The sequence below is a fragment of the Rattus norvegicus genome, chromosome X (genome assembly GCF_036323735.1).
Source record: "Rattus norvegicus strain BN/NHsdMcwi chromosome X, GRCr8, whole genome shotgun sequence".
Taxonomy (NCBI): Eukaryota; Metazoa; Chordata; class Mammalia; order Rodentia; family Muridae; genus Rattus; species Rattus norvegicus.
The window spans coordinates 111,074,707-111,363,064 of record NC_086039.1 but is presented as its reverse complement, the minus strand read 5'-3'; the positions used below and the strand labels follow the sequence as shown (position 1 = coordinate 111,363,064).

The window sequence follows — 288,358 nt, the reverse complement described above, 5'->3', positions numbered from 1 at the left end:
ACTGATAGAAAAGACAGGCATGTTCTCAGTTATTACTTGTACCACAACACCATCAGTGACAGACACAGAAATGTAGAAACATAAATGACAAGATTATTTTTAATCTCTATATACTGGTGTATATACAGTTAAGTATATTTATTTACTTAACTGTGGAGCTGTTTACTTTCCATTCTTCCCCATATGGCTGAAAGGAGTGATAAACTAACCCATAATTTTTTCTTGCTTATAAATTGCACTTGAGTTCAGATTCCACTTAATGTACCAGGCTAGGAGGAGCCTCTGCTGTGTTCTTTCAATTTCATGGGAAGAAAGATAATAAACGAAAATGTAAAAGTTACTTTGATAGCACATGTATGAGTTCCTTTTCTAAATATGTTTTCTCTTTCAAAACTACACTTTCTGAAACTGAAGCTGTGTCCCACAAAACCTTTTTGCTACAGTGGATTGTATTTTAAGTCAGTTGTGTTTCCCCCTTTCTATGGATAAATTCGCTTTTTGAGAATGTATATGTATGGAACACTAAACTTGTGTAATGAGATTAGTCAGAGTTCCCAGGTTTCCTGGATTTCAATAGGCATTATTCTGTGCTGTCCATGTCACGCATGCTTGCCTGTTTTAGAGCAGCACAATGGCCAGAGCTTTTACATTTACATTTTGTAAGTAGTCTTTTTCAAACTTGTGTAATAATGTCTCTTTTTATACTGTTCTGAATCAATTAAGCTAAGTAAGTGAGGACTAGCAGTAAAAACCAGTGGCTGCCAAGAATGGACCTTCAATGTGTAAGCTGTCCTTCCACATTCAGTAATTGGGTGGTTGCTCACAAGACACTGGAGACTGTGGGAAGGCAGTGGTTGTGTAGGTGGGAAGACTAGATTCCCAACAGTAAACTTATTTAGACGTGAGCTTCTGTAGTTATTGTTGCTAAGAGCAAAAACCAACTACAAGCTTATGTAGTATAAAGAAAAAAATCCAAAGCAAGATGTATGCTGTTAGAGTATATTGTTGGTTGGGAGGAGGAAAATTATGTTTGGTCCAACTATAAGTGGCATTTTTTTGTATCAAGTGTGGGTGTATTTTCTACATTTCTTAATATATCACACTTTAAAACTTGCTCAACCTTAAAAATACATTAGTGTTGAATAGCTGACTGGAAATTATGTGTCACCAGAATTTCTCTCTCGCTCGTTCTCTCACTCGCTCTCTCCCTCCCTCTTCCTCTCCCTCTCCCTCTCCCTCTCCCTCTCTCCCTCTCTCCCTCTCTCCCTCTCCTCCTCTCCCTCTCCCTCTCCCTCTCTTCCCCTCTCTTCCTCTCTCCCTCTGTGTGTGTTTTAAGCATATGGAGAAAAATGGCCCTATCCCCGTAAAGTTTCCTATCTTATTCAAGCAATGATAGAAATAAGAAAGTTGCTTAAAATAATTTCAACACAATGCATGCCTGTTCAGTTGATAAGATACAGGTAAAATAAAAAGGCATGACATAAAAGAGAGACCAGGAAAAGATATGTGGGAAGGGATGACTTAAGTCAGGTTTGTAAATGGAAAAAGCACAGGGATTGCTGGGGAAGAGCTTTCATGGATAGCAGAGATTGAACTCTAGGGTGTTCTCAAACCAGTTGCTGTTACTACCACACCCTTTCCACAGTGCACGGGGATTCCCAGCAGCTGTCCTCAGTCACCAGCTTGCACTCTCAGCATTCTTCACACCATTCCGCTTTGCTGTGGTCTCTTTAATTCATAAGAACTTCAAAGAAATTCTACTTTGTGCTGGAAGTTCCCAGGGGAGTCTGGATGAGAGGTTTTGAATTAGATGATCATTTCTTGAATTGGAGATCAGGAACATAAGAGAGGCTTCTGCAGTGTAAGAGGAATTGGAAGGTGAATCTTCAGATAGGAACGAGCAGCTAGAGTTAAGATGACGTGGTGGTAGGAGAGTGGTGCTGGAAAGTGGGAAAGTTGACGCCCAGTGGAGATTATGATTGTAGGAATATTGCAAAATGAAGAAGTGGAAGAAGGTATCAGCGCTTTTAGGCATCCCTCCTCTAGGGCCAGGTTTTGTGTAGGAGTGGGAAGATAGCAGCTCACCTGCTTTTTGGCTTCCATCATTGCCTAGCTATTCTCGTACACAGAAAAGATTGTTAAGCCGCTGTATTGGAAGGGCTGTGTAATTTGCTCATGAATGCATCTTTCTTAGGAGAAAGTAGACATTGGTTTATAGAATTTGGATCAAGTGTAAAGATAAGATAGTTTTTGGAAGGGGATCTTAAGTGAGGTGACTGCATATGGGTAAACAAAACAAAACTAAAGAACAAACAGTGCACTCTTCAAAATTCCAGTTCCTGGGATAGGGGAATTAAAGGAAGAGAAGATTTGAACATGATTCAGAGCTTATAAGACTGAAACCCATGGCAGGATGCATCAGGGAAAACAGGAAGTTTTCAGTAACTAAATGTCATTTCTTTTTGTGGAGCTGCTGCTTTTCTCCTTCTACCTTTACAAGGACTCTGGGGATTGAACTTGGGTCACCAGGCTTTCATGGTGAGCACCTTTACCTCTGAGCCATTTCTTTCTGAGCTATCAGATCCACAGAGCAGCCACAGAGCTTTTGTGATGTTTCGGTTAGTCTCTTGGGATCACGTCTGCTTCTCCAGCCACACAGTGACTGTGAACTGCTCAGCTGGGCAGAGATCAATGAGAGTTTTCGGCTTTGTACTGCTAGTAAAAAACAACTGACAGAAAATTTCATTTCCCTAACGTATGTTTTTACATTCAGTCTTCAAGCTTGCCAATTTGTAAGCAGTTAGTGATTCTTAAATTTCCTTAGTTCTGTATCATAATACAGCCTTCAGCAAACTTGTCTCGTGGAGGCTTGCCAAAGGAAGTTAATAGTTTCAGAACCTCAATTAAAGGAAAAAAATCAAAGGACTAGGAGTGTTGGTACTAGGCGCTAGGTTAGTGTGTCCTCAAGCATAGAAGGTAAAATAGCTTGAATCAAGGACCAATCTTTTGCAGCTTTGCTCAACAGTGGAGGAAGAACGTTATCAGCTGACAGGATTAGCCATCTTGCTTTATGATCTTTGCTATGGGGCATTGTAAATGTCCTGCGAGTCCAGGCCTACTTATTAGTTAAAGAATAAGGTCTGGGATAGTCTTGGTGTTTCTTGTCTTTCCTTTGTCCATTTCTCTTCACAGATAATCTACACTGTGACTCAAGCCACAATCAATGGTGGGAAGGCAAAGTTGACTGTGTTAGGCAATATCCTGTCAGAAGATACTGACGTGCTCTCTAGTACTGGAAACTAGCCGGACTGACTTGAACCTCTCTAGTTTGCCTTGCCATTCCATATATTTTAATGAGGTCTGTAGGCATATGCTGCACAGTTCTAGAACCATATTTGTCCTCCAGTGGGGTTTGGCTATTGCGAGGTTAGGTAGCAACAGATTCTGTTTTCCTTCGGGTGGTAGTGGATCTGTGTCACAGAATGGAAGCCAAGGAAAAAAAGCTTTGGTAGTGTTGGCTCAAGGTTCCCACAGGACTGCGTCTGCCTTATATGTTCATGTGATTGTCACATTAGTGTGCTTCTTCTCTGTAACACCATTTTTGCTTATAGTAGCCTAAAACTACACAAGTAATTATATACCGTTTGGGTGCAAATTAAATTCCATAGTTGGTAAAAGCTGGGCCTCAGTACATATCTCCATAGAGTAAGGCAATACCATGTGTGTGCTGCATTGGAACAGTTAGAAGGTAAGTATTTACATATGATGGGTTCTCTTGCATCCTTTCATGTTCCTTAGCAGACAGTGGTATGGATTTGTTCACTAAAGACAAATTTTGTGACATCATTTGACCCTTTTCTTTGTTACTGTGGTGCTTTTAAGACATTTCATGAATTCCCAATTACAAAAAAAATTAACACTGTCTGTTGAAGTTAGCAGTAGGTGCTGGAACAGTCAGTAGTTAATCTTTTGTTCAGTTCAAGAGACCATCTACTTCTGCAGTCCTCTACTTCTAAGTTCAAAAAACCCTCTCAAGAATAAACGGGAGTGAGATCCCTCTCCTTCTGATGTTAATGAGGCAACTGTGGTTTGTGGTGTGTTTTACTCCACAAACTCCCCAACTTGCTTGCTTTCTTATCTGTAGAAAGAGTCACATGGAGCTGGAGGCAGAAAGAGGGCTCATGGGACTCAAGGAGGGCGAAAATGACTTGGAAATGACCTGACCTGGATTTAGGGCCAAACTCTCTTGACTCAGCTTTGAGTCTGAGCACATGGTCCAGAGAGTTCAGCTCTAAGATGCATGGTTTATAGTATATGCACTGAGATATTTCTCCTTCAAAACCAGTGGCCATGGCACTCCTGTTAAACAATAATTATTTTAATCAGAAACAGATATAAGAGTGCTAACTGTAGGTCCTCTGAGTAATTTCAGCAGACCACAGTAAAAACCATTAGCACATGATTTCATCAGAAAGAGGCTTTTGCAAATATTTGAAAGCTGTAAGACAAATAACTTTACCCTAGTTATAAATGCCTCTGAAAAAATATACATCCATATCTAAGTGGATGTGATGTGGTTTTTTTTGTGTGTGTGATGTTTCTTTCTTTTTTTTTTTTTGGTTCTTTTTTTTTTTCGGAGCTGGGGACCGAACCCAGGGCCTTATGCTTCCTAGGTAAGCGCTCTACCACTGAGCTAAATCCCCAGCCGTGATGTTTCTTTTATTTAGTTTTCTCCCACTTGTTATTTATAACAGACTATGGGACATGTAATATTAAAGGACAGACACAAGTATAATTTTTTATCCCTCCCTACTTTTCATAGTACTTGGGATTGAATGCAGGGCATCCTTACCCCTGCAATATAATTCCTGATTGCACAGTTGCACATAATATAGCTGTATGAAGTCTCATACTTCTATCTTATACATTTGTCTCCAATGACTCTTAACAACCTAATTTGCACATAATGTTCTCACAGTTTCAGTCATATATATGCTTCTGATTTTAGTTTATTTTACATATATGAGACTGATACTCTGCCTATTGTGGCAAGGAGCTGCCTATTTTCTGGTTTTTAAAAATTATTCATTTTACACTTGTGTGTATGTGCCTCTGTGTGTGTGTCTGTGTCTGTCTGTCTCTGTCTCTCTGTCTTTGTCTCTGTCTCTCTGTCTCTCTCTGTGTGTGTGTGTGTGTGTGTGTGCGCGCGCGCGTGCGTGCATGTGTAAGTGTCCTAGTGCTGTTAGGAGACTTTTCTTCTTTGTTCTCCACCTTATTCATTGAGGCAAAAGCTCTCTGTTGAATCTGTAGTTCCCTTATGACTAGTTTAGCTGGCCCTATTGCTCCAAAGATCCTCTACCTCTGCTGGAAATTACAGGTGGGCCACCAAGACATCCACGTGGTTTGGGGGAGGCTTCCAAACTCTTTCCCTATACTTGTACCAACAAGTACTTTACTTGCTGAGCTGTCCATCCAGCCTAATTTTTGTTTTCTTTTGGACCTAGAGTCTTACTCTAGCCCAAGCTGACCTGGAGCTCACTCTGTAGGCCAGGTAGGCTTCAAAGTAATGGTGATCCTTCTACCTCAGGCTCTCAGGATAAAATGATGGACAGGAACTGCCATCTACTTCAATTTTTTATTGTTGTAAAATTACAACAAGACTGATCATTCCTCTTAACATATTAAAGAGCACCTATTTTCTAACGATACATGATAGTGGCTCTACCTAAAGCAACTCATCGTTTTCAGAGGAATTTCGGGAATACTTTTAAAAACTAAACTTACCAACATAGAGCGGAGAGTGCAGAGCAGTTTACAATAAAGCTCAATTTAGGGCTTAATATATTTTTCTAAACTTGCTGATAATTATGACCAAACCAGGTTACAAATAATCATAACTGTAAATTGATATTTGAAATGTTTTAAACTGCTATAATTTCCAAATTGGCTTCATAGTAATCATTTATTGCTATGTTTCATTCTAAGTTCTTGTATTTGAGAAGAAGTTAACTTTCTAGATTTCTTCTTAGATTATTTTCTCCCATCTGTCCTCTAGGGTTTTATGATGAATCTGCTAATAAAAATTCACAGAAATGTCTTTAACAGGTAGAAGCTTTGCCTTTGTTCACCCACTTTCAAAGGTACAAGGACTAAGGCATTAAAGGAGAAAATTATTTTTGACAGTTTCTGAGAAATCTGTCTGGAGAAATGTGCTTTCTAGAGAGATGGAAAATTGGAAGATAAATTGCATAATGGGAATTATAAGTAGGGCCTTTATGCCCATATGTGTGTTGTAAGCCACTTTTAAGTTAAGGCGTTTCATGAGGTTGCTTTTTACACTGTGCACACTTGTTTGTAATGGAAAAAATGGCACTTATAGGTGGGAGTAGCACCTGTGAAATAATAGATGTGGTCAGGCCACGGATCTTGAAATTTGATCTTTTTTCTCTGTTGTTGCTACCCAGCCAACATGAGGTTCTTTACCATTAGTGGGGATAGGCAGAGATTTAAAAATATTACCATTGAAATATAAAGCATCAGTTTGAATTTGGAACCATTTTCCCCTTCCATTTAATGATAGTTTTTCAGTTCTAAATTGGAAAATAAAATTTCCATCATGAATATCATTTTTAAATAGACCTTTACTAATGAATATTCTTCAAACCTTAAAATGTATTGGCAAGTGTTATTTTAGGGTAGTATATTCTTTATGTTACACTTAGTTGTAGTACTACATTCAGCTCAAACAGTATGGTTGTTGTGGGCAGAAAACTGCTAGTGTGGTTTTTCAAGTGGATGTGAGAGGTCTATAAAAAGGCATTCTTGTCCTTAAAAAACTCATAGTCAGATTGAGTTGAGGCTCATAAAACGTATAATGAAGTTGCATATCCTTTAGTGGCTGAATAGATGGTAAGAGACAGACAGTTTCATAGAAATTCAGAGTGATCAATGTGGGCTGGGATTATTTAGCAGGGCTTTACAGACAAAGTAGAATCTAATCTGGGTAGAATTTCATAGATGGGGAAAAACAGTCTAAGTGGGAAACAAAGAAACAAGTCAGAATGAGCATTGTCCAGTGGTCATTGGATACCAAGCAAAGGTAGATTGAAGTTATGGAGAACCTGGCAAGCAAGGGGACCTGTTAGCTGATAGTTGCAATCCAGGCACTGGGAAATGGTGGTCCACCAGTTGACATCTTAAAGCTAGTAATGGTCCTGTGAATTCCCTTTCTTGCTAAAGCTTCCCTTTTGTTCAGTTAATTATGCTTCAGCAGCTCTTTTAATGCTATGAATGTCATGAAGCCTGGACAAGAGACTGACCGAAACAACACAAGCAGGAGTCCGCTGCGTAGACAAAGTGACAAAGTGCTTTCATTCATCAATACATAGTCAGCATAAGTCACTTAGAACATGGTTACCTCATACCCTGATTGAGTGCTTTCTGTGTTTCGTCTCTTTTCCTTTTAGACACCTATATCTTAAATGTTGAAAAAACTGATTTGCTGTAAAAATTATGTAATTTAAAAAAGAAACCACCCCAGTTATTGTAGAACTAAATAGTTCGAACCACTTTTTTCTTGCACAATTAATAAAATTTTGCTTAGATATTCATGTACTTAAATAATGAAGGTACTGAGAATTTTTATCAATTTTAGGAGTGTATATTAATTATTTAAAAGTATTTTTAAAATTGATTTAAACATCTATTAGTCTAATGAATGTTATCATTGTAATTCTTAACATACCCTGTTTAAGAAGTTTCAATTTTGAGACAAACCATATACGCAAACTTTATTAAGGCTCTATACTACTATATTGGAACAGAATTTTAGAATCATTTCTTAAATTACTGTAGAACAGCACTTTATTTCATATTGAATACTGCTTACTCTTTGAAAGAAAGAAAAGCAAAACTTTCCATCTGTTACCTGATGGTTTCTCTTTAGTTATATTAAGACAGAAATTTAAGACACAAATTGAGCACTGTTAAATGAGAGCTTTCTTCCTTTGAGCTTTTTTGAGATAAACTCATTCATATTCTAGGCTGTCTTCCAGCTAGGGTAGAGGATAAACTTGAATTGCTGATTTTTCTGTCTCTACCTTCCAATTGTTGGTTTCAGGCATATGTCACCATGACCAGTTCCATGTGGCACTGGAGATCAAATCCAGGACTCCATGCATTCTAGGCAAACATGCTGTAAACTGAAATACATCCTCGGCCTAGGAGAGTGGGAGGTAATATTGTTTATATAGGCTAATATTGTTCATATATACAAGCTAACTTTATTTTTCCCAGGTTTCAAAGAATGTGCATTTTTATTTGTCGATGGCCTCCATAGGGTAGACATAATAGTGAAGAAAGAGTCATTTTGGCTATGGCAGTAAAACAAATAAAGTCCATATTAAAGTGGAAAGCTGGGTTTGGGTCCCATGGGTCTGTCTCCATTCCAGTCTTGTCTAGGCAGCTCTTAAAACCTTGACTTGTGTTTATAGCAATTCACTATAGCTTGTCAGTTCTTACAGAAGGGTTGCAAAATTGTCAAGCTTCTTTTCACATCCATAAAGAGTTGTGACCATTTACTAGCTTAATAATGTTTCATCAACCCAGGATGGCCTCTAATGCTTTCATAGATCAGAATTTCTATGTTAATTTTAATACTTTCCTCTCCTAGTATGTCTCACCTTAAATTTAATATATACATTTAGGGAGAACCTTTTACTCTTCTACTGCATAATTCCTTTTTATTCTTTCATCAATTTTAAGAAAGAGTGTCCAGTTTCTTGAATGTCTAAAGGCCTGGGAGTACCAGCATTTTACAGTTTCTACAGCTTTAATTCAAGCAATGCCCACCCCCTTATATCATATACAAAGTTATTTCCTGGTCTTAACTGTTTCTTCCTTTTGTGGAAACTAATGGAGTAATGAGTGGAAGGGACTATAAATTTACAACTGTTGATTGAGTTGTTTCAAACAATGGATTTGAATATATAAAGAAGTATATATCTACACTGTTTAATGGGATCAATTTTGAATTTGTGGTAATATAATTCTGAGAACTTTGCAGAATCTTTTTCTAGACAGTATTTAAAGCAAAGAATGAGTGAGATATTCTATATTGCATATACTTTAATTATGTTTGCCAAACCTCTGAAATCTAATCTTAGATGCTAAGGATACCTGAATATAGAGATATTAGAAAACAATGAATAATTTTTCTAAACATGAGTACCTATACTCTGTTTGAATTCTAGATTTCAATTTCCTGTGGATTTAAAATCCTTAAAACACTATTATTATTAACCTGAATGTATTGATACATATACTAGATACCTAGTAGAAGATAACACATGCTAGAAAAATAAATGAAGATACAGCTTTCTAGAATTAAAATTTAGAACACAAATTTGATGTTAAAATAAATAGGTGTAAATATAGATTATAAATTCACAAAAATTAAGCATGAAAATACAAAGAAAATTACCATTTACGAAGAGCTACTGTTATTGTTAGGACATAGAATGTTTCCCAAAGGCAGTTAATTCCTAACCTTGGTGATATTGAGATGTGGTGGCACCTTCAGGACATAGATCCTTAGAGGAGGAAATTAGGTCATTTGGGACATGCCCTTAAGAAATATTGGGACCATAGTCTCTTGATTTCTTTTCTGCTTCCTGGCTGCCATCTGGTTCACTCCAGCTTTTGTTCCTCACTACAATACACTGCTGCCCCAGGCCTAAGGCAACAGAAGGAGATGACTGTTGACTAAAATCTTTAAAACTGTGAAGCAAAGGTAAACCTTTCCTCTGGTCTCTAGTCTAGTCTTGACCAGGCAGTTAAGTTGATGATCTCAGGTATTTCCTCCCCTAACAGAAGATTGACCACCTGCCACTCACAGCAGCTCTCATCATATCTGACCATTTATACCTTTTCATCCTTTGTCTAGATCATGGAACTTAAATTGAGTACCTTTAAAAGGTTTATGGTGACTGTGGACCATATCACTCCTTTGTAAGAAAAAAAAAATAAGGCATCGTAATAGAAAGCTGATTTTTACTAAAACCTCACTTTGTCCTTATATTATTGCTACATTGGGAACAGCCTACATTTTGTGGAAAAAGCAAATTCCTTTCAGCCTGAATAGACATAGATACACAGCCACCAAGTAAATGAAAGATGTTCAATATCTCTTAACAATCAAGGAAATGCAAGTCATAACTATTAAAATATGTATCACCTCATTCCTACTAAGATAGAAATTATGTGAAAGAGAAGATATAATATTGGCACGGATGTAGATCGAAGGAACTCTTACATACTTTTGGAGTTAATGTCAGTCAATTCTTACAATCATGAAAAGTAGGATATAAAAACTCTTAAATATAGAGAGCTTCCATATGATCTAGTTAAAGCACTTTCAGATATACATTTGAAGAGAGCAAAAATCAGTAGGTTGAAGAGATACCTGCATGTTCATGTTGTTACATTAGGGACACTAGTCCTGGTAATGACCAAAGTATGTTCTGATCAAATGGATAAAGAAATTGATACACATATAGTTACAAACATACTTTGGAATGATGTCTAGCCATAAAAGAAGAAAATCGTGCCATTTAAACAATATAGACAAACCTGGAAAAGATTATGCTATGTGAAATAAACTAGACACACACAAAAATACCATATTATGTCCTTTATCTGTTAAATCAAATTCCTAGTAAAATATATAGATATAAATAGAATAACAGGTTGTGAGGTGAGGGGATGAAAGGAATCTTGATTGAAGTATATAAACTTATGAGCTGAATCAAGTTTTATGGATCTGATGAGCAGCATGGATGGTGGTGGATGTGTTCATTTGATGGTTTTGATAATATAAATCTATAGGCAAGTAATCACTGTATCCCATAAATAGATACCATATTTTCTAGGCAGGGACTTTCTCTGTAGAACTTGGCTGTCCTGGAACTCATTCTGAAGACCAGGCTGGCCTTGAACACAGATTCACCTGCCTCTGCCTCCTGAGTGCTGGGATTAAAGGCTTGTGCTGCTACTTCAGGCTTATGCTGCTACTTCAGGCTTATCCCATAGTTTTAATTGAATGCTTTAAAAAGAGAACATCTTTGTTTTGATGGAAATCCGTGTGTGTGTGTGTGTGTGTGTGTGTGTGTGTGTGTGTGTGTGTGTGTGTGTGTGTGTGTACACGCGCGCACGCACGCGCATGAGTATCCATGTGCCCATGGATTACAGCGACAACCTTGGGGGTCATTTCTCTGTTGTTTTTCACTTTTTGTTTTGAGAAAAGGTCTGTCTTTGACTTAGACTTTTGCCAGCTATGCCCAGCTCACTGGCCAGTAAGCTTCCAAGGCTCTCTTGTTCTGCCTTTCATCTCACCATCACTGGATTACAGGCATGTACCAACTATTTCTGTTTGTTTATAGTTTTTAAACATGGGTTCTGGGGACCAGCACTTTACTTACTAAAACCCTACCTTGTTCACGTAAAACATCTTGATGTCTTTGTACTCATATTAATGTACAAAAACTAATTTGAGCAAGCCTTATCCAAGGAATTATAAGGTATCTTAGAAAGCACAAACAGTATTTTTTGTATGTAATCTCCCTCAAAAATGTTTTATGACCGACCTGTTTATTTTGTAGGTCTGAGTCAAAACTGCATTCAATGTATTAGTCTTTAAGTTATACAAAATTAATTTTTTGGCTGAGAATCAACACTAGTTTGCAACTCTTAGACCACTCCTTATGTTAGTCTCCAGCACTAGGAATTTGGGAAGAGCATCTTTAGAAAATTTCATCCTATCATAAATTATTATATAACTTATAATGCATAGAAAATATCCAGGGTTGATCAGGTAAGATGACAGACTCACAAAGCAACTAATTCCTACATATTAGCCTTAAAACATATCAGATTTACATTCTTAACATTAATTTCCCTACAGAGTAGAAAATTATTTAATGAAGGACTTTAATGGCTATCCATAAAAGTTTTTGCTCATAAATTTTTGGAATTGCATATTTTAATTCCACAGATTCTCAACCCTCAGTAATGGAAATACATATTGTCCATTGTGTATCCATGCTGTGGTTTTTATTTTGTAAAATCCATATTTACAAAATGAATTCAACAACGGAAGCATTGCAAATGTGACAGCATCATGAACACTGGGACTTCTATTGCTGGCTTTATGAGTAGTTTCTTATATTCAATAACTGCTCTTTTAAATTGGCTTCCCAGAAAAGGGTTGGACTTTGCAATCACTTACAAATTGCCACTGATTTTCAACATTTTTATTCCTGCAGCAGAAATCTGTACACTGGTACCTGAGACTGCAGTCTAGTCTCAAGTATAATTCCTGGTGCTATTTTAATAGCGACAGAAAAATGTTGCATATTTGTCTGTCTTTCTTCCTGCCCCATCATTTTGTCCTTGCCTATCATGTCTTCCTTTCCTCTCCTGCCTCTGAGTGTGCCTTCCTCTCTCACCTTCCCCAGCTCTCTTTCTCTATACATATGAATGCGCACACAACTGCACACAGACATTATTGTATTATGCTGTTATTAATCAGACCCTGAAAGCTCTCAACGTGAAGAGTCACTTTTATGTTTTATATCTCCTCTCCTAATCTAGTTTTAAGTTAATGTTCCTGTTGTCAAACCTTCACAGCATAGTATGTTTTGGCAACATCATGATGAATAGTTGTAGTGGATAAAACAATATCTTCTGTATTGAAATGAATTTTTAAAGACTTTTGATTGTTTATAAAAGTCAAGACTTAGAGCTTATAATTACTGTGTTCTTCATTTCATCAAAGAAATGCACTGATTCCTCCTTTTTGAAACCTTTTATCTTTTGAGTTACAGTGTTAGGCATTGAACAGTATTGTGTAATTAGTCTGACTGGCTAGCATCAGTTATTTTTTTCTTATCTTTTATATAAAATTGACTTGTGAATCTTTAAAACCTTAGCAGATGTTGATAATAACAAATACATTTTTACTGAATCTATCAGTGGAAATGACATTTATTTCTTTGTAGTCACCAAAGGTAAAAAAAGGAACATGTTTCAAGGCCGATATTTTTTTTCCTCTGCTGATTTTATAGACTTTCATAAAATACCTTAAAATAGCAGTCGAGGTGGTGATATCACCAGGGGCCCTAAATATTTTTTGTGTAATTTTAAGAGCTGAAGTTAATTTTTAAAAGACTCCATTACCAGTATGACTTTCAAGCTCAAGTGGGGTACAGGAATAAAGAACTTAAAAAATGTACCCTTCTATAAAATCAGTGTGACTATTGACAACAGTTGTCAGATAACTATTTTGGATCAGGAAGATGACTTATAAGGTGCTTGCTGCAAAGTCTGATGACCTGAGTTTGATCCTTGGGACCTACATGGTGAAAGGGGAGAACCAACTCCCACAAATCATCCTTAGGCCTCCACACATACTCCATGGCACATACACATGAACGTGTGTACACACACACATATATAAAAATACAGTATAATTAAAATATTTTATGGCTCTAAAATTTTGATTAAGTACTTCCAGTAGCATGAAAGATGATTTGCCGTAGTAAATATCTAATATTTCATTAGATATTCTGTTTTAATCTCCCTTAATTGTGTCTTCTGTCCCCTTTCTATGATAGCCTTGAAAGCCAGTTTGTGAGGTTATCACAAATATGGTAACTGAAAATACATAGTCACCTCAAGGGGAAGTCTCTATAGTAGCTCTCTTTTCAAATAATTTTCATTATTTGATCTGTTTGATAGCACTATGAAAAGACTATATTCACATGATTTGTACTTATTTGATCTTCCTCATCCTCACTCATTGGAAAAGATCAAGGGTACTTGTTGAAAACTATCAGGGACAGTTAGTCTAACCCTTAATCTTCCTGAAGTGCTTGGCTTAAAGTCCCTCCTGTAAGCAGGAAGCAAAAAAAAGATAGGATTTTATCTACCATACTACATCCCTGTACAGGACACCCTGGTGAAGAGTGAATGATCTTTTGATTATAAGCTTGTTCACTTCATTAACTGACTGTTAAGGGAATAGAAGTAACTTTAGTGGCCAGACATGACAGAGAATATGGGCTTTACAGAATTAGTTCAGAAAAGTCTCTAAACAAACCACAATGACAAAAGAGGGAGGGCATTTGATTTTTAAACATTCTATATTAAATGTCTAATTTTCCTAAGCAGGGCACATATACAAGTAAATAAAAAGCAGTCGGAACTGTCCCTGAGGAAGCCCAGATATTGTGCCTATTAGACTACTTTAATTTAGATATTATGAATACATTTGTTTAAAAGAAACCATGTAGAAGGAATTTTTAAGAATGCTGTCTTAACAAATAGAGAAATATAAATTATGAAGAAAAATAGCTGGACTTAAAATTGGAACATATGAAATGAAAATTTCACTAAAATTATACAACAGGATCAACAAAATTTATTTTTGTCAAGACTGAGTATTATTATACAACCCTGTCTGGCCTAGTACTTACTATGAAGACCAGGATGCCCTTGAACCCACAAAGATCTACATTTCTTTTCCTCTAGAGTGGTAGGATTAAAGACATGAGGCACCATGCCAGACAGAATCAAGACATTTGAAAGTAAGTTCATTTAGGTGGTCATATTTAAGGAACAAAAATTTTGAAAGGCAGAAGATGGCCAGTCTAAGAGACCTGTGCTGTCATGGGTACCAATATATGTACAATGTCCCTGAATAAGGACAAAAAGAATATTTGAAGAATAACAGATAAATACTTCCCAAATTTGATGTTCAAGAAGCTCAGTGAACTCAGATAAATCCTAAAGCATATTCGAATTGAAAGAGAAAAGCAAAATAAGTCTTGTAAGAGCAAAAAAACTCATCAGAGATGGGGCTTCTCAGTGAGATTAAGAGATGATTTCATTTCAGAAAATTTTGACCCAGAAGAGCACTGGGATAAAATAGTCGAAACGTTGAAAGAAATGAATTTTAAACATGAAATTTTATGTCGAATAAGAATTATCTTTTATAAAAATAAGAGACTAAGGACATTTTCAGCTAACTAAAAATTAAGAATTTGTTGCTGTCTGTTCTTAAGAAAGTACTGAAGTTGGGAGGAATCCTTCAGACCAAAAGGAAAGAAAAGTGCATGTATTCCTCAGTTTGCAGTAGGACAACTTGGGTTTTGTCTTTTGTTTTTGTTTTTATTGGCATTATGCTGATATCAAAATGATATCCCCTCACTAGACACCATAGTTTGAGTTCTGAATTTGTAACATTTACAAGGCTAAGGATATGAGGTATTATGATGTCTCAAGATACCAAGTGATTAGTAGTCCCAGCTCCCACTGAGCCATGTGACCCTGAAGGTAAACAACTGAGGCTCTACAATGTTCTCTGTTGCTAAGCTGTGATGTTTGGGGAGGCTGGTTTTATTACATATATTTTTGACTTATGGTATTTTTTAATTTATGATGAGTTTATTGGAATGTAACCCCACATAAGTGCACACAAAGAAAGCAGTAGTAAAATTAACTATAAAGATAAAACTAAAAGAGAAAAGGATTTTACTTACACTGCTTTCTCTGATTTAAAAGACAGCAGCTGCATAAAACAATGATCATGGTAGTATATACACCTGTGATCCCACCATTTGGGAGGCTTAGGCAAGAGAATTGTATTTTCCAGAACAGTGTGGGTTATGTAGTAAGTTCTAAGGCTGGGCTACATAGAAACCCTATCTTGGGGATGGGGAGAGGAACCTGAATGGCAGAAGAGCACAAATAAAGGCAGTTTTAATGAACAGATAGAAAGGAAGAGTTTTTGTGCACTACTGGTGTTTGTATTAATCCACACTTGATGGATTTAAGATACTACTATTCCCAAGGTAACCCTTAATTAAATGACTTAAGAATTGGTATTTAGCATTAGAATCTCAATGCTTTGGTATATATTCAGAATCTCTATTTTGAGAGTAATAATAAATGGTATTTCCAAAATCAAGCTTTATTTGACAGTTTCTATCATCTATTATCACTATGTACAATTATTTTGCCTAGGTAGAATATTTAAGTTTTTTTCTGGATAAACCTTAATGAAATATTTAAAAATTCACAACAAACAAATTCTCAGAACATTAAAGCAAACTATGAGTTCTTGTAATTTGAAGTTGATAAAACTCCATTGAAGAGAATTTAATCTTTGCCTGCTTAGAACTTACACAAACTTACATAACGTGATTAATGGCAAAATATACTAAATAAATGCTCTATCATAAGTAAATTGTACTTTATATAACAATGTTGTTCCTTTGGGAAGACAGTACAATCTCCTTTGCTTTGTTTTTTGCTTTGTTTACTTATGAGGGAAAATGTGACAGACAAACTGAATAAAAGCTGAATAATTATGAATCTTATCTTGAATTGGTCGCAAAAAGCACCCCACAAGCGGCCTTCAGGATCTAGGATGTGTGCAGACAAAGCGAGATGTCTTGCTGGTAGGATGCTATTGAACTTGAGCTCTCAGAAGGGACTCCTAACTTCATCTGCCTCCAGGGATCCTAGTCTCCTTATTTAGCATTTGTTTACCAAGTTTAAAGAGAGTGGTTTAACAATTTTGTCTTAATGTTTCAGCTGAGAAGCATGCTCTACCTGGTGAATGGCAAGAGAAAGGCAACAGTTTTCTTTAATGCACAAAATGCCAGTCTCCCACCCAAAAAGTCAAAATAACATCCTCCAGGGATAAAGCCCTGTTAGTTAGGAATGCCTAATTTCTATAATACATGTACACAATCTTATTCATTGCCTTCACTATAGTACCACTGTTCTATTTTAAGCAAATTAACTTGTTTTAAGTTCTATTTTTATGGTTATTTAATTTTTAAAATTTGAAGTGTTAAGTAAATGAACCATCCTCCAAGATGAGTGACCAATATAATATTTGCTGTGAGCAATGCTGTGGCAGATGTAAGGTCTTATGTGCCCTTAGGAAGGTTACTCTCTAGAATAAGAACTAAGTTATAAGCTCAGAAGCCTACTAAGTGCCCTTATAGATGTCCAAATAAAGCTTAGGGGATTTTAGCTAAGGTGACACATGGTCGTGTTTTACAGACATATAGAATATAAACATAACAAAGAAATGTATAAGTAAATCATTTCCACAAGAAATTCTGCCTTTACTGTATAAGCTTACATCCTTTTCAGTATTGATTGATGGTTAAGGTTAGCCAGTTGTTGGTGAGAGGATGCCTTATGTCATCCCAGGCACAGAACCATTGTTAAGGAATTTTTTGGGCCTGGGGTCTAAGAGTAGGTCAAATGGAAAAGTCAGGCTAATAGGTTGAACTAATGGTGAAGGTCCGTGTTTGTTACTGTGACAGTCATTGTGGCAAGAATAGCTCATAGGGTGGTACAGTACACTTGAGTACTGATACACTTGCTCATAGTGTAGCTTAGAATGTTCGCTCACTGGGAAAACCTATCCCTAAATCCTGTCCCATGATCTCCAGACCAGTTGGATGGGTGGCAATATACCAGATGGAGGGGACACCTTAAACATTTGTAACAGGAAAAAATGTGTTCATAGAAAGGGCTTCTTTTTTGAGCAACTAGTAGATGCTTATGATATGAACATAGTACATCCCAGTATTGTATGAAGGAAATGCAGTGCAAATGCACCCCCATCTCGCATCTCCATCGTTCACCCCTGCAGAGGTAACTAGCGCTACTTCCAATTGCTCAGGTTTTTGCAGAGAGTTTCTGGGTATAGACTGGTGTTTATAGTACATATATTTTTTGTTTACATAAAAGTAGCATATTCTATGCATACTGTTTCTATGCATTCTCTCCAGCAGCTAAGGATTGATTTAGGGGTTACTTTTATACAGTCTTATTTGGGAGCAGTTTTATTTCACAGCAAAGAAAAAAAGTGAGAGAGGGAGATGTGGAGAGAGACACCACATAGCCTATTCGCTGTTTCAGTATCTATAGTCCATTAGCAAGAGTCTAGTTGTTAAAAACTGATGACTAGCCATTGTTAAATCATCTTCGCAAATTCACTTACCATGGGGCTCACTTTTGTGGCATACATTTTACAAACTTGAATACTTACACACTCTCTCTCTCTCTCTCTCTCTCTCTCTCTCTCTCTCTCTCATTCACCCATCCATCCACCCACCCACCCATCCTCAGTCATAGGCTCATTTAGAATAGTTTACTATTCTTAAAACTTCTGTGCTTTTCCTATCCCTCCACCTCTGGAAACCATTGATCTTTTTTGATGTTTCAATATTTTGGCCTTTTCCTGAATGACAATAATTGGAATCATACAGTATATAGCCTTTTCCGATTGGCATTTTTCACTTAGTAATTTGTATTTAAGTTTTTTCATGTCTTTCTGTGGCTTGATAGCTCGTTTCTTATTAGGTGCTAAATATTGGTTTATTATCTGGATATAACATACTGCTTTTATCCATTTGTCTATTGAAAGACATCCAGTTGTTTCCAGGTTTTGGCAATTAGGCATAAAACCACTTTTCAACATCAGTGTATGGGTTTTTATATAGACATAAAATTTCAAGTCATTCTTATAAATACCAAGGAGAATAATTACTGGGTCACACAATACTAATAACAGCCAAATTCTTCCAAAGTTGGCTGGACACTTCTCCTTCTTCCCACCTCAACAAGTAATGAGTGGGAATTGCTGTTACTCCAGATCTTGGGACATACTTCTGCCATCCATGTATTTACAAATACCCGGTTTGTCTTTGTTTATGTTAAATTTTGATTTTGGAATAATTATAGGCTCACAAGATACTGTAAAATTGTAGATAGATCCTATACACTTACCACACCTTTACTTCTGGTGACAATCTTACATAAATACGATGCATTATCAATTCAAAGATATTAATTTTCAGAATCTAACTATTCTACTGTGTCTTTTATCTTAATACCTTCAAAGTATCCTATTATATGATAAAACATAGTTAATTTAACCAGTTTTTTATTGAAGGGCATTCAGATTGTAGTGTTGCTAGCACAAGAAAGGGTAAGAAACAGGACACATCTGTGTATTCACAAATACTTCTAACATGTTACCTGCGTCAATTAGGAAAAAATGGCCTCTTAATTTATGTAGCCCTATAAGCACATATATTGGAAAATGGAGTGTTATGAGAGCAATAGTGTTTAACAACTCTGTGTACATATCTCTGTGGGCCTATGTAAGAACCTATGTTGAAACTTTGAAACTATCCATTTCAGACTGAGCACACACGTTTTTCCCACCAGTACTTCAGGTGTTGTATGTTTTCTGTCATGTATATATCTGTCCATTACATTAGATTGTGAGCTTCTTGGATGCCAGAGACCTCACGTCTTCATCTTTGGTTTCCTCTCCTTGAAGAATATTATTTTCAAATAAAAGTGCTGAGAGAATTTTTGTTGACTTTTTTTAAAGTAAGCCACGAGCAGTGAACTTTAAATCTACTTCTGAATACTTCAAGAAAGTATCTTGAAATTTGAAAACAAATTATTTGAATTAAAATACCATACATACCACTTTTGCAAAAGAGCAAAAGAGTATGCTATGAAATCAGTCAGCTAATCATGGGGCACCACAGTTTCAAAAGCCTGAAGGATTATAGCATTAGAAGAGACAGCAGAGTAATAGAAAAGCCTGAAGGATTATAGCATTAGAAGAGACAGCAGAGTAATAGCACTCCTTGTGAGGAAGCAGGTGCTTGCGTTTTGGTTCCACTGAATATTATATATAACATTGAAAAGAGAAGAATTTTTCATCAGAGTGTCTTAAGAACTTGATTTATATGAAAGAATTTTATATTTTTATAGGTCAAAGAAAAGTGTATTTGGAACAAATCTAAAGTCCATTTTACACACACACACACACACACACACACACACACACAGTATGCTTATGTTAAGTAACTGAAGTTCTGAGATGGTTCATACATTCTATGCGACAAAATTCCCAATTTTATCAGCTCTCAATTTCGTCATTGATTAGGAGGGAGATGCACTTTTAAGACTGAATTTATCATTACTGTTAAGCTCTAGAAATATTTTATGAATTTATTTTATATATTTCATTAAAACTTAAATATATATGACTGCTATGATCAGAAGACAAGGAAGAAAGGAAACTACTCTTTTGTTCAGTACATCTGCGTACACTTCATATTAGTAAATAAAACTAGTAGAGTGACTGTTCAGCATAATCAGGATATCTTACACAAGTGACAACTAAAATAGGTAATCATAGTTGTAAAAGTGGCATGATACTAAAATTAGGGAAGGAAATCCTTGACCTCCATAGTGGGCAGTGATGTGTAGCAGTTGAGATTGTAGTAGAGGTTGCCTTGAAAGAGACTGTTGAAAGAGATTCCTCTTCATGTTCACAGTGAATTATTAAGTGTGCTTTGCTAGCAGCACATAACTTTTTCATTATAAAGGATGCATATTACTTAAAGAGAATTGGAGAAAACATTTGTTTTTTCCGATTATTTGCTGTAAACAGTTCTCTTGGAACCAAATCAACAAAGGATTGTGTTCAATATGAGACGAAGCAGTTTAATAGAAGCTCTGTTAACCTGCTGTTAATTATAACAGGCTTTTACCTGTATTCTAAGAAACACAGCTAATTGGGTTGATTCCAGTAAGTTTATTTTTCAACATTAGTGCTAAAATCAGATTGTGTGCAACTCTGAATCATGATTCTATAAATTCTTGGCTATACTTAGTAAATTACAGTATTACTTCCAGTATAATTATAAGAATGCTTTAACATGCAAGATGCTGATTTTGAGAATTTTTATGGTTAAACATTAATTTTCTCCCAAATTTGAATTATTCTTGTCAACTATCATTCGAATGCCATATATTCATTTAACAGCTTGTTACTGACTAGTAGGAATTTAAAGAATCAACAGTATGTTGTGCTTCCCAAGTTTTTATAGGGGTGACTTGGATGGGCATGTTTATATTGTGATTATGTATGCTTATGCACACATTTCTTATAGTGATCATGGTCTCTGTACCTGGCGTATCCATCAAATTAACCCACTTAGTCTTACAGTATGTGTAAACATACTATCTTTTCTATGTAACTGAATGATTAACTATTTCTATGACTGTGAGGTATGTGTCAATTTTTAATTAAAATTGATATCACACATCTATATATCTATAATTGTATTTCTATACCTATGTGTACACAATTTAATTATGACAGTTTAGTTTTAAGTAATATAGAGATGACTGTCACTTCCCATTATTCTTGCTTTTGTGAAGGACCCTGTACCATCTATGATCTTGCCTCTATTTCTTGACCTATTCCCTCATTTGTGTGCCTTTTTGATCTTGCTCCATTGCTTTTAGTGGCGTGGGCTGTTTTACAAGTATGAAAAACAAAGAATACATGATGAACTGAGAAAATTTGATAGACCATGGGAGCGGCAGTTCACATGGTGGTCATATTATAGTTAGTGAACCATTTGTTGAGGAAGGACTTAGGAAGGGCTTAGAATTATGGATCAAGTCATAGTGATTAAAATTTGATTGTGCCAAAGACAACAAGACATTCCAGTCATTGAGGATCATGGTCAGGGGTGAATGATAAGTTTTGTTCAGAGAACTATAGGGTAATGAGGATATTTGAGAATTCAGAAATTAAGTGTGCTCCAGAATATTGGAATGACTTGAAATTAAAGCATTTGTTCATTCATGTTTACTTTGTTTTCTGACCTACTGGGGAATGCTGTAAGAGTTATGTGGATGAATCAGAGTGAGGGAAAGCCATATATAAAACCATCGTGTTGTTAAAGAGATCACTGTTGTTGTTAAAGAGAGGACTCTGGTCTACATAAGAATTAGTTGTGAAATTAGATTTGGGAAGAACAAATGGGTGCAAATAATAGAACAGGAAAGGAAGGGCATCCTTTTTAATTTAATTAAACAATGTGGGTGATAGTTCAGAAGCTCCTGTTAGGCTAGCTCTATTCTTCAAAAGAGAAGGACTGTGCCATTTTTGAATGGAGAGTTCAGATAGCTTGGTCAACCACAGAACTGTTGAAGCTTTGTAGAATATGGTTTGTAATGTGCTACCAGGTATAATATGTGCTGTGTGCCTGCTGGATGTCTCATATACCTAGTTTTCTTTTTCTCCACTAAGGTACTATATGCAAGGGCAGGTATGCTAGTGTGTTAGTGAGTGGACACTTAGTTGGTTGAAAGAAAAAAGCCCATCCTATCAAGTCCTCATCTTCTAAAAAAGTTAAGTACTCTGGCCTTTCTTTTTCCCTTTTCTTTATTGATTTATGGTTTCTGGTGGCTCCAAGACACACATACATATATAATAGTCTCTGTAATAATCCTCTCTTTAGTTACCTGAACTTGAAAATTGGATAACTGGCCTTCTCACATTTCTCATTCATAGCTATATTCTTACCTATATTGCTTTCATACCAAACTTGTGTTTAATTTTTTGCTCATCTTTTAATATCTCCCGAAGATTAGGAATGGTAAAAGGCCTTTTAATTTTTGATTCCTAGCCCATGACACTTAATAGATAAGATGCTTTGTAATGATTTCTGTTTTAAGATTAATTTTTATTTTTAGCTATGCACATGTGTCTCTGTATTTACGTACACGAGTGTAGTGCCTGTGGATGCTAGAAGCATCCTGGAACTGGAGTTATAGGTGATTGTGCATCACCTGGCGTGGGTCCTGAGAACTAAACCTAGATCCTGAGCAATGACGGTACCTGTTCTTAGGTGCCAAGCCATCTCTCTAGCCCATAGTGCTTTCTTCTGTTAAATTGACCTGATTAATCTCATCTTGTTTGTGTGACGGAGTTGTTTCTTGCATACGCTCCTTGGAGCCTGTCTTTATCTAGGTAAACCCATGCCTAAAATATCTACTCTGACTTGCCTCCAAAAAACACAGTACTCCTCCATGGGCGTAAAGTCCACATTCTACCATGTACAAGATGGTGCATGTATGGAAGTGGCAGTAGTGATTGAGGCAAAGAATTCAGAGCAGCAATATATATATATATATATATGTGTGTGTGTGTGTGTGTGTGTGTGTGTGTGTGTGTGTGTGTGTATGTATATATATCTCCCCATTTCTGCCCCAGAAGGATGAAACTCAGGAAAACAAGGATCCCCCTGGTTACCCAACAAGAAGTCAACTGCTTCAGGTAGAAATCAGAATAAGCTAGTTTTTGTCACTATTGTAACTGGAATCTTGATATTCAGGTGTCCTTTCTCTTACAGCGACAACACGGCCTTTCTTTACCAGGATTGGAGAAGAAACTAGAACTGCTTGAAACTTCTTAGTGAGCTAGGTCTGGAGGGGAAGGAGTCATTGCTTTAGTGACTCCTTGTAATTCCCAGTCATATTAGATGACTGAAATTTATTCTCTTAGTAATGGGAAAAGCATAATACATTGCTATCGACTATAGATGGACACCCTACTGCACAGTAGATCACAGAATCTATTTCTCCTATATGTAACTTTGTATTCTTTGACCAAGAAATTGAAATTCCCTCCCTGCTCCAACCTCTAGTGGCCATCACTGTTACACTTTTTTCTTGTCTGAGTATTAGATTTCAAATATGAGATGAGATTATGTGGTGTTTATAGTTCTGTGAAAAACCTATCAAATGTAGCACATCCTCCAGATGTATCCATGTTGTAGCAAAAGACAAGATTCCTTACCACCTTCTTAAGGCTTAATGGTATTCCAATGTGTTGTCACATTTTCTCCATCTATCCATCATCTATACACCCGTCCGTCTGTCCATCCATCCATCCATCCATCCATCCATCCATCCATCCATCCATCCATCCATGAGTACCTAGGCTGTTTCTTGACTGTTATGAGTAGTTTTGTAAAGAACATGAAAAGGTAGCTATCCTTTAAATACATTGATTTCAGTTCCTTTAGTTATAGACCCAGACATAGGAACACTGTGTTATACTGTACGTTTGTTTCATTTTGTGTTTGCAATGCTGGGAAATGTAAGCAGTGGGTTTATGCATTCTAGGCAGTGGGTTTATGCTTTCTAGTCAATCACTCTACCACTGACATATATACCACAACCCTGGATAGTAAGTAGTTTTATTTTTTTTGATTCAAAAAACAAAGCAAACAAAAACCTCCCTACAGTTTTTTTTTTTACAATAGCTGTCCTACTTACATGTTTATTGACAATGTATGAGTATTGGTATTCCCTGTATCAGATTTGTATCCATTCAAACGGATACAAGATAGTATCCATTGTGATTTTGTTATACTCTTAGGCTCTTTGTGAAAAATAATAATCAAATAATTAGTTGGCCATAAATATGTGGGTTTATTTCTTGGTGTTATGTTCTCTTCTGTTATTGTGTTTATATTTATGATAGCAGCATGCTGCTTTTATTATGGTTGCTTTATAATATGGTTTGAATTCAGAGAACACAGTGCTTCCTGCTTTATTCTTCTTCTTCATCATTGCTTTGGCTATTTGCCTGTTTGCTTTTCTTCCATACACATTTAAGAATTGTTTTTTCTCTTTCTATGAAAAATGACATTACAGTTTTGATAGCGATTACATTGAATCTGCAGCTACCTTCGAATAGTAGGGGCATTTTCTCAACATCAGTTCTCCCAGTTTTTGAACATGAGATAGCGTTCCATTTATTTTACCTTTGTCTATAAGTATCTCATATTTTCAGTCTATGACTGTGACGATTAATCTTCGCTGTCAGCTTGAATGGGTTTACACTCACTTAGGAGTGTTTGTGAGCAAAGCAGTTTTCCAGAGAGTTTGACTGTGGAGGGGAGGCCCACCATAAATGTGGGGATGCCATTTCATGGGCTGGTATACTGGGCTGAATAAGAAGGAAAAGTTGAGCTGAGCACCTGCCTTCATTGCTCTGCTTCCTGACTGCAGACAGAATGTGGCCAGGCCCTCATATACAAGCCCCACCTCTAGAGCTGCTAATCACCACCATGCTTTTCCACCATGATGACCAGACAGCAAACTGTCAGTCAAAATAACCCGTTGCTAGACTTTTGTGGGGACATTGTTTTTCACAGCAAGAGGAACTATAACTAATACATAGCCTTTTATCTCCTTGGTTAAATTTGTACATAAATATTTTTAATTTACTATTAATATGAGATTGTTTTACAAAATATACTAAAATATGTTTAAAATATTATTTTATTGTTCTTATGTATGTGTGTGTTTTTCATGGATTTATGTTTGTGTACCACATGCATACCTGATGTCCTCAGAAGTCAGAAGGTAGCAGAGTGTCAGATCCCCTGAGACAGTTTACAGCTTGTTCTGAGCCATTATGTGGGTGCTGGAAATTAAGCTTAGGTCCTCTGTAAGAGCAATCTGTGCTCTTAATAATAGTTCTTTTAATATATATATGAATATAGTTTTACAAATAGTTGTTTTGAAGACTTTTACATTTATATTTAATAGAAATATTGCCTTGTGCTTTTCTTGTGCTTTCTTGGGCCATGGTGATATACACTCATTTTTGACTAATTTTTCAGTTGGGGATTTTTATTATTCTGTGTAATCTTTTGACTTAATACTAGTATGTTCAGATTTTCTATTCCCTCACACTTGGTTTGGTTAATGTCTTTAGTGATTAAGTTTATTCTAAACTATCACTTTTGTTAAAATAGTATTATCCATGGTTGTCTCTTCTGATCCTCCGTGTTTTGATGATACCAGTTGTGTAATGATTTTAATTTTTAATCTTATTTTGATAGCCTTTCTCTTCATTAGTTGAGGTTAGGGGTTTATCTTTTTTTTTTCTTAAAAAACCAAATCTTTTCATTGTTTTTCATTTTATTTTATTTTTACAATATTCCATTTGCTTATGATCTGATCTTTAATTCTTCTAAAATTTGATTAAGTTGGTTGTACCCTAGATATTTGAAGTATAAATGTATGTTGCTTATATGTGCTTTTTGTTCTTTTCGATATGTTTATTGCTATTAACTTTATTAATGGGGTTGGGTTTTTTTTAATGGTTCGGTATGTTGTTTTCCCATTTTGTTGTCCCTATGTTTTTTTTTTCCCATGGAATTAGTCTCTGACAGAGACTAGCTGTCCTTGAATTCATGGCAGTAGTCCAGCCTCAGCCTTCTAGGTGCAGGGATTGTAGGTGTGTATGACACAATGCCTAGCTTCCATTTTCTTCTGAAAAAGCATTTTTAGTTCTTTTAAAATTTCTTCTGTGGCCCATTTGTTGTTTGGGAATATTTGTTTAACGTCCCACTGTTTGTGTGTTTTCCAAGATTCTGTTAATAATTTTTAGTTTCATCACATTATTATCTAATTTGAGACTATTTTCTTCCCACCTGCTCTTACTTTTTGATGTTAGAGTTTTAGTGGAGAAGTTTGATAACTTATTCTTTTTTTTCCCCTGCTCTGGACTTCCCGTTCTTTGATTTAACTGGCTTTTGTTTAGAACATTCTGTCTCTGAAACTATTTTCTTGCTGTCTAGTTTTATTTTTTTTTTTGATTAAAGTTTCTTTGGTATTCTGTTCCTATGCACGAAAAGGGTCTCTTAACAAGCACTATGATATAAATATTTATTTCCTCTCAAACTTCATATGCCAAATCGTAATTCTCAAATTGACAGACTTAAAGCAGTAGGATCCTAAGAGGTGACTTGAACATTTTCATGTGCACCTCATGAGTAGGATGTAGAACACTTACAAAAAGAAGGCCCAGGCTCTCCAAAAGATCCAACAAGCAGCTGAAAAAGTCAGATGCAGATATGTGCACCCAACCAATGAACAGAAGCTGCTGACCCCTCTGTTGAATTAGGGAAAAGCTGGAGGAAGCTAAAAAGGAGGTCAACCGTATATAGGAGGACCTGCTTTCTCAATTAACCTGGACCCCTGAGATCTCTCACTGGCTCACCAACCAGGCAGCATACACCAGCTGAGATGAGGCCTCCAACACATATACAGCAGAGGACTCCTGGGTCTGGGTTCAGTCAGAGAAGATGCACCTGACCCTCAAGAGACTCAAGGCCCCAGGGAGTGGGGAGGTCTGGTGGGGTGGGAACATCTTTGTGGAGGTGGGAGGGGTGGCAGCAGGAAGGAGGTATGGGATATGGAACCATTGTGGTGTGGTCCAGGAGGGGAATAAAATCTGGAGTGTAAAGATAGAGATAGAGATGGGGGGGGGGGGGGGAGAGAGAGAGAGAGAGAGAGAGAGAGAGAGAGAGAGAGAGAGAGAGAGAGAGAGAGAGAAAGAAAATGCAAGCCCACGGAGAAGTTGCTTTTTATGAGCACCTGACACTTAACAGACAACTTTAAAATGCACAGTGAACAGAATTGTGAGAAGTCAATTTGACTCGATATTATGTGTATTGTTATCTTGTTTATTATTGCTCATTATTACCTACTTTATGATATCTTACAGTAAGGATCCCAAATGAACCAAGGTCGTAGGCATTTCTTTAGCTATTTCTAGGAATAACACTTACTTAATCTGCTATCTCTACATTCCTAAGCCAGAGAATATTTGTCAGATGGACAATATTAGAATAGATGTTTCTAGTGGACAAAGATATTTCAGGTTTGAGAAATGGTTGAAAAGTCAGCCCAGGCATAGTTAATGAATAGTTTCCTATTTAACTGTATTAAGGAGCTGGACTTCAGTACTGTTGCCAAATTGAGAAGTGACGTTTACCATGAATTCAGTTTTCTCTTTAGAATCTGGGTCCTGGTGGCAGAGTGTACCTATGTATTTGATCCCATGTATTAGTATTAACCAAATGTTTGAGTGAAATAACAGACTATGAGACAATATACCAGCTTTCTCAGATCTGGAAAGGGAAGGCTTTCTGTGTCTGAAGACAAACATCCTTGGTCAGTCATATTACATCTGCTCTGGTATCGTGTCTTCAGCAAGGAAACTAGTCTCCTTAAATTTAGAACTAAATGTATTTTATCTTTTAGTTGCACATAGGTAACGTACCCAATAATACTTAATGCCTAGTGTGCTCTCACTAGATGCTCATCTTAGTTTTTCTCTTGATGTTCTTAACTCTGAAGCATTTGATCGATCAAGGTACAATCTCTTGCGATGCATCCATTTCAGCTCCAGCAGCTTACAGTTTCTGGATCTGGAATCATTTCATGAACTATCTGCTAAATGATTTTCATTGTAATTAATAACAGTACTTAGAAAAGTTCATATTCTCCCAGGTATATAAGCAAGGAAATTGCCTACTTAGTAGCTGTCACATTGACCGAAAGTGATGAGAACATTTAGAGACGTTACCTTTACTCACAGGGCTGCATTACATGGCAGTTTGCAAACTCCCTTTCATCAGCAATGGGTTGTGTTTTAGTTATTTTTCACACTCCTGTGGCAAGATGCCAACTTAAGGGAAGGAGGGAGGGAGGGCTTCTTTTTGATCATGGTTTCAAGTGATGTAAGTTCGTGACAATGGAGCCAGCTCATTTGTAGAGGTAGGAACTTGAGTTTTTTGTTTGTTTGTTTGTTTCCCCACATTTCTGAGGACCAGGAAGCAGGGAGAAAAGGAAGTGGGATCTGACTATAAATATCAAAGCCTGCCCCAGTGACCTATTTTCTACACATAGGCCTCAAGAGGCAGAGGCTTTACAGCCTCATAAAACTGTGCCACTAGCTAGGACGCAAGTGTTAAGATACACGAGCCTACAAGAGACAGTTTACATCCAAACAATAATAGATCTCTTTAACAGTTCATCAGATGTGTGGCCTTCATCATAAATAACCATATCTAAGGATGAAGAGACTCGGATGGGCTCTTTATCCTCTTCTATTGAATGTTGTGCCTGGGGCACATATCTTCTGATAACCTTCCTGTTCTATTCCATCTCGCTAAGCCATAGTGATTTGAACCGTGAGGTTCTGGTACCTGATTTATGCAGTTACCACATTTCTAAGAATAAAGTATTTCTTTGCTTTCTCCCAATATTAATCCTGGGATATTTCTTTCCCTGTGATAGTCAAAAGTGTGTGACATAGAAAGTCAAGAAACACTACCTATGCCTTTGGGATATATTTTGTGCACTATACATCCAAAAGCAGTATTCGTTGGTCTTAGGTTTTTGACAGAAATGATTTTTAATGTGGTAGATTCTTGTTAGAACTATTAGATTAAATTATTCCATTTGTTTTTCTTCAACAAACATATTTCATTCTTGTTAAATTCTTAGACTATGGTTATGTCCATTTGAAATTTGGCTCTCTATCCTCTTGGGATTCATAACCTAGTGAGATAGATGATAAAAATAATGATAGTTATTGTAAAGAAAAATGAAGCATTTCAAAACTTGCCTATGTTAGGATATTACCGGATTCTAACAGCTACCTCTGGTAGCTACTTTTACAAAGTTAGCACTGGCAAGATAGCCTTTGGGGAGGAACTCTCTGCAGGGCTCCCCTTCCTTTCCACCTTTTGGACTATTTCTTATATGGCTCTGACAACCTTGATCAAATTAGAGTGTAAGGGTGTGGCCAAGCAGGCTATAGAGAAAGGAAGTTAGGAATGAAACTATTTCGGAGAGTCAGCCATTTATCATTTCAGAGTGATTTTATCTTTTATTCTCTCAAATATTGCAACTTACAGTGTCTTATACTAAGAGCAATGAAGATCAACATGTTAAAATATATATTAATTCTGCTATGTTTATGAAAGTTGTATGAAAAGCATTCTACTTGGATGTTTTCAGTTCTGTGGCATTCGGTCAATAGAATAAATTCATTTTGTCATTGGTTTTGAAGAAAGAGCCAATAAGTTGGAAAGAAGCAATTTTTACAATGCAGTAAATATACTTGAGTTTAATATTAAACTATAACTGTGGTTTGACCATAAATTAAGACAGCCTCTTTAACAATAAGAATAACATTTAAAGCGGCTCCCATCAATTCGACTGATTCATAAGTGCTGGCCATAAATAAATATTCTTAGAGTTTTAACTTGTTGAAGCCAGTTTCTTTAGTGCCAGCATCTTCCTGGAAAGCATTTTAATAAAATGCATAGAGTAATGAAATATTTTCAGACTTTGATCTGGTAATTCCATTTCTTTAGCAATCTGTACTGAGTAAATGAATCTGAAATCCCGGTAAACCATAATGCACAGCCTTTTTGTTCAATAGTTTTAACAAGAAGGAAATGATGAGCTAAGGTTTGGAATACTTGTGTAATGAAATATCATGGAGCTTTTCAAACATCATTAAAGAATATTAACCATGCAGGAATATGTTTCTACAGTTCAACTGAAAGAACAAAAACAAAACCAAAAAAAAAATCCAAGCCATATAAAAACCAGTGCTGGGACTTAAACCTAGGTCCTCACTTGTGCTTGGCAGCCAATTTCCCAGCCTGACCTATGCCTCCATCCTGCTTCTATAGACAACATTTCAACATTTCTGTTCTAAATCTTTCTGTTCTTTATGTTGGAAGATTTATGTTTTCTTTTCTGTAGTTTTCTGTATGACAAAATATATATATAGTCAACATGAATTAAATTCATACTAAATAAACATTCTATAAGCATTCCAGCCTTTGCCTCAGTGAGACAATGTTGACTACTATCCAATCTATTTCTATTAGTATGATATACTTTTTTTCAGATTTTTGTCTTTAGAATATTTTTGTAGTGAGTTTTTAAATTTCTAATATTTATTTTGAATTTTTTGCATGATTTTATCTTTGTTGGTTCTGGTTTCTAGATATTCTCCTTAAAATACTGACAGTTTCATCCCACATTGCAAGAGCATTTCAGTGGTAAAGGGCTTGCCTAGCATATTGCACCTTGGATTCAGTGTCCAGTACCAACTCTTCCATAGAAAGTTCCTGTTCTCATTTCCAGCTATGCTAATCTATTATTTGCCGTATGTATTAAAATTCTACATTAGTGGAAAAAGTGGATGAGGACAGGTATCAGTATATCCCAAATTAAAGATCTATATTTGTTTCTCTTAAAACTCTTATGATCTAGATTTCTCTAACTGAATCTTATCTTTGCAAAGATATTCATGATATAAAGAGGGCTGAATTTGTCTTTGAGCAGACACGTATGTATTGAACAGTTTTGCAGTCTACTACAGATAAATAAATAAATAAATAAAACCATCATTGGAAATCATACTCTTATATTAGAAAATTACAAATGTATTCCTAGACAAAGCAGTTCGAATTAACTTAGTTCTAATGGCTTATTTCTAATGAAATAGTTATTTATAGCTAATTAATTTTACCATCCCTTCCATTTCTTCCATCCAAGAAGAGATACTTTTGTGGACTCTACTCCCTCCTTCCTTTCTCCCTTGCCTCCTGCTCCTTTGGTACTGGATGCCAGCACTCTGCTACAGTTTTATTCTCAGCTCCCTTTCTTTCTTTATGTTTTCTGAAGGGTTTTCACTAAGTTATCCAAGCTGTTCTTGAACTCACTATAGCCCAGGCAGGCCTTGAACTCACAGTCCTTCTGTCTTAGTCTTGTTGAGTAGCTGAGAAGATAATGCTTGTTCCACCAGGCCTGACAAATTGTGCTTTCGTCTATTATCGTTGTGATTAATCTAAGTGAGTTCTTCTCATTCCTAGACCGTATACTAATCCCTATTTTACCATGTACGTAACAGTTAGTTGGAGACTTTAAAACCAAATATTTAAACACACACAGGAAGTTGTATTAGAGATTGTTGGTACAGCTAGTGTGTGTGTGTTTGTGTGTGTGTGTGTGTGTGTGTGTGTGTGTGTGTGCGCGTGCATGTTTTTTTTTTTTTTGTTTTGTTTTTCTTCTCTTATCTTCCTAGGGTCCCTTTGTTTGACTTCTGATGATTGTTTACAAAGATGCAGGCTTTGAAGTAGACAGTTACACAGGACTATTAAAGAGAAGAGTAGAACAAGTATGCTTCTTTATAAGGAGGCATGTATCCTCCATCTTAGCCCTTGTCGTTCATACATTTTTCTTCCCTCTCACATGTCTGCATTGATTTTCTTGTTGCTGTTCTAATTTCCTATAGAAATTTGCTTTGTTCTTTGTCTCCCAAATTAGAAAGTAGTTCACATTACTCTATAAATATTGAACTGTCATAGTGCTGCCTGATGGTGTGTAGTGGGTACTTTTAAAATAATTTTTTGGATATAATTATTTAGTTGTATTATCTTATTCTGTTTTTTTTTTCTGTTTTGTGATAAAGGGCTTTGTGTGGCCTTCATATGGAGTTCCTGACCTTTTTAGGTAAATGCTCCTTTATAGATATGCCATTACCATTGCAAGGTTTGTAGTAGTAAGACTGATATATTTTCTGTTGTCTGGTCACAGTGAGATAACTAACTGTGAGGTAAAACTGTATAAATAGTCACAACAAAAATATCCTCTTTAAAAATAGAAATAAAGACATATACATCAGATATGGTTCATGATTACTGAGAACATCCTCAAGTCTGTCAGGTCTTGTAAATATGGTTTTTCAGATTGATTTTATTTTTTTACTCATGGAGGGAGAATGAAAAGAGTGATCTATTTTTGGCAGGGACTTAAGGGAATATCGGTGTAACTGTTAACCGGCACCTTTGTCACTTTCAATTTCTACCTGGCTTCTTGGCTTTTTTCCTCTTTCTTTCTTTCATTATTTTGGACATTCGAGTTTTCAAAGTGAAATTTTGAACAGTGACATCTCTAACCTTTTGGAATGAGTAGTGTGATGCCCCTGAAATTGGTTGAGTCACTTAATATTTTTCCCCACCTATCAAAGCTGAGGAGATCTGTACCTTTTGCCTTCTGCTTCCTGAGCCACTTTCCTGCTGGTAGTAATCTTCTATTGTGTGTGGCAAGTTTTTCCCCATTTTTGATATGAAACCTACCAGAATTTGATCCTTAAAGTCACTCAAGGTTAAAAGGCTTCAAGACTTCCACTTCTGTTTATGAAAGAGTAACTGATACATGACTGGTTACTTTTCGAGTCTTATCTCCCATAAAGAACTGGGAACCAGACAAAATATATGAAAAAAAAATTCTATTCTGACATCAAGCACCAAGCATACATGCTGAAATCTCTGAAAAGGAACAAATGAAAGAAATGAATGTTATAGGCATACTGACTTTGTTGGCAGGCAGTTTCAAGATCAGTGAGCTGTGATCTTGCTGAACTTAAGAGACAAGGAGGAGTAGATAGCAGGAATTTGTGGAAGAGATTATTAGAGATAGGAAACTATGGACAGAAATAACTCCAAAATTCTTTGTAGATGTAAATCTGTGCATGTGTCATCATATAGGACATCTGAGTTCCTATACCAGGAGCTAGGAAACACTAATTACCATGTGCATACAGTAGAGACTCTGAAGTCATAAGCCATCATAGGAGAGTTAAATTAATCCTAGAGTAAGGCTACTCTGATCTCAAATGAACAAAATAAAACCACACCTTGAAAATCGACTAACAATAATTTTACTGCATGCAAAACTTGAATACTCCCTAAGGGAATAGAGAAAAATCCAGATACTCAACAGTGTAATTATTAAAAGGTCTAGTATCCCCCTTCCCTGATTATTAGATCTTCTAAGAAACAGTGAAATATGAGCTATAACTAGGAGAAAGTTAGTCAACAGAAACAGAACCAAAGACAATGGCAATAAAATTAATAGAGGGAGATTTAAGCAACTCTGAAAGTACATTGGAGGATTAAATGGAATGCATAAATTACAAATAAAGAAATAGAAGACTATAGAGAACCAAAAGGAACTTCTGGAAGTGAAAAATGTACCATTGGAAATGAAAATTTACTGGATGAGATAAATAGCAAGGTAAACATGGAAAAAAGTACTGGTGAATTTGACTATGTAAGAGTGGAAATTGTCCAATCTCAGGCATAATGAGAATAGCCAAGTTGGGGAAGAGTCATTGAACTCTGAAGAACTATTAAAAGAGATTTATATGCCATGTAACTGGAGTCAAGGAAAGAGAATAAGCAGACAATAGTTGAAGTAATGACTATAAAATTTCCAAATATGTTGAACACTTTGGACCCCTCTCTCCATAGATCTAAGAAACTTAGTAACAGAAAATTTGAAGCAGAAAAACTACAAATAAGAGTATAGTAATTATAATCAACCTGTTAAAACCAGTGATTGCATTTTAAATGATGCTGGAGAAAAAAACATTAAGTGCAGAGAGGGTCATTTCCTTCTCATCAGAAACACTGATAGTCAGAAGATGATACACTGGCAACTTTCAAGTGCTTAAGGGGAGAAAAAGTACTTCTGATTATAAAATCCATAGGCAATGAAAGTGTCTTTAAAATGAAGAAGAAAAATAAATGCAGGTGAAATACATGGTTTGAGGTGAAGATGGAAAGAACAAACTCTATTACACCCCAACTGTAAGACATTCCTGGCATTCTTCTGACAGAAGCATCGTAATATTGGATGAGGGCAGAGACAGGTAGGACCTTGGGCTGGGGGGACCAAAGCTGTGAGCTCCAGATTCGATGATACACAGTTTCAGTCTCTAAACAACAGAGAAGCAGGCACCCATACTTCTCACATGTATATGCAAGCAGTACATACACATACATGCACGCACAAATATAGATATTGTCATTGTAAATGTAACCATATAATACTTAAATAAAAGTAATGCAATCACTGCTATTGCAAAAAATGCAAGACCTAATGTACACTATAGATAAGAGCTAACTTTAAGAATAAACACTAGTTAAAAGCATGAATATGGAGAAATGTTTGAACAATAACCATGAGGAAGCCAGAATGCCCATATTAATATAAAATGAAGTAGTCTTTAGGAAGAGTGGCATTACCAAGACTAAGGCTAGCTATTTAATAATGATAAATAATCAATTCACCAAAAAAAAATCAATGACTGGAAATATGTCCCTAACAGAACTTGAAAAATACATGGAAAATAAACATTCTGATAAGATAAATAGACAAAGCTATCATCAGAATTGGATATTTTAACTATCTTAATGTGGTTCTTGATAGAACCAGAACTAGTAAATAAAATTTCATTGAGGAGATAGAAGGCGGATAGCACAACCAGCTGAATCTAATTGACATTTATAAAGTTTTGGACACAACACTACCACAATCCATTTTCTTCTCCAATTCATGTTATATTCACGGTTATCCATAAAATATACTTTTCAGCATACTTAGCAAGGAACTCATATAATGTATGTTCTTGAAAAAATGAAATTAAAGGCAACAAAAGGATATCTGATAACTGGAAATTCCAAAGATATTGGGCTGTTATATAGTATTTTTGTTTGTTGTGATTATTGTTATTTTGAGACAGTCTTAAGTATAATCCAGGCCAGCCTAGAATTTACTATGTAACCAAAGCTGGCCTTGAACTTAACAATGATTCTCCTGGTTATCTTCTCATGTGCTGGGATTACAATCCTGAGCTGCCATGCCTGGCTTTTAGTATACGTCTAAAAAGATAATGAGCCAAATCATAAGAGGAGATATTTAGATATAATAATGAAAATACATATGCAAATTTGAGATGCATGTACCACAGTGCTTGAACAGAAATAACTTCAAAAGAAGAACCTCAATTCAACACCATTCTACTTTAAGCAACTAGGCAGATCCCTCCATGTAAATGAGAGAAATGAAGAAAAGTAAGGATTAGTAAATTGAAAATAAGCAATACAAGAAAAATGCAAAGCACATGTCAGCTCCTAGTAAGAGCAATAAACTTGCTGAGCTTATAGCTAGACTTACAAAGATGAAAAGGGAAAGAGACGTGCCTGCAAATACTCAGTGTTGGAGACAATGTAATAGATCCTGCTACAACTCTTGGAGTCACAGAAAAAATAAACTATTCTGAATATTAGGCTGGGGATTTCTATGATGTAGATAAATGAAAATATCTCTTGAAAGGCACAGTTGACTAAAATGAACTCAGAAAGAGCTAAGAGATCTGAAGAGCTTAACAAATCTGTCAAAGAAATTAACTAATTAAGAATCATTTTACCATTAAAATTCTAGCTTTTGATATATTTAATGGTAAATCCCATGTTTAAAGAACAAATAAGCTAAATTCAAAATATAGAGGGCAATAGAACACTTCTTAGTTCATGCCACAGGCAGATGAGATTGGGACCCGTTGTTGAGAATGGGCGGGAGCCATGGAGAGTAGTGTAGAAATTGCTCAGAAATTTTAATTCAGAACTGCCACAGTGCTCCAACAGTCCATGTTTAAGTACATATTGAAAACGGGAGCTTAGGGTTATCGCCGATCTAGTATGCACTGTGTCATTATTCACAATAGCCAAGGTATGGAAATAACTCATAATAATCAATCAGTCAGTAAAGGAATTGTTATACCTCTCGTAAAATGGGAAAATCCTGGTACTTGCAACAATGTGGATTAATCTAAAGACTATTTTGCTAAGTAAAATTAAAGCAGCCACAGGAGAACAAATACTGCATGATTACAAATACCGTGGTGATGTTTATGTGAGAAATGTGTAATAGCGATTACTAAAGCTTAAGGTAGTGCTGGAGGACTGTTCATTGTCAGGTTAGGTTATAGTTACACTTGACTAAAGCTGTAGAAATCTCTTATGTGACATAGTCCTATAGTTAATATAGTATGGTTATATCAAAATCCATGAAGGTAATATCATGTTAAGTATCCCTAGTGTAAAACAAAAGGATGCAATTTTGGGTGAGCTGACAGATATGTCTTTTACCTTGATACTGAGGATAGTATCATAGTTGTATCATGTACAAACTCATTAAATTGTATATAATACATTTAGTTAACTAAAGCTGTTAAAACTTGAAGAGAAATAGTATCAGTGTTGTTATTTGTAATAGTCCCGAACAGGAGGCCACTTGCATATCTCTCACCAAACTGGAAGCAACCTACATATCTATCACCAAACTAGAGGCAAACTATATAGCTACCAACAGTTTACTGCATAACTTTTTTGCTGTATTGAATGAATAATGGAATGCTAAGCAATAGTAATGATCATCCAAGATATTTCAATATCCAGAGCACTGTTGCTAGGTACAAGAATGCTGACACAATGGATGCTAGATGGAATGATCCTATTTATATGGAAGAGAAGGCAAGACTGTAGTGATAGAAAATGGATTGGTGTTCACCACAGTTTGTAGAATTTTAAATTTTATTGTTGTTTTTTGTATAAAAGTTACATTTAGATAAAAATGTTTAAGAAGCAGTTTGGAAGAATAATATCAATGTTATCTTCAAAACTACTACAGGCCAAGCCAAGTGTAGCTCAGTGGTAGAGTGCTTGCCTAATTTGTGTGAGGGCTTGGGTTCAATCCTCAGCACCACACCTGCACACATTCTCATACACACAGAGACACACAAAACACTCTTATATATTCATGGTAGAGGTTCTCGGAAGTTTCAGCTGTTTTCTGAAAGGGAAAAGAAAGAATGAGGGAGAGGAAAACTAGATTGTCAGTTGTATCCTTGGTCCTTGGAGTCTGATTTTTCTGCTTAAAGGTATGTCTTTCTAGCTCCTTTCTCTCATAGGAGCATATAGTCCAAAGAAGGACCTTAAAATCAAGAGTCAGGCTTGCTAACTAAATGCAGAAAGCACGTGAAAAACAAATCCATCACTTTTATTGTGGTCTTACTTATTAGTCTGACACATTCCATCAGATCTCCATGGAATGAGAAAGAAGATAAAATCTAGAAGGAAGAAGCTAAAATGATTTTCCAGCTCATTTTACATTAGTGCTTAAATTAGTCAGCATGCTTATTTCCTATCTCCTCCATTCCTCCTCAGTGGGCTCCACAGCAAAGGCAAGATGGTACAGGCTAGCTCATTAACTGAGAAGCCAGAGCATAGGTACAAAATCTAGTTCCCTGCCTGCTTCTGTTGTTTTCTTTAAAGAATTGTGATTTCCCTGGTTACACTACATACTCAGTCACAGGAAATACCAAAGCAAAGCCCCCTAAAAATCTCTAATGGTAGAAAAAGTAAGAGGAGACTGTACCCACTAATTGTGTCTATTACTATTCATTCTAAAACTTCTGGACCTAATTTTGTTTTCTTAATTTTGTTCATGCCAAGGAATCTTCAGATGTCAACAATCAAGTCCCTTTTTGCTCAGTCTGTTTCATATTAAAATAACCCTTTTCATAGGAAAAGCTGAATTGCAAGGTTTAGAGCTATTTGAGAAAAATGATTTTGGAATAGGAAATTCAAATGGAAATTGTTTCAGTTTTGAAATTTGTAGTAAATTGTCACCTAAAATTAGTGAGTTAGATACTCAAGTAATAAAAATGTGTGGTGTGGGGTTGGGGATTTAGCTCAGTGGTAAAGCGCTTCGGTCCCCAACTCCGAAAAAAAAGAAAAGAAAAAAAATGTGTGGTGTATTTCTCTTGTTGGGGAAGAAACCATAGCTAGTGCATTTTTAGAAAGTTGCCATGTATTAAATTCAGTGCCCACTGCAGCATAAATTAGAAAAAGAAAATGTGTACGGATATGTTATTTTATTTTATTTTTTTTTTTTTGGTTCTTTTTTTTTTTTTTCGGAGCTGGGGACCGAACCCAGGGCCTTGCGCTTCCTAGGTAAGCGCTCTACCACTGAGCTAAATCCCCAGCCCCTTTATAATCATTCTTATCTAAATTGGATTGTAATAAAAAGTAAGACAGCCTGTCGACCTGAAACTGAATTTTAAAGAAGTTTGCTGAAAATGGTTGATTTAGTCTTGCTAAAGGAAAGAAGTGGTTCCTTCAGTTCGAAAATTGGCAGAATCATGGTAATCTCCTAAAGTACACTTCTGATTGGGGCAACTGCGTATCAGTGGTGATTAATCTGGATTTATAAAGAGGATTCAGCTTTCCTAATCCCCAGACTTGACTTCTCTCCTTCCTCCGCCATTTACCAACTAAATTAGAAATAAAAATGGGAGAGACACATATAATGCTGCTATTATTTCCTTTCTCTTACTACCAAACCAAAAAAGTATTAGAATGTGGTAATTCTTGATTTTCAAAATTTAGATATTTATGATCTTCTGTACTGTCTGATCTTATTGTCTTAGTTTCCCAGGAACCATGAGGTACAGGCTACATACAGAGATTGAAGGGAGGGCTATGGTATAAAGCCATGGTGGGTTTTTTGGGTTTTAATTAGGATATTTTCACTTATAATAAAAAAATGGTATGGATGAAAAAGTGTCCAATGCATTTAACCTTCCCTTCCCTCCCTTGACTTCTCCAGTTTAGCCTATTTTCCCCTCATTTCCAATCAACCTGAGATTCAGATTATCAAGAGCTTAAACATTAATCATTTTATAACATAAATTGTATAATTAGATGATGAGATCCCATACAGAGATAAATAATCACTAAATAAAGGCAGTAGGATTTTTCATTTGGAGAACAGTTTGTAGAGAATAAGACAGAAGACCTGCATTTCACAAAGGCTGCCAAATAACAGGACAGCGTGCAATGAGAAGGAAGGGAGGAGGCTATAAAGGTTGTTGGTAATAGAGGATAGGTTTTGATGTGGGTTTCCAATAGGAACAGTGTAAGAACTTGTAAATTGGTGCTGGTCTTTCTAGATTAGTGCTTTTCAACCCTTGGGGGTTAAATGACCCTTTTTATAGGGATCCTTAAGACCATCAGAAAACATAGATATTTAAATTATGATTCCTAACAATAGCAAAATTACACCTATGTAGTAGCAATGAAAATAATTTTATGGTGGGGGTCACCACCACATGAAGAACTATATTAGAGGCTGCAGCATTAGAGAAAGAACCACTGTGTCAACCTCTGATACACTTCTACTGCTCCCATCGTCTTTCCAGCTAGTGTGTGCACTCCTGAGTGGAGGAGGGCGAGGAGAAGGAGGAGGAACAGGAAGAATGGGAAGAGACTAGTCTTCCTGCTTATCTATATTGTTAGCTGTTTGCTATCTATGCATAGGCTTCCTATTCTGTGGTAATGACCACGACAGCTATACTTACTAGCCTGAAGATGCCGCCTCCATATGCTCACAGGAAATGGCATATGTGAGGACCCAGTAGCTTTCTATAAGTCCTGAAGAGAGCTCTCTCCAAGAACTGAACTATAACATGGATCATGGGATTTGTAGCTCCTAAAATGTAAGAAAAGTTTCTTTAAGCAATTATGGATAATTATTAATATGATAGTTATTGTTGTAGCCCTGCTGACTAATTCAGGATGGAATGATATTGGACATATTTTGTATTTATGAAACCTGCAATTTATACAGCTTGGAAAGGAAACATACAACTTCTTTTCAATGAAGAAAGAAGAGAAATGTCTTCACTTGGTGGTGGAAAGAAGGCACCATCATTTTTGTTTTTTACTTAAGCTTCCTAGATCCCAGCATGTAATTACATGGTGTGAGGAATATAATTGGATTTTTGAACTAAGAAACAAACCAAGATACAAGGCTACTCTCTTTTCCCTTTTATCTACCTTTCAAATAAATCATCTTGCTGAGTGCCCATAGCAAAATATAGGTATGGTTTATATTATTGTGTTAATGTTGTTATCTGAAAGCTTCATTCAAAATGAGAAGTGAGAGCTCGCCATGAAGTGCGTTTTTTTAAACTTCTCATTTTATGTTGTTGTGGAAGGTGGAAGGAGAGGTGGGCCTTGAGCTACACTATTGTTAAGTAAATACATCTGTTTCTTTGTAGTATGTAATTGTACTCCAGCCTACAAACACATTTCTAATGTTTTGTGGCTTAAATCAATAGACTGGCTCAGAAGAGGACATTGGAAGTGGCATGAATTTGTACTGGGAGAATCCTGTACAGATAACTATTGTTCTTTGTGTCATTATTGTTCCGTAACAGCTACGTTTTGGAGAGCTACTTTTGATCTGTCAGTAACCGGCTGCCAGTTGGCAGAGAGGATCCACCTAGATTAGGTAGTGCCTTCCTGTTTCTATGTATGGCCTTTACTTTCCTCCAGAGACTTCTCAGAACGTACTGGTACAGAATGTTCAGAAGTAGGATAATTCCTTTAAAGCTACATGTGGTTACCCTCAGAAAAATAATTCCATTAATATTTCAACTTAGTTTGATCCTTTTTGTAGTTTGTAGTTTGTAGTATTTTTTTTTCAATGTATGTAGGTGGCCTTAAACCATATGGCAAAAGCGTTTTCCAAAAACAGTCAATCCTTGTCTTACTATGAACTATTTTCCATATTTCCTGGATATTTGAATAGCTCCTCTCAGCAGACTCCAAACCCCCTTTTCCCTTTGATCTGATTCGCTTATGCTGATGGCTTAGTTTACATACGTTGGCAAGCTTATACATGTTTTAATACCATAGTTAAGAATGAGATTACCTATTCCTTTCCTGTGTTTGAAGTGAAAATATGTTGCTACTATTTTTAGATAATATGCATTGAATGTTTGTGCAGCCATTGCCCTGTACAGAGTCATCATTATTCATATGATGCTGTATTTTGGGCTCAGTTATTTGTTTTGTATCAGTCTACTTGAAACTGCTCAACTGCCTAGATTCTTTCTTTCCATTAAATGATGCTTTTAGATGCTTTATTTTTAAGCCTATGAACACTTTTTTTTGAGATAAAAGATGCTGGATGCGCATTTGTAAATGAAAAATCAGAGACCCAAACATTTAAGGAAAACCTTTATTCTGTCTACTAAAAGTCTGAATTCTTAATTCTTCAAACATTTGTCTTAAACTTAGTAGGGTGTTGTTCCCTCCGCTTCCTGACAGCTGCTTTACCACAGTCTTAGCTCCCAAAGTGGATCTTGCCTAGGGCAGGTAAGGAATAGGAAATAACAGATAATTTGCTTGTTATGTGGACTCTTAACAACACATATTCAATAATGTCAAAAATTCAAAGAATGTTAAATCTGGAAGAGCCCACAGCAAGTTATAAAGGCTGTTGTCAGACTTCAGTCCTCTGTGCAGTCTTACACCCCCATGCCCCAAGTTATTGGGAAGTGCTGTTGCTTCCTAGGCTGCTTTGCAGAAATGTAATCCTGGAGCATCCTTAGCCATGTATTAACAATTCCCAAAGAATGACCATAGCATTATAAGAAAACATGTAATTTCCCCTACTATGTGGTTGAATTCCTTCTAACATATTTCATAGTTCAATATAATGTTCAGCATGTGTAGTTCTATTTATCCTGTATATTTTAAGTATTATTGGAGAAGATGTGATTTTGTTATTAGAAGAATGACATGTACGTATTCTAGTGGGGTAAATCATTAAAGGTATAGCACTTTTAAGTGGCTTCCATTTCAAACGTTTTGGTAAGAAATGAATTCACTCCTACTTTTATGTTTCTTAATTAACTGGTGATGAAAACATACAATTGAGGTAGGTCTGTGTTATTGAAAAATCATCAGGTACTTTGAAAGCATAGCTTTATATAGACCACAGGATGACTTTATTCAATATTCTGCAGCTGTCAACACTGTCAGAGGACCTGTCTTATGTAGGGATGTTGTCTAGTCAATGCAATGAGAGAGAGTATTGACCATCTTGCTGCCCATACCAGTGTTTGCGGAGGTGGACTACACCAAGATGAAAAATGGAAAAATAAAGAGCTTAAATTTATCTATATTTAGCACATAGGAGCTAGAAAGCAGAAAAGGTGGGCTCTCCTTTCTGTTTTTCCTTTACTACCTTTAGTGTAGGTCACACCCACTGCCTGAATGTCACCTTTGCCTTGATACTGCTGTCATAGATTTCAGTGCTATTGAACATTGAGTTCATGGAGGAAGGACCTTTTCATAATATGTTCTGGTTTGTCTGCTGTGCTTGTTTGGAACCCAGTCTGCCATTGTGCCTGTCAGAACTTGCCATAATTTAAATGTTTGAGGTGGATGATTAAACTGTTTTAATGTACTATGTTATCTCCCAAGAACTTTTTTTTGACCTTTTTATTGATTCTTTGTGAATTTTACACCATGTACCTCAGTCCTCTGTCTCCCTATCCCTTCATATCAGCCCTCCACCCTTGCAATCCCAACGAAAGAAAAGAAAACAAAAAAAGAAAAACAGGCAAAAATCTGGTCATGGAAGCTACAGTGTGTCACAGTGTATCCCACAATATACCCTTTTGTCTGTACATCTTCACTTGCAAATGTCCATTGCAGTGAGTCACTGGTCTGGTTCAAGGCCTCTGGCTTCTGCTTCACTATCAATACTGGATCCTCAATGGGACTCCTCTCAGATATCCTGTTGTTACCCTGTGTCATGGAGATCCTGCAGCTTTTCTTTTTCTTTTTCTTTTTCTCTTTTTGTTTGTAATTTTCAAGACAGGGTTTCTCTATGCACCCTTGGCTGTCCTGGAACTCATTCTGTAGAGCAGGCTGGCCTTGAACTCACAGCTATCTGTGTGCCTCTGCCTCCCCAGTGCTAGAATTAAAGACGTTGTCACTAGGGAATAATGAGAAATACATATAATATGGTATATCACCCTAAATTTAAACATTTTATAAAGTAGAAGTAAGTTATACCACTATTATTATGAATATTCATAGTAATACAGGCCATGTTACATGTGATTATTTATATTTTTGCAAAATGTCCCAAAACATAAAGATTACATAAACTTATTTCTAATTAGAACATAATTGTTCAGACCGAATCATTAATTGAGGCTATTATTGGTTTGCTGCAGAACCCAAGTGTCTACCATATTCAACTCCATTTTGTGTACCACATATTATATAAAACCTTTTGTGTAAAAATAAAAATTTCTGGTTTAAGGGTATTTGCTGGTTAATGTTTGCAGCCACACATCACCTATCTGAACCATCCTTATTTTACTCTAGCAAACTTAAAGACCTGTCAGATCTGATCAAATGTATTTCTATCCCTTTAGCTTAATTGATGGCATTTGGGGCTTAGTTTATAGTGTGTTCTTTTCATCTGCCTTGCGTTAGTAAGCTGTGACGGTGTTTGTCTCTGTGCTGGCTTCCTATAAACCAGTGGCTGCCTTCTCATCTTTCCTGAGGAAAGGTGTTTGTTGAAGTTGTTGATTACCTTCTCCCAGTTTTCTAGATGGGCCAGTGATCCTAGACTGAAACAGAGAATCCTGTAGACACCTCTGCTGATTTAAGGCTCTGGATTCAACATTGCCAAGTTTGAGTGTTTATTTTACCATATTTGGTCTGTAAACAGTAAATTAATATCAGTCTACAGGAATTGTTGATGAAGATTAACATATAGGCCTTGTAAAAACATTAATTTTGGTGTCTAATGTGCAGAAAAGACTCGACATCAACCTGGAGATCCTTCAGAGCTTGTCTTCTGGTCTTTATGTCTTAGGTTCTGAACCCAGCATATGGGAAAGGCTCAGTAAATGTCTTGTTGAATTGAATGGTTTACCCTATTTTATGTTCTGTTACAGCCCACTGTTTGTAACGTGGAAGATTGGTCGAGACAAAAGACTGCGTGGATGCATAGGTACCTTTTCTGCCATGAATTTGCATTCAGGACTCAGGGAGTACACACTTACCAGGTGAAGACCAATTTCTGTTTCATTTATTTCTACTTACAAAATAATCTTATGCTACTTGAATGTGATCTTTTAATTTCTTTTCATTTATTAAGTTGTAAACATTACTCTCTCATTTCTTGTTCGGTTTATCCTGTTTAGTGTACCTTCTCTTAAAGTATTATTGCTCTGTATCATTATGTAAAATGCTATGGTGACACTTAACTTGTCATCTATTTTTAAAGTGACCTTTTCTTCTTCCAGTGGGCAGCTTATTATGTATAACTTGAAAATGAGTGACTAAATGTCCATGAGTTACCGAAAGTATGAATTCTACTTTAACAGCCTCGATTTGTTCCCCTTTAAGACCTGTTAAAAATAGTTGTTGGGTTTTTCCCCGTCATTTTACACATTTTGCTACACTTTTATGCACTTTAAAACTTTAAAAGAAATCTGGGAAGAAAGCGATGTCACAGCTGGACGGCATAGTCATTCCCATTTCACCCTCAGCTTGCTTATTTGGTTTCCTCTGACACAATGGGAAAGTAACAAGTGCCTCACTACACTTTCTAAGACTTTGCCTTCAATTTCTCAACTACCAGAAAGCTATCTAACATGCCATCTGATTTTGATAAATACAACTTTTAGCAATTTATGTTCCAGAATTATTTCAGAGAAGAAGAAAATGTCTTAATAATAAGCTATTAGTAAAGGTATTTCCTGTTTTTGTCCATGTTTTAGTGTAGCTACGGACAAATAGTTGTAATGCATACAGTATTGGTATAATAACAGATGGGTCCTTGCTAACTATTGGTACGTGGGGAAAGTTGCATGACTTCCATAGGTAAAGTGATAATGTTAGTATTTTCTTCTATATACTCAACATCAGTGCTAGGAAGATGTTAGGAGAATGAAATAATCAATTACTATTTTGCTACGAGAGTGAATTTTCTTATCTTACTGTAGAGTTGTGTAAATTCAGACTTATAAAACCAGTATGAAAAACTGTATGTTTACAGTTCTCACATTTTAAGGTATGCAGTAGATAGCTGCAAGGTTTTCTTGGCCCCTGGTCAGTCACAAGAAAAAAGGTAGAACAGTTTAGAGGACATACATATTGTCTCTTCCCAGCTATTAGAAACCGTGCGTTTAAACTTGATTAAACAGCACAAAGCTTTTGAGAGGTTAAATGTCTCTATCTCTGTATCTGTCTGTCTTCTGGAAAGAACTCGGGTTCACTGAAGAGAACAAATGCAATGCATGGGATGTTTTTAAAAATGAAATTAGACAGAGTCATTTGACGAGTTAATCAAATTCTTTAAGTGACTACTCTTTGAGGAAACAGATACATATGAAATCACATGTTTATTACATATAATGCATAATTTATTGTACATTTCCAAAAACACTTGTTATGAGGAATACTGGCTCCTTGATGTTGCCTGCGAAAGAGTTCTTTGGCCAAGTAAACTTCGGAAAGATTAATACCAGGTGACAAATATAAAAAGCTCTCCTTCATTGCACAAGTTTCAGGCCCTTGTGTGTAAATATCGTTCTAAATCTAGAAAACTGTATAAGACAGCATTTTTGTACTCCTGTTTATCTGTCTGCAGACCCTCTTTGTCCTTCTTGTTCAATGTCTTGTGCCACCAGGATTCCAAGGAACATAACTTTGTAAACTCAAGCCTGTTAAGAAATTTTACAACTGTAAAACTTTGTGCTTACATACACACAATTTATAGTGCAGTGCTTCTTGGTGCTTTCAAGTGAAATTGTGGAAACAATTCCATTATGAAATATTCCATACTGTACAAATCTTTGGTGGCAGTGGTAACTGGTAACAACTTGCTTTTGTTTAGAGAAATCATTTTGCCTAGGAGGTGAGAATATCCAACACTATTTTTGAACTAGTGGGGATTTTTTTTCCCCCAAGAATAATGTGAACTGAGTGATTTTTTTTTCACACAATTGAAATTGGCCTGTATTTGTGTATTTGCGTACTTTTTAACTCTCATCGCATTGTGCTCTGCGCCTGGGAACTTCCTGGTTACTTTTTAACCTTTTCCTTGTATTTCTATACAGCTTCCTTAAATTATATACAGTACATTAAAAAGGAATGTGCACTCACACACACACATATATACTTATTTGTGTTTTATACACACCCACATATGCTTCCTGTTTGCTTCTCATGTTTGTGTCAGTACAATATAACTTACATACAAATTCTGATATTTAGAAGAGGTAAACAAGAAACAAGATTTTAAGAAATCTTAAAAATTTAATTAGTATTTTAATTCATTTTAGAACCACAAGCTGTATGGTCATTTTTTAAAGAAGTTTTAATGAAATAATGCTTTTCAGCAAGCAGAGCAAGAGAATCAAACAGTTCTCAGTGATAGTTTAAAAATATGAACATCTAGTTATTGATGACCTTGATCAGGAATTAGGTAGACATTCCATTTTCCATAATGCTACACACACCCATCCTTACTTTGGCAAAATATTAGTAAAATTACATTTCATCATTTTATAATGTATACTTCGCAATCTTAACTACATTCATTCCCACAGCTTATCTCAAGAACTGTTTAATCCTCACAGATTGGAAGTCTTACCCCTTTAAATGCTCATTCCATCCTTTCCTCAGCCCCAACAACCACGTCTCTACCTTTTGTCTCTATGAATTGAGCGCTCCAGGTCCCCATTTGTTATCATATGACTGGCTTATTTCACTAAGCATAATGTCTTCAAGGTTTATTCATGTGCTACTATATGTCAGTTTCTTTCTCTTTTAAGGCTGAATAATAATCCTGTTCAAGTGTTGATATCTATGAAGTTTTGTGTATCCATTTGTTCATCTGTGGACTCTTTGTCATGTCTACCTTTGGGTTATTATGAATATGCTACAGTGAAAATGGGTCTTCAAATGCCTGAATACTCCCTATAAAATAGTTATCTTGCATAACAATCACACAGCTCGTTTAAAGTCTCTTAATCTTTTAAAATATTTCCTCAGATTTACCAGGTCTTTTTGAAATGAAATATCTATCCTGGATTAAGTTTTGATTCATGAAGTTTTTAATTGAAATTTTGTCATTGTCAGTGTTTGCTTAATTGAATTTTTGATTTATTTTAGATTGAAAGAAGACTTTATAAATTGTCTGATGATGTTCTCCCAATTATAAAAACACATAATTAGAGAGTATAAGAACTTTGTGGTAATTAGAAGAATGAACTCTGGAGAAGACATTTGTGCTCTCTTAGGCTTAAAGACAAAAGCAGGGAAGTTCATAGTGAATACAAAGCTGGATGAAGAGTTGAGGGTCACAGAATCACTCATAAAATACAAGTTGGCGGGAAGTCTACGGATTCCTGTCGTTTTTAATGTCTAGACTTTGAAGTAGAAATAGTCTTTCATCTCCGTGAATAAGAAGTTTGTAGTATTTATCATTTTATTTTACCAATAGCTTATAGTATTTATGTGGACTTATAACTTTTATAAGCTGGACAATAGAAAGGCCTATCTGTTTTTGGTATTTAGAAGCATATTTGTGGGTAGGAGATGAAGATTAAGAGAGGAGTGTAGTCATCTCAGTCAATGAAGGGGTCTTTAAAATGTCTCATAAATTGATCTTGAAAGCACAGCTCTAATTCTTTATGTGAATTCATGGCAATAAAATGTTATTTTAGAATACAGGAGTGACGGATACTAAGTAAAGGCAGGATAAGGCCAGTTAGCAGCCAAGATGATTATCTTTTTTCTTGTCTATTTCATTGTACATAGATGTGTGCTGAGCAGTGGAGTAATTATGGAGGGTATGGCAGAACCTGGCGCTCCAGTCTTCACTATGCTGCTTTTGTTGGGCTCTGCATTCTGAGAAATTTTGCAGTGGGGGGTTAGTTCTTTCTAAGAAATGGAGTAACCGTATAAAAAGAAGAGTTTGTTTTGATTTTGAGTTTTCTTTTATTCTGTGTACACAGGGGTGGGTATATGCGTGCATGTGCTGAAATGGAATAACAAGAAAAGCAAGCACATTACAAATGTTGGCTTGCTGTTAGATTGTTTGTGATATTGAAAATTACAAACAGGCTTTGCTTTTTTTGTCTTTGAAAGGTCTTATTCAGATTGAGTATGCCTGGTTGACTAGTTGCATTGTAAGCTGAATTTTCTTTTGTGTTTGATAGTATAATCTCTCATTTTTTTGTAGAGTAGTGTGAGTTTACAACCATTGTAAGCAGCATAATTCTGTTTTTCCACTCAGACAGAACAGGCTATTCTGTGCTAATTCTTGTGATTGATTATTTTAGTAATACACATGGCTCATTGTGAATAATTAAACAAGTTCTTCCCTTTTTGTGTAATATCGGTCCTTATATTAGCATCAGCCAGATTGATTGTTCTTGTGAAACTCACTGAGTCACTTCTGACTGTACATTATTGTCATGGCAGCTTACTCTGAGATGTTAAGGACAGACTATTTTTGGTAAGTGTTTATGGCAAGTTATGCTTTGGGGGAAATAGATTTATCCAAAAATATAATGCAAAACTATTAACCTAAATTGACAATCTATGCTTTACTGTTTGTAAAAGGGCGAATCAGCCGAGTTCTAAAACTTATACCTACTGTTGTTATTTCAATTCAATTACCAAGTGAAAACTTGCCAGATTTTTGTAAACTATTTAACTTAAGGTAAAATTTGGGACCCAGATTGTCGGATACTTATCTGTAGAAATCTGGGATCTTCGTTTTATCTTTTGGGTTAACACATTCTTTTCATTATCCCAAGATTGTGCTGATGTGAAGGGATGTGGCCAAAAATATGGGCCAGCAGAATGTAGAAAGAGAAATAAAAGAGTGTGAACCATTTCTAGTATGGGCTAATGAGTCCCGAATTAGGGAGAATTGTCTGAACTCATGTAGCACCTCCTGCCATAGAAATTAAATGCACCGAGTGTATCGTATAGGATTCTAATTCCCTATTACATCTTTCAGATCTCCAGAGTCTGTACTTGGAATTCCCCTGCTGCTTTGATTAAGTGCCACAGGCACAATGCCTTAGGGCAGAAAAGCAGAAAGGGCCATCTGTGAAAAGCTGTGAGAGAAGCTGCAAATGGAGCTTCTTCAATGTCAGGTCTCCTGATTCTTGAGTTTGACAGGCAGAGAGAGTAAACTACAGAAAACTGACTGTGCTTTTACATACATTTATGACCTTAACCCCTTTGCTTCCATAATGTTGATATTTCGCCTTTTTAATCATGTTTAAATAATTCTTTCTGAAATCTGGGTTTTTTGCCTTAGGAATTTGTGATATAGTAGGAGAAAGAAGGCAAATAAATAATTGCAGTGTGAGGCAGAATAGTTTTTTTTTTTATCAAAAAGACAAAAGAGATGAAGACAGATACATTGCATTGTGGTACAACTAAAACACTTCTAATGCAGTTTATTTCAGTTGGCTAATCATACATGACTTTTTTCTATAAGGTTATAATCAAATTGTTGTCACCCAAGCAACCTTATTTAAGATTTTTGGATATTTCAAGAGATTAAGAACATACCTATGTGTATACACACACACACACACACACACACACACACACACACACACACACACACACGGCTTTTTCTCTAATCTGTCTACATTAAAGTGAATTCATTTTTTGCTGCAGTGTAAGCTAATATCCACCTCCTTTCTTAAGAATCCTGAGATAGTATTCTTCATTTCTTCTGAGGAAATATTTAAATTAGTAAATCTCTTAGAATAGAAATATTATCTAACATTATTGTATTAAGTGAGGCCCAAAATTATACTCGAGTATTTAATATGTATATTGCTTTTTTAGGGGAAGGGACAGATTATTACTGTTTGTGCAGCCTGATCTCAAACTGCTATTCCTGTCATAGTCTCTGCAGTATCTGGAATTATAGACCTGTGCCTTCATGGCTGGCTTTAAAAGTATATTTCTTTTGGTCTGAACATTGCTGTGATAAATATTGGTTCTATTTATAAGTGTCTAAAGTGTTAGAGTCAGTAGGACCTGAAGGAACAAGAAAACATTTTTCTGTCTTAATATTCTGAAAGAACAAAATGATCGTGTTGATTATTTTAAGCTCAAAGTAATTATTCCAGAGCCTCCTGCAAACAGTACACTTTTACCACATTTGGGGATGGGGCGCAGTGGTAGTGCTAGTGATCCAAAGAAATAGTTCAAAATAATGAGTGTTGAGGTTTGGGTGTGGCAATTTTATATTAAATTTTTAGCTATGGTATTTTTGAGCATTAGAAAAATGCTTTTGAATAGATTTCCTTAAAAGGCAAAAAGAAAGCCTTTCTCTGTGTGATCCTTGCCCTTCTCTCAAACTTATGTGTATATTCTTTTTTTTTTATTACTGATAACCATTTGTTATCCTTCTAAGGCCAAACACTGTGTTACCCTTTAATATTGCATCAAGAATATATTTTTCTTAGAAACACCTTCCAGATGTTTTTACGTTATTTTTCACTTTTTTAAACAAGTCAAAAATATTGTGTAAAATGAAGTACTAAAGAACTACATTGCTTGAACTGCTTCTAGTTAACAAAATAAACATGCATATACACACATATATATCATATATGTGGAGAGATTATGTAGCACATTTTCAGTATATTTAAATTTTTTAACATGAAGAATGTAAGAATGCAGCCTAATAATTGAGGCCATGATCAGAAAACATTTGTATTACTTTTAAAGATTTATTTATTTTATTTTATGTGTATGAGTGTTTTGTCTGTATATATGTATGTGTACTGTGTGTATGCTGGTGCCTAATGAGATCAGAAGTAGTTATTGGATCCTCTGGAATTTGAGCTACAGGCAGTTGTGTGGGGGTTCTGAGAGCCGAACCCAGGTACTTTGCAAGAGCAACAAGTAATCTAAGCCATCTCCCCAGCTCCATTTTTATTGACTTTAGAACCTTACTTCAACTCACAAAATTAGCCTGTATATATGGATTCAAACTCTGGGGACATTATTTAAATGGCATTAGCATAGTGGTTTCCCCATTTCCACCCACCCTGTTTTAACATTTCTACATTGAAATACTAACTTGATGCCCTTCCTTATGGTAAAAGGGAAAATGAGGAAAGAGCCATATAGGAAATTCAACAGAAGCTTTAATTACGGGGATTGCTGGGAGCTCAACTTCCTGTTGGTATACCCAGCTACCCTCAGGCCTGCTTCAGATGTTCTGCAAAGTCAGTTTAAAAGCTTCCAACTGTGGCCACTTCATTGCCAATGGCTGGGAAGAGAATCTCTTTTTGCTTTCCAAGTTGCTTTTAATTCTGGGAAGATGATTGTTTGTTGATTCCTAAGTAGGGGGAGTTGCTAGCTAGTTGTAAGTTTTTGGAATAGGTCAAGGTCATATATGAAAAGTAGTGAACTGGTCACTGATAGTTTTATAGTACTAAAAGGGTCATTGCTTTACCCCAATTTGAACCAGTTTGAACCAGTTCCACGTCCTATACCTCAGGCTCCAGTTAGTTGACTTGGTGAAACTCAGACAGAGTATATTCCATGATCAAGTACGAAATTCATACATGCTATCAGTATCAGGCATGCTACATTAAGAGTTCTAACAGTGAACTGTCATGGGAAGAGTTAATAATTGCTTTGACTCTGTAAGAAAAAGGGCAGATATTAAAAACTGCTGATTTATTTTCAAAAGCTCTCTTAAGAGAGTCAATATGGCTTTGGGGGGAAAGTTTTTAGCTTTTTGGAGTGGAAGGAAAACTGAGAACATAGGTTGGCCTTCAACAAGCCTGAAAATACTATGGAAAAAAATCTAGCCTCAAAACATCCTGAAGAACTCATTTATTACTTCCTCTTTCCTGAGTTTCCACTTCTAACACAGTGGCTAGAATTAGGGACAGTCGTCTCAGATAATACTAGATTTAAGCTGCTGCCACTATTAAATATTTCAGTGGGAAAGAGTGACTAGATTAAATTTACCAGTGTGAAAAATCCACCAAGTACAATTGCTTCTCGTTCAAAAGTACATCTTAAAAGGCTACATTTCAAAGTACTCATCTGTTGTGGGTGGACATGTTCCTGTGCCTCAGGTAACAGCTCAGCAAAGTGGGTGTCTGTGGTCTTAAACCGTGTGCCCTCCTGTGCAATTGCCTCTTCCACTTCGTAGATTTTATTATTGCTTAGAGTGGCACGCTTATCCCATTAGCCAGTGTGGCCACAGACACTCATTGGCACAGCTGCAGTCTACCTACCTCCCGCCCCTTGTTTGCCTAGAGTAAAAGCCAATATCATTACAAAATCTACATTTTACTCAGAATAAAGTTATTGCAATGCTCTGCTTACTCCTACTTTCTGATCTTCTGCTTTGGTCTACGCATTTCCTTAGTTAGGCATAGCCTGACTAGCTTCTTTGTTTTCCTTTGAACAGGTTGAGCGTGGTTCCTCCTCTGGACTTTTGTATATGCTATTTTCTCAACCTGGACTAATCTTTGTCTAGAAACCTATATACTTGGTTCATTTCTTCCCTTTATGTCTCAATCTAAATGCCTTCAAGTATTATGTTTGTCTGTTTGATAACAACATTTGCTTCTTAATTTACCTTGCATCTTTTTGATACTTAGTTTCTAAGAATGGAGGCTGTGTTGAGACTGTATCAAGAGCCCAAGATTCAGAGCCAGCAGTAGCCACCTTTTAGTGAAGTTTACCTCAGCCCTTAACTTTATGAAATGAGCGAAACTAAAGAATTTCTATGCAGTTTGGTTTCTTTAGTTGTAAGAGAGATGATACCAATGGGAAAGTTAAAAGGCAAATTTGTATAAAGTGTCAGCACATTCTGGTTATGTTGTATTTCTGCTTCAGAAGTTAAATAGTAAAAATAGTAAACAAGTAAGCTTTTAAATATGCTTGTAGGAATTTAGATTTTCCTTTATATGTTGCACATGTAAATTAGCAGTCGTTCTTACAGTACGAAAAGACACAACCATCATTAAAAATATATCAGTGTCAATGTGGTCTGTCACTACTTGATTTTTGTTTACAAAATCACATGCACTTGGACACACAATGTGACCCTTGAACAAAGTGCCACCAGTCAATAGTGTCTGTTGGTTCTACACTACCAAGTGAGTATGTCCTCAGTTCATCCCTTCAGCTCGAGCCTTAATGCCACTCCTTTACTCACGGGATACACATGCTTCCCATCAAAACCATTTCAGAACAGGCTCCAGTGCTGTCTCGACACAATTTATGTCATTGCTCAAAGGAGCTACTCTTTCTGTTTGCACAGAGGGAGGCCCATCCTCCTAAGCAGCTTCCCCTACAAAACCCCAGCCATGCATGCTTATGCACCATTTTCTGGGTATATTCGTTCATATCTTTCTGGCTTTGAACATTTTTTCCTCTGCCAGCTCTGCCTCACCCCATTTCCACCCAGTCAACTCCTACTCATTATTCAAGACTCAGCTTGCTTGTTACTTCCTCTATGAAATTTCTTTGACACTCCCCAGCAAAGCTGGGTAGTCTTTTGTGTTCCCACAGCACCTTGGTCAGGCCTCTGTTGTTAATATTTAACCCACTGGATTATCGTTATTGACTTTATATGTTTGTCTCTCTGGTATGGAATTGCCCTTACTGTTAATTTACTAAGCCATGTCAAAGCAAATAAACACAAACCAGTCTCATCGCTTGGTAGCAACTTTACTTGATCCTGATAGCCACGTCCACATTCTTCTTTTCCGTCTGCCTCTGTGGCTTTTGTCACCTTTCATTGCTGCAATGTATTTTGAGCTTATAAGACATGCTGACACTGATTGATAGTGATGAGTTGCTTTAAGGCCAATTGCAGTTTGATTGAACTGTAGGACAGGTACCGGGTACAGAACACTTTACAGGGCAGATTAACACACCATTAATAGTCATAAATGATGGAAGAAACTCCATGTGACTGATGCTGTAGGACCATAGAGCTGGAAGAGACCCTTAGAAGTCTTCTAAGCCAACCTGCCTTTAAATCTTCCAGGAAATGAGTGTTTAGCTTCCTTCTCAATTATGTCCATTGACCTGGAACTGACTACCATCTAAGTAGACCCTTTCATTTTCAGACTCCTGTAACCTCACTACCTTGATTCCAGTTACTCTTTCACTAGGTGTCAGTTTGAGTGCCTGAAGCTATAGATTGTATGTATTTAGCATATTATTCTTCATGAAAGCCACATTAACCAGCAGTAGTCAAACTTACTCTCCGAGAAATAACTTTGTCTTCAGAAGTTTAGGAGTGGTAGGATGCAAAGTTGTATAGTTGACTTCCATCCGCCCAGCCATGAAAATTTTAACCGGCCCTTATGATTGAACCCTTTGAAGCTACTGCCATCACAACGTTTTTCCACTGTCTATGTTAAACCATGAATCTCGAGACTTCAAGCTAAAACTAGAATTAGATCTTTCAGTTGTCTCAATACTTTATGACATAGAAGTGGAACTAGAGTTAGAACATAGACACTGTCTTGGGCTATCACTCAATTTACATGATAAGAAGGTATACAAGTAAGCAAATTTGTATGTTTTTCCTTTATATTAACATGTACATGATTTTAAGGAATCCTACAATAAAAGAATCATTTTGTAATATAAAGACTAGCTTTCAAACTGCATGCCTGGTATATTTTTGACATTAATTCCATAAATTGTAGAATACTATTAGAACTTTTCAATCTAAAGAACAAGACTGGGCCAAGAGGATGGTTCAGTGAGTAAAGAAATTTGCTTCCAATCCAGGTGATCTGAATTTGATTACTGGGACCCAGTTAGTATAAGAAGAGAATTGACCACCACAAATCATCCTCTGACCTTACACCCATGTGCATTCACACACTTGATAAATGTCATAATCATTTAAACCTGTAGTAGTAGAAACTGTTATAGGAATGTAAAACAAGACCTTTAGTCTATTGCCTTAGCTCTCCTATTTTATGAAAAATATCTTCAGTGTGGGAACAAAACTCTACTTGTGACTGAGGAGCTCTTGACAGTTGATAGCTTCTGGGGAAGGATAGTCAGTGTCTGCTAAGGATGCTTTCCTGGTAGGTCAACTTCACTCTACTGGGTGGCTCCACACTCACAGATATATGAGGGGAGGTCTGGGAGCATGGCTACGATCAATGCACATTGTATTAACTTCTGAAATAATTAAAAAATACATAATAAAGGCAACTGTCTCAAACATGTAGTAGTTATGTTTTCTAATAATACTTATCAATAATAACCTTTATTTTCTGTGTACTGGACATCTACTGACTGTTTTATACATTGCCTCATTTAATCTCTTCAGCAACCACATCAAGTTGAAGTCATTTCATTTATATTATACATAGTTACGAAAATTCAGCTTTACTGAATGACAAGAAGTACAATAGTACCTGGATTTTCTTTAACTCTGATTCAAACTCCAAAACACAGCAGCTCACTGCTCTTCCCTCGATCACTTCATCCCCTCCTCTCTATAGACATACCGGCTTCATTCACTCAACTGATCTTCTAGTCTTACCTCAGATGGAAAAAAATTTGAGAGGGTTCTTATCCTTTGGGCATACAGTTTCTCCACTCTTAGTTTCCCACAACTTCCAGTACATCCGTGTTTTTGTTTGTTTGTTTGTTTGTTGTTGTTCCAGTGCTATTTATCTTCCCCTGGGTTCTCTTCTCTGTTAAAACCCCCAGGCACTATCTTCCTTAACAAAAACCGAGTCTCACTGCTGGAGAAGCCAACAGCTGTCAATGAAGAGCTCCTGTGTTAGGAGTGGAGGTTTGTTCCCACCAGTGAAGATATTTTTCAAAACAAAAGAAAACCTAATACAATAAACTAAAGGTTTTCTTCACAGCAATCCTTGTACTCTAGTTTGGTCTTACATACTCCCATATTCCAACAAGAGCTTCTCATTCAGGGGATAGAGAGGTTGAAAACTTTGATTTCCCTTTCTATGGAATGTGTGTACCTAGCCTCGGCACACTTACATGGAATACTAGTCCAATCCTCAGGTTCTAGGAAGGAACAACTCTCTGAAATCTGTTATGACTTTGAGGGCTTGGGGAAAGATTTCCCGTAGGGGACTAGAGAATCATCCTGACACTGCTCTTCTGTACAAGTGGTCACATAGAAGCCATCATTTTAAGAGTAAGCACTTGGTCCTTTCCTTAGACTTAAACTGAAATAAGAACCCAGATTTCTAGGTCACTTAGGTCAAGCATTGCTGTCATTTTCTTTTCTTCTTCCTTTTTTTCCTTTGTAATTTAAGTCTCTTAAGGAAAGTTAGCATAAAAGAAGAAACAGTTATATAAGCAGAGCATAAATGCACCTATGACTGAATTTTCCTCATAGAAGAAAAAACAGATTTCAGAAAGGAATTGTGTATATGTGGTAACAGGCCATGCCTCTTCTCCCAGCTTTAGATTTACAAAGTCAGGCTTTTTTAAAATAATAAAATCATCTAGAATATGTCTTTTTCTTTGCTGTAGAGATTTGAGGAATAATAGAAAAGGAAATAATTTTTAAATTTATAGTGATTTTTTTATAGATAATCTTTAAATTTTTGAGTTAAAGAATAATGAAAACTTTAGAAATAGAGGCATTATTGAATGTCTTACGACTTTTCTCCTGATCCAAGTAAGAAGTTTTTTGTCTGAACCAAATACTACATCATTGGGAATCCTGGTTTCAGGATAGGTACTTTTTATTCACATGCTGCCTGTTAATTATAATGAAATGGAAAGCAGTATTTGGGACATTATCCATGTTACATGCCTCTTAGAATTTCAGAGAATTTTACCAATGTAAGATATTGTCATGTTGCATGTTTGGGGCCTACATACTTGCTTTTGGCAACACTCCAAATTAATGCTGGCGTGGATGAGAAACCAGCAAGCAGCTAGAGGTGCTAGCCCAGAAATTGCTAGCATTTTGTTCCTTTAGGATGTCAGTGGGACCAAGCAGTATTCATGTCACTATGTTATAAAGAGAAATGGAAAACTGAATTTATTTACAATGTTAGCCAGAACCAGAGTGAAAGAAATTCTTAATTTGTCTCTGCCTTGCCTGTAGCAAAGTTACAATTTATAGAAAAGATGAAGCAAAAAGCAAGACTTTTCATCTGTGGATATAGTTTTGAGAGCAACCTGCTAGAACTGAGAGATGAGTCTCTGAGAAAATTCTTTCTCTGGCACCAAGGTTCCCTTGAGTGGCCTACACTCATCCCCATTATGAAATTTCCTGGTATAGAGATACCCTTTGGGCCCTCTTTGCAGTCCCTTTTCTTTGTCCATTTTTCAGTCTTGAGGAATTGGGGGTGCTGTGCCATCTACTGCTGGCTTACTGTGTAGATTCCATTGGGGGCTTCTGAAGCATATAGGTATGAAATAGCCTTGTACCCACCCACTCCTGGAGGAAACACCCTGAGCAGAATCCAAGTAGTAGCCTAGGTTAGGAGATAGCCAACTAGACATTAGTACCAGGCAATTATATATAAAACCATTTTCTCCGTTGCCTGCTATCTAGTTACTTTGGGAAGGTCTAGCACAAGTGACTCATGCTTTTTGTAGTCAGCTTTTGAGACAGGGTCTCACTGTGTAGTGTAGGCTGGCCTCTGATACATGACCCTTCTGTGTCAACTTCCAGAGTCAAATGCTGGGGTTACAGACACTGCACCAGTACAGTCAGTGCGGCTTCATTTTATGCTTTGAGAGCTTTCTCTCTTGTCTCTGAGTCACTTTTTTTCAGAAGACATCACTGATTAATCATCCTGTAGCTTGTTCTCAGTTGTCCTTTCTTGCCAGAAAGAGATGTGATTCTGTTATCTGACTGGGACTCTACTCTTAATTTTAATTTAGTTTTCATGTAGGCAGTATCCTAGCATTTTAGGGTGTTTTTCTAGAAGATGTATTTCTGAACAATCAGTCAAACTATCTTTAAGTTACTAGAAGATGAGTGCCTGATGAAGACCAGACTTCTTATTGGGCTACTCTGTAGGAGCACTTCCCAGGAAGTTCACCTCAATGATATCATGGTCTTCCAACAGCAAATACATGCATCTAATTTACATCCTCGCACAGAGCCTCAAGAAGAGTTAGCTCCCTAGAGTAATGTCAATATTAAACGTGATTGCAGCTGAAGCCTTCATGAGGCTGAACTTGTAGGTTCAGTTCTGTGGAGTTTGAGGCTGATGTGGCTGTCTGTATGTATAAGAGCAAGTATCAGCACCTGGTGGCACGTGTCATAAACACCAGCATTCCAGCACTTTTTCTTCAAAGCAGTGGATCAGTGTGTGACTGATGAATCCCAGATCAGTCAGTCATGACTAAGAACAAAGGCTTCAGAGGCATGAATTTAGGGTTCAGGTTAAAAGGTTTCTGGAACCTAGCATGAATCTGCTCCTGTCTGAGTCACAGCACCATAGCTAGTATTGCCCAGTGAAGCTGTTACCTAGTGTATGGATTCAAGAGGAATCTTAATTCTCTATCCCAGAATACCTTGCTTATTACATTGTCAGCATCTCCCCCAGCCTCTCATTGCTGCACAGGAAATGCTGGCCCAGTGCAGACCCATCACCTCCTCCCCACCACTAAACTGGTATGCACTTCAGGCCACAGTGTTAAGTGCCATTTATAGCCTGAAGTCATAGGCTAAAGAAGAAAGAGAAAAGGGTGATAGAACTTGGTACAGTGGTAATTTTGCCAAATAGTTGAGTGTCAGAGTTGGTTTTTGCTATTCCGTTCTTGTGTAAGGCATATGCTATTTTCAGTTCACGATTTCCGGAAAGAAAGTTAAACTTTTTCAAAGCACATAAACGGATAAATACTTGTGGCTTTGTCCTTTTTAAACTGTAGATTTTCCTTTCTGTTTCCCAAAGGAATCATTTAGAAATTTCCCCCAACTTCCCAGAGTTCCTGTTCCTTCCTCTGTGTGACTTGCTTCATCTTGACTGCTTCATTTCTTGTCTACTTGTGTGCCCTACTTAGGTTGATTGTCCCCTCCCAAAACCTAGTTCAGATAGTTCACCATTGCTTTCCCCTGGTAACTGCTAAGAGCTAGGTATAGACCAAATAAGTGTTTGATTAAGAGCCAGTTCTCTCAGGATATTGAAGTATCTGTTTAGAAGATAATTAAGATCATGAAAGCACTGGGAACTGTAATCCTAAATAAGAGACGTGAGAAGCAAAGAAACATCTGAAAATATGTATTAAGGTAAGTCATAAGAAGATGAATCACTTTACAAAAGTGGGCTCTTCTCATTTGTAGCAATTTACATTGGAATTGAGAAGGAGCTGTATTTTTTGTTTTCTGCTTACAATTTTAAATGACAGACCTTCAACCTTATTGTGTTATAACAGTATCAGGCATCATTTAATAAAGAACAGTATACTCAGTTCCTACATTTAGATATTCTAGTTGTGGTGATGAAGTTGTAGTAGTCTAAAAATTTGGCAATTGAAATACAAGTTTGAAATTTGTTCCCAGGGGGATCCCCTATTTATAGTCTAAACATGAGGTGTATGAGAAGGAGCAGGAGCTGGAAGACAAGTGGTAAGTAGAGTGTGCATGTACATGTGTACATTAGAGCACAGTTACAGTTCACAAACATTTGTAAGAAAGGGTACTCTGAAGCCTTTGGAATTGTTTTTGCAGAGGACATGTTATTGATAGAAGCACTACTATTTGTGTAATTTTGAATCCTCATGAAAGAGAGATGGCCATTTCTGTAAAGTATTGTTTATAGTACCTCGTTTTGCAAAGTGGGTAGGCGAGAGAATGGCTTTACAGAGATGACCTTCCTGTGATAGCAGAACAATTTGGGAGCAACAAAGTAAGCATCCTGAGGTCATGGGTTCATACTGTGCCGTTTATTAGTGGCTAACTAATTATACTTAATTTTACTAATGGATGAAGCCATTTAGGTTCTGTTGGTTCAGAAATAAAACTTGACTTCAACAAATTTAACAAATTGACAAAAGATTCTACTTAATCATTTTTGTTCCCAGGGAAGAAGAGTTGAGCTAGGGACTTAGTCATTTTCATTATTAAATGTAACAAGTAAAAAAAAAAAAGTCCTTTGGAAATCCAGCCTCTAAGAGCTCCTGTTTAGAGTCATTAATTGTGGTAATATCCATTCCCAAAAGGAGGCCACCCCTTTCTGAACTTGAATTTCTTCCCCATTCCCTGTGGAATAAATATCGCATAGTAAATGTCTCTGAGGAATAAACAATTTGGAGGTTAAATGGAGGACTCGATGTAATAAAGGTGATATGCAGTAAAGAGAATGTCCTCTTCCCGGCATTCTGTAGGGAAGTATTAATTTTAACAAAACATCTGTTACAAACAATTGTGAATGTAAGATGTTAGAGTATGTGGACGGGGTTGGGGAGTTAGGGGCAGTTCTAGGGAATGGATTTACTAGGTTTAACAATTGCCAGCAGTCAGATACTTGGAAGTTATGATTTTGCCAGACTTGGAAATCAAGTTGGATCAGCTCTACTGAACACTTCAGTGGGAAAAGTTCCAAACCTAGCTACAAGATGGACCAGCATGCGAGTCAGAAATAACACACTTAAAACATGTCTCCTAGTTAGTTTTCATTAATATGCTTACTATTGACCTTTCTGTATTCTGGGCCCTTAAAAAAGAGCTCTTTGTGGCTTATTGGTTGAACATGTACAGCTGGATTTACTGTAAAGGTCTTTAGTTTGCAGCAGGTGTCATGTTACTGGAGTGCAGTGTATTTGCTCTCTCGCTTAGTTCCTTTCTACTTGTTTCCTTACTATGGTCATTCCAGCACAGAATAGTCACCATAGTTCTACAGCTTGATTGAAAGATACATTCAGTTTTCTCCAAATATGCAGCAATTATAACAACACAGCTGCAGATAAAGATAGGATTTTTCATAAATCCTCATGGTTTTGCTTCTTAATCACATCAGGCTGAATTAAGGTTTGATTCATTTCAGTTTAATGGTTATTGAATACTTAATTCAGGGAAAAGTCACTGTACTAAGTAATACACAGCACTAATGCTGACCATTAGGGCACATCTACCTTCAAAGAGCTTATAGTTTTATAAGAGATACTTAAGTGTATACAAAAGATCTGTGATTAAGAATGTAAAAAATGGCCACATTAGGTGGCAATACAGTGTCACCAAAAGTGGGAAGAATTAGTTGAGGCTCAGTAGATTGGCAGTTTAAAAGATTGGACTTTAAAGTTGAATCTCTTTGGACATTTTAAGATTCAATTTCAACATTCAAGGATGAGGATGTGATAGATATGGTGGGGAAATTATAGATATGCGTTCTATATCTAAAACACACCTTGCACTACGTTTAAGAAGGTACAGTATGTGTTATTTCGGAAGAATTGTAAGAAAAGCTGCACACACGGCTCAGCCTCTGGTAGGACAGGGAGATACAGTGAGAGACTGTAAAGGCACAGCTGCCCTTGGAAGATGGCAACAGAAGCACAAGGTTATCTGGGATGACTCTGGTTACCTACATTTCAGAAGATTTGGAAAGGACAGATATTAGTAACAAAGATGGGCACAATGACACAAATCTGCAATACCATCTAATGTCAAAGCAATTTTCTTAAGCTATCTTTCACCCCCCCCCAATTTAAGCATTATTTTTTATTTGTGTGTATATGTGTGTTTATGTATATGTGCAGATGCTCATAAGTCCAAAGGAAGGTGTTAGACCCTCTGGAGTTGGCATTATAGACAGTTGTGAGCCTCCTGTAGCCAGTGCTGGTACTGAACTCAGGTCATCTAACTGAGTAGCAAGTACTGTAAACTGCTGAGCCATCTCTCAGCCCTCAGCATTTATTTTTTATATATCTGGGATTTTTTTTAAAAAATTAAGTATTAGTCTCTTAATATCAATTAATTATTCAGTAGCAAATGATCAACTCTGAAAAAAATACATATGAGTAACATTATATAGACTGAGCAGGTTATATACATGTATGTAACAATAATTAATGAAAGGAGAACCTGTGAGTTTGGAAGAGAGCAAGCAGGAGTATATGAGCACGTTTGGAAAGAAAGGGAAGGGGCAAATAATGTATTATAATCTTTAAAATGTAATTTAAAATGTAATTAGTTTCTCAGTTATAGACAAAATTATTTTTGAAAAGAGAGGATGTGTGTGTGTGTGTGTGTGCGTGCGTGTGCGTGCGTGCACACTATATACACTGTTGAAACAGAAGCATTTCCAAGTAACAGATTATTTCATTTAATGCTGATCTGTTGTAATTGATTAGCACTGAATAGTAAAACATATACACACAAATAAAAAATAATGCTTAAATTGGGGGGTGAAAGATAGCTTAAGAAAATTGCTTTGACATTAGAAGGTATTGTAGATTTGTGTCAATTTTTGATGAGATGGCCTATTGGGTAGAATCATTGCCATCCAAACCTGACAACTCAAGGTTGATGTCCAGAACCAGTGTAAAGGTGAAAGGAGAGAAAACGTTCCACAAAGTTGTTCTCTGACCTCCCATGTTATGACATTTGGTTTTGGTTTTTTTTTGTTTGTTTGTTTGTTTGTTTGTTTGTTTTGTTTTGTCTTTTTTCCCCCCCGGAGCTGGGGACCGAACCCAGGGCCTTGCGCTTGCTAGACAAGTGCTTTACCACTGAGCTAAATCCCCAACCCCTGACATTTGTTAAAATACAGCAGAACCCTGAAAAAATATTTCTACCCAAAAATACATCTTTAGATGAGAAGTATGCAAGGAAATAAATGTTTGTAAACACTGAGTGGTTGTTATGTAATTTAATATCTGTACTTATTATTTCAGTATGTCTGAGTTTTGAGACGGAATTAAAATAGATCCTAGGTTTCCTTAAAGGTAAACAACACATCCTTTGAGTAGTACAATGGGAACTAAAGTTTGAGTGTTATACTAGAGGTCTCTGTCTTCTTCTCTACCTATTTAGCAATACTGTTGAGTAATCTGTTCTCTCTTGGGGAACTTTCCAGATGTTTTTTGTGAATATGATTCCAATTTATAAGATGTGGTTCTGTTTTGTAGCTGAATGGTGTCCTAACTATGAAACTTTTAGATGGAGTAAAATTCTGTCCAAAGAATTGGGCATTCATGGTAGCCTTGACTTTGACTTTCCTCTTGGGAGGAAGATGAGAGTTTCCTGTTCATTGCACTAATATACATTAACAAAGAAAACATTTCCAGCAGTCACCTTGGGTCACTAAGTTTTGAATAATGTTCATATAAGACAAATGAATATTTGGTTTCACAAAAAAAGTTTAGATGACTCATTAGGTGCAGATGTTGACACGTATTCTAAGGGGGAAATTCCTGAGGTTAAGCTAAAAGAGAGGATGTGTATGTTTGTGTGTGTGTGTGTGTGTGTGTGTGTGTGTGTGTGTGTGTGCGTGCGTGTGCGTGCGTGCACGCTATATACACTGTTGAAACAGAAGCATTTCCAAGTAACAGATTATTTCATTTAATGCTGATCTGTTATAATTGATTAGCACTGAATAGTAAAACAACTTCAGACAAGTGCCGGAATTATTTTATAGCTATGTTTATTTTAATATTTATGTGTAGTCTCTATTTAGTTTTGCTGATTTTGATAGGACTCCATAGAAAAGCAATCCCCAAATGGAACAACTCATTAGCTTGTTTGTGCGCCATGCACATTGGCTATCTTAGAAACATTGTCCTGAGAAAATTCTCCTTTCAAAGGTCCCAAGCATATGCTATTTTGTGGAACATGATTTTTCGACTGATAATACAGAGCTGACCTGAACCATTAACTCAAAACATAAACATGCATGCTTCCATTTAAAACACAGACTCTTTGTGGCTCTCCTGCCTAAACCATTTTGACTTTTCCCCTGTATAAAATGTACTGGTTAGCATTTTACTTTTGTTGGAACATTGACCTGTGATTATTTTATCCAGTATTCCTATATAGGCCTTTGAAAGGCTACCTATCAATTTAAGTGTCCCGAATTTTCTTAAGCAAACACATTTGGTGGTTCTGGTGTTTTCAAGGTTTCCATAGAAACAGGACATCTTGTTGCCTTTTTTTTTAATCACTGTGGTTTACAATTCTATATATGAAAAGAAGGCATCTTATCCTGGCCAACCAAGCAAAACTAGTAGAAATCCATGGTGTGCTACTTTAGTATGTCTTGTGCTTTAAGGAAACCTGTATAAATCCAGGAGCTAGCAACAGAGTTAGAGTGGCCAGATGTAGATATTTGACAAGGTAGCAGAGCTTCCTAGGCAGTGAGCCATGCTTGCAGAGGGAATGGTTTGTAGCAAGCTGGAAGACTGCCCTGTGCTCGTGAAGTGAGAACCAGTGTAGATGTCGAGGAGCAACAACTTCCAGGAAATGCTTCCTTTGCACAGTGATGATACTTTGTTGGATTTTTACCTGGTATTTCTTTCACAATGACTAGATGTTTAATACTTAATGTACAGTGTTTCAAAAGATTTTATTAGTTGTTGTAGCTTTATTATTTTGTTGTGTTAGGTGTGTAGGTCTCTAACTTCAATAATATAAGCCTTTCTTGGCCCCTTTCTCCCTCTTTTATGGCTAGAGCTAGCTCACATACTAAACTTAATTGGGTCAGATACTGAGCAAGTGGTCGAGCTCAGCGCGGATTTTGTTTTTTATTTTGTTTTAGTTATTAGTAACTTACTGTAAACCATACATTTAGTGGCCATTGTCATAGTAGGCAAGTGGCTAGTAATCCCACCATGTGAGTAAGAGCTCCCATGAGCTCACATAAGCAGTCACAGGAAGACCAGAATAATCAATAAAAATGAATGAAATATTTATTTTAAAATTAATTGTACTTGGTTCAGTGACACAGATTATCAAAATAGGTTGTGTTATAGTGAAAGTTCACTATACTGACACTTTACCTGACACAGTAGATTTGTAATTAGGATGTTATACTCCTTGTTGATAAGTAAAGTCAGAAAAATAATTTGTTCTCTTTGACCAAGTTTTTTATTTCCCTTACAACCTTAATTACAGACTTGATTTGCTTAGCAGATCCTTATTTTCCAGACTTGCTAAAGAAAACCTTCAGCCAAGGTCTGTTTGAATTAGGCCAATTTTTTGAAATAGCAGAGTTTAAATTAATGAGCCTTTATTCTGTTTGGAGAGTTTGTTTTCCATCATTGATAATTATTTCCAGGAAAGTTAAGTCCACAGAAAATATTCACTCAGTTTCCTTAATGTTGTTTACCAAAGTCTTAAGAAGTGGCTTTTTATTTCACAGTGCTACAAAGAGGATAAGGCAGTGGCGGAGGAAAATGAGGTGCAAAGCAGACCTTGGAATTTTAAAGTCTAATGTGATTGATAGAGTGCATGCCAGTGTATGCCAGTACTTTAACCCCTCTGAGCCTCATGTGTCTAGGACCTTCCAAGTAGACAAACATTCGACAGCCCTGCCCAGTGTGCACTGTTCCATATGTCTTCCAGAGAATCCACTTTCCTATGAGACAATCCTCCTGGCTTCCCTTTGTCATTCATTCATTCATTCATTTAAAATTCTTCTTTCATATATTACAGCCTGTCCACAGTTTTCCCCTTCCTCCTTTCTGTATGCCCCCCCCCCCGTCTGTCTTTTCTACCTCCTCTTTTCCCCCAGATCCACTTCTCCACACACACTGCACCTCTCCTCACAAAAGAGGAGGCCAGAGGTTTTCTCTTTGGACATTGGACACTTACTAACATGAAACCTAACAGAGGACAGGAAGTGGCCACAGGCTGTGTGTGTGTGTGTGTGTGTGTGTGTGAGAGAGAGAGAGAGAGAGAGAGAGAGAGAGAGAGAGAGAGAGAGAAAGAGAAATATTGATAGCTGATTTCCTCCAGGTATGTGTTCACTTAAGGAGAGTATTATGTTTCTTTTATCATCAATGTCTACTTTTGATGTCTTGTGATTCATCCAGTTTATAATATGTCTCTTTATAAGATGGTGTGAAAAGCATAAAATAGCTTAGTAATATGGGCCCCTATATGTTTCATGCTACAACAAGATGGCAATAATAACAGCATAAACATGAGATGCTGTTGAGCTCCGTCAGGATGCGATGTTTTCCTCAAGGGGAAAAGGGTTGTGAGATCAAAGCTACTCTAGGATTCTATCATGGAATATTATTATCTATTTATAGCAGTATGTGAGTTTCAGATAAAAAAAATCTTGCCAAACATTAGCACTTGCACAGTAATCTAAATAAAAACTGGAAAGACCAGTTGCTACTTACTAAATGAATATAATTTAAGGGCTGTAAAGAAAGGAAGGCACATATTGATGGCATAGTTTTTAAGCTGAGCAATAAAAGATATGCATAAAATATAGGTATAAAAGAATTTAAGGGAACATTAACCATTTAATAAAGTATATGTAGCAGAATTCTTTTAATGCTTCTTATATTACCAATAAATGTATTAAATGAGGCTTTCTATATTTTTATTTTATTTATTAAAGACCTACTTACCAGCTACTCTACATTATATAGTAGATGTACAGAAATGAACAAAAATAATAGCTATTCACCTTGAATGTAATTGAATTATAATATATACATGGATACAAAATAGTCAGAACCCCTTTTAAATTTGTGTTCTTCTAGAGGTTTGTCTAGCCTACTAGATATCTCTGTAGAGAGATTAGTATCCATTAAAGTTATGATGTCGTAAGACCTTGAGTTTAAGTATCATTCTGTTTCTTTTTTATTATTTTAATATCTCAGTAGTAACTTAGTTTACAAGATTTATATTTGGCATTAGGTGTTATGGGTAGCACTTATGAAGTCTAGTCATGTTACTGAAGTGTAGTAAAACTTCTGTGAAGCAAGGTGTTCCACAAAAAAGAGTAGAACACTGAATGACCATGGGTATATTCTTGTGCTCTCCTGGTAGCAGGCACTCATGAATATCTGCTAAAATAAGTCGTGTTCTTCGATATTCCCTGCTGCCCAGAGGCATTACAGCTGCTACCTGTTCAGGCAAGTTCTGCTCCCATGGATGATACTACTACTGTCATGTGACTATGATTTACGTTGCATGGCTGTTATCTATTGCATCTTCATCCCCAAATGATGCTGTCAGCCCTTTCAGAATCACTTGTGGTTTTTTTTTTACTAATGTTCATCATAGTCAGCAATTAGCAACTGCTATTTTAGCTGCATATTATGAAGCTTCTCCAATGCAGTTTATTACCCCATGTGCTTTTCTCGAGGAGACCCTTTTCATTGAGTTATTTCATTTTTGATGGTAGAAGAATGGAAAGCTATACTGGTGAAAATTTTGTTTGCCTTTGAAAATTAGATTTCTTTACAACCAAATAAGAAACAGTTAAATTATGTCCTTTTCTATTTATCAAGGTCAGACTCAACATTGGAAAGAGTAAAGTAAAATCTGGTCTAGTTTAGGAGGGGGGGTAGGGTAGATTAAAGTCCAAGAGCATCCTAGTACATCAAATACCACACATGTCTCCATGTACTAAATCTGCATGTGGCATTGTACTGTTTACCTGAAATGAGCACTGAGGTTGTCTTGCGCTGACCAGCTTATGGTCTGACATATTTGTACACACATAATCAGAACATACAGCAGCTTTTTACCATGGGGACAATATTCCTAGTTGTTAGACTTTAATAAAAGGGAATTAAATATCTTATTTTAAAAATATATAACTTTTGCTGTTGAGTGATCCTTTATGTAACTAAGTAATTAAGGAGAAAGGATGCTCAGAATAGCTAGACTGCAGAATAAGAAAAGCAGGAGGGAGAGAACTTCACTGTAAAAGACGGTATTAAGTACTGTATGAGCAGGAGAGAGAGCCTTACTATATCAGACTGTATTTAAGAACAGGAGACCAAGAAGGACTTGGTAAGAAATGCAGGAAGGCTGCTTTCATGCCCTTATCTATTCAGATTCCTGGTTGTTCTTGGCCTTAGTGGGCTGACAAGTGCCAGCCGCCCAACACTGTTGAGTTACGCTGAGCAGTAACTCACTGTTTCTGCTTTGCTTCTTAAACATGTGCTATGAAGTGTTATTGGATCAGGATGGAGCTGATCAAGTGGCAGAATAATGGAATGTTCGGTGGAAACAGGAGGAGGTCAGAAGATGTGGCATTCTTGGTCCTGATGCCAGGTAGCTAAGTAACTCCGGATACATGGAGTCAGCTGTCCTTGAAGAGTACATATTCTCTAAGGATTTTCAGCAGTGCTCCTTGGTTGAACCCATGATTACAGGGGATTTGCTCTCGGAGGACCTCTTATAGTTTCTAAGAGACTGTATTATTCACTTTGTCTACTTCATGAGGCTGCTTTGAGATTCAGCCATGATAAAAGAGGTAAATGTACTTGCCAAACAGGGAAATACCATGGGAAATGGAAATGTTCTCCCCAAAGACACCACGTAAGGATCATCATGAAAATAGTTCAGTATAAATGAATGGATAACAAATTACAGTGGTCTTAGGAAGTCACCTGTACTTATACATATTGTAGACAAATAGATATGTAAAAAGTACAGATGAACTGTGTAGTAGACACAACCTAACATTAGATGGTTAGGCAGGGAGGCTGTAGGGATGAGGTACGTCTGCTGCTTTTCTTCCCAATCCCCTCTCTGCTCATTCCTGGTTTCTCGAAAATCCCTATGGAGAAGTAGACTCACTTTTCTCTGTCGCTGTTACCCATTTCCAGAAAGGATGAACTAGAACGTGAAAACCTGTTCAGAAGGGTAAAGGTCATCTTGACCCAGTTTTAAAAAATGTAGAAACGCAAGGCCGCCTCCCAGGTGCCTCTTGCACCTGTATTCACTGTCATGTGTAATGTTCTAGGTGGCCTCTGTGTACCTTTGTTTGATAGTCACCTCATCTCCCAGAGCTAATATTTTCTTTTATGTCTTCCTTCTAGCATATTACTATGATTTCTTCCTTATCTTAGTAAGGTAAACAAGAGAGGAAACCATCTAGAAAGGCCCAGTGGGAGAAGACTAAAGATCAGAAAAACCGTGATGAAGTAGGGAGAGTTCACTTCCTTCTATCGCTTTCTTTCTTAGTTATCATAGAACATACAAGCTCACTTTGTATCAGATCTCTTTGGTTAGCTTTACTTCTCTTAGTTACCTTTAATCCTCTGCCAATGACAAGTAGAAAAATTGTCAACAAACCACACAATATGAACCATCATGTCCTCTGTCACCAGCCCTAGCATAAAGGACTGACAATAATGTTAGAAAGGACAGTAAGTCAGTAGGTAAGACTGGATGGCTCTAACAGGGCACACAAGTTAGAGGAATAACACATGTCTTATAGTTTATGAAATTCAAATTAAAGATTTGATTGTCATGGAAAGGGGGGAAGAAAAATAGTACAACATTTGTGGCAGATATGAGACAACTTATTCAGGTCCAAAAAATCAGATAAAAATCAGAAACAGGCCCACCAGCCTAGATATGTCCAAATCCTAGTACTTTGGTAATTTTATTATGACTTCCAGCAGATTAAATTTCAAGCTGTGGAAAGTATTCAGAATAAGGGAATGCTTAGAATCCCACTAATAAGACTTATTAAATTTAGACAAAACAGATGTTTTTCAATGGCAACAGCTCTGAATCACTAAGATCAAAATGGGAGAAGAGAAGGGCAAGAAGCAAGTACTTTCACTGCGGCAGCCTGGAGATGGCTCATACTTAAAGCTTCTAAGTAAACTCCCTAAAAGGAAGCCTCCATTAAGAGGGAACTCTTGAAACTGACCGAATATATGTGTACTTATGGTCATTGGCTATATTCTGGGATATGACACAGTCAATAGACACCAGACTTTTGAAGTGGGCATTGTCAACTTCAGATAGTAAGTTTTCTCACCTTTTGTGACCATACACAAGTTGCTCAATCTCAGCTTTATTTTCATCACATATATAATGGTATTGTTTTGAGGACTAAACAGAAGAGTCCATGCATAATACATGGCTCATAGTAAGTGCTCAATAAATTTGGTTCTTTAGTGACTAAAACTACTTTTGCTCAAAGTATCGTGCCTAAGTAGATTAAGACTAGTCTTCTAGAACTTGATAGGAAGAGTTGGTTAGCAGCTCCAGAGAGGGATGTGCCCAAGTGGGAAGAAAGTATTAGAAATTCTTTCCAGGATTATTTTATCTAGACTATGTGAAAATACATAAGCCCTACTATATATTTGGGTATATAGTTGGTATTTGGATTGACTTGGTACTTTTACGCACATTGGAGGGATTCCCTAACATTAACTGAGGAGCTCTGAGGACAGCATTCTGACTCATTATTTGGTGTGCTGTGGTCATGGAGCCCATTGTTTCATTGACATTTAGCACACTCCAATGTATTTCAGTTTACACATGGCTGCTTAAGTCGATTCTTTCAACTTGCAGTTTCTTTGTAGCAATCTTTATAAGCTGTTCAACAAGTTCACCCAAAGCTAGATAAAGCCACCTAAGCAAAACTGACATGGCCCAAGGTTTCTGTAACAGAATGAGTGAGAGGACTGGCATGTGGACACAGCTTTTCTTTCTGACAGAAGTGTTCAACCCACATGGTTTGGAAAGGAAGAAAGCTGCTGCCTTTGTGGTCTCTGATTCCTCCTCCACCCCTGCATGCCTCTCTCTCTCTGCCTCTTTCAGTCTCTGACTTTGCCCCTCACCTCTTCATCCCCCACCCCGCCACCCAATATCCCATGGCTCTGTAGGGAGCTGTCTTTTTCCTTCTGATCATCTCGTTAGAATGTAACCACTAGGATAGAAAATAATACACCGTGATTATAATCTCATGAACCCTGTTTCTTTATATTAGTGTATGTTAATTGTATAAAATGGGTTTCATTGTGTAAACTAAATTGCTTGATAACATCTCTTGTACAGAAGTAAAACTTGCCCTAGAGAGTTAGAGAAAATCTAGCTCAGGAAACCCAAGAAAATATTAGATATTATATGACTGCATTCTTCTGTGTTGATGTAATTATTGAAGAAGCCAACACCTTACTTGGTAAAATATGTTCCTTTCTGTAAAGTTACCTACAATCCTAGGTCAATTGGCAACGAACAAAGCAGTAGTTAGATCTTCCCCCAAAAAGGAAATAACCTAATCTGACCATTCCTCTTGGCATTTTATAATTTATTATTTTAACAAGCGTTTTACATTTGTCCATGTGTTATTTAGTAATGGACTTATTGCAAGCTGAACATCCTTTATGTGAAGTGCTTAGGACCAGAAGTGCTTCAGATGTCAGATGGTTTTTCAGTGTTGGGGTATTTGCCATACCTAATCTGATTCTGAAATCTGAAATGCTCTAAAATCCAAAACATTTTGAGTCTTCTTTTGGTACTCAAAAAGTTTTGTATTTTGGAGCATTTTGGACTTTAGGTTTCCCCAGTAGGATGGTCAACCATTACTATTAATAACCTCGGTTTTCCCTCTCATAAACAACAGACCTTAAATGCTTTATAGATAACTTTGAAAAAGAAAGAAAGTGAAACAAAGATTTTTTTTAAAAGATGCTTGTTCAAATCGTCCCATGGTGGGGCTGAAGGGCCAAGCTTAGTCCTGTAGCTCCCTTCCTTTTACCAAACCAGTCCCTGGGTGAAAACAGCAAATATACTCACTATCAGAGTGCTCAACGGGCACTACTTACTAAGCATCCAGTGTATGCAAGTCACTTCTGTAGTTGTGGTTAAATGTTTTATTATTTATTCTGCAGTTCTTATTTACTTATTTTCATTAGCATAGTAGCACTGTGAGACCAGGGACTGTTCTGATGAAAGGAAGGGAGCTAGAGGACTGAGCTTGATCTTCTAGTCACACTATGGAACGATTTTAACAAGTATCTTTGAAGGGCCTTTGTTTCATTTTCAAGATACTCAGTAAGCAGTTACTATTATTATTTGTGAGAAGGAGTGCAGAGGTACCATTATTATCTTCATTTTATAAATGAAATTTCACAGATTAAGACATCATATAGTTAGTATGCAGTGAAGCCAATATCTACATGCAAGGATTTCTCATTCCAGGACCGTGTTGATAAATTCAATTCTATACAGCTATAAAATATTTCTTATCTGTTAACTACAACTTCAGTTTTGCATTTTAGGTGCTCTGTCTGGTGATTCCACTATTAAGATATGCCTCCAATGACTGCAAATATTCAGCCTGGGATATAAACAAAGTTTTAAAATTCTAAGTATTTTAAGAAGTAATTCATTGAGATACCAGTGTGAAGGTGCTTGCCTGTTATCCCAGCATTTGGAAGGCTCAAGCAGGAATATTGTGAATTGGTAGCCAGCCTGAGCTGCATAGTAAGACCTTGTCTCAAGAAATTTCACAAATTGGGTGTGGTGATAAATGCCTTCAATCCTACCACACCTTTAATCCTAGGTGGAGGCACATGGGCCTTTTAAACTCAAAGCCAGCCCTGTCTACATAGTGAGTTCCAGGATAGCTAGGAACCCTGTCTCAAAACCAAACCAAACAAACCAACCAAAACAACAACAGCAATGGAGCGCTCACAACAAAAGTTATGCCATAGTGCCCTCACTTAAATGAGGGTGAGCTCCATGGAAGGTTCTAGTCAGCATCAGCTCATTATTATATTGCAGTCACTTGAAATCAGAAATAATCTCATTTTCAATTTTGCCAAAATGGAAATTGTTCATGGCCATATCATAGTCCCAAGCCCACATAGTCTTCCCTTTCGAATGAGATGGGAGTACTGTTCTTACCGTGTGTAGTAATGAATGACTCAAACTCATACTGAGTCTTAAAGATGGACCTGACTCATACAGTGAAGAAAAATACCATTTGCTCTGGTAGGATATATTTTGAAGACTTTCATCAAAAAAAAAAGGTAAAATTTAAAAAATGATTTCATGTTGTTTGTTTCCAAAACCAGAGTAGAGTAATCCAGAAAGTCCGCAGAGAAAGCATTATGCAAACGTCGTCACATAGAAGAAATGAGGTGCATCTGCCATGTGCACAGTTTGCCATCTGCACTTTTAGGTATCATATATTTGGCAATTTTCATCTCACTCCACTAAATCAAATTTGCAACCAGTTCCTCTAGTTTCAAGCATACAGAGACGGAGTCTGATGATACTCTGGCCCCAAGAGAAGATTTCTAATGGGCAACTATGGCTGTCTCAAAGAGCACAGGCTTTTACAACAGTATTTCTTATTTTATTTTTTGAGATTATACTATGTAGGCATTTTAAGAATCCAAGAGCCCCAATAAATCAGTGATGCCACTCTTTTTTTATGACTTTGGCATTTTTTTAAAGATTTATTCATTTTATTTTATATGAGTACACTGTAGCTGTCTTCAGACACACCAGAAGAGGGTTTCGGATCCTATTACAGATGACTGAGCCACCACATGGGTGCTGGGATTTGAACTCAGGATCTCAGAAAGAGCAGTCAGTGCTCTTAACTGCTGAGCCATCTCTCCAGCTCTGATGATAGCACTCTTGAAGGTTCACAGGAGCCAAAAAATACCTAGCAGACGGTACAGAATTTCCTAGAAGGGTCCCCTCACCCATATAATTCTTCCTTCCTTGTTGTCTTACTTTGTCCCTTTGCATATATATCTCTACTGGATACTTTTATAGGTGTCCTGCCTGTATACTCCCCCCTCCCATTACATTTTCCTCATTTCTTTTCCTTTTCTTTCCCTCCTTCTTTTTATCCTGGCCCTGTGTTCTTTTCTCCATTCCTCATAAATTGTTCATTATCATACTGCACAAAAATGGGCATCAGAATTAACCAATAGAAACGTTTCTTAAACAGCCAGTAAGCCTCTTGCACTCTCTTTGTTCTTCTCTTCTTTGCTCTTATCTTCTTCCCTGTCCCTTCTCTCCGCACCCCACCTCTTTCCTCCACGTGTCCATGGCTAGCCTCTTTTACTTCTCCCCTCTGCTACTCTTCTTCTCTCATTAAACCTCTCCATGTGGAAAAAAAAGAGAAACAGCCAGTAAGTTGTTTTTGTAACTGTTAAGGAAATAACCGCAGCCAGGCAACAGTATACATGCAACATAGAGTTGGAAACTTCCTTTCCCTCTACAGCCCTCACCAGAGTCAAGGTCTCTCTCCTCTCCCTTGTTGGCAGTATGCTTAGGTTTGAGCAATAGTTACATGTTTGCATGTTGTTTTGTGTCCTGTTGTTTCTCCGATGGGAAAATGCTAAAACACCTACACAATGAGAAAATAAATGTTCAGATGAGGGTTTAGGATTCTAGTTTTCTAAGTTTCTGAGGTGCAGTGGTATTTCATATGCATTCTCTTCCCAGGGTCCTAATGCCTAAGCATGGCAAAACAAGGAATTTCCTAATGGTCTAAACCTCTCAAAAAGAAATTAAAAAAAAATCATGCACCCTTCACTTGCTTCTCTTTTACCTATCCGAATAGCAGTGCTTAGTTGTGGATTTAATTACTTGTGCTACGAAATGACTGTCAGTAATAGGAAGCCCCTGTCACTTTGGTAACTTCCCACTGCTTACCTGATTAACAGACTGACGACGGTTCAGGAAGCGAATGGATGGCTTGCCAGGTGCACTTCAGTTATTCTTGTTGCAAGTAATAATATTATTTAGGATGAGCCTCGTAATATCTAATGTTGTGCCTCCTTTCAGCTGTGTTTTATTTCATTGTTAGAAGACACCCTCACAAACCTTGATTCCTTGATAGCTGAAGTCCAATTTCTTAACATATTCTTTCTTTTCTTTTTCTTTTTTTTTTCGGAGCTGGGGACCCAACCCAGGGCCTTGCCCTTGCTAGGCAAGCGCTCTACCGCTGAGCTAAATCCCCAACCCCATCTTAACATATTTTTGAAGTGCTGCTTAACATTAGATAGTAACTTTGACAGATGTTAATGTTGCTTCTCAATTAAGTGAAATGTGACCGTGGGAAGGTGCCACATCAAACTGAATACAGTTGAATTTGGTATTTGAACTAGATTGTGTTTTAAACCTTTCATCGCCATCATGGGATTGATGGCGCAGCCCGCTGATTTTGTTCATCGATGTTTGGTTGTTTTCCCTAGTACTGTTTAAACATTAGAGAATGGCTTCCTATCATTTCAAGGAGAATTTCATTGTCAGTTTACTAGAAAATCCTCTCGTCACATTCTTAAACACCCTTAAATTTAAACTGGCAGATACTTGTTGGGTATAAAATGTTTTCATTGGACAGTATTAATCACTTATTGCAGATTTCTAGTGGCCAAGAAGTCTAGGAATATTTGCCATTTGGCTACTAAGAAATGGAGCTGAATTGATTGTGTATCATTTTTAGGCTGAGGCAGTACAGGTTTGAGATCAGAAGTGCCAAGTAAGAGAAATATTTTGTATTCAAATTAGAAAGTATAATGTATTCACAGGCAAAGACTAACATGTGGATAGTAGCAGGGATTTTGGACTTAACCTTAAAAATCCGTGTTAGAGCCTTACTACCTCTGTCTTTGGCTTAGCTTGATCATGTCCACTAGGTCATTGCACAACTTTAGATGGCAGCATCTTCTCCAGAGCCCTAGGTTTCACAGTGTGTATGGAGTATTCTAAATGAGCTTGGTCGAGGTAAGCTGAATCCTTGTGTGTATCAGCTATCCACAGCAGCCTGTCAGCTTGGAGGTACACCTACAGCTGAGTTTTTACCTCTTTAGGCCCCCTTAAATCCTTACTGGGCTTTCGTTGCCAGTGCATTTCTGTAGGAATTTGCATTGAGAGCCATTGATGTTTCTTTGCTCACAAGTTTAATGATAAGTTGCTTGGAGATGGGTGAAAAAATGTGAATACTAAAATTTCCATTTGAATGTTTTGATACAGTCAGATGATTCCCGCCGTGCTTTGAAGCACTGAGCTTGAGTCTTAGGATAGCAAAGCACCCTGTCATTTGCATCCGTTCTTACCTCACTCATTGTTCTAGATACCCTTTTCTCTCCAGTCCTTGAGTGACTGAGCAGCAAGTCCCCACAGCATGAGAACAACTTGTTCCATTTTAGGTACATGAAAATACTAAATATTTCAAACAGGTTGAATTTTATTGGCCTTGAATTACCCTTTTGCTGGTCAGTTTAGGAAATAAGGCAAACTACAAAGTATTGAGAAATTATCTGTGTAGTGACTTCATTACATGCATTCTTTTAGTGAAAAAAGATAGAGCTGGAGGCAAAAAAAAAAGTATCCTCTTAAGGAAGGCCCAGAGGTATTCTACAAAACAACAAAGCAGTAGATGACAACAGCATTGGTGGGGATGTTAAAAACAGGGACTTCTAGATGTTGCAGGTAGGAACACACAGTCATGCAGTCTTTATGGGAACTCTTAATCCCTCACAAAGTTAAAGACATTTCCTTTTTATTTGAAATGTTTTCTTCTTTTATGTGAGTGTTTTCCTTACACCACATGTGTGCCTTGTGTCCTGTACAGCTCAGAATTGGGCGTCAGATTCCCCTGGAACTGGAGGGAAAACAGAGTTCCAGATAGCTATGAGCTGCTAGGTGGGTGCTCAGCATCATGGCCTTTCCTCTAGGAAGAATAGCAAGTCCTCTTGACTGCTGAGCCACCCTTCCAGCTCAACAGAATCACCTTAATGACTAGTCATTATGTACTACTAGTAGGCATGTACCGAAGAGAAGTGAAAAATTATGTCTTTGTTAAAGCTGATGTAGATATTCAAACAGTGTATTTCATTTATTTTTATCTTTTTTACTCTGTTGTAAGTCTAATTCTACATACGTATATGGACAGGAACTTGAGAAAAGAGGAATGGGAAGTTATGTTTCATGGTATAGTTTTTTCAGTTGAGGAATCCATGAATTTCTGGTGATCAGTGGTAGTGATGGCTCCACGAAACCGTGAGGATACTTAATTCTGCAGAAACATAGATATGTAAAAATGGTAAAAACATGTTTTATGCATAATTTATCACAATAAAACTCCCTCCATAACTCCAAAAAATATATTTATGATGTTAAATATAAAGGTTTTCTTCTTTTCCTTTTGTTCTTTTTAATGAGAAAACTGAAAAATGTGATTGGCTTTTTAATTAGCTGGGGATACTTCTACACATGCGTTAGCATTGTATTCCAGGATTTGTGTGTAAACGGTGCTTAAATATACGTACGTGTGTCTTCAACTTGCCTTTGGATGAGAACTTGAGAACATTTTTTAAGAACTTTATTGTCAGTAGGAAAATAAAGGGAGCCAAACCATAGGAAATTGATGTTGTTAAACTGTAAAACAGTGAAATGCTGCTTCCAGAGTAAGAGTTTGCAATTTCCTGGTTTTCTTGGTTGATTTTGGCTTCTTGAATGACATGCCCGTTTATACTGTATAAATATAAACCATCCCCACATTTTCCTAAGATGATATTCTTTTGTATAGTGGGATAGGAGGAAACCAGAATGCACAGAACAGACAAAAGCAGTGAGTTTCAGAATGCCAAGGAAGGGCTAGAAAGTGGAAGGAAGAAGAAGGTACATAACGGGAGCCTGTTTACAAATACAGAATGTGTAAGGACACTGGATTCTGACTGTGAGTCAATTAAAAGGGAATTAAATGATTTCTGAAGGCTGTGGTGGGACTTCATTATGTTTCTGAGTTTGCAGTCTATGAGAGGGAAACAATGAAAAGTTTTCTAAGATACTGTGTCGACAGTTCCATTCATCTGTTAAGTAATCAGAAGTGTGTTTTGCTTGACCAGGAAGTGGTTTCTTAGAAAAGTACAGAGTACATGGTATGTGTGACAGGCAGGGAGACAGTAAGAGGGGGTTGAGGAGGGTGCCATTGATTTAGCTCTTCCGCTCTTGGAAGAAAACCATTTTTATCTTTTACGAGGGTTTCTGTAGAACTTGGCACAGTGGTACTTGATTAAAGGGTCTAATCAGAGTTGTTGTACTCAGAAACTCAGAACTCCGCTGATGGGGTTAATGACCTCCCAGTCTCCTAATCAGACCTGTGCTGTACACATGAGCCCTGTAGTTGCAGTCTTTGAATACGATCTTCAGTTGCCCTTTATAGGGCACATGAATTCAATCCTTGTGTTTTTGAAAATCTCTGATTTGAATAATTATTTTCTTTTACTTTGATTTTTTTCTGGATAAAAAAAAATCATCCTTTTTGAGTTACTTAATGATCTGCAGTAGCTATTGCAACTTACATTAGTGCTTTTGTGTTTTACAATGAGATTTTCTCTGGAAAAAGACAGTTATGTGTGATCATGTATACATTCTCTCCTCCAATCATTGATTCAGAGGCCTTCCAGCATGTTTCCACTACTCTAGTTTTTCTTCTTCTCAGATGGAAACTAAAGCATGTTCTGCGTTTACAGATGATATGGAGAAACATAGAGAAAATGATCTTTAGGAGCTGGGATTGAACATTCACTCATCACAGTTGAAGTAGTCACAGGATTGGCCAGTAAACAAATTCTATGAAGAATACTGACTTCTAAAATCGCTGGGCTTTTAAATGCCTTTGATGATGATCACTTGTGCGCCTTTGATACAGTTCTGCTGCTTCTTAATTATTTACCGGATTCAAATGATTGTCAGTATTTGACCTTAGCAACCTTCATAACCAGTGATGGCTTTAATCTCTGCTGTCTTCAACAGTGCCCTTAAAGACAGCCGTTTTCCACCAATGACAAGGGATGAGCTGCCACGGCTTTTCTGCTCGGTGTCTCTGCTCACTAACTTTGAAGATGTTTGTGACTATTTGGACTGGGAGGTAAGATTATAGACATGTTTTACATGAAGGTGACTCCTGAGTAGTAGACGTTAACAGCTTGGTCCATAAAATAAAGCTTTCCATCCATTCTAACACAGAAATAAAGCTCCCCATGGAACAATGAGATATGATTGGCTTTTTTTTAAATGGCAACTATACCCAGTGGTGTTAGAATCTCCAAACTGAATTCAGTGTTCACTTTATCCTAGCTCACCTAAGCACCCAATAAAGGCTGTTAATAAATAGTGAGAAAGAGTGCCTGGACTCTATTTCTACCTGTATTTCCATTCTATTCCAGAGCACTGTGCTGTAATTGCCACTGAACATTTAGGCAGTCAGAGTACACATGTTAGAAAGAAGTAGCAAAAGTCAGCATAATAGATCACTTGGGGGAAAGCAGTTTGTGACAATGGCAGAGTAGTAGTAAACTAGAATGAAATAATGTGAGTTTATCCCTGTCTACATTGATATAGACATTTGGAATTACAGCACCAATACTGTTCCTAGAGTATGTCTATGCATTGCTGTTATCAGAGAAACCTATATTAATCATCTCTTTATTCTACTGTTCTATGTGGGCACTTCGCTAAGTTCTCATGGCGATTTACTTTGGAGGATAAAATAGCTGAGTGGAGGTCATGCCTGCATTTCTGAATACCAGCTGTGTTCCAGACAGCTTTCTACATGTACAGAGTGGCGAGATAGGATCTGTACCTTGGTTCAGAGAGAAATGTATATATACGTTATGAAGAAACTTGTGATAGAAGTATGATTCAAGGGAAATACGTTGATAAATATAGCATCCTCTCGCACTCCACTTATAAACAGAATTACTGTACTTTTACAAGAGCTTTTCCTTCAACTGCTCTTTTCCAAGAATCATTCCTATTACTGAGACAGCCTTGGAACCAGGTCATTGTCTTTACAGTTAGACTTGAATTTTATTTTGGTTTCTTTTTGATTTCTTGAGACTACAGATAGGTGACTCCATTGCACTTCACTACTTATGGGTACACAATAATATTCTGGAGATCTGTCTCAGAAGATCTCTGATCTGAATTATTTTGTGACCCCAGAGCTATTTTATAGCTTTTTGCACCAGAAGATGATGAAAGTGTCCCCTCTGGGTTTTCTGATTGACTTTTTGTACCATTATCAGAAAATGAAGGCATCCTAGGATCTTTGTAAAAGAAGAAACAAAATAATTTAATAACACTTAAACCAGAAAATTTCAAGTGTCAACCCTTTTATAGAACTGAAACTCCCTCCCTTATTTTTTGTTAAATCTGACATGGTATTTGATGTCCCCTTTCTCCCCCCTTTCCTCCTTTTCTTCTTTCCTCCTGTCAACCTTTTTGTTTGTTTGCTTAAGATAAACTCTCAACCATGTTGTCCAGGCTGCCCTTGAACTCAAGATCCTCTTACCCTCTGCCTTCCTAATAGCAGGATCCCAGGTGCGCTTCACAACACCATGAGTGTTTTTGCTGCTGTTGTTTTTGACTTAATGGTTCCAATTGATGTCCCGATTTATGAACATTTACTATGGTCTGTATGGCTAATTTTTTTTTACTAGTTTACGACTGTTGCTTTCTTTTCTGTAGCCACAGTTTAATTTTTGTTTTGTAAATGAGAAAATTCAGTGTATATAGTGGTAGTGTGGGGAGCAAAAAGTGGAAATGAACAAGCTAAAGAAGCACTTTTACCCTTACTGCAGCTACCGTGTTGAAAATAACAGTGTTAGCATGAGTGAACACATTAATATGTCTTATCCATACATGCATGTTGAGATCCCCAACAAGTGATAAGTAGGTAAGAGTAAGCACCTTTGCGTTCACATCAAGCTTCTCAGCAGTGACAGGTCATCTTGCTATGTGGCTTTGATGTTCACAAAATGTATCTGTTTTCTACTGGGTGAATGGGAAGTACAGCAACTGAAATATTAATACTGTGTACTCTGTCCAGTGCCATTTATCTTTTGTGCTGACTATCTGTAACATTGAATTTCTACAAGATTCTATATTCTTTAAACTTGGTGTTTGAGAATATAAATATTTGTCTTATTTTCTTAAGAATTTTTTTTAAAATTATTTATGAGTACACTGTAGCTATCTTCAGACACACAAGAAGAGGGCATCAGATCCCATTACAGATGGTTGTGAGCCACCACGTGGTTGCTGGGAATTGAACTCAGGACCTCTGGAAGAGCAGTCTGTGCTCTTAACCACTGAGCCATCTCTCCAGCCCCCAATATTTGTCTTCTTATGTAACCTTCTCTTGTTGATTTAGAACAACACACATGGCTTTGTACTTTTAGTATATCAGCATTTGAAAATGAATTACACACTGCTAGAATGGTTGTGCTAGGAGGAATAGACTGTCTCTGTTATTTCATCAATGTTTCAAACAAGACACTGGAAACTCACAAGAGATATAGTCTCCAAGAGTAACAATTGCATTTAGATTTACATGTACTGTTGTAGTTGAAAATGGAATACTGTTCTCTTAGGAAGGATAGTCTAGATCTTCTAAAGGTTGCCTTTCATAATTTATGAAAACCATTTGTACTTTAAACAGGGTGTTAGAATGGAAATTAAAGTATTTTTATTTATAAACTGATATAGTTCCACTTCTAGATATATGCCCAAATTAATTCAAGGCCGATATTGAAACAAAAACTTAAACAATAATTTTCATGGCAGTACGTTTCACATTAATCACAAACTGAAAACCCAACTGTTTATCAATAGCTATATCCATATTAGCCATAACCCATGCTATAGCTATACATAACCCATGCTATGTATATAGAATAGACAAATCTCTAGGAAGATTAATGGATGAATGGTTGTCAGAATTTGGAAAATTCCTGATTGGGAAGTGACTCTTTATTGGGTATAGCATTTCCATTTGCAGTGGTGAAGTTCTAGAATTAGTGGTGATTAAATTTTACAAATGCACACTCACACACACACACACACACACACACACACACACACACAGAGAGAGAGAGAGAGAGAGAGAGAGAGAGAGAGAGAGAGAGAGAGAGAATTCTTAGCAATATTGACTTATTGCAGAAAACTTGACTTTAAAGTATAAAAAAGAAACATAAATCCCCCCACAATCTCACCATTTAGTTTCTGAAAACAGTCAGGACCATAGTAGCATCTATGGCCTCTACAGGCACAGATTAAAGCAGATGTAGACTGAAAAAGGTTAGAAACCATTATATCTGTACCACAACTATATACTTCTGTCATTGCAGTTGGGTATTCGAAACTGCATTTCTTTACATTCTTTGTCTATCAATCAATACATTTGCATGCTTAGTTGTATGTGATTATTATGTAAAAAATGGCTTATCTTTATATATTAGTTAATTAGATATTTTAGATCTTTCATTTGTAAAAGTTAGACAATATTATGAAAGCTATAAGCTTCTCTTTGAGAAATTTTACATTATCAAATAATTAGATCTCTTTTCCCTGAATAAAATACCCTATTTTCTGTATTTAGTTTTAACATAAAACGCAGAGTACTGCATGTGCTTATGTCATAGGGGAAAACAAAATTATTAATGATTTTAAAGAAAAAATAAGAGTACATTTGTTATAAGCAGAAGTTGGAATAAGGCCACTGATGATATGTGACATTCTACTTCAGCAGAATCCCTAATTAGAGGGATCATTTAAAGGTATGAAAAGTGAGTAATTTGGGGAAAATATTCATTAACTGATATGTTGTCATCATCCACCTGCAAAGCTGAAATGATTGTTCAATGAGGAAAATTATTCCCCCAGGGAGAATTCCAACACAATCTCCTTTGTGTTTGAACATAAAAACTTATCACCACCACTGTTCTGTGTTCTTCCACTGACAGCGTTATGCTAATTCTAAATGACAGGATGATTGACAGATATAGCACTTTAGAAAGAAAGCAAACCTCATGTAGCATGTTGGAACCTTCCAAAATGACACACAGCCTGCACGTAGTGTAGTTGCACTGTTTGAGAGTCATGTTTCTTCTTGAAACAATATGAAAGGATGTAAGACAAATGCCAATCAGCAGAGTGTGATGGGTTGGTTCTAGGTAGAGTCAGCTCAGCTGCTCATTTTCAGGATATTCTAAAGAGCAGGCTTTGTGTTTGGAGCACTTGGTTGGCATGCATGCTACCATTGATTTTGTTGGAATCTAATGTACCACATCGCTGACAGGAGTCAAAATATTTTCTAAATTATAATCAAGCATCTTTTACTTAGAGGGAATATCATTTCATGGCATGAAGAACAGATGTTTTCTAATGTATCCTAAAGTAAATGCTTAGATCACATTTAGATAAGTTAATGGCAGTTGCATGAACTAGAAGACTTTTTCTTCTTTATCTGACTTTGAAGATAGCTTTTCTGGGGGTTCAATTTTAGCATATCACCCTTACATAGAATTATCCCATGCTTAATGGAGCTGGCCAGCATGATACTTCTTGCATGATTCAAAAATCTGTCCCTGGACTATTAAAGCTAGACCTTGTATCTCTAGTCTCTCTCTGTCCCTAATATAACAGAGCGTCTGTCATTGTATGTGAGCCTTGAGGACTCCTGCTACTCAGAGAGCTGTACTTCATTTTCAAAAGAACCTCTAATGCACCCCTCTCCAGTGCTCACAGTTCCATTTCTGATGTATCTGGTTGCAGTTAATAATAGGGCGCTTTTGTAATAGCCTTCGTGAGAATAAACAGATGAGATGAACAAATTGGCTACTGTCATTATCCCCCCCACCATATTTTAGAAGCTAATATTCTTCTTTTCACTCTCCTTTCCCCCATAAAGGTTTCATTTTTTTAAAAATCCTCTTTATGTACAACCGAAAACAGAGTTCCCATTCATATACAGATGGCTAGCATGACTCACAAAGTCACCAAGCAAAATGACTTCTAGTTGCATGTAGACAGTGTGTTTCCTCCTTGATTAGTTTTCTACAACTATGATGTACATTATGTTCTGTTTTTCTTTCTGCCCTAAAATTCCTGCCCTCAATGAACATGAGACAGACTACTACAACAACAACCAATAAAACAGTCTACCCAGGTCAGGAAATTGTTCCTCATCTGCCACTCCATCTCAATGTCCTTCTAAGTCGTGGTTATAGCAAGGCAGTCCTTGTCATGAAGCCCTGCTCTGAGTACTCTTTGGGGTTCTATGTAGTATTAGGGAAGGAATGGTTGCACTTATTGGCCATCTAGGTATCATCAAGGCCTCAGGGAACAAGAAGCTTAATAGGGAAGCAAACAGTAAAGCAGCTTCTTAGAAGTACTTACCCCATAAATGTTTGCATTGTCCATTTGTGAATGAACAACAGTCTGTTCTCAGGTTTCCTGTCTTCCTGTCTGTATTGTTTGGTAGAGGAAGTTTTTCTGTTATTTTTCCCCCTAGTATCTAGACTGCCTTCCTTCTCATTCCCTGGAGGTTCAGTTACAGTTCTTTCATATGCACTTTGCATGTATCCCCAGCATTTAATTTTTTTTCAAAGTGCTGCATTCTGAGGAAAAGGAGACTTGGGTTCTGTGACCTTTCTGGACCTCGGTTTCTATACTAGGAAGTTGAAAGGGTTGGACTAAAGTCTCTGACAGAGTGTGGTTCTGTGACAGAGTCCCTTTTTTTTTTTTAAATGTCTTCTGTTTTATTTTATATGCAGAGAATGAATCAGCCATTTAGAAACCATAAAAAGAGTTCCCTAACTTTTGAAATGGCCATTGTCGATGTAAATGTTGGCCAAAAAGTGTAAAAGAGTCTATTTTTTTAAATTATGTATTCTCCATTTCATTTTCACATTTTCATTTGGTAACAATCTTCTAAGCTTTCAATGCCTCTGTTTCAGGGCTGTGTCCCTTGCTCCCTTAAGTCAGTATTCTACATCTAATGTAAGTGTACCAATTGTGTTGTATTGTTCATTTCACAAATGATCCTTTGCTTTATAGAAGGATACAGTATAGTTTCTTTATTGCCTTTTTCATGTTTTCAAGATTAATCTATCCTCATAATTCAAGCCCCTTATAACTGTTTAGAAATAAGTCTCTTTGGTAAGCTAAGCTAACCCATATTGTGTCACATACTCAATGTACACTCAGAACTTGGATAAGATTTTTCTTAGTTTCTTATCAGGCAAACATTTCCTACAGAAACATGTTTACCCAGAGATGCCCTCTCCACTTCAGCATTCGAAGAGTAAACTAAGTCATAGCTGTAGGTTCTCAAAAATATAAATAACTTCCCTTTCCTCCTATTTAAATTAATCTCCTTTGTCATGTCTTTTTAAAAAATGGTAGGGATGCATTTTTATAACTTTTGATGAAAAGCAAGCTTTTTATGAAATGCCATCTATGTTGCTGAACTTTGCATGGGAAGCTTCAGCACGTTCAATTTTTCTGAATGCTTATTATAATTACTCATAATATAGAAGTTTTCCCATAATTACACTCTGAGCTGTCATTTGCTCACTGTAAACATTTGAATAAGAGCATTTTCTATCTTTGCAAATGATACATTAATATATTTGGCTTCATAGCTTTTTAATGTACCACTTCATTAATATTGCTTTATTTCAAATCTTAACTGATTCTTCACAATTTCATTGTTAGACAGTTCAGGTACTTTAGTGTCAAGCTATTTGGTAAAAATAAATGTTACATCTGATTTTTGTTAGTGGACTTCTGTGACTAAATTGGCAGGCTCGTATTCTTTATAGATAAGAAGTTTAAGTTTCCTACATGAGTCATAACTACTACAAAAGCTAAGAACTGGTCCTAAGAGATTGAACTAATCTATTGCTAAGCTAAAGTGACTAATTTACAGAGATTTGAGCCCAGAGCAGTATATATTTATTTTATTCAAGAGAACACTTGTGGTTATTGTTACATAACAAGAAAAAAATAATCCATTAGCTGACATAGATGATGAAAGCAGGTTTTTATATTCAGTATTATATTCTACATTAAAATATTACTAATGTCCAAGTGGTGAATCTGTAATCAGTTATCCCTTATGATTTATATTTTCTTACAAGACTTCTCAGGAGTTATTCAGAGTGCTCTAAGACCCAGGTGTGTGATAGATAAAGACACTTGAGATGCACACCTTATTGGCTCAGTTCAGGAGAAAGCAGTGTTAAGTCACGAAGTTACCTGTTGGTCACATTAGGGATTACAGGGCAGTCACACTAGCTTTTCCTTCCAGAGAAGTTCTGCGTGTGCATCTCTTCTTGTATTCATGGTCACAGCTGTTAACCAGGTCCAAATTTCAGAAAGACTTTAGAAATCCTAAATTATCCACTTTCTAAAGGGGTCACATTAACCACACAGATCCCTGCAGAACTCCAGAATTTCTAATTCAAACTGGTGGGCAAAGAAATGCAGCCAACCATGGGACATTCTGTAAATGGAGGATCTAGAGAATATATAGTCTAAAAAATGTTTTTGGGAGTACAGAGGTTGGGGGTAAGCACTGAATAGGATCTGGTCACAAAATCTTCCCAATAGAATTAGTCTAGATTACAACCTTGAAGTAGGAAGGCCCAGGTTTGAGATATTGTCATCTCCCATGTTGAATTTGCTTTTACTAGGAAAAGTCACTATTGTGAAAGGCTGATCTGGAGTGGGATAAAATCTGCTGTGCTGCGATGAGTTTGAGAGGGCTATAGCACTGTAGGTTTGTAGTATTTTCAGAGAAAAGAAGCATCTAGTTTTCCACCTAGAAATATGGGAGATGCAGACTCTGGGTCACATCTGTGGACCTTCCTGTGCAGCACTTATTTCTGGTCACATGACCCTAGGCTTCTTTCTGGATACATATGTATGTCATCAGCGATGCAAGCCTTGAAAGAGTTGGAATTGTGCCAAACATCCCGGCTTCGCTCATTAAGAGCTGAGTCCTTTCATTTACTTCAATGATACTGGTATAAGAAGCCTGGCAGGTCAGTCTCTTATGAATGGCCAATAACAGGCTGTGCTGTTAATTACAAAGCATATTTTGCCAAATGATTTCATCCAAAAAAGTGTGCCAAACAACTTTTAATTCTCTGACCTCCTGCTACACATTTCTGTATGTTATTCAAGATGAACTCACTGGAAAGGAGTGTGGTAAGCCATGGCCATACTGTTAAAAAAAAGCATAAGGCCTCAACAAAGGAATTAATGGAACTGGCCCTGCCAACAGGCTGAGACAACACCCAAGGAAACTGATTGATATTCTTGGCCCAAATATTATCAGGTGCAGATTTAGCTTCAAAGGTCAGGACTTTGGACATAATTGTAGACCCTTAATGGTCAAAGGTTTCATGGAGCCCATTCAGCTGAACTAGCACGGCTTTTATAGACAATTATACTCTTGGCCAGATGACTTTCTTTTTCTTCATCATGTTTTAACCTATTCAGATTGTCTGCTCTGATTGGGTTCACCAGTAAAAGCAGGACCGTTTGGTAATTCTGCTAATGTATTGTAGGACTAGCACTTGCCTTACAGATAGATGAGGGTTTATTAAGCTTTGACTGTGCAGCCGTAGAGTGCATAACATGGACTACGTATTATAAGAGCAGGAGAGGGCACTTTTTTAATGCTCTTAGGTTGAGGGCCACTGCATTAGAGAATAATAATTTTAAGTGAAGCCACATTTCTAAACAAGGGGCCAGATAATGAGGATAAGTGAAATCTGCACACAGTCTCAGGGTTCATTTCAGCCATTAGTTATAATCTCGTCCACCAAACCTTTTACTATGAAGTAAAATTGATTAATTTACATGTATCTCTTTCCCCGTACACACATGCTTGCTAATAGAATGTTTAAAAAGAGAAATGAACAAGAGAACAAAGATGATGGGGGCTGAGACCCAGTAGACTCAGGGATACAGAATCCCTAAACTGGAGAATCATGATAATATATCTGAGGGGCCAACATTAATCTTGACATGTAATCATTCCAAACAATGTTAAAAACAAAAGATTGTATAATGTCATTAGTAGATATTACTTGCAATGGAATGGCTCAGAATAAATATGACTTTCTCTTTAGCATGAAATTGAAGTCTGTTGAACTGGTCTTAATGTTCACTCAGCACACATCAATATAGGTCCCTTTAATTCCATATCCTCTTATCTAGAAGTCTTGCATTTAATTTACTACAACTCTAGTTGATTTCTAGCTCCACATAGCAAAAGTATACTCTTGATTAAAACAATATTATAGCAGCTGATAGACCTTGAAAGCACTTTTTCTCAGATATTTTAATCATTTTAAAACTGACCTACAGAGTCCCTTGAAGCTAGATTTGTAAGTCTCCTGTCTTTGCCCACTTGGCTACATTTCTGAAGCCAGTGCAGTCACTTAGGGATACATTGCCCTTCTTTTCCTCGCTGCTTTCTCCTTTTCTATCCTAAGTAGTTACTAAGGTAATGTTAGAGCAGAGTTACTTCAGGGAATACCAAATCTCTATGTAACGGATCGATATCTCATTGATAACTGCAACAATAGCTGTGATAACTCGGGCCAGCAAATCATCTTAAGGGAGTGCACATTATTTTTACTTACAATCCCTTGGGGCATATAGGCCATTGTCGTGAGGAAGGCATACTTGCAGGAGGATGAGGCTATCACCTCACATTGTATCAGTGGTTGGGAATCAGGCAGATAAAGACCAAGAACTGTGGGACCAAGCTATGAAACCTCACCTGGCCTCCCATTACTTCTTCCTGTAAGGCTCCACCTTCTAGAGGTCACCAGCTGGAGACCAAGTTTTCATGCACAGGAACGGGGATGCTTTCCATATTCATACCACAATAGCGTTCTTTTTGATCAAGAAGACTTAGTTTGCAAAGCTGGGGACTTTAATAAACTGATCAGAATTGGTTGCTTTCCACAGAGCACCAATTTCTACTCTCCTGCTTTGATTCTTCAGTGTATCTATTTGTTGGAAACCATAGTCCAAACATGATGAAAAAACTATTTATGAGTACCAAAGAGAACATTAGTGCCGTTCTCCACATTCTGCTAGTTGAAAAACAAGTCACCCCAGTTTGGGGCTTCCTAGCTTTGTGGCATACCTTTTTGACCTATAAAAACTGTTGCTTTGCTCAAATCATTTACTTTAAAATGACCATATTGATAGGAACTTTCAGTTATACAAATCATAAGAACCCAGAAATGTGTTTACTTTTAAGTCAAAGTTGATGCCTGGGCCTTTTCATAATAACAAAAGTAAATCAACAATCTTGTTGGTGAGTAATTTTTATTTTGTTTAACATGCCCTTCATTTTGATCTCATGTAAACAGGTTTCCCAAGGAACAATTTATGTACCCTACAATTAGTCTTAGACCATTTTAATTACTAAATTGCTAGGATTTAAAATCTCAGAGATTTCTATTGAAGAGAATCGTGTTCCTATAAAGAAAGGATTTATGTATCTAAACTACTCCATCTGATTAATTATTTTTCTCCAATACGTAGGTGTGTGGGTTTGTCATACTTGTATGATTAGTTAGTAGGAGAGTTTTCTGGTTTAACTAGGGTAATAGTCACTGTTGGGAGTTGATCCTTTTCCAAATATTACTTGCTGAAACATGAGCTACCCTGCAATTCTAATAAATTTTTCACCCCCTTCCTCACCCCTAGACAGTTAAATATTGTTCAACATGCAGATAAGAAACTTGTCTCAGAGTTTTGACTAGACATCTTAATAACACCAAAATTATCTTCAATTTTAACATGACAGATTTTTGATAAATAGAGGTAGAGTCAAAATTCATTCCTGTGAATGATTGAGCATAAATTATGTGTGCTCTGTATTTAGAAGAAACAAATTATGAAGCATCTGATACTATAAAGTATCAAGGTTGTCATTGCTTGGTGCTATATCAGACATTGGGGGTGATTGCTAGATGCCCTTCATCTTCAAAATATTTGGCAACTACACACTCGTATTTCCTCTCAGCTGTCCGCAGTCACATCCCATGGGGTCTGAGAGGCCTTACTGTGGTGGTTTTTAAACAGCTGTCCTGGTTGCATTTTTAGCAAGAGGAGATTTATAAGAGTATTGATATTGAATAGATAGAATAGCCACTGGGATACACTTTAATAAAAAAAAAACCACATTAATTGCTCAAAAGATCTGACAGGCTCAAGGGGTATCTATATGAAGACAGGATGAAATCCATTTATCAGGGGACATTTCATAACCTGAAAAACTAGAAAACTTGTGCCTAAGGGCAGAAATAGCAAAAGCGGTTCTCACTGACATGTTTCTCCTCTAAACCTTAACATGTATACCCACCCGGAAAGCATAAAAGGCTGTCTTCATTCATCTACTCTGAAAAGATGCCTCTGTCCTGGGAATAGTATGTGCCTGCCCCTATACTTGCCCTCCAGTGTGTTAGGCAGCCTCATACTCCTCTCAGGAACTCTTGATCCAAGGCAGCTCGAGATATGGAAGAGTGGAATAGGTAATTGTCCTTTTACATTTTCATTTTTATTATCAGTGTTTTCAAGCAAGTTAGGAGTTTATAATAATTTTTCTTCAGCTGTGTGCAACATTTGATGAGGGACTGGACAGCTAGCTTCCTTTTGATTGTGTGCTAATTGAAGGGAAAGCACATTGGTTTCGCTTACAAACAAAAAAATAAACCAAAACCATATTAGCAACATATCTTCTTACAGCCAATAGACTTCCTTTTTGGGTATCACCAAAAGTTTCATCCTTTAAAATGTCACAGTGGTACCTGAGCTAGGATAATTAACTACAAAAATGCCCAATCTGAGGGTAATTTGAAGTGTTTATGGGTGTTACATTGAAAACTGCTATGTACCCTACAGCTGATTGTCTTCATTCCTTTTTAGGCTTTTCTTCTAAGCAGGGTCTCACTATGTAGTCCAAGCTACTCTGGAGCTCACTGGGTAACATGGGTTGACCTCAAATACCAGATCTCTCCTGTCTTGCTTTCCATGTGCACCACCCTGCCCAGCATACTTTCTTAGACTTATCAGGGAGTGTTGGTTTGCCTACATGGGAGTTGGGGTTTTAAAGGCACTAAAACTTGCCAGAGTCAGCCCAGGAAGTTTCAGGACATAATCTAAAGTCGTGAGTGTGGCCACATGGGTTTTTGCTCTAGTTTCCTTATTCCAGGCTGGGAGTTGTGGCCATCGACTAGCCTACTCTATGCTGATTGTTTGTTTCCGGTTTCTAAGCAAATAGCCTGGCATATATTGGACACATGCAAAGGTTTTTGCAGGCTCTATGGATAGCATGCTAGCCTTCTAATCCAAAATCAAAGCCTTGGATAACAGAAACCAAATACATACTTCTGAAAATAAGGGGAAAGGATTGGGGATATAGCTGAGTGGTAGAGTGGTTGTCTTAGCAAGCACAAGTCCCTGGGTTTGATCTTGAGCTCTGAAAAAAAGTAAAAATAATAGGAGGGGGAATTGCGTTGAAAGTTAAATCATAACCTTTTCTTTCTGTTTCTATGAAGAAGTCTGTACTAATAAAACTGCCAATTTCTTTCAGGTGGGTGTGCATGGCATTAGAATAGAATTCATCAATGAAAAAGGATCAAAACGCACCGCCACCTACCTACCGGAGGTTGCAAAGGAGCAAGGTCATTGTTGTACTTTATTTCATATGATCTAGTGAACATTTTAAACAGGCGGAAATGCAGTCACTGACCTTGCAGTTATGTCTGATAATTGATGAACATCACATTATAAGAACTGACTCACTCATCACTCCACTGCAATGTCTGGCTCGAATTGGTCGAGTACTCACGTGGAATCTGCATCTTTGCAGTAATGTCTGACAGCATGCTCATAAGTGCATACTTTTAAAATGGCATAGATTTGTAAAAGTTGGGGGTTTTCTTTTCGGCAACCATTTGTTACTACTTTGTCACACTGTTTTCCATGCACCAGTGTGCAGTAATTATCATGATGGCATTAACAGGCCTAGGTTTAGAGACAGCCATGTAGTTTGATGTCATTCATTGTCAATATCCAACAATTCTTACGTGATTTCCATAACTCATTCAGCTAATAGTGAAACTGTAAGCTTTCCATTAAGATTGGGGCACTGTGAATGCGTGAAGTATTGTATATTTAGTCTATACTTCATAATCAAAAATAATTTTCTTATTTCACAGATATACCACACATCTTTATGAACCAGTATGGCTACACCAAACAATTTCACTATAGTACTTTGATCTTCCTAGCCACTACTAAATTCTATTTTCACATTAGTTAAATGAATGCCTTTTAAAAATTTTATAGCACTTATCTTTTCAGAAGGCATATGTTTTTCCTGTGTGTGCTCATATAAATATGAGAGATATAACAACAGATTTTAGTGTGTTAATCATGCAGGATCATCGACTGCATAAAGATACTAGAATAGCATTCATATTAGAAACAATAAAATACCATTGAATATTTCACACAAATATAGATTAAGTGTAGAAGGTACCATTAAGACCAGCAATTACCATGACATAGTGATTAGAGCCCCCAAACACTAGTGAGTTGACACAAGTCATATTTTATTCATTTATGCTTTCCTTCTCTTTTGAAGGTATGACCATTAGAGAAAAGTACAGTAGTTGTGATTTATTAGAGACATGACTGAATGGTTTCTTAGACAATTTAAGGCATGTGGTGATGGACTTGAATCTATACAAGGATAAAATCTTAGCTCTTCTATATGACTGTTTTTAGGACCAAAGGAATTGATGGCATTTGGTGACAGGGATAGCTGACCTCTACAAAGTCATTTCTGTATTTAACCAAAGGTGCTTTTGTGACATGTGCTTGACTGATATTTTATCTGATTTCCTCTGCACAGGATGGGACCATATTCAGACCATAGACTCATTACTGAGAAAAGGAGGATACAAAGCTCCAATCACTAATGAATTCAGAAAAACCATAAAGCTGACCAGGTACTAGGATGGCATTTTCTATACTTCTAAGGATATGCTTGTAACTTTGATTGTTTTCCCAAGACTCTCGAACTGCACTTGCTTCTCTTATCTCCAATAGTGGAAACAAAATGGCGGAGCCCACTGAGAGTGCACACACTGGAAGTCGGCTAGGCAGTAAAGACTGCATGATACCCAAGCCCATCCTCTCCATCTGTAGCCCTGTATGATTGCTTGGGCTTTCTACAACAAGCCCCTGAGACTTCCAACTACCTTACTGGAGAAAGTACCAGAATTAGCTGTTCATAAGCTTTTGACATTGCCTAGCAAAACCCCAGGATTCCAATAAGCAGTCCTAAAATTTAAATTTAAGCTCAGAATTTTGGCAGCGATAGGAGTCTACTATGAAAGCTTATTGAATAATAACACAATTGAACTGAACTTGAATGCTAAATAAATGTCATCATAAAATAATAGGGATACTTACTTAAGGAAAGTATTGAATGTTTTAGAAAAATGGGATACTGTTTCCATTTATTTCAGTATTTCAGTTCCAGAAAATTGCATTACATGCCCGTAGTAAAAAAAAAAAAAAAGAATTGTTCTCAGCTCTGTACAGTTACAAATGTGAGAATGTCTTCATTTCTGTTCTTCTCAGGTTCTGGTTGGAGAAGAATAGAAGGGCATGGATAACAATAGTTACTACTACGGCAGAATATTACGGATGTGTAGGATTATACTGCTGGGGAGGAGGAGCTCCAGGAAGGCAGTGGGTAACAGACAACTTGAGAGTGGAGGTGGATTGAGGGCTGGTTGAAGAATGAGTAGACTGACAGGTAGAGAGCAAGGGAGGAAAGGGATTCCCTGAAGATGTGCTGGGAATCAAAGCCTGTAGGCGGTGCAGTACAAAGCCAGTTTTAGGAAATCTAAAGCACTATGCTTTGGCTGGTCTTTCAGTGCACATAGGAAATGTCACTAAGGGAAAATGTAGTCTAGAAGTAGATTGAACCAGACCATGCAAGGCTTGACCTTCTAAACTAAGCAATTTGGACCTGATTCTATAGGCATTTAATGGCCTTTATAGGTTTTATAAAATGTACTGCAGGCCAGGTATGGTGGAAGTCTTTAATCCCAGCATTCAGGAAGCAGAGGGAGGTGGATCGCTATGATTTCAAAGTCAGCTTGGTCTACAGACTGAATTCCAGAAGTAGGTAGACCCTAACTTGGGTAGTTAGGATTGGGTCAGGTAAGTGATGGAGGAACCATTGCTGTTGTCTAAGTACTGTACAGCAGTCTAAACAAAATACAATGTGGGTCTTTAACTGGAGCTATGGCAGCAGGATATGGAGGCTAGGACAGACCGAAGCATAATGTGGAAGAAATGGAGTACTTGGCCATCACTTTGGGATAAGGGAGGCAAGGTAAAAGGGTCAAAGTCATCCCTCAGAGAAAAATTGAGGGAGTCCAAGAGAAGACTTAGGTTTATGTTTCAGTTCTGGATTTGAATTATGTCTGCGTAGAACTGTTTGACACGCCACTGAAAGCATGCATGTGTAAAGTTCATGATGCAGCTGATAGCCTGGATAAGCTGTGAGGATCCATCCCAGTGCATGGAGGAGGGCAGGGTGTAAAGTCGAAAGTGCGAATGTTGGAACCCAGGAAAATCCTGCAAGGTAGGAGTAGAAGCAACTGTCAAAGAGATAAGAAGCTGTCTGAGAAGCAGGGACAGAAGCAGGGAAAGGTGGAGGTGTATAATCCATGGGCCTTCAGGACAAGTGGTATGTGGGAGTATCGTGGAAAGTTCCAAAGAGAATCCTAAGGAGCCTCTGACAGCCATGAAAGGACAGTGGCAGAACCAAGGGACACTGAGCACCTGATAGGAAAAGAAAGAAACTGAAGGGAGAAACTGTACTTAACTCTCTTGAAAAGTTGGACAATGGACAAATAACTAGATATAGGCAAAATAAGAGGGCTTCAGGCCTGACATGCTGTAGCATGTAGACAGAGAGAGGAAGAAAAGGGGGCGGAGATAGAAGACCTGATGACAGGAGCCCAATGAATGAGACGAGGGGATGCACACATGATGGTAAAATATCCCTCCCCTGTTCCTAATCGCAAAGTGGGAAAGGGGACAATGTCATTCCTGGAGCGTGTTAAATAAGGAGCAGCAGAGCAGAGAGCACTGGATTCCTGTGTTCTGATCTCAGCTTTGCTGCTTACCAACTCTGTAACTTTGGGCAACTAATTGCTTCTCTCATGGCTTCTTATTTCCCACTATGCAAAATGATCTCATAGGACCCTTCCGGCTCTCATAATAGCATGACATGTGTTTCTCTCTCTCTTTTTTTTTTTTTTTTTTTTTGGTTCTTTTTTTTCGGAGCTGGGGATCAGGCCCAGGACCATGCGCTTGCTAGGCAAGCGCTCTACCACTGAGCTAAATCCCCAACCCCGACATGTGTTTCTTAATGTTAACTTTTCTCTCCTACTCTCTTTCAGGTACCGTAGTGAAAAGATGACCTTGAGTTATGCTGAATACCTTGCTCATCGCCAGCATCATCACTTCCAAAATGGCATCGGGCATCCCCTTCCGCCATACAACCATTATTCCTGACACTGAGCCGCACAACCAGTCACTGGGCCTCACTGCAGACCTCTTCCCGGGAGACCCTACACCTTCTTGGTCTAGCTATCTCTTTTACTGTACCATTTTATGATGATAGTTTCCGTTGCCATGGTGAAGCTTCTACATTGTTAGTTAAGACCATCATGGTAACGGGTAGGACAATGGCATTTGTTAAGAAGATCCTGTTTTATTATTTTAGATCACATATTCTTTTTTGCAGCACATACAGCTTTTGGGGTTTTCTTTCCTTACAATATTAGGTATATATATATTTTTTTTTTGCTTTACTATCTCAGACAGGTTTCTGTCTTTCTTTGTTCCTTTTTTTCTTCCTCCTTCCTTCTTTTGACTGTGGATGGAAGAAAGTATGCAGTTTTTGAGGATTTAATAGGTTTGTCTTTAGTATTCTTCGGTAAGATAGTCATTTTTTGATAGCTGAGTCGGGGATTAATTCATAACAAATTCAGGTATTTGTATATTACTCTTGAATTTGCCTAAAATTCTATTTGCTATGACAGCTTAGTATTTGGGTCAAGTACACATTTTTCCCATGGTTAAAATAAGTGAGCTTTAGACTAAGTAGTGACCATTCAGAGGTCTATGATAGGACTTGTCACAGAGAGCAAGAAACTGTTTATGCCTTCTGTGCTGGGTATTGTAGAAGAGACTGCGTCATGTCATAGAACCAATTTACAACCTAAAACACTGTTTTAGAAAAGCAGAAGCTACCTTTCAAATGGGCTGCAGAAATCATTTTGAAAGGCAGCGTATATTGGGAAGAGATCAGATGCAGAATTTAGTGCCTTTGAGAAGACTATAATTAAGTCAAATTAAGAGGGGTTTAAAAAGGCAATTTAGAGAAATATTCTTATAAAATTTTATTGTTTCTATATAAGAAACAAGAGATTACACAAATTCCTTACTCCAAAGTATTTTTTTAGCTGAAAAAAAATTATTTTGAGCAAATAACCAAAAAGACATTTGTCTATTTTGTATTAATTTAAATTTGTTAGCTTTAGGTTTCAATGAGTCATAATTGGCCAGAGACAACTTTAGCTACTAAGACATGATAAAGATAATCTAGTAAAAACAAAAGTTCATACATACTATGATTTCAAATTTGTCATCACAGAGACAATGCTGAGTTTCGGAGATACTACAAAGAGTTTGAATCTTTCCGCACTACAGCCTTTCGATAGAAACACATTTCTGTGTTAACAGATAATCTGTTAGACCTGTAGAGATGGCACTCACATGTGTTAATTAGAGCCCAGCTCATTTGCAGGGCTATTCTTCCCATGGCATAATCAAAGAGAACTTACGGGTGTCAATGGGAAGGAAACCCTTATGTTAGCCCCAGGAAAACCCACGATGATTCTGGCAAAAGATGACCTTTGTTTTATGGTAATATATATATATATATATATATATATGGGAAATATATATAACTTTTTCAAACAGGAAGTCATTAGAACAAGTGGTGAGTGAAATGCTGCAGAATGTATATTCTACAACTATGACATACCGCTAATTATTGAAATAGTCAAGCTTATACATTTAATTGCTGTGACAAGTGACAGACTGGTAGTTCAGAAAATCCTTGTCTAGTTTGTAATTGGCTGAATTTGTTCTCCTTGCCATCAGGTCAACGTACACAGCTTCAGGTTTTGATGAGAGTTCTTTGAAGTTTGGTATTTCTTCATCCACAGAATCCACTGTTGAAGTAACCATTTTCAGTTATGATGCCTTAACTAAGAAGCCAATTGCTAGCCTGAAAGGCAGTCTCAGTAGCCAGTTCCATTGAATCCAGAGAAAACAGAAGCTGCTGAGCTTTAGAATGGGCTTCTAAGTCCTGTTGTTTCTACTTGGACACACTTTGGGGTAGATTAGACTTTCAGTATAAAAGCAAGCGGCTACTTGACATTATCTTGCCCTTATAGGGAAAGTGAGCACAAGCTGAATGGTATTGTCTGCTTTTACAAAAAAGAAAGAGAGAGAGAGACCGAGAGATTGAGAGAGAGAGAGAGAGAGATTGAGAGAGAGAGAGAGAGAGAGAGAGAGAGAGAGAGAGAAGAAAAGGGGGAAAGAAAAGGAGAAGAAAGAGAAAGGGAAAAAAGAAAAGTAATTGTAACATAGAAACCGAAGAGAGACAGACTAGACCAATATTGTGAAATCCATCTAATCCATCATCTCATCATTTCAAAGCTCCTCATCCTGGGTGAGCTTATGGCTAGATTTTGCTGTTGTTGTTGTTGTTGTTGTTGCTATTGTTGTTTTTAAAGAAAAGATCTATCACATACATATATGCATGTATGTGTCCATATACTTACACATGCATACATGCATATGTGTGTGTTTATGTATTTAACGGTGCTAATCAATCTTGAGCAGGTCACGTGACTGGTCATGCGGACTCTAAAATCATATCAGATTTTTTAAAAAATCCTTGATATATGCAGATATTATACAGATTTTCTTACTGGTGTAATAATGTTATACTGAAGAATAACCATCCTGCAGGCTTCAAAGGACGAGGTCAGCAATATTTCCCACCATGGCTTGGGGGAAAAGGATAGTTTTGTCTCCTTTTGTATTCAAGTTGATGCACAGTGCATTTTTGTGTCTAAGTAGTTGTTGACTAAAAGACTTTGTAGTGTAAAGGGTGTTACACAAACTATAATGGTGTGCTTCAACCAAACCAACGCTAGGCCCTTTCACTCTTGTTGTATATTACAAAGCTGTTAAATATGTGCTTTGAAATAACTTTGAACATGTGGAAATATGTAGCATGTGTCTTTAACTCAGACAAAGATTCTAATTGCACAAGTTGTGTTCTAGCCAGTTGTGGTTTATTTGTTCAGAAACACAAATGTGAATTGTACTCTTTATCACCAGAATATTGTATGAGTTCCGTGATCTTTAAACAGCTCAGAAGTAATACTTGAACTTCATTTGAGTAGCACAAAGTTTACAGAGCCCCCTTTTAAATGTTAATTAGTTCCAGCTAAGTTTTCCTTTTTTTCCTTTTTTCCTTTTTTCAAATGCAACTGGGTATTTTTTGGAAAACAATGTGTATTTTATTTTTGGTATGTAGTAAAAGGCTTCCACTTCTGGAAGGTTTTGTTATACTTAAAAAGGTCAGCCAGGTACCAGATTCTAAAACAACAATTGCCCCCTCCCCCTCAAGTGGCCTTCTGATTGCACGAATGTGCTACTACCCTCTCCAATCTCCCCTACCCTGAGGAGGTCAGTGAAAGTGATGGAGGAAGTGCAAGGCTTGCTCTCCCCTCCCCTGCACCCCACACCTCACCTAGGATGTCCACTTCAATGCAAATAGTTCCATTGCACACACACAGCACACCGGAAGTTTGTATACTGGCCTCTTTTCCTGTCTTCAAATGTGCAAGAATTTGAAACTGTCATCTGGAATAGGTTCCATCTCTTATGTGTGTTAGATCAAACCAAAGAAGCCCCCAGCCATGCCCAAATGCTGCTCCAAAAGCCTGCCTTCCAGTCCTTACAAAAACCTTGCAGGATTAAATGTGTTAACTTTTTTATTTTTGTACAGTTTCTAAGTGATTTTTTGCTAGTGACGTTAAACTGAATTAAGTTTATTTGAGGAGTGTGAGCACCTCCTCCATTTAAATAAACTGGTGACTTTCCTTTTATTTTTTACAAGTGGAAACCCATTGTGTGCCTCTCGATTTAAGGGTTTCTGATTACATTATTCTTATGACCAGCATTGATCCTTTATATACAAAGATATGTTTTCCTTGTTTTTTATTACTGTTTCAGAAGAAAATGAACCTTTTATTTTGCTCCAGACCCAGTAACTGCGCTGGTACTTAGAAGCACTGAGAAAATAACAAAATAAAACAAACAAACAAAAAATACTTTTGTAAGCACCTCTGACTGCTTTTGTATATCAAAGTTGATTACTTTTGAGATATTTGGATCTAGTTTCTAAGTTATTTTAGTGTTTTATATGTTTCCCAAAATTCCTTTGAATCGGTCACCAGCATAAAGAGTTTTTGGTGATGCAATGGTGAGAATTGTAACAAGCAAAAAGCTACCTGGAGTAGCTCTACCCTCCCTTCTTAGTAACCTGGTGTTTTGATTACAGTGAGATATCACGGATTATCTAAAACCCCTTCGTTGTAACCAGGTCCTCCCTCCTTCCACACTGAATTGCTTACTAGTTTGAAGAAGCTATTGGAAGTGGGCATTTTGTATGACATGTATGGCTTTAAAATATTAAAAATGAACAAAAAGACAAAAATATGAAAAGGTTTATGTGGGTCTGTAAGGTATGGCTGTGGAAAGACATTGTAGTAGTTTTGACACTATTGTTATTACCTTTAAAATCATTTACCCAATAAAATGTTAAAACTGAATCTTTGTTTTAGCTTTATTTATTTAACCTGCCTCGTGGTCGGATGCTAGGCTCAATGGCATGTCTATGTTTAAAAGACGGGGTCTTCTGGGCCTAAGGATGGTCTTTGTACTCAAGGGTGATCAGAGCTGGCAAAGGACATTGATAGCGATAGAGAACACACCTGATTAAGTGCACACTGTTTCTTTTAACATCAAGCCTTGCCTTTTCTCAGAGTACATGTTGGAACCTGAAAATGTTGGTGGTTACCCAAGGGACATGCTACACACTGAGGCTGAAGAGACATGTACTTTGCCAGTTCCAGAGTGGTACTTGTGACTTTTCTGGTGACTTCCAGCTTAGGGAAAATATTTAAGCTTACGGTTAGGGCAACTGGTGCTGTGACTTTCAAGAGCTAGATAAAATCTTGCATCACGAAAGGAAGCACTTGGAGGGTGGATCCCTGACAGCATCTTCTTGTGTCTATTCTATATGGGAAGGCTACCAACCAGATTGCAGACATACCTCTGGCTCTTTATCAGTCATTTGCTGTCGTACTTCAGCCTTAGTTGTTACTTGAATATAAACAGTACAATTGCCCCAAAGCCCTAGTACCATGTGAATTTTATAACATGTGCTTATGTCAATCGTGGTAACTAAAAATAACCATCTCAGACCCTAAAGGACTATTGCGGTTTGGGCTGGTACTCTATTAAGGCAGTCATCATCTGCTTGTGGTTTATTCATTTTCATCATGCATATTTAATGGGACATTAGGATTGCCTAATCATTTAGACCATATTAATAGTTTCAGGTAGAATAAAGTAATATAAAAGGCCCACAACATTCTTTTCATCGCATCAATGGTGAACTCAATGGTCTGGACAGAGTTCAGCTTCGCTAATCACATTGCAAGTCCCTCAAGTTTCCATCTTTAGATACCAGCTCCCCCACTTCAGAAGCAAGTATGGCTTTGTAGGCTGAGGCACGCTCTCTCAGTTCATGGGACATCGCCACCAAGGGATCCTGCAGGTATGAGGTAGAGCTGCTGGTCAGAGCTGGTGAACAACAGACTGCCCACTCAACATGGCCCCTCCTGCTTTCTTTGGCTTTGCCTTTGTGAGCTGAAACCTGTGTGAGTTTGGAGCCATTGAATTCTTGCTAACTGCCCATCTGTGTTTCCCGGGACTTTTCAGTTTCAAGAGGGACAGCTAAGTGGGGAACTGCAGCTAAGAAAAGCTCTTGTTAACACGGTTTTCTGTTCTTTTGGCAACTACCGAAAGACACCATCTCCATCCCTGAAGGCCGCATGCCTGATGGAAGAAAGCTCTGAAGAAATGGAGGGCATTATGGTGAATACTATTTAGAAGCTAGGCGAATTTCGCCGAAAAGCTTGGATGTCATCTCTTTAAAATGACACTTTTAAAAGAGTCTAGGTATAGTTGGGTTACAGAGTTCCTGTCTAACGAGTGTGAGGCCTTGGATTTAATCCCTAGCACCACTAAGAAAAATGGCTCTGTAACAGCATACAGACTCCTTATTGGTGGGAAAACACACCAAGTCTTTGAATGGATGCTTGAAATCTGACAGAAAACCCCAATATACACTATTTTGTCAATAACTACCTATAATATAGTGTAATTTATCAATAGGCACAATAAGATATTAATAACTCAGAATAGGTACAATAATGTGCTGTATTACAATTGCCAGCATCATTACTCTTAAATTTGTGACCATTATTAAGTAAAAGAAAGGCTCTATGAATCCAAATACTGATTATGAGATGACAATTAAGTGGCTAATGGGTAGGTGCAGAAGATCCAGTAGACAGAGGGATACTCATACCCTGATGGGATGGTGCGATGTTCTCAGATTTCTTCCGACTGCTCCCAACACAATTCAGTTGGAAACACAAATAGTTGTTTATTTCTGGAAACTTCCATTTAATATTGTCGGACTCCGGTTGCCTGTAGGTGTGTGAAATCACAGAAGGTGATTGGAAACTCCATAATGGCCGGTGGGTACTGTTTATCTCCAAGTCTTTAAGAGGGAGCGCTCAGAGAACTGAGAGGATGGACATAGGCTTGATTGTAAACAGGTGTGGGCCTGCAATTGCGGATTTTCATCGTAGCTGCTGATTGCTTATTTACACTGACGGTGATAGAAGGCTGTTTACGTTTCATGCTCATCAACTGCCCTGGCATCCTTGAGCTCCCACTCTCTTTCCAACACATCTAGGTCATAAGAAAGGTGCATAATTTGTCCAACCATTAGTCTCCTTTCAAAGTGGAAGAAGGAGCTGGTTTTTTTTTTTTTATAAATCAAAATCACAGTTGTCATTTGTCTATGTTAAAAATAGGCATAAAGTGGCATTTCATCGCTCCGTAGTACAAGTGGATGCCAGTTGCTCAGAATGTTAAGAACAATACAATGGTGATTGGGGAGAGGAATGGCAGTTGTAGTTAGTTTCAAGTTTCTTTCTATATTTTTGTTTGCCCAGGCAGTAGCAAGAAGGCTTTAATTTGTACAAAGGCATGATGCATACATACAATCTCATAGCAGTGTGTCCATGTCAGCCTAATGTATTAGCCTAGTGCAGCCACAGCCTTCTGAACCAATGAGTCGAAGCTTACAGAAAGTTCCAGCAGGAAGAAGCATCGCCCCCATGCTTGAGCAGAAATGAGTCAACTTGCTTCTGCAAATCCCCAGTGGTTATCACCCTTCTAGATGTAACCTATGAGGCATCCATGAGCTGTTCTCCTCAGATATTTTATTACATTTTAAAAGTAGCATATACTTAAATGCACGTGTGTGTGTATGTGTGTGTGTGTGTGTGTGTGTGTGTGTGTGTGTGTGTGTGAATGAATTACGTTTATGGAGAACTGGAACAGTTACAGTAACCCAAGGATCTCACGGGACAAGCCAAAGATGACTGCTGGAGTCCCAACTGCAAGTTATTCTGGGGACCACTGGGAAGCCTTCATTAGATGAAATGACTGCCGCTTTTGGCCTTTTCCTCCCAAATGTCAGGCTCAGTGTGATCCATCAATATTTATTGAGTGCCTGTGGCCTCAGAGTCACCGTGCTTTGCTTGATCGCAGAACGAATATCATGTAATTGCAGAAGACAAATTAAAATCTGGGCTGAGAATTGGTGGGGGGAGCACACAAGTTAGTTCTTGTCGCAGAAACTTCTTCAGATACCCAGGCCTGTCATCATATGGCTTTTCTAAATGGCTTCCGCCTCAGAATGATATTAAAATGGCATTTTAATTTCTGGCTCTCTGACATGTCAATGCCATAAAGTACTCTGCACAATAATGATTTGTGAGTTGAAACAGATATTTTCCCCCTATCTTTGATATGTGGCTGTCTTGATCCCTAGAAGAAATGTGCAAGGTCTCTGGGATCATTCGAGAACAAGGTTTATGGGCATGCAGAATGGTATTTGGAAACTGATAATCATGTTCCTTTCTGTGAACCTGCCCTCTGAGAGGCTCATGGCCCTTCCTGGTACCAAGAAAGAGGGCAGAGATAGGAAGTGACAGAGTCTAGGTCATTTGCTTTTTGGGTCAAAGATGACACCACATCCAGCAAGATTTGTAGTCCAATCCCGATCCCAAAGGAGGCAAAAGTCCCTTCATGGGGTAGGAGGGGAGGGAGAATAACAAAGGCCAATGGCAAGGAAAGGGAAATCAGGCTAACTTTATGAATCACCTGGTACGTAGGAAGGGCAAGGAGGCAAAATCGAGTTGGGGCTATTTTGGGACAGGAAGCATAGCCATTCTGTAAATGCCATTTGAACTGCCTGAAAGCTGCTGAGTTGTGGCCCCTGAGTGAATATCAGATGGACCAGAAACTGGAAATATTTGTATCACTTTTTATAAAATATCTATTTCCTCCTAAGTGACATTCTGGAATGATCCACAATGGAACATACACACTGTGGGTCTCAGCATAAGATGTGGGTGGGGCCTGGCCAGATAGCTGGAAGAAACAATACTGCCCACTCAAGCAAAACATGACAGAATATAAGGAGAGTGGTATGAACTGGAAGGAGTGGGAAGCCCCATGGGAAAAAAGTACTACTTTTTAGTGTGTGTGTGTGTTTCCATCCATGCATGCACCCACAGGGGCATACATACAGAGATCCACAGAGGCTAGAGGTATCTGACCCCATTGAGCTGCAGATACCATGAGGTTATGAACCACTAGTTACGGAACAGCAGTATACACTCTGCACCACTGAGCCATCTGTCCAGCCCCAGAACCCCAAGTTTTTGAGGAACAGGGCTGATGTGAGTGATGCAAACATTTCCCCACACTCTCTGTACTTCAAACATCAAGGGAATTATGGGAACTCTTCATAGAGGCATTGTGACGCCGTGGCACACGCCTTAGCAGTGGCCTCTTTACCAGAAACAGTCAAGGGCAAAAGGGTGCACAGTACTAGTGTTAAGTGACCCCATGTCCATGGTGATTCAGGTCTTCTTTGTTTTGCCTAGTGTATCTAGTAATAGCACTCCCAATATGGACCATTTGTTCAAATAGAATGGATTGTTCTTCTGCAGGAGATTTGCTTTTCTCTACTTCAGAAGGCTGCAGCCTTGGTGGGAGAGAGACCTCACCGCCTGATCAGGTGGGCACTCCTGAGGCTGCAGAGCGGAGGAGACCACCAACACTGCCCACCCCTGCCCACATCCCTGGCTCAAGAGGCAACTGTATAAGGCCTCTGGGTTCCCGTAGGGGAGGGCCCGGGAGCGGCAGGACCCCTGCGCCTGAGACACCGCCGGAACCTGAAGCAAACAGACCAGATAAACAGTTCTCTGCACCCAAATCCCGTGGGAGGGAGAGCTAAACCTTCAGACAGGCGGACACGCCTGGGAAACCAGAAGAGACTGCACTCTGTGCACATCCAGACGCCAGAGGAAAACACCAAACGTCATCTGGAACCCTGGTGCACGGAGGCTCCCGGAAAGAGCGGCGCAGATCTTCCCGGTTGCTGCCGCCGCGGAGAGGACTTAGGCAGTACCCCACAAGCAAACTTGAGCCTTGGAACCACAGGTAGGACCAACTTTTCCCCTGCAAGAAACCTACCTGGTGAACTCAAGACACAGGCCCACAGGAACAGCTGAAGACCTGTAGAGAGGAAAAACTACACGCCCGAAAGCAGAACACTCTGTCCCCATAACTGGCTGAAAGAAAACAGGAAAACAGGTCTACAGCACTCCTGACACACAGGCTTATAGGACAGTCTAGCCACGGTCAGAAATAGCAGAACAAAGTAACACTAGAGATAATCTGATGGCGAGAGGCAAGCGCAGGAACCCAAGCAACAGAGACCAAGACTACATGGCATCATCGGAGCCCAATTCTCCCACCAAAGCAAACACGGAATATCCAAACACACCAGAAAAGCAAGATCTTGTTTCAAAATCATATTTGATCATGATGCTGGAGGACTTCAAGAAAGACATAAAGAACTCCCTTAGAGAACAAGTAGAAGCCTACAGAGAGGAATCGCAAAAATCCCTGAAAGAATTCCAGGAAAACACAATCAAACAGTTGAAGGAATTAAAAATGGAAATAGAAGCAATCAAGAAAGAACACATGGAAACAACCCTGGACATAGAAAATCAAAAGAAAAGACAAGGAGCTGTAGATACAAGCTTCACCAACAGAATACAAGAGATGGAAGAGAGAATCTCGGGAGCAGAAGATTCCATAGAAATCATTGACTCAACTGTCAAAGATAATGTAAAGCAGAAAAAGCTACTGGTCCAAAACATACAGGAAATCCAGGACTCAATGAGAAGATCAAACCTAAGGATAATAGGTATAGAAGAGAGTGAAGACTCCCAGCTCAAAGGACCAGTAAATATCTTCAACAAAATCATAGAAGAAAACTTCCCTTACCTAAAAAAAGAGATACCCATAGGCATACAAGAAGCCTACAGAACTCCAAATAGATTGGACCAGAAAAGAAACACCTCCCGTCACATAATAGTCAAAACACCAAACACACAAAATAAAGAAAGAATATTAAAAGCAGTAAGGGAAAAAGGTCAAGTAACATATAAAGGCAGACCTATCAGAATCACACCAGACTTTTCGCCAGAAACTATGAAAGCCAGAAGATCCTGGACAGATGTCATACAGACCCTAAGAGAACACAAATGCCAGCCCAGGTTACTGTATCCTGCAAAACTCTCAATTAACATAGATGGAGAAACCAAGATATTCCATGACAAAACCAAATTTACACAATATCTTTCTACAAATCCAGCACTACAAAGGATAATAAAGGGTAAAGCCCAACATAAGGAGGCAAGCTATACCCTAGAAGAAACAAGAAACTAATCATCTTGGCAACAAAACAAAGAGAAGAAAAGCACACAAACATAACCTCACATCCAAATATGAATATAACAGGAAGCAATAATCACTATTCCTTAATATCTCTCAACATCAATGGCCTCAACTCCCCAATAAAAAGACATAGATTAACAAACTGGATACGCAATGAGGACCCTGCATTCTGCTGCCTACAGGAAACACACCTCAGAGACAAAGACAGACACTACTTCAGAGTGAAAGGCTGGAAAACAACTTTCCAAGCAAATGGTCAGAAGAAGCAAGCTGGAGCAGCCATTCTAATATCAAATAAAATCAATTTCCAACTAAAAGTCATCAAAAAAGATAAGGAAGGACACTTCATATTCATCAAAGGAAAAATCCACCAAGATGAACTCTCAATCCTCATCTTCGGTTGGTTTATACACACGTGTGCAATTTCTAGGCTTGAAAGTAAAATGATGCTATCTGGTGCTGGATAGAGGAGCCTTATTTTTTATTATGGCAGCTTGCTATTTTTGTAACATAGTGATTTGGTTGAACACAATAAAGTACAGTAGTAACTGATCTCCCCTTCTTCCTGGATGAGTGAGGAGATGATTAAATGTTGATGTCAGCATCCTTGAGCATATTCAGATGAGCTTCTGCTTCTGTTGAAAAGGATGCTGTGTTTGATTGTGGTCCGAAGCTTGGAAGCACTACTTGGCATCTCCTTCCTTGGAGGTCTCACTGTTTAAACATAACAGATTTGATAGCTTGTTGGTAAGGTGAGGTCCAGCTTGTCTCCACTAGGTCATCTTCATGTGAATCCGGTGGTTATACGGTTTTGTTCTAGGGATATTTCATTTTTTTAATAACGGTTTTAGCTGACATTCATGGAGAGAATGAAACCTTAGAACTGTGCCACTAGTGAAAGGAAATCCTGTCTAGAGTATGTTTCTTTACAAAGCTGTGTCACACCATCATTTGGGCCCTCTGCTGGAAAAGTAGAATCAAGTCTCAAATAATGCCTTTTAAATTGTATCCTCTAGTATTATAGATGTAGGACAGTACTGTATCATACCTCTGTGGATGTAAAATAGCTTGTACCTGCTTTATGATACGTAGTAGTGACCGTGCTTTATCAGAGCTGTTTTTAATGATGTTGCTCAGAATGTTTTCTTTCCAGATGATGATTGAGAAGCTAATTAAAAAAAAAAATGGTGCCAGGTACCACAAGAATAACAGAACTGTGCTGTTTTCTCGGGTTTTGTTTTTTTACTTTTTTTTTTTTAATGGAGTGTGCTGGATGTCTCTACAGTTTTGTTCAGATGACTGCAGAACCTGGAAAAGCTGTTGCTGCTGTTGATGCATAACACACTGCTATTATTGGTCTTTTTATATAAATATAAATATATATATACAGATATATAATTTGAATTTTTTGAAACTTTAGCTGTGCTGTCAACTTTGGAAAAAAGTATCCCCGTTTACTGTGTTGAGTTGGCACTGTACAGAAATTAACAGCCATATTGGTCTAGAAATGTTGAACTTAAGTTTTTTCCATTTGTACAGGGGTAACACACTGTATTAAATATGTAAGGTCTTATCTACGCGGGTTTGATTACAAAAACTAATAAAGTATTCTCTAAATTTAAAAAAAACACTCAAGTTAATAAAAAAAAAGAAAAAAAAGACAAAAAAAAAAGAATGAGATTTAAATAAAACAAGTATTTCCCAGGGCAGAGTATGCACTGGTAGCAAACGTGCTAAGATAAGAAGAACAACAATGTCAACCAACCAGACCCTTCAAAGCTCCCAGGGACTAAACCACCAACCAAAGAGGGACCCATGGCTCCAGCTGCATTTGTAGCAGAGGATGGCCTTGTCTGGCATCAATAGGAAGAGAAGCCTTTGGTCCAGTGAAGGCTCATTTCCCAAGTGTAGGGAAATACCAGGGTGGTGAGGAGGGAGTGGGTGGGAGGGAGGGCGAGCATCCTTATAGAAGCAAAGGAAGGAGGGGGAGGGGAAAGGGGATAACATTTGAAATGTAAATACATAAACTATCCAATAAAACATCCAAAAAGTTATAAATCTTAAATAAGAAAAAAAAAAAGGCTGCAGCCTTGAAGAAGGGCAAATAAATATTATACCGGCACACTCTGGGAAAGTGTGGGCAACTCTCTTTTTGCTCTGTGGATGGTTCTATCAGAAGGTTGTGTGAGAAGGTTGCACAGAGCACTTGAGAGTGAAAAAGAAACTCTTAATTTTCTTTTATTGGACATTTTCTTTTATTAAGGTGAAACTCCGATTGTATACAATTTACCAGTTGATAGCATGCATTCTCAGTAGCATTTAGTGTCTTCAATATTTTATAGCCATCAGCTTTGAATATTAAAACACTTACATATCATCCCGTAAGCACATCGACAGTCCTATACAAGTTTCTGTGTGCATGTGTTTTCCTTTCTCGGAAATAGACTCTTAGGCCTTTGTTAAAGTTAAAGCTATCTTAGCAGAGGTGAAGTGGTATGTCAATGTTATGGTTTGGGTAAGTGTTCCCCAAATGTCTATGTGTCAAGTCCCCAGCCTGTGACACTACTGGGAACTGGTGGAATGCTTAAAAGGTTAGACATGTCCTGAAGGGGGTAGGTATTAGGACCCTAGCTCCTTGCCATCTGCCTTTGAGTCTGTTATGAACTCCCTGCTGCTATGAACTGTGCACACCTTTTCCCATGACTGGCTCTCGCTGGCCATGATGTACAATAGGCCAAGCCACCAAGGAGCTCCTACAGCTGTGACCAAAGGACAATTTCTTTCTTGTAAATCCAGTCTTTCTGGTATCTGTTGCTGTTGGTTTTTTGAGACAGGGTCTCACTTGAAATGGAGGCCATCCTGGAACTCATGAACCTCTGGCTCCCTTCCAGATGTGTACCACCATACCCAGTCCCATTACAGTTTGCATTTGCACTTTGTTAATGACTAGGGATGTGGAGTGATTTTTGGCTTTGGTGTATCTTTGGGGAAAGTTTCTGTCGCTCAAGTTCTTTGCTCTGGATTCTTAACTGGACACTTTGATTTTTAAGTTGTTGTTTGTTTGCTATCAAGCCATAAGAACTCTTTACATACTCAGGCTATTAAGCCTTTATCCAAATGTATTAGCTTTGACATTGCTGCTCTGTGCTTTTTCTCTATCAAACCTAAGAACTCATTGCCAAAACAGAGATCCCAAGGACTTCCCCTATTTATTTTTCTGGGAGTTTGTGGATCGATTTGGCCTTTACATTGAAGGATTTGATGTGTTGAGCTAATTTTTGTCTGACTAGGATGTAGTTGCTCGAACTTCATCGCTTTACGTTTGTCTACGTGGCTGGCCCAGTGCCATTTTCTCCCACTGAGTGGCCTGGGCCTCCTTGCTGAAATTCAATTGATGCTAAGTGTTCGGGTTTCTTTTGGATTACTTTGATGTTTCCATTGCTTTTTTATTCTAGTGCTGCATCACCTTGATGACATGCCTTTGGAATAGGCTTCAAAATAAGATATTTTCTCTTTTTCAATTGTTTTTCAATGTTTTTTCAAATATTCAAGACTCTGAGCATCTGCATATAAAGCTAAGGATCGGCATGCCCAGTCTGCAGAGAAGCAGGCCGTGGAGACTTCTGAGGGGAACAGTAGCTGTTGGAGACTGTCGCCATCTTACTATTTTCCCGGCGTTCTAACAGGTTAATTATATTTATGTACACGTCTGAGCAATATTTCATTGTTTGCTGTGCATGACTCATTTACCTCCTTGATTACATTTACTCCTGGTTTTTTCAAAATGCCTTTACATGCAATCAGGAGTAGGATTTTCCTCATTTCCAAATTGTTCATTACAGGCGTACAGAAGCATAATTAATTTTGATGTGTTGCTTTTTATATCCTGCAATCTTGCTGAATTTATTTATTGACTCTGGTAATTGGGTGTCTATGTCGTATTAGATTTCATTTCTATATTAATATGATACTGTAGGCATATAGGTAGCACTCTTTTTCCTTGTATGTGTACATGCGCTCACTCTCATGTGAGTGCATGTCAGAGGACAACAGGTGTCATGCTCAGAATTGCCATCCACCTTTGATACAGGGTCTCTCATTGGCCTGGAGATCACTAATTAAAGTTAAACTAGCTGACCAGTGAGCCCCAGGGATCTCTGGTCTATGCTTTCCCAGTGCTGAGATTAGAAGTATGTGCCCCCATGCCTGTCATTTTTATACACATTCCGTGGTCTGAACTCAGGCCCCCCTGCTTGAGTGATAAGTGCTTTACTCACCAAATTCCCAGTCCCTACCTTTTCACAATTTCCAAATTTAGATATCTTTCCTTCTTTTTTCCATTATAGATCCACTTTTTAAAATTTATTGTCTTTTTCTTAAATATGAGAATACTGTAGCTGTTTTCAGATACACCAGAGAGGACATCGGATCCCATTACAGATGGTTGTGAGTTACCATGTAGTTGCTGGGATTTGAACTTAGCACCTCTGGAAGAGCAGTAAGTGCTCTTAACCACTGAGCCATCTCTCCAGTCCATAGATCCATTTTTTTTTATTATTCTTTGTATGCAATGTACCTCGATCATTTCCTCCCCCCTCCCTCGAGCCATCCATTAGACCCCCTAACAATTCTCCTTCTGAGCTCTGTGTCCTTGTTTTATTAATATTTTTGTGATATATATATATATATCACACTGTAATTCACTCAGCCACAGATTAAAGTAGAATCATGTTTGCAGAGAAATGGCTGCAAGTGGAGAATTAAGTCTCGCTAAACAAGGAAAATGTCACATATTTTAAATTCATAAATTAATTGATGGCTAGATTTTATTTATGTATATGCATATATAAACTAATATTTAAAGTAATATGTTATACATGTGTGTTATCTATATGTTATATATGTGTTATATATGATATATACTTCATTGATAGGAATACTACATATACATATAACATGATAGTAGAAACAAAGCTGTCTTGGAGAACAAAGAGTTGCTCAACTACTCTGGCTAGGATTCCCAATACTATGTTGATAGTAGAGGTGTGTGTGATACACTGGTCTTGTTCCTGCTCTTAGGAGAAATCCTTTCAATCTTTTGTTGAGCAAGGGAAAAACAACATCCTCTCATGGGCAGCAGAAAAGGCGTTTGACAAGAGTCAACACTTTCTTAATGAAAACACATGGCAAACTCAGAACGGAAGACCAATTCTTTGCTGTGATAAAAACTACTTATGACAAAGCATACCATGTAGCTAGACGATGGAGGCTCTCGTGGAGCCTTATTTGGAATTGCTCTGTCTTCGCTATTGATTATTCTTATCAGTAAAAATGTACATTGTTTCTTATACTTTTTTACTTATACACTGATCGTTGCATAATAGTGTAGCTACCACTTCAGTTTCATTGTGGTTATTATTTGCATGGAAGTGTTTTTATAAGTGTATGTATGTATGTATGTTTTACATGTATGTATGTATGCAGGTAGGTATGTGTGCGTGTATTTATGTATATGTATGCCACATGTGGGCAGGCACCTTCAGAGGACAGAAGTGTCAGATCTCTTGGAGCTGGAGTTGCAGTTGGTTTTGAGTCGCCTAACATGGGTGTTGAGATGCAAACTCGGTTCTTTCTGGCAGAATATGATACACTGCTAACCTCTGAGCCTTCTCTCCAGCCCTGGAAGGTTGTTTTTTTTTTTTTTTTTGGTTCTTTTTTTCGGAGCTGGGGACCGAACCCAGGGCCTTGCGCTTCCTAGGTAAGCGCTCTACCACTGAGCTAAATCCCCAGCCCCATCCCTGGAAGGTTTTTAATCTATTCTGTCAATATCTGTGTTTTAGTTGGTGAACTTCATTTCACCTATATTTAAAGCCAGCAATGATAATTAAATAGTTCTGCCATTGTGCAATCTTTTCTATCTATGGGTTTTTTTGTTTCTCTATTTTTCTGTTACTACCTTATTTTCTGTTGGATGTGGTTTTTGTTTTTGCAGTATATTCCTTTGATTCCTTCCTTGTTTCACTTTTTAGTTATTTTCTTAGTGATTATCATGGGGACTATATTTAATATCTAGCTAATCATTCCTTCCTGATTTCTCCTTTGAAACATATTTTATTTTTTCGAATAGTTTGGATTTCCCTGCAAAATTGAACAGAAAGCACCCTTCCCCCTTCACGGTCCCCCTTACTATCAGCATCCCATGCCAGAATGATACATTTGCAACAACTGATGGAACTACATTGTCACATACTTATTCCCCAAAGTCCAGGTATTAGGGTATATTGTTGGTTTTGTGTGTCCTTTAGGTTTGACAAGTGTATTGGGAAGTGTATCCACCCTTAAGTCATCATATGAAATGATTTCGTTGCACGGACTATCCCTTGATTGGCATAGTCATACCCACAGCCACACATATTTAGGCACAACTCTTCATGATCCTTCCGTTTTAACAATAACAATCTAACCCCAATCAAATGCTTCCTGTAAACTGAAAATCCTAGCATCCGTTTTCCAATAGCCCGATAAAGTTTCCACTTTACATAGTAAGAATGACCCTCAAACAAGCTCTACCTTATATATGGCTGCCTAACATGGAAAATCTGGGGTTCAAATCCAGCTGCTTGGGCTCCAGAGACTGAAGAGGATAGAGAGGATGATGGTTACGGTGGTGATGACAGTGCTGATACTTAGCACTGATGGAAATATGCTGAGGGGCAGTACGCTGGCCATTTTATGTCCTAGAGAACACTCCAAAGTGAGCGCTGTTACAGCTTCCTTGTAGATAACCAAAGCAAGGTTCAGATAGAGTAAGACAACAGCTTTCCTTAATGCAGAGAATCTGCTAAGTGGAGAGTAGTGACTGTCACTGGGGACCTTCTGTTGATGACCTACTACCTCTCTTGACGAATAGAAACAGTGAAAGGTGTAGGACTGAAGTCCATTCCTGAAAGTCAGTTGGTTAGTCAGGTTTTATAGGCCTATATCAGAAACCAGATAGGTTGGTCTGGTTTAGTAAGATCAAAATGCACAGAGCTGACATAGGGTTACTTGTTCTTTTCCAAGGACTCTAGGTGTGTCTGAAAGCAGTGCTCTCCCACAGGCAAGGCCGACTCTGTCATGGTTCTTGTCTTTCTAGTCAGGGGAGGACTGCTCCCGGGCTTGTGGGTACATGAGTAGTGCTCAGAAATAGCCCCCTAATCGGCCTCATCAGCTTTGAAGGAGGCCACAGCAGGAGGGGCCTAAGTAGGCCAACACTTTAACCCAGTTATGTGAGGGCAGCTCTAATCCAGGATGATCAGATCTTGCTAAACCCTCTAGGGGGAACAATGTCCAAAAGCTGCTTCTTCACTCTAAGTATCCCAGGTTGGCTACAGACACGCCTTTCTCCTTCTGGAAGAGCATGACCTGATGGTTATAATGGGCCAAGCTTAAGTTGTGAGGCAGCCAGGACTGAGAGAAGGCTGTTAGCAGTTGCCAGTTCAGGCTATTGGAAATACTCAGGGTTCAAGCCGCCTCGGGTCAAACCATTGCCCTTCCTTGAAAGAGCCACTGGCTCCCCTTCCTCTCCCTTGAAAAGCCAGGAAATCATTGCCTTCGTCCGTGTGGGCAGGACAACCACTTTCGTCAACCTAGCAGGTTGTGGACAGACTAGGCTCCCCCGCCTTTGTGTTCCCACTGCTGCCAGCTCACCTCATGTCTGGCATTAACTAACTTTAAAATTCCTCAGGGAACCGCACTGAGCTAGCTATCTTTTGAGGCTGTGACTGAGAAACAAAACATAACAAAATAAAACAGAAACAACAATAACAAAAAAGCTTTTGGAGCTGGCCTGGTCTGGCTTCCTCCCTCTGCATCATTTGGCACAGCCAGTCTTCCTGAGGCAGGTGCACTCACTGTTGTGACCTACAAACCACCTGTCGTGGGAGACAGTTCAACCAAGTGAACCCCTCAGACAAGCAGAAAGCTTGACCGGCCTCATGGGTGCCGGTAGAGAAAGAAGACAATCTTGGGTTTATGTGTTCTTTCATTGACATGGGGGTCTTGCTATGAAACCTAGGCTGTCCTCCTGACTTACAATCCTCCTGCCTCAGCATTCCAAGTGTGAGAATCCCGAGTACTAGGATTTTAGACTTGGGCTACGACATCCAGCCAGAACCGTAATGTTACGTGCTAAATGTGTGTTGGTAGTGTCTCACATACTGTTTTTCTACAACAGGAAGGTAGCTTCTGTGAAGGAGGAAGGAAGAGGAAACAGTCACAGTATTTAAAGTGACGCTAACGCGTTTTAGGTTCTAAAATGTCTCTTATAGACCACTGAAAGAAAAAGGGGTTGCATGTCATTGATCATGAGGTACATTCTGCATTATATTAAGACATGACAAAATAGAGAAAAGTCCATTAAAAATGAAGATCCCACCTCTTCTACACACATCGCACTCCCACAAACTTCCACAACATGGGGCACATAAAGGTACAGTGGGTGAGTGCAGAAAAACCTCAGGAGCTGCTAATGGCTACTCTGAGGACAAGCTATATGACGAACTGGAGAGGCCAACTACTCTGGCCCCTATCCCTCATCCCCAGAAAGGGCCCTCTAAGGTATTGCCTCAGAATCTATGAAGTGTGGGAGAATGATTTCTAACTGTCTGGAGGAAGGGAGAGCTGCAATTGCACTGGTAATGTTCACTCCCTTAAGTTGGATTTAGCTGTTATTCTCTGTGCTTTTTAGATGTCTTAAAAGGTTTCATAAAAGCACTGGTATAGACTGTCAGGTCAAAGAGATGACTCAGCCCCTAGAAGCTTAAAGTAAGAACAACAACAGAAAAGTTAGCTTGGAATTAAGGGCTTGAGTCAGACCTCAGCATTGCCGTTCTTAATCCCCCAACCCTGAGCCCCCTGTCAATGCCCACTCAGGCCATAAATACATAGCATTTATGAACCTGTCCACTCCGGCACACTCTAAACATAAGGTATGGCCAAGATGTATAGGCCTGAGTTCCCGTGAGACCTAAAGCTGGAAGGCATAGGCTGTATGTGAAAAAAATAAATAGGTTGTGCTCTTGGCTATGAGGGAACAAGAAAGTGGAGACAGCAGAGGCAGGCTAGTACCACCTCTGAAAACCCCTGGTGAAAATGAGGTGAAGGACCAAAGTTAGCAGAGAAAGCTGGTGGCTGGGACAGTGGTGGGGCTGGGATTACTGAACTGTAGACTAGCTCAATGGTTCGTGCCCTTTGACCCTGGCAAAGATAGGAAGTGGACATCTTTATTACTGAGATGTGCCTTGGAAGATGCTGGGAATCCTAGCCATCTGAAACACAACGAGTACCAGGATCAAGGTTAGGGAGTGTGCTGTGGAAGGTGTCTACTGTCAACTTGAGTAATAGCTCCTACTACCTTCTGGAAGGCTTAGAAGCCCCTCAGCCCAGTAACTTAGCTATCTCCAGAGGACTATCTCAAATCTATGCACAACACTGACTGGGAGGGACCAGTCAGACTGACTTTGAATGAGGCTTTGCCATGTCAGCTGAACCTTTGTTCCGCCAGGCTGGCAGGATGGTGAGCCCCAGAAGTCTTCCTGTTTCCTTCTTACCAGTGCTGGAGTTACAGGACCATCTAGCCAAGCCTGGCTTTTTTTTACATGGATGCTAGATATGGGAACTCAGGTCTTCATATTTTTACAGCAAACTCACATCCACTAAGTCATCTCCCCCAAACCCCAACAGCTGGGTCCCTAAGTCATGGTCTCCCCAGCAATCTAGCACACCAAAAAGGCAGTTGAGCCCAGGAGGAGCATCTAATATTTCTAGTTTCTAGATCCTTGCTTCTTCCTGAGCCTCACTTGACTCGGGTTCTTCCCGTATGCAGGAACCACATTGCCAATCAACTCCCAGAGCATCCAATGGGGAGTATTTCAGGAAAATATGGAGAGGCATTACACGTGTAGGCCTATCATCCAGCTGTAGCTATTGCTTTGCAGAGCGAGCACCTGAGCGGCAAGTAGAGAAATAACCAAGGCAGTCATTTCCTGCATGCTTTACAGCCAATGCCTGGCCGATGGGGTTCTGGGGGGGGGGTAAGAGGAGATGCGCTGGCACTGACTGTCACTTTGTCTCCCTTCTAGAGGTGGCAGCATCAGCATAACAGGCAGAGGACCTTTGATAAGCACAGCTGGCTGTTCCCAAAGGACACCATTATCTGTTCATTCTTCCCCAAGGACAGTCTAACCCAGCATGGACACTGCTAACTTGAAGGACATCTTAGGACTGTGGGCCAGGAGTCAATGTTTCAAAGGAGCATTCTTGGGTATGGGGGACAGGGAGGGCTCTCTCTCTCTCTCTCTCTCTCTCTCTCTCTCTCTCTCTCTCTCTTTCTCTCCACCATGTGTGTGTGTGTGTGTGTCCACTTGCTCACACACATTTGAGTTCGTTCAGAGATCAGAGATGAAGATGAATGGCCTTTCTATATCTCCTCTTGTCACTACATTTTTTGAACAGGCTCTTCTTACTAAACTCATAGGGTCACATTGACTGGCCAGCAAGGTCCTGAAAGCTGTCTCCACTCACAGAGGCTGGGGTTTTAAGTTCATGCTATTGTACTTGCCTTCTACTGTTGATTCAAACTCAGAGGCTCTTGACTGTCCAACACTTTACTCACTGAGCCATCTCCAGAGCCTTAAGGCTGCACTGTTGCCCTCAGCCATCTAGCCTAGCCTAGAGAATAGAGCCTATGTCCCTAACTGATAAGCTCCCCTTAGAACAAATGGCCTGGCGGGCCCCAGGAACCTTGGTGGAAGTGGGCAGTGTGTGGGAAGTCAAGCCAAGTCACTGTTATGTCCACAGGACCAAGCTGTGCTGAGAGCCCTGCTGTCCTGGCTTGGGTGAGGGTTGGCTGCTTTATGATACACAAAGCCAACAAATGACCTTTTTTTGTCTACTTTGCAAAGCCTTCTTGAGAGGGTTCTGAGAAGCAAGGCCAGGAGTCCCGAATTCTCATAAATCTTTTAATAACAGTAAATGAAGAAAACATTGTAACAATAAGTCCCATGGGAGGGTTCCTTTTCATTCAGGAATCTTCAACAGCAGAAACACCTGAGGCTAAGATTCAAAATGCTAAGTACACAAATTAAGGGCCATTTATTTCCAAAAGGTGGCTGCAGAAACCACTTCATTACAATCAAAGGGGTTTTACAAAACAGAGAAAGCACATTACAAAAACACCCGAAGAGGGGAGGTAGACTGGAGGGGTTGGGGATGAACGCCCCAGAAGCAGCCTGACAAAGAGGCTCGATTTGGCTGCCATCGAGAGAGTTCACAGAGGGGCTCTCAGAAGAGCCCTGTACATTAGGGTGATAGTACACGGCAGTCTCAGCTTGAGAAGAAGGATGGAGGACAGGACATCGGTGAAATGTCCCAGAAGAAATAACTGTACACCATTCAATCCTGTTCTTTTCGCTACAATTACATCAAATAAATGAAAAATGCTTTCAAATCTAACATAACGTTGACACCAAAATAAATCAAGAGTTTTCCAAAACATCATCTTAGGCTTCAAAGGACTTTTGTTTTTGATTCGTTTTTCATTGAGTAGGGATGGGTGTCTGCTCAGTGCCATGAGTGGCAAATCAGTGTACAAGTGTCACAAACAAGGGCAACGGCAAGCAACTCGGTCTTCCTGTGCATAGCGAACTCGTTGCCTATACCAGAGGAAGCCTGACTCCTCTAATGGACTTTTACCCCAGAGATGGCTGGGCCAGGAGGAGATAGGGCACTCCTTCCTAGTCTGGTTTGGGAACTTCCTGAGGCTTGGTCCTGGCTCACTAAAACCAGAAGCAGTGTCTTGTCCAAGAGCATCTGAATTCCTCCTTTACTCCCCCCCACCCCGCCTCCCTTACAGTAGAAACCATTAAGAAACCCTTGTCCCAAAAAGGACAGGTGACAGAATTCCCAAAGAAATCTTTTTGGCAGCAGGAAAGTTAAAAGGGGTCCTTTGCCAACTCCTGAGCACCCAGCCCAGCACAGCTCAGGGCATTCCCCAACCCCGGGGTCCACTGTATAGAGAGCTCTGCTGACATTGAACTATCTGAGAGAAACTTGTAATTACATCACGAAACTCTGAATTATCCATGATCACACATAGCAAACCCCTGACAGAGGCTACAGCAAAAGGGATGGTCTGACAGGTAGGCTGAGGAACCATAGAATAAAGTGCATAGCCAACCCTACTTAGCCCACATAGACCCCATAGACCACCCCCACAGGTACAAAGAATTTTACAAAAAGACAGAAGACAGACTTAGAGAGGTGGGTAGTGGCTCCCCAACCCCACAGCTTGTCACAGGATAACAGAAGAACATGCTGCTAGGCTTCTGAGAAGACGTTGGGCCAAGTCTTTTATATACACAAGCAAACACTGGGGCCAGGAAGGACCTATAATCAGAGAAGCTGGCTTAGCCAACTGTACTTGTTGGTGCAGCCCCCTGACCACAGACAATGAGGGCTTGAAGATACACCGTTCCTTCTTGCTAGCTACCTCTCTGAGCTCTCTCGAACAGACACAGAGCTCACACATGATGGTCGAGCACATATAAAACTTTGGCTAAGGTGGTAAGGGGATGACAGGCCCAAGGAGAAGCTTCAATGTCAGGGCAAACTGTCTTCTCTGTCCCTGTACTACAGACAGTAGAGGGTACCAGCTGGACGTACCTAGGGACAACTCCCTTGGCAAAGTTGTAAGAGCCTAGGCAGGTTACCTCTTTCCATGTAGGTTTGGACCAAGGTAAGAGTGAGATCTATAGATAGTGAAGAGGTTCCCTGTTCTCCAACTTCTCACAACCAGGCTGTCTCCCTATGGAGTCTGTTGAAGGAGCGACAATGTTTCATTTAGCTTCCTTATGTATGAGCCATGCCAGGCAACATGGCTTTGGGTTTCCTCTCTTCCTCTGAGCACCAGAAATGACTACCAGAAAATGGTCTGCTGAGCTGGCACGAAAGCAGACTGATGATATAGGGAGACCCAAGGTGCCTGGCAACCTGGACCATGAAGCCTCAGATGGGAAAGAAGTGTGTATGGCACTCCCACTTCTGTGGCATTCTGGAGTTGGTCCCCTCAGCTGAGGCCGTCCATCACTGCAGGTAGCAGCAACATGTTGTGGTAACAGCTCTGTCAGGCCCCATGGACTCCCCTCCTATGACCTCTCCATACTCTTACAGGCCAGGGCGGCGTTCCTGCAATCTATTCATCCACCAACTTCTATGAGTGAGCAGGGCTAGTCAGTACCTGAAGAGACAGCAAGGGAAGCTTGGCATGGCCCTCACAGATGGCAGAGGGTGAAGATGCCATGGCAGGAAATCAAGGGTAGCAAGCATACTAAGAGTTCTTGCCTGTTTTCAGTACCTCAGACTAGATCACTTCATGGCCAGGCGGCCTCTCCCAGAATGGCTTCTCTTAGTTTCCATTTGCTCTCCTGCAGTTGCTTCCCCTGCAAATCCATCTTGTAAAACCATGACCACCAAGCCACTGAAGGTCAGCATAGGCCTAATACCCACAAACTCACACTGAATACTGCATCTGGTACAAGACAATGGGGTGGTCATGGTACAAACATTTCTATTCCTAATCAAATCTCTTTCTACTAGAAGTTGACGAGGAGTCAGCAAATACACAGACACTGGTACCATTTGTGTGGTTCACACACAACCAAGTACCTTTCAACCAAAGCTCCTCTCTTCCGAGCACTTGAACCTCTACCTATGGGGCCCAGGCAGTTCCCTTTCAACCTACATGTGGGTTTTGGACATTGTCAAGCTGCAAAACCAGTGACGTCTCCCCACATAGAACACTTGAGTAGAGTCAAGCTACACGAAAGAAATCTAATCCTCATAAAACTGCCTTCAGGAACCATGGCCATGTCTTCTAAGTGCCAGGAATGGCTCGATAGTACCTTAGAGAAAAGTGAGGGTTTCCCCCATTTCAAACATCCAAAAGACAAACAGCCAAACTGCACCCAAGCCCCAACTCCAGCTTGTTCTTCCATGAAGCTGCCTCAGACAGAAAAACAGACAGACACATACACAGACAATGAGGATGGTTCAAGGGGCAGCTGAGACTAGAACACTGTCTATTATCCTTGTGATACAGAATGTGATTCAGATCACAGCTTTCTCAAGTTGCCACTTGATTTAGTTGATTTCTTCCTTTCTACACTCATGTCGGATGGGGATCTGACCTCAGCTTTCATAGGGAAAGTTTGGTTTGTTTGTTTTTTTTCCCCCTGGGGGACAGGGTGGTTCAGCCTGGTACTATGTACACCTTTACCCTCTTTCTTTCAGATTCATTGTGGCAACAGATCTTCCACACCCCTGTACAGAATCTTGCCCTTTGGCTGCGCGTTGCTGCCATCTACCCCAGGCGGCACCCTAGAAGGAGTGGCTGGGTAGCTCCCTGCTTTCAGTCATGGGACACCAGTCACTGGAAGAATCATATTTTGGCTGTGAACTGGGAAGTCCCTTGGCTCTGGGCTTGCGGCTGGTGTAGAAGCAAGGCCTTGGTCCCCTTCTGGTGGGGGCTATGCTGGAGATTAAAGGGGATTCCAGCATGAGCCTGGAGGTCCCTGGCAGTAGAGACATGAACCCAACACTATTTTATGGCTGGGATGCTGGAGGAACTACTGCTTGTTGCCCCCTCCTTCCTCAACCAGCTGTTGTTAAAAGCACCAACAAGCCGTATGAAAGGGGCCACTAACTACCATTTCCCTGGGTAAGGCCACGCAGACGGAGTGGGGCACAGTAGGGACCCAGAACCCAGGGGAGGAGAAGAAGTAAGCTCCAGCCCCCAGCACCTTCCCTGGGCACCAAGAGTCATCCAAGGGTTGGAGCTGGGGAGGGAAGAGTAGTGGAAGAAAGGGACAGAGAAGGGGGGGGGGGGAGGAAATAAACCAAGTATTCTGTTTGCCCTCTCCAATGATTTTGTCAAGAGCTGGGTATTCTCTGAATCAAGTCAGGATTTGCTTTCTCAGGGAGAAACGAAACAAAACAAAACAAAACAAAACAAAACAAAAAAAACCCAAAACTAAAACAAAACAAAAATCCAAGCACCTTCAGTCTATTTTCTTGGCTGGAAGCCGGAGCAAATCCAGCACATATTTACACAAGGGCCCAGCCATGTATGAGAACAGGATGACCAGCTTCCCGTGGGTCATGGTCATGAGAGTCTGGTGTCCCGAGGCCCAGATGCGATACCAGGGGCCGTAGAATGGGTCTGAGATGGCCGGACACAGCATGTTGTTCAAATTCACTTCGGTGACCTGCAGGGACAAGGGAGGTAAAGTGAGCGTTCGCCATCCCGAGGCTTCTTCTGGCTACTGCCAGTTAAGCCATCTCTCCCTAGGGGTGACTAGACAAGGAGGGATTGACCAATCCCCGCCTGTTCATAAAGGGGCTTCTTTGCTTTAGGCTCTCTGAGCAGGTGATGGGTCACTGTCCTGGAGAAAAGCTGTTCAGTTGTGCTCAGTCTTGCTTTCCAGTTGGGCCCAGAGTCCATTTTCATGCCTAAGTGTTGGTCATGTGTCTAGCTCCTGGAGAGATACTATGGGATTTTGAAAAATCCATTAACTGCATGGTTTCCTGTCTCCAAGTAGCAAGGGCCATCAGTTGACTGCATATGACCTCAAGCTAGACAGTGCTCCCTAAGCTTGACATGCCACGAGGAGGTCTGAGGAGCATACGGAAGATTCTGTTGAGGGAAGTGGCACTTGAATGGACTCATGAGAAGATGGACAAGGGTTAATGGGGAGGAGTGGGTGAATAGAGCTTTCCTGGTGGGAGGTGCAGCAGAACATAGCATGTATGACATGAGCACACATATCGGTGGGGAGTAGCGAGAGGTATGGAGCAGTGGGTGTGCAGGGCAGAATCATGCTGAATCTTCCCACAAGCACAGGCAGCATTCATACTACTGGCAAAGAACCCCGGCTACCTCCGGCAAACCAGAGCAAGGAAGAGAAACGTGAATGCTTCAACAGAGGCATTGGGGACATCCGGCTTCATGCCCTTATCATGCAAGGCCGCACAAGGCTGCACATAACTAACACTACACTAATGCCAACTGCACAAAACCAACTATGGCATCCCTGACCCAAAGACAGCCGTTAACACCTGCCCTCAAGAGCTCTTAAGAGCTCGCTCACATTAGAGACAAGCCCTCACCATCTCTCAAGGAAGCTGGGCTTTTGTGTCATGTCACATGACGTGGAAAATTCCCTGCCCTCCCCCCCAGCAATGAGCTCTCCATCCTCACTTCAACACCATATCCATGCATTATCGACGCTATTGGACTCTGGGTAATTCAACATTGAGGCCAGCCATTTTCCATACTCCGGGCAGTTCTCAAACTATAGAGTGCTCTGGGGCTCCCGGCACCTCACATCTACTGGCCACACAACTGAAAGGTCTCCTCAAGGACTTGAGAGCATGCCCAGAGTACACCCAACATCAGAGGCCATCACAAAGCCCGGGGCAACCAAGTAAGGGTCCTACATGGCCAGGAGGTCCCCAGCAAAGCACTTGCCAGTTATAGGTCAGTTGTTTTAGATCAAGTAGCCATGAGTGCAGGATATCCTTGCCTTCAGAAATGAAGGAACGGCCATTATTGAAGGATTCAGAAAACTCTTCAGAGAGGCCAAGGCTTTGGATCATAAATCAACATCCCAGACACAACAATCTGATGTCCTGGCCTTTAGCATCGTGTATTTTTCAAAACAAAATGATACAACAGCACCAACCAGGATTATCAAGATTTATGAAGAACTCCAGACAAAGGGGAAAGGAGGGGATCTCAGCAAACTTACCAGGCCGAGGATCTGCAGGATGCTGAAGTGGTAAAAGAACATGAGGCCAGTCGAGAGAAGAGCCCAGTGGAAATTGCTGAGGGGCTCTGGGGTGTAAGCACCTGGAGGAAGAGGGGAGACGGTGAGCCAAGAGGACTAGTGACCCACTTCTCCTCTGCTCACAAGGGGTGCAGGTGCTGAGGTCACAGCCACAGCTGCAGCAGGCTTGGTGTCTCACTTCTCAATCACAGCCTCTCCCACGGGTCCTGGTGCATAGCCAGGAACCATGCTAGCCCTGTTTTAACCCATTTCTGCCAGTGGATATTGTACCATTAGAGCGCTTTCTGTTGCATTCTAACAGTAATTTCATGATTATTAAAGGTGATTTAGAACTTTTAAAAACGGGAAAGAAGATAGAAGCAAAGAAGACTAGAAGCCTTAGGATCAATTTTTAAAATTGCAACTGGGGCTGGAGAGATGGCTCAGACGTTAAAGGCTAGGCTCACAACCAAAAGTATAAAATTGCAACTGTCTTCGCGTCTAGGGCAACAGGGTAGTTGAACATGTGTATGTGGAAGTCAGATGAATTTAGGTTCAAATTTTGACTCTCCCATTGATGAACCATGTCCCCATGGTGTTGCATAACATGAATGGCCCTCTAACTCTACATGCATGTTTGTGGTACATGCATGCCCACACTCACATATATACATCTTGCTCACATGCACATACAACTCATACATAAAATAAGAAGAATTCAGTATAGTAACAGGGAAAATGTAATGGGGGCAGTCTGTCTGATAAGGGAGTGTGGCCTGCAGTGACCACACAGTGCACCATGTGGAAAACTGTGGACACTAGAGCCTAGAAGGTGTAGGTAGTCAAATCCCCCCTGGGAGATCCTGGAAAGTTCAGTCTGGACATGCTGAAGTATCTGTGGTTTGTGATTTTGTGTCAGGATATATTTATAGCTATCTTGGGCCACATTTGGCCCATGGGTTGGACATGCCTTTGGGACCCAATGTTCTACAAAGTCAAGAACCTTCTCTGTCGTCCCAAGAGCCAACACAGCACTTGCTTGGTAATGATGCACCGAGTGATTACACTGGGAGTGTACACACCGGTCTGTCTGATAAGGGAGTGTGACCTGGATACCATGTTGTCGCCCCGGTTTCTGAGGACATGCGGAGGATGAAGAGGATGCAAGGCTGATAGGTGCCCAGGCCGTCAGACATGCCACTGCAAAGCCTCCATGCATCACTTTCTCAGCTGTCTTTTCATTCTCTGTGACCTGCCCACAGTCCCCTTTCCCACCATTCCCAATGCAGTGGAATGGCAGTCAAGCCTCAGATACCAGATGACCTGATGATGCCAGGATGAACTTGAACATGTGTGTGTGTGTGTGTGTGTGTGTGTGTGTGTGTGTGTGTGTGTGTGTGTGTCTCCTTGGCCAGGAGCCAGGTCAGCAGCCATAGTCCTTAGGAAGGAGAGGACAAGGTTCAAGCCCAGGACAGCTGTTTCTTCCCCTGTTGTGGTGAGAAAGGGACATTCAGATCCTATCAGGGGACAGGTTTCTTGGTGTCCTCACTGAGCCTCCACATAGCCCCATGTTTGCACTATCGCTTCTCTGTTGCATCATCTGTCCCAACCAGACTAACTACTGCCAGAGGGAAGGGCTCTCCCTAAAGCTCTTCTGCACCTCAGCCCCGGATGCACAGTGGACACTGAAGCAATGCCCACTACTCAGCAAAGCGGTGGTCCAGAGTTGCTAAGGAATCATAAAAGATAACATCGATTCAAGGCTAGTAGTACCCTGAAGATTAGCTTCGAATACTTATAAAACCCAACCCACACACCTCCCTTATCTGCACAAAAGATATTCACACTTGTGTTCTCTATAATGTTGAGAAACTGGAAACAAACCAACTAGGGAGATAGGTTAAATAAACTACAATGCTTCAATGTTGTGTACACGTCCCCTGCCATTCAAATGGCAATCAGATTGTCCACGCATGAAGAAACCAGTCCCAGGTGAGTAACAACAAATATAAAAGGCAGAACATCAAACAGTACAGACATGAAAGAAAATACAATGTGGTGTCTTAACAACAAAGGCTGGAGGGGGCGGAGTCACGGCCGGAATCAGACAGCCTCTTGTTCCCCTCGGGAATGACCCTGGGCAAATCAGACTTCCTTCAAAGCTGTTTTCCGGTGTAGGGACTAGAGGCAAGTAGCCTTCTCAGGGCTGAGAGGTGGAATAAGACATTACAGAAAGCAGATCCAGCAGCTAGCCTAGCATGGAGCTCTTGTTGTCCCAGGGATCACAGGCATCCAAACTCACACAGGCAGGAAGACAAAGGGCATTCTGGGAAAATGGACACCTCCTCTGTGAAGGGAGACTGCCTGTGGCAAACATGATCCAATATTCCAATTCTTCAAAAAATAAAAATAAAAAAGCCCTATATACACTGATAACCCAACCCACAGGGATACATACATACTGTACGTAAACCCCATAATTCTCTTCACTGGATATCTGGATGTGGCCCTTGGGATGATCCCAGTGAAGAACCAGTTTTTTGTCAAAAGGAAAGCAGAAACCAAACCGCTTTCAGGAAAATTTGACACATCATAAACCTCTTCTTTTTTCTACTTTAAGAAAGTGACATTTTTCTGCTAGCATCTTCTATCCCAGGAGGCTAGCAGCACATCGTGAGTAAAGGTAGAGGGAAACCAAAATAAGAGTCTCTGTTAAATTGATTTCTGCCAGAAGGAAGCCGTAGGAGTACCGGGAGCCTGGCAATTGCTCTAGCAGTAGAGAAGACCCCCAAAGGGTCCCCCTAAGGATCTTTCTCTCCTCCCACACTCTCACTCACAGAGGATAATACCAAGGACTCCACTCTGGGTAGGGGAGCCTGCTATTACCCCATCTTGCTGCTTCCTTCAGCTAACTGACTTACTCTTGCTACCCACTCATTCAATATCTATGATGTACACTGGACTCCACGGTAAAAGTGGGGAAACAATCTTGGCCAGCTCCTGTCCTTGACAATCTGCTGCAGTTGACAAATGGCAATTGACAAATGGAAGAGCTGATATGGTGAAGGAAGCATGGTCAGGGCCCATAGGAAGGGAAGAAAACCGAAGAGGGTCGGAGTTCAGGAGATTTGAACAACAGGAAGCACCTGGTGTAGGACATGACAGAAGGAACACTCTAGGCCGAAGGCATAGCCTGAGAAAAGGTATCGAGATGTCAGCGGCGTGCTGTCTGTGTGCAATTACGTGCAGTTCCTTGTTACAGGAGAGCACAAGAATGCAAGAAGTCTCATGTGTCAGTAGGTAGCTGGACAGACAAGAAAACAGGACCCGATAAAGGAAGAGCCTTGTTATCCAGGCCAGAGAACCTGGCCTTTATCCTATACAATGAGAGGTCACTGAAAGATTGTTAAGAGATGAAAAGGTCAGATCCACGTTTCCGCCAGCTGGATGGCTCCAGCATCAGTGGAGACAGTGGACCAGAGGGAAACAGAACTGAAGACAGACTCAGATACTGCCATGGGGGACACAGATGGCTTGGCACTTGGCCAGACCTAGGGACTTCCTGGTCTATGACTTCAAGAATTGACAGGAGGTTTAGGGGAGAAAGGAGCTCAGGCTAGGGTACAACACTGAATGCTATAACCCACACCCGCAGTTGCCCCCATCGGCTTATGGCTACCCAGGGTCTAAAGCTTAGAAGAGGAAAATGATTTGAGAATACAGATTGGTGTGTAGCTAAAACTCACAAAGAAGAATCCACAAAACAAGGCTAACAGGGGTCTGGAAAACAGCAATATTTAGGTGGCTAGAAAAAAATAAGACCCATAAGATGAGCTTGAGGACCAAACTCCAGAAGCAGCCATAGAACTGGAATTGGAAGAGAGGTGTCCTAGAAATTGAGAGAACACAGTTAAAGAAGGACCAGCAATGTTTAATGTGTTCTCATTGGTACTGGCCACTAGACACATGCAGCAGCAGATATTTAAATGCATTCAACCAAAGATCCATCTCCTCATTTATGTAAGCTGCATTTCAAGTGCTCCATAGCCACACCTGCCCAATGACTGCCGTATTAGACGGTGCAGACACAAACCGTTTTCATAACCACAGACAATTCCAGTGAGGATATCCTTCTCCTGGGGTGGGGGGTGAGGGGATAGCAAAATCAAGACACACATCCCACGAAGTTCAGAAATGTGCGAGCCACTGGTGCTCTTTGCCATGACAATTTCAGGAAAGGAACTATGAAGGAGCAAAGTGGCAAAATAGGTTTTCCTGTTGAACAAAACAAGGAAGTAAATTCTGGGAAAAGGTGTCAAAATAGACAGCCACATAGAAAGCCAAACCCCTTACATTCTTGGTCTTGTCTCTGAATACCTTGAGCAGCCTCCTGTGCCTTTTCAGTTTTGTTTTGTTTTGTTTTGTTTTTGAGACAGGATCTTGTAGCCAAGGCTGATCTTTCTTGGCAGAAATCCCCTGTTCTCAGCCTCCCAAGGGCTGGGATTATAGGTGTGCAGCACACCTGACTCAAACTTTTGTTCTTACCCAACAGACCTGTCCCTGTAGGTCTCCTCTCTCTAACTCCATGAGACCATGCTTGATAAAGCGGTGCTTTCTTGCTTGCTTTTCATCGCTCTTTCCAGATGGCTGGTCCTCCCCCTTTACACTAAAACCCCACAACTGCCAAGGTGATACACAGCATTCCTCCCCTCCACCATCAACTACAGATGATGGATGGCGGTCCTTTCTCTCTGACATACCTATACCTGGCTGGGTACCACTCTCTCACACCTCTGTCTTCTTAATTCTTGCTCACTGCTACATGTTTCTGGAAGAATCTTTCCACAACTCCATGGTCTTCTCTCCATTACCACACTTCAGCCATTCACTTTCATGGTCAATCCTGAGACCCTGTGATTAGGAACGGCTGCATCCTCTCTCTGATCTCAAAGACAAACATTCCCCCTTTAGCCATCGCTATTTCCTTTCCTGATCACTTCTTTGAATCAGGACTCCACCTGGGTTTTGGCAACAAAAGAATATGAGATCCATTCATTGGTCACACCATAATTTCAAACTCAACATCCTCCCCCCACTCCCGCCCCTCTCTCTCAGAGGGAGTTTCTCTGTATAACAGCCCTGACTGTCCTGGAAGTCACTTTGTAAACCAGACTGGCCTCGAAATTACAGAGATCTGCCTGCCTTTGCCTCCTAAAGTGCTAGAATTCCAACTCTTCCTTCCTTTCTTAAATCCCATGCCCTGTTATTCTGATTATCCTTTAGTGTACCTCTGTCTCCTCTCACTTTGGCTGGAAAAACAAAAAAACAAAAACAAATCCTCTGCCCTGGTTTAAGTTCATCCTCTTTCTTCCCTTGCTTAACATGGCTGGAGAAAAACAGCAGCACTGACTAGCCTCATGTCCAATTTGTGATCACAGACCTGAAGTGCATCTTTCATGTTGCCAGGTAATCACACTATATTCCCCTGCCCATTCACTCCCTCGCTTCCTGAGGTCACAATTTAATATCCTCTCCTCTCTTCTCGAACCTTTAATACTTTCCTCCTGGCTTCACTGTCAAATGATGACCTGGGTACTTCCTGCTTCGCCTAGAGAAAGAGAATTACACAAAACATCCTGAGCTCTCACAAGCACATTTAAACACCCACGCAGGAACACTCGCCAGGTTTGCTCGGCCTTCCTCTCTGCAACCCAGAAGAACTGTGAAGAGAGGGTCTCAGTCAAGGCCAGGCTCTCCTTTTGGAACCCCAATACTCCTCCCTCAGCTCTCTACCACTCCACAGTTCTTTTTCTTCCTCTTCCAACACTCGTTTCCTCTTTCCTACTGGGTTAGTCTGGCGACCATGAAAACAAAGTAAATGTACAGAGATTGCTCTCATGTGAAAACAAGCACTTGACAGCTCCCGAGAGCTCGCAGTAATTGCTTGTCTCTCTGTTAAAACAAAGATAGACTATCTTTACAACAAACAGAGCATTGGCTATGTCTGGACTGGCCAAAGCAGTAGCTCCTAGTCCTGTGTCACCCAGAGCTTCAAATGTAGCTGGTTTGAATTGAGCTGTGCTCTTGGTACAGAGTACATCTACTAAAATATTCCAGCTTTAATTTTATATTGGTTATATTTGAATGGTAGCTTTTTTTTATAAACTACGTATAACGAAGTATATTTCTAATATTAGTTCCATCTGTTTGTCTTACTATTTTTAGTGTGAGTGTGAACACCTGAAATTATATACTTAACACGTATTTTTGTTAAATATTCTGCTCTATTTTCCTTACCCCAAATTCTTCTCTTCCTGCTCTCCCTTAAATTCACTTATATCAGGTCGCTCATCCTCCATTACAATTGTTCCCATCAAAGCCACAAGTGACCTTTTCATTTCTAGATACAATGACCAATTTGCGGGCTTCATCCTATGTAGCAGTTTTTGAAACACTTGGTTTCTAGGCGACTGCTCACTCTCAGCTATTTTCTTGCCTCTTTCCCTGCTTCTTATCCTTCCTTGCCATTTCTTCCCCATGGTGCTGATGTCCAAATGGGAGACAGGATCAGGCTGCCGAACTCAGAACTCAAATCTTTGCTGCTTATTTTTACCCTACAGCTGGTGTCAGCAAACCTCATGGCTTTAATATGGGTCACATTTGATAACTCCGAAATTTACATTTTACCATGGACCTCCACACTAAACTCTAGGATCAACAGCAAATGGGTGTGTCAAACTTCAGCCAAGCTTGTGAGCTTAGCTTACCACTGTAGTAAATGCTGAAAGCAATCGCTTCTCGGCCTTTTGGCTAAGATCAAGTGTAGTAAATGCTGAAAGCTCATTACACTTTCTCAGAATCCAAACCTTTCCACAACGTGTCTGTGTTACCAACAGGGCCCTATCATATTGGCTTGCTATAGCCAACGGGACCTCACCAAAGAAAATTCAAAAGGAGGTTTGATGTGCACTTGGGCACTGGGGGTTTCCCTTTTTCAAATACTACTCAGAGATCTACATGCCATGAAAAGCTGTGTGAATAGAGAGGCCCAACCGTTTCAGGGTCCCAGCTAGGTCCAGGGAAGACCAGAAGAATGTCTTAGTCCTTTCCAGCTGTTTTAACAGACACCATAGACCAGACACCTTGAACAACAGAAATTATAAAGAACGGGCCAATGGGACTCCCACAATTGCAAGAACTAATTCTAAGTCAGTACATTTTAGGGATGGTTATTACCTAACATTACTTAACTGGAACAATATGCCACACAGACCAGACCAAACCAAACCAAACCAAACCAAACCAAACCAAACCAAACAAACAAAAAAGCAATACACAGTCCTCAAAGCCTTTCTTGTTTTTAGTAAATGCCCATCCATTTCATTCGACCAGGTCAAAAACCTTAAACTCACCCTTGACCCTTTCTTCTTTTTATTTCTCATCCGATATCTGATTCCATCCACAAACCGTTGGCTGTCCCTTTAACACGTACTTAGAACCCAATGCCTTTCCCCTTATCTGTACTGCATCCCAGTTTGAGCCACCATCATCCGCTCCCTAATGTATTACAGAAAGCACTGACATTTCCCCTCCATCTACCACTGAATCCTTGCACACTTACATTCTAAGTGAGCATAGCAACCAAACAACCCTTTAAAATTTTAAATTAGACTCATAGGTCTTCCCCTCCTCCAGTGACCTCTCACCCAGCTATCTTAGCTAATTTTAGTGTGCTTATCATCTCTAACCTCATGTCCTATTTCCCCCCTCCTTCCTATGGAACCAGCCGTAGTGGTTTTATACCTAGTTGCTGGAGTAGCCTGAAAACATTTCTTCCTCGTGGCCATTACACTTGTTATCTCCCCAGCTTGCCATATCGTTCCCATAGAGATCAAAGGGCTTGCTCTTTTGCCAGCTAGCCTTTGCTCAAATGTCACATTGTCAGTGAAACCTTTCCTTTAAATGAGGCCATCGCATTCAAAAGAGCAGCCCTCCGTGCCCATGTGGCAGTATCACACACTTTCCTCCGTAAGATCGCCTCTTGCATCTCACTTAACATTTCAGTACCCTGTGTACCGTTTCTCTATTTCTTTACTGTGGATCTCCTCCCACATGGCTGTGATGTCCACGAAAGCAAGGATACTTACGGGGTTTGTTTCAGTCTCGGCAGCTACTATACCACCAGATACCAAGTGGGGATTCCAAAAATATTTGTTGAAAGAATGGCACGCACAGGCCAGTGTGCTGAAGCCAAGTACTTTATACAGTCTACATCTTCATTAGACTTGTGGGATAGAGACCGAGTAAGGGGTGGAGGCCAGTTCACGAATACAATGTACTACTTTACATATCTGGGGCATCACCAATCATGTTGGGACTGAGTTAAAATGGAGGTTCTGCGCAGAGTCGGTCGGAGTCTCTGCATTTCTAACCAGCTCCCTCTGACTTCTGAGGCTCAGGGTACCCTTTGACCAGCAAGGACTAGAGTTTGTAAACTGAAAGGGAGGGCAGAAGTAGGGAGATCAAGGAGGAAGCTACAACAAGAGACAGAGCTGGGATAATCTAATCTGAATTCAGGAAATCTAGTATGGATGAATTAGAAAGGATCAGGAGGTGACACTGGCAGGTTTTGATCACTAGCTAAATGGCAGTTGGGGCTGTGAAGAGTTAAGAGTCACAGGCCAACTTTAGATCTCTGGCCTGGCTGATAAACTAATTACCCAATGGAATCAGAAACTTTGACAAGGATGAAAGTTTGAACATAAGAAAGAGAGCGACAAGTTTGGCTCCTGACAATGAGTCCATCTCATCTTCAGTGTCCTACGAAAGAGACAGCTCCATTCCTACTTTTTTTAAAAAAGCCTTCCTCGTATTTTGCACCCATGATGCTCTCCGAAAAGGTGTGGGTGGATCCAGTGTCATGATTGGATCCTAATGCTTTAAATCTACGAATTAAGTCATTGACCGATTCATGATCCAATGGGCTTACTGCAGGGAAGAGTCTCCCCATAGGTATGGTCTTGAAACAATCTATCTTTTCTCTGGCCCCTTTCTTTTGTCTCTCTGCTTCCTGCCATGTGAGAGTGGGCATCTCTGCCCCATTTTTCGATGGTGTGCTTTATCGGACAGCATTGACAATGGATCAAAACCTTTTGAAGTTGTTTCTTCCTCAGATATTTGTCACAGTGACAACAAAACGCAAAACAAAACAAAAACAAACAAACAAAGGAAAAACTGGCCTAATGCAGTTATAATGGCCTAGAAGCTATTTTCAGGTGGAGCAACCTCAGGATGACTCTGTGGAGAGCTGATTCAATATTCTTAGCCACCTAATGCAGGCCCCTGCCAGATTTCCTTTTACCAAGACCCCTAGTGCGTCAAATGAGCCCTGTACCCACATTTAATATGATGTATTACAAAGGTGGGGGAGAGTTGTACACTGGAACATACAATAGAGATGAATGTAGTCAACACCTACCCAACAGGCTCACCCCACATGGGCTAAGCTTTGTCCTCTGTATGCGCAGTGGTTGCTGACGTGCGGCTGGGCCTGTGATGGAGACATCTTAAAAGCCCATCTTTATCTCAGTGCAACAGCCATCACTTAGGGGAGAGTTCTGAGCAGGTACTGAATCTAGTGGGTGGATCTGACCTAGCAGAAAATTCTAGAGTCTAAAGAGTGACCTGTCAACTTCTACTCTTTCCAAGTTGCAGGTCCAAACCTTCACAGCCTGAGGGATCCTTTAGGAAGAAACTTCTGGACCATGGCCCCGCCCCCAATCTTGCAGGAACTGAAAAATTAACCACATGGACACACTAAACCGAAGTGCTATTTAAACGTAACATACATGGCCCTGTTAGGCGCGGAGTACAAACTGAATTCCTGGTGAGCTGTGAGCAAGGGGAAACCAACTCCTGGATCATTTGAAGCAATGAGGCTTAACGTTCATTCTATGTCAGCCATTGTGAAGGCGGAGATTCAATCTTCCATGGCACGATGGCTGATTAAAACACAGTTTTCTGGATACCAGTCTACAGTTTTGGATCCAGTAGGTCTGAGGAGTGACCTCCAATCTGGAATCCGAGAACCTGCATTGTTATCAGGTCCCCTGCTTCAGAAACTGCTGCTGCTGCTGCTGCTGCCACTACACTGTTGCCAGGAAGTTGTAGGAAGTGCAAGCAGGCTCTTCCGACCTGCTTCCTAGGACTCAAACCCTGGAGGTAGGGGTGGACTCCACAATTCCTACTTAAGTAACAAGCACCTCGGGGTGATGGAAAACTTGGGGTTTGTCAGTGGACAAGACAGGAGATCCACTCAAGTAGGGAGAGCCCTGGAGCCTGAAGATATCCTGGGAGAAAGGCACCAGTAAAGGAGCAAAGAATTTGGCCAGGTGGGAACCTGAAATGGTGCTAAAATTAAGGCAGAAAACCCTTGACTTAAGTTTTTGTTCCCACAAAACCCCAGCGACATTCTTCGCAGGGAAAATTCAATGGCCTTCAGAGACTCTCCTACCTTCCCTATTGTGTAAGGCTCAGTCATTGGCCACAGTTTACATTTTACTACTCGGCTCCCCTTCCCCAACTCACCCCCAACTCATGACATTCTGTGTGTGTTCTTAAGTCTTTTCTCTGGCCTTGTCCAACCAGAAAAACAGAGTCAAGAAGCCCAAGTGATAAGAACTTTCCCAGAACCGTAAGGTTTGCCAGCCTGGATGGGTGCAATGGGCTCACCTGGGCAGAGAAGCGGGAGACTCAACCCGGACCCTGAGGTGAATGACCTTTGGGTCAATGTTGAGGCAAACAAAGAGCTTTGGTTCTAGTGGGTCCTGGAAACCAACTCGCAGAGGGCCTGGGCCTCAATTTTCATGTTGCTGACGAAGCTGCAAGCCAACTGGAGAGGTATCGTTTCCAGATCACAGGACACCAGGGTTCTTAAACCCTAGTCTCCTGAAATGTACCCAAGGGCTGTTGAATAGTTAACACCTGAAAACAACCACTTCTTCACTAGAAAAGACCCTCTTTGCCAATTCTGAAGCTAGAGCGCCCTCTAGTGTATACAAGGGGGATTTCCTGCAGCCTAGAGACCAGGCAAAGAGGGGTCAGGAACGAGGAGAATATTTAGAAAAGACAGCTCTTGTTTTCTACATTTATGTTTGAAAAACATAAAATAAAGAGCAAACAATTACAAAATGTATCAAAGTTAAAAGAAATCATCAAAATATCTATACTGTTTTGCAGCCCAGGTATGTTCATAAATGCATGCTATAAGATTTATCAGCAAATCTGACAAATCACCCGAATTTCAAAGTGCTGACTGGCACTGGCAGTATATGGAGGAGGCTGCAGCAATTTTGATGGAACAGGAAGCAGACTGTGTTGGCCAGTGACAACCAAGGCACAGACATAGTTAACAGACTAGACACCTAGTGCTTGGCACAGTGCCTGTGGCCCTCTGTGTCACTCTCTTTCAAGGTCCCATTCTTGCAGGTCACACGTCACCACTGCTCCCTTCAGGGTCACTGTGAACTTCACCCTAGACTAGAGGCCTTCCTTTCACCCTGCCCTCTTTCCTAACAGCATTCAGGGGGGTTTCAACATCCTTGTGGGTGCCTCTTGCATGGCCCTTGCTTTGTGTCATCTTGACCCTCCACAGGTCTGCTGCACTTTGTTACTCACAACCCTGCCCTCTGTCGTCACACCTATGGGCTCCACCTCTGAGAGGATAATCTGACCACAACCTCTGAAGAGTTCACTTTTCATATCCGCATTCTTACAGGGCATGGGCCGCTAGACTTCCTTATAAACTACTGATCCCCTTGCTGTCCTCAATACACACACACACACACACACACACACACACACACACACACACACACACACACACACGCTGTACCTACTTTTTCCTCTGCTCTCTCCTGGCCTCCCTTCTGTTCAGCCCTACTTTGACCTTTTTGACTGTAACCCCTGGCTAGTGCCCTTAAACTTGATCTAGTGGGCAGGAGGAGCTTCTCGTACCTCTCCTCACAGTAGGTGATTCCCAAGGCATCCCATGCTAAGGGTGGGAGATGAAGAAACTGTGGATACTCAACTTTATTGGGTTGGTAGGCAGGGTCTTTGTACACTGACCACCAGAAACCATCCTCATACTCCTGAACTAACTAGCCCACCACTGCCTAGGCAACAGGCACCATTAAAAACATTCTTCACATACGATGCCATGTAATGCTCATTACAATCCTGTAACGGAAGAGCACTATTCTTATTTTGCAAAGAAACGGGTGTGCAGTGAAGTTACTGAACTTGGCTGATCTCAGAACGTGCACTACGCTGTGGAGCATGCGGTTCTATCATGTGCCTGTCAGGACAGCCAGTCTCTGGACAGACAGACCTGTACACCTTCGCTCTACTCAGTGCCTTCTCAGTGCCTCTGACAGGATGGGAGGTAAGACAGGACCTGCTTTAGCTAGAACCACCTTCCATTCTCTGGCTGTTCTTCCAGGGGACCCAAGTTTCCAGCACCCAACTGCCTACCTGCAATTGCAGTTACAGAGAGCATCCAATGCCCTCTTCTGGATTCCACAGGCACTTGATATGCATGCGATGTATAGACAGACAGGCAGGCAAAACACTCATATACACAAAAATAAGAAAATAAAATAAAAATCATCTTCAAAAGAATTCTATGAGATAGCTCATTTGGTAAGATGACGGCTTTAAGAACCCATATGTAAAAAATATCAGGGATTCACTGTTCTGCTAAGATTCCTAGAGATATTCTGCTATACTTAGAGGTCAGTGCCTTGCTCAGCCATCATCGGAGAAGCTTTCGCCTGCAGCAGACAGGGACAGATACAGAGACCCACAGCTGGATAATGTGCAAAGAATGAGAGATTTTAGAATAGTCCTAAAAGAGATGTTTCCATCAAATCCCTCTTCTTATGTGGCTCAGGCAACACAATGGAAGAGGGACCCTTTGTCAAAACCTAAAGTGGATGGCACCTAAGGAACACTAGAGAACAACACCTCTGGCCTACACACACATCCATTGTGTATGAGCCAGCTCACAGACATTCATCCATGTACACATGAACATAGACACAAAACAAGCCTACCTACGGACCGTGTTCAAAGAACCTAGACTCCTTCCATTTCCTCACCGCCTCGTCCTCTTGCCATTGTCATTTCCCATGCAGCATCTCAGCAAGTGTCATAACCTTAGAACTCACTGACTCCTGCTTCTCCTGAATGCCATCAAAGCTCTCTCACACTACTCACCTTGTCATGGGATTTGAACTGACCCAGTCCTGGGGAAAGGAGGAGAGAATGGGAGGAAGGGAGGAAAATGAGAGCAGAGAAGAGGAAACTGGGAGTGCTGTGAAGGGAAACCTGTTCATTGGTTCTTTGATGCTCATAGACGCTCGCCCCCACTCTTCATTTCCCATCTTCCCCAGAGATCTGATTTTGCAGAGCTTCTCAGATAGTATGTGCTTTGGTTACTGCTATTCAAGTGAACTTTCTACTGCTTCAGGACTACTGCAACTCATCTGTCCCCTTTTGCTCCAAGCCTTCCTACAATCTCCTGACAGCATTTTTTTCTTTGTCCACCTTTTCAGGGTTGCTTTATCCCAAGGTTCTTCTGCCCCCTCAGCTACCTAGCCCCCTTGGATGACCTCATCCATTACAAAGCTTCTACCACTATTTCTACAGCAACGGCACTGAAGTCAACCCCTTCCCAGAATTCCCCAAACAGTTCTAGAACTTTCTATCCTGCTGTCTCCAAGACAACTCAGCCTGAACAGGTTAGAAGGAAGCACTCAAGCTCAACCATGTCCTTTCTGCTACAAATTGAACATGTATCCCCTAAATTCATGTTGCAACCTCACTGCCAATGTGATGGTTTGAGAAGGTGGGGAATTACAGGGTAGAGCTCTTATAAATGGGATCAGCAACCTTATAAAATGGGTCAAAAAGGACCTATTCATCTGTGGCACATTCATGGATGTGTGGATGTAGACAGACAGCAGCACCCATAAAGAAAAGAGCCCTCACCAGATTGCTATACCTGGATCTTGGGTTTCCCTGCCTCCGGAATGGTATTTTTGTTACAGCACTCAGAAAAAAGTCATTTCCTAAAATATGTGCCTACCTTCTGTGCCTTCTCTGTTAGTGGTCCGGTCACCTAAGCCCAAATCCTAGAAGACTTGTGGACTTCATTGTCACCCTCACTTCCACAGCATTTCAAACATTAAAAAATGTTAGCTTAATGTTTACTATTTATTTAGTGATTTAAAACAAATATCCAAACTTTAGCTCCTGAGATTAAAAATGTGTGACTGCTGCCACCTGGTGGTGAAACACAAAGAGACACGGCCCTCGCTGGGGTGAAGGCTACTCTCAATACACATACTAAAGTGCAAGGGAAAAGGCACTTAAAGGAAAGTGTGCTTTCCACTTGCCTCAGTGAGACATATCTCGGGAACAAAAGGCAGCACCCCTAAGCTAATTTATAAAGGGAGGGGCTGGAGTTCATAGGGTTATAGAGGGAAAATTGGGGTGTGTGTGTGTGTGTGTGTGTGTGTGTGTGTGTGTGTGTGTATGTGTCAGGAGGGTAGGGGGCTGAGTGGTTGGAGAACAGCAGATCGGTTGCTTCCAAACGACTAAGTAACGGGTCAGAGTCTGAGTAACGGGAAACAGGATCAAGCTAAGTAAGGTCAGACTGTAAGTGATCTTTCACATCATGTGAAGGAATGAGAAAGTACAGTAAGAATCCTAAAGTGAGAGTTACACACAGTGGACAAATCTTATCCAAGCTGCTTGTTCTGATGATATGGTGGACAGAGATGGTGGATGGCAGGAAGGGTATTGGGGGGAGCTGGGATGCAAGGGAGCAAACAAAGTGACCCCCACCTTAGAGGATGAGAAACTGCACTAAGCTGGAGGACTGAGGTGGGGAGGAAGGGCCAAAAGGGGCTAGAACTGTAGAGGCGTTTAAAGTCAGAACTTCTGAAGTGCTCAGTGGAGAACACGAAGCAATGGCGGTCGCTGAACTGGAGGGTCCATGGAGGACAAGGAACAAGAACAGGTTAGGACGAGGGGCCTGAACATACGGAGTTGGATGCTGGCCATATTCTTTTGAAGTGCTCCCAGGCTGCACTGCCTGTCCACAGGAAACTAGCCTCAGGATGAGCAAAGCCGAGGAAGCCAAGCAGCAAGTTCAACAGGAGCCAGAGAGCCAGGAGATGTGAGCATCTGGCCCTGGGGAGAAATCAGCATCTCAAAGAAGGAAGCAGAAGCTGCTAAATCCACTGCTAATCACGAAATCTGTCCCTGCAGGGTTTTGTGGCTTTAGAATTGATCAAGGCATAATCCTTATCCCCGGAGCCCACAGTCTAGTAAAGAGAGACATATATAAATTCATGAGAGGCAAAAGAATTAGTGGTGAATAAAAATCGCCCTAGTAAGGGGAAACCACTGCATTGACCCGATGCTGGGGTAAGGACTTGTCATGCACATCAGCTCTGGGGATCCTCATGACAATCAAGAAAGTAGGTCCTAGTACTACCCTAGCTTGCAAGTGACAAAGACAAAGAGACCTCAAAGCTCTAGGTCCTATGTCATAGCCTCCTAGCAATTGGCAATATCAACTTTTTTGAACCCACAGCCCCAAATCCAGTGTATGGTGTCCAGAAACCAGCTTGCCTGCTCCTGTTCAAGTGCCTGAATAAACTCCAGAAGGTACCCCTTAGGTTTTGGCGCCATGGACCCTGACCCTTGGGGCAGTTGAAGAAGTATAACTATTCCTCTCTCTCAGAATGAGTGTGTGTGTGTGTCTGTGTGTGTGTGCGTGTACATTCCCCCACAGATAAATTCCTACATATTTATATAACACTATGAAGAAGGAAAAGACTTCTTAACACAACCCAAAATCCAGGAGCTAATGAAATAAAAGCAGATCAATTAAAATTACAAAGAAAATTTGCATGATCAAAACCACAAAAGACGAATGCATTTTTGAGCCACCTGCAGCAACAGTAATATAAGAGGAGATCAGTGATTTACATTAAGGAAAATATGCCTGACTACTGTAGAAACTGGTTTGTTGCTGGCATTCAATAACTGACTGAAACACTTCATTTTTCTTACAGTTAATGCGGATGATTGTACTTTTTTTTTTCTTTCAAGGTTGTGGGCCCCAGGCGGGTTAGAGTCCCGTAAGTCTAGTGTACATGTGGAGATTAAATGAGATCAAGATTCTGTAAGTAAAAGTAAAAAGAAAATATGCAACGCAGACGATATAAGTTGGCTTAGAAGATGCATCCTCTATTCTGTGTACGTGCCTGTGCGTGAATACCATCTGAGCACAGCCTTCACCCATTCATGCTGCTCTCAAACCCATAACAAAGGAAACCTCCCTGTCCTTCAGGGGCTTCTGGGAAAAGAGACTGCAAAAGACACCTGCTCAGCAGCCTGTGAGGAGGACGACACAGGAGGGAAGGAGGCAGCCAAGGGAGTGGGAGGGGCGTTTCTGTGGGCACCTTTTCCATGGAGAAGGGCATAGCTGAGGGGAGTTTAAAGAATCTTGTCCAGGCCGAGGGCTGACAGAGAGAAGACTATTCTCAGCAGACGCTGCAGTGTTGCAAACACACACAGACATGAACTGAAAGCTCGGGGACCACAAAGGATTCGGTTATCAGCCAAGGTGACGCTGCGAGGAAGGGACTAAAACAGATGGGGTTGGAGAAAAGTTAGAAGTCAGGTTACCCGGGGTCTTTTTGTCCACTGGGTGCAATGAGAACCACTGTAAGTTTCTAAATAGGGAAATGCTTTAGGAGTAGCTTTAGAATTTATTAGAATGGGGGCAGGGGGTGTTAAGGCGAATGGAAAACCACAGGGAGCCAACTGCCACCACTGAAGGTGATGACTGCCAAAGCTGGATCCCCAAGGGTGGCTCTAGAGATAGCAGGAACTGTTCTAATTATTTTAATAATAGCTATTAGTAATCCCTTATTATACCTAATTCATGAATGAAGGCATTATCAAAGGGAAAAAACCACAAGTGTATACAAGGTATGATGCTACTTGAAGTTTCAGGCACCCACCTAGAGAGCCTTGGACTGTCTCCACACCCCACAGATAAATAAGGGAGGAGTACTATATGTTTATATATCACCATGGAGGAAGAAAGGGCCTAACACAACTCAAAAATCCAGCAGCCAAGGAAATTACCCAAAAAATCTGCATAAACTAGAACGCAAACAAAGTCCAAAGACAAATCTGGGGGCCATGTCGGCTAACTCCTAATATGCACGGAGCCATATTGGATTTGGGCCTAGCCGCTTTTTGAACTGCATGGCTCAAAGTGACTAGGTGACTCTGGGCTGTTTGGCCACAGAGACTCACCCCTAAGATGACTGCCTTAAGTCTTAAGATTGTTGAATGAAAGCCTCTCCCATGAATTTACAGCACAGGAAGATAACATTCAAGGGATGCCTCAGCTCCCTTAGCAGATACCTGTTACCTCCTGAATCAACACCCAGTGTCTCCACCGCCTGACCTCATCGTCTACCGCCTGACCTCTTTGCCTCCAGCTATCACTACCTATATCCGCACCTCCCCCTCCTCTGTGTTTCACAAAGGACACTCCCCCTACCTGAAAGCCTTAAAAGCTGTAACGTTCACCCCAATAAACGAGACCTTGACAACAGAACTTTTGCTTGGTCTCCTTCTTCTCTTCACCCCCATTTTGGCCCACAGGTAGAAAGCCTCTTCGGGACCCTGAATAACTGGGTCCCCGCTGGTGGGGACACTAATATCCCCATGTAAAGAGCTACTGACACCCAACTTATCTGAAGACAGAATAGAAAATTGAGCAGGGAGGAAAGGCATGGAGTTCAAAGACTGGGGAAGCAGACGGCAATCCTACACACCTGTAAGAAGGTTCTGGGAGTGTGGCTTAGTGAGAAAGTGCACACAGAAGGTACTGGGTTCTATCTCCAGCATGGAAAAACAGAAAGACTAGAAACATGTCTCTAAAGTGCTCAGCTTCCAAGAAAAGGAAACTGAAAATATAATTGAACCGACTATACTCTTTTGTTTTGTTTTGGTTTGGTTTTAACCTACCAGATAGACAAAAATACAACAATAACAAAGTTGGAGAAACATTGTCTTTGGAATTTGGAAACTCCAAATCTGTGTGGAAACAACCCAAATGCATATCAATGAATAAATTATGGTTCACTCTTGTAACCCCATGTTACTGTGTAAAAAGAAACACCCTCAACCCACAGTCATGAGTTCAAATGACGGATCCGCCATTGACTAAACACCCATTTTCTCCTAAATGAACAGAGGATAACAGGGACACCTCCTGACAAGTTATGTTGGGATCAAACGAGTTAATGTTTGAAGGAATACTCGGCATTACTTATGTTAGAGAAAGTACTGCCTTTTTTATTATACCTTATCATCAATATTATGGACTATTAAGCTGCTGTGAAAAACCAAAGCAAAGAGATAGTGCAAGCCCAGCGGAAACAGTTCTCTAAGCTAAAACGCAGCAACAGCTTCAATGGCAAGAGCAGACCTGCTGTTTTTGAGCCGTTGGCATAAGGAGTAATTTTTTTGATCATTTCCTTGTATAGTTATCCCTTGATATCCAAAGGGCTTGGTTCCAGGAATCCACATAAATACCCAAATAAGCAGTGCTCAAGATGATTACAGAAAATGGAACAGTGTTTGCACATAACGTACACAAACCTTCCACATAATTTAAATCATCTCCAGATAATTTACAATAGCCGATACTATATAAACATTATACTAAACACTGTTATACTATATTGCTTGGGGAACAATAATGAGAAAAAAGTCTGTACATGTTCGGTGCAGACAATTTTTTAAAAAATACTTTCAAGTAATGTTTGACTGAATCCAGGGATGGAGAAGGAAACAGAACCCGGGAGCCAGTGAGATGATGGGTTAGTGGGTAAAGGCCCACTGAGGACCTGAATTTGGTCCTCAGCCTCACCCTCATATGGTAGGAGGAAAGAACCAAATCCAGCAAGTTGTCCTCTGACCTCCACATACATGCCATGACTCAGAGCAGGCACATAAAGAAATGAATGTAGCAGGAGCTGTGGACACAGAAGGACAACTATACAAAAGGAGCAGTGGACCGCTATCTGAAACCCAAAGTGGCTGCTTCCTCTCATGGTAAGGACAGGGGTAGAGAGCATGGAATGGGTAGAAAGGATACTTTTAATATCAGGAGTTTTAAACTTTTAGCTGTTAAACTAAGGTCTGTGAACTGTGTAAAGGAACTTGAAGCAGGGAACAAAATCCACGTGTAAAATAAGCCAGCATTATCTCAAAACTTTCACTGCCTCTTCCGCGTTCAATAAACAGGAGCAACGAATAACGGTTCACAAAGCCTTTTATTCTTGACCTCACCTGCCCCTTGGCTTGGGTCCAGTGTCGTCACACTTAGCCTTCCTCACTCTTAGCCTTGCCACAATGCTATTATATATGACATTGTGTCCACAAGAGTTCATGGCTCCTGAAGCTCTATGTGCCTGGTAAATTCCCACTTAGCCTTCCAATCTCCATGTAAGCATCACCTCCTGGAGGGGATCTCTCTCTCTCTCTCTCTCTCTCTCTCTCTCTCTCTCTCTCTCTCATTCTTCCTTTCTCTGTCCGTCTCTCCCTGTCTGTCTGTCTGTCTGTCTGTCTGGCCTGTATGGTCCTGTACTCTTATAAGCGCTTCCCGGCACTCTCCTCCGTTTCACTCTATTCCTGTAACTGATTCTTTTCTCTCAGGGCACAGGCTCACAAAAGCCGAGCGGGAAGTACTGTCTGAACTTCGCTCATTAGCGCACCCCAGTGGCCAGTGGGAAGAGTGTCTGAAAGAAAGCACTAAATACAGAATGAAATGAATGAATGAATGAATGAATGAATGAATGAATGGGTAGGTGGGATCCTGGCAGTTCTTTCTAGACTCTACCTGGAATGACTTTGTTATGTTACTGGGTAAGATGTGAAAAACAGAAAATCGGGGAGGGGGATGAAAAGTGTAAAAGTACAGTCAGCTGTGCTGGGGACAGTCAGGTAGAGCTTTCTAAAAACTAAAAGCTTCTCCCATACACAGGCCTTAAAGCCTGAGTTCAATGCCTGGATCTGACATAAAGATGGAGAGAGAACCACTCCCAAAGATTATTTTCTTGCCTTTATATGCAAATCAGGGCTATGAATGGTGGCCGCAGCCAGCCTCACAGTAACTGACAGGCAAGCTATGAAAATATACAAAATGATGCCAGAATCTTCGGGGGAGAATGTGCCTAAAACAGACCTCTTGGGAAATGGACATCCCAGAGGACTAGAGAAAAGGGCCCTGTGAAGGACACTGTGGAAGCACATTCAGTGAGGAGAACAGGCCAGAAGAAAGGCAGATGTGAAAAGGCCAAAACTAGGTTTCAAAGGGCAGCAGTCAACCATCTCTAATGCAGTAGAGCTTGAATTAGAGAAAGACTGATTTTTACGTTTGGCCAGATCAATGTTGGTGATCTTTGGCGGTGCTAATTCCACGAAGACTCTGGTAAGAAAGTGAATGTCAGATTGCACTGTTGTAAGGAAGGATATTTAATAGAGCTGACTCAGACAGAACAGAAATGTTTTCCAAAAATGCCAATGTTCATAAGGTGATTTCTTGTTGCAAATAATTTTAATAGTGATATATAATATATATGTATATAATAGCCAGGAAGTCAGGGCTATATGCTTTATCGAACATTATGAGGGTTGCCTTAAGAATAATCATATTTTGTGGTTTGTTTAAAAGAGTCAATAGATTGAGAGGCATATATCACACTCAGAATAATAGACGTTCACATGAAGAAGGGAAAAAAACCCATAATACCTGAAGAGTAAAGTTTTGGAAATATTGTTTATGCCATGCATGCTTAGCCTTTTGATAATTTGGCTTTTACAAAATTCATGCGAGAGAACCAAGTCACAAAAAAAAACCCAATTACAAATAAAATTCATAATAAGTAAGTTTATGATTCTGTGCTGAGCTGTGCTCATAACTATCCTTGGACTGGATGAGTCTTTAAAATTTTTTAGATGTTTGAGAAGAAAAAAGAAACAAAGATAGAGCTGAGAAGATCTTGATTGCTTGAAAAACTGGTTGGAGAGAGGGGGGAAGGAGGGAGGGAGGGAAGGAAGGAGGAAGGGGAGGGAAGGAAGGAGGGAGGGAAGGGAAGGAGGGAGGGAGGAAAGGAGGGAGGGAAGGAAGGAGGAAGGGAGGGAAGGAGGGAGGGAAGGAAGGAGGGAGGGGAGGGAAGGAAGAAGGGAGGGAGGAAAGGAGGGAGGGAAGGAAGGAGGGAGGGAAGGGAAGGAGGGAGGGAGGGAAGGAAGGAGGGAGGGGAGGGAAGGAAGGAGGGAGGGAGGAAAGGAGGGAGGGAAGGAAGGAGGGAGGGAAGGAAGGAGGGAGGGGAGGGAAGGAGGGAGGGAAGGGAAGGGAAGGAGGGAGGGAGGAAAGGAGGGAGGGAAGGAAGGAGGGAGGGAAGGGAAGGAGGGAGGGAAGGAAGGAGGGAGGGAAGGGAAGGAGGGAGGGAAGGAGGGAGGAAGGGAAGGAGGGAGGGAAGGGAAGGAGGGAGGGAGGGAAGGAGGGAGGGAGGGAAGGAGGGAGAGAAGGGAAGGAGGGAGGGAGCGAAGGAAACACTGTTGCCAGGCAGTGGTAACACATGTCTTTAATTCCCAGAAGCAGGTGAATTTCTTGTGAGTTAAAAACCAGTTCAGTCTACAGAGAGAGTTCCAGGAGAGACAGCCATGGCAACATAGAGAAACTCTGTCTCAAAAAACCAAAACCCAAACCCAAACAAACAATGCCCCACACCAACCACACAAACAAACCAAGACCTGATAAAATGAGGTGGTTCTCCAGAGGTGTGGAGGGTACCAAAGGTGTGACTGGCCGCTGTCAGGGCCATGTCTTCTTCTGAGACAGAAGGAGTAGCATCTGAAACAGTGTGGGTAAAGAGGCTAAAGAAGTGGAGAGCAGTATTAAGAGAATTCCCGTATGTTAACTTCTGCTTTTGCAGTCATGGGGGACAGGCAGACTTTTGAGCGTACAAAGAATAGGACGTTTGAATATGGTGGGCAGGACGCTTGAAGAAGGTGGGAAAGGTTTCTACCTGGGCATTACTAAGGGCAATGTGTGGAGGATCTAAACAAAGACAGAGAAGACAGAAAATGGTGCTGACCCTTATGCTGTAATAGAGGACATGAAGCCTCAGTGGCCTTCACCAGAATCACATGATTTTCTCCACTGGGCTAAAGCTGGGAACCCTACAGAGGAACTGGAAATTGGTCCCTGTTAGAGGGGACAGGGGGATATGAGAGTCTCAGGAGCTTGTGAAAGGAAAATTCCAATGACTGGTCATGGTGGTACAAGCTAACTGGGAAGACAAGAAATTGAATGACTTCACAGCCCTAAGAAATGGCCGTAGTAGTTTATTATCTCAGAGCAGTCTTGGGGAAAATCAAGACCTGGTAACTAAAACGAAGGGCATTTGGAAGCTAGGGCAATTAACAGGCCCAAACCTTCAGAAGCTAGGGGTGCAACTAACATGTTCTTCAATACAAGTTCCTCAGAATGCTGACTTACCCTGCAAGAGAAATACTGAGAACCACGGGCCACAGACTTCCGAGAATTTGAGGGAACTGAACAATAACAAGAACAACAAATCAGGCGACTGTAGTGGTCAAAAGGAGAGTAGAGAAGGCTCGGGAAGACAGCTCAGTTGATATTCTGCTGCCTAGTAAATACCAGATACTGAGTTTGATCCTGACTACATAAATCAGGCATGGTGATCTGCAGAGGTGCCTCTCATCTACACTCAGAAGGTGGAGGTCAGAGAATTAGCATGAAGGGAGGAGGAGGAAGCAGGAGAGGGGGAGTTGGTGGTGGAGAGAATGATAAAAGAGAGAGCACATTTCCCTGAAGTGGAGATGAAACAATGAACCTGAGAGGGCAGTGCAGTTACCAGGCAACACACAGGGCAGGGTCCACTGCACAGCCTGGGAGGAACACATAGGAAGCTTGGTTGTGTTGAGAGCTGCTGGCCAGGTGTTTCCTAGAAGGGCAGTTTGATTAGCACCATTCATTCTCTCTACATCAGGTATGCTTCAATCATTCTGCTGTGTCTCCAGGCATACCCCACGAGCATATACAACTGCATTGCACAAGATACAATAGAGAAAAAAACACACACACACACACAAACGTTAACAACAAGGACAAAGACCAAAACAAAGACAAGAATGTTGTGGTTTGCCCTGGAGTTATCTGTATTTTGATGCTAATTCCACTGCCCCAGGACAGCTGCCTAGTCAGTACTCAGGAATTAGGTGACTTCACCAGAACCTTCTCCCCATTGAATTTGTAAAGTACAGGTGAGGGACAGGTACAGGATAGAAGGAGGCCTGTCATTGGAGGAGAAGGAAGGATGGGCGGGAGAGAAGTTTGAAGGAAGAGGAGACTAGAACAGAAAGAGACGAGACAGAGGAGAGGGTGAGAAGCCATGGCAGGTTATGTTAAGGTTCTGCTCTGTGTATTTACAGGTTGTTATTAATGTTCTTAAGGGATGGATGGTACCAGGTTTTGTATGTTTAAGTGGGCAATTATATCTCATCAAATGGGCCAAAGATTATTGTGTTGTGTGTTCTTTTATTTGACTGTTTGAGTGTGGGAAAGTGTGGTGGCTGGAGACACTGGGCTGCCTCGGAGTTGGGATGTGTTTCTGCCAAGATATCCAGCAGATATCTTGGGACACCAAGGTGTGGACCTAGCAGGGTAAAAGACACTATTACTTTTTTATTTTTTATATTTTTACAACAACACAAGAACAACAAACACAAAATAAAAACAAAAAGGAAATTTAGTTCAGGAAACCAAAGGCAAACAGTTGGGAGGAAAGGAAGGGCTAGGCTGGAAATGAACTTTGTAGACAAGAATGGCCATGCGGCCTGGGATGATCTGTAAGAATGGTGGAAATGAGGAAGGAATGGGATTCCCACTTAACACCAGACAGCCCCAGAAACAGGGGCTTCGGGCTCATGCAATCTTCTCTGGAGTTAAAACCACCAAGCATTTCCTAGAGTCCTGAGAACAGAACCCTGAAGCTGTTTTCTTGGTTTTCAAGGGGCTTATCGCTCATCTCTCCAGATGTCTGCCTCCTCCAAAAGGGGGAGAGCCCAAGGCTAAGGACCAAAAGCAACGCTAGCCTTGCTTTGGAAGACGTACAGTATTTTTATCTTCATTCATGCTCGCAATTCCCACACGAACAGCAGATGGCAGCAAAGAGTTAGGGAAGAGAGAGAGAGAGAGAGAGAGAGAGGGAGGGAGGGAGGGAGGGAGGGAGGGAGGGAGAGAGAGAGAGAGAGAGAGAGAGAGAGAGAGAGAGAGAGAGAGAGAGAGACCCAGTGAAATAGCTCTATACCATCAGGACAGAGAAAGCCGAGTGCCTTCAAGTACTATGGGTTGGTTAGGTGCTCTTACAGGGACCTGCAGTGAAAGGGCCGTGATCCTTCCTGCCTTGTCAGCTAGACCCTCACCACGCTCAGGTAGCAATGAGGGATTAGCATTAAAAGAACAGAGCACCCCTTCTTAAGGTCCTATTTTGCATCTCATGAGTTAGGGGCCTCAGACAATAGCATGTCCTCTAGGGATATACAATTATCTTTCTCGAAATGGTGCAGAAATGAAGAGTTGATCTTTGGAAGCAGAATTTTGTTCCCACACTCCGCTCTGTAGCACTTACTATGCTGTGTTGCAACAGGTCCCCATTCACAACTATGAATGCCTGACACACAGGAGGCGTTCAACACATCCACATTGAATAAATTGTCGAATTGAAGCGGGAAAGAAAGGACACACGGAATGGGATTTCCAGGCTGCTGTGGTAAAGACAAAAACATCTGTCCTTCTAGACAGTATTGTATATGGGAGAAAGCTTTAGTCAGGAAAGGGAGTTTGGCTAGCCTTTGAATTCTAGCTTTGTTCCTTACAGCAATGGACAGAGTATTTAATATGCTTGGCCTTAAATTTCTTGTTCATAGCAGGATCCAAGAACAGACTGTTCAAAAGTGTACATAAACAAAATATGCATAGTACACATATTGTGCAGAGAACAAACAGTCAGGAAAAAGGTAATTACTATTATTTACTGTGACTTATATTACCATTGCTGGTGCTACAGCTTCTCCTCAAGTGGAAGTGAAAGAATATTTAAAAATAGGAAACGAGTAGCCATGAAGACTCAGAATCCCCATTCCTCAGCTCAGCTGCCTCCAAGAATACAGAAACTGACCCAACAGAGGGCTGCAGAGAATCACCCCTATTTACAGGGTTGGCATCCAGGGCTGTCTTCCCCCTAACCCTCGACTTTCACTCCAGAGGGAAGAAGGTACAAAATCCTCTCAATGACAAGCATGTGGATTTGGCCATGAGATGGGTGCAATCAGGACCACTAAGATAGCTATGTATGGGCTGGGTGGCCTGGTTCCATTTGGAATGCATGTAGTCCTTCGGTTTGACTATTGTTAATTAGACCACTGCCTTTGCCACAAGGGACAGAGCTGGGAAACAGCAGGAGTCTCCTGGGTGTAGGAATGTCAGACTTCTCTGGCAGCTTAGTAGAGAAAACAATACTTTAACAGCATGAGACCCCTAGTGGCAACAACAGGTTAAAGCAGCCTCAAAGAAGAGTTTGAAAAGAAAGTTTGGAAAACCGACCTGACAGGCCCAGCAAGTACTACAAAGGTACCAGCGGGTGAGCCCAAGGCCCCGTGTGGCCCCAGGCCATGTTTAAAGTGACAGAAACGGAACTTTGCTGCCTGAAGTACAGTAGGAAAGGGTTTGTCTCCGAGAAAATCCCAGCAAGCTAAACAGACAGGTTCTGGTGGCTGAGTAGAGAGGAAAATCCCCCAGTTCTGGAGGCTTTCAGGATACCACAGAAGGCACAGGAAGGACACCTTTCAGTCTACAGCAGACATCACCAGAGTTTCAGGTTCCTATGCAGACTGTCTCTGCTAGGTCAGTGCCATCTTGGCCACAGTAATGTATGTAGTCATTTCTTATACGGAGGATAATGCTTTCATCTATCTCTTTCTTCAATTCCATAATCTCCTAGGCTGTGTCCTTCACCCTTTCCAGAGCTTCTCTGCTTCTGAGATCACAAACACAAAAGCAAGAACACAAAGTCTCTCTCCTAAGAGATGAAGTACTTTCTTCTCTCCAACTCTCAAGTACACCCTGAGCCAGGGGTAGGCGGAAGCGTAAGAACAACACAGTGCGCTGACTTCCACACAAACCCCGGGACACCAACCAAGACCTGAAAACCCGGGTCCTAAGGCAGGCAGTCAGCAATACCATGCTCAATTCCAAAGGGATGGTTCTTTACCGGTCTCATTCATGCCCACTTCCCCAGTGCCTCGAGATTGACGTTAAGCATGCTGCAGATACTCAGTCAAATTCCACCTCAAGATCCTGGTAGGCACCCAAGAGGGGGTGACTTCTCCAGAGAGAGACAGGCAGACAGGGAGAGGGAGAGGGAGAGGAAGGAGAGGGAGGAAGGGAAGGAGGGAGGGAGAGAGAGAAAAAAAAGAGAGAGAAGAGAGAGCATGGAGATGCCAGAGGCATCTGCTTTACTGGCCTTACCTCCTTTCCAAAGCAGGTAGATGGGGACCACGTAGAGCATTACATGCTGGATGTAGTAAATCTCTAGTTCAAAGGGGAGCTGTGGGGATAAGATGGAGACAGGCGTTTCAGAACAGTCAGCTCATTACACTCAGTTCAGAACCCAGACACCCTTAGCCTGCAGGAGCCACAATGTGGTAACTTCGGCACTTCAACCGTTTACCTCCCTTCACAATTCAAGGAAATAAAAATAACAAAATGAACATACTTTCTCATCTCAACTGACACCTTTCAACTGTATTTTATAGAGATGGTGCATGGAGAACACTCTACTGGTAAAAGTGGATTAAAATTGAATGGACGTTGCACGGAGCTGTGTACTCAAGAGATTCGCCAGGCACACCATTAGTTAATGATGAACTTCAGTGGTTTCTGCAGGGAGGGAAGCTACTTTAACACGGTTGCTATGGAGCTTTCTCAAGTGTTTCTTTAAAAAAATATTTTTAAATCATTAATAAATAATAATGCTGTGCAAAATACATTTGAAGGAGCAACCGTATAGCGCCACTTCTAGAAAGCAGATGGCAGAGAATTTAAAAGAGGATTCCTCATTTGACAAGAACACTCAAAGGAGGATGTAGTAAGTAAACTCATAGACCATGTGAAAAAAAGAAAAACAATCCGAGGTCTGGTCAAGTGCAGATGGATCCAAGAACCCCGGTGGGATACTTGGAAGTCAGTTGAGGGTTTACCCTACTTTAGAGTAACTAATAGAAAGCCGGGCCAATACTGGTATGTTTTTAGCAAAAAAGATCTTCCTTGTCCTCCCAACATCCAGCGTCTTCCTCAAAGCAGAGGTACTTAGAGAATGGAAAGGAATATAAAGACATGCTGAAGGAAATCCTCAAAGAATTACTTTGTTTTAAAGACCAAAGCAAAACAAAAGGACAAACCCCAGTGCCAGACTAACTGGTGCTGGGGTGGGGAGGGGGCAGGCAGGCAGGCAGACAGGTAGGCAGGCAGGTAGGTAGGCAGTAGGTAGGTAGTAGGTAGTAGGTAGGTAGGTAGGTAGGTAGGTAGGTAGGTAGGTAGGTAGGTAGTAGGTAGGTAGGTACAGACTCCAAAGCAAGCCCTGGACACAAGAACTCCAGGAACTATGCCAGGTGCTTCCCTCTCCCTTCAGCTTAAGCACAGAATCAAGACTCTGTGCTAATGAGAGCAAACAGTTATGGGGACCCAAAGCACAGGAACCCAAGGCCACCTTGTGCCAAGAGCTGAAACCAAGAGCTGGCGGTGCTCCCAGAATGGCAGCTGGGCCAACTGTGGACCCTGAACACAGACAATGGCTCTGGCTCTTGACTACAGAATTCTACGCTAATGGAAAATTTCCCAGGGGACGAGATGATACACAGCCACTACTTCATGTTCACACAGGAATGTCTAAACCCAGAAAAAGAGATAAGGCTCCAAGTACTTTGTAGAATATGCTACAGCTGGTTATGCCATCTGCTACACAGCATCACTAGCAGAAGGCTGGTATGGTGGCTCCAGTGTGAACCTAATTGATCCCTAACATTCAGAGATGACAGCAATGGTTTTAACTTGGATATTGCTTTATGCTTTTCAAATCTTTTTATACCATGTCCCATTTAATCTGTCCCCTGTGACAGACGAGGAACCCAAGGCATAGAGGTGGGGGGAAAAAGTTAACTTAATTATTTCAATGAGATCACCCCAAATCAGACAAGGAGAAAAATATCCCAGGGAGACTCAGCTCTCTGGGTCCAATCATAACACTGCCTCACACCTCGGATCCCAGCACTGGGGAGGCAGAGACGGGTGAATCTGAGTTTGAGGCCAGCCTGGTCTACAGAATGAGTTCCAGGAATGCCAAGGCTACACGGAAAAATCAAAACAAATAAAAAGTCTTTGAGACCAGGCTGCCGTTCCTGTTTTAGCATTGAACATAAAACCAGATCAAGGCCATGTGTTCAACAGTACCACATGACTTCCCATGGCGGTCCGCTGCCCACCTGCACCGTGTACCCATGTGCTTAAACGTCCTACCAAGTAAAGCATCCATCTGTGTGCCCTGGGAGGCGGCTGAGCACAGGGGTTCTAAGTCTCTTATGTCTCTGTTCTACATTCGACTCTGCTACTCAACACACCTGTCCTCGAGAACAAGTCGCCTAACCTTTCCACCAAGTTCCAACTTTCGTAAAATGAAAATATATAGTCAGGCTCCTCTCAGGATCTTTGGTGGACTGGTTTCAAGACCCCGCTACCACATACCAAAATCTGAGGCTGCTCAAGTACCTCAGTAAAAAGTAGTACAGCCTTTGCGTGTAACCTATGACATTTTAGGGATGGGGGAGTTTCTGTCCCCTTTGTTTTTACTTTTTCTGCATTATACAGGTGTTTTGCCTGCATGTATGTCTGTGTACCATATGTGTACTACAAAGGTCAGAAAGGGTCATATGATCTCCTGGAATTGGAATTACAGGTTGCTGTGAGCTGTCTTGTGGTTGCCGGGAATTGAATTCAGGACCTCTGGAAGAGCAGTCAATGCCCTTAACCACTGAGCCATCTCTCCAGTCCCTCTTAGTTACCAATTTGCCTATGTATTTTATGCGTGTGTGTGTGTGTGTGTGTGTGTGTGTGTGTGTGTGTGTGTATGTATGTGTGTGTACACCATTGCAGTGCCACAGAGACAAGAGGGCACTGGGTCCTCTGGAAAGAGTGTTACAAGTGGCTGTGAGCTGCCTGATGTAGATCTGAACCCGGGTCCTCTCCAAGGGCAGCATATGCTCTTAACTACTAAGCCACCTCTCCAGTATCTGCCTAGGTATTTTTTTTAAACAAATGTTCATTTATTATATATGAGTACACTGTAGCTGTCTTCAGATACACCAGAAGAGGGCATCAAATCTCTTTACAGATGGTTGTGAGCCACCATGTGGTTGCTGGGAATTGAACTCAGGACCTCTGGAAGAGTAGTCGGGTGCTCTTAACCGCTGAGCCATCTCTCCAGCCCCTGCCTAGGTATTTTAAACCACGCTTGGTCACATGCCTCTGGAGACAACTAAGAATGCAGGCTACGTGTTTACATCACAGTGTCATGGTACAACATCAACAGTGGGAAGCCATTGTTAAGCTCTACACAGGTGAGTTATCCCTAATACAAATGTAAATCTTTAAAAATAGATCCCGTAATGTGTTGTACAAGGAATAATAACAACAACAAAATGTGTTACATGTTCAGGAGATGCTAACACTTCACATACACTCAATCCAGTTGGTGAATCTGTGAATGCAGAATCCGTGTTGGACAAACCTGTGGCTGAAGAACTCTCTCTCTCCTGCTCACTACCTCTCCGAAAGCCTGCACGAGAAGGTGTTGATGCAGAAGGCCACTGTTTTCAACCAGAATAGTAATAGTCACAGTAAATATGAGTGCGGGAATGGGACTAGAAAATATCTCTCCCCACTTGTCCCTCTAGATGGTTACATGGCCTGTGTTCAAATGATTGTTTCCTTCACAGCCTGTTATATATATACACTGCCATCCCAGCACACGTTAGGGATAAGGAGAGAAAGGAAGAAGAGTGCTACAAGGCCATCATATAAGTAGCAGGAAAAAGGGAGCAAACACGCACACGCGCGCGCGCGCGCACACACACACACACACCGCAACAAAAAAGAAGAGAGCCAAAAGTAAGCTGAGAATCCAGCACTTATCACTTAATAGTAAATTATACTTACTAAGCCCTTCTATTAAGCACTAAGTGATGTATTAAATAAACATTTCTGCATTATTATAGCATTTAATTAGTGCAAATTTCCCATGGAGTAGTTAGACGTGAGGAAATGGTTAGACACATTTGACAGATAATAAAAACTTAATAGCTCTTTTTCAGCCACAAGAATCCTGGGGCTGCAGTCACGACCTTCTTACAAAGATGTAACTCAGAGTCAAGAGCAGTGTTTTAAAAAATGGTTTTAAACAAAACAGATTGTTAACATTTTTCTTCTCACTTCCAAGTCAAGATAATTTTTAACATGAAAAGGAAAATTATCTGTTTTTTTGGAGTAGGACAGCACAAAACACTAGAAACAGACCCTGTCCATAGCAAGGTTCAAAACCTTCTTCTTCCCATCTGCAAACCTGGTGGTCACACTATCATGTTCTGCTTTGGAGGCCTAGCTCATTGCATCACTAACAGTCGCTAAAAGGTGGCCTAGACACCTGGGTCACCTGAATTCCAACTTCCCTATGGCTTTGTTTCTCTCTCTCATCTGTCTCATTTCTCGTCCCTTCCCAGTCACTGAAATCCTCCTCTATTCCCCTACCCATCGCTAGTGTGATCCCTCATGTCTCCAACCTCTTCTCTGGATAATCCAATCCCTTCCTGCTTTAACAAGTATGCCAGTAGCTTCAAGAAGATGTCATTGTCCTCACAGCCCTCTCAAATGATGGTGAACCCTCCTGCCTTAGGCTATTCCGTGTTCCTCATCTAGAAGAGCTACAGGAATGTGGGTCTAGCCTGCAAGACAGTTGGAGAAGGTGAGAAGAGGTGGAAATAAGTCAAGAGGTCAACACAGATGACTAGGTTATAAAACGGGCAAACGTGCTGGATGAAATTCTAAAATGCAGAGAACTCATAACGCCGGATGCCCTACACCTTGCAGAAACTATTCTCTTTCAAGAAGTTCAAATGCATAGAGGGATGAAAACTATAACTAAGTGGCTGTGACGATATACAGACATAACTGTTAACTCTGGGAAAACCTAAATATAATTATAGACTGAAAGTGGACTGAGGGAAGAGGAAACAGCAAGAGGGACAAAAGGCACTAGACAGAAGACAGGAAGCAGGCTGGAGGACACAGGCCCAAAGCACAGAGCAAAGTGCTAGCTTTAGGCTACCAGGAGGTAAGGAAAGGCCGACAGGGGTAAGAATAACTGCAGGCGGGCTATATGGTGTGTGTTGAAAGAGCTCACTCCATCCTTTGGGAGCTTGGCGTTACTCAGACAGTTATATGCATAGGGCTGGCAAGATTGCTCTGCAGATAAAAATGCTTGCTTTCTAAGCCTGATGACATGATTTTAATCCCCAGATCCCATGGTGGAAGAACACACCAACTCCTGAAAACTGTCCTCTGACCTACACACACACACACACACACACACACACACACACACACACACACACACACACACACACCTCCAACCCCATACACACATACCAAAAAAAACCTATAATTTTCTGGCAAGAGAATCTATGGGGGGGGGCGGGAAGAGGGTAGATGGGGAGGGGAATGCCCTTATAGAAGAAGGGATGGGGAGAGGATAGGGGGCTTACGCCGGGGAAGCTGGGAAAGGGAATAACATTTGAAATATAAATTTAAAAAATCCAATAAAAAAAAGAATCCATGTCTGATGGCAGGATGTTACAAAAGTTAATCCGTAGCCCTTTAAAATGGAAAGGACACAGTTACAGGTATGACTACGCCTAGCATTGTTCCTTCCAGTAACATTTGGCTTTGGAACAGTTTGTCTTCATTAACTAGTCACAGGCTTTATGTGGCAAAGTGAGGCTACAATATCCTTGGAACTAAATATTATCTGTTAGAGGAGTCACAAAAGGAAGTCCCACAACCTAGATAACCATCCCAAAGAGCTAGTTAAATAAGTGGTAGTACTTTCATGAATGGAGCACTAAAATTAAGGAAACCCTTATAATATCCAGAATGTGGGCTGTCCCATAAAGTAATTATACAAAGCCATATCCTGAAGGAAGAAGAGGGTGATGTGTCCTTAGCATGAGAATAAACAAATCAATAAAAACTAAAGACATAGAATAATCAAACCAATGCTTAAAACTGACTAGCCTGGAGGGGGGGCAGGGAGAGAGGGAGAGACAGAGACAGTCAGAGACAGACAGAGAGAGACAGAGAGAGAATATGCACACAGCACACAAGTGAACAAAGACCAGGAAAAGAGTTAGGTGTCATCCTTTAAGACTATTCACCCTCTGCCCTTGAGACAGTGTCTGGCTGGACGTGGGGTATAAAACCATACTCCACTTCTCAGGGTGGGCCTGAGGTTAAATACCTTTTGCCGAGAGGAATGTCTGGGAAAGAAAGCTTATCGGCTATGTCCTCCAGGCCTCTAGGTACCTCATTAGCATGGAGACCTCTGTCTTGAGTGGACACGACCTGTGGTCAAGTCTCTTTTAAGTGATTTGTCTGTAACCGTCAGCAAGTTTAGAGGCAGGAGTGGTGGCAATACAGAGACATAGTCATTAGAAAGCGAATGTGGAGAGAATGGTTGATGCTGTTATTATCTCAGCTTTCAATGTTTCAATGGTTGTGTACTAACATGTGCGAAAGTCCTGTAAATTTAAATGACATATATCATCATGAACCAATATGAAAAAACTGTGTGGTGGGGGAAAAAAGAAATAAATAAAATTGATTTAGGTGAATAATTCGTCAACTGTTATTAAAAAAAAAAAGACTTTAAATGGTTATCTCCCCTCTATAAATGTATGGTAACTTAGATACTGGGATATTTACTTACCAAGAATTTTTTGAAGATTTATTTATTTTTTATTTTATGTGTATGAATACTCTGCCTACATGGATATATGTGCACAATGTGAGTGCCTGGTACCTGTGGAGGTCAGAAGAGGGAATCGGAAGTTGCCTAGGGTCGATCGAGAGTAACTTAGGGTTGTAAGCACCACATTGGTGCTGATAATTGAAGCCTGGATTTCTGTAAGAGCAGTAAGTGCTCTTACCTGCGGAGTCACCTCTCTACCTCCCAAAGAAAATTTTAGAAGCAATCCAAGATATGGAAAGTAAACACACAAAAAGGAAGGGTCAGTTTAACTGTCCATTAATGGGATATTAGAGAAAATACGCTGGAAGATGAACTACTTCACAACATGTTTTAAAGAAGGCATTAACCAGTTCTAGACAAAAGAGAACAACTTCATACTGCATAAAATGTCATCCTTTTTAATAGAAGACAAAATGCCTTTCCGTAGATGGTTGATGCATAGCGCGAAGACTGGAGGACAGCTTATTGACCTGAGCAGGGGGAAGGATTGACGATCGGCTTCTAAAGGGAAGATGAGACCTTAACTTTGGACTTCATATGATTTTATAGGCATATTGTACAGAAAATGAAAAGTAGCCAAGTCCTGGTAGCATAACTAAAATATCGTAAAGCCATAAAAAGATCAACAGAGGGATACGTCTCACTGTTACCAGCAACTGCTGCTCTGGCAGGAGAGGAATTTTCTCAGTATATTATTTTTCTGCACTTTATTTTAGCGCAGCATCATCCACAATAGTCAAGGTATGGAATCCACTTAAGTGCCCATCAACAAATATAAAGATAGAGAAAATACTATATTGGGGCTGGAGAGATCGGTAAGAAACCCAATGCCCTCTTTTGGTCATGAGCACCCACACCGCATGGCATATACATACTAAGACACGCACATACACATAAAATGCATTTTCTAAAAATAGAAAATTCAGTATGGATGTGCAGTGGATATAGCATTCAGACCCTCCAGGTCACACCCGTTGCACTAAGAAACAAATGGCAGTTATTAGCTACTGGGGAAGAAAAAATTATTCTTCTTTGAAGATGTGGTTGGCCATGCTCTAGTGGATGACCCTACACCCATGCACATATAGGCAGCACTAAATGCATTCAGTAGACTATTGCTTTAAAATGAACAGGACATGGACTTGGGAGATAGACATAGTGGAGGAAATCTACAGGGAGCTGGAGGGAGAAATGGGAGGTTAAATGACCATCTTTCGTATCTCATGGCACGCCATATGAAAGTCTCAATGAATAAAATAAAAAATAATAATGAAGTCTTGCTGCTTGAAACAATCTGGTTGAATCCAGAGAACGTTATGCTAAGTAAAACAAGCCAGACATGGAGAAGCAAGTGCTACATGAATGTAATCATTGCTAGCAGAAATAGAAAGGATAGGGTATAGAACATGCTCCTATTTTCTGGGTATTTTTAATTTTTATGCAGAAATATATTGCATCCTAAGCAAGCTTCTCTCCTTCCCCCTCCCATTTGTTCCCATTGCCCACCTAGATAATTTTTGTCTACTTTTCTATGTCTTCTACTTTTCTGTTATTATATAAAATGCAAGAACCACATACAAGAGAAAACATGCATCATTTGTCATTCATGTTTAGTAGTCGTACTCATGGAATGCACTATGTAGGCCAGGCTGACCTTGAAGGTCCAAAGATCCAAATGTCTCTACATCCTGTTGGAATTAAAGCAGTGGTTCTCAGCCTTTGGGATGCAAACTATTTGGGGGTCATTTATCAGATATCCTGCATATCATATACTTACATTACGATTCATAACAGTAGCAAAAATTACAGTTATGAAGTAGCAAGGATGGGGATCATCACAACAGGAGGAACTGTATTAAAGGGTCACAGAATTAGGAAGGTTGACAAGCACTGAATTAAAAGAATGAGCCACCACAACCTGTGTGTGGGGAGGGGGTGTGGCAAGAAGATGCATTAAACTTCTAGTAATGACTAGAGTTCATGTTTCCTCTTACTTTTATAGTTCTTTCCCTCAGTGTATGAACTTTCAGGTTTGGAGAACTTCAGTAGCTAAACTCCCAAGTTCATGTCCTCTTCTTCATTTTAAAAGCAATAGTCTACTCAATGCCTTTAGTGCATGGGTCATCCACTAGAGCATGGCCAACCTATCAGCAGCCACATCTTCAAAGAAGAATAATTTTCCCTTCCCCAGCAGCTAATAACTGCTATTAGTTTCTTAGTAAGGGACGTAACCTGGCGAAATTGCTTGCTAAGAGCACTCAAGCCCTTGGGAATGATCGTCAGCACAGAAAACAATAACAGCAAAGGGCAGATTCCCTCAAGATCCCGTGGTCCCACAGTATCTGTGCTGATGATTCGCAAGTGTCTTGAGGTCAGATCCCCACAACTCAAACAGGGGCACTGCAATCCACCTCACTCCCTTTTCTGACATGGTGGAATGAGTGAGCCCAGGCACAACATTGTTCTTTCCTTCTGGACTGTCCCGGACTTCTTTGTTCTCCGACTCTCAGTAACCAGAAACACAGTTATGCTTGCCATAATGGCTGGTCACAGTAAGCTCCTTGGTGTCAAAGGAGATAGTTTGAGCCCATGAAGATGCTACCTGCTCTGAGAACACAGCAACTGGGGCAAGTGTATTTTCTGGTGTCAAAGACATAGCCGTCCAGACCTGCCTACCTTGCTTGGACAGGCCAGTAGAACTGTATGGAGTGACCGGTCTAGCTCTTTTAGCTATGAGGTATTCTGCAAGGTTTCACTTAGCTCTTTCTTTAACCAAGGTGAAAATGAATTCTCTTAATTCCTATCCTCCCACCTGTAACTGAATGGAGCTGCCACCTGCCCTTATGGAAAATAACCAAATACCACTCTGGGTAACTGTTGCTGGTACCTGAAAGTCATATCTGACAGGAAGAGTGAAGCAAGAAGATGCTCTGGTGGTATAATGATGCTTAGTGACAATGACAACAACAACTGGAGCGGTAATAACAGCGGCTACAATGAAGTGTTCCTAGAAAATATACCATAATAAAATCTGTTACATTTTCCTGAGTTTTAATGATGAAGAGCAATGAACCCAATGATCTTAATCACTCATAATTCCAAACTCTAATGGATTGAACTGTCTTCCCAAATTCCAAGGATTAACGTCCTAATTCCCAATACCTGTATCCCAATGACTGTATCTAGAAACAGAGCCTTTAAAGTGATAACACAGGTAGGCTGTAATATCATTAGGTCCCAGTTCAATACACCACCAACATCCTCTAGAGAGAAGATAGAACACAGAGGGGAAAATAATGAAAGTCCATCAACAAATCAAAGAGAAGATGAAAATGATTCAGCTGACCCCTTGTTCTTACATCTGTAAGGGATATCTTTATGACCTTATACCTTGGCCAGCTGTGGTGTCTAATCTTCCTCTTCAAGTTGACTAAACATAGAATAATCCAGAAAGCATACCTCTGTGACAGTGGTTCTCAACCTTCCTAGTGCTGTGACCTTTTAACATAGTTCGTCAGTGATCCTCCCACCATAACATTATTTCATTGCTGCTTCATAACTGGAATTTTGCTGCTGAGTAGTGTCTCAGTTCCCAAGACTATTGAATATATGTGTTTTCGAATCCCACAGGTTGAGAACCTTTGCTCTAAGCTGTCTGTGCATGTGTTTCCTAAGAGGTTTGACTGAAAAGAAGAGAACCTCCTAGAATGTTGATGCTATCATGTGGGCTGATGTTCTAGTCTCAAGCAAAAAGCAAAAAGGAGAAAGAGCTGCCCTCTGCTTCCTGACTGGACACAAGGTGACAGCTGCCCCATGTTCCTGCTGCTCCGTCTAGAGACACTCTCGCTACCATGCAGATATGCAGCAGACTGAGTGCTTCCCTCATTTTGTAACGGCAAACTACTAGAAACCAAATGGCCATCCTAGGTAGGACAGAAAAGGACACTGTGGTCTATAAGTGCGGTGAAATGTCACACTGAAAAATGTAACTATAGTTGTAGGCACGCCATATAAGGAATAAATCATGCTGTTGCATAGATCAAGAAAGTCCCAGAAAATGACATATACATGCTATCATCTCCATAAATGCCAATAAACAACTAAAACCGAATCTATCTCTATACATGTGAGAGGTGAAACTATCCTTTGAGAATTTTACACATGCATGAGATGTGAATTGGCCAAATTCCCTACACTCCACTTCTTCCCGTAGGCCCGCTACCACTTTTCACTCCCAATTTCATGTGCTCTCTTTTTTGGAAACCCATGAGTACAGGTGGTGCTGTCTGTATGTGCATGGATGGAGGGCCATCTACTAGGGCATGGCCAACCTTTCAGGAACCACACCCATGAAGAAAATAGACTTTCCCGCCCTCAAGAGTTATCAATTGCTAATAGTTTCTCAGCTACTGGATCGGGCTTCTGGAGGCCTTCCTCCATCCATGTTGTTATTTTGGCTGCTTGATCTTGTGGAGGTATTGTGCCATGCAGTCGCATCTGCCATGAGTTCATGTGCCACTGCCTTCTCATGGCCAGCGAATGCTGGTTCTGCTGCACGTGCACACTACTTCTGCCTTCTAAACATCTTTCCAGTGAAACTATTTTTTGAAACAAGTACAGGAATACCAATCCAGACTCAGGCTAGTGGTTTTCTCCTGGGGCATTAAGGACAGAACCAGCCAGACTGGAAAGATAGCACACAGGTTAGTTCTTATGGTAGGCTTACGGAAAATATATTATCTAGTAACAAATGCATGCACAAATAAAATTAACGGAAAACATGCGCGATGGGGATGGTGGAGATGCCACAAAGCCACAATTGTAAATGTGATTACCACAGCAGTGTGCACCCAATAGCTATTTAAAAAGAAAAAAAAAAAACAGGTTCAGTTAACTAGTAGGTATATAGTTTCAACGCTTGTTAAATGACTAAATCAGGATTTGATCTCAAGGGATCTGACTTCAGAATCCACGATCTCTACCACAGTGGTCTCTTCCATTCCCTAAGCTGCTCTACTGATAGAAAAGAGTTAGGGTCATCTGGGAGACCCAAATGCCTGTCCTATCTGGAGACTGTGATATAGGCACTACTCACGGGAGTGGACACAGAGGTTTTGAAATTCCCCAACCCCACACTTACCACATTTTCAAACATTTCCAAACTGTGCCACAGGTCAAATGGAATGCAATCTAGAAGGCAACCTTTTGAGTACATAAGAAGGTACTTCAGGTCTTGGAAGTCAAGCAACAAACTCATTTGATTTTTAACCAAAGGAGAGAAAGTAAGGATTTGTATCTCCCTGCAGAACCCAAAGGAAAGGCTAAAACCAGAGACAGTTTAAAAGGCCTCCAGAGGAACAGAAGGCAAATGCAAGACAAACGCCAGTCAGACTGTGTGTAGAGGCCAGAGTACAGATACAGACTGACCTGTCCAAGGCTGGCCCTCATGCTGGGTAGAGTGGCAAGGGACTCAAAGAGGGGGCTTTCCCCACCACTCACCAGCCAAACATCATTCTGTCCTGCTTCAGACTCCATTAAACCCATGGAAAGTTAAACTGCTAAGTTCTCCTTAGCTCAGGTTATCCGGAGCACTCTCCGTCCATTTCCATATTTCAGTGACTTCAAAGGACTTCGGCATCAAGTGGCTGGAGATAAGGTCAGTGTGCTGGCACCAGATCAAAGGCAAGGACCAAAGCTTCTACCATCTTGTGAAAACAGCTCAAGGACACCCAACCTGCCCTCTACTCCATAGCTGCCAAGCAGGGAATCTAATTAATCTACTTCTCTCTCGGAGACACATTTCTGGGGAAGCGGACTTTTTCAGACAGGCATTCGTTGTGATGGAGGTCTCCAGGACTTGCTATCTTCAATATGTCCCTTAAGTCTCCTTATAACCCCTGCTTTGACCTTCAGCTAAGTCTACCACTCTCTACAGCAATGGCAGTGAAATGTCACATGTTCCCTTGAGGCCACAAGAGGTGAGTGGTGCTTGACTACATCCTGGCATGATTGGACTCTGTTCCCTTCTTTCTGCATCTTTTACTCCTCGCTCCCATTCTAAGTCTCCTCCCGGGCTTCAGGGTTCTCAGATTCTTCATCAACACTGACAATTGTTAAATTTAAACTCTGAGTAGATCCTGGTTCACCCAACACAGAACATGTACAATTTGTATCTGTATCAAATTGGCACCAAAATAATCTTCTTTGGATAAAACCCAGCAGTTTTTATTTTCATAAACCTCCCTAAGGATATTTGGGTATAGAAGTGTTCAATGTGCACTTAGAGAAATAAAAGCTCCTAATCTCTGAATGGCAAATGTGGAAACACTAGAGTATTATCACAAAGAAATGGAAGGCAGCTGCCAGGAAAATGAATTCATTACAATAGTGATGTGAGTAGTGCTCAAAACAACCAAGAAATCAAAATTACAGTAATGACAATTAATAACTGCTACTACATAGTGTTATTCCAGTAGGCACTGGCTGGAGAACCTTCTGTATATTAATCAATTCCTGACAAGTCCTTCAGATAGGTTTGACATTTTCCCTTTTATATACAGGAAGACTGAAAGGGGAGATTAATTGGGTAACTGCTCCAGGGTTACTCATAGGAAGAGTAAGTAAACTAGACAATTGGACTATGGGTTGGGTGTTCTTAACCATACCACCTCCGTGAAGCCTTCTTTTGGTACAGAGCAATACATCTAAACTTAATTTACAAAGGACATAATGGTTTGGCATCTGCTATATATTCTTTCCCTCCCCCAACCACAGGAACTAAGATATCTACTTGTTCGGGAGTTGATCAGCACTGGAATCTATCTCCACGCCTCCCAGATTCCAACATTTACTTAGCAAATATACACTGAACATCTACTTTATGGCAATCATTTATTCTTCCTTGCCTCACCCCAAAAGCTAATTTCTAAAATGTTGACATTTCATTCAAGTCATTATTGTTCTAAGATCTCAAGGTCACTGCTATTAGTATTTCGTTAGCTACAAAGTAGGTTAATTGGGCTTTCTGATATCTCACAGAATGTGGCATAACACTGGACACAATATAGGTATTTGTCGACTGATATAGACCTATGTTCGAACAAGGACAACCTATAGACTGTCCTCCTAACTGTCGCAGAGGGAAAGGACATGGCTATTAAAAAAAAAAGGATGAAAAGGGTTAAAAAACAAGATCAACACACTGATTTCCAATCAATCAAATATTAGTTGTTAAAGATGTCTTCCACTGAAAAAGCCCTGCATAAAACATTGTTTGGATTGCTTTTTAAGCACTTGTAACTACTGATAGATGAAGGTAGCTTAAGTGCAGAGCACGTGTCTAACATGCACGAGGCCATGGGATGGATCCACACTACTATCCGAAGAAAATTCTGAAACAAAAGGAATGTTATGGCTTAGGGTTTTTAATAGACTAACAAGACATGGAGAATAGACAAATGTTTTGCCGAGAGTCTAAGTGAGGCACCCTTCCTGAAGCTGAGACCCACCCCACAAAGAGCTAAAAATCACTATAGATGTACATGAAAACCACAAATCATCAATTCATTTACAGTGGGAAGGCAAGCCCCAGACTCATATTTTAATGCTGAGTTAGGTCAGTAGGAGCAAATAAGGCTTCTCCATTAACACCGTCAAACCACAAGGCATCACACTATGAATATACACTACTTGGGTAATCCTAAAGCCATAGAGAGAGAGTATCATATGGAATGTCTCCAAACCAGTAGCTGTCACATGACTAGCAAGAAAAAAGACACGTCCTCTCTACAGAAATTCAACACTCAAAAACTCTCCACAAATAAGATACTAAGAAAAAGAAGAAACGTACAGTAAAACAACAATGCTATTTAAAGACAAAAGCTAAACAAACAAGGAAACAGTCACTTGGTCACTTCAGCACCTCCCACGATAGACTTTTATACCTTTTAATGTTTTTTTTTCTTTTTTTTTTCGGAGCTGGGGACCGAACCCAGGGCCTTGCGCTTGCTAGGCAAGCGCTCTACCACTGAGCTAAATCCCCAACCCCACCTTTTAATGTTTTAACAATTAAATATAGCAACTGAAATATAAACTCAGTAGGTAAACTGCTCGTCGGGTACAACTTAATGGATAGGAACTGAACTACAGAGATGAAGAAATGATCTAAAACAGAGGATAGCAAGACAAAGGTGTGAAAAATACAAAAGACTAGCAGCTGGGAAAACAAGAATCAACAACACTCCTCAAATATTGTTTCAGAGGAGAAAGGCAGTGCTTGAAGTATTACAGCCTAGACTGTTCAGAAACCTTACAAAAGACATGTACACAGAGACTTATAGAGCTCCAAAGAGCTATGAATACAGTTTGGTCATCTGGTGTGTGCCACATCTTGACTTTCATGGGGTTGGAGGAGGGAGGGAGAAAGGAGGAAGCAGTGAAGGAGAAACAGAAAAGAGAAAGCTCAACCTAGAATAAAAACAATTTAACATCAAAATATACCACAGTAAAACTGCAAAACATCCAACACAGAGAATTTCTTTAAAGTGACCAAAAAGAAAAGATGATTTTAGTAAAAGTTAACACTGATCATTTTCAAGGCAAAGAGTATAAAAATCACAACATAGAAAAATTACAATTTCGTTTTAACAGGGAAAAATATGAAATTAGAAAAATAGAGCAATGAAAAAGACTTTAAGACAGGAGTTGGGAGAAAATTATATGAGAGAATTAAAAAAAAACAGGGAGACCACGTGTGGTGGTGCATGCGTTTAATCCCCAGAAGTTGGGAGGCAGAGGCAAGTAGATTCCTGAGTTTGAGGCCAGCCTGGCCTTACAGAGTGTGTTCTAGGACAGCCTAGGGCTATACAGAGAAACCCTGTCTCAAAAAAGCAAAACAAAACCAAAAAGAAAGAATGAGGGCTCATGAGTGAAAGACAGACAGACAGACAGACAGACAGACAGACACACACACACACACACACACACACACACACACACACACCACACACACAAGCAGGTATGAGTTTTCATGACCAACAAAAATTCAAAAATGATACTTTAAGAACAAAGCAATGCCAGAAAGAAGGTCTGAGATGCCGTAAGAAATGGCAAATATATTATTCTTTCATGGCTAATAAAATTACTAGGAGTGAGCTACTTTATAAAGAAAAAAGAGGCTGAATTTTGTTAATAGATCTGGGTTGTAAGATGTAGGCACTTTATGTAGTGTCAGCCTGCTTGCTGGCAGAGTCACAAGTGACAGGGCAAGAACAGGGGGTGTTCTTCTCATGAAGCCACCAAAATTCAACCATGGGCACTATACTAAAAATGACTGATTTTCCAAGGCTGCTACACCTACATCATCACAACCAGATAAAATTTCCACTATCACAGCATATCATAACAAGGATTAACTTTCAGGACATAAAGCCTTGGTTCAGGGAAGGAAGCTCTCCAAATCATATCTAAATCATAGTAATGAGTAAAAAGGGGGATAAATATGTGAGTTAATTAAATGACCACTGATTATATAAAGCAATGCAATGCCTTTTTAAAAGAAATGCTAAAAGGAAAAGGAAAGAAAGGCTAAAGCAATACAGAACAAAACTATATGTCAAAGAAAAGATCTAAGTTGAGGGTGGCTACTTAAATATTATAGGGTCTACATGTAAAAAAGTAAGATTAAATTCCTACCTAATATACATATAGCCAAAAGATACAAAAAGAAAGACAAAGACAGAAAACAAACAAAAACTACCCCCAAAAAGGTTACCATAGTTACAGCTGCATCCTTTACAATAGCCTAAAATAAAAGTAATAAAGATACCCACAAACTGGTGAATGGAAATGCATAGTCTATCCGTATGACTGAATGTTATTAATAAGTGCAAAGGATGGACCTTGAGAACTGCACGCTGAGTGAAAGGAAGACAGAACAAAAGGGCAAATGCTACATGATCCCATCTGCGCACAGTGCACAGCACAGGCAGCCCTACGGAGGCAGAGAATAGACTAGTTGTTGCTTAAGCTTTGAGAGATTTTTAGAGCACTATGGAAACACTAGCTAAAGGAAATGGTTTCTCTGGGCCTACTCCAAATGTTTGAAGATGTATTGCGGTTCGGCTGGCTGTACAGATCTGAATATACTAAAAGGCAGTGAACCTTTAGATTAAGTAGATAGATTTCACTGTGTGAATTTTATCTCAACAAAGCAATTACTAAGAAGGGGTTGTAAAGGACTGGCAAGGTGGTTCAGCAGGCTGAGGGGTAAAGGCACTTGCCACCAAGCCTGATGACTTGAGTTTAATGTCTCAGATGCACAGAGTGGGAGGAGAACAATGACTCACACAAGTCGTCCTCTGACCTCCACCTGCACATGTACACTGCATTGTACATGTGCACACACACCCTCCAAATAAGTCAATTCATTTAAAGAGCATATGACCATGAAATCAGGGGTGGGGGGAGACACAACTACAAAGAAAACAAACAGAAATAAAGATCCCAACATGCAGTTCATAGCCTAAACTAAAATGCAGAAGTCCATGTAATATACAGAGGTCACATGTATGCTTATGACAGGCTCTCTTATTTGTTTTTTCAAAGATTTACTACTAAGCTGAGTGTTGGTGGTATGCAGGCCTTTCATCCCAGCATTCGGGAGAGAGAGGCAGGCAGATCTCTGACTTCCAGGCTAGCCTGATCTGCAGAGCGAGTTTCAGGGCAGCCAGGGTGACACAGAGAAACTGTTTCAAAAAGCCAAACAATTATTCTTTATTTGCATTTTTAAATGATGGAAAGGTGTTTAAACACAAGTGCAGGTGCCATAGAGGCCAGAAGTAGGCATCAGAAGCCCCAGAGCTGGAGTTAAGGTGGTTACAGGTGGTTATGGCACCAAAACATGAGGCATTTTCAATCAGTGATCCAGCTTTCCAGCATATATATGGTTATACATATATATGCATAATATACACACATATACATACACATATACATGCAGCTATATACATGTACATATATAAAAGTACGCATGAGTATATATATACACACATATACACACATACACATATATATGTACACACACACACACACACACACACACACACACACACAGCTGTTTATACCCCTAGACAAACACTGCTGATGCTTTGGTCAAAGAAACAGTTAGCAATGGTGACCACAGAGGCTCTTAAATGATCAAAGTGATGAGTGACATTTGAATGGGTAGCGGTGGGCTGAAGAGATGACTCAATGGTTAGCCCTGGGCTGAAGAACTGACTCAGTGGGTCAGAGCATTTACTATGTAAGCATGAGGACACAAGTTCAGATCCCAGGCATCAACATAAAAAAACTGGACACGGCTACACATACTTGTAGCCCACATATTGGGAAACAGAAACAGGTTGAGCCCATAGCCAACCTAACTAGAAAGCAAAGCTCTGCTTCAGTGGGAGAACCAAGGAATAAGGAAGAGAGATAGAAAGATGTCTGACCTCTACAATGTGTGCACTGAGATACACACCCCATACACATGCCACACACACACACACACACACACACACACACACACACACACACACAGAGAGAGAGAGAGAGAGAGAGAGACAGACAGACAGACAGACAGAGAGAGACAGAGACAGAGAAACAGACAGACAGAGACAGAGAGACCACCCAAAATTTTTAAAGGCCAGCCTCATATGTCATATCTGTCACCTGTCTCACCCTCCTCCAATACCTAGAGAATACCATGAAACAAGGGCAGGAAGAGAGTAAGAACTGGAGAAAGGCATGACATCATACAGAATGCTGTCTTCTGGGCATGACATGGCCACTATAATCTCATGAGCATGCTCTGTTATATGTGCTGGAATATGGGGTTAATATGGCTCTAGACCTGCCTACCTTGTTAATTAACAGAGCTCATATGGTTTAGATAAAAACTGTGCTGCTCCAAAAGCTCACGGAGTTGAAAGCTTGGTCTCCATCAGGTGGATTCAGATCAGAATGCTCTGATAAACTGGATGCATTCAGCTACTACGTATTGATAACAGATAAGGCAATGCTGGGATGTGAGGACTGCTTAGAAGAAATGGTCACAGGGAATATACATCCTGGAGAGGTAGACTCTGCTGCTGGCTTCCTTTGCTTCTTTCTTTCCTCTGCTCTTTTGCTTTGTAGTTATCATGAACAACTACCATGCCTCTCTGCCTCAGTGCCACACCTTACCACAAGTTCAGAAAGGAATGGATACACCCAAGCACACACTGAAACCACAAGCCAAAGGAAATCTTTCTTCATTTTAAACTGTTTCTCTCACTTGTTTGTCAGGCCAACAAAAGAGTAACACACAATAGTAAAGACTATATATCACCTAGGACCTCTTAGAATACACCATGTTGTAACAAGACCTCATCCCTCTGGTTAGCAGATAACATCTCAAATCAGTAGAGACTTACAGTTCTTCCATTCTGAAAGAAACACCGTAATCCTTCTGCCCATGAGTTTTCTGAATGGCACCAGACACAAAGGTTTGAGTCAAGGGTAGGGCGGGAACACAGCTTTAGTAAATTTGCGTTTGACTTGTTCTTCAAGGTTCTAGTCTTAAGGCTAAAAACAATACAGGCTCATCCCTTCCACACGGCTATCCATCACTTTTGCCCTAGTTACAGGTGACTTCTAGCCTAGTTCAGGAACAGCAGGTACATACAGTGAATGTGAACGAGGTAAAAATGGGAGTCACCCAACTGTTTCAATACCAAGTAGGCGCCCTAACAAGTTGACCTCCTTTCAAGTTACTTCTATCTTGACTATCCCTCCATGAGAACGCTTCCATCCTTCCTTCCAACATGCATATGCACACCTGACATATTGCAGATCGTCAAATCCCTCTACATGGCGTTCTATGTTCTCTGAGGTTTGTTTTTAATGTAGGTCTCAGGAAAATGGATATGGAGACCAGCAGTTAACACGCACTTGGAAAAGACTCTGGGAAAACAAAAGGCCATGGAGAAGCTTCCTTCCCAGCCAAATCAAAGCAACAGTTAAAGAAGTGTTTGGATCATGTGAAGAGTCAATAATAACATGTCTGGAGTAGAGCTAAGAGTACCCAGAGTTGGGAAGCAAGGAAGTGCAGGCCGACAGGAGCCGGATGTAGATCGCTCCTGAGAGACACAGCCAGAATACAGCAAATACATAGGCGAATGCCAGCAGCAAACCACTGAACTGAGAACAGGACCCCCGTTGAAGGAATCAGAGAAAGAACTGGAAGAGCTTGAAGGGGCTCGAGACCCCATATGTACAACAAAGCCAACCAACCAGAGCTTCCAGGGACTAAGCCACTACCTAAAGACTATACATGGACTGACCCTGGACTCTGTCCCCATAGGTAGCAATGAATATCCTAGTAAGATCACCAGTGGAAGGGGAAGCCCTGGGTCCTGCTAAGACTGAACCCCCAGTGAACTAGATTGTTGGGGGGAGGGGGGCAATAGGGGGAGGGTAGGGAGGGGAACACCCATAAAGAAGGGGAGGGGGAGGGATTAGGGGGATGTTTGCCCGGAAACCGGGAAAGGGAATAACACTCGAAATGGATATAAGGAATACTCAAGTTAATAAAAAAAAAAAGAATAAGAGAGAGAGAGAGAGAAAAAAAGAGTACCCAGAGTTGGGCTGGAGAGTTGGCTCAGTGGTTAAGAGCACTGCCTTCAGAGGTCCTGAGTTCAAATCCCAGCAACCACATGGTGGCTCATAACCATCTGAAATGGGATCCAATACCCTCTTCTGTGTGTCTGAAGATAGCTACAGTGTACTCATATAAATAAAATAAATCTTTAAAAAAAAAGAGTACCCAGAGTTATGTCTTCATCCTAGTTTGAGACATTTCCTTTGGTAGACGGAATAGGTATACAGCTTGGTGAGCTCCCATCCCCTCTGGTCAGCACTGTTCCTACAGGATGCTCCCAGAAGATAGCCTATAGCCAGGTCAAAAGCACAGAGCAAGCAGGAGTCTAGCTGTTATATTTCAACCTCTTCTTGTTCTCCATCCAGTAATCAAAAAGGCCAGATCTAAGTTGCTGCCATCTTAGAAAATTAATCTCCTGGTCCAGATGTACATATTGAGCTTCTCCGAGCCCCCCGCATGCCATTTTAAGCCAGCATAATTTACAATTCCCAGAAATGTTTGAGAAGCAGTGTACACGCTTCTGGTGCCAAGCCTGGCTGGGCTTACAGATTTTCATTTAGCAGGTGTCTGTAGCTAAATCAGTAGCAGCTGCTAATTGCTTTTTCTCCCTCAGACCCTCAGACAGAATGCAACATCTGCTGTTCTCTCGCTTTGGGTTAAAATCAGATACCTTATCACTCCTTCTTTGGGCTTCATTTTTATTAAAAAGCTTTCAGCTGATGCCCGAGAGGCCATCAGCGCAACGGGGATTTCCAAGGACAATACAACAAAGTGAATTTGCTTCACATCCAGAGATTCCATGCCAGGGAGGACTCAAGGACAGCACTCCATGCCCATGGGTAGGGGGAACACGGAGCTCCTCTGAGGTCTCCCACCCCTTCAAATGCAATGATCTTTCCTACCCTAAATAGCTTCTGGTATTGCCAAGCCCCATACCTATATGTTCTGTCCACCAGGAAAAGAGGGAAATTTTCAATATCAACGTCATACTACTTGCCATTCTGAACAGGAACCCCAGAGAGGCAGGGAACCACAAACAGCAAATAGAAATGATAAGGGCCTTATTATTTCTAGATCCAATTCCCAATTTAAACCATTGCTCTCTGTAGTTTTGGGGTGGGTCATTTTGTAAAAATTTCTATTACCATTTTCAAAAAGAATCCGTTTGCTCTGCTCTACATATGACTGTTGACTATAAATCAAAAGCATTATCAAAGGCACCATAATGCAAGTGCATGAGTTTCATTTTACTAATAACCTTGGCTAACCTTTATTGAACATTTACTACTGTGTGTAAGGCTTGCAATATATACCTTATATTCTTTGCCTTACTGAACAATTAAGAATCATAAGATTTTCACCATTTTACACGATGAGGCTGACTATGAGAAAGTTATTGGTTTTAAAGAAGAAAGCCCAGAACAGCATATGTTCTGCTGATATTATTATATTTGATGATATTAAGAGACTATTATTACCATTAGAAATATGATTATGGTATGCTAATATGGATGCATCCTTATATTTAGAGATATTTGATAAAATATTTCGGCTAAAAGTACATGAATTTTAAAAAAAATTCAGTGTTAGATTTTTGTTGGTTAAAACTAGACTTGAGGGAGAGTAAGTAAAGTACACTATTGAAACAACACATGAGTCAATAATTGTTGAAATCACGTGATAGATGCTCAAGAGTGCATCTTCTCTCCTTTTACAAATATATTAAATTTTCTATAATATAAATCTCCAAACATAAATTGATAAGGAAATGTTAAATACACATTATATGTGTGTGTATTACAATTAGTGTACCTCAGAAATATATATGATTATGTGACTATAGAAAAAAGTTTGTATCGTATTGTTTTTTGTTTTACTTTTTATTTCTTTGTTTGCTTGCTTTGTTTTGTTTTTGAGGTAGGGTCTCTCTACATAACCCTGGCTGTCCTAGAACTCACTCTACATACACTCAGACTGGCTTCAAATTCACAGAGATCTGCCTGCCTCTGTCTCCCCAGTGCTGGGAATAAAGGCATGAGACATCACACCTGGCTGAAAAACTTTAAATATTTGAGATATAAGTATTCTTCACACCAACCTGATCATCACATACCACTAGTGCACCTAATCAAATTACACTATATCCCATACATCCACACAATTAAAATGCTAAGTAAAAAACCACAGAGAGTATCCATGTTTTTAACCTGTAGGGTTAACCTCTAGGGTTTCCTGGATCACCCATTTCTCTACCAAAAACTTCCTTCCTGGTTCAGTTCCTTGGACCTTAGCTCATCCCGCATCAAAGTCTTTTCCATTGGTCCCTAAGCAGTAGGACATGGAAGGAACATTTCTCCTCTTCACCTTTCTAACACCTTGGTTTGTACTCAAGTCACTTGGCTCTAGGTCTTAGATGTAAGGAACAGACCATCCTACACTGTACTCACACAACAGGGGACACGGGAACAACACTTGTCCAGAAGTGCTGATGCAAGAGTAAGGGCTGGCTGGCTATACATCACTTGTGATTTGGAGATGTGTCTCCCAACGTCTCATGAGCTCAAGGCTTAGTTAGCAGACTATGACTGTATTGGGAGGTTGTGGAATTGGGAGGTGATCCACAAGTAGTGGTTCTCAACATGTGGGTTGTGACCTCTTTGGGAGATTGAAAGACTCTTTCACTGGGGTTGCATATCAGACATCTTGCTTAACAGATACATTATGATTCATAGCAGTAGCAAAATTACAGTAATGAAGCAGCAATGAAAATAATTATATGGTTGGTTGTCACCACAAAACGAAATTCTGTATTAATGGGTTGTAGCAATAGGAAGGTTGAGAACCAATGGCCTAAAGAAAGGAAGTTAGGTCATTAGGAGCCATAAACATTAGCATCTCTTCCCTTCATTTCCTCCTCTTCCTGTTCTTCTTCACATACCCCATTCTCTCCTCCCTCTCTTCTCCTCTCTCCCCCTTTCCTAGCTGCCAGGCATTGAGCAAACTCTCCCACCTCCACACACTGTCACTATGATGCTCTGCCTTGTCAGAGGCCTAAAACACAAAAGACCCAGACAACCATGAGAACTCAAACTACTGACTACTGAGCCAAATACTTTTTATAAGATGGTTATCTCACGTGCTTCATCTCTGCCACAGAAACCTAACACAGGGTTATAGTCCTTGTATGAAGCCTCAAAGACTTGTTTTTGCTGACTTCTCTCCTCTACTATTTAAAGTTAGCCTTCTGCAAGCCAGAGAAAGCCTTTACTATGATGTCACTTGAAAAGCACATCTCAACACTTCCAAAACTGTAAGAATTTTGCTTGACCATCCAGTCCATTATATTTTTTATGGCAGCCTAAGCTCCATAAAACATGGTAGCTATATAGCAATCATTTGTTGAAATCAACTACATGCTAGTCCTGAGGTTACATTTTATCTTACCCTACCAATATAGTACCACGATATTGCACAGATGTTATTAGTTTGGATTAATCATTTACATATGGTTATATATCTCAGTTTTTTTTCAGTATTTTATGTGCATTGGTGTTTTTCCTGCATATATGTGAGAAGGTGTCATATCTCCTAGAGCTGGAGTTACTAACAGTTCTGAGGTACCATGTGGTTGCTGGGAATTGAACCCAGGTTCTCTGGAAAAACACTCAGTGCTCTTAACCATTGAGCCACCTCTCCACCCTCCTACAATATCAGTTTTTAGGAGAAAATCTTGGTATACAGCCCAGGGTAGCCTCAAGCTCATGGTTCTCCTGCTGCCTCTGTCTTCAAAATGCCAAGATGTGTAGCACTGTTCCACACAGAATTTCACATGGTAATCAGAACACAACATGCTCATGATCCTGGAAGCATCATAATACCCCCTTTCAAAGAACTAACATTTCTCACCTATTCTAAATTCGGCCTGACTAGCTTTCCCCATATTAAATTCACTCAATTCACTGGCAACATTTATTAAAAGAGGAATCTCTCAGTGTGATATGGATATCTACAAACACTCCACACCTAAGTTACTTAACAGACTGACAGACAGAATGAGCTCCCTTTAGGTTGAGGAATGATAGAAGGGTGTCTGCTTTTGCTACTTCCTAGTTTAACACTGTTAGGAGATCTAGGCACAAGTGTACAAGGAAAATAAGAACAAATTTCCTGATTGGAAAGAAAGAAGTAGAACTATTTCTATTTACAGGTGACATGATTTTTGTCATAGAAAATCTTCAGGAGCCCACAGATTAAAAAATTAGAGGTAATAAATGGGTCTTAAAGGGTGAGAGGATACAAAAGCAGCATGAAAATTGAGCTGCATTTCCACAGAGTAGTGGTGAGTAATCTAAAATAAAGTCAAAGGGGTGGAGAGATGGCTCAGGGGAGTGCTGGTTCTTCCAGAAGTCACGAGTTCAATTCCCAGAAACCAACCATCTGTAATGGGAGTCTATGCTTTCTTCTGGTGTGTCTGAAGACAGTGTGAAGACAGTGTACTCACAAAGGTAAATGTTTTTCACAACTATGGTCAAGTTATTGATAGAAGTAAAAGAGAGCGAATAATAAAAAGGAAATTTAAAATCAATCCATCAATAAATAAATCTATAAATAGATAATTAAAGTAAAGTGAAGAATTTTATTTACAGGTGATGGTGGTGCTCACCTCTAATCCTAGCACTTGGGAGACAAAGGCAAGTAGATCTTTGAGTTCAGAGCCAGTCTGGTCTATAGAGTGAGTTCTGGGACAGCTAGAGTTACACAGTGAAACTCTGTCTCAAAAACCAACATAAACAAAAATTCCATTTACAAAAAAGTTGGGGATGATAGTCCCTGACTTAATCCCAGCACTCAGGAGACAAGGGCAGGCAGATCTCTGGGGCTTCAAGGCCAATCTTGTGGATATAGCAATTCCAGGACAGTCAGGAAGGGCTATATAGAGAAACCCTGTCTTGAAAAACAAACAAAAGAATAAAACGCATAGGAACAAATTTAACAAAGGAAATGTATATCCTATACTAAGTAACCACAAAATATCACTGAAAACTGAATAACTAGATGCTTTGACAGCTTATATTTGTGGATTGCAGGATTTAATATTGTTAAGATGCGCAAACTTCTCTAATCTACATTCAATACAATCTCTATCAAAACCTCCAATGGCTTCTTTGAAAAAATTGCATGGTAAAACAAGGGTCCCAGAAAAGCCAAAACTATCTTAGAAAATACATATGTCCCAGCTTTTGAACCTTCCATCACCAGATATGGTATGAATTTGTAACCCAAGCACATGGAAGAGTCAAGGAAACCAAAATTTCTGGGCCAGATTGGACTACACAGAGAGCCTCTGTCTCAAAAAACAAAATAAAGCAAAACAACATAAGGCTTCTTATAATGGTACAGTGATCACACAAAACTAGGGCATGTATACCAGGCAAGACAGATAACCAGGACAGAACTGGGATTGTGAATAGACCTGATATTTCTTTTTGGCTGACTGTTGACATAGACGGCAGTACAAAGGCAGTCATTTCAACAAATGACACAAAGACAACAGGATGTCCACGTATCTAAAAAAAAAAAATCACTTTAGACCGACAACTCACACCACATTTAAAAATTCACTCACTCAAAAATTATCATATATGCAAATGTAAGTGCTAACCTTATAAGGCTCTTAAATGTCCTCTCTTCATTATTTTAGCCAAAAATATATTTCACATGTTAACCCAGAAAGTAAAAGCAACCAAATCGAAAGTAGAGATATTAGTTTTTCAAAAAAAATTTTTAAATGTGTATTTCAAAGGACAGCCAAATCAAAAACAAGGAGTCTCTTAAATTAAAAAAAAAGTTCAGAGGGTTGGGGATTTAGCTCAGTGGTAGAGCGCTTGCCTAGCAAGTGCAAGGCCCTGGGTTCGGTCCCCAGCTCCAAAAAAAAGAAAAAAGAAAAAAGAAAAAAAAAGTTCAGTTCAAAGGGCCTAATGGGTGCAATCAAGAAAATGCACAGGCACCAGGTGTGGCAGTGAACACCTGGAATCCTTGCACTTGGGAAACGGAGAGATGAGATCCTGTCAATCTACACTGGCAGTCAATGTCAGACGCCGTGGTAACTTCCAGGCTATCTCAGCCTACATAACATCTTGTCTCAACAATGTAGAAACCAAACAACGCAACAGAACCCAACCAAGAGAAGAGAGAAGACATTTCTACGCGCATGTCTACCGTGAGTCTGATATTTAGAGAGAATTCTTAAAACTTATTAGTAAGAAGCAACTCAAAAATGGAAAGAAAATTGGAAATAACCCTCCCCCAAGGCTGACAAACAGCTAACGAGTGCATGAAGAGGCATCCATCACCAGTGAGCTATCAAGGAAAGCAAAGGCACAATGATAGTCCACATCTCATCCTTAAAGCTCTAATGGAAAGGACAAGAACAATGCAAGGATGTGTACAAGTTGGAAATGACTCATTGCTGGTGAGGATAACAACTGATACGGTCACGTTACGGGGGAATCTGGCAGGTTACTCCCAGAACTATACAGACAGTTACATTATGACGCAGCAGTCCAATTCCAAAGTATATACCAAAGAATACACTCTTAAACAACTGTGCACAGCAACATCAGTCACACTAGCCAACAAACAACAAACAAACAAACAAAACACACCCATGCCACAATAGCTAATTACATCACACATCCTGCAGAGGGATATTATATGCACAGAGATATGAAGTATTAACCAATGCTGCAGAATGAATGATCCTTAAAAATGTCCTCAAGGAAAACACGCAAAACCAAAACATTAGAGGAGTTCATGTATCTATGTCCATGGTAGGCAAACCCACAGAAACCGAAAGTTGATTTCTAAATGCCAGAGTCTGGGGATAGGGAACAGTGAATGGGGCCAGGTATAGAGCTTAGTTTGGGAGATAGATGATAAAAAACATGTAAAATCAAATAATAGTGATGGTTGCATAACACTGAATATACTAAAAAAAACCCCACTTAGTGGTACTTTAAAAGGATGCATTTATTATGTGTAAGTTGTATCTCAATTAATTCCCCATTCCAAAATATTACTCAAGGAGAACAGGAGGCCGAGAAGTCCTTTCCATGGTACCTTTAACTTTCCAAAGTCCTTCCTTTCCTACACTGTTCTTTTCTTATCCCTCATTTACTTTTCCCTCTATGCCCTATCCATGAGGTATAAAGAACAGATACCACCAATCATACTTGGTGAAATGAAATGTTCCGAAGACCCAAGTTCCAGTCAGGGACAACGTGAGACAAAACAACACAGATGCCCTGGCTGCTCGCTGGACTGGCCAGTGGTCCTATGTAATCATTGGTGAACTGCTTTGTTTGTGAGCCAGGATCTCAGGTATCCAGGCTGACTCTGAACACATAATGCAGCTCCAGATGACCACAAACTTAGGATGGTCCTGAGCATCATGTGGAAGGGCTTAGATCACATTTTTCGGTTGTTTATTTAGTTTTAGTGGAGATCAAAAGCGGGGCTTCCTGCCTGCTAGGCAAGCACTGGTCCAACTGACTACAGCCCAGCTTCTCCACTGGTACATTTGGAAAGCAGCTTTGGGACTGTGAACTGTGCAGTCGAGGTTGATACCCAGCAATCTATAGTCTGAAACGAAGAACGTAACTTGGGAAATAATACTTTTATTCCACAAAGAAACATCTCTTAGCTAGGTGTGGCAGTATATGGCTATTATCCCACTGGAGAGGTCTGTCAGAGATTTGGATTCTAAGATCACAGTGAGTTTGAGACCAACCTAGGATATGTAAGATGCTATGCCAACCTCCATCCCTAAAAAAAAAAATCAATATTTAGAATAGTAGCTCAAGTTGAAGAGCAAAGATATTAGAGAGGACTGTGTTCTACAGAGCCAAGGCAAGACACCAAGAAGCTCAGAATGCAAGCAGGCTCACATGTGACTCTCACTGGGCTAGTCCCTGAATAGGCTTCTGAGTCTCTGGCTTGGGTCTACTGACCTCCAAATAGGTCTTTCTATTTTGTTTTAGAGAGAGGAGGGGAAAGAGGAATGGGTTGAAGGAGAGAGAGAGAAAAAAAGACAGACAGACAGACAGGAGTGAGCTTAATTTACCTTCAGGAGGGGAGAAAGTGGGGAGGGCTGGCCAGTTTCCCATTCAAACATACTGCCCCTGAACCAAATACAAAAAAAATTAAAAAGAGCAAGAATCCCTGCCAGGGAATTTTAATCTCACTCAGCAAGGCTAATTCAGAAACAAAGCCCCCTTCATGATGCTGAGCAACTCCAGGAGCTGAGGCCAAAGCTCTGCTGAATAGCATCAAAAAATGGCACATTAGCAGGAGCCCTCCTCAAACATTTGGAGATGATATTAGCAATGGTAATAGCCCTACCCCCATGGGATGCTTCTCCATTGCTTCCTGTGATGTAGGCTCAGCTAAGTGTGTGCCTCACATGATCATTCAGAACAGCATAACTTACAGATAAGCTAATGAGGGCAACGAGGCCACTGCCTTATGCAAGGTCATGGCTGTATACACCGGAACTGACTAGAAATCCACAGACAGGCTGGCTCCAAAGAGGGCACTTGTGACCTATTACCATCTACAGAGAGGAAATGGCCCTTCTAGGACATACAGCAAACAATATTAGCAGTCACTACTGTCCCATAATTTCAGTTTGATTTCTTTATTTTTCTGCATTTTCCTTTTTTTCTGCACTGTACATATGTTATACTTATAGAAAAAAAATCATATATCCAAGCCAGGTTGTCCAAGCCTATAATCCTAGCTACTCTACTATGAAGGCTGAAACAAGAGGGCCCCAAATTCAAGCCTACCTGGTCTCCTGAGTAAAATTCTATTAAAATAAAAGGGAGAAAAACAAACAGGGAAACCAAGTTCTGGCATGTAGCTCAAAGGTTCATTGCCAATTAGAAATTAGCCTTGTCCAGAATAAATGAAGTTTAATCTCTAACGTAGCCACATATACAGTGTACACACACACACACACACACACACACACACACACACACACACACACACACATGCAAGACAATGGCCTCTTGCTTCTTCTTGTTTTGAATCTGTGTGGGAAACCAGCTATGCATTGGTGGTGACTTCTATGTTTCACTGTATTGCATGCATTTTCAGTAACGAAACTCTGCCTTTCATTGTATTGACAGAAGTAAACAGGATTTTAAGTGGCTGGAAAAAGAACCTTACCACCTTTCTTTCTTCAAATCCCAGATCCCAGGACACAGGAAAGAAACCTCTGGATTTTCTCTCAATATTATGGAAGATTTGCTGATGGATTCTTTTTATCCTTTTCTTTTAAACGCTTTTTCTTCATTGTTTGAAAATTTTAGAGATGAATGTGCTCATATCTAACTCCAATTTTTTCTGCCAATCTCCACTATGTTTCTACCAACACATGCTACCTTTCAATGTCATGAGCCAGTTGTTTGTTTGTTTTGTTTTGTTTTTTGGGGGATTCTTTTTGTATTGGAATTTAAACCTAGGGTTTCCCACATGTTAACCAGCATTCTATCTCTGAATTCTTATCTTGAGACAGGGTCTCACTAAATTGCTCAGACTAGCTTTGGACTCAGAATAGAGGCCAGCAGGCCTTAAACATGTGAGTCTCCTGCCTCAGCCTCATACAGGCCTGTATTCCCAGGCTCAGAATATTCAATCATTTTTATTTGTGATATCTCTGGTGTTCTAAGCATAAGGTCCTGCACGGATTAGGCAGAAGGCAAGAGACACGCTCCACCCTCACCGAGAATACTTACAATATTTGATCCAACCTAATCTTAAACAGCTAATGGAAGAGAATTGTGTGTGTGCCCTATGGGATTACTGACTGCCTGGTTTCAGGTTAAAGTACACTGGAAAATGGTTTATAATAAAATCTCAACTGGGCAAGAAACTTAATTTCAAATAATCTAGGAAACCAAAAACCCTATGAAAATCTTTATCTTGATCAAAAAGAGAAGTATGAAAACACAGATACATCAGCCTTTAACACAATTTACTCCTGGGGTGATAGTACTGGCAGTAGATTAAAACAATTTCCCTTTTTTATAATCTTCTGACTGTTTTTTTTTTCCATAGGCATTATACTTATAACCCACATATGAGGACAGTTCCTAGAATTTGCTTAAACTTGGGAGTCCCAGCCCCTTTGCAACAGACCCCATGTGTCAGACACACTGCATTTATCTAATTCAATACACATCGACCTTTGTAGAAAGTAAATTCACAATTTTGCCTCAGTAGATGCTCTAGTAATTTAAGACCTCTTAGGAAATCAAGCTTTTGATGTTCTAAGTACCCTTGAGAAACCAAAAGGATATTCTGTCCCCAGCTCAAGTCTGAAATCCAAACTATAACTTAAAAAAAAAAAAGCTCAGTTTTGTCAGTCACATAAATAACTCTTCTAGGTCAATTAGCACATTTCAGTGTGCCAATTAGCAGAGTGGGATTCTCAAGCCTATTTGCATTGATGACAGCGAAGCTGTCCCAGCAACCCACATGGGGACAAGGTATGCCAGCAGAGAAGCTGCATCCAAACAACACGGAGACACTGTTTCAGAATGGCGGGGAGCACTCCTAACTAGACAGAAGCACTACTCAGCAATTCTGTTACGTCTGAGAGTGGGGAGAACTTCAAAAGAACCGCCCGGAGAGAGGAGGAACTGGGGAAAGGGAGAAGGGGTGGAAAAGGAAATGAATCTAATAGACCAACAAAGATACACAATAATGGGAAATTCTGATATTGAGATAATCATACACTGGAGGCTTTGGGCCTTGGAGAAAAAGAAGCTGGATGAAAAGGATCATTATCATAATTTGAGTAGAAGACAGAAGTCTGCAAATACAGACAAGCGAGGCTAGTGTCTTCTACTGGGCAAAGGGCTTAACCTTGTTTTCTAAGGCTGAGTCTCCGCAGCTCAGAAGACATTGCACTGAGAAGAAACTATCATGGGCCTTAAAGAACAAAAAGGAGAACAGGCAAAGAGGGCTAAGGGTGCGGACATGAGCCCAGTGCTTGGCTTTAGAACTGGCCTTCTCACTTCCACTAGGGTATGGAGCCAGGGTAGGTGGGCCTTTAGACCTCAAAGCTTCCAAAGCCCTCTAGGTGGGCCCAGAATCAGGCCAGTGGTTTGGCCAGGCTTGGAAATGTAGGGATCTCCCCATTTTTTCCACTGTAATAATTCTTCAGAGGGATGGCATACTGTGGAGTTTGGAGTGGGCCAACTGCCCCAAGTTATCCTGTACACTTTGAAGCCTGAGGGCCAGGCAGGAGCTAGAGTGGAGAGCAACTCAGATGGGGCTTCCTCTGAGTTCTGTACTGTCCGTCCACCCCAGTGGAGGAGAGGGGTGAAGCCAAATCCTGAGGAATTCCAAGACATGAAAGCTCTACAGAAAGAAGTAGAACAGTTTGCCAGGATGCTAAAGCAGAAGGGGGTCACCTTGGGGTACATCCAGGCTGATGTAGGGCTCGCTCTAAGGTGGTGTCTTTGGAAAGGTTCAACCAGATGATCGGCTGCCACTTTGAGGCCCCCTTGTAGTTCGGTTACAAGAAGTGTCAGCTATGACCCCTGCTGGAACTGAGGGTGAAGAAAGTCAATAATGAGATCCTTCAGAAGTACAAAGTGAAGATCCTAATGCAGGCCCACAGGAGAAATCAGAGGAGAGCCGAGAACCACATTTAAAAAAAGACCCCAGATAACATATTCCTGTAGTGTCCAAAGCCTACTGTGCAGCAGATCAGCATCATCCATAGCAGCTGGAAGTAGAGAAGGTTATAGCCCAATGTGGTTCTGCAACTGCCGGAAGAGCAAACGATCAAACTACTCCCAATGAGAGGAGGATGAGGCTTCAGGCTCTCTTTTTCCAGGAGGCCTCTCTATCCTTTCCTCTGCCCTCAGGGCCCAGTTTTGGTGGTCCAAGCTATGAGCACACCCACTTCACCATGTTGTACTCTTTGGTCCTTTTTCAGAAAGACGAAGCCTTTCCCTCTGTTCCTGTCACTGCTCTGGTCTCTCCTGTACATTCAAACTGAGGTTTCAGCCATGCCCAGGGAAGAGGGGGGCAGAGGGAAGAGGGGAGAAGAGAGATAAAGAGAACCCAGAGCCTATACCACCAGAGTTTTGGGATTATACTCTTGGTTTACTGATGAGGAATAGGAAGCACAATGGGTGAGGGACAGGGAGTGTTGAGGGAGGAAAGATGAGTTCAGTGAGGTCATTGATCATAAGCCAATCACTCACCATTTTGTTCTTAAATAAAGGACACCAGGAAGGAAGGAAGGAAGGAAGGAAGGAAGGAAGGAAGGAAGGAAGGAAGGAGAAAGGGAGGGATGGGAGAAAGGAAGGAGGGGAAGGGAAGGGAAGGGAAAAAAGAAGGAAATCTCCCTACTAGAATATAAAATCCAATTACACAAGTTTTGAGAACCTGACTAATCTAGCCAGTGGTCCCATGAGGTGTTTCCTCTGTTTAAGTAGCAAAAGGACATGCTACCGTAAAACACCTTGAAGATGCTTCATCTTGAGCTGGATCCTAGCTATAAAGAGCACTTACTTATAACTTGGTCCATTGGAATAGAGGTCCTTCTTTTAGGCTGTCAGCTTTGAAGACAGAAAAACCCATTGAACTGAAAGTGGAACTTTCTAACTGGTCTGCAAATCCCGGTGCCAATCAGCCAGAGGGCAGAAGAGTTCACATGGAAATTCACTGATGACCTCAAATCCTTTAGCCGACTGTAGCAAGTGACTCCCTCCAACTCCCTCTCACCCTGTCTTTATGTACGCAAGTACATTTATATATATGTCATAGGATGGGTGCACCACTAATTAGTTCCTTTTCTTGCTTTCTCATCATTGCTAATGAGGAAAAAAAGATTAAGAAGATAAAGGGCCAAGAAGGAAAGGCAAAAGAGAAGTCAAAGCTACTTTGCCTGCCTAATTGGATCATCAGGCTTAATGACGAAGTTCCAGCCTTCCTGTGTCTCATTTAAAGTCAATCTGAACTTGACCAACTGCCCTAAAGGCCAAAGTTGCTCAGGAGGAGCCCCAACTACACAAAAGAGCCGGGGTAAACCCGATTGCAAAGACAAGTGAGATGGAGATGTGAGCTGTGTTCGGCTTTATTTTAGACGGGCTTGTGTGTGAAAATGGATTTGGGTGGCTGGAATCACTTCCTAAAAGAGCCTACAAAAGAAGTTTCAGCAACAGGTAAAGTGATGCATACTCTTGATAAGTATTTCTTTAGAAAGCACCGTGTATTGTCATAGCAGATCCATGGCATGCCAAGGGGGAGGAAAGAAAGAGATGAGGGGAGATAAACAAAGAGAGAAACGGAGGAAGAAGAGAAGAAAAGTGGGAAAGGGTAGAGGAACAAAACCAGGGATATTAAAAAAAATCAAAGGGTGTCAGGAAAGAAACAATATTATCTGTATAAGATAGTACAGGCATCATGGACCCCTCCAGGTCCTCTGCAACCTCCTTTTATATGCCAGAGATCTAATCCCTTTTATCTTAGAATGTGAGTATTATTTGGAGACAGGGATTTAAAGAAGAGATTAAGGTAGGCTACTAGAATGCACTAGGACCCAGTGTGATGGATGTCGTCATAAATAGGTGACCACACTAAGAAATCAGAACAACAAACGTAGGATGGCTACCATCTTCAAGCCAAAGAAAGAGGCCTAAAGAAGCCAACCCTGTTGGCATCTTGACCTTGGAGGTGATAATTGAACTTAGCCTCAAAAGTTGTAAAGATTAACTAAATCCACTCAGGCAAAAGAGTTACAACAGCTCCTGGCACAAAAATGGGCACTCAACACAGTGGCAACTGAGGTTGCTGTCTCTGTGGTTACTGATAACAGACTTAGGGAAACATCAGGAGACCTGGTGAGACCCACTCAATTGCTATTAACAATAGTGTCTCAATGAGAACCTCTCCAGCAACTTCCTAAATGCCCTCAGGTGTGTGGCCAAGCCTCTTGGGGCTTTCACTCCCCTTCCTGTGCAATGGTATGGAGTCTTAACTTCTGCCAAGAGCTCAAGATGCTACAAGGAAAACAGTTCCTGGGGTTTCCCTGGGGACAGAACTGCAAGTGGCAGAAGCTGGTTTGGTTAGCCAGAGCTCTGGACTGACCACCTTCAAACTCAGAATCACTGGCACCATTAGTTTAGGGGATGATTTTCTGAGGGATCCTGCTGTACAGGTCCTGGTAGCTAAGAGACCTGAAGAAAATTAAGACAGTAGCTCTCTGTCACCCAGCTTCTCCTGGGAGCTGGAATATGGTGAGGAGAGAGATGGGACAAGAGAGCAGCGATCCTTTCCCAAGCCTTAGCTGTTCTTACAACAGGCAGAGAACAGCTCCAGTTCCACAGCCCTGAGCCACGGCCAGTAATGAGCAAGGGGGTACAAAGCCAACTTTTATTTTTCTAAAGTACCGATTTAATCTGTTCATTTGGGTTATCCGTGCCATTCTATGATACATGATGCCCTCTGTTCTGAAGACCAAGGGAGGAGCGTCTTGTGGTTGTTTAGTGCTGTGTTCTCCCACTGAGCTACACTTGAAAGCCCAAGGCATGAGGTCTGATTCTAGAATTTAGCAGGTGAAGTTACATAAAGTCTATTGTGAGGGTCATAGAAGTGAGAACAATAGTGCCTATGATGTAAACTGTGCGGAGCCATGCTATCTCACAGGGAACGCCGATCAGAATGAAGGCTCACTGTTCAATCAGAAACAGCACTGCCTGCCACCTCTCTTTCACACAAGCCCAGACGGTTCACAGAGAAGGTGCTTTCAGGCTCCTTGGAGGAAACGGTCTAGGTCATCTAAACTAGCATCTAAGTAGATACAGATACAATAAGTCTGTGGTGAGGCCTGACCATCGTTTCTAACAAGCAACACCCAGTTGATGCTTAATTTTCGGCCACACCTTAAATTACACACTTAGAGTAACTTAACTGAATTATGAGTGCCTAACATATGGATTCTCTAGGAACAGCCTGAGGAGCATCGCTTTGTTGGTTTGCTACTGTCCTGTCAATCAATTGTTCTAGGGGGTGGGACAAGCGTCTTCTTAATTTGCCTGTTTCTTTGTTTCACAGCACCAGGGATGGGAACCAGGATCTTGAATATGCTAGGCATATTCTAGTACTGAGCTAAAACCACAGCCCAGCTGTCTAATAATCTGATGGGTCCAGAGCACAGTGAAAAGGTTCCAAAATTATTGCTTTAGGTGAACTTTTCACTTTTAATTTCTACTGCTATATTATGTAAATCTAGAATAGCACAACTTACACTATTGAGGAATATCTGTGGAGGGAAGATGATTACATTCTTCAGAAAGGGCAGTGTGGCCTCATTTTAGAATTGAGAGGGTCAGACTCCGATCTAAACTGCCACTTACAATTCAGGTGACATCCTGAATGTCAGTTACTTCCTCTGTGAAACAAGAGGGGCTGTAATAATTGTTCTACCTCCCCTCTCTTACACACACACACACACACACACACACACACACACACACACACACACAGAGAGAGAGAGAGAGAGAGAGAGAGAGAGAGAGAGACCCTGTAAACTACAAAATTATATCCAAAAGAGAAGTTTTACTTTAAGAGTTAATCTATGATGTTCATCTAGAAGACAAATTTAAGTCACAAAAGCATAAAACCAGACTACCCATCTTTATAGATAATTTTTTCCTAGACTTTCAATAAATGGCTCATTAATTTCCCAGGAGCCCCACATGTATGCGTCTAGACAATCTGCTATGCCTTCAGCCTTGTAGTTCCTGCTTCTCCCAAAGGTGGAGGAAGTGGCCTGCTCTGCCCTGTGGATCTGGGTGGATGTAGAAAAACATATGCTTGCTCAAGAGGTTCCTTGGTAAAACAGACAAGTTCTGAAGTCCCCTAGGATGTTATTCTACATCACTGTGTCCCTTAAAACATCTAGAAGTCTCAGCCTATGGGTGTGTGGTCCTAGATCCATTTCATTCCATCAAATCTGTCCAAGTTCTATATAAAGTTTTGGTTTTTCAAGTTCTGTTTTTCTAAACCCTTGCTGTAGCTGAAGTGTAGCAAACTTCTCACAAGCCTCTATCAACTCCAGTCATGACTGTGTCAAACATCAGCCTTAACATACACATATTCAAATCATATGCCTTTAAGGGCAACGAATCAGGAGAAAGGTTGGCTAGGACAGGAGTTAGATGACTTAGATGTTGCATTGCTGGAAGACACTACTTACCAGCCGGGTATTTACCACAGGAAAGAGCAATGCCAGAAGAGCTCCATTCAACATGTGCATCTGTAACCTGGAGGAGAAAGAACATCAACAGGTCACGACGGAGAAGAAAATGTTTGAGATTGAGCTAGGCCATGTGGGAGAAGTGACCCTCTGGGGAAAACAGACCAAGAGCTCACCCAACATGCGAAGTCAATAAGTATATGTTTATGCTTATTATCTGGAACACATACTGCCTCCAAATCCCCAAACACTTTCTGAACACACTTCGGTTACAACAGTTCATTGTATACCAAGCTCTGTGCTTCCTAAACATTTAAGTCAGCCCCAACCAATGACTCTAAGTGCTGCAGCATTTGAAACCAGGAAGTGCAACACCTAAGGACTCGGTATTACTCCAGAAGCCTGTCTATTAGCTTCCAGGGATACCTGTGAGGAACTATCTAGAGTAAGGTTAACTTGAGAATGCCTGGGGACTGTCAAAATTGGGTTAGCTGAGGTGGAAAGACCCAGTGTGACTGCAAGCACAGTCTTGCTTGCCTCCTAGATGCCCAGTTGAGCGTACAGAGCCTTCCAGACAGCTCGCAAGCTTGTACTATCCTTTTCTGTCCAGGTCTTTGGTGACAAGACTGACTGTGCCTCTGTAAACAAGCAATCATTCTAATAAACCAACCCCTAGGCGCAGGATCCTAGCCTGCATAAAACAGAGATGCAAATATATTAACTTCCTGCTCCTTGCTTCTGCCTGTGGATAGAATCTGACCAGTTCTCTCAGGGATGGGCTGTCTTGACTTCCCTACACTGAGGGACTATACCATGGAACTGTGAGCCAAATAAACCCTTTCTCCCTTAAGTTCCTTTTGTCAGTGTATTTTAGCACAGCAAAGAAGACAACAGGATCGGCAGTATGATACAGCCTGTTTCCCTGATCTCTCAGCAATGACTTTATTAGTTGCTACTCAAGGTAGGGTGGGCAAACAAGGAAACACTCAGGCTTTCTCTGATTTAGTTTATGTATGCTTTCTGGTAGCTTAAAAGCCAAGCAATGCTAGGACACTAGCTTGGTGGTAGAACACTTGATTAATCTAAACGATGCCCTGAGTTCCACCGCTAACATTACAGAGGAGACACAGAAAGGGAGGGAAGACAAGCGGAGCATCAAGTAATGATAGCGTTTCCCAGTCCCAACACCGGGCTTATTAAAATGCACACTGCACATCCTTCCCAAGTCAAGAACAATTAACCCAGGAACAAACCCTTCTTGTGAGGACTCTGAGGAGGGATTCAAGCAGCTTTCTTCACCATTCCGAGCACATGGTTCTCATTTGAGAGAGAGAGAGAGAGAGAGAGAGAGAGAGAGAGAGAGAGAGAGAGAGAGAGAGAGGCTGACTAAGAATGAGTTTGTTCCTGCAGAACAAAAGCTAATTTGCTGGGTCATGAACAACCATCCCTGAACTGTTCCTCTCAGACACACAACAGTAAAGGCACTAGTCAAGTAAGACACAGCTGAGTAAGATGTTAGACGACTTGAGTCTCAATGTCTTTCTCCCCCACACCCCACGCACATCCCAGGACAACAGAATATCTTGAAGACTTCAACTAGGTGTGTCCTTTGGCCTGTGGGCTAAATGTGCTCTGTGCAACTAGGGATGTGGCACAATAAAAACTCATAAGCTAAAAACAATGATGGCATCTTTGCTGTTGTTTCTTTAACGCAGCTGTGTGGAATTCAAAGAACTCTGTAGATGCCAACATTGTGTTACAGCGCCAAATGTTTAAATACCTGCACCTAGACATTTGGCTCCTCTCACAGTTCACAAAAGTGGCCCGACAACTAAGTTCAAGTGCTGGCCACAAGACAGCACAGAAGCCCTGAGCCTCCTTTTCATCCCTGCCAATCTATTTCTTCCTGCTATTCTGTGTCCCCAAGCCTCAACGATGGTGACAATGTGCACCTAATCCATTTCGGGAAAGTATGGAATTAACTGCTTAATTCTGATAACAAATTTCTAAATAGGCACTGTGACTTTTCTACCATTTTGATGTGGAAATCAGGTTCATTTAGGAAAGTTAGGTAATCTGGTAAGTGACAAGACTCATACCCAGATCTGACATCAGACTTCAAACTCCCATCATTCTTGCTGCCTTTTTTCAGTGCTTTCCTCTTTTCCAGAGAAGTCTAAGATGCACCTCTGCCTTTCCTTTTGCTTCAGGCATCTCTTTACCTCCTGTATCATCTGCCCTAGGGTCAATCTGACTTTGAAGGTGATTTTTGGAAAGACTGTCTAGACACACAGGTTAGTAGGAGTAGACAGTCTGAAGCAGTCTTGGTCCTTTTACCTCAGGCTGATCAGCTGAGTTTTCAAAGGGCTATCCAGACACCCTGTGCTCTGGAAAACTGATTTTATCTAGGTCTTGAGTTGACTCTGGCCTAACATTGCCATTTCTATGACAGCCACAGCATAGATTCATGCCGGAAGAGGAAAAGCCACCTGGATGATCCATGTACCACTAAAATCTAGAGCTAGGCTCTTCTGCTGACCTCAAAGGCAAGTTGACCTTTGTATAAGACCAGTGAGACACTTAGGTATCAAAAGATATAGGGATGGAGAGTAGATTCCAATGACCCATGGAAAGACAGTATAAAGAAGAAAAAAATTGAAATCAAAATTCAAAACATTCCATATAAAGGCAAGCCTTGTTTGGAGTCCTCAAAATTCAGCTATAAAAATTGTGTGGGCGGAGGGTAAAGAGCAGATTCTTACATTTAATACATAAAAATGACTTGTATAAATAATACAAAAATATTGAACATGGGAAAATCGCTGGGCTAATTATTTAAATATATCTTCTTAATTCAATCATCCTAGGTATTTGTTTTTTTATTTATTTGTTTTTCTCAAGACAAAGCGTAAGTGTTGGAATTAAAGGTGTATAAACACCATGCCCAGTTTACCTAGTTTTTATTATAATAATCATTATCATCATTTCATAACTGAGAAACCAAAACTTCAAATAATTGACAACTTGCCCAAGATCACATCTGTGAATCAAGATTCAAACCTACATTTTTGACACTGTACTTGTCCTAAATCATTAGTTGCTATTTGTATTATAATCAGGAAGAGCTGTCTTATTTTTTTAATATTTTAATTATTTGTGTGTGTGCAGCCCTGATTTATGCACACACACACACACACACACACACACACACACACACACACACACACAGAGAGAGAGAGAGAGAGACAGAGAGAGAGAGAGACAGAGAGAGAGAGAGAGAGACAGAGAGAGACAGAGACAGAAACAGAGAGACAGAGACAGAGACTGCCTATTACCTTTCTCATTAGGGAATATATGCCGCTTTAGAGGGTTGGTCTTAGAAACAGAAGGGCTCTGTTGTGGGCAGGTCTTTGATATGTAACCTAACCAGTCCAAAGCTATGCTTCCTCTATGTACACTCCTCCACCTTAGCAATCCCAGGATCAGGTGCCATACAACTAAAATCTACCCCTAAAGCATTCAAACTAGTCAAACCTGAACCCTTTACCCAGCCCTGCCTCATCTTGCCTTTCCAAAGCCAACTCAATGACAGCGGCCTAAACAGTCCCTTTGCCTCTGCCTTCTTTTTTTTTTTTTTTTTGTTCTTTTTTTCAGAGCTGGGGACCGAACCCAGGGCCTCGCGGTTGCTAGGCAAGCGCTCTACCGCTGAGCTAAATCCCCAACCCCTGCCTCTGCCTTCTTGATTGCTTCATCTTGAGGTCTCTTCCTTGTGGCTCTACTTGGAGTACTAGAGCCAAATAAAATAGACTTTGTTCTCTTCAGCTTCTCTTCTATCTCCTCTCACTACACCTGACTAGCCACCTTGTAAATGAAAATACAAAAGAGCAATTGCTATCTGTTAGACCCTTTCTGAATAGTATTGTCTACCACACTCCTACCAACAAGAACTGCAATCTCAAAACCCTTTTTAGTATATTTTATAACTCTTTACATTTGTATGTACTCAGAAATTATATACAGAAATTATATATTTTTATGCTTCTGTTATATATGGAGAGTCACAGATATTATATGATAATAGTTCTTGCAAGTTATGCTTTTACTCAACATGGCTTATTCTAATTACCTCTGTTAATACATGCAGATCTGCCTCATCTGTTCTTATACTGCTGTATGCAGCCTTTTGAGAGGGACAAAATATCTTTGAGATTTATCCCTGGTGTTAACTGTATCACTAAGCGACTCCTCTTTGTTACTGAGTGGTTTTCCAGGTGTATACGATCTATTTATTTTTTAATTTAAGGGCACTTAAATTGGTTCTATATTCTTTTAGTCCACAGGTTATTTCTCCATTATCATATTCAAAAATACAAATTTATTCTCTCACTAACCAGATATGTTGCGATTTACTTTCTATGATTTATATTACTGGTAAAATAGACCTATTCTAGTGTAAGAGAGTCCAGGGATCTTCTACACTGGCCTTCTATTTCCCTAAGCTCAGCATCCGAGAGCATTCCATTTTGGTCAGCAGTTTAAAGTCCCACAGTACATGCCTGTCATATAGAAAGGAAGGCTACATTGATGTGTATTTTAGGATTCATATCAGAAAGCATAACAAATGCTAAATCTCACTCAGGACTTGCATGTGTTCATTCCGTTTTGATACACTTCTTGGAAAGTTTCAAATTTTTTTTTTCAAAATGAAAATGGGAACATTAAAAACATGATTTTTTTAAAGGTGATAGGTACAGGAGAAAAGTTTAGGTGGCTTTGCCTGTGGGTTCAAAGACCATTCCCCTGCTTTCAGCCAGTGGGTTCCCCACTACCTTGTTCTGCACCAAGTAGGGATATCTAAGGGCAAAGGTTCCAGAACATTTCCACCTCTTATGAAATTAACATAAGCTTCCATCTGGAAAATGCTCAACTGATAAAAGGGGCTACTTAGCTGAAAGTAATTTCCATTCTCAAATTCTACTTATCTAAATGAAGGCAATTTTCAATCTCAAAGTCTAAAAGTGAGGTGGTGGGTGCTAAAGACAAGGATAATGCTATGTAATATTAGTAGCACTTAGTGAGTACTTAGTCTATGTTAGCTCCATGCTAAAAGACTTCCAGAGGTCAGCTCCTCCAATTCTTTCCAGTGTTCAAGGTGTGAGTCACATTTATACATTCCTTACAAGTGAAGGCACAGAAGCTGAACCTTTCATCTTCACTCAGGATGAAAAAGCAAGGACCAGAAACACACATATAGCCCAGGTCATGAAATTTCCCTGTGCTACTCAAGACTCCTTCAATATCTATCTAGCCAAGAAAAGAAATGCTAAGTTAACAGGATGTTATTTATACACTCGCTATATTATATTAGCTGTACTATATTATGATACATTATTCATCCAAGTAATAGATATTTATATGGTCATTAGAAATAATTGTTTGAGAAGCTTTAATAAGAGAGGGAAACAGCTATAGTATATAAACTAAAATATAGAACTAATTGTGGTTACTAACATTCATTTTGTTTTCCTTGTTTGTTTGTTTGTTTGTTTGTTTGTTTGAAACAGGGTCTAATAGCCCAGGACTGGCCTTGAGCTTGTTATATAACCTGATCCCCCTTATTTAACCTCCTTGGTTTGTGTTATAGGCATGGACCACCATATGTAGCCTATCAGCTTTTAAAACATTACAAAGCATAAAGAGAATAATCATGATTTTTGAGTGGATGCATGACAAAAACCGGAAGGAAATTATATCATCCTACTAACAGAATTACCTGTTACTCTTACAGTTTTATTTATTTATGAAATGTTTCATTTCTTTCTGTACAATAACCACACATGACTTCTCTAAAAATAGAACATCTCCACTTTTTCATTCCTTCAACATACTTTACCCAAATCTTATTAACCTGTATTGTTCTTTAAAAAAAAAATTACATAACAGAAGAGAGTCCACACTTGGCTTTCGCAAGATGGAATAAGTTGTCGGAGTGGTAGCATTTTCTTTTCCTGAAGATGATGAATCCCCAAACAATATGTTTTCAAGCACAGCTACATAGAAGGAAGAAAAGGAAGAAAAAAGAGCAATCCCTACTCACAAATCGCTTCCTAGGAGACTGGTAGAAGACAAAACTGAATATGCATTTTGTGGACACGGGAGGGAAGAGAGTCCTATAATTACCTGGAAAGGTCCCCCAGTCCTCAAAGCATTAAGGAAAGAACGTATTATGAATATAAGCAGGTTCCAGACAATTAATTAGGTACTAGGAAAGCAGGTACCAGACTATCACACCAAAGAGGAAATGGTTTCCCTGAAATTTTCTTAGGAGACTTCTAGGTATCTAGTCTCCTTCCCCTTTAAATGCATGGTGTTCACCCGTACAGCTTCTTCTCCCTTGCCAAGACCAAGTCTTAATAATGCTACACAGGGCAAAGGCCATCTTCTAAAAACCTTTCTCAGTAATGAGTCCAAAGCTAAGCTCGAAATCAGCCACCTCCACGGCAAGTGTTTAAAAGCTGCTCCTTTAAAACACCATTTATGACTCCAAGCTAGTTATAGTCCCAAATCTCTCACGTTACACAGAAGCTCATCTGATGAGCACAGAAAAACAGTGCTAATACATTAAGGTACATCAGCTTAGGGCTGTGGCTACAGCTCAGTGGCAAGATGCCCGATTCCAAAGCACGAAGCCCTAAGTTTAGTCTTTTAATACTATCAAGCGGGAGGGGAGAGAGGTGGAGGAGAGGGAGACAAAGAAACAGAAAGAGGGACAGAGACAGAAAGGAAGAGAGAGGTGGGGAGGGCAAGAAAGGAAGGAAGGAACAAAGAAGCAAAAAGCAAAAGCAATAGCTTAGAAAACCAGCGGGTTCACCCCAAATCCATCTCACAGTGTCAGGGAAGTTATGGATATGTGAGGCTTACTGGAGGAAGACATACGATTCAAAATTCAATACTTCAAAACTATTTCATTCAGAGAGTACAATAAAGTGTAGGTGGGATCAAGAAAAGAGGGCGCCGCCAGGCCACAGAATTATCCTAATGCCATGTGGCCCAAAGGTCAATGGGGTGTCAGTCTTACAATGCCATGATCACATGTCGGGCTGTCCTAATTCTTTCCCTCACCCGCCCCCACATTTGCCTCACCTACCTTGGCTCATACCTGGCCTACAGTCCTCTCTCCATCCAGCCGTGCACCTCTGCTCCCTGCGGCACAGCTGAAATTTCATCTCCTCTCATTCAAAAGCCTCCCGGACTGAGTCAGCAGATACTTATGACCAGATAATCACACTTTCATCACAGCTCTTCTGCTTTCTATGTGCTCAGGAAAATGAGCAGCTTTCAGAGTTTCAGAGCCAGGCAGGGGGTATACCATACACAGGTTTCCCGAAGCAGAGGTTGGTGGTAAGCTTCCTGCTACCCACTTCCCTTACACAGGATGGGTGGAGGAGTTTGTAGTCATTCAAATTTCACAGCTCACACGCTTAGGGCTCGAGCTTCCCTGCTCTTGGTGCGCATTTAGACAACCCCTCACATAAAGTAGTGAGTGCTCACGATGAAAGGAAACTGTCAGATCATAAACTGAAGCTGGGAAAATCTTAGCCACCATTCCCTTTTCCACCCATTCCATCAAGATATCCCAAAAGAGAAAGAGCAAGTTCTACATGGCCAGATTCCCTAAGAAGCTCCAAGCCCATCATGAGGTCTGAAGGAGCTGAAGGGGTTTGGAACCCCATAAGAAGAAGAACAATATCAACCACCCAGACCCCTCAGAGCTCCTGGGGACTAAACCACCATCCCAAGAGTACACAGTAGTGATAGACCTATGACTCCAGCCGCATATTTAGCAGAGGATGGATGGCCTTGTTGGGCATCAATGTGAGGAGACGTCTTTGGTCCTGTCAAGGTTCGGTGCCCCAGTGTAAGGGAACACCAGGGCAGAGAGGTGGGAGGGAGTGGGGAAGCACCCTCATAGAAGCAAAGAGAGATAGTGGGTTTCTGGAGGGGTAACTGGGAAAGGGGATAACATTTGAAATGTAAATAAAAATACCCAATAAAGCCAGCAACCAGCTAACCAAGGTAGCACAGCTCCATATGTCCCAGCACCTGGGGGGGCTGGAAGGGGGTTGGCGGAAGTGTCACTTGAGCCCATGCATTCTAGGCCAAACCATACGAAGAAGGCAAAAGCAAGTGATGGCTGAATGAATGAGAAGCGCAACCAGGGCAGCAGAAGACAAGCTGAAAATTACACTCATCTGCGGCAATAGCACTCAGAGACCAGGAAGGGTTGTAAAAAACTTTCTACCATGTGATGACAGCATCACCTTTAGCGTGGCTGACACACCCGGCAGAGACAGAGAGCTTTGAAGCTATATAGTACCAAGCTGCTTGCATTTACAGGATTTCCTTGTGCAGGACTGATGACTTCTTTGGCCCCTAGCCCTGAGATCTTAAGCTTCCTCCAGCATCACAAGGGTAGTGGAAAATACACCTGGATCTGTTGTGTTGCAACATTAAACACACCAAAGCCCTGTTGCCCAACTTCTAACTCCTGAACAGCTTGGCGAATGCAACAGAAATGGAGGCTGTTCACAGTTGTTCGTCAAACAGGAGCAGTAAAGTCTTCGAGCTGAGGTAAAGAATATCCTCTGTACATCTCCAACAAAAGAGCGGTCGGCTGTGAAGGGCACTGTCATTCCCAGATGTAAAGGCCCAGGTCACCAGCTGCAAGGGACAATCCTCACCTTGAGCTTGCAAAAACTAAGAGGCCCCGGCTAGTGTCTGCACTTTCATCTAGTGTTCTTGTGACAATTATTCTCGATAACTTAAGAAGCAGGGTTTTCCAGCCTAGGGAAGGGATGAAATTGTACATGGATAGTATTATTACCAATTGTATTATCATCAAGGATAGTCTGAGGCTTTTTAAAAAAATATTTTTACTGTTGGGCGGGTGGGATGGGATGCATGCTTGCCATGGTGCACTTTTGGAGGCCAGCGAAGAACTTTGTAGAATGGGTTCTTGCTTTCCACCTTGTCTGAGTTCCGGATATTGAACTCAGCTTGGGAAGCCTGTTCAGCAAGTGCCTTTACCCACTGAGACATGTCGAAGGGCTGTTTGTTTTGTAAGGTGCCTCTGATAGGAAGTCTGCGATAGTACCTGAAGTTTCCTAAAGACAAATCCCTGTCCCGAGACTTATGTCAGAAGACAAGAAGACTAACTCCAACTTTAACGACCATAGGCTGGTGTCACCAGGAGCAACTTCAGCTTTCAAGAACCCCATATCCCCATCAAAGTATTCATTTTAAGTAGACAAGAAATCACATACTACCACCAAAGAATAGGGCTACTCTTCTGTTATACAAGCCAAACCTCATTCTGCCCCTCAAGTGTGGACTTTCTGTATGTTAGACCTAATTTTTCTTTCTTTTTATTAACTTGAGTATTTCTTATATACATTTCAAGTGTTATTCCCTTTCCCGGTTTCCGGGCAAACATCCCCCTCCCCCCTCCCCTTCCTTATGGGTGTTCCCCTCCCAACCCTCCCCCCATTGCCGCCCTCCCCCCATAGTCTAGTTCACTGGGGGTTCAGTCTTAGCAGGACCCAGGGCTTCCCCTTCCACTGGTGCTCTTACTAGGATATTCATTGCTACCTATGGGGTCAGAGTTCAGGGTCAGTCCATGTATAGTCTTTAGGTAGTGGCTTAGTCCCTGGAAGCTCTGGTTGCTTGACATTGTTGTATTTTTGGGGTCTCGAGCCCCTTCAAGCTCTTCCAGTTCTTTCTCTGATTCCTTCAACGGGGGACCTATTCTCAGTTCAGTGGTTTGCTGCTGGCATTCGCCTCTGTATTTGCTGTATTCTGGCTGTGTCTCTCAGGAGCGATCTACATCCGGCTCCTGTCGGTCTGCACTTCTTTGCTTCATCCATCTTGTCTAATTGGGTGGCTGTATATGTATGGGCCACATGTGGGGCAGGCTCTGAATGGGTGTTCCTTCAGTCTCTGTTTTAATCTTTGCCTCTCCCTTCCCTGCCAAGGGTATTCTTTTTCCTCATTTAAAGAAGGAGTGAAGCATTCACATTTTGATCATCCGTCTTGAGTTTCGTTTGTTCTAGGGATCTAGGGTAATTCAAGCATTTGGGCTAATAGCCACTTATCAATGAGTGCATACCATGTATGTCTTTCTGTGATTGGGTTAGCTCACTCAGGATGATATTTTCCAGTTCCAACCATTTGTCTACGAATTTCATAAACTCGTTGTTTTTGATAGCTGAGTAATATTCCATTGTGTAGACGTACCACATTTTCTGTATCCATTCCTCTGTTGAAGGGCATCTGGGTTGTTTCCAGTTTCTGGCTATTATAAATAAGGCTGCGATGAACATAGTGGAGCACGTGTCTCTTTTATATGTTGAGGCATCTTTTGGGTATATGCCCAAGAGAGGTATAGCTGGATCCTCAGGCAGTTCAATGTCCAATTTTCTGAGGAACCTCCAGACTGATTTCCAGAATGGTTTTACCAGTCTGCAATCCCACCAACAATGGAGGAGTGTTCCTCTTTCTCCACATCCTCGCCAGCATCTGCTGTCACCTGAGTTTTTGATCTTAGCCATTCTCACTGGTGTGAGGTGAAATCTCAGGGTTGTTTTGATTTGCATTTCCCTTATGACTAAAGATGTTGAACATTTCTTTAGGTGTTTCTCAGCCATTCGGCATTCCTCAGCTGTGAATTCTTTGTTTAGCTCCGAACCCCATTTTTTAATAGGGTTATTTGTTTCCCTGCGGTCTAACTTCTTGAGTTCTTTGTATATTTTGGATATAAGGCCTCTATCTGTTGTAGGATTGGTAAAGATCTTTTCCCAATCTGTTGGTTGCCGTTTTTAGACCTAATTTTTCTAACATTAATGATGTTAGATGGTCCTACAAATGATGGTCCTACACTTGTTTTGGGTAGTATAATAAAATATCTACCTCGAATTCCCTATATTAGCCATTTTACTTCTATAAGTCAGCATTAAGAGTAAAGACAGTGTACCACTGTTACTACCAGCAACGCTGCATCTGGTCCTCCTGTTTATATACCTTACTGGAACATAGCCATATTTATTTCTTTGCACTTTTCTAGGCCCCTTTCTCACCATCAAAAGAAAGTTGTTCAAGGTCAGAAATTTTATTGTTCTATGTCATGAGGCTCTAAGGCCTCAAATGGTAATATTTAGACCTTTATTCTATTTTTTAAGTCACCCCAAACCAAAATATACCCTATGTTTCTCCTTTAAAATAATATATGGCTAACAACCACTAGCACAGCCTCTCCCAACATTTCACTCAAATATCTATACAAAGAAAGATCTAATTCCCCAAGACAGTAAAAATTGATGGCCAAACAGACCGACACCAGAATCTACAAGAAATCTGCATCAGCAGTATGGGTGGTACTAAAGTGAGGGGGAAAAAATCTGTGGCCAAGTTATGCAGCAGCCGGACTTGAAGAAGAAAGGAAGATCCTACTAAATCCTTCTTCTATGATCAGCCTCAAGCCTGGCACCCCGAAAGTTCACTTAGTGATCAGCAAATCGGAGAGCTGCTCTTCCACAGCATGTCTACTGCTTGCAGGTAATAATCAGTGATGCCCGGAAGCAGGCTCCATCTGTTCAGAGGCTCCAATCAATTCCTCCAGATCAAACCCACAGAATACGATGTGATTAGTGCAAGCAAACTGAATACTGAGAAGGCGTCACAAGCAAACTTCTGGGAGTTGCACCTGTGGGAGACTATGATTCTTTGCACTCTTTATTTGCCCAGAGCATCTGAGAGATTGGGGTAGATAATCTGAATAGTTACTAGACTGGGAAAACCTGCCAAAAGCTGTGCGCATCAACCTGCCAGCAAAGAATGGAGCTGAGAAGTGGTCCTAACCAATCCCATAGAGAATATAAAAATATTTAAAGGCAGTATACACAATCTGTCTTTGACAAATAACAGATCCTCCTTTGAATATGCATGGACATACAAAAAAGCCAGCGCAGTTCCTATAAAAATGTCTGGCAGCACATGGGGAAATGCATATCATTCTGAAGACCTGGAGAAGCATAAACATCCGAATTTAGTGTACGAACCAGAAAGGATTTTTAAAAACTGTGTGCATCATGGATAGTAGGCAAGAAAACCTGGACTCTAGGAAGCAGGTATTTTAAACCGGCACCAGAATAAGGCACACTGAGAAGGCAAAACGACAAGCTGCTGCAAAAAGAGAACTCTGCAAAACGTAGGGAGGAATGACAAAGAGTTAAGTTTCATAGCAGGGGCGACAGAGTCAAATCAATGAAATTCATAGGAAGGAAGCCAGATCTGGGTTTCTTACAAGCACGCAGATGAAAAGAAGAGATTACATCAGCAGGCCTGCAAAGGTTGTCATTAGGAGTTTCTATCACCATAATATACCAAATGAGGAGGTCGCAGGGAAAAAGCACATCTTCTACCCAGAAAGCATTGGCTAAACTCAACAGCTACCTATGTGCTGTGGATGCAGTGCAATTCAGCAGGAGCAGACTTGCTTTGCTTGTCTAAAGCCCTGGGTTCTAGCCCTAGCAGTATAATAGATGATGCATAGATAGATAGATAGATAGATAGATAGATAGATAGATAGATAGATAGATAGATAGATAGACTCCTTGGTGTTTAAGTGAACTTAAGAACAAAATAATTTCTTCATCATACTATAACATCTAACTTAAGCCAATAATAGCCAACACTAAGAGTCGATTAATGTCAAATATAAAAATGTTCTGAATAAATGAAACACCAGAAATAGTTGCATTAAAATCATAAGCAAGATAAGGAGCCTTGCCAGAATTAGTATTGTTTAAAATGATGATGCCAGAAACCATAGCAAATACAACTGAGCTTGAGCCAAAAGAAAAAAACATTTTTGCTCTTTAAAAGGAGATATGTTTACCATTTAGAAATTGATTATTTCCAAAATGATCCAAGGACTAAGATCTGAAGAATTATTATATAAATAAGAATTAAGTGTAATGGCCCAATGGAAAACAAACATAGAAAACGAGAAATATTTCCTGGGGATGAGTAGTAACAGAAGATATAATAAAAGATCATAAACTAAAAACTGTTAAAAGTTTTTAAAAAATGACCTTGTTGAGTAATAGGTAGGAAACACACACACACACACACACACACACACACACACACACACTCTGCAGAATATAAAAGAAATTTTCGAAAAATTAAGAAATGACTCATGTTTTATCCTAGCCAAAGAGATTCAACATTGCACGATATCGGCGCAATTGTAGAGCTGAAGTAAATGCAGCGAAAATCCTGGCAGATTTGGTGGAGAACCTGAGAAAAGCAACTGAGAGTTGTGAAGATAAACAACTGTAGGCAGCAGAGCAGACTGAGAAGGCAAAGAGAAGTCTGCTCTACCTACCTGCTGTTACAAACTAAACACCCTAAAGCTGGGGCCTCAGCCTGTCCCCTTGCCCAGCCAATGAAGGCTGTGCTACTCCGTGCTACTCTTTCCATCAAGAAGCTTCTTGTGGGCCTAGAGAGCTAGCTCAGCAGTGAAAAGTACTGGCTACTCTTGCAGAGACACCGGGATCAATTCCCAGCACCCAGATGGTGCTTCACAATTGTCTGTCACTACAGTTGAAGGGAATCTGACACCTTCTTCTGGCTTCCATGGACACCGAGTATGCATGTCGTACACAGACATACACAAAGGCAAAATTTCTATGCAAAATAAACTAATAATAAGCAAGGGGTTTAAAAGATTATGAAGCTGGTTTAAAACCCAAGAGATGAAAAGAACAGAAAAACAAGCCGCTGAGCTAATTCCTAACACAGAGGAGAACATACTTATTAGAGAGTTGTTTGTGGGAAAGGACCTTAAGAGAAACCTTTGCTGAGTGTAGTGGAATATCCCTCTAATCCTAGCACTGGAAAGATACAGTCAGGAAGACCGAGAAAAAACCAGCATCTGCTAACACGGGATTCTCTGTTGTAACAAATGAACAATAAAGACAGTGAATAAAGTCGAGCAAAATGTAGGCTATGGCCCTACTTCACCCTCTTCCTAGGATGAATTTTAAGTGGCCACATTTAATACTTTTAAAAAGTATAACACTGGATTGTACAGGTAACCTCACAATGAGGAAAATCTCTTTTCAGGCATAAAAGTACAGGGAGAAAGCTGGTTGTGGCAAAGTATTTGGGAGGATGAAACAGGAGAATCAAGAATTCCATGCCGTACTGGGATACACAGTCAATTTCAAGCCAGTCTGGGCTATGGGGTGAGATCCTGTGTCAAATACTTACATAATACATACATACATACATACATACATACATACATACATACGAAATATTCATGGTCTGAAGGAAGGAGTAATCAATGTGACCAAAAGAAAAGCAAAACTGTAGTATAGCAACCACTTCATTAAGAAGTTCAAAGAATCAAGAATCAAGAGCTACATAGTGTGGTCTCCCCCCACGCCCAAGTAAACTGTAAACATGTAAGCAAGGCATGATGGTAAACACCTGTAATCCCAGCACTGAGGGGCCCAAAGCAGAATGATCTCTAGTTCAAGCCCAGCCTAGGATACATAGTGATTTCCAGACTAATCTGAGATACATATCAAGACCTGTCTTAAACTTCAAAACTAAACTGGAACAACTGCTCAGTGATTAAGAGAGCTTGCAGCTCTTGTAGTGGACTGTAGGTCAGGTCCCAGCATAGATGTCAGGAAGCACACAACTGCCTGTAACACCACCTCCAGGAGATGTGACACCTGCTGACCTATACATATGCACATGCACACACACACATACACACACACACACACACACACACACACACACACACACACACACACACACACACACATTAAATAAGTTGAAGAGGAAACTTCCAGTTCTTTGGAAAGTTAGTTCTGGTTTGCTGGGGTACACAGGTGAAAGGCTGTCTTACTAAAGCAGACATGTAAAAGATTGTCTTCCTGAAGCAGACACAGGTGAAAGGATGTTTGGCTACAGCAGACAGGTGATGGGACACTTAATGAAGGAGTAAAAACATGACTCGACAGACAGTGGGAGACGACCACTGAGCATTGGTTTGGTTTGCTCCATCTCACTATTCTTCGCTAATGACAAGCATGTATTAGTTCGCCTTACATAGCATTGATGAGCTCAACTTGTCATCATGTTGCCATTGAGAGAAACTCACCCAAGAACTGCTTCTAAGGTTCCTGCGGCAGCTTGCTGCTTCTGAGGCCTCACCTCAGGCTGCTTAGTGAGCCTGGCAGTTTCTTGAAGATTGAACTACAGTTGCCTGGTGTCTGCTTGCTGAAAGGACTGGGCTGTTGCTACAGGTTCATGCCTGGTGTCTGCCTCCTTAGAGGACTGGTCTGCAGCTGCTGACTCCTATTTGGTGTTTGCTATGAGACTGAACTGCTGCCCAAGAAGATCAAGCTCACCCCCAAAAACTATTGCTGAACAGGTCCACTCCCCCCAGATCCTATAACTTTTCTCTTCAACTACCTCTGCTGGGTGATGGGCTAGAGGAGAGGTTGAACCCTTATTAAAAGTAGGTTGCAAAAAAAATTGTATGCCTACAATAGGTCCTTTTTTAAATTAACAACAAAAGAGTAAATAAAAGGCAAAAGAAGTATTTACTGCAAAGATAAAAGACTTCTAGATTTCAGATACATATAATTTAGTCAAGTAAAATGAGAAATATCCTCCTATAAAGCTAGTAACATGAGTTGGTAGTCCATTATACAAAAGGATAATGAACAGAGAATAAATGTAACATGCGTATATCTGAAATCTGCTGTCATAAAGAAGGAAAACAAAACAAAGAAAGGGTCAAGAAAAAAGCTGCAGTGAAGGCTTAGCAAAGCCGAGGGGCTCCCTGGCTACCGCAACATGGTGCTCTGTCCTCTCCTTTTCCTTCTCAAAGGGAAGTCTTATTCATTAGGACTGTGGGTTTGGAAAGATGGTCTGCACCTTTAATCCCCGTGCTCTGTTCGGAGGCAGCGGCAGGTGGATCTCTGTAATTTGGAGGGCAGTCAGAGGAGATACATAGCTGGACCAAATCACAAAAGGAAAAAAGGGGCAACTGGTTCACATAATATGACAAGATGAGTCCCCTAATGGTGACTGAGACAGATATGTACTTGGAAGTTGGTAGCAGAACAGCAGTGAAGTAGTCTCCAGGGTATACAGTCAGATACAAGTTATCCTCCAGGAGCCTTTACACATACCAACCTCAGGGTGTTCTCGAGTCCCTAATATAAAATGGTGTGGTACTTGCGTACAACCTACAAATAAACACGATGCTCATGGCCTCTCTAGGTTAGTTGTAACAACACTTCATACAATGTGAGCACTGTAAACATGTGTATAGTACTATATACATTTATATAATTTCTTCTGTGGGCTATCAATGTTTAAGGAATAATGACCAAAAATAAGTCTCCTGTTAGAACAGATACAATTTAAAACAAAACAAACCTTCCGGTCTGTAGTTGGTTGAATGTGGGGACATGGAACCTCCACACACAGGGCAGAATGTATTGCTTTTAGTCAAACCTGTATGAAAAAAGGCTATTAGCCCAAATGCTTGAATTACCCTAGATCCCTAGAACAAACGAAACTCAAGACGGATGATCAAAATGTGAATGCTTCACTCCTTCTTTAAATGAGGAAAAAGAATACCCTTGGCAGGGAAGGGAGAGGCAAAGATTAAAACAGAGACTGAAGGAACACCCATTCAGAGCCTGCCCCACTGCCCATACATATACAGCCACCCAATTAGACAAGATGGATGAAGCAAAGAAGTGCAGACCGACAGGAGCCGGATGTAGATCGCTCCTGAGAGACACAGCCAGAATACAGCAAATACAGAGGCGAATGCCAGCAGCAAACCACTGAACTGAGAATAGGTCCCCTATTGAAGGAATCAGAGAAAGAACTGGAAGAACTTGAAGGGGCTCGAGACCCCAAAAGTACAACAATGCCAAGCAACCAGAGCTTCCAGGGACTAAGCCACTACCTAAAGACTATACATGGACTGACCCTGGACTCTGACCCCATAGGTAGCAATGAATATCCTAGTAAGAGCACCAGTGGAAGGGGAAGCCCTGGGTCCTGCTAAGACTGAACCCCCAGTGAACTAGTCTATGGGGGGAGGGCGGCAATGGGGGGAGGGTTGGGAGGGGAACACCCATAAGGAAGGGGAGGGGGGAGGGGGATGTTTGCCCGGAAACCGGGAAAGGGAATAACACTCGAAATGTATATAAGAAATACTCAAGTTAATAAAAAAAAAAAAAGGTACTCTATAGGGTGGCCATAAAAAGTACTGGAGACTGCTCTTCAGGAAAAAGCCATACTAAATCAGCAAAGGGAAGTGTCTCAGATTCGAAAGGATGAAGAACAGCCTTGCACATACAAATATAATGAAACAAACAGTGCTGGGTCTACTGGAGTAACATCCATATAAAGAAGCACGCCTAGAAACATGGAGATGGGAGCTTTCAGAAGCAGGAAGCTACCAGGCTGGAATTCCGGAAGTTGGTGAGAACAGAGTTCATAAGACCACTATGCCCAAGGTCACTCTGCGGTGAGCCAAGTAGAACCCTGCCAATTCTAGCTCTCCATCTCAGACACAGGTTTGCGCCGAGGCAGCCTTTCTAGCAGCAGGCTACAACAGCACTTAGCAAGTCACGTGTCAGCAGAGGTGCACGTAAATGAAATGGTCAGGGCCCAGCTGGAACCCTGGCAAGCTTTCGTTCTCCCCTGTGAAACAGAGCATGAAAGGCCTGTGGAGAATCCTGCTCCTTCTCCACCACCAAAAGAACTGTCAGCCCCAGCCCAGCGTGGAGCTATGCAGCTTGCTGTACACATAATAACCGTTTTCAAGCAGTGACTGGGCATGTCTCTGCAAGGAACATGCCAAACTCTGTTTAGATGGGAAGATAGCAAACTTAGGCAGGACTGGTCTAGCAAAGCACCCGTGGAAAAAATAAGAACTAGGTAGACAGTGCTCTTCAGTGAGCCTACAGCAGAGCCTATCCGGGTACACTGAGGTGTTTGAACTGTGCACTAACATAGTCATGGTCTTAACCCTTGAAAGGAAGGTAGAAGGATGAATACATTAAAGATTTTATTCTACATAGCAATGAAAACTTGATAATGTGCTTGCTGAGCAAATTTAAATACAGTCGAGCCAATGGAAAACATACAAGATTAAGTTCAAACAAGAAAGCACGACTCCATTCTTCAAATGATCATGAGTAGTACATACTCACTGAAACGGATGGCCACAAATATGAAGATAAAGAAGAGGCAGACAGTTCCCTAACCAACACAAATGACCACAATTAAAGCAAAAAGATTTGAATAGATTGGTTCTCATAAAAGACATTGAAAATGTAATTATGGGTCGACCATAATGAAAAAGGAAACCAAGCCCAGACAAGCTGTACAAGTGTTTCATCAACCCTTCCAAGGACCCAATTTCTAAGGGTAACTAAAGTATTACAGACCAAAGAAAAAGAAGAAGGCTTTTCTATACTATATGTTACCCATCTTATATTTAATCTTCAAATCTAATAAAAAAATACCACATTAGTCTTCAATCTCACTTATGAATACTTAAGACACATTCTAAATAAAATGCACACCAAAAATCTTCAGCTCTGAATCAAAATAATAACGTACAGTAATCAGTAGGCTTACTTTAGTAATATAAAGGTATTTCAAAACCAGAAATTCTATCAAGAAAATTCATTGTATTGGAAAGATCAATGAGAGCTAGGGGACTAGCTCAATAGCACTGAACTTGACTAATGTGCTTCAGGAAGAAAAAGAAAACCCTTTGAGGAAAAACAAAATTTCAAACACCAGATGCCAAAAATATATAGCGACCAAACTCATAAGTAAATGTGAAAATAAAAAAATGAAAAATCAAAACCAAATAAACATGGTTCAACCACAAATATAAAAGGAACAAAGAAAATATTTTGATTTAAAAAATTTTAGTCAGAATAGGCCATCAACTCAAGATAGCTTCTTGAGCTGAGTCCCTACAAAATGCAACAAAAAAGTTAAGTATTGAAAAGACAGCAGAAAAATGAAATTTACTAGAAATAAGAGAATCTGTGTAATAGCTGAACATAAGCTAAATATTTGTAAAAAGAAAATCAATAAACATTTTTCTTGACAGCAAACAGCACTTAGCAATGAGATGAGGAAGATATTCAAGTCTCAACAGGAAAAAGCTATTAATTTTTGAGAAATATATATACAGAAGCATAGAATAGATAAGAAGAAAAGAATAGATCTAATTAACACAAAATCAGATGTGAACATGCAAAGAAATACAATTTCTCGGCTAAAAAGATCTACATAATTAAAAAGTTCAACCCAATGTAATGTGATTGTAATTAGAATCTTAGTAGAACTTGAATGGAATATTGAGTAAAAGGAAGCTTTAAATTGTATAAGTAGGAAAAAGTGACAAGAATATAATAAATGAATTTTAAACTCATGTAATCAAGTGAATATAATTGTGGCACAGAAACCAATGAAAGAGAACAGAGAATCAATAACTCGAGACTAGTACATAAAACATTGACTAGCTGACAGTAATGGATACTCAATTTACAGGAAAAAGCAGGGAGTATGTAATATGCTGTTCTAGTACAACTGGTTATCCATCTTTGGTAATGCAACTTTAGATAGAATTGGAAATTCAGAAGTTATTTAAGAATAATATTTGTATATGCAAGACATTCACATATACATACACATAAATTGAAAGCAACAATGTACAAGGTTAGTACACAGTCATGATTATCTCAGAAACTAAATTGCCCATTCATATGGAAATGCCAAGGTAAGTTGTATACTTATGAAATATTTTGCAGCCCTTCTGAAATAGGATATGCCTGTAGACTTTGACAGATTTCCATGAGCTATTGTTGAATGACAAGGCAGGTTGTGTTAAAGAACTAAAGCAAACAATTAACAAAAACGTCTACAAGTCCCATGAGCTTGCCCATGCACATGGAGAAAGATACGCATTGGTTTCATATATGGAGAACTGGTGTAAACTAGGAGCCGAGTTAAAAAAAGAAAAGGCAAAGGACCACTATGAAAAAAATCTAGTAATCATATTTACATATTTACGAATGAGTATAAAATAAGTAAATTAAGTTGAGAAAATGAATAGTAAAAATATGAGTAAAGAATACGATTTCTGCTTACCAAAAAAAGAAGAAGAAGAAGGAGAAGAAGGAGGAGGAGGAGGAGGAGGAGGAGGAGGAGGAGGAGGAGGAGGAGGAGGAGGAGGAGGAGGAGGAGGAGGATGGAGGAGGAGGAGGAGGAGGAGGAAGAGGAAGAAAAGAAAGGCAATAACCAAAATTATCTCTTGAGGGTAGGAGGGAAGTGGTATTTGTTTTCTGATGAGAATTGTTGCTTTCATCCTAATGAAATAAAATCAATGCATGTTGCTTTAAAAATATCACACTGAATAATTGAGCTCATTTTGAAAAGGCAAGGGAGGGGAAGTGAGGTTAAATTGCCCTTTTCTGTGGGAGCTGTCCACTAATATATAAAAAGTCACCCAGAAGAAAGGTACTCACCTAAGGCAAGAGACTAAGTGGCTATTCTGCTGTGGAGCTGTTTGCAGCAGCAAATGGGGGTACTTTTCCCTACCTCACACGCTAATGACTTAAGTAAATCAGAAAGCCATTTACTCTACTCTCAACTATCCAAGCATCTGCTAGGCATATTACTTCCTGTTCCCTCCCTCTGGCCATTTCACTATTCACAAATAGCTCCAGCTTGGGGGCGGGGGAAGAGAGGAAATTAATTCAGCCCATTTACCTTCGAATTAGCAACTCTAATAAAAGGTCTGATGAGGGAGATGATCACAACTCATGGCTAAAATGAGGGTTCTGGGACTCTTACTAATTTAATTTAAGTAATCCTGCTTTCAGAGAAACATGGTTTGCTTGAGTATACTTTAATGGATTTAATGCTTGCAGATAATTTAAAGAAACTCGGCAAGTCTCTCCTTGGACAGTTAATGGAGAGAAAGTAGGGTCCCACCTGTGGGCTGTGGGCTTAGGAGGGAGACCAGAATGTGGATGCTTCATTCCTTCTTAGAAGGGAGAACAAAATACTCACAGGAGGAAATACGGGGACAGAGAGTGGAGCAGGGACTGAAGGAAAGGCCATTCAGAGACTGCCCCACCTGGGGATCCAGCCCATATGCAGCCACTAAACCCAGTCACTATTGCTGATACCAAGAAGTGCTTGCGGACAGGAACCAGATGTCTCCTGAGAGGCTCTGCCAGAGCCTTACTGAAACAGATGAGGATGCTTGCTGCTAACCATTGGACTGGACAAGGGTACCCCAATGGAGGAGTTAAAGAAAAGACTGAGGGAGCTAAAGGGTTTGCAACCCATAGGAAGAACAACAAAATCAACCAAGCAGACCCCACAGGAGTTCCTAGGGACTAAACCACCAACCATTGAGTACACATGGAGGGACCCATGGCTCCAGCCACATATGTAGCATAGATGGCATTGTCCAGCATTAATGGGAGGAAAAGTCCTTGGTCCTGTGAAGGCTCGTTTCCCCAGTGTAGGAGAATGCCAGGGCATTGAGTTTGGAGTGGGTGGGTGGGAGTGGGAGCATCCTCATAGAAGCAGGGGGATGGAGGAAGGGGTGTGGGACAGGAGGAAAGAGGATAACATTTGAAATGTAAATACATAAAATATCCAGGAAAAGTAAAGTTAAAAAAAAGACACTTGGGACATATAGGGCTACGGATGTGGCTCAGTAGTAGAACACTGTGCAGCAGGTATAAGGCCCTGCGTTCAATTCCCAGAATCCCTGTCACTTCATTTCGCACTGGAAGGAAAAATGGCCACAAAGACACAGGACCAAAGTCCTGCAATAGCACATCCTCCATGAAGAGATAGATGGGGAGGGTTATGGAATAAAGCTGTGTGGCCTCCAGCACCTCTCAAAGTAACTTAAGCAGGACAACAAGCTGCCAGGTCACCCTGCTGTGGCTGTGTAATCACAAAGATTGGTTCAGTAGAATTTCCCAGAGTTCACCAACAGCTATAACCCACATACAACATGGACAGTTCAGTGGCTCCTAACAGATGCTTATTCCTCATGAAAGGCCAGGAGACCGAGCAGTACAGGCCACAGGCTTGACACCACCTCATCCTTTGTCATTGAATAGAAGGAACTGCCTGAAAAGGAAGGGTCAGGAAGTAAAACACAATTTTCTCTTACTTGAAGATGACGGTAGCTCCCGGGCATGGAGGACAGGCCAGGAGGAAGATCTGCAATTAAAGAATTAAGAATGGTTAGAAAGCAAAACACTCAGCACTGTGACTTGGTGCTTCTTTAATAATATTTAAAAAACAAAACTCTAAAACAAAAAACTGCAAAAAACCAGAAAGGTAAAGTTTATGTTTTGTGTGGTTAAAAAATCTGTATAGATACAAAGCAGATAGTTGACCAAAGTACATTTGTATTTGTGTGTGTGTGTGTGTGTGTGTGTGTGTGTGTGTGTGTGTGTGTGTGTGTAAGAGAGGGAAAGTCGAATTTTCAGTACTTCAACTTCAATATATATAGAGAGTCGAATTTTCAGTACTTCAACTTCAATATGCCATAAGTAGCCAGACTTTCAAGCTTTAACCCAGGGCAGGTAAAAATAGATTCTGTACATGGAGCGTGCACATGGATTCCATCTGGTTTGCCTCGCGTGGGGGTAGGTGGGCTTATCAATACCCAGAGCTGCCAAATTTAGCACATAAAAATACAGGACACAAAGTTAAATCGGAATTCCAGAGAAACAATGAATAATATTTTCGTGTAAGTAGGCTGGAAGTGTTGCATGAAGCATATTTCTATTAAAACATTGCTTGATTTTTTTTATCTAAAAATTGGATGTAACTGGGCATTCTGAATTTTCCTACAACCCTCACGAACTGCTACCCCAGACTCTTAAACCCCTGCTTGGATTTTGTTTGTTTCTATACATGTTTACCTAGGTGATTTTTCTCAAGTCCTGTTATCATGACAGGCAAAAAGGAAGCCAAAAGAATCTTGTCATTCTAATAGGTCAATCAGCTCCCTGAACTTGGGTGCGACAAAGGCATGGACCCCAGGCTCTGAAGACCTGTGATTGTTTGGCCTCTGCATTGATCTTCAACTGCCATCAAGGCCGAAACTGACTTTAAAAAATTTGCTAACCCTGCAATTCCTAGCTTCTCAGACAAAGCACCATGATCTGCAATCCTGAGACCTGCCCTCAGCACATCTGCATACTGAGACCTGCCCTCAGCACATCTGCATACTGAGACCTGCCCTCAGCACATCTGCATACTGAGACCTGCCCTCAGCACATCTGCATACTGAGACCTGCCCTCAGCACATCTGCATACTGAGACCTGCCCTCAGCACATCTGCATACTGAGACTACTCTGAGGGCCTGGTCAAAGACATTCCATGGGACTGAGGATTATCCAGTGCCTAAACCTTGTTTGCACGGTTCCTTTACAAACATTGATTTCATTGTGTGTTTTTGAAAACTAACTCATCATCGATAACCGTCCCTGTCACGTTGAGAGCTCTGATGATTTGCATTATGGGCTTGTCGGCTTTGCCAAATGTGTGTGGCATTTTGTGTCTCCATTCATTTGGAGTCTATACTGAGAAGAATAGTGTGTGATATAGGGAAGACATCTCCTTGGAGGCTAGATTCACTGCTAAGAGGAAAAGAAGGGAGCACAGAAAAGACAGTGTCTTAAGAACACAAGTGGGAATCCATCATCCCCATTACCCCATCAGAGAACCCCTCCACAGGAAGAGTCACCTACCAGCACCCATCCTGTGCCTTTTCTCTGCGAGTCAATTTGATTAAAGTGAAAACTCAATGATAATTTCGTGTCCACAATCCTCTATTGTTAACCCCAAATTCAAAGGGCTCTAAAACAGAAACTATGCCCTTGTCCAAAGCATGACTTGAATAGAGGTAAATATCACTTTATTTAGTTGACTTATGGGGAGTTTCTATGTATTTCCCACAAAAATGAAGTGTATTTCATTATGTGGGGTGCTGCCCCAGACCCCACTGGGAGTACATGGAAAACATCAATTATGTTGCCTTTCTAAAACACCCAAAAGCTGATTTCTGAACTACATTTAACTCTACTCATTTTGGATAAGGATTGTGTACTTGAAATTTTGATTCTGCAATTATTAGTTCCTCCCCACACCCTTGTCTGGCCCTCAGGAGCAGTCCAAGGAAGAACTGAACGAAGGTGGTGTTCTTCACATCAGACACAGCAGGAAGGTTACTCACCTTAGGCAAAGGACCAATTTGGACACTGCACAAAGACAGCATCAGGTCCACCAAAGCCTATACTTTGAAGCCACAGTACAAAGAGGATTCCGGGCCCCAACCACCTTTGGAAGGTTTCCAGTTCATCTGGAATACCCCCCCAGAGTCATGCCAGCAGCCTTCCTGGGCTTCTGAAATATCCAGACACTTTGCACCATGCCAAACAGAAAGTAAAAATGCAATAGAGGGCCTCAGAATGAATGAAGTCTTACTTTTCTGTGTCAGGAGCTTAGAGGGGACAGACACGTAAGTATTTGACTAGTTCTGTACAGCAGATGTTCAGGAACATACTATCAAGATGAAGCTTCCAGTTTCAATGCACTCCATTCTCCTATTATCCGACATCACTCGGAGATAGCTAGCTAATCTAGTCTTGATTCTACATGAGCTTGCCAACGTTTACTTTCACAGGGAGAAAACCTTCTAATTGACGTTCCAGCCTTTCTTTCCTTGTCTGTCTACACCTAGTACCAGGATAGGGGACTTTTTCTTTTTGACAAGCACTCTTTGAGTCAAATACAGTGAATACATTAGCAACAACAACAACAACAACAACAACAACAACAACAACAACATCCAAACCACAAAAATCTCAAAATTCAATGCATTCCATTTCTAGGAAACCCACAGCCTGCTTCATCCACTAGAAAGATTGCTGAAATTGAACCTCTGCTTAGTCAGGCTAAGGTCACATCTCCAATCACCCTTCTTCAATCATCCATTATAAAAATAACATTTTAACCGATTAGCCTAGCCTTGCCTTCACTGTCCTTGTCTCCTTCATTGGATGGTTCCAGACACCTCCAAATTTTTGACAGCATATGTTTTAGACTGCCAGATGGAAAGCTAAAGTATTCCTTGAGCTGCAAACAGAAGACACCTAGAAGTGCAAACACAAAAGATGAGAGATGAGAACAGATGCCAGCATATCTCAGCATTGACTCTCTAGCCATGTTCCAAACAGCTCAGCCCCTGAAGCAAGGAGCAAGCAAAATGGTGCTACAGAGAGCTAACGAATCCCAACACAGGCAGGGTCATGTTAGTTCACAGATGAAGAGACTAAGAAGCGTTTCTGATGAAACCCCAATTCAATGTACTTGCCACCTAGGCTCTTCCTCTATAGCCCTGCCCGTTCACTGCATTCACAGCACACATAGAACACCCCAATAGTTTTATGCCAGTGCTACCATACATTCATGAGATCTATTTTGATCACCATGAGATATCTCAAAACAAACCTGACAGGGCAGCCCACCACACAGATCCAGCAATGCCGACACAAGCTCATTTTAGCTCAAACTCATCTCAGCTCCAGGTCTGGTGGGTACATGTGATTCACAAACCTTTATTTATTTATTTATTTTGGTTCTTTTTTTTTTTTTTTTTGGAGCTGGGGACCGAACCCAGGGCCTTGAGCTTCCTAGGTAAGCGCTCTACCACTGAGCTAAATCCCCAGCCCCTTCACAAACCTTTATTAAACTGAAGTCTTTGTGGCTAGTCATTCCAAGAAAAAAAATGCCCAGATGCTATAAAAAAATAAAACAGTCTTAATTCCTTATGAAACACCCCCCATACAAGCCCAGCTCAGGAAACAGTACATTTAACTTTTACCAGTTACTGGTTGCTGTCTCAGTTCATCTTCTACGTCTTAACCACTATAGTTCTAAGTACCCACCCAAACCCCGGCTCCCCATCCTCTCAGCCATCATTTTTTTCTTACTCCCTATTCATCCTCCCGATTTTACCCCAAGTTTACCAAAGACCATCCTAAAGGAGCTACTGGACCAGTTACATACTGAAGGGACATGGTTCGACGACATCAAATAGACATTAAGAGTACGAGTCACAGAGACTGACATGTAGCCTAGCACACAAGCACTTAGGCCCTAGACCTCTAGCTCCAGTTTTCCTGGTTCCACTTCCAATGAAGACACAGGATTCCTGAGAAACACACGCACGTGGGTTCCTTTCCATAGGGAAGTGGGTAACACTCACATAGGGAAGATGAAATTCCCAGGTTGTGGAAAGTCTTTCCTGAAGCTCTACTCACTCCTGTCCATACCTTCGCGCCCTCATCACATCTCTCTGGACGACTGTGACAATCCTATGACCACCGCCATGTACAATATTACAAGAAGGATTTATCTAAAATGCCACTCTGCTGTGCCATTTGAAATCCTCCCTAGGCTGGCCCATTCCTAAAGAAAAGCACAGCAGACAAGAACATCTGTGCTCCACTCTCCATCTATCAATCATCCAAATATGCATTATGCCAACTGTATCCTGAACATGCTTCCGTGCTTCATTTCTTTGTTCATCTTTTAAAGTACGTTTTAAAATACAGACAGACCAACTATGTATATATATATTATATATATATATTATACTATGGCTATTTTTTTTATTAACTTGAGTATTTCTTATATACATTTCGAGTGTTATTCCCTTTCCCGGTTTCCGGGCAAACATCCCCCTCCCCCCTCCCCTTCCTTATGGGTGTTCCCCTCCCAACCCTCCCCCCATTGCCGCCCTCCCCCCATAGACTAGTTCACTGGGGGTTCAGTCTTAGCAGGACCCAGGGCTTCCCCTTCCACTGGTGCTCTTACTAGGATATTCATTGCTACCTATGGGGTCAGAGTCCAGGGTCAGTCCATGTATAGTCTTTAGGTAGTGGCTTAGTCCCTGGAAGCTCTGGTTGCTTGGCATTGTTGTACATATGGGGTCTCGAGCCCCTTCAAGCTCTTCCAGTCCTTTCTCTGATTCCTTCAACGGGGGTCCTATTCTCAGTTCAGTGGTTTGCTGCTGGCATTCGCCTCTGTATTTCCGTATTCTGGCTGTGTCTCTCAGGAGCGATCTACATCCGGCTCCTGTCGGTCTGCACTTCTTTGCTTCATCCATCTTGTCTAATTAGGTGGCTGTATATGTATGGGCCACATGTGGGGCAGGCTCTGAATGGGTGTTATACTATGGCTATTTTTGTCTGCATGTACATCTATGCACCACATAGATGCAGTGCTCAAAGAGGCCAGAAAAAAACAGCATTAGATTCCCAGGAGCTGGAGTTACAGACCGGTTGTTAGCCACCATGTGGGCGCTGGAAATTGAACCTGGGTCTTCTGCCAGAGCAGCAGTCAACTCTTAACTGCAAAGCCATCTCTCCAGCCCCATCTCCAGCCTAATCCTTAACAGCTTCATTGTACTTGATTATATGCTCATTCAATAACTTACCCAGTTCCTTTACCATTTCCTTATTCCAGTTACAGGAGGCTTTCTAGGCCCATGGAAATGGAACTAGTCAGTCCTCCCTAGCCATGTGGAGTTGCTTTCAAGACCCCCTCAGATCCCCACATCAGTGGATGTTCAACTCCATTATATAAAATACCATAGCATTTACATATTATCTATTTTTATTTTCCTACATATTTTAACAATCCCTAAATTACTTATAATGCCCAATATAATGTAAATGCTATTTAATAATCTATTAAACTACATCATTGGAGGGCTAATAATAAGAAAAAACTGTCACACACATTTTAAATACAAATGATCTTTGGTGTTTTTGTTGTTGTTTAACAAAAATACTTTTGTCCTGCACTTAAATTCTTAGATATGGAACCAAAGGATACAGACCAAGCAAACCACATATTCTTTAAGGCTTTAAATTTCATAATGGTAATCTGTGCTCTAAAAAAAGTTATTTGAATTGATAACCCCACAAGCACCAGGCATATATAAGACTGTGTTTTGGGCTGCATCCAGGTCAAATGGTAAACATTTTGAAAAGGGATAAGAAACTTAACTTTTTCTGTTTTTTTAACTTGTGTGTTTCAAACAACTTCTTTCTAACTTTAAAACTTCTTTCTACATGTTTATTGACTAGCTGTATTTTGAGAGGGTCACAAAAACTATATTATATTAATATATTATAGATATAATAATTATATCTATATCTATATTATATTAATAGCATTTAGAGCCAGGTGTAGCAGTAATCCCAGTAGATACTGGTGGATCAGAAGTTCAAGGACAGCCTTAGCTATAGATCTTTTCTCAAAAAAACAAAACACTTAATTCAAACTACACAAATTTTTATTGTAAACATTTTCCCCTGTAACAACTCTCCCTATGTTAATTTCTTGATGCACACAAGCTTCCTTTTAAATCACTATGGGAGCAGCTATATATACTGTGTCCTTTATGGCTTCTATCTCTGATATAATACTTTGAAAAACCTTTTGCACCACTGGGGTTATGACTCACCTATTTTTTTCCTAATATTTTTAGTTTTAATTGTAATTTTTAAATCTACAATGCTAGCCAGTTGTGGTAGCTCACTACTGTAATCTCAGGGTGGGGAGACATGGAGATAGACCGATGAGTTCCAGGCAGGCCAGTCTAGATGCGTAGTGAACTCGAAGTCAGTGTGGACTGTAGGGGAAGCTGGTGGTTTCAATAAGAGTTCTCCATAGTCCCAGACATCTGAACCCTTGGTCTCAACTGGCACCACTGAGATTTGCAAGGCATGGCCTTGCTGGAGGAAGTATGTCACAGGGCTTTGAGAGTTAAAAAAAACCTCACCTACTGCCAGCTCTCTATCTCTGCTTCCTGCTTATGATTCAAGATGTAAGCCCTCAGTTTCCCTTGCCTGCTACCACCTTTGACATGAAAGACTCTTAGCCCCTATGGAACCATAAACCCAAATTCTTTCTTCCATGAATTACCTTGGTCCCGGTGTTTTATCACAGCAACAGAAGAGGAAATAACACAAAAAGATTGTCCCAAATCAATCAATTGATCAATCTGCAACACCAGGAAACTGCCCTTGGTAGTCCTACACATTCTCCCGGAATGGTCTTCCAGGAAACCTTTCCGTCTTGTGACTATTTTTAATATACTATACAAATGCAGACTTCACACCATTTCCCCTGGGAAACTCCCATATAACATACCCATGGTTAAAGGCCCAGTCCTCACACCAGCCCTCCCAGTTTACCTTTCTAAGAATTTAGTATTTTTTTTGTCAGCGTAAGAAGCTTACAAAGAAATTTCCCTCAACAATTGGATACATGGGAATAAGCGCGCCTAAGAACAAATAAGTGTAAAATTAGAGACTTGAAGGACAAGACTGTAACCTGCTTTGAGTGATATCTAAAAAATTATCAAGGTTGGCTGGCCAACCATAGGAGTGTGAAGCAAGAAGAGGTGCAAAGGCATGTTTAGTAATCTCCATACTCAAACAATAGCCATGCCCAGGTTCCTAAACAATCCACCCAGAATAAAATCCCGGGTATTTCTTATTTGTTTCTTTACAGGATCACACAAATAGGCCAGGTTAGTCTCTAACTCACAATCCTCCTGCCTCAGCCTCCTGAATGCTGGGATTCCAGGCATGCACTTCCTTGTACTACTTGTGTACAGGTTTTCTGGTCAAGGCAGATTTGGGTCAGTACGCTGATTCTGACATTCACTAATGCTGTGGCCTAAGAAAAGAGAGAAGAGAATTTTTTTATCTGTAAAATGGGACTGAAAATAGGAACTATGTCTTACAAGGACTCACAGAGGATCAAATACAATAAAACAAGTAAATGTACTTGGCACAATGCCTAGCAGTGAACCCGCCCTAAATGTTTAGAAGCTTTACATCTGATTTCTATGGAAAAATCCTTTCCTAGGGTGAACTACACCTGAATCATCTTATCACTCTATGCATTTGTTCTCAACTGCTCACATTAATAATATTCTGGTGTAGGACTTGGCTTCCCTTGTCCAGCTGCCTAAAGGGAAAAACTACTTAACCATATAACTTGAAGCCCCTCATCTGTGAAATGGAGATTACAATAGTACTATCTCACAGAGTAGGCATCATAATTGAATGTTGGATTACAGAGTTACATGGATGGTGTAAAGTAACTTCAGTGTGACCTATGGAGATTATCATCCTCACTGGATATCCCTTTCCCTTGTCCTTGTACTGTGAATTTCTCCAATGTGCATGGCAAGTCCATGCCATCTCCAGTAACTCCAGACACTGCTCATACCCCTCTACTCCAACAGCCTGTTATTAGATTCATTTAATTTGGGATATTAAATGGCTCTTTATTGCCACACACAGTTGCAGATAAATTGAAAACTAGGATCTGGTTATTAATGCTTCCTTCTAGTAATAAGCCACTGAACAAGGCCAGAGCAGTATAATCAAGGCTATCACCAGTGTGGCTTCCTGGTGATGCTGTGCTGGTATTTTCTACGGAACCTCCATTTCTGCATCTCTAAAGGGAAAGAATTATGGCATGTAGTTGTCCTGTCACAGCTTCAACTGCTGTTTTCATGTGGATACCAAATTCTTCCTGGAGATTTCCATGTAGATGGTATACAGACACATCCGATGTGGCATTCCTAAATCTGAACTCGTTATCTTCCTTCCCTGCCTTTTCAATTTTTAAAAATATGAGAGGTGGTCTCATCCTTCCATATGTTAGGTTTCGCACTAAGGAAAGTAGAAGAAACGAGAGAAACCTAAGACTGCCAATACCCAACACTGCAGCCATAATTGCTGTAGGCAAGAAGCACTGAAAGACACAGTAGTTAATAAGAAAACTGATAGCGTTTCTAAAATGGTCATTTACCCTGGGAAAACATGACAGAAACCATCCTAATCAGGAATCCAATCTAGCATCACATTATCAAGACATGTCATCATAGGCCTCTTGTGACAGAGAGAGAATATGTCATGTTGGTAAGAAGCTGACTCAAATCACCTAATCCCAGTCAAAACACAAAGAACTTCTCCACAGAAACTGACCAGTACTCTTCAAAACTCCCAGGATCACAAAAGAGAATGCGAGATTGTTGAGGCTTAGAAGAGACTGAAATGACAGGACCACTGGGGATGATGTGAGACTCTAGACTGGATCCTGAAGAAGCAAAAGGAGGTTCATGGAAAAACTGGTGAGACCTGAACAGAGCGTACAGCTTCGTTAAAAATACTATGCTAATGCTAAGTGTTGACATTGCACTATAAATTACACAGGATGCTAACACTTGGAGGAGCGGGTGGCAGGTGTACAGGACGCCTAGCCAGTATATTTGCAAGTGTGCTATAAATCATAATCATTTTAAGAAACGAGGGCTGATGTTGTATGCCTTTGATCCCAGCACTTGCGACACAGAAGCAGATGGATCTCTGGGAATTCTAGGTCGGCCTAGTGAGTTCTGATACACTTAGAGTCTTACAAAAAAGAGAGACCCTGTCTTTAAAAAAGAAAGGAGGGGGGAGAAAAAAGAAAGAAAGGAGAAGAGAGGAGAGGAAAGGAAAGGAGGGGAGAGAAGGGGAAGAAGGGGGAAGGAAAGGGGAAAAGGATCTGGGAGCCAATCAATCAGCTTCTCTACAAACCTCAGAGCTATTCTGATGTCTCCTATTCTCAAATGTAGCCACTCCCTGAGGCTTGGCATCTTGCCCCTTCACCTTTTTAGTGGGTCTGGAGTCCATCCTCAATCTTTTCCTACTTTGGTCCCCATCACTTACTTAACCTGCTATGTGATTTTTCCTTACTAGTCTCCAGATGTCCACCATCTGTTCCTCTTTACCCAAGTTCGAAGTACTGTCATATTTCTACTATTGAAACATTGTCTGGTCACATTATACTCCTTAGGAATTTCTGATGACAGATTTGCTGCAGTCCACATCACAATCCCAGGGACTATAGAGAGTGACAGGCTGATGCTCAAGTCCACATGACAATACTAGCCAAAACAGTGTGTAAAATAAGAGCAAGTAAAACTCACCGTGCCCAGCTACAAAACTCCAACCAAAGCAACAGGAACCAAAGATGTGTGGTCTGGACATCAAGGCTAGACATACAGATGACGGACAGAATTGAGAATCTAAAAGTAAACCCTTACAATTGATTACGATGGGACTGAAAAGGCCATTTAAAGGTAGAGAGAATGTAGCCAATGATCACGTATCACTCTATCCACATGCAAAACCATGTCTTACCACTGGCAGTGGGTTACCTGAAAATCAAAGAAGCAGCTGCGAGAAGTGCGTTGGATTTGACAATGATGGCATCTCTATGATATGATATGACATCAAAACACAAGCATCAGGAAAAAGGTCCCCTGGCTGAGGCGCTATTGGCACTAAGTTGACCGTGTTCTATTGGATAGCCCCCACACCCAGGTGCATATGGACAGCGTTAGTTGGACGAAGTGGGTCATTTTTTAAGCCAGGCTTGGTGGCGCTTACCTTTAATCCCAGCCTTCAGAAGACAGACACAAGGGGATATATGAATTTGATGCTAGCCTGGTCTACATAGTGAGTTCTTTGCCAGCCAGAGAAAACAACAATGAGACCTTGTCTCAAACAAAAAAGATGCTAAATGGGGAAAGACACTTGCAGATCTGGAAGGAGCTGTAGGTATGAGTGGGAAAGTGAATATGACCAAATACACTGAATACATAGAGGAATGTGAATAAACATATGAATTTTTCTCTTTTTAAGATTTTATTTGAAATTATGTGGTAGGAAGGGGTATGTGCATGTAAATACAGGTGTTCCCAATGGCCAGAGACATCAGCTCCCCTGGAGCTGGAGTTACAGGTAGTTGTGCCCCACCTGACACAGGTGCTGGGAATTGAACTCAGGTCTTCTACAAAAAAAAAATGCATTCTTAACCACTCAGCCATCTCTTCAGCTCCAATTAAAAAAAAAAACTCCCCCGCCCCTCTGTGTGTGTGTGTGTGTGTGTGTGTGTGTGTGTGTGTGTGTGTGTGTGTGTATGCACCACATGTGTGCCTATGACCATAGAGATTCCAGAAGAGGACATTTGATTTCCTGGAACTAGAGTCATGGATGGTTGCGAGTGGCTATGATGCCGCAGGTCATGTATGTGACAATGATGAAGTACCCAGGTCTATAAAGATCTGCTGACAAAACTAAAAGTCTGAGTCCAACCCCTGGGACATAAATGCTTGAAGAAGACAACTGAGTAGAGCAAGTTGTCCTCCAATCTCCACACGTGTGTATGCATATGCAAATACACATAAATAAGTATAATAATTTTAAAAGACAACCTAATTTTTAAAAGTAAGCTAAGAGTTCAGCATAGTGGTACAGTATCTATAATTCTAGCACCACAGAACTGCAAGTTTGAGGTCAACGGGGATAACAGTGGGACTATGTACTGTAAAATAAAATGCAGAAAGAAGACAAATCCATAGAGAGTATATGCTAAATATTTGAATAGACATTACTCCAAAGAAATTATATAAATGGTCCATATGTATACAAAAAGATGTTCAACGTCACTAGACATCAGAGAAATACAAATCAAACCCACAATGAAACAGCACTACGGACAACAGCATAGGTACAGTAAAGAAGACTCCCAGCACCAAGAAGCTGGCCCAGTACACAAGTCCCTTGCAAGTATGAGGAACTGTATTCCGATCCCTGGGGCCTATATTAACTTGGATGCAGGAGTATGCATCTGTAACCCCAGCACGCATACAACAAGATGGGGACTAGAAACAGGACAATGTATAAAAGGTGGTAAGCCAGCTAACCCAGTGTATGCTGCACGGGACAAGAAGTTCTGCCTCAAACAGAGTGGAAAGCAAGGAATGACACTCATGTTTGTCCACCGACCGCCAAATAGGCCCAGTGGCACCTGCACACACCTGCATTCACATGCACATACACTCATTCACATAAATAAGCAGACACACACACATGCACACTACACACATGCACACAGGCCCACACACATCATATAGGTTTTTAAAATGACAGTTATCAGTATTCAACAGAATGTGGAAAAATCGAGGCCTCCTATACTATTAGTGGGGATATAATCAGTGTGGCCATTTTAGAAAACAGCTTGACAATTTCCCAAGAGGTTAAACATGGTTATCATATACATGACCCAACAATTCTACTTCTTTCTTAATTTTGTTCTATTATTTTATGTGTATGGGCATTTTGTCTCCATGTATGTCTGTGCACCACAGGCATGTGTACCAGGAAGGCCAGAAGACGGCACCAAATCCTCTGGAACTGTAGCTACAGATGATTGTGAGTCTCCAAGTGGGTGCGGGTACTTGAACCTGGGTCCCCTGGAAAAGTAGCCAGTGCTCTTACTCTCTGAACTGCTTTGCCAGGCCCTAATCCTACTTCTACACCCAAGAGAAAGGAGAACATATGCCCACCCAAAGTCTAATACATAGAGGTTAAAATATCATTATTCATAATAGCCAAAAGGGATGATTCATTACAATGCTCATCACTGAATAAAAAGATACACAAAATATACACAACCATACCAGACAATATTGCATTGGCTTAAAACGAATGAAGTCTAACTTATACTCTACAACATTAATGAACCTTAACAATGTCATACCAAGGTCTAGGGGTGAGGCACAATGAAAGGGCTCTTTGCCCAGCATGAATGAGACGACATTTGATCCTCAGCACTGCAAAAAGAAAAACCATGTAATCTCTCTCTCTCTCTCTCTCTCTCTCTCTCTCTCTCTCTCACACACACACACACACACACACACACAATGAAAAACCCCACAAAAAGACATGTTATAACTTTTATTTATATGAAATGTCAAAAACAGGCAAATCTATAGATAAAAAGCACTTTGGGGCCACTGGAGATGGTCCAGGAAGGACAGGTAGGGGGGTTGAGAGCTAATCACATGGAATTTCTTTGGCAAGTTCATGAAAACATTCTCAAACATGTTATACAATGATGGTTACATATCCATATGAACATACTGAAAACCACTGAACTGTGGACCTTACTTAGCTATTCATTCACTTATATCTATTTCAGTAGGGTCCCACTCTTGTGCCCCAGGCAGGTAGTGAGCTCTCAATTCTCCCGCCTCAGTCTTCCAAGTGTTGAGATTGCAGGCACACACCACAGCCACAGTGAACTCAAAGATATGCTTCAAATGCGTGCTTTATCGAGTGTGTGAATAGATCTCAATAAAGCTGCCTTTAAAACCCACACATTTTGAAGAGCTGCTCTGTAGTTGGTGAAGAGAGCCAAAGGCTTCCATTAGCAATCAAGTTACCCCCTTCATCACTTGACCCTCCACAACATTTATTGCTCCCCACTTCTTTCACATGCATTCCTATATAGCCAAGATACACCATTTATCAGTACTCATTTACCTCCAACCTCCATAGTTCCCTCCACTACCCTCCCACCCAGGGGGATTCTCTTCCTTACCTATCCTTATAAGTTCTGACCCAGCTTCCTTGACAAGGCCCAGAGCCAAAGCTCTCTTATGCCAGCCCTTGCCCACACTTCAACACTTCTTATATAGTGAGCCCTCAAACATTATTTGCTGCACAAAAGAAAGGTAAATATACCTTCCATTTAGTGACTGCCTCTGCCACCACCACCACAGCTATTCTCATTCTCTCTCTCTCTCCCTCCCTCCCTCCCTCCCTCCCTCCCTCCCTCTCTCCCTCCCCCTAACCTGTTACAGCAGCAGCTTTTTGTTTCAGATCTCATGGGAACATTTCTGAGTCATACCACCCTATATTTCTCCCTCAGACCACACCCTCGATGAAGTCAGCATTAATACATTAATTCTTTATGCCGGGATCGCCGCGTATAGTTGTGTAGGTTGTACACTGCACAACCCTAGTGGCGCCATTCAATTATAGTCTATGTGAATGGCACCCCCTCCTAGGGTTGTGCAGTGCATAGCCATTCCTGGAGGCCCTTCGTGGAAACACACCTGGAATTTGGAATAAAGCCAAAAAAAAAAAAAAAACAACAAAGCATCTGAGGAGAAAAATGATGATCACAATATCATTTCTAAATTCTGTCATGAAGATAAGCTGTAAGTTGTGGTACAAACCTGCGAGCCCAGCACTCGGGAGGCTGAGACAAGAGACTCAGGAGCACCAGACCAGCCTGTACTATACATGGAGATCCACCAGCTTGGACAATACAGTGAAACCCTGTTCAAAAAACAAAAGAAGACATGGCAACCAAACTCCTGAAGAACGGATGGATAGTACAGTTTATATGTGGAATCGGAAAACAAAAATGCCCCCAAAATTGTTATTGATGTCTCTGCAGCAATGGAGAAAGCAAAACACATTCAGGTCATACAACAAAAGCATGATTGACAAACAAAGAGAGACTATTCTCCATAGCCTACTTGTCACTAACTGTGCTTTCCCATGGGGCTGATGAAGTGATTTGAGATTAGAAAACAAGCTACTCTGAAATTAGGCTAAAGGAGTCTTGCCATCTGAAATGGCTAAGCCAGCGTTACCATCTGCGTGCAGATCTGTCTCGGCATCAACCCCATCTATGGGCCATAGGGTTTATTTATTGCTCAGTCCCTGAGAAGTCAACATGCTGTGGAAGGTGATTAAAAGTGGCACTCTGAGTCCAAAAACCAATTTTCAGAGTTAGAACGTATGTCAAGTCCACCGAAGCACAGAGATTCTCAAGCGCGGCTGGAAGAACCAACTTGAGCCCTAACCTCGCTCTTCTATGCTGTATACAATACGGAGAGATTCTTGAAATGGACAACCACAGAGGGCTGGAGATAATTGTCCTAATGACAGACAGCCTGGTGGACATCAAATCATGTTAGATATTGTCACCACTCCAGATCACTTCAGATCCCCACTTCTGTATGCTCTCCATCTTGCTCATTTCATTGTACTTCCTCTTGAAGGGTTTTTTTTTTTTTTTGCATACCCATCCAAATTTCTCGTTCTTTCTCCCAAATCCATTTATAAGAATTGGTACTGACCACAAGAGCAGTTGCCAGATCATTCTAAGAGCCACCAGTAAAGCCCTGAAATTGCCCAAAACTGCCCAAATCCCAGAGATGGTGTTTTTCTCCTGTTGTGATAGATTTTAGTTCAAAAGTGAGACACAGTAACAAATCAAATGCAACAATGCAACACAGTAATTATAATACAATGAACATGGACAAATGAGATCTGTCACACATGAGACTGTCACATTCAATCTGATAACTGGGATGGCTACTAAATGACTATCTGTCAGATAGCATACACAGCCTACAGACACTGGACAAATTGCATTATTGGTGTCCTGAGCAGTACAAAGCAGAAAGCATTTCACACCTCAGAATGGTACACAATTTAAAAATGTATGAATTATTCATTTCTGGAGTTTTCATTTAATATTTTTGGATCACAGTGGACTGAAGGTGATTAAACCTGCAGAAGGAGAAGATGCATGCAAAGAAAAACTGTAAAGTTTGCTATTGTAAGGTTGTCGTTAGTAACATTACCAAGCACTTTATATGTGCCTGATATGAGAACTAGAATGTTACATGTACTACTTTGTGTATTCCTCAGAGCAATCATGTTCTATATTTAACTCCTCCACGCAACCCTGACCCAGTCGACACATGGGGACAACTGAGGTATAACAGAGAAACTTCCCTAAGAACATACCAGTAAGAGTCAAAAAGCTAGTTCATTTGTCGTGTCTATAGCTCTCTTGAAAAGATAAAACAGTTAAATTGGGTGTGGTATTGCTCATCTGCAATCTGTAACCCCAGAATTTGGGAGATGGAGGTATTAGTAGGCATAAAAGTAGAGGAAATCTACTTTAATTCTTCTTCAAGAGTACTCCTTCCATTGGTCATAAAAAGCTTGAGGATTGTTTCTGATTACAAGGAATGCTGCACGTAAGCAGAAACTGCCAGGGGCGGGGCTTAGGGGAAAGGGTTAGTCAGCTAGGGCCTCTGTTTTAGCTCTTCCAGAAGTCTGGCTGGCTCAGGCTTTGTCTTCTCCCTCCTAGCCCGCTGCAGTTGTCGACTGATGATGGAAGCCAGATGTGACCAGAAAGTTCCACCACCTTTCCAACATCACTTCAGTGTCTCTGGAGGAGCTCTTTCTTGCCATGATTTTTTTTCCTTGAATGATAACCTTAACTTAACATGTTCAAAGGTATATGTATTAATCTGTGCATATGTAAGAATGCACCCTCCTCAAGGTGCCTCCCCACTATCAATCCCTCATATTTTCTTTGATGGAGGAGAGCACGGCATCTTTGGAAGCTGTGAAATAAAAATCAGCACGATATAAAAATGCTTCTTTCCCCTTAGATGTGCAGGCTATGATTTTTGGTATTATGCTTTGAGGTGTGAGGCTACTGTGTTCACTTAAGGAGGGACTAAGAGTAGAAGGATGTTCAAGGTCAACCTTGGCTCCTCAGGAAGTTTGAAGTCTTCCCTGGCGACATGACATCCTGTCTCAAAAGAACCAGACCTTATCCCCAAAGCTACCTAATTGCACAGGTAGTGCTTTTAGACATTACTATTTCCTGTCTCCACCATAAAGTAACTTGATAGGTTCTCCATAGTACTGACAACAGTGGCAGGCAAGAAGAGAACAACACCTCTGCCAGAGCACAACCAGGGATGCAATTTGAAAGAGGATGGAGAACTGGCTCTTCTAGGGAGTGTAGGGAGTCCTCCTCATCTGACCCACTTGAGAAATACCATGCTGACACCTGGACCTCAATCCCAGAAAAATATTTAGAACAAAATGACCTGGATGCCTTGGAACTTCAAGAGAGTTCTGAAGTAACCAAGGCTACGCCAATCTGTAGGAGAGATGGACGGTGTCCAGTCCCCCTGTAGGAAGGTGACCAACTGGGTCAGGGTCACGGGCACATGAACCAGTACATTTTCAGAGTTCTGCCAACAAGGATCTAGCTATGATTACGTGCAACATTGGTGAAGGGTCCATTTTTGTTTTGCTTTGTTATTGTGTGTGTGTGTGTGTGTGTGTGTGTGTGTGTGCGCGCGCGCGCGCACGTGCACGCGCACGTGCACGCGCACATGTGGATATCTGCAGGGGCTATAGATTTGTGTCACCACCCCTGGAAGGTGCTAGAGTTAGAAACTCCACTTGGTAAGGTTTTGGGCATTCTAGGCAAGCAGTCTACTAACTAATTTCCATTCCCAAACCCAAGGCCAGGTTGTTTCTACCTTTGAAAATAGAGATACGAGTTTTAGGATTTTGATCAGTGGTAGATTTCTTGCCTAGAAAATGTAAGACTGGGTTTGGTCCCCAGCACTGGAGAAAAAAAAACATTAAAACCACCTACCACGGAACTGGAGAGATGGCTCAATGGTTATTTAAAAGCACTTAACTGCTCATGCGGAGGACCCAGGTTCAGTTCTCAGCACCTGCAACAGGTGGTTCATGATTGCCTGTAATGGCAGCTCCAGGAAATTTAACACCTCTCTTCTGGACTCCACAAGCACCTACACTCATGTGCACACAATACACACACACACACACACACACACACACACACACACACGCACTACACACACACATACACACACACACACACACACACACACGCACTACACACACACATACACACAATACACACACACATGCATACACACAAAATTAAAAATAAGACAATCTTTTTACAAGAATTTCTATCACATGTGGCACTCCTAAGGAACAAAGCAAGAGGGGACAAGATAGCCCATTAGCTGAAGCAGTTTGTGTTCTAGGTACAAAAGAGATTCAGAGCATAGCTCCTGTCTCCAGAAAGCCTAGAGAATGCCCAGCAAAGGGCTTTCACTCTGGAGTAAGTAACACAACCAACAATGACAAAGCTTCTTGATTAATTAACCTACCTTCCTGCAACTCATTCTGATGGGTATCTGTTAGAAAAGAAGGTGGGACTTTCTAGCCAGAATAAGTTAGCCATAGTGGGAATTTACCTTTGCCTTAGTGGCTTTGGTGCCAACCTCCCATCCAGACCTCTGATTCAACGAACTAGGGAAAGAACTCAGGAAATAGTTCAGTAGGTAAAAGGCTTGCCAGAAAAATTGGAATAAGAGGTGGTGGGTTTGGATCAGTAGTAGAGGCCTTGCCTACCAGCTACAAGGCCGAGTTGGACCCAAGCATCAAAAGCCAATCAAATAAACATATTACAAGCACTACCCAATATTGAAGCAGTTTGTGTTACGGGCACATACAGAGACACAGGACACCGCTCTTGTGGGCAAGAAACTCACTACAGATAGATTTCATGCCCTGATGCCAAGCAGGATTCACCTCCAACTTAATTACTGAGGGGCACAGAAGAGTGGGGAAATTCCTGGAGCTTGACGGACAGCCAATCTAACCAATCAATGGGCTTGAGGTTTAATGAGTTCTTGTCTCCATACAAATGCATTCACATAGCTGCATGCACACGAATATGCAGACACACAAATGGTTGGCAAGGGGGAATGAGAAGAGTTGAATCGAAGATGAGACCAAGTTCTGGGCAAACCATTCCAAGCAATACTCTCTGTTTCGGGATATTTGATCACACTGTGAACCCTGAGATTATGTTATTTACTGAAAAAAAAGTTTCTAGTTGTGGTATGGTTTGGTCCATAGCACACACCTTTAATCTCTCTGGATGGAATACAAACACACCCTTAGTACACACTTTGCATCTCAAACCATAAAGGTAAAGTTAGTTTTAGAAGAAAGCAGTCCTGTTTGAAAGTGATGTCTAATTGAGTGGCAGATAAAGTGATGAATAAGAGAAAGATCTGACAGGAATAGGATATACCCAGGAGAAGAGAGGTGAAAGAGGGAAGGAACAACACAGAGGGAGAAAGTAAGAGTAGGCAGTTTTACTGGGAGAGTTTTAGAGAGACAGGTTAAAGAGAGACACGCTAGTCACAGGTAAAGATAGAACAAGCCAGAGAATGAGAAGGACCAGATTAGAAGAGATTGCCAGAATTAGTATGAGGTAAAACAGAGCATTTCAGAAGAGGTCAAGAGAGAGAAGTCATATTGAATCAGTCGACTTGAAGAGGAGTTTGAGTCAGAACAGTTGGGTTGAAACAGACAGCAAGAGCTCAGAAATAACAACAAATGGTGAACTTATTTGCCAGTAAGTCTCAGAGGCTGAAAACGTTCTAGGCCTGGATAAGATTATAGGCATAGAAGCGTCTAGGAGTAGTACTAGGCCTAGGTTAGCAGACTGACCTTTGGAGACAACAATTACTACAGAAGAATCAATTACTACAGGAGAATAAAAGTTACACTTAACAACTCTCTTTCAAGCAACTGGAATGATTTTTTTAATCCCTGACATTGTCATAAACTGCTATTAGAGTTCAGATGCCATGGCTGCTGGGTCCCTGGATATTATGGAAGGGACGTTGCCTCTCTGTGGGTGCAGCAGTACATGCGTCAGCTCACATTGCACCTCTTTAACTTGTCAAACTTTAGGGGTCTTGTCTTCTTGTCTGATAACATTAAAGTACACAGCACTCATAGCTTGTAGGAGAAGCTGAGCTACAGTGGGCTCCTGTCTCAAAAAAATAATTCTCATATGTGACTCAAACTGCCTGGAACCCAGCTGTTAGGCTTGGCCGTGTAACTCAGTGAGGTTCTAAATCTTCTGTGAACATGAGAATTACCTCAGGAGTTTAATTTAAAAACAGCAATTCCTTGGGATTCACACCTCAACATCCTCCGCATCAATGGGGCCTGGATGCCAATATTTTAAAAGTACCCTCAGTAACTTCCATTTTGCAATCACTGTCCACCACTCCTTAGAAATAAAGCAGTCCAATGCCTTCAGAGAAAGAAAGAGGCCTAGGGTAGTCTTGGAGAGAGGAAGTAGATATTAAGTCTCACCTAAGTTAGCTGAGGAGGTATGGATAGTTGTTGGAGAGGGAGAGAACTCTCCAGTGAAAGGCCAAACGTCTAAGAGTATATGCGTGGGCAGCACAAATTGTATTTACTAGATTGAAAAAATAAAAAACAAAACAAAACACTAAACAAAAGAGGACACAAACTTAGATAAGGAAAAAAGTGGGGGTGGATATAGAAAGACGTAAAGATGACAAAATCCAATGTACAAAACTTCTTAAAGCCTAATAAAAATGAAAGAAATTAACATTAAAAAAGAAATCTTTAGGCAAGCTTTTCCCCTCAAAGGCAGGTCTGTAATCAAGACAATAAGCAAGGAGCACAATGATATATCTTCTGTGATTTGCAACCAACGGTAGCAGAAAACAAAAGCGATATAAAAAAAAAAATCGTTGCAGAAAAATGGGAAGGAAACCAGAGAACAAAGAGGTCCTGGAAGAGAAAGCGCTCCAGCGTTAGGCGAGCACAGCTCTATCCCACAAAGCAAACTGTCATCTCCACATAGATGTCCAACGGGTCTAAAGCAATCAGAAGTAGCTCCTTAAAACCTTAAAGCTTTCTTACTGATCGAACTTATTTTTTAAAAAATATATCAATACTAGCTTTTACCCCTTAGTCCTACTCACTCTTCCCTTCATGCTCCTGACCCAATTGTGACACAAGATGACAATGAAACATGAAAGCCACATGGGCTTGAGTCTTGAAAAGGATTCTTCCTCTGGCTGTCCTCTGACCCTGCAGCTTGGGATGAAAGAGCTGGGTACGCTGCAAATTGAAAACTGGGGACGTGGCCTTTTCTTCTCTCTTCTTCTCTTCCTCCTCCTTCTCCTCCTCTTTCTTTCCCTTCTTTATTTTCTCCCAGGCAGGGTCTATTCTAGAAAGCAGACATCAAAAGGAAAATCTCAGCAGGGAGGGGCTGAAATTGGATGAAATGTGATGAGGCATTTAAAAAAAAAAAAGAAACGAGGAGCTTTTTGTATCAGAAGGGGTCCTTCTGAAAACTACCTCAAATTATAGCACTTTCCACATTTGCTTCACAACGGGTAGCTTCACATTGTACCCAACACTGGATCACATTTTGCAGTGCTATGAGAAGAAAGTGAGACGGATGCAAAGGGACCGGAATTTGGTGGTTTAACAGCTGCACAAGAGAAGGGAATAGGTGAGTCTAAGAGAAGCTCCTTTAGATTCCCTCTGTCCCTTCAATGCTGGCAGACTCATGAGAGTTTCTTCAGGATGCCATTACGGAAGGAGCACAGAAGCAAGTCTGTGGTAGAGTAAACTGCTGCCGGTCTGAAGGTGCACACAGATATGTACTGCTAATGATGCAGCTGGAGGGATAGATGGTTCTCTCCTTTATTGTGCGATTGGACAACCTAGCCATAAGTGAGACCAGAGAAAAGGATGCTGGTGGCACTCACAAGCCCTTAACCTTGGCTTTGGGACTTAAGAACTTTTTCTTTGCATCTCTGCCAAACAGTTTCTTCACTGCAGGGAGAAAAGACAGTATGTGTGAAATTCCTGGTGTGGATCTTACTGCAAACCAGGTGGAGATGTGAACTATCTCCCCAGGAAGTGCAAACCAGCCACAGGAGGCCAACTGTCAATCCCCAGCCTATAAACACAACATGGCCCTCTCCTTTTCTTCTAGGGGCTGCTGATATTTTCTCTCTTCAAATGGATCTTCCTCATAAATGCCTTTGCACTCTCCAAAGGTCATCCATTAGGCTTTGTGCTGTCTACTGACAAATTCTATTCTGCACATGGCCAACTCTGAAAACCCACGGTGAGAAAACAAACAAGATTTGGCAGCAAGCATTCAAGGCACCGGCTGAGTATGCCTTAGCTAAAATGTAAGGGGCCACGAACAGTTCAGATGCCTGACTTTTTCAGATTCTGCCATAATTGCAGAGACATGAATAGATAAGCATTCCTAATTCTAAGCTTGGAAATCTGACATTGCAATCACTGTCCATCGCTCCTTAGTAGAGAAGTAACCCAGTGCCCTCAGAGAAAGAAAGAGACCTCAGACAGACTTGGGAGAGAAAACATTCTAAATGCTCCAAATTTTGTAGCATTTTTTCTTTGTTTCAGATAGTGCCTCCCTATGTAGCTCTTGGCTGGCCTGGAACTCCTTTGTAGATCAGGCTAAACTGAAACTCAGAGATCTGCCTCTGCCTCTGCCTCTCTGCCTCTCTGCCTCTCTGCCTCTCTGCCTCTCTGCCTCTCTGCCTCTCTGCCTCTCTGCCCCTCTGCCTCTCTGCCTCTCTGTCTCTCTGCCTCTCTCTCTGCCTCTCTGACTCTGCCTCTGCCTCTCTGACTCTCCACCTCTCTCTGTGCCTCTGCCTCTGACTCTGCCTCTCCACCTCTCTCTTTGCCTCTGCCTCTCTCTCTGCCTCTGCCTCAGAAGGAATGTTGAAATTAAAGATGTGTACCACCACACCCAGCTGAAAACATTTTTCTTCATGTGTATTTGTTTTCCTCACTCAATTATTCAATATGTCCATATTCAGGAGGTGGGGTGATGGAAGCAGGACAATTAGCATGTTTATCGCCTTAAACATTTATTATCTATTTGTGTAGGTATACCTTCAAAATCATCGCTTCTATTTCTTTACAATAGGAATTTCAAGCAGAATGCATCACTGGTTTGCCCAGCATCCCCTTATAAATTTATTCATTTGTTTGTTTGCGTGCGTGTGTGTGTGTGTGTGTGTGTGTGTGTGTGTGTGTGTGTGTGTGTGTGTGTGTGTGGCTTCCAGGGATTGAACTCAGGTTAATAGGGGCTTGGATATTGCACACAAATTTACCTTCACCCCGAGCCATCTTACCAGCCCACCTCTCAGTCTTGTCTGACAGCCAAGCTAATTTTCTATCATTCCAATTTTAGAATATGTGCTGCCAGGTGAACACTAAACCTCAAATATTTTGAGCATCTTATCAGCACTCAAAGTTTCGCATCTCAGCTTTCCATATTATGGTCAAGATAGATTATGTACTTTTTAATAGTTGGGGCAAGTAACCCAATGTATTTTCTTACCACTATAGGAACTACACAAAAGCACTGCTATTATTCATGGGTAAATGAAGTTTATCAAACCATGTGCTTATTAAACGCAAAACAGGTAAAATAAATTCCAAATGGTGTTACCAAAATACTGAGTCATGTCAGCAAAGCGCACAATTAGGATATATACACTAAGCACGCAGAGATGTTCTACACTCTTTACAGATGTGACATCCTAGAATAATGGAAAAAGCGCCTGCTGTGTGTAAGCAATGCCTTGCTTGAGCTACTCTTTTTTAGCTCTCCTCAAAGCTCAAGATTAACTGAATCGAAGCAGAATGCCAGGAGACACTTTCTACATGGTTGCATTTTCCTGTTTGCACTTCCCCATCACCAGTAACAACCCTGGCTAGCCAAGTGTTTGAGACTATCTGAAAACCTCGACATGTGAATGAACCGGCTCCACTTCCTTCGGGCTTTACTTATGAAGCCACACAACCGGCAGAAGATGCAGTCCCTGGGAATCAAGTTCAAATGCCAGAATAAATTCTCACAAAACTTACAGACATGTACAACCATTCGACATCATCTACAAAGTTCACACTTTCACAATTGCCTTGATTTATGATTTTCTTTGTCCATGAAACTGCTTCCTATAGAATCTGCAGTAACCTAGCCCCACCCTCCTGAGTCTTGGTCTCTTATATTTGGCAATAGAATAAACTATCTTTTATTCCTGTTGAGGTAAGAGCTGTATGGTGAGGGAAATGTTCTTATCGTGTATTCCAAAGGTTTTCTTGAGTCAGAGAAAAGGTTTGAATTACAGATAAAGCAGTCTGAGAGTCTGTACAACCAAAATCTCATTCTATTAATGCAAAATACAAACAAGTTATATTGAGCATGCATAAACACATGCACACAAACATAGACACACACACAGACACACACACACACACACACACACACACACACACACACACACACACACACACAGAACAAATAAGCTGAAAATCCCAGAACTCTATATTATTTGTTAGCCTACCACATAGAGTTAACTACCAGACATCTTACTGACTAGTCAGTATAGTAAAGCAAATAACAGAAAAGGTCTCTGCTTTTTCATGCAATAAAAAACAAACAAACAAACAACAACAATAAAAAAGCAAAGGGGAGCAAAAACTCCTTTTGAAAGCCTGAAGCATTGGCACTGTTTATAGGCAGGAAAGGAGAAGTTCCAGGAAGGGACCATAGTAGTAGATAAAGCTTAACTTAATGGTCCAGAAGTTATACAAACACACTCGGGGAATACAAAGTAGTCTTTTTGCCTAGACACCAAGCAATGCCAAAGAAATATGGTAAGGCATGATAGCGAAGCTGCCAGACCACACGAACCGAACAGGCCACATATGAACAAGTTGGAATTGTTTCTTCCACCAACAAAGTCCTATGATTCTGCTGAGGATGATAGTAGGGAATGTGCCTAAGATCACAAGGCTGAATACTGGCTCTTTTCTGCATTTCAAACACATTTAGAACTTCTAGTTAGGTGCGGGAGGTCTGTCCTTGGACTTTGCACCACATTAAATAGGCTTTTGCAGGCTTCTCTGGGAACCTGACCCACCAGAAAACAATTGTGTCCATGGGAAAGTGCAATGTGAATTCTAAACAGACTTCCAAAGAAGCCTTTGGGAACAAATCCATTCAATGATTATTGGAGATGCCTGGAAAGCAATGAAACACAGGACTTCGCTTTGCTCCACAGAGACAGTATTGAGAAAAAAAAGAGACTGAAGCTAGACATGGAGCACTCTTTTATCTCAGCACTGAGGAGGCAGAAACAGGCAGATCTCTGGGTTCGAGGCCAGCCGGGTATGCAGAACAAGTTCCAGGACAGCCAGGGCTACACAGAGAAACCCTGCTCCGAACCCCGACTCCAAAATAAAAGAACGAAAAGGGAAAAAGGTGAGAGAGAGACAGAGAGAGAGAGAGAGAGAGAGAGAGAGAGAGAGAGAGAGAGAGAGAGGGGGGAGAGGAGAGGAGAGGAGAGGAGAGGAGAGGAGAGGAGAGGAGGAAAAAAAACAGAACACTGTAAACACCATATCCTCAGGTTGATTTGTAGGATTATTAAATTACCATAACCCCGCCCACCAATATGTTAAAGGTGACGAGCCATTTTCACTCTAAATAAAGTTAAAATCAAAACAGAGAAGAGGATGCTACAACTTTGAAGGCATCATGGATGATCGCCAAGTTCATTAACTGACATCCTGTGCCCTTGCCCAATCAACTCTCAATTATCTAAGCATTAATTAAGCAGAGATGAGAGAGGCTTCTCTATTGTTTGACATTTTTCTTTCACTAAAGATCCCTTAGCTATCTCCTCTGGCACCTGGAATGTGGTTTTTTTTCTTTTTTCCTCCCCACTCCCAATACCAGTTAGTAAAAGATACAGAAGTATTATGCTTCTTTCCCCAGAACCACCCTCCTCCCAGTCTTCAGATGACTGCACAGTGGTTCTTCTCCAAAGGGAGTGTGCACAATCATCACCTGAAAAGAGTGGATTAAAATCCACATTCACAGCCAAACGCAGTGACAGTGCCTTCCACCCCAGGACTCAAGAGGCTGAGGCAAGTGGACTGTCACAAGCCAGATGAGGCTGCATTCCACGCCAAGGTGGGCTCAAGAGCAAAATTACTTTTCAAAAAAATTAATAAATACTCTATTTCCAGACTAGCCTCCCTTCCTTCTCCCTAGGACCTGGCTTCACCAGGTCTGCACTCGTACTCAGAAATCGGCATCTTCAGCAGACACCCAGAGAGACTCTGAAGCCAAGAGTCAAGAGCTATACACTGACAAGCACCACTACACGTATTGTAGCCATTCGAGCCCAGAATCCTGAACTGAGAACAGTTGCTAACAGCCAAGTGTTTATGCTATCTCTCATTAGATACCATAAAAAGAAGTTAAAACAGGAAGCCCCTCAAAAGAAGGGAAAAGAAAGAAAATTAATTAAAAATGTTAATTTGCGTAGCCCACCCCAATTGGTCTCAGCCTCTTCTTACCTCTGGCTAGATGTTTCCATTTCTGTTTCCAGGGTTCAGAGCCGTTCTGACAGGGAAGAGAGGCCAAGGTGGGATGCTCTTCTATAATTCACATTAGTGTTTTTCTCTAATACACGAATAATCAAGACTTGGCTGGGAAGAGGAGTATGTGAACGGCAAATCCTCCTCAGCTGAGAGGTTAAATGAGATAAAGAAGGCCCCCTGTTGGTGGGAGCTGTGAGGTAATAAATGAACAGTCAGGATCCCTGCCTCGTTTCATTCGCGCTGTTTTGCCAGGAACAAGGCCTCACAGCTTCAAGCATCAGTACTAAGCTGGAGAGAAATAATCGAGTGCCTGTGTTTTTCCACTCTTCCCCACAATACCTTCAAAGCTGTCAGCTTGTCATGTGAGTCCCAACTGCTACCTGATGGCTGTTGGCTCAATCCAATGGTAGAAAAGAAAGAGGCTTGGATCTCATCTTACTTTTATTGCAAAAAAAAAAAAAAAAATGGAGTCCGGAGCAAGCTGGCTTCAGAGGAGACAGATCGGAGAATGTAGGGATTCCATAGGAATCTGGCCTCAGAACTGAGCAGCTATGGAGAAGGGCTTCCATGTCTCTTGGGGATCCTTTCACCCCTCCCTTTCCCTCTCTTCACTCATCGCTTGCCTCCTCACAGCACCAGCATGGGCGTGGATCATCCTGATTGCTTCTCTTCCAGTTTACCTTTTGTCCCTATCACAAACTGCCACCATCAGCCTCTTAGAGTCCCAATTCTAATTTCCTGGGAGAGGAATACAAATTGCATGGGCTCATCTTGTCAAGCCTGTGTTCCTCTCCACATGATGGATGGGCCATCAAAGAAACAGGTGGCCCACTCTTAGTTCAATTGAACTGTGCCAGGAAGGCAGGCTCTCCAGCACAAATGCCTGTTGATCCTCTACCCCAACACAGCTGGCTCTGCACAGGTTACCTTAGAAAGGAATGTGGCCAGATAGAACAGTGAAACATCTACATGCTGAATGCCTAGCAAATAATTCGGAAGAAAATGGTGTCTACCCTTGAATTTCAACCACCTACAATCTTAGTATGTCCCTCCAACCCACGCCCATGTATGTGAGCTGTTCTGTCTCTATCTCTGTGTGATATCTCTGTCTCTTTCTGTGTTTGTCTCTGTTTCTCTCTCTGTTGCTGTCTCTCTCTGTCTCTCTGTCTCTCTGTCTGTCTCTGTCTCTGTCTGTCTCTGTCTGTCTGTCTTTCTCTCTCTGTGTGTGTGTGTGTGTGTGTGTGTGTGTTGTCATCGTCATCCTCAGAATGGAACCCAGAGCAACATGCACACTTGGCAAACATTCTACCACTGAGTCACACCACGCAGGTCTAAATCTTATATTCTTCAGAAAAAAATTTTAAAAACCTACCATTTCACCCCAAACCTGAAAACGAAGTTTCTTCATCCCTAATAAAGCAGGCTCATTAAAGTACTAAAAGAATCTATACAGGTTGAATCCAGAGGGATACATTGGCTCTCAGCTCCCCCAAGGGAAGAAAAGAATAAGAGCATAAGGCAGACAAATGCTGATAAACTGACACCACTGGCCTTTATCCCATCTCTGCACAAGCAACCAGTCCGTTTGCTTTACACCCTATGATCATCTTATCTTCCTCTAAGTTCCACCAGATGCCATGTGAGGTCAGTGTTCAATGTTAACTGGAATGAGGCAAGCAGCATCCCAACCTGACAGATGGCAATTGAGAGCTTATCATTCTTGGATTATTTCATCCCCAGGAGGGCTGCAAGCCAAAGAGTAAAGCACGCTATGTTGACAGCTACCTAATAATAGCTGTCCATACTTCTACTACCTCTCAGTTAACCCTTCCCCCAGATACCCTTCTTCTCTCGCATCAGTTCCCTGGTGTCAGAATAACAAATGCCACTGCTGCTTTACTAGGGACAACTGCCCATGACAAAGAAACACTGACGACCATTGAGAACAGACAGATAAGAAATGAACAAGAAAATCTATTTATAGTCATTTTAGCTTGGAAACCTGGGTTTAATTCCCAGCATGTAAAAAAGAAAACCTAAAATGGGCATGGTGGTGCATACCTGTAATCTCACCATCTCAGAAGGAAAAGGCAGTAGGAGCGGAAGTTCAAGACCATCCTTGGATGCACAGGGTGAGTTAAATCCAATATGGCCTGCATAAGAACCTGTCTCAAGGGGTGTTGGGGGGGAGTTTGCTGAAAAAATTTAATGTGCTTTTAATATGCAGTCTTTCCTCTTAATTATCCTTGAGTAGTTTTAAGAGCTTTCCTGTAACTCTTAACTGTATTCACTAAATTTTTAAGATTTTTATTAGCATATATTAATTAAACACATACGAGCTTCACTGTGGCATTTTCACGCATGCTTATAACGTATTTTGACTATATGCAAGCCCTATTACCCTCTCTTGGCCTCTCTGACTGGGTTCTTCCTCTTCCCGGCTAGTCCCACTTTTCCTTCTCTTCTCTTCTCTTCCTTCCTTCCTTCCTTCCTCCCTCCCTCCTTCCTTCCTCCCTCCCTTCCTCCCTTCCTTCCTTCTTTCCTTCCTTTCTTTCTCTCTTCCTTCCTTCCTTTCTTTCCTTCTTTCTTTCTTTCTTCCTTTCTTTCTTTCTTTTCTTGTGACTCTGAATTTAACTAGAGTGGCTTACAGAAACATAGCAACTTACTGGAAGCTATGGCACTGGATAAAAAGCCTCCCCTTCCCCCACCAATTGTCTCCTCATCCCCAGGGAGAGGTGGGGCGTCCTGAGCCCATCCCAACCATTTGGTAAGTTACAGGAGCCAGTAGCAAAAAATTACGGTGGCTCTGTTCGCACTCAACAGCAGTTAGCAGCCTTTCTATCCAGTCTGTATGTCACCTACTGTCCCTTCTTCAAACTAGCTCTTCAAAATCTCTTCTTACCTTTTTCTTTTCCTACAATGGAAATTATGCAGTTGTTAAAAGAAATGAAGTATTAACCCCCCCCCCATAGAAAACACTCCAACTCTATTATCAAAGGGAAAAGTTTCAGATAACAAAGAGGCCCTGGCACTTTTTTTTTTTTTAATGTGTAAAGATAACGCCCTAACAGAATAAGCCTAGCTATTCCTAATGATTAGCCCTGGCATGTGGGCTACTGAGGATCTTCATTTTTTGTTTTTGCCATCTCTGACTTGCTGAAATTCTCTTTACCAACGCATGTGCTTCTGCAATCAGGAAAAGGCTATCCTTACCCTTTCAATTTCCGTAGAAACCAACAAAGAAAGGCCCAGAAGGTTAGAGGAAAGTAACTCAACCCTGTCTCTGGCTGATGTACTCAATACAGTAGCCATTCTTAGTTTCCTCGAGGGGTGACAGTATTGTAATAGAAAATCATTTTTCCTTTTAACCATAGTGATCCACTTGCAGTACACCACTACAAGATGGTGGTAGGTTGGGTTTGATGCTTTAGCAAGCAAAACACTCTACCACTGAGTAGTGTCAACTTATTTATTTACTTATTGAGAAAAGTCTCGGCATGCAAGTTACCCAGGCTGGCCTCCTGTTTCTACTTCCCCAATACCCACTATCACAACCTAATACTGGTCTTATTCTATGGGGTGTTAGTTAATATTCTGTGAGTCTAAGAGCGCTGGCAAGGAAGCAGGAGGTCCCATATCATCAGTTCTCACGTGGGTCCCTGAGCCTGTGCAGCAATCGGCTTAAATGAGGCTCAGCTTCAGGACTTGAGACCAAGATTCTAGAGAGGAAGATGGGCAAAGGGGAAAGGTGAATGCCAAGAGGTTCTACACCAAGAATTCATTCAGTTCTCATTTCAGATCCAGTCACCATACATGCTGTGACCATGAAAAGTAACTCAGTATACACTTCCTTAAGATACACAGAGAGGGGATGGATGGATGGCTCAATGGTTACACGCTTCTCATAGGTTACGATCACTTGGTATTTAAGAATATACTTCTGGACAGGGGTCATGGTGATCCCATCTTTCTTTTCTAAAGTCCCAACTAGGGCAACTCTCTCAGCCTCAACATCTCCATGTCATTGCTACACAGCCCTCCTTCTCCGAGACATTCCTGTCCTCCCACATCCATATACTGCACTCTTACAAGCTCTAGTTAATGAGGACAGAAAATAACCATCCAGAGCCACTGAGTATCTCCAGCCCAAACCTGGATAAGCAGTGGTTATCACCCTTCCTAATGCTGAGACCCTGTAATACAGCTCCTCATGTTGTGATGACCCCCGATCACAGAACTTTGTTGCCACTTCATACCTTCATTTGTGTGGCATGTGTGAGGCTAGCTTCTCTGGACTGCCCTTGAAAAAATGCTCTTATAAAAACCATACAAGATAGACATCATTATTCCCACCTTATACGAGGGAAACTGAGGTATAAAGAAGTATAGAAATCTGTCAAATTTCAAAACAAATAAAAGACAGTCAAATTTTTAATTCATTATTATGGGATTCTAGATACTGGCAGAATTAAGCAACAGGCAGGCATAGTAGCACATGCCTATAGTCCTGGCATGATGACCTCTGGTTGAAAGCTAACCTGGACTACCTAGTAAAACTCAATCTTTTTTAAAAAATCTACATTTTAAACCCTTAAACATGTCCATGAGTATCAGAGAAACTATACAAACATACTCAATTTTGCTAAACATCATAGGTGTACAGTTCCACATTGATTTTGTTTTCTTGTTTTGGTTTATACTGGTTCTCATGTAACCCAGACTGGCTAGAACTCATTATGCAGTGAGTGCTCTCGGGTTGCTGATCCTGCTGTCTCTACTTTCTAACTGCCGAGATTATAGATGTGAGCCACTATGCCAGTTTTATGTGGTGGGGAGCGGGGTGGGGGTGGGGGGCAAACCCAGAGCTCCATGCATACTAGGAAAGCACTCTATCATCTCCAGACAACCTCTGCCCTCTGCAAATTTGTGTTTTGTCTCGTTTTTTGTCTTTCCCTTCCTTCCTGCCCCACCCTCCCAGTGGCAACTTAGTCCAGAACTTGGCTGTTTCTTCCGAAGAGGCCTCACTAAGGAAGCTGCTTCAGTCTACAAAAGAAGCAAGTCCTTCTCCCAGATATTGTAGCTGCTTCTCCAATGTAGGAAGGCAAATGGGGCCCAGAAATGGCTGACCTTTCTTTCCCTCAGCCACTGAACAACCACCTTGGGGAAGCACTTAACCATTGGGACGTATGCTAACACATGGCAATTCAATTGCTAGCTGTGTCCCAAAGCCCTTCTGGGTCAAGTGGTTCTGAAGCTTCTCAAGGTCTGATTAAGTGCCCAAGAAACAGCTTGTTCCTAGACTAGGCAGTCTCCTTGAGCCAAGCTGGGCCTGAAAGTGCTGAGGACAAGGACAGTAGAAATGACATTGGCTGGGTCAGCTTGACAGGTACATTCTGATATGGGGAGAGTGGGTGAGGACAGGGAGAGTACCCTCAGTAGCCTTTTTCTTTAAAAGAAGGATCCTGGAGATCCTTAGCCCAATAGCAATTAATTATTAAACTCATGAGTTAAAGTCATGACAAGTATGGAAATGTAATAAAGAAAGGGTGAGGGCAGAAGAAAGTATGTAGAAGGAAGTAGCTATATAAATGCCTGACCCAGTTCAAGGTTAAGAAATGAATTTAGACCTGGTGTGGTAGTACAGGCACGTAATCCCAGCACTCTGGCTGAAGCAAGATGGACGGTGAAGGTTTAAGGTCAGTCAGTGCTATACAATGAGACCTTGCCCCTCCAATGTAAATATATATATATATATATATATATATATATATATATATATTTCATAGCAGCCTTATTTATAATAGCCAGAAGCTGGAAAGAACCCAGATGCCCTTCAACAGAGGAATGGATACAGAAAATGTGGTACATCTACACAATGGAATATTACTCAGCTATCAAAAACAATGCCTTTATGAAATTCATAGGCAAATGGTTGGAACTGGAAAATATCATCCTGAGTGAGGTAACCCAATCACAGAAAAACACACATGGTATGCACTCATTGATAAGTGGCTATTAGCCCAAATGCTTGAATTACCCTAGATGCCTAGAACACATGAAACTCAAGACGGATGATCAAAATGTGAATGCTTCACTCCTTCTTTAAAAGGGGAACAAGAATACCCTTGGCAGGGAATAGAGAGGCAAAGATTAAAACAGAGACAGAAGGACACCCATTCAGAGCCTGCCCCACATGTAGCCCATACATATACAGCCACCCAATTAGACAAGATGGATGAAGCAAAGAAGTGCAGGCAGACAGGAGCCGGATGTAGATCTCTCCCGAGAGACACAGCCAGAATACAGCAAATACAGAGGCAAATGCCAGCAGCAAACCACTGAACTGAGAATAGGACCCCCGTTGAAGGAATCAGAGAAAGAACTGGAAGAGCTTGAAGGGGCTCGAGACACCATATGTACAACAATGCCAAGCAACCAGAGCTTCCAGGGACTAAGCCACTACCTAAAGACTATACATGGACTGACCCTGGACTCTGACCTCATAGGTAGCAATGAATATCCTAGTAAGAGCACCAGTGGAAGGGGAAGCCCTGGGTCCTGCTAAGACTGAACCCCCAGTGAACTAGACTATGGGGGGAGGGCGGCAATGGGGGGAGGGTTGGGAGGGGAACACCCATAAAGAAGGGGAGGGGGGAAGGGGATGTTTGCCCGGAAACCGGGAAAGGGAATAACACTCGAAATGTATATAAGAAATACTCAAGTTAATAATATATATATATATATATATGAGAAATAGAAATGAGATTTTAAAATATTTTTCAAAGAATAACTGCTAAAGAAGCAGGCAAATGGGAAAAGCGCATTGTGGGTGCCCAGTTTGTTCCCAAAGTCACCCACCTTTCAAAACACCAAAGTTACTAAGGGGCAATTCTTGCTCCAAGCAGAAGACAGGATGCGACCTCCTTCCACAGAGGAAATCACTCTCTGCCACTTGTCAAACTGCCAGACCACAGCAGTCTCGTGTCCACGAGTCACAGGAAAACACAATAACTGGAAGTGAATGGGAAAGTAAATCGTTTGTGTTTTCTAATGGGGCTGGGTTTGACAGCGATAAGGTTTGTCAGGTATGAATCGCTCCTTATCCAATAAAGGACCCAATGACCCACATTCTATCCAAAGTAGCCAGCATGTGCCTGGCCAAGGCAACACCTTTCTTATCTGTTACTCATCTTTTTATGACTGTTATTTTCTCTCTCCACAATTCTACCTAGATCTGAGCTAAGAATTCTAGGCAGTCCCAATTTCCATACTTCTATTAGTTTCTGGGCTGGGGATATAGCTTAGCTCAGTGCTTACCTTGCACACACGAGAATTTTGATTAGCTACCTACATTCCTAGTACTGGGGAGGTAGAGGAAGACTGATCAGAAGTCCAACAGCATCCTTGACTACAGAGTGAGCTCGAGGGCAGCACAGGGTGTATGAAATTCAGCTTCTGTTGCACATAAAAATGTAGGCACAAAAAGTGTGCTACATCATCCTTTTCTGCCCAGTCTCAAAGTATCTTCAACTAAACAAAATTAAAAAGTGAAAACTTGAGTTGGTGGAAACATGTAAAATAGCCACTGTGACTGGTAGCTATTAGAGGCATAAAACGGACAGAAAAACCTGCCACCTCGGACCATGGTGGTACCCACCTTTGATCCCAGCAGAAGCAGGTAGAGAGCAACCCTGACAAAGAAAAAAGGAACCAGAAGCTTCCGGTGCAGTTTTGCATATGCGATTAACAGTAGTCTCAGGGTAGACTAAAATTCTTTTTATTGCTTGTTAAATTTGATAATCCAATTTTTTTCTTTTCTTTTTTACAGAGCTGGGGACCGAACCCAGGGCCTTGCGCTTGCTGGGCAAGTGCTCTACCACTGAGCTAAATCCCCAACTCCGATAATCCAATTTTTATAGACAAGAGTAGCCAGAATCTAGAAGATAACCCACCTTAAGTACTCGGTTTAGTTCCCATCTCCTATCACAGATCCTAAGGGGTTCTGTACATGTTGCAAGGAACTGCAACACGGCATATAAAAAAGAAACAAGTAGCTGGGAAAGGGATAACATTTGAAAGGTAAATAAATAAGATATCCAATAAGAAAAAGGAACAAGGAACACGACCTTAGAATACTTTTAACAAAGCACTAAGAGACTAGTCAGTCCATTGCATACTCTGCCCTCTCCTAAGCTCTGGAAAGGTGGCGTCCATACAAAGCAAACCACAGCCCAGTCCCTCCCCTGGGAATGTCAGTACACGGATAAACACAAAAGAGGGCAGAAAGAGAGATGTGCCGAGAGAGCGAGCGCACACTGTGCTGCAGAGATCAAAAGCAGAAAGATCCTATCAAGTGGGAGGAACTGGGGAGGGCTGCACCCACTTGACTGTAGCTCAGTTCAGAACTGGAATGGAAACTAAAGGACAAATAAAACCGAGCTAGGAGCCAGAAGGATCAAAGTGTAAAAAAACCAAACAAAGAAAAGAAGTAAGTTAGATCCAGTGCGCCTTTTTGGAAAAGTAAGCCACCAAAACTACAAAAAAATCATTACTGGAAATCCTGTTGATAATCAAAGAATTACACACTAATCTAGATACCATTTTTAAGATTTTGCTTTGCTGGACAGTGGTGGCCCATGCCTGCAATCCCAGCACTCAGGAGGCAGAGGCAGGTGGATCTCTGAGTTTAAAGCCAGCCTGATCTCCAGAGTGAGTTCCAGGACAGCGACGGATACCCAGTGAAACCCTGTCTTGAAGGGAAAAAAAAAAAGGTTGTTTCAGTGAGAATAGCTTGGCAGGGGGAAGGTAGCAAAGGTCTGTCTGTTCTCATTACTGTGGGTGTGTTAATGGCCATTACTGTGGTCAACACATTGAACGCTTCTTAGCACTCACATCCTCTCACTCAGTAATTCTGACCTAAGAAGTCATCCGGAACACAACTCTTTATACAGAAAGAACTTTTTCATAATGTTCTTTACAACTACAAAGAGTAAGAGGAAATTATCAGGTACATCATGATCTAGTTATATAATAGGATGGATACTACACAACCAGCATGAATTGATATTCATGTTTTCAATATATTCAATGTTTATAAGAACCACAAAGTTGGGCCAAAGCTGATTAAGATCAGTACAGTTACAACCGTGTAAAATAATATGGACATAGGAGGGGTATAGACTTCAAATCTCAGTGATGAGCTCATGATTGCTTTTGATTTTGTATGCCAGGGACTGGGAAAGTGTGTTCCGCAAATCAAATATGACTCGCTGAATGATTATATATAATGCATAGTTGAAGCCCAGCCACAGATACAATCATTTACATATTGTCATTACCTGTAACTGCCTCTCTGCTTCGGTGACACTGTTGAGTAGTTGCGACCTGGCCCACAAATCTTTGCAACATTTATTACTGAAGCCCATTTCAGAAAAAGGTTGCAAGTCTCTCTGTTTTCCGAATTCTCTACAATAACCGTGTTCATACTTTTCTAAAAGGTCTATTTCCAATTTGTGATAGCCTTTATGAAACAGGGTCACAATTTCAGATAAGCACTTGAGGATAAAAGAAGTTTCCAAAGAAGTTGGGACATGATAGGACTTGATCCCAGCCAATAAACCTCTAAACCTGCCATTTAGGAAGACAGAGTTTAAATGGTCTATCTGGTAACATCTATGATTCATCAAAAGCTATAATCTAGTGCTGCTCCTTTATTGGAGGTCAGTCTAGGGACTAGCATGTCACTGTTTACATGCTTCCTCCTTTGAATGAACTCGGTGACACAGCCTCCTCCCTGGAACAAGGAGCTCCCTACAGCAATGGAATTTCCCCTCCAAAGAAGGGGAAAGGACAAGTGAATTTGTCCCTCTGGCTGGAGAGGGAGTTTAAAGTTTAGGGTGATGTGATGTTCCAGGCTTCCAGAAGTAAAGTCTATTTCCAAGGTTTTCTTATCTTCTACCATACAATCTAGAAGTGAATGGGAAGACAGGGAGACGACTCTGGGTATCATAAGAGAAGAGGCAAAAGGGAAGAACAAAAATGAATTCGAAACTACTGTCTCAAGAGCTGACAAGGAGCTCTAAGATCTACCCACACACAGAACCCAGTCTCAATGGCTCTGAGACCTGTCCCCAGCGAAGGAGCCCGGGCTCATCTGTATAGTTTCATTTCTAGGGAATGGCAAGTACTGGCTACATGTGGCAAAGCTTCCATATTCATAGGTGTCCTTCCCCTAGATCGGCCATGCCTTCACCACCTGCCCAAGCCCACTTCCCCCAGCCACAAGCCTCTGACTCAATCAGTCAAGAGCACAATAACAGAATAGAAATGATCTGAAAGCAGTTTCCCTTTCAAATAAATATACCACTACACACACCCACACCCACACCCACACACCTACACACACAGAGAGAAAGAGAGGGGGGGGGGAGAGAGAGAGAGAGAGAGAGAGAGAGAGAGAGAGAGAGAGAGAGAGAGAGTGTGTGTCAGTCACTGGGAAAATGAGAAACACCATTTTTTTGTATTTCAACAAAGTAATGCTGTGGATTTCACTTGGGGTATCTTAAAAAGTGGAACAATTTGCATGTAACTCTGCTCACTTTTCTCATTTAATTTTATTTATATTGTACTTTATTGAAAGGAGAAAAGATACGGAATACACCAAGATGCTCAATTATTTAACAGATCATACTTAACATTTTATATTTTAACACAGACCCATACCACCAATTGTTCTCATGAGCTTTCTGAACCATTTAGCTGCACGGCTCTCCTTCTAAATCAAATATAAGTAATTTGTTGTCATAGCAATGCTTCTTCCTACTCCAAAATAGTTCAATACAGGCTTTGTTTCAGCAGGCAACTATCTGTCTACCAAAAATTGGCCATTATCTTCCATCTTCTTGACAAATGTCTTATTAAATTTAGCTGCCTGGCTTTTACTCTCATCAGGAGACAGTATTTCTATGGCACTTCCTGGCACCTGCACAGAAAAGGGGCTTAGCGGACCTCTCAGGAAGTGCCTACAAGCATATCACAGCAAAGTCACTGGGTGACAGCCAATCTTGGAAGGCCTGATGGCAGTCATCCTTGGCTTTATTACCCAGCTTTTACAGTGTATAGAGCACTGTCGCTTATGTTACTGTCCTCAAGGCAGGGCAAGGTGCTGCACATAATGCTTCTGCTACACCGAGCACCACAGTGACTTCTTCATCTGCCCACGTCACTAGAGGAAGTGACACTTGTTCCGTCCCTTCTTTCCTGAGGCTGAATTGTGATTTTTCTCTCCTGTTCATGTGTTATATAATAAGGTAATAAGGACAATTAAATAAATAAGCTGCTGTGAGTACAACGACAGGGTCGTGGGCCATTTTGTCAGTGCCTTATGCAATGGTCCCATGATGCTATCAGACAAACGAGAGATCACATACCAGTCAGTGCCAGTGTGAATGGTACTCGTGTATGTGTGGGCCATGTCATAATTTACCTCATAGCCTCACCAAAGTGATCTAATTTGAACTCTACCTCTTGGCCAACCATGTCCCCAACACATACAAAGACAACTGGATCTGAGTGTGTGCCCCTACAACTTCATTCTCTGCGTTAAAGTTGATCCACTGTTTAAAAAAAACATGCATGATTAATTGTTGTTTTCAATTGCGGTTCCTTTAAGCCCTGAACTTTATTTCAGGCAGCCATGGTCTGTACTGTCTGCAATATCCTCCCTCCATCAAATTGGATGGTTTTCATCTCGCACTACATTTTTATGAGAAATGCAAAGTGACATTTGCCAAGGCACAAACAATGGGGAAGATAGACTTCCAGGAGTGTCTCCTTTTTGTATATTCTTCTACTTTTACTTAGGATCATTTTCTTTCTGTAAACAGAACTAAAGAAAGGTTCACTTCGTAAAAAAAAAAAAAAAAAAAAATCAAGAGACCAGAAAGGGACTGTGCCGACAGAGACAGGAAAAGAGACACGGGCTCACCTGCTCCTGCTTCTCGAAAATTGTCTGTGTGGAAGGGAAGGTGGTGAGCAGGAGCTTATTTGGGAAGTGTAATCAGTCCTCGGAGCTGCCCTAACAGAGCCTGAAAATAAGATTTCACAGCACCATGTAGGTTCAAGCGCTGGAACTGAAAACTTCCATTCCCGCCCGGATGTGCCCAAATGCAATTTGCCTCTCAGTAGGACTTCCCACTTCGCATAGTCTGATTCCGTTCAAAACTCTAATGAAAAGAGACAGTGATTTGCGATCATTTCTGTTCCTTGGTCCTTGTCAACACTTGTCTCCTACGGATTGTAGCTAGTGAGCAGAAGAGATAAATTATTTAGAACACTCATGGAACTCTTGTCTCAATTTTTCCACACCTAACACCTGTCAGATAATTATAGCCCCAAACCTAAAAGGAAGAGGGAAAAGTCAAGTCGACCCCCGCCCAAACAGACAAGCAACAGGAAGCCTAGAGGCCTGTCTCACCCTCATTAAGGACAACAAAGCTCTGCCCCCCACCCCCGGCTCTATGCTCAACCCCAGAACTATGCAGCTTTCAATGATGTCTGAAGACTGACGAGAGCCTCAGACATTGGAGGATATGAGGGGGTTAATTTTGTTTGGCGGTGTCAAATTTAGGAATTTACTATAATTCTTTAACTGAAAACGTGCAATTTTGATTTTAAACCTGTTTCTTCCCTGAAGCTCAAAATCCAATTTACCCAGCCCATTTTGAAGGATGGCACTTAGTTATCAGCATGTTGCCCATACTGATCTACAGACCAAGGTCCTGTGAGATTCCTATATGGAATATTTGATAAGTGGATATGGCAAAAGAAATGTGAATGATAACTTATTACACCTAATGATATAGTTCTAAAATACATATAGCTAAAGGTGACTAAAAGAAGAAATAACCAAACCTACCCTTGTGTCAGTAAATGTTAACAGCTTTCCCAGTGCTTGCTAAACTGACTGATTTCTTTAATAACTCAAAAGAAAAAAAAAGGAGAGATTTCTTATCCAATGCAAATTATTAGCAAATTTAGAAAAAGGAGCAAGCACTTACCACACCCATTATATGATGCTAATAGCATAAACTTGATACCAAAACCTGACAGAGCAAGAGGAAAAAGGAAACCGAGGTGCTGGTGAGGCACACCTTTAATCCCAGCACTCGGGAGGCCTAAGAAAGCTGATCTCTGTGAGTTCTGAGACCAGCCTGGTTTGCAGAGCAATTTCCAGGAACAGCCAGGCCTACACAGAGAAAGGCTGTCTCAAAAAAAAAAAAATCACTCAGGAACACAGCTATCAAACCAGAAAAAACATTAGCAAGTCATATCCAGGAACAATAAAGAAGATAATATATCATAATCAAGGTGATTCCAGGAATGCTAAGTCACTTTAATATTAGACAATCAATCAATGTAATCCACCACACTGAAAAAACGAAAAACATAAGCAATAAGATCTCAATAAAAAATAAAGTCTGTTAAAATGCAACATCCACTCATGATTCTTTTTTAAATCTTAGCAACATCAGAACAAAAAAGACCCACCTAAATCTGGTGACTATCACTGAACAAAAAGCAGCAGCAACACCACACAGAATGATACACACTCAGAGCATAACCTTTGAGGCAAGGAATAAGGCAAGGGTGTAATTATAAGCTGCTGCACTTCTACGAAACACTGTATCAGGAGAGTAAGACAACATGGCGAGGTATTTAGGGGTCTGGAGCGATGACTGGGTAGTAAGGAGCACTTTCAGCTCTTACAGAGGATAAAGGTTCAATTCCCAGCACTCACATGGTGGCTCACAAGCACCCATAACCCCAGTTCCAGGGAATCCAACAGGTATGCACAAGTTACACATACATGAAAGCAAGCAGGGCATTCATATACCTAAATAAATCTAAACGAAACCCAGGAAATATGAACATGCAGACTAGCTGCAAATGAAGCCACAGGTGTCTCATTTGTCAATTATGTATGATTACCAACACAGATAACTGAAAAGAATCCCCAAGTAAATTAATTACCATTAACTTAAAAGTACTTAGCTAGGTTTATAGCTAGAATCATGAACAAATATCAATCATATTTCCAGGCACCAACAACTGGCAAAATTATACTCTAGTTAAAAGCAAACAGAAATGAGTATCTGGTTAGGACCCCTAGGCTATGGGTACAGAATGCCTGTTTCCTAATTCAAGTTCTAACCCATTAGTTAGTTGACTGGATGAGCTAATTCTTGGTAAGAACTAGTATGGGTATTAAATGAGTTAAGACACATAAAGTACTTAGCACAAAAAGTGAGGGACAACGAAATAGAGCTGGTATGATGACTTTGAAGAAGCAGCTAATAGGCCAAGACCCAGAGCTCCACGGCTCTATTGGACTCCAAACCATCTCCAGGGAAGAGAGTCGGGGCCACCTGTCACAGGAACCAGTAAAACTTGCCTATGTTTTCCCAAAGGGTGGGCACTGAGCTCCCACACCCAGCATACAGTTCATTACCCACATACTCTCTGCTGTCTACGGAGTAATTAGCAGAACACACCTTCTCTCTGGAGATTTCTGCCCTAATCTTACTAGCTCTTTAACTGGGAGCAAATGTCAACAACTTCAAGCTTCCTGTGAAGATGAAATCCAGACTTCCTGGTAGATACCCTTCAAGCTTCCCTTCGTGATCCAAAGAAAAAGCATATCTCACCCATTGAGACAAAAGCACAGCTAGGTCCCTGGGTTAATAGAAGAAAGGTGATGTTACTGACTATTAGCAGTGGCTATGATATATTCCTGATACTCCCTACATATCACATAGCATCCTCAGGGCTTTAGAAAACCATTAACTCTTCGTTAGGAAAGATAAAATCGAGCTATGAAGATTGTGTGTTGCTCTTACAGAAGAACCAAATTTGATTCCTTGCACCCATGTCAGAACCACCTGTTCCTCTAGTCCCGGGGTATCCAATTGCCCTCTTCTGGACTCCACAGGCTCAGTACTCCACTGCACATAGCCACTCACAGGCAAACTCACACAGGACCAAAAAAATCTTTAAAACAATAAAAGAAACATTGACTCAGTTCTCTAGTAATCTGACGGAGTAGACAGACCAGGAGTACGTGCCAGAAAGCACTTTATTGGAACCCACCTGTACGGTCTTCCACGTCTGCTCCCCCCAGATAGGTCATGCTATTCCTTCTGACAGCACCGAAATCTACCTGCTTTATTAAAAAAGAAGAAGAAGAAGAAGAAGAAGAAGAAGAAGAAGAAGAAGGAGGAGGAGGAGGAGGAGGAGGAGGAGGAGGAGGAGGAGGAGGAGGAGGAGGAGGAGGAGGAGGAGGAGAAGAAGAAGAAAAGGAGGAGGAGGAGGAGGAGGAAGGAGAAGAAGAAGAGGAAGAAGAAGAAGAAGAAGAGGAGGAGGAGGAGGAGGAGAAGGAGGGGGAGGGGGAGGGGAGGAGGAGGGGGAGGGGGAGAGGGAGAGGGAGAAAGAAGAAGAAGAAGAAGAAGAGGAAGAGGAAGAGGAGGAGGAGGGGGAGGAGGAAGAGGAGGGGGAGGGGGAGGAGGAGGAGGGGGAGGAGGAGGAGGAGGGGGAGGAGGAGGAAGAGGGGGAGGAGGAGGAGGAGGAAGAGGAGGAGGAGGAAGAGGAGGAAGAGGGGGAGGAGGAGGAAGAGGAAGAGGAGGAGGAGGAAGAGGAGGAGGAAGAGGAGGCGGCGGCGGCGGCGGCGGCGGCTAAGGGCTGGAGAGATGGCTCAGTGGTTAAGAGCACCGACTGCTCTTCCAGTGGTCCTGAGTTCAATTCCCAGCAACCACATGGTGGCTCACAGCCATCTGTAATGAGATCTGATGCCCTCTTCTGGTGTGTCTAAAGACAGCAACAGTGTACTCACATACATAAAATAATTTTTTAAAAGGAGCCTGGAGATGAACATGAGACAGCAAGAGAGGAAAAATGAGCCAACCCTCCCTGACAGACTGACACATCTGAAACCAGTCCTTTACTATAAAAGTTTAAATTTTGTAAAAGGCATAAAGACATCCCCCCTGATAATATCAACATTCTTTTCTTTAAATTAAAGCCACAGGACTAGGAACGAATGTGGAGTTCTAACCTAGCACGCAGGAAGCACTGAATTCTACCCCTACTGTCATGTAAACCTGGAACACAGCTGCAATCCCAGCACTTGGGAGGTGGAGCCAAGGAGGAGCAGGAGGTCACAGCCATCCTTGGCTATATAACAAGTTCCAGGTCATCCTTTGCTGTGTGAGACCCTGACCCAAAGGAGGGGGGGAAATCAAAATTAAATGTAGTGTTGGCTTTTATAGATTATTAGTCATATTAAAAAGAAAACAAATGAAAAGAAAAGTATACTACAACTAGTTAGGTAGGTACTTAACTCTTAAAAGATTGCAAGGAGATAAACATGCACATGGCCCATTATTTAGACTTGTTTCTCTTCTAGAAGCAATGATTCCTTGCAAAATAGAACACACGTTCTCATAATTCCAACATACAGCAATACAATAGGAGTATCTCATATACATTTAAGTCACCTGTAAAGTTACAGCCTTTATTTGATATTTATAAATATCTGTAGAGACCACAGCCCTGAAATTAAGTAGCAACAGCCGCTTTATGAAAACACTTTCTGGCGTGGGGCTAAAGGCAAAGAAAACTCCATTTCATTAGGAAAAAATCCCACAAGAAAACCAAAGCAATGGCTCAGCATGCTGCGAGCCACATGATGCTGACTGACCAATCTAGAATGCACCATTAAATTCCCCCCCCCCACTTTTATGTGCCTGACATAGTTGCTGCCCCATTCTGTTCTGTTTTTCCATTCTACTAGGCAGCAAGAAATGAACTAATGCCATCACATGTCGACTGAAAAGCTGTATCTGTACTGTCTGCTCCAACTCTCCCATAGATGCAGAAACTAGGTCTCTGGGAAGGGAAGTGACTTACTCGACACTGCAGGTGATGAAAGGTCTCCTGAAACAGCTGGTCCCCCAGCACAGAACAGATCTCTTCTGACCAGTTCTCTAAAAAAGCTGACAGAAAATTGTCAACGGGCTTGTCATAGATACAAAACAATGGAATTGTTGAGTGTCCTTTAGTGGTAGTTTCCATTAATTTAGCAACATGCTGACCAACCCTAATCCAAAAGGTAAAAAATGTCAAATGATGTATCTGCGTATTCTTCAGGAGGCCTGGCACAATTGTGGATGGGGGGTCAGGGGTCAGAAGAAACACACCAGGCCTAGGAAAGGGCCTTAGAAGAAATAGAAAAGGATTCTAGGAAACTAGAGTCCAAGGTACTCTAGTTGAGGAGAAAGCAGCCATGTTTGGTCTTTGATAAGGCAGGGATAGCCTCTTCTGAGCAAGGTCTTAAGAGAGAAGATGGTGGCCTAGTGAGGGGGTATCATTTTCTTTAGTGATGTACCCACCAAGACTTGCTCATGCTCCAGTAAATAACCTCTCACCCACACTCGTGCAAGGAGGTCTCATTAAACTCAGAAAGACATCAAAGTCCCTCAGTAGGTGAGGGACTCGTTGGGAACATGGGTTTTATCAGGAGAGGGAGGAGAATGATGGGTAAAAAGAACTTTCATTCTATGCATATATAAAACTGTTACACACACACACACACACACACACACACACACACACACACAATGGGGTTTTTCAGTCCCCCGTCTCCCTCTCCTAAACCACAAGGAAGCCTGGAGGCATAAAGCACAAAATGGAATTGTCATTAAACTTTTAATATGGGACATCAGGTTCACTCATACTTCAAATGAGACAGTGTCATATAACCTCAAAGGGTGATGGCATGACAGACCACTCATGACTCTGTTACTCCCAAGTGGTGTGGCCTTGGGCGAGTAGCTTCCTCTCTGAGCTTCATTCCCATCTGTAAAACATAGGTCATGAACCACAGGGAACTCAACTCCCTCCCACCTCTTCCATTTACTGGACAGGAATTCAGTATGAGGCAGCCACCTAAAAATGCAGTCATCAGACTACAAATGAACCTTGACAAAAATTCCCTGGAGGCAGGAGAGTGCACCCTGGTTCCCCTACCTCCCATGCTAGGCCCAGAGTAATTACTTAATAACTGTTAAATGATGTAGATTCACCACACAGTACTCAGCAGATAAGAAGCTTTTTGCATGCCAAACAGGTCTCCTCAAACCTCTCTCCCACCAGACTTTTTAAATATGGCAGATTTTACCACCCCTGGGCTTTTAATACAAAGAAGCATTGCACAAGAAAACAAAGTTCCTTGTCATATGATGTGACAGTGATTGAATAGCTAGGTAGCACACATTCTGCTCTTTTACAGGGTACAAAGCAGATCTGGGCCTGAGTTCTGGTACCCCACCCATCCTACAAGGTGTATGATTCAGGGTGACTCAGTTAAGGTAGCTCAGTGTGAGGCCCCCAAAAGGCAGTGCCTATTATGGAAGAACTCCTGAATTTGACATCATAGGCCTGACCTCACTCTAGACAGATGCAGTGCTCACTGGCATACAATGAGACAAACAGTTTATACTAACAGTGGAGCCCAAAGGCTTTGCGAACGCAGAGGAGGAAACACCTGTGTTGAGATATTAGTCAACACACAGGCGCACTAGTGTGAGGCTCTGAGTGTTTAACCCAGTTCTACACTAGTGAAGGATTCCTAATCCTGTCTGCTGACTGGAGTCATGTAAGGAGCTGTAGAAGATGCCTTTATCCAGGCCTCGGCCCAAACACATTTAAGAACAGGGTAGAAAGCCAGACATGGTGGCACACACTTTAAATCCAAGCACTTGAGGGGCACAAAGAGGCAGATCTCTCTGAGTTCGAAGCCAGACTGGTCTACAGGGCGAGTTTCAGTACAGCTAGGGCTACATAGAGACCATGTCTCAGGAAAGAAATAAAGGTAGGGAGGGAGGGAAGGTGAAAGGGGAAGGGAAGGAAAAAAGAAAGGAAAGAAAGAGTGAGCCAGAGGGAGGAGAAAAGAGATGAGAGGAGAGGAGAGGAGAGGAGGGGAGAGGAGAGGAGAGAAGAGGAGAGGAGAGGAGAGAGGGGAGGGGAGGGGAGAGGAGAGGAGAGGAGAGGAGAGGAGAGGAGAGAGGGGAGTGGAGGAGAGAAGAGGAGAGGAGAGAGGGGAGGGGAGGGGAGAAGAGGAGAGGAGAGGAGAGGGGGGAGGGGAGGGGAGGGGAGGGGAGGGGAGGGGAGGGGAGGGGAGAGGAGAGGAGAGGAGAGGAGAGGAGAGGAGAGGAGAGGAGAGGAGAGGAGAGGAGAGGAGAGGAGAAAGAGAATGGAGTAAAGGAGTAGACACAGATTTGCTTTCTTATTCATTTCAGCATCTCTTGACTGAGAGGGGCAATCAAAGTTGACAATCCTGTTTTCTACCTTCTCAAATTGCTGTCAGGTCCAGCAGGTCCTGAGAACTGCAATGAGGCACCAGCTTTCCAGTTCAGTCCCTTAGCACACAGTAGGACTATAAAACTATTGCCTGAAAACCTCAACAAAGGGGTTTTCGGTTGCTTTTCCTGACAGTGCTTGAGATGCAACTTGTCCTTTGCAGGTAAGTATTCCACCACTGAGCTACACTCCCAGTCCTGGAGCAGGGAACTCAGGTTAGTCAAGAAAGGCTTTTATAGCTCCTACAGCCTATCGCACACTGTTACCTACATGACACTTAACTGTCCTGGAAGCTCATTTTCTGAAAGCTTCTATACTCCTAAAATTGATATTTCATGCAGCCCTTCTCACCTTCTCTACCCAGTTTCAAAGGAGTCTGTCTGTCTGTCTCTCTGTTTCTCTGTGTTTGTATGTGTGTCTTGTCTGTCTCTCTGTCTCTGTCTCTCTGTTTTTGTGTGTATTTTCTGCCCGCCCCCTCTGCTCTTCTCCTCTTGGCTGACCTTCCACACAATGAGTATCTCTCCACACCACCCCTTGCACCACACAGGCAGCAAGGCACTCGGAGCAAAGCCTCCCACACACGTTTTCTCAGTTGCCAACTCTTTTCTCAGAAGTTGGCCTCTTTCACCCATTGAATCTTTCATGATAACCATTCCCTCCCAATCAACCTCCCTTGTTTAATCCTAATTATTTATCTATGTAGACCTTAGTGACAGGACCTAATATAGTTTCGTGCATGCTAAACATGTGTTCACCACTGAGCTCCACCCCAGACTCCTTTACATATTTCGAAGGTACCACCGTTGTTCTAGTTATCTTGTTTTGCTAAAGATGGAGTCCAGGACCTAACACATGCTAGGCAAGTGTTCTACCACTGAGTTACACTCATGAGCCTTAATATTCTTCCCAATTTCCACTAAAAGCCTGTGCTTACAGAAAATTCACACAATACAGGATGACAGTAAATAAGAGGTAGGACTGCCTCCCTCCCTCCCTCCAACCACTCAGGAATAAGCATTCTTTTAGCATATGTTCTTCCAGATATTTTACAGAGTGTTCATAAAAATGAAAAAAAAAGAGAAAGAGAAAAAGAAAAAAGAGAGAGAAAATGCACTTATAAAGGGCTTTTTAATCATACATATTGTTCTGCAATTGTCTTTTTGTTTTAGTAGTGTACAGTAAACAGCTTTCAAACTGGTTTCAAACGACTTTTCAAGCCAAACAATATTCACTGACCTGATTTATTATTCAGCTACTGATGGACTCATTCCCAATACTCTCTGTTTACCAACGGCCATAAAGAGCCACAGACACACAGACACAGACACAAACACAGACAGACAGACACACACACACACATAAACACGCGCACACACACACACACACACACACACACACATACACACACACACACACCCCAAAGGTCTTCACATATTAAAATTTATAGGGTAAATAGAGGTGGGTGGAGTGGTTGGCAACAGAGGTTAAGCCTTTTCCTGAGTTCTGGGCCTCCTGTTATTGCTTGGCAGAGGACCAGCTCCTTTCCTCAAACTCCTGACACTCACTCTAGTACCTTGAGTGTCTTTCTCCTTCCAATATGGCTGCTGCTTTGCTAAACCATATTTCTGCCCCTAAAGGGAAGCATTCCCTACAATATTCTACTTTTACTTGAATCTGAAGGATGCCCCTGTCTTTTCTTCCTTTATATGCCCAAGGCACATGCCTCCCTAACTGACATTTATAGTCCTAACCATGCCTCAATTGCCTTGGGTATACTCCAGCCTCAAAGGTCCCAATGTCTCAAATATCTGAAATGTAAACAAACCCCAAAATGCACTCGTGACCTTTTTCTTTAAGCCAGTTTCCTCACCTGAAAAGCAACAGGACTGGACTAAACTCAATTAACTGAAAAGCAAATTTAAAAAGAAACAAGAAGAAGCCAGAGATAGAGCACAGCCAAATGAACAAAGCCCCCCAGCACCACCCGAACTAAGTCTGGCCGCACATAGCTATGATCCCAGAATGCCTGTAAACCCAATCAGAGATGGAAGCAGGAAGATCAAAAGCTCAAGGCTGGCCTTAGCTACATACAATGTAAAAGCTGTCTGGATACCATGAAATGGAAGAATGGAGGGAGAGAAGAAAAGAGAGAAGGGAGGAGGGAAGCTGACCCAGAGTACACCAGAATTAGAGCACAGAGAACTGATTAAAAGAAACAGACCTCACACCGAAGGAACACAAACTCTTAGGAGGGGCAAGGCATACACAAGTACATAACGGAAGGCAAAAGAACATGCTAAAACAGACAAGAATGGTTTTAGAAGCTTGAAGACAGCTTCATGGGGAGTGCCTGGGCCAGGCCTTGAATGATGACTAGCATTTCAACAGGAAGAAGAAAAGAGCATGTCTAGTTGAGGGTGCAGCAGGAACAGGCAGAGAAGTATGGAGGGACATAGTGCGCATGACTCAGCCTGAAAGCACAAGGAAGCATGGAACAGTAAACAACATTAAAAGACCTGGGACCGAGATCACAGCAGATCCTCAGTTTTAATGTATGGAGCCCAGGCAGCGATCCCCTAGAGGACGTGTATATTCACCAACCCTGGCTGTGTGCCGTCTCTGACTGATTTTATAAGTGGCTGACTAGAAAATTACTCTAAAAACATTTTGAACCTGCACAGATACTCCCTGGGAAACGTGCCTATGACTGATTAGCATTGTCAGCCAAGAACGCCATAGAGTGTATGCACCTCTTTGTCTGCTGTCCCTGCAAAAGGCAACTGGGAGTGGCTGATGGGTTTTCAAGAATATATCATTCTGGCAGGAGCAGGAGGGGTAGATAGAGCAGGAAAGATACTCAAAGCAGAGCGTATCTATCGGGAGGCTGCTGTAATACGACACCTGAGACACATGATATAGATGATGATGATGATGATGATGATGATGGTGGTGGCGATGATGAAGATAAAGGTGATGATGAAGAAGAATTACATGACCTAAGACAGAGGAATCAGAAGAAAAGGAAGAGATAGATTGAAGACAAAATGAAAAGGACTCGAAAAAAAAGAGTAGTCAGAGGCTCTATCACTGTTGGGGCTGTCAGGCAAATGTTTCCGCCTTCCCAGTGTCCTCAAGGAGCCTTTAAAGTCACACATCTCCAATCAAGTGGCTGGAAGAGCTAGAAAGAAAAGCATAGACTGTTATGATAGTCTTCTCAGAATGTCCCTTTCTTAGTCTTTGCCATCACAGCCTATCTAGTGACCCAGGTTAAATAAAGGCTACATTTGCCACCCCCTCATCATGACCATTGTGCGTGTTAACTACAAGTTTCGTTAAGACTGTTTAAAGGATGATCCCTCTTGCTTGGCACTTTTCCACACGGCTGTGCAAATGTCTTCTTTCACTTGAGTCCACGCTTACCACTTGGGCAAAGAAGAACTGAGGTCATCCATCCCTTCCAGAAAATGGGCGGCTCACACCTCTGAACCACTCTAAGCATTTCGCAAACAGTCATGTACTTAATTCTTAAAAAAACTTCATGAGATGGTTCAGGGAACAAAAGCACTGGCTGTTCTTCCTGAGGACTGGGATTCAATCCCAGCACCATATAACAGACAGCTCACCACTGCCCACAACTCTAGTCTCAAGGGACCCAATGCCCTCTCTGGTCTCCTTGGGCTTAGGTAAGGTGCACAGACACACACGCAGGAACAACATTTATACACATAAAAATACATTTAAAACATTCTGCTGGGCAGTGGTGGTACACACCTTTAGAGCCAGCACTTGGGAGGAATCTCTGAGTTTGAGGCCATTCTGGTCAACAGACTGAGTTCCAAGTCAGCTAGGAACATAGAGAAACCCTATCTCACTGCCCCCCCCCCAAAAAAGGACCTCATGAAAGACATACTGGTATTATTACCATTGCATGGTTAAGGAAAGAGACCCAAGTACTTCAGGTATATTTGTCCAGCAACAAACAGAAGAAAAGGACAAGATTTGGAAATGTCAATATAAAAGAAAAATGGAAACAAAAATAAACCAGGCCCAGAAATGTCAACAAACTTAGCCAAGCTAGAAAGCAGGATTGCTAGTATTCAAAGCCAGCTAGTCTGGCTCTGGGGCCTGTATATATAACTAGCCTCCATATGTCTTATTCTATAAGAAGACTAAAGCACAGACAGGCTACTTGTCAAGCCCAAACTACTCAGAGTTGTCAACCAGTTAGTAACAAAACTAAAACCAGGAGCCAGGTCTTCCTAGCCCCTGACCCTGTACTCTTTGTCTTACTGTGCATTGTTAGCCACTGGGCTAACAGACCATCTTGACCTTCTCCCTTCTTTTACCACTGTTGCTTATGCTCGGCAGAGCTTCTAATTTCTGATCTGGGTCTCAGGTGCCAGTCTCTTTCAAAGAGGAAAGAAGGAATGGCCTGTTTGTAGCCACAGCTGCACGTATAATGATTGTAAGCAAAGAGCATCTGGGGTCAGGCCATACTGGCTCTACACACAAGATCAGGTGTTCACACAGCTTCCTGCACCAACTGTCTATAACAGGCAGCAAACAATGCCGGCGTCAAGAGCAGGCTCTTTAATGGAGAAGTGAAGGCAAAAAAAAAGTGGGGGTGGGGGATGGGAATTCACTATCCCATATAGGTAGACTGCAGCCAAAGAATCCTCATTTTGAAAACTGCAATAGATGGCTATGTTCAAAAATCACAAGTTTTCTAGGGCTGGGAATGTAGCCTAGTGGTAAAGGGCTATCATGTAAAATGTTGGCAGTTTAATCCTGCAAGCCACAGACAAGATTTCTGTGGGCACTAGTTCCATTTTATGCCACAAAAGTTGGAGGTATAAGGAGGTCTTACGTGGCATTACAGTAAGACACTAAGTTGGAAATCCATTTAGCCATGTAACTTTACCACAGGTAGACATGGGCATCCACTGGGCATCTGCTGAGAGTCCTAGGTTCCTGTGTCCCAGAACAAGAGATTGGACAGAGATGGGTGAATGACAAAAAGAATTAATCAAGAGAAAATGCACTTCCAAGAGAAGAAGGAAGAAGAGCTGGGGGTGGGGGGGGGGTGAGCTCAACAGCATCCCTGCTGTACTGACTAGGGCAGTCATGGGTAGCACGTTTGTACATCTCAGGTCTTGGTGCATGCTGTTATCAGGTTGATCTTGAAGAGGTTTCCAATCCTTCCCACAACCTACTGGAGTTCTTCATATGCTAATTGTGACCTGAGCTACTCTGCCATCCCAACTTTGGGCAGTCATTTCACCTCTCTGAGTCATTTGCTCATCTAGAAAATGAGGAAGGATCAACACCTCTGAGCTGGACTCGGAGGGTTCTCATCGCTCCTTTTCCGATCACTCAGCTGCTTCAACAAGGGAAGAAAGTGTTGCTGGAATATCCTATGTCTACCAGTCAACCAAAGGGGAAATGAACGAGAGGCAAATGAAGCAATTCGATAAATCCAAACTGACCTTGTAGACAGCTGCAAATGAAGTAATACATGAGCAGCAGACTTAGCACCAAGTCCGCAGCATAATTAGTGAGTGCTCAAAATTATAACAGATTGTTTTGGGGTATGGAACTCAGAAACAGAGGCAGAAGGCTCCTAGGTGCGCAGACAACCTGGACTACATAAAAAGACGAAGTCACACGTGTTATTCACCCAGTCAACCTTTCCAGGAGTATGCAAGATCAACATTACAGTGGGTTCCTCCTCTGAAATCTGCCCATCAGACCTGTTCCTGGTTTATAGTAGCTCAAAGGGCTGGAGGAGACTCAAAGGACAAGAAGAATTTCTATACAGTAGGTGTGCCAATTTTACTGTCACACATACCTGTAATCCCAGAATTGGGAGCCAGCTACGCTGAAAGTACACAAGAAGAAACAACCCGTTGACAAGGGAAGACAAAAATGTGGAAGCACTAGATAGCCAGTCAAGACAATCATCAGATCATTGATGGATGGGAGGTCATTGAGGATGAACCTTCCCACTCCTGCTCAGTTTTGGACCACACCCTTGTTTCTCTGGTAACACACCAATCGTAAGAAAGGGAAACAACACAGTTATTCTGCCCTAAACTTTACAAAGCTGTACAAAAGGGAGGCAGGGGTAGCAGGGCTTGTTGAGGCTCATTAAAGGAAAGCTACTTCCTCCTGATAAATCTTAAAGTATGAGCTTTGAGAATGGGATCTGAGCTCTACCTCTGACTCAGGGTGGAAACAATGTTCTAAACTGAGCTAGAGTTATAACAAAGGTTATGATCTCATAAAACATGCTATTGCCTCCTCCCTGTCCTTAATCATTAACCTACTTGTGCCTGCCAGAGAGCCACGTGACCACCTTCAGGAACACTGAAAACATGCTAAGGAGATGGGAGGACTAATTATCCTCTTTTAATGAGACAATGTCCTTACGCCTCCCAGAAGCCTCTTCAATGCACTTGCTGGGAAATCTGCCTGCTTTTCTGATTTCTAACTCACAAAGTATAACTCCCCCACGCACACTTTTATTACTTCTGTGGATAGCAGTAAAAATCCTAAGCATATACAATAAAAACTTAAAAATAAGTCCCACATATGCTTGCCCTGACACTAAGCTTTTTCATTCTTTCTCTGATGTTCCTCCTCCTCTCTGCCCTTGTATCTACTTGCAAACTTACATCTAGCTCAAGAAAAAAAACCTCTAAGAAAATGTTGTTTCCTTCTGACTCTATTTTAAAGTTCTATTATCAATAAAACGAAAGAACCTGCAAAAGGAGGTTGGTTGCAGTCACAGCAGGATTTAGGACTTAATCCCAAGTTACAGTGACATGATTGTGGAAAATGAGTATTTTTAAAACAACAACAGGTGTAGGTCACATTGTACTTTGCAAATTAGTTTTCAGGACAGACCCAAAGCCAGGAGTAAGAAATTTGGGGAGCTGATCCAAGCCTGGTTTCCATGCGTCCATCTGAGCAAACACAGCCCTAGCTGTGAAACAACCAAACAGGAATGGGTGGGAATGGACTTGTCAGGAGACCCAGGGACATAGCAGCCTTCATAGTCTTTGCAGATCCAACTCAGCCTTGGACAAAAGCCTTTCCAGAGAGAATGGCCATGGAGCTAGGTCAAGCTATCTCTTTTCTTCCCTTACTGGCCAGAAAAAAAAAATTCCACAAGCAAGCAAGGACATATGACCTTGGTTGGTGCTAGCTCACTCGGCTGTTCTTCAGAGAGCTGGATGGGGAAGTTACACAGAATGGAGACCCACAGGTAAAATGAGTCACTTTCCTCTGGGTGCCCACATTGTTTCCTGCTGGGAATGAGAAATGCCTTGGCGGGGGGGGGGGGGGGGGCGGGGGGAGTGGGGAGCAGCAGCTCACAGCTCTGGGGGACCTAGTGTTCAAGATAATGAGGCATGTGTGCGCAAGACCCTCAGCAACATCCCTACAGGGTGCGGAGAATGTGGTGCAGTGAACAGAATAAAGACTAAAAATGCAGTGACATGCGCACACACACCTAAGTGCCTGAAGCCCCTTCACAAATGCCAACGGGATAAGGAGCAAGTCCTAATGGGAATGGGGCACTTGATTCCAATTCCTAAGTCTTAGAACAGTGACTTTGGAAAAGCGCTCGCTCTCTCTCTCTCTCTCTCTCTCTCTCTTTTAGTTTTGTTTTTTTGTTTTTCTTTTTGTCCAAGATGGGTTTCTCTGTCTAGCACTGGCTGTCCTGGAACTCACCCTGTAGACCAGACTGACCTTGGACTCAAGAGATCTGCTTGCCTCTACTTTCTGAGTGATAGGACCGAGGGTGTGCCCCACTAGAAAAGCTAAATTCTAATGTTTGTCCTTCCCTCCCGTTGCTCTTTGTTGTAGACCTGTGCTCCAAACAGCTGTCCCAGGGAGCCAGGACCAACACAGGTAACACCCTATCCTCTCAGTCCTCACCTAAAGAACTGCCTGTTACCCACAATGCCCATAAATAGAGCCCAGCATCTTCCAAGGTGAGTGTGAGGCATCTCCATATCATACGGCTCAAAAGTCACAGGACAAAGAGGTATACAAGGCCTAGAAACTGCATTTAAATTGGGTCTTCCTCTAGGGACTGGTGGCTTAGACTCCAGAGCACAGTCTATTTTAAAACAGTTCTTGAAAAGAGTTTTACCAAATACTAGAAGGCACTGTGATTTGTTGCTACTGCTGTCTATTTTGTACTAGCTGCTGGTATGTAAGCAAAGGCATCAGGAGTCAGATCCCCTGAGCAGCATGCCTTCCACTACCCTGTGCTGCCCCATTAGCTAAGATACTGGGCTGCTTTAAACCTGCTTTTCTGGGCCTGGGTATGCATGTGGCTCAGTGGTAGATATGCACAAGGCCTTGAGTTCTATCCCCAAACTCTGCAACAAAATAAAAAATAAGAAATAAATTTGCCTTTCTCTAAGCCTTGTGAGTGGTTCATTCTCTGTGAACAAATACCTAACCCTCAGTCAAAAGACAGTAAGTAAGAAAAAAGTAAAAGTGAAATCCACTCACCTGTCTTTACCCACCCCACCTACCAAAAACCATCTCTTCAGCGCATCTCCTCCCTGGTTTCCTAGACTACCAATCTCAAGATAGCTTGCACCATGGAGTCAGCCCACTGATACAAAGACAGAATAAGTAAGCCAAGAGGTCCCTGGAAAACCATCAGAGCTATTTCCTGACCTCCATTCTTGCAGAGGACTACTTAACCTACAGTAACCCTCAGAATACCCACAACCATTATCAGCCAGGTGCTAGCTTCAGGAAAACCAGTATTTCTGTCCACTGTATGCCTGACACAAAGATTCTAGGGAAACTTTTTGTTAAAGTTTTAATTCCAGCATCATATCCCTACATCAGGCACCTAAGCTTGAGACAGCAGCAGTCACAGTGATAAGCATGGAGGCATCTCTCATTTCAGTTGCCATCATGGTAGTTGGGGTGACAGTGGGTGGCAGTGACTGTTGTCACCCTCATCATTACTAGCACAGCTAAACCATACTGAATGCACGCTGTGAATGTACCACTTACTGTACAGTAAGTGACTTACCAATAGTTTCTTAATCTTTTCACAGCCCTGGCATATTTATACATGATCATTTCATTTCACAAATATGGAAACACAAACTACAGTGCCCAGGGATACATAGCTAAAAGGATTTGAATTCAAGACTATAACACCTCAGCCCATATCCGCCTTGAAATACATAGTACTACAATTACTGCCAGGAAAAACTACCTTCTGGTTTCATGCTCGCAGCGAGCCAAGACTTCTGCTCCATGCTCGATTGAAATGACTTAATTTAATTTTCACAACAACCCTGTGTGGTAAGTGCTGTTAGTATTCTTATTTTACAGATGAGTGAAACTGATAGCAAGGTTCAATAGCATGCCTAAGGTCATATGATAATGGAACTCAAAGCCCAAACCAGGAAATAGAATTCAAAAGCTCCCTCTACTAGGCCCCAACTTACATTAGGACAAGGAGACATTTCCATTGCCCTACTTAGTTGGGAATCCTGCTGTGTCCAAATCCTGATGTGTTCAGTCTCAGCAAGTTAACGCCAGTGAGAGAACCTCTCTAGTCCTTTCGTGTGCATTCGAGACTGGTTAACTCTAGGAAAAGAGGATCCATCTACTTCTAGAGGTGTCTCCTAGCTCCCATTTCTTTAAACCTGATTTCTGAAGAGAACACCTCACCATGGTCCTCTGCTAATGCTATGCCCAGACCATCTAATAAATGTTTACTCAGAGCTCCCAGAGCCACAGTTAAGGGCCTTAATGTGCAATCTGGCTCCATGCCTTATTTAATCAGCACCTGAATGAAATGTCTCTTTGCTAGCAACAGCCAGACCCTAGTCAGCTAGAGTCTTTCCGCAAACACAGCTGGTGAACTGGCAGAGGCCATTCCACTCACAGGCAAAATATACCCCAAGGTGACAGCACGGCTGGCTTGTGATGGAAATGGGGACTTGGAAGGCACCCTGGTGGGATGATGCTAGGTTCAGGCTTCCTTTCCCTTCCAGATGATCACATGCTCCTTCTCCTACACACCTGAGCACCTGCCATGGGCCAGAGTCTGCACACTTCCTGCCAAACACTCACACTCCTAGCACCTCCAGCCCCACGCTGTCTGTATCCTTTGGAAGCAACCGGTACAGAACAATATTCTCCACAGCAGGAAAAGATATTGATAGCTGCAATTCTAGCTGGAGGGGGCAAGCAGGGAAAAAAGCACAAACCCTGGGCAAGGAACATGGAAAAAGCCAGCTGCTCAAAAACACTAGGCCCGGGGAAAGGTAATAGGAACTTTTGTCATTGTTTTTCTTTAAAAACAAGGTTTATTGATTTGGGGGTTCTCTTTGTAAGGGATGTTTGGTTGGTTGGTTTTTCTCTGGATATACTGAAATTCACTCTGTAGACAAGACTGGCCTCAAACTCAGAGATTCACCTGCCTCTACCTCCTGAGTGATAGAATTAAAAGTGTGGGGCTGGGGATTTAGCTCAGTGGTAGAGCACTTACCTAGGAAGCGCAAGGCCCTGGGTTCGGTCCCCAGCTCCGAAAAAAAGAACCAAAAAAAAAAAAGTGTGTGCCCCCCATGTCTGGATGGTCTGTCTTCCTTCCTTTCTTCCTTCCTACTATGTAGATCAGGCTGGCTTCCTGGCCTTGACTCAAGAGATCCATCTCCTTCTGCCTCCTGAGTATGGGTATTAAATGCATATGCCACCACCCTATAGTGAGGGTTATTGATTTTAAAACTCAAATAATCATTTTAAAAGGTGGGTATTTTTCTTTTAAATGAATTCACACAAAGAAACAATCAAAAAGATGACAGCAGTAACTAGCAAGAAGAAGAATAATTATATTCATTTTTATGTATAGTTACCAGTTCTATTTTCACTAATAGTGGAAAACAAGAAAAACTCAGAACCCAGAGCCTCAGATCTTCAAGCAGAATGTCTAAAATAAACACATGGAGTCAAAGGGTTTTCTGGTCCCACCCCTTTTAAGCAGCTATGCATAAAAGGCTGTCTTCCTTCTTTATATTCAAGAGTATTTTAATACGGTCTCAGTTCTTTGTCTAAAGACAAAGAGACTCAACTTCCAGTCCAACACAAAAGGTGAATCTTAATGATAAATAATGCAACAACTTTCTTCACTTTTAAAATTTAATTTTTTCTTTTCTGTTTTTGAGAAGTATCTTACTATATAGCCTGATTACCCTGCAACTCACTATGTAGACCAAGGCAGCCCACAAACCACACTAATCTGCCTGCCTCTGTCTCCCCAGGGCTGAGACTAAAGATGCAAGCCACCGCTCCCAGAATGGCTCTTTCACATTTTAATACAAAATAACTGTGGGCTTGGGAAACAGTTCAGCAAGTAAAGGCATTTGATGACAAACCCAGTGACCTGAATTCCACCTCCAGGACCCACTTAGCAGAAAGAGAGAACCAACTCCCAAAGCTGCCCTATGATCCCCACACATGCACTTTTCATACATGTACCTACACACACACACACACACACACACACACACACACACACCAAAAATAAAACATCCAAAAAGTCCAAGTTACAGAAAATGCTGAAAGATAATATATTAAAACCGAAAAAAACTTGAGAAAAACTCACTCTTTCCCAGATAGCCAATAGAATCTGTCCATATGACCCTTTTCATTGGATGCTTGTTCTGCCCAGTTCCCCCTAACATGTCACGCTGTGAACTGAAATGAGACTTGTTTTTATTGTATTTATTTACTTAGTGTGGTCAGAAGACCAGTTGCAGGGTTGGTTCTCTTCTTCCATTATCAGAGTCCCAGGGATCGAATCCAAATCAGCAGGCTTAGCAGCAAGTGCTTTTACCTGCTGAGTCCTGAAATGGGCATGTGACATTGTAGAAGGCAGAGTGTTAGAGCATGAAATACTCTGGAAGGAGGTCAACTTGAATGGAGTTGTTCAGTAAAAAGACAGGAAATGGGAAAGAAGGACTATGAAAAAGGTAGGAAAGTGAAAAGTCTTGAAAAAAGGGAAGGAGGGAGGGAAGGAAGGAGGGGAAGGACAAAAGCTTCACAGAATTCTTCTGTGAAGCTAGCTCATTCCCATCTCATGAATCTAGGTTGCCCGTAGGGTGCATGTTATCTCCACTAATCTCTGCTAACTTACCTCAAAGTTCTTCACCTGTCCTTGAGAACAGCATGGGTCTTCCTTGGGATAGAGCACAGAACATAACCTTCTTATTGCATGAACATCTGGGACTGTAATCAAGGGCCAATAAATGATAAAGCACTCTGAAAGCTTCACTTGGCCTTAGCCAGGAAGAAACAGGCAATGTGGCCCCGATAGCCTCAGGTTACAGTTGAGATACTGTGAAGGAGCCAACAGCACTGTGTCAACGATTTTTTGCTTTTGTTTTGGCAGGGGTCAGGGTCAAATTGAGGGCCTTGAATATGATAAGCACCCTCAGCCTTTCACACATTCATCCATCCATTATTCTTTCTTTCTTTCTCACTCTCCTTTTAAAGACAGGATCTCTATATAAATAGCCCTGGTTGGCCTGGAACCCATTATGTAGAACAGGCTACCCTAAAACTTAAAAAATAATGCCTGCCTCTGCCTCTTCAGTGCTGTGAATAGAGGACCTGTGCTCCCATGACTGGCTCATACATTGTGCCTCTTAGCTAGCATTCACTTCTTTCCCTCTTTGCTGGGCCTCATTCTAGGTATGTAAACAGAGAACAAGAGAAAGACCCCTGCTCTCACAAAGCTAATGTGCTTCCTACATGAGCAAGCTCAAATCAAATGTCACCTCAAAGGAAAAAAGTTCCTTAAATGCCTTCTCAAAAACACTTTCCCCTTCTATGTATGGCTCTACACATAAACACTATACATGAGTTGATCCACTGTCTTATCTTTCTCATCTAAACTATGAATCACATAAGACCCAACCCTGATTATCAGTTATTGTTAAACCTCCAGTGCCTGGCTCCAATATTTGGCATACAACAGACATTCATAAATGTTTATTAAATAAATATAGAAATTAACAGATTTGGGGATGGAGATATGGCTCAAAAGTTGCTCTTGCAAAGGATCCAGGTTCAGTTACCAACGTTCTCTACATGGTAGCTCACAACCATCTGTAACTGCAGCCCCCAGGGACCCCATACTTTCTTCTGGCTTCCAGCACATACAAGGCACACACATGGTACCTAGACGTACACGCAGCTGAGACATACATGCAGGCAAATTATCCATACACATAAAGTTAAAAATCTCAAAAAATTAAGAAGGAATAAATCCTTACAACCACTTACAAGAGTCTCACATACAGAGAGCTAGGATGCAACAACCTGGTGTCAAAATGGGCCTCCTGGCAGCTGGGAGAACCTACTGGCTTAAAGGAGAATGAAAAAGAACTAGAAAATGACAAAGTCCTACTCAAAATCCTCTAATGATGTAATAACTTCCTTAAAACTCACCTTAGAAAATTGGATGACCTTATCCTGTCACTTATGCTATACACCTACACAAACTACGTAACTACAAGAACTACCTTACACAGTCTGTCCTACCAAACCATACACACCACTACCAGAAGTCTAAATGCCTTGCCCATAGGCTGCCCAGTTTCACAACAATCAGAAGTGAAGTACTTGAGCCATCTTCCCACTTACTATTTCAGCTCCCAGACATGGGAAGCTGGACTAGGGGAGTTTGGTTTAGTTTGGAGGGAGTTTTGTTTTCGGGAGAGACAGTCCACCTCTGGAGTGCTGGGATTACAGGTCTGACCACTACAGCTGATGACACAGTACTGTACATGCTGGGCAGAAATTCTACCAAGGGGACCTATAGCCCCAGCCCGCCAAGGAGTTTCTTTAAAATTCAGAATGCCTAGCAGGGTGTAGTGACACATGCCTTTAATCCTAGCATTTGGGAGGCAGAAGCAAGCAGACCTCTGTGAGTTCAAGGCCAACCCAGTCTATATAGTGAGCTACATAGTGACAGTTAGAGCTACATAGGGAGCCAGTATCTCAACCCCCCAACACCCAATAGTATTTAGAATGCCAGACCCACCCCTTATGGTAGGATGTTAAATCCCAGCACTAAGGAAGCACAGGCAAGCAGAGCTTGGTGAGTTCTAGGGCAGTCAGGGTTACATAGGAAGATGCTGGCTCAAAAAATAGTAAGAAAAAAATTTTTTAAAAAGAAAAAGAAAATCAAAACCACATACTGCCATCATTCGCTATCTTGGACCTGCTTAGGTGGTTCTAGAGGGAGTTCAGCATCTACATTATAACAAGATAATCACTACTCTCTGTATCTACACCTCTTCATGTCTGTTCAGCCTGGCCAGCTAGGGGCCTCTGAGACTGACGTACCCTCAATGTATATGCATAGCACAAAGAAAAGAAAAAGTAAAAGAAACAAAAGGGGGCTTTGGGATAACTCACTGGGGTGACGCTTGTCCAGTACACACAAAGTATGCAGTCTATGCCCCAGCACTGCAAAATAAATGATAATAATAAAGATATGAAAGACAAGGACAAGAGGAAAAACTTGGCTCTCATTGAGAATATTTCAAGTAGACAAAAAGACAATGAGGTGTCACTAAAGGGACCAGGAGAAAGGAAAAGTGAGTCACTGGCCTAACGACATTCTCTTTATTTATCTATTAAAACAAGACATTTCCATCGTCATGCCCAGATGTCTACCAAGGGACAAAGACAAAGGTCCAACAGCATTTTTTCCTCACCAGGAGGAAGGCCACCATCGGATCCAGAATGGGCCATGGTTTTAATAACCAGCTCTTTATGGTGGAAATTCTATGAGACTTGTGTGCTCTAGAATGGAGCCTGCCTCTACCCTCTGGCCATTTGAAAAACCTATCAGAAGACTCACTTCTTGGGCACAAGAGACATATGAACCATGTCCATGAGATCAGAAGGGAACGAGGCCCACCAGGAGAGACGGAAAAAACAAACCTTCAAGTGTGTCAGTCACTTTGTCTCCAGGACCACAACATCGGTACACTCGGGTCTGCATGGAATTAAGCTATTATGTGGCTTTTCCTACTGCAATGGTGGAAACTGAGGAAGCATGCCAAAACAAGAACCCTCACCAAATAAACAAAACGCATACTAAGCGCACTCTGCTGCCACACTATAACCCAACCCCTTTCCCAATATTCTGAGAAGTGCTGAGAGGGTTGGGAAAGGAGGACAAAGGATTTTAATAGAATGATTCGAATAATTGGAGTCAGGTCAGGATCATCTAGAAAGGTTTCAAAGAGGAGAATCCTCAGAGGAGAACTCACAGAGGGAAAGGATCCAAAACAAACCCCCGTGAAGACTGAGAGAGCGGGGTGTGTGTGTGTGTGTGTGTGTGTATGTTATAAAAAGTTAATAAAAAGAGTTGGGGATTTAGCTCAGTGAGCACAAGGCCCTGGGTTCGGTCCCCAGCTCCAAAAGAAAGAAAAAAAAAAAAGAAAAAAAAGTTAATAAAAATTCAGTAAGGCTGCAATGGGAAACTGAGCAGAAGCCAGAAACATACCGCTGTTTGAAAGCAGGCAGGATGGTGCTGGGTGGTATTCACAGGTGCACAGTATGAAAAAGCTGAGAGGTATGAAAAGGCTGAGAGGAAAAGGCATTCCTCTCTGCTTGGTACAGGCTGGACCTCTGCAAAGAGTTACAGTGGCCAGTTTTGCAGGCTGTGCATTACAAGGGTATGAGAACCTGGGCAAGGATCCAGAGAAAAGCAACAGGGATTATTCGAAAAAACGGCTCTTGGTAGCCATCGGGAAAAGTGAAAAGGAGCTGAGTCGAACGCAAGAACATATTGGTCCTTTGCCATTTTGATGAGCTTTGCCCAGCTGGGTAAGTGATTGCACAGGCAATTAGCAGATTAAAAAGCTTTACTTTCCCTGTGTTCATTTTCATGGCAAAGAGCTAGAAAGCAAAGGGTTAAATAATCTGTTCAGGTTCCCACAGAAAGACATCCGCACCAATAATACTCAACTCCAGTGTTAGATGGAGATGCTTAATTCGCCAATCCACAGCACCTCTATTTATAATAAATGTAGTTTCCTAAAGACTGCCGACAATGAAAGATGGAGAAGTTCTCTGCAATCTTCTCTGGAGAGAAGACTAAAACAAACTAAAATAATGTCATGCCTCAATGCCGAGACCCATATAAACATTAATTCTACTGGTCGCATGACAAAGGACACAGCCCATGTGATAAACTGTCAGCCAACTCCCGGATCCCTCACTATACCCATTACCCATGAACATTGGTCCCATATAGGAACGGTGATCAGTGCTCCAGACAACAGATGGGGAATGAGGAGCTGTGTCTCATGTGAAGTCAAGGGGGAAAACAGAAATCCTCATTCTCAAGTCTTTGTCAGGTTTTCTCTTCTCCTAAACAAATCCATCAGTCAGTCTGTAGAACTGTACCACTGAGTATTCAAGTCACAGAGGATATCACCAAAAGTGCAGTTACGTTTGTTTTAATTTTTGACATGGGTTTCATATATCCCGGAATGGCCTCAGTCTTGCTATGCAGCTAAGGGTAACCTTGAACTTCTAACTCTTCCTGTCCGTACCTCCCCAGTACTATGATTATGGGGCATGTGCCCCTATGCCTGGTTTATCAAGTGCTGGGGGGAAAAGATCAAGCCTAGGGTTCTATGCATGCAAAATAAGTACTCTTCCTACTGGGCTCCAGCCCAGCCCAAAGCTCAGAACCTGTGACTAACAAACCACTGCATACTTTTAGAAGGGGAGAGGGGGGCGCACTTTTATTCTCATCACTCAGGAGTCAAAGGCCCGTGAATTTTAGGCCATCTTTATTTCAAAGTGAGCTCCAGGCCAGCAAGAGTGGAATGGTCAGTTCTTGTGTCAAACAAAAAAAAAAAAAAAGGAAGGAGGAGGGGGTCAAAGGAGGAGGAGGAGGAGGAGGAAGAGGAGGAAGAGGAAGAGGAAGAAGAAGAAAGGAAGGAGAGGAGGAAAGGAGGGAAGTAGGGAGGGAAAGACAGGAAAAAAAGAAAGGTAAAAGAGAGAAAGAAGTGGGGGATAACTTTTAGCAAACTCAAGGCAGGAAAGTCCTATCTGGTAGAAATCAAACCTCTAACGTATTATATTTTTAAAAGGCAGAGCATGTAATAACAAACACAATTCTTCTAAAAAGAGAGGGCTAGGCTGCAGAGGGGACTCAAAGAATAAAAGTGCTTGCCGTGAGAGCTGGTCAACCTGAGCTCTATTTTTAGGTCCTAGAGTAGATGTTTCAGATCACTAACATCTGGAAGTTGTGCTCTGACCTCCATACCTGCACTGTGGTATGTGTGTTCAGTGACAGACACACACACACACACACACACAGACACACAGACACACAGACACACACACACACACACACACATACACACTAATAATAATAAAATAAATTTACAAAATGAGAAAAATCTCAGCATTACTGACAAAATTAAAATAAAAACTATTGGCTAGAAGCTACAGGTCAATTATCACAAATGATAGTTTGTTAAATGCCTGGCCTGCTTCAGGTGTGCAGGCACTGAAGCTTAAACTGCATATGTTGTACCTGGCTAAGTTCAGTGCCTAATCAGATGTTACTACAGACACATGCAGAGCCCACAGGAATTTAGCAATTAAACAAAGCATAGAAAAAGGAGATCTTTTCATTAAGTTCTTAAAATAAACACAACATAATTAGATTCTGGGAAAATAAAGTAAGTTAAGATGTGTTCAGAACGAAGAAAGAACAAAGAGCAAGGAAGAAAGAAAGAGAAAGAAAGAAAGAAAGAAAGACAGACAGACTGACAGACAAGAGTCTATAAGTTAAAGGTAGTCGTAGATCCCTATTCCTTACAACACAATGAGCCAGACTGTTTTGTTTCAATTTGACAGTCCTATTATGTAGGCCAGACTGGCCTTGAACTTGCTGTCTTACCAAAATGTCCTGGTGCTGAGATCGCAGACATTCGCCATCACGTCTAGATTGTCTGGCATTTATTTTAACTCTTCTGCTGAGAAACTGTAGCTTCCCCCCCCCCCCCAGACTTAAACAGCTACAAGAATCTCTTCTGACTAATCCCAGATTCCCACTGTGGCAGCTGAGAGTTAAAGCCACCTGCGCCACTAAGTTGCAGCAGCGAGATTTTTGGTAAACAGCCCAATGGCTGGGAACTGGTGCAATCCTATACAGTCTCCCATCCTCAAACCTCGGAGAAATCGCATGAGACCAAAAAGAAATTCAACAGCAGGAATGTTAATCAGGGACAGAATCCAGACACAAGTTATGGCCTTCCTTATATTACTACAGTTGGCAGCCACCCAACACAGCGTGGCTGTGACGAGGGTCTGTGTAACAAGGCGTTGCAAATGAATATTTTGCAGACTGAAAAATGAGAGCTGGAGAAAGGAATCAATTTCCCTCCAACTCCTCTACTTCCTGGCCTAAAGTAACACAGCCCTTGTTACATACTAAAACTGACTTTCCTAGAAAAGATCTTTCTACAAAGCCACACCCTAGACAGCGGATAGTATCAAAGCTTGAGCATGCTCACCTTGAAACTCCTTTTCACTTCAACTCCCATCTCCACGGCCTGTTACTATGTTATAGCCTAATTTCAGCTAATTCCTTTGCAAAAAGCATCTCCTGATTCATGATATCTCCCCTTTGCAATAGACACAGTCACAGGAAACATTTTAACATCACTTTCTCCAGGCCTAAGCTGATCTATCAGAACCTTGAATAAGATTAATACATATGAAAGTGCTTTATGAGCACTAAAATGCTAGATAAATGTAAGGTGTTAGTTGTCTTCCAAACTATCATTAGTCATTCCTGCATCCAAAACAGAACACTGACTGCAACCATCCGACGTTAATGTGTTTTTTTTTTTATAACTGACTTTCATCAACTTGAAAAAAATCCACAGTCCTGCTTCTTAGAAGAGGCACACAGAAGGCATTGAAAGTTAGATGCATCAAAGCGTAGAACCTTACTTACTAGGTTAAAGCAGTGATTGGGAATAGAGGACAAAGGAGTACAGGACACTGCAAGAATGTAACAGCAGGACTCATTTCTCTGCCTTCACCCTATAGCTGTTGGGCATAATCTGAGAGGAGGAAAAAACACTCACAGGGGGACAAAAATCAGCTGCTAGTCCCGCAAACATCTATCTGTCCCTCAAGTGCCACCATGCTTTGCATGTGACCCAAGTGTCGCCGGGAAGATTTTACTGAGAGCCATGTGGAGCAAAAGCTAAGGGTGGACTAGGTAGCTACCTGAGTTCCCCAGGGACCAGTTTCCCTTTTTTGCATAAGGAGGTCAAAAGCCTTTCAAAGTGTCTCTGTTATATACCCAATGGTTATGGAGCAAAACAAATCACAGAACAGACTGTTAAGGCTAGGAGTCCAACTCTTGTCTCATCTTACAGGTAGAGAAACTGAGGCTCAGAAAGGGTACTTTCCCCAAAGCCATACGACTAATTAATTCCAGGTCTCCTGAGTCTTTTAAGAGCCTCTAAAACCTTTTAGTTAAAAGCCATGGCGCTTCCAGGTTTGAGGTCATCACACCAGAAACAGCTCCAGTGAGGCTGAATTTAGCCCTTTGTTGACCTTCTAGATCTGTGGTTGCCAGAGGCCTCCAGACCTCTTTGTAGAAGTACCCTCTGACCGACCACCTGCACTCCTGTCTGAAGAGGCACACACAACAGAAGCTCAGATGTGTAGTTTCCCCTCATTAACAAAAAGGCCATTCATTTAAAAGAAAGAAAGAGGACCGGTCAAATTAGCACAGAAGGTCTAGCTAAGACAAGCCTGGACTTTACTGTGAATGATGGCACCCCTTCCCAAAAATCTCTCAAAAAAAGAAGAAAAAAACCCACAAAAAAAGCAACAAAACAAAACAAAAAACAAAACCGCTGCTCACCCCATCTCTTTTCCATGCTTTTAGTGGCTTGATCGATAACACCACTTTTATTCAAGAGTTATCTACACTTCTGCAAGATGCCAAGGGGCCAAGGTCATTCTCCACTGAGGCCAAGGATGGGTAAACAAATGGATTTTTAGGAAGGGGGAGCTAGCAAACATCTGAGCCACAACTACACAGTCAAATTCTACAGGAAGGCCTCATCACCCTCAGCCACCCCTGGTTTAGGACTGAAGGAGTGTGGGTTTGAGGTTGGTCCCTGATGCTAATCCTTTTTTTTTCTTTGCCTTGAGGCAAGTGACCTCTATCCTGAAACCTATAACATGAGGATAATGATCTCAACCTCCATCCCTATGCAGGGTTGTCACAATCCTCCTGAGAATACCTTTCAACAAACATAAAAGCAATAAAGATGCTGATGGCCAGCCTCCAAACTACTCCCAGTAAAACACACAAAGTTTTCCACAGCCTGGAATCTCAAAAGACCTGATTGCCTTCCCTTTCTTCCTTTTCTCCTCATGCTCCATGAATTTATAGCTTCAGACCATCCTGGAGCAGGCTGAGTAAAGAAAATCTCCCTCTTGGGTCCTCACAGACGATTACTGGTACCTAGCTGGTAATTTCCCCTATCAATCCCATTTGTTTGCCTTAGCATAGCTAATGGGTAGAGATCAGGAAAGCAAAAGAAAACAGCTCTCTTGAGCTCCCTTGGAGCATGACCATAGGACAGACACTCCTAGTGGCAAGATGGAGGAGAGATCTGAAAAAAGTAAATACCCTCTCACATAGGATGGAGATCTCCAACCTGGGATCTTAGGAGCTTTGGGTTACTCAAGTGTCTCACAACCCAAAAGGTGATCTCACCCTGAGAGCATTCACTCCCAAATGAAAGTGTCATTAAGAGAAACCCCTAAAATTATTTCCCCAATGTACCACAGTGGAGACAAGAAAGCTTGTGTGTCCACCTCCAGGAAAGCCTGCCACCAGGCTCCTTGGGAAATTACTACAAAAGGCATGAGTACCTGGACATGTGCCACAGACGTGATTCTGAATGGTCACCTAGCTGGGGCTGGACTTCCGGCTGGTGAAAAGGCCAGGCCCCAGCAGAGCTGAGAGGGAGGGGCATGGGACTCTGAGTGCAAGTCATTTCTAGTGTTTCTCACCGCCACTGTAGGGCTGACCCGTTGCGCCACGCCGAAGTTATGAGCACAAAGGCAGATGCTGGTTGGAAAATCATGTTTAAGGGTCCCACTTCCCACGGGAACGAAGTGCTCTACACTACAGTGTCCCGAGCACGCAAATGACTTATCACTTAGGCTGCCCAGGAAAAAGTCAACAGACTCACATGCATCATGGTGACCAGGTGACAAGGGTTGAGCAGGTAGATGACGGTCTTGGTGGCGAACTTAAAGCCCACCTCCACCCCGAAGATCAGGCACAGGGCTACTAAGAGCAGATTCTTGCTCAGGCTCTCCTTGCCTTCCTCTGGCCGCTGGGTCACCTGCTGTGGCTGGCTGCTACGGCCACCCCTACCGTCCTCCTTCTGCCTCAGGATGTGCCGCAGGGCCACCAGGATCTCCAACAGGGCCAGGGTCAGGACCACCACACTTTCCAGCAGCCGCTGCTGCCAAGACAGGAAGGCAGCACAGTCGGGGCCCCCATTGCCTGCAAAACTGGGGTCGACGCCCCCATAGAGCCAGTCCAGGAGACTTTGGTAGCTATACCGGGACATGATGCAAAGTGGCTCCACTTGACTACGGTACAGGAAGCAAGAGCGAGATGGAACACGAGACAGAAGGGTTGCCCGGGCGGTGGAACATGTAAGGAGGGCACACCCGCACCCCCCCTCTGGACACTGGGGCACCTAGAACAGGGGAGGGAAAGCTACACGCGAGGCCCGGGGTAAAGTGCTGGCTCTAACTTGTCCCCACGGCTGTCTGGGGAGCCCCCCGCGCTTCTCCAGTGGCCACCAACGAGGCAGGGTTGAAAGGAGCCGTTGGCCAATCTAAAAGGAAGGAGAGGAAAAAAAGGTCTCAAAGAGGCAATTGCACGGGAATTAACGAAGCGGGGAGGGGTAACTAGCGAGGGAAGAAAAGGGGAACGGGAGTGGTGGCCAAGCAAGCACGGGTCGAGGGAAGTTGGAGGCCAAGAGGGTCAGGACTGGGACCTAGGGGGCCCGGCACTGCCGAGGGAGCCAAGCGGGAGGCAGAAGGGGGTGAGAGAGAGGGGACACGCGGAGGCTAGGAGAGGAGCTAGCAGGGCTAGGAGGGGAGCTAGCAGGGCCGGGCAGGCGGGGAGGGCGACGGGGAGGGCAGGGACGCCGGACTCCTCGTCTCAGCCACTCCACGAAAGAGGTGGGGGGGATGTCTTACTCCTGCAACCGCGTGGCCGTCTCTGCCCCCAGCTAGCAACTTCGCCGCCGACGGGGCCCCCTCTCCAGCCAATTTAGAGCAGTCCCGGTCCAGCCTCCCGCCCCTGGGTACACCCCCGAATCCCCAGCTCCACCCCCCCGGCCCCTCTCGCCCGCCCTCCGGGCCAGCGCCACCCTCAGCCCTCCGCCCGCCCGGGACCAGCCCCCCAGGCGCAGGCGGGCGGCGGGAGGAAGCCGAGAGGGAGGGCGGGGACCCGGGGCCATCCAGGGGCCGGGCCATGGGGCCGCCACCCTCCGCCCCACCACCACCGCTGCATCTTCCCGCTCCTCCTTGCCTGGCCCCCAAGGACCGGCCGTCTTGTCCCCTTGGGGTTCCACTCACCCGCCGCACAGCTCCGCCGCCCGGGCTCCACCGAACTCTCTGTCTCCCCGCACTCCCTGCAGCCCCAGGCGGCACTCGGCTGGGCTCCCCAGGCGGCCGCAGCAGCAGCAGCCGCCAGCGCCGCCGCTCACGGCTCCTCCTCCTTGCCTTCCTCCCCCAGCAGCCGCCGCTCGCTTCCTCCGGTTTCCCCTCCCTCTCTCCACCCCCTCGTCGCCAACTCCCTCCACCTTCGGCCCTCCTCCCGTCCACTTCGCCCCCCTTCTTACACACACACACACACACACACACACACACACACACACACTTCGCCCCCCTTCTTACACACACACACACACACACACACACACACACACCTCCCGTCTACTTCACCCCCTACATACACACACACACACACACACACACACACACACACACACACACACACACACACACACACACGTCCTCAAGCCACCACTGCCCCGCCTCGCAGCCTTCCCTCCACAGCCTACCCCCACTTCGTCCTCGCCGTCCACCTCCTGCCCTGCTTCCTCCACTTCCCCCCTCTCCACCCGGCTACCCTCCCGAGGCCCCATCCCCGCCTCTTTCCTCCTCCCCGCCTGGTCTTCTGCACTCGGAGCGTGCACTCATGTACAGTTTTGCTCCTTCGCCACTGTGACTGAATCCGCCTCCCTGCCTAAGCCTGGTGGACTAAGTCCTCCGGCGACCCAGTTCTCTGACCACTGCTTTGCATACCTGACCACATACTGGGCAATCCGCTCGCCCTCACTAACTTCTAGGAGTAACACTGTGAAACTACTGGACAGGCTTTAGCTTGGGGAGTGTGCTGAGTATGGACTTCCTGCTTCCTCCCTTTCGGCCTTGAAATGGGAGACTCATAAAAGACCAGAAAAGTATCTCTCACCCTTCTTGTCCCAGCCTCACTTTCTTCTTCAGCCCCCTAAATTGGGGGCTTCTCCTCAGACACCATCTAACTCAGCTCTTATGCTTTTCTCTCTCCTGCTACACAATCCTCGCTGGCTCCTTCCGTCGATCTCCCTCCCCGCCCCCCTTCCGACAACAGCGCGCCTTCAGTGATAGACTAGCTGGAGGAAAAGAAGCTACTCCTGACCTCTTTCCCTCCCCACCCCACAAAGAGAAAGAGCAGCTGCTTCCTAGCCCCGCCTTGGATAGAACAGCCAGTGAGTGCTAGCTGGGTCCAGGGGGCCCCTCTTCTCTGCCGCTTTCTACCTAGTGTCTGGACTGGCTCTTCTAAGGACTAGTAATTAAGGAAAGAACTACTCAGAATGTACCTCATATCGGTTTAATATTTATTGGAGATTCACGTAAGTTAGAGGAATATCCAGAAAAACCACAGTTGGGCACCTTGCTTAGGAAACACTTTCAGATGTTGGCTCTATGCCAGTCTTAAAATGTAAAATCCAGTCTAGTGTATTTTCAGGCCAATACTGTCCGATCCTTTGCAACCTAACAAATGCAGCCAGACAAGCTTGTGTGACTTCAAGCTTTGTGAAGCATCCACCCTAGGCAGGATGTTTGTCAAGAGGCTAATTAAAAAAGAATGGCAACAAACAAGAATGTGTTCAGAAGCTCTCAATTGGCTCTCCTTAGGTGTTTTGCTTAATCTCAGCAATATGACCAAAGAACAAAGCAACGAAGCTCCTAGCACAGAAATGTAACATCTGGAGGCCTCAAGTTCCTATCTTCAAAGAAGTAAGAATGACAATATAACTCTCAGTGATGGCTTCATTCATCTCTCTCATTTCCAAGCTGACCTTCAGTAGGGAACTTGGCCTAGCCACTTCTGTGTGTGCAAAATGGCTGTCTTTAATAACTGGAACCAGGCCAACTTCCTGACCTAAACCATAAATTCCATTTTCTTTTCTTTCTCTTTTTCTTGTTTTTATAGGTAGATGAAGTGAGTTTTCTTCTTTTTTATTAATTTATTTTGTATTATATATGTGCATGAGACTTTTGACTGCATGCATGTCTGTGCACCACTTGCATCCCTGGTCCCCACAGGGAGATTTTGGGAGTCACCATATTGTTGTGAGGAATCATGCCTGGATCCTCTGCCAGTGCTTTTAACTGCTGAACCATCTGTTTACAACCTCACCAGATGTTTTTTTAAATGTACATTTTGGGCTGGACAAAGGGCTCAGTGGTTAGCAGTATTTGCTATTTTTGAAAAAGATCTGAGCTCAATACCTAGCATCCATATGATGGCTTATGACCTTCGGTATCTCCAGTTCCAGAGGATCTGACATCCTCTTCTGGCCTCTGTAATCACCAGGGTCACTGTGGTCACACATGTGGTACACAAACATACAGGAAGGCAAAACACCCATACACAAAAAATAAAAATAAATGAATCTTTAAAAATAGGAAAAGTTGTACATTCTAACTAACCCTATTTACTTTTGTGGCCTTAAATAATTTGATCAACCTTTCATTGTTTCTATTTCTTATCCATTAATTGAAAGATAATGTTTTCTAATTCATAGGGCTGTACCCATTCAAATGAGTTGAATTCTGTAAAACATTACTTAGTCTCTGATACATGCAATGTATCCACTAAATGCTACCTGTTGTCAACAATCCAGGCATTTGCATGTGCCTTTAAGTGTGTGGGCATATACACTCCAATTCTGTGCCCTCCCCCACATCTGCAGAAACAAGCCGCCCTCCAAAACCCACAGAAAATCACACTCTTCTCAATCCCCCACCCAACTCCAGCTCCCTCCTCCAAACTTCTATAGCATTTGTTGCCTGCACTACTTATTTTATTCTTAATTACCTACTGCTCTCCATTGTTCTCTTGGTGAGTCCTGCCTCCCACACCCAGCTCTTCCGACAGCATGGGAGGGTCTTAATGATTTCTATACAAACAACCCCCACAGCCCCTAACAGAGTGATACATAGTAAACAGCAAATAAATACAAAGAAATTGTTGTCCCCATAGGTAAAGAGGCAAGGAAGAAATGAACAAAAGGGATGGGTCAAATTTTACAAACAACAACAAAAATCTTCAGACAAATGTCTAGGCATTTCTTTGCTGGGAGAACCTGTTTATCTCCAAACCTTGACAAGAAGAAGCAAATTTTGCTTTTTAAGGGGGCATTATTTTATTTATTTGTTTGATTGTTTATTACATGTGAGTACGAGACACTCAAATGCCATGCCATGTGTTTGGAAGTCTGAGGACAAGAATTAGTTTTCTCCTCTCACGGTGTAGGTCCCAAGAGTCTGAGTCAGATCTTCAGGTTTGGCAGCAAAGTGCCGTTACCTGCTAATCCATCTCACTGGGTTTTAAGGAAGTCCTAGTGGCCCACAGTGAAGAGAGAACCTGGTATGCACTAGCAGTTTGAGCAGTACAGAACAGTTGCTGGAGAGGCTTGTCAGGGGCCTCTGGGGGCAGCAGGGTGGAGAGTGAGATGAGGGGAAGCTAGGCAGGAGGTGGGAAGCAGGAGTGGGCTGTACAGGGAATTGCCATGTGGTGGGGCAGTCGTGGGCTTAGGGACCACCTGGTTGGTGTGGTGAAGTGAATGGGAGAAGAGCTAAGGATGGATGGAGTTGGTATGCGGGAGGGATCCTGTGTCTTGTTTTATTCTTGTTTGGTTTTTGTGAGACAGCGTCTACTTATGTAGCCCAGGATGTCCTGGAACTCAGGTTCATAGATCAAGTTGGCCTGGAATACACAGATCTCCTTGCCTCTGCCTCCTGAATGCTGGCCTTAAAGACATGCAAGTCTACCTAGCTTCTTGGGGAGGGTTTTGCAAACAGTCTCTAAGAAACCTGTTGGACATAAAAGGGTTTAATTCTATGAACTCTGACTCCCTGTCTTCTCAGGCCTGTTTGAGTCTTAAGACAGACAGTTGATCCCCTGGTTTGGTGACATGAGTCACCTCTCTCTTTGTAGAAACAATCACATAAATTCTTTGGGCCAAAGTGACTTCCCAGTTATGAGTTCAGGTGACCTACTGGAGCATATAGGTAACACCAGCCAGTGCCTTCTCTTATTAGTCTCTCAAGTTAAACTTGAACATATAACTTTCTCCTCCTGTATTACTCTTTGAAAAATCTACTTCTGCCCTTCTACCTACAATGAAACTTCTTTTGTGTAGCAATTTCCTCCCAATTGAAACATCTCCTCCCAGAGTGGGAAGGGAGACTCTTAAAAGGCTGGGAAAAACTCAGAAAGTTAACAAGATTAATCAGACCACCTCCCAAGGTTAGGTACACAATATACACTATTGTCCGGAAGAGTAGACTTCAGTACACTTGCCTACAAGCTGTGTGGGATGAAGTCCAGGGATGTAGCTTGAACTCTATTGTCACCCACACTGGGATGGGCTTTTCACTGATGCAGCTGCTTTTGAGTCACCGATGTGCCCGTAAGCAGACCCAAATAAACTCCTTAGTTCACTAAGCTAGACTTCAGTGGAATGATTTTTTTTAGTCTATCATTAATGCCTTATCTGAGATGAAGAGATATTTGCCCACATCTACCCCAGGAAAAGGCACACAACCAACCCACGTGTCAAATGCAAGCAAAAAACAATGTACAATCCCAATGGTCTGTGAAGTGCTATCAGGAATAATAAACTGCATGTGTATGAAGGAGAATGAAGAAGCCTTTGTCTTGGTCTGTCTGCTTTCTGTTTCTCCCCCTCCCATTCATTCAACACCAGCATTCATTCTCTACATAGTCAGGGAGCCTCTGTAATATGCAGAAGAATGCTCTGGACCTGTGAGCAATTCTTGCCCTGAAGGAGCTTAAGATCCACCCTACAGAGCACTTGTAAACAAGGTTAAATAACAATTCTTGGTGTGGGGAAGGATATAAAGCCAAGCAGATAAAAGCAAATCCTGTTGTAGGATTGAGCTACACAGGTTAAGAGTTGGGGAGCAACAAAAATTCAAGGTTAGGGCTGCATGTTGTAATTCTTACCCATAATCCCAAAAAGCAGGAGACTGAGGCAGGATCATCAGGGATTTGAGGCCAAATTGTATTGCATAACCTTCCCCAGGGCAGCTGGGGCTCTATAGCAAGAGCCTGTCTCAAAACAAAAGGAAATTGAAAATCTGGGAGGTGGAGGGCCGAGGGAGCCATGACTGAATGTGTAAAGAACAAATAAAGTCCTAAGAGAAGAGTGTGTTCCTGTGTCAAGGACCCAATGCTTCAGACCCATGCAAATGGCAAAGCCTCCTTCCTCTGGTCCAAATATAAGTATGGACTAAAGATTGGCCAGTATGCGAAAAAACAAAACAAAACAAACAAACAAAAAAATCCTGCAGCTTCTTCCTGCTTGTTGTTTCCAGCATGAGACTGCTCAGTAGAGACAACCCCTGCTGAGATTAGCTAACTTTTCCTCCCTGTGCTGTACATAATACACAAGCTGAGGTTCCCAGCTACTGCTGTAGTTGGTACCACCCCATCAGATTCTACTTGACCCCAGCTTTTCTGTGTCTGTGTCTGTGGCTTCTTCATTCCCTTGTCACCCACAATCAGGTCAAATCACAGTCAAGCTGGAGGTGGCCCAGGAGTAGTTCAAACAAAGCTAAAGTCATCTGTAGCTGTTCAGAGGTGCAAATGCATGTAAGCCCATAGTGATCAGCTTCGGCTACACCAACTCTTGGGCTGGAGAGATGACTCAGCAGGTAAAAGTGCTTGCTGCTAAGCCTGACTACCTAAGATTGAGCCTAGGGATGCACATGGTGGAAAAAGAACCAATTCCTGCAATTTGTCCTCTGATTTCCACAAATGTACTGTGGCATGCACATGTTCTCAAATGCATGCGTGCACATTCACTCAAATAAATATGTAAATGTAGTAAAAACTAAATACAAGTATTGGTTTATACCCCAGGCCAATCACACCAATAGAATAAAAAAATAAGATAGAAAACTACTAGGTTAGTCACTGAAGTTAGAGAACCAATTGACTTGTGGTACAGTGGTGGGTGCCTAATATACATAATATACAGGGCCCTGGGTTTCATGCTCAGCCCCCACCACGTACACGCACATGCGCGCACACATAAAACAGGGGCTAACAAGATAGCTCAGTGGGTATAAAGGTGCTTGCCACTAACATTTACTACCTAAACTAGCTGAGTTCAATCCCTAGGACTCGCATGGTAGGAGAGATTTGATTTCTACTATCTTTGGACCGACACATAAATATGCATATGCACCACGTGACATGTGGATATATGCACATGCACAAAATAAAATAATACATAAATTTAAGAAAATACTTTTAAACTTCGTGAGCAAACAGCCTGAGCCACAGTATATGTATGTATTGTGTGTGTGTGTGTGTTATATCCTAATTCTGTGATACCTATTTTACAGACAGAAAATTGGAAACTCAGATCATACTGGCTCCAAGGGCCACAACTGAGATTTTGTCCCAGATCTGCAGGCTCCATAGCTAGTGATCTAAACATATATATGGTATTTCCTCTCAGGGGACCTTGGCACAGAGACAGTACTTCAGAGGCTCTTAGGAAAAGAGATGGCTAGCTCTCTGTAAAAAGATTACAGCATTTAATTTTTTTTTTCTTTCTATCCAGGGCAAGCTGACATCCACGAAGACGCATTATTAGTCTTAAGTGTACAGCTTGGTGAGTTTGACAAATGTATACACCCCTGTAATCACCATTCAGATCTTCCAATCAATTCTCACCCTAGAGGTAACCACTGCTCTGATTTCTATCACTATTCATGTGGCCTATCTTTGAATGCCATACAAATGGAATCATTTTGCTATTGTGACTGGCTCCTTCTGCTCAACATTCTGTCTCCTAAGTTCATCAAAACACTCTCTCTCTCTCTCTCTCTCTCTCTCTCTCTCTCTCTCTCTCTCTCTCCCCTCCCTCCTTCCCTCTTCCTCTCTCACCTTCCTAGCTCACGCTGTCCCTCCTTCTCTTTTGAGAGAAGGTCTCACATTGCAGTGTAGGCCAGATTGGAACTCACTATGTAGCCCCAAACTTGTGCCAGTTCTTCAGCCTCAGGCTCTGTAATTACAGATGTGAGCCACAGTGACTAAAATCATGCTGTTTCTTTTATTTTGTTTTAGAACAGTGGTTTTTGTCTTGTTTGTTGGTTGCTCCCTTTTGTGATAAGATCTCATTATGTAACCCAGGCTAGCCTGGAACTCAAATGCCTCTTGTTACCAGCTCTTGGAGGGTAGTATTTCAGGTGTGTACTATCATGCCCTGCCAGATCAGGTCTTATATAAGAAATGAATGCTGAATGTGGGGGATGCTAAACTTTATCACACTCAGGATCCATCTAACACAGAGCTTTAATAAGACTGCTGGGAAATAGTGTTTGTTTCTCGGAAGCCCTTCTCCACCCCCGCCCCTGGATCTTTGGTTCCAGTGTTATTCTCATACTTGATACTATGAGCAGAGCCTCCATAGCCATCTCATAGAACCACTCGAACACCCTGCTAATACATCAATCTTACACATCATGGGAAACACCAGAATCTTATTCTCCCAAGTAAATGCAAGATGTATGGTGCACAAAGTTAAGTGTTATGGACTTTGGGATCACACAGAGAATTATTTTTTTATTTCATTTATTTTTACTTTTTTAAATTAATTATTCCATTTCTTTACATCTTAAATGATATCGCACTTCCCGGTTGCCCCTTGACCAACCCCCATCCCACAATCTCCCTCCCCCCTCCCCTTTGTATGAGGGTGCTCACCCACCCACCCACCCTCTCCTGCCCGCCCCACCACTCCAGCATCCCTTTACACTGGGACATTAAACCTGCCAGGGACCAAGGGCCTCCTCTCCCATTGCTGTCAGGCCAGGCCATCCTCTGCTACATTTGTATGTGGAGACAGGGATCCCTCCAGGTACACTCCTTAGTTGGTGGTCTAGACTCTGGGAGAACCGGGTGGTCAGGTCAGTCCATGTTGTTCTTCCAATGGGGTTGCAATTCCCCTCAGCTCCTCCAGTACTTCCTCCAGTTCCCCCACCAGGTTCCCTGAGCTCAGTCTGATAGTTGGCTCCAAGCATCTACGTCTGAATTGGTCAGTTGCTGGTCGGACCTCCCAAGGAACCCCCACACCAAGTTAGTGTCAGCAAGTGCCACTTGACCACCACAACAGTGTTGGGTTTGGTGTCTGCAGACATGAGGGATCCCCAGGTGGGGTGTACTTCAAGTACTATATTGAATAGGTAGGGAGAGAGTGGGCAACCTTGTCTTGTCCCTGATTTTAATGGGATTGCTTTGAGTTCACCTCCATTTAGTTTGATGTTGGCTATTGGTTTGCTGTATGATTTTTTATTATATTTAGATATGGACCGTGAATTCCAAGTCTCTCCAATACTTTTTAACATGAATGGGTGTTGTATTTTGTTATTGTTTCTTATAAGGAAGAATTCTGATCCTCACAGCTTCCTATCCAAGATCACAATATTTGGCTAAGAGGTGTGGGTGAGGGCTGTTTAAGAGGCAGTATAATGTTTTGAGTGTAGTTTCTCTTTCAAGGCTTAATATGATGGAGGTTGGGTCCTCAGTGTAGTAATGTAGGAGAAGGAATGGGACTTTTAAGAGGTGGGACCTAGAAAGAGGTCCATAAGTCATTGGAGGATCTGCCCTTAGTAAAGATTTAGTTCTTGAACAATTCTATATTAACTCTCCAGGGAGGGGTTCACAAGAAGGAGTAAGCCTAGCTATAAACATTCCCTCTAGTTCCCTGTCTAGCCACATGATCACTTCCTGGGATATGAACTTTAGCTGTGTGTCAAGAGGCCTTTCCTTGTGCCATCTCTATGTTGTTTAAACTTTCAACAACAGTGAGGCAAACAAGTCTATTTCCTTCATAAGGTTTGCTCCCCTCACGTACACCTTTATAATTAACAATAAAGTTATCTTTCTTCCAAATAGACAACGCCCACCCATCAAAGATGAACTTAAAATAGCCTGGCTGTCTCCAAAACACCACAAAATAAAGACTGCTACCCTCCCTGTCCTTCCTTCATCTTTCCATCTCCTGCAAATCCTGGCCTTGCCTTCTCTCCTTCCCAAAGACAGGGTCCTGCTATGTAGTTCAGTCTAACCTTGAACACATGATCATCCTGCCTCTGACTCCAGAATGCTGGGGTTACAGGTGTACACCCATCAAATCTGCAGACTTTCTAAATCCACAGTCAAAATCACGGAACCATGTTGAATGGGTTTAGTCAAGGGCATGGTGATGGTTCAGGCCTCTATCTCCAGCACTCAGGAGGCAAAGGCAAGCAGATCTCTGTGAGTTCAAGGCCAGCCTGGTGGAAAATAGTGAGTTCCAGGCCAGTCAGATTTATATAGTCTCACAAAACTAAAAGAAAGAAAAAGAAAGAAAGAAACAAAGAAAGAAACAAAGAAACAAAGAAAGAAACAAAGAAACAAAGAAAGAAACAAAGAAAGAAACAAAGAAAGAAACAAAGAAAGAAACAAAGAGGCTTCAGTTATGTTGAGACAGCTTTATTCTTTCTCTTTCCCTCCATTCAACATCTTCAACAGAGATAATGGTTACTTGGGCTCTTATTACCAGCAGAGTCCTTTAATTAACAGCTATGATGTACATCAGCAGTAGAGTATAGGGTTGGAAATATATGCGGCTGGTTTGAATTCCCAGTACCTAAAAAATATTAAGGGAAAAAAATGGTTGAGAGAGTAAAAATCTTCACATTTTGTTTCCCAGTTCATTTTATCTATTGCTTCATTTTAAAGAAATATGATCTTACTACATTACCTGCCTCAAACAACTAACTGATTGTCCTGCCTTAGCCTCCCAAGTAGCTCCCAAGTAACAGGTGCGTGCTACCATATCCTTCCCTGGCTGTTATTTTATTTCGTGGTGCTAGGGATCAATCTCAGGACCTTGTGCATGGTGTGCAAATGCTCTACACCTGAGCTCTACATCTGCTGCCTGGTTTTCACACTATCTACAACCATCTCCTTCAATGTCTGAACTTTATTCCTGAGCCTTCTTCAGTCTCCAGATAGCAAGCTAATTTCTCTAGATGGTTACCTAACATCCTATGGCTGTTTTGTCTCTTTTACTACTTAGATCTCTGACTTCTAACCTACTTGAGCCTTCCATCAGTAACATTTTTTTTTACTCCTTACCATATCCCTTGATAAAACAGCTATGAAGATTAACTCTCATTGTTGAATCGAGTGGATTTTGTTTTGACACAGCTTCTCTGTACATAGCTGTGATTGCCCTGGAACTCACTATGTAGACAAGGCTGGCCTTGAACCCACAGAGATTTGTTTACTCCTGAATCCCAAATGCTGGCACACTGAAGGTGTGTGCTGTTATACCTGGCAGACTTGAATGCATTTAGAAAACACATAGGTACCTTGGAACATGTCTAGGAAGGCATTTCCAAAGAGTACTGAGGAGGAAAAACTCTGAATATAATAGACACCATCATGACAACTAGGGGCCCAGACTAAATAAAAAAAATGTAAAAATGCAAATACTGCATTCCCCATGATCTAAACAGCTGCCTCAAACTCCCACTGTTGCATCTGCAAGCCATGGCCACCACCACACCTTCCAAATCAAGATGAAATCCATCTCCATCAACCAGGTACCAAAGGAAATCCTTCCTTAAGTTGCTTCCTGGCAGGTATGTGGCCAGTGTGACAAGAAAATTTACTAATATAAGAGCAGAGACACCAGTTAAGACAAACATTATTGTCTTAGGAGATATAAACAACCCAAACCTTGGGTCCCTGACTTGCCTAACTAACTTCCTGCTTTGCTTTCCTTGTAGCTGGAAGTAAGACACAACTCCTAACATTTCCCTGTTTTACAAGAATATTCCCAGAGTAAATAATATTATGAACATACCCAAGACTTTTTTTAGTTGGTTTTTTTTGTTATTGCTTTTGTTTGCTTGTTTGTTTGTCTGGGGTTGTTTGTTGTTTGTTTCCTTGTTTGTTTTTGAGACAAGGTTTCTCTGTGTAGCCCTGGCTGTCCTGGAACTCACTCTGTAGACCAGGCTGTCCTTGAATTCAGAGATCTGTCTGCCTCTGCCTCCTGAATCCTAGGATTAAAGGTCTGAGCCATCACCACATGCTGTTGTTTTCTGTTTGTTTGTGGTTTAACAGTCTCACTGTGTATTTCTTAGCTGTCCT

General features: G+C 41.2%; 2 protein-coding genes, 1 non-coding gene and 1 pseudogene across 11 annotated transcripts in view; 2 read left to right on the top strand and 2 right to left on the bottom strand.

Annotated features, from left to right (window-relative positions):
* Ammecr1 (AMMECR nuclear protein 1) overlaps positions 1–100,273 on the top strand; it is a 105,308-nt gene extending 5,035 nt beyond the window's left edge. Inside the window, 5 exon segments of the mRNA NM_001427680.1 lie at positions 44,477–44,587; positions 79,234–79,348; positions 91,892–91,982; positions 93,218–93,314; positions 95,790–100,273. Of these exon segments, the coding sequence (NP_001414609.1) occupies positions 44,477–44,587; positions 79,234–79,348; positions 91,892–91,982; positions 93,218–93,314; positions 95,790–95,904 (529 nt within the window). The 3' untranslated portion in view covers positions 95,905–100,273.
* Positions 100,274–117,645: 17,372 nt separating this feature from the next.
* Tmem164 (transmembrane protein 164) lies at positions 117,646–278,235 on the bottom strand. 9 transcript variants are annotated; one of them, XM_008773426.3, is made up of 7 exons: positions 277,201–277,343; positions 275,793–276,452; positions 209,138–209,187; positions 186,805–186,871; positions 150,238–150,316; positions 123,504–123,604; positions 117,646–121,961 (listed from the first exon to the last, which is right to left on the bottom strand). In XM_008773426.3, exons 2-7 carry the CDS (start codon positions 276,177–276,179, stop codon positions 121,755–121,757), a joined length of 891 nt encoding a protein of 296 aa, XP_008771648.1. In that variant the 5' UTR covers positions 276,180–276,452; positions 277,201–277,343; the 3' UTR covers positions 117,646–121,754. The 9 variants fall into 9 exon arrangements, with proteins under 9 accessions (XP_008771648.1, XP_038955866.1, XP_063136245.1 ...); XM_039099938.2 differs by lacking the exon at positions 275,793–276,452 and adding an exon at positions 223,143–223,245 and having other exon boundaries at positions 277,201–277,334; XM_063280175.1 differs by lacking the exon at positions 277,201–277,343 and adding an exon at positions 276,820–277,166 and having other exon boundaries at positions 266,657–276,452.
* Positions 130,312–130,391, top strand: LOC120099535 (U2 spliceosomal RNA; annotated as a pseudogene).
* On the bottom strand, positions 222,906–222,986 carry Mir652 (microRNA 652). Its single transcript, NR_032300.1, has one exon. It is a non-coding gene; the product is annotated as a microRNA 652 (primary transcript).
* Positions 278,236–288,358: the final 10,123 nt, after the last annotated feature.

Excerpts from the sequence above, each read along its gene's own strand:
- Tmem164 (XM_008773426.3), bottom strand. The coding sequence starts at position 276,179 with ATGTCCCGGTATAGCTACCAAAGTCTCCTGGACTGGCTCTATGGGGGC. Across the intron at positions 123,605-150,237 it reads CTACCTGCTTTGGAAAGGAG|GTGCTTACACCCCAGAGCCC; the intron begins GTAAGGCCAGTA and ends CTCTTCCTCCAG. Across the intron at positions 121,962-123,503 it reads TCCTGCAGATCCTCGGCCTG|GTCACCGAAGTGAATTTGAA; the intron begins GTAAGTTTGCTG and ends TTGTCCCTGCAG.